The 214981-nt window shown below is 40.2% G+C and overlaps 3 protein-coding genes, 1 long non-coding RNA gene and 1 pseudogene across 14 annotated transcripts; 4 read left to right on the forward strand and 1 right to left on the reverse strand.

Annotated features, from left to right (window-relative positions):
- Positions 1-6554: 6554 nt before the first annotated feature.
- On the forward strand, positions 6555-7242 carry LOC129658819 (COP9 signalosome complex subunit 8-like; annotated as a pseudogene).
- Positions 7243-59419: 52177 nt separating this feature from the next.
- KLHL7 (kelch like family member 7) lies at positions 59420-116309 on the forward strand. Of its 6 annotated transcripts, XM_055589987.1 has the most exons (13): positions 59420-59820; positions 71814-71944; positions 72625-72748; positions 76493-76595; positions 77505-77598; positions 77873-77997; positions 80415-80590; positions 82593-82767; positions 91639-91781; positions 107085-107325; positions 109878-110079; positions 113486-113583; positions 114920-116309. In XM_055589987.1, exons 4-13 carry the CDS (start codon positions 76517-76519, stop codon positions 115201-115203), a joined length of 1617 nt encoding a protein of 538 aa, XP_055445962.1. In that variant the 5' UTR covers positions 59420-59820; positions 71814-71944; positions 72625-72748; positions 76493-76516; the 3' UTR covers positions 115204-116309. The 6 variants fall into 6 exon arrangements, with proteins under 6 accessions (XP_055445962.1, XP_055445960.1, XP_055445959.1 ...); XM_055589985.1 differs by lacking the exon at positions 72625-72748; XM_055589986.1 differs by lacking the exons at positions 59420-59820; positions 72625-72748 and adding an exon at positions 64063-64440.
- On the reverse strand, positions 113437-121693 carry LOC129659021 (uncharacterized). Its single transcript, XR_008717738.1, has 3 exons — positions 121210-121693; positions 114473-114543; positions 113437-114349 (listed from the first exon to the last, which is right to left on the reverse strand). It is a non-coding gene; the product is annotated as an uncharacterized LOC129659021 (long non-coding RNA).
- On the forward strand, positions 121648-135997 carry NUP42 (nucleoporin 42). 3 transcript variants are annotated; one of them, XM_055590000.1, is made up of 7 exons: positions 121648-121857; positions 124494-124722; positions 126086-126180; positions 130797-130873; positions 131639-131725; positions 134368-134452; positions 135092-135997. In XM_055590000.1, exons 1-7 carry the CDS (start codon positions 121746-121748, stop codon positions 135667-135669), a joined length of 1263 nt encoding a protein of 420 aa, XP_055445975.1. In that variant the 5' UTR covers positions 121648-121745; the 3' UTR covers positions 135670-135997. The 3 variants fall into 3 exon arrangements, with proteins under 3 accessions (XP_055445975.1, XP_055445976.1, XP_055445977.1); XM_055590001.1 differs by having other exon boundaries at positions 134383-134452; XM_055590002.1 differs by lacking the exon at positions 121648-121857 and adding an exon at positions 122038-122182.
- Positions 135998-166603: 30606 nt separating this feature from the next.
- Positions 166604-194544, forward strand: GPNMB (glycoprotein nmb). Of its 4 annotated transcripts, XM_055590004.1 has the most exons (12): positions 166604-166842; positions 169347-169433; positions 174743-174895; positions 176708-176851; positions 178717-178881; positions 181462-181620; positions 181954-182265; positions 186425-186523; positions 187307-187409; positions 189768-189982; positions 192925-193018; positions 193459-194544. In XM_055590004.1, the coding sequence occupies exons 2-12, from the start codon at positions 169364-169366 to the stop codon at positions 193610-193612; spliced, it is 1668 nt and encodes a 555-aa protein (XP_055445979.1). In that variant the 5' UTR covers positions 166604-166842; positions 169347-169363; the 3' UTR covers positions 193613-194544. The 4 variants fall into 4 exon arrangements, with proteins under 4 accessions (XP_055445979.1, XP_055445982.1, XP_055445981.1 ...); XM_055590007.1 differs by lacking the exon at positions 181954-182265; XM_055590006.1 differs by lacking the exon at positions 176708-176851.
- The last annotated feature ends 20437 nt before the right edge of the window (positions 194545-214981 follow it).

Consider the following 214981-nt stretch of genomic DNA (forward strand, 5'->3'; position numbering starts at 1 on the left):
ACTGATATTTTATTTCTTGGTCAGGAGGACTTACTTCACAGTAATTTGAGTCACCAGAATTTCTCAAAACCTTATCAAATCCTGAAGTGGGGGGTGGGGGGAGGGGTGGGAGGAGGGAAATGGTAATAAAATACGTTTTTGCAAAATGGTAATAAAAACTCTTTTCCTCTTACATCATTGCTTTTGGCCTTAGTCTGGAAAAAAGTCAAACACAATTCCACAGTATTCGTTCCATGAGCTGCTTTTTTTTTTCCCCCTTCAACTTCCCTCCCTTCTCTTCTCCTAAATACTAAATATTTTATATAACGACTGGAACCTAAGCACATCCCAACTGTTTCCTACATATAGTTACTCTGTTTTTTACCTTGTCAACTTATCCTACCACATCCCTCTCAAGTCTCATCAGAATTAATTAGAAAGAAAATGAACTTTCAACCTGAAAGACAGGAAGCCACTCTAGTTTTTAAGAAAGAAGAACTTCTAAAGCACCAAGATCTTTTCAAACATGGCAAACACATAAATCACAAGCCCACAGTAAGAAAACATATTACTTAATATTGTAAGAGCATCAAGCAAACAACTTCATTAGGGTATATCTATAGAACAATCAGGATCCGCCATCCAAGAGAATAGACAGATTTATAAGCAAATAATAAAATATGGTGATAAGGGCAACAGAGCCAGGTTCAATGAGCCAAGGGAATGCAGGAAAAATTATTGTGTTTAGGAAAGTCAGGGAACTTCACAAACAAGGTAAAATTTGAGTTGGATCTTAAAAAGGTGAATAGGGAATTTCCCTGGTGGTCCAGTGGCTGAGACTCCAAGCGGCCAATGCAGGGGGCCTGGGTCCAATGCTTGGTAAGGGAATTAAATCCCACATGCTGCAACTAAAGACCTGGTGCAGCCAAATAAATTTTTTTTTTTTTTTTTTTTTAAAAAGGTAAATAGGAGTTTGCCAGAGAAGAAAATCAAAAGGCGTTTCAGGAAGCAGGAACAGCAAGTTCAAAGACGCAGAGCTGTGAAAGGGCTCTGAGTGGCTGGGGAACACTGAGAAAGTTGGTAAGCTTGAAAGGTAAAGTAGCAGCCAAAAATTAAGCTAGAACAAAACATTATAAAGAGAGATTATAAAGGCCATACAAGCTACACTAAGGTATGTAGACGAGCATTGTCCAACAGAGACTTCTGTAATGGTGAAAATGTTCTATATTTGTGTTGTCCATAGGATAATCACAAGTGGCTATCCAGCACTTGAAATATGGCACAGCGTGCATGCTAAGTCACTTAAGTTGTGTCCAACTCTTCATGACCCCATGAACCATAGCACACCAGGTTTCTCTATCCAAGGGATTCTCCAGGCATGAGTACTGGAGTGGATTGCCATGCCCTTCTCCAGAAGATCTTCCCAACCCAGGGATCAAACGCCTATCTCTTATTTCCTGCATTGGTAGGCAGGTTCTTTACCACTAGCACCACCTGGGCACAGAAGAAAAACTCAATTTTTTATCTAAATTTTAATAACTACTATATTGAACAGCTCAGGCTTAGACTTTATTCTATAGGCAATCATGAACCAATAGAAGCTTATAATCATGTGAACAATACAATCAGTTTTCTTTTAGAGGGTGAGAATTTTAAAGACAGTGCCTGTCTCTCCTTTGACAGGAATCTTGTCACTAGATTCCTTGTCACTTCCCCCTTCACTAGACCAGGGTACTAGTGGAGGATTGGCAGTATAATTTAGGTCGGCTGGGCTAGAGTCAGGGGAAGTGCTGGCTGAAGGAAGGATAAGAAGATCCGGAGAGTGTGTCGTACTCTAACATTCTCACAGAAGGCAAACAGATCCCAGGAACTTGAATTCTGCCATCAAGTCCTGATAGCATAGGGAGTAGGAGAGTGAAGGGTCAGAGAGGGAAAGAAAGCCAAAGCCTCGGCTGGATCAAAAAATAGAGAGAGAGCAAGGGTGAGCAGAGGAGTATACGCGCAATCAGTTTTACTGGCAATCAGCCTTGTGGGACACTGGATATGTTGGCCTGATTTAAAGAGCCAGAGAGTCTGTTGGCAAGAAGGCCCAGTAGGAGCAGGGCAAGACTCCAGCAGAGACAAAGTGCCAAACCACACCTTCGGATATGGGAAATGGAGGCAAATACTTACTGACTTCCTGCACTGTATACAGAACCAACTTGTCAAGCATACAAAGGAATGCCAGAAGCGCGTAGTATAGGCCCTTGGGTAACAAAGAGGTGACAAGTAAAGCAAAGTTTCATCATTTATCACAACAATAGGAGAGATGGCACAGAGCGGTACACGACTGATTCATTGTTCAGCGCTGGGCAATAACTGCTTTGTGACTTCAGATTAGGGAGCAAGCCTTCCAGTTGAGAGTGGTTGGAGAAGCCAAAGCTTCACAGGGGGAGGTAAAAACTGAGCCACATCTTGAAAAATGGGCAGAAATTTGAATTCGGAAAGTGTGAGAAGGAGACTCTTGGAATTCCTGGAAAAGAGACAGAAGAACGGAAATACAAGCAGCGTACAGAAGACATGGGAAGCCTTTGAACTGGCCAGAGCCTGGCAAGCTAGGTTGGAGGAAGACAATAGAGGGCCTTGAAAGCCAACCCCAATGTTAGATTCTGTCAGTTTGCCTGGTAGCTTCCTGTCTGTTCCTTAGAGTTGCTTGGGATGACTTTCAAAAATAGAAATGCCCACATCAAATAAATCAGAAAACTGGGGTACAGGGCCTGGATATAGAGTTTATTCTAAAAGCTTTGCAAGTGAATCTAACATACTCCCAGGGTTGTAAACAGGGGAATGACATCATAACATTTCACTAACACTAAATCAAGATCCTACATAGGATGGAATGAGTGGCAAGAAACTGAGACTGCCCATATATATTTATATATTTGTTTCCTTTCTGCAAAAAGAGAGGAAGCAATTTATTGGCTAACTTCACTTCCTGTTTTACAGTGGTAAGATGATACAGAAGGCAATTTTAGTCACCTTCCCTCTAAGTCAGAGTAAAACCAAAACTCAAGTTTATGTTTGCGGTCCACTCTCCTGTCACAATTTGTGCATACAAAAACAATTTCCAACAGTAACACTCTGCAATTAACAGTTACACATAACCATTTATAGTTTAGCAGCAAAGCACTAGGAAAATGCCCAAGAACATTCTGTTTCAAAAGGGAAATGCTTTTAACCTCTTTATGAAAGTCAGCATATTCCAAACCTGAACTACCCATCTTTGCTAGTCTCTAGTATCCACAGGCATAATTCTACACTATTAAAATGTTTTTACCTTCTTGCAAATAACTTTATTAAATGCCAGTTGAACATTACAAAGCCAGTTGAACATTATATATTTTATGCTATTAAATTTCAGAAATTTGAAGAAAAATTTAGCTCAAATATTATTCTATTAAAGTTAGCTGTAAAACATCCGGGTAATATGACAATTTTCTTCCAGGTTTTTGAGTTAGAGTTGACATATAGCATTGTGTAAGTGTAAGGTATGTGGCATGATAATTTGATATACACAGACTGTGAAATGATTACCACAATAAGATGAGTTAACACTTCTACTGCTTCATATAGTTAACTTTTTTTTTCTTTTTGGCTGCTGTTATGAGAACATCTAGGATCTACCCCCTTAGCAACTTCCAAGTATACAATTCAGTACTGTTAACTGTAGTCAGCATGCTGTGCATTATATCCCAGAACTTATTCATCTCATAACTAGGAATTTGTACCCTTTGACCAGTAGTATCTCCCCCATTTCCCCCAGTCTCTAGCCCTTGGTAACCACCAATCTATTCTTTGTTTCTGTGTACCATGACTATTTTAAGTGAAAGTGCCAAAAGAATTTCACCTTGAAAAAAATATGAAGAACATGTTACATTAGTGGCAAGTATGTTAAAACTTTTTTTTTTTTTAATTTAAAACAAAAAGAATGTGCTGAGAGCTCATTCTGTCTTTACTGTGCCATGCCAGATTCCCCTTCTAAGAGTGCCTCCAGCAAGGGGCCACAGGCATGATCTACGCCACACAACCCCCTTCTTAGAACCTTGCTGGTCAAGGGAAGCCAGGCCTAATGATGTGAACACTCCACCCAAACAGGGGTGGCGGTGACTACCTAAGCCCATCCTCTTTCAAGACTATTAACTGGAAATGGGAAGAGAAAATCAATCATGTGGTGGGTGCAGAAGCTAGGTGTAGAAAGAAGGCTTCTCAAGGTGTAGAAAGAAGCCCTGAGGAGCCTTGAAAGGGGCAAGTTCTGAGTAAACTGAAGCCATCACACAGAGAAGAGACGTACAAAGTAGGAAATGAAGTAATTGGTAGCAAAGGAGCAGTAGAAATAGAGACCAAGTAGAACACGTCATCATAATAAAGATGGGGACCAATGAAATCCTGCTACTGAGGGAACAGTGAAATAACCCATTTTCCGCTGCTGCCCTGAATCACTCCAGTTTCCAGTGTTTGTGTTCAACATCTGTAAGAACCAACTGCAGCCGTTTCCAGAGTCCTACGAGGTCCCCCTCTGCATCACCTAGGATATTCTAAGTAAATTGTGGGACCTGCCATGCTTGTATAAACCAATAAGCAGACTTCCAGAATCATGGATCAAGTGAAAGAAGCTGGATCAACTGCATTTTGCAAAGAGAATTTTATCCTCCAAGGTTGGTTCCAGGTTTTTCTAGGACTAACATCCTAGAAAGAAAACAATATTCTCTATATCTTAAAAAAAAATCATAAGCTAAAATTTCAATACCTTTGTAACAGATATTTTAAGGGGAAAAATCTTTTTTTCTCTTATCTTTTAGCAGTAGAGCCAATCTTGTTCATATTTCTAAAAAGTCGTATATATAGGGGTGGAAAGCCTAATTACTAACTACTACCCTCATGATTAGAAATAAAAAATATCCACATATATCTTCTAAGACATTTTATTAACCAGTGTTTTCTAGAAGAATTACTGTTGAGGGGGTCTTGTTTTGCAGGTTTTATAAATCTTGTTTCTGAAAAATATTTTATGACATGGGAAAAAGATGGGTACAAAACTCCAATATAACATAGTCACAATTGTGCAAATGTTCGTGTCTGGAATATATGTCAGTGATATGTAAGCATGGAGAAATTATGACTGAATTTTATTTTCTTCTTCACGTATGTTTTTAATTTACCAAATGTTCTATAATAAACAAGTGTTAGTTTTGCAACCAAAAAAAAAATGTACATTATTTTTACAGTGAAGAGACAGCAGACTGGACATCATTTATTGTTAATTCTGCCCAAGCAAACCTCAGTTAAACACTCTTTCTTTTACTCTTAGCCAATGAATTATTCAAAATTCTTTAAAGTGCACTCATAAATCCCGCAGAGAAGCTCTTGTTACTGCTGACAAGCAAAAGACCCCATCAGTGCTTATTTAATAGAGACGCATAAACTTGTATGCAGATTTTCTTTTCCAAATGAGGTCCCAGAAAACACAGAAAATATATATAGACAACTATAACAAACAAAGCTCCCAGAGGAAGTGGAAAGGTGTTGTGCCATCTTTGGGTGCCCCACAGTAGTAAAGAGGAACTTCAGAACACAGAATAAAGGAGAACCTGAAAAGACAGGAGTTTTCATCCTCTGTCTCCATTTGGTTGATAAATCTTTTTCAGGTTTTCACATGTCCATACACCAACTGGAAACCTGATTTCTCTGCTTTTCAGCCTACTCACTGCATTCATCAGATGCGTATTTCAGTTGTATTCAGTCTAACACTTCATTGTATATCAATTGTTGAACAATTGAACAATTTTGTTCCCAAACTGTTTCTCATGTGTTAATCTCTCACCCAGAGAATAGAGGCATCAATAGAGCCACACGCTTCTTTGGTTCCCTTGCCCAGTGGTACCGTCGAAGCAATTTAAGAAGCACAAGTACTGGTTGAAGAGTAGATGAGTCTGGGAAGTCGAAGCCCAGCTGCAAGAAGGATAACAAAGAGAGGCAGGAAGTGGTGCATCCCCAAAGAGTTTTGCCAACCCGTTCACTCTGGTCTGTAACTCTTGAGTTAAGAGAGTCCGATATAAGAATAATACTTCTGTTTTTCAACTTTGCTCTCATTTACTTAGTCACTATCACCACACCCTGATATTTATGCCAAAAAAAAAAAAAAATTCCAGTGAGCAAATTCAGCATCATAACCAGTGTTCAGTAAGGACAAGCCCATCACCCTTTCTTCCTCCACCATCATGTTAAAGTGATTCAGTCCTCTGTCAAGCTGTTCTCTCTTGATACCCATTATGTTAGCAAAAACAAGAAACACCTTCTCTAGACTTCTCTGTTTACTCGAGGTACAGGTGTGGGACACATGTCCAGGCCCAGCAGCCTTGTGTCTCTTAAAGGGTATCGTCCCCCAAAACCTCTACCTCTATGGTTTGAATCATGATACTAATCCTTAAAGTCACTCTCAAGGATTTTTTTCAAATTTGAATTACACCAGGAAGAGAAGAAATCACATTGGTCACAAATAAATTAGCAGAGTCTGGGGTCTGGCTCTGTGGGGAGGGATGGCGGCAGGACCAGCCAGGAAAAGGCCAGCGGCGGTGATGGTGGCAAGTTCCTTCAGTTTCACAAAGTTGCTAGATCAGTGGGAGAACTAGGAGCTTGAGGCTCCAGGGGAAATTGTTACACCCCCAGTGTATGGCCAGCTTCTAAATTTATATCTGCTCCATAATAACACGAATAATGCAGGAAACTTTTGAAAAAGGATACTACATGCTATAAAACCTGCAAATTCTGAACTTGGTCAGTAGGACAAAGAATTTGGCAGAGAGGTTTCCCCAGAATCTATTCCACCATCAAAGCTCACCAGTGGTCTGAGATGGTCCAGCCAATCATGGAAGTGCTTAGAGAATGCAACCTGGAGAGGAGCCTTCTCCATGGTCTCTCAAACATATACATCTATCGTCATCACCTGCTATTTTGCAACCTTTGTTGGACTTCCAATGGAAGAGGCTGTGAAAGGTATACTAGAGAAGGATGGCAGGCTGATTCCACCACAAGGATGGTCATGCCCAAAAAGCCACTTTCAGGGGCCCTGGTATTTCCTCTAACAGGTTTATTGCCTTATCACAGCCTGCCCCTGTTCCACCCATTCCCAGTGGGCAGCAGTTAGCCTGACTCACCAACTATGTGGCTTTCCTTATCATTTATCATTCTGAGTTCAAGATCCACCTTCCAAATCCTGAATACTGACAAAAAGAGAAATGTAAAGGGTTTATTTTCAATTTTATCAGATGGATTAAGCACCTTAGCATTCCTAAATTTTGATAAAATACCTATATAATATATATATAATATAAACTAAATTATAATGGTTGTTAAAACAATTGTCATTTTTTAGTAGTTGACAATTTTGATGGAGCCCATCAGTATTATGCAGTCAGTTTATATTTCCTACTGACTCATAAAATACTGCCTTCCTGCTTCATGTAGAACAGTGGTTGTCAGTTGTTTTTTTCTGCCCCAGCGCACAGCACACTCCCATCGGTACCATAGGTTGATAGCTGCACAGACGGTTTGAGGACTATCCCCAGGGGCAGTATCTGAATTGCCGAGGACCCTAATTCATCCTCTTTGGAGAATATGCTCTTTTCCTCTCACCTCATGAGAATCACAAATATAAAATACTGAGAGCTGAGGAAGAAAAGATCATTTCCTTAGTAAAGCAATTTGTTAAGTTTAGATTTTTTTTCTGAGAGTGTGACTATATCCATTGCCAGCAGCGGAGGACTTGCCATGAGAATGAGCTTAAGACATTCATGGGAAGTATTCATTTGTATTATTTCCTTTCAGAAGAAGGAAAATGTACGGGTGGAATGCATAATTTTGGAAAGAAGCTATTAAGTGATACACTTTGTACAGTTTTCCTGCAGCCTATTGGTTGCTTATATTTATCCCTTGGGTCAAGTTCTGCCCTTGGGAGAGATACTGAACAAATCTTTCATTTTTGTGTGTGACAGCCCTCTGAATATTTGAAGTACAATATTTGAAATTCAATATTTGATTATTGTATCTTCAGGCTTCCCTGGTGGATCAGACAGTAAAGAATCTCCCTGCAATTCAGGAAACCCGGGTTTGGAGAAGGGAATGGCAACCCACTTCAGTATTCTTGCCTAGAGAATTCCATGGACAGAGAAGCCTGGTGGGCTACAGTCCATGGTGTTGCAAAGAGTCAGACTCGACTGAATGACTAACACTTCACACTTCACTTCATTGTATCTTCAGGTTAAAACCACCTCACCTCCTAGTTCATTTATTCTGCATTTGTTCAATAAATATTCAATTTAATTCTTCAACTAGCCTGTCTTCCTATGAATGCATTCTAGTTTGTCATTGGTCATTGTCTCTGTTAAAGTACAAATGTCTTAATTAAACAGAAATAAAATATGTAATGGCAAAAAAAAAAAAAAAACTTAGCAGAGATTGGGAATTTCCTGACCAAGTCCAGTGGTTAGGACTCTGCAAGAATATTGGAGTGGGTTGCCATGCCCTCCTCCAGAGGATCTTCCCAACCAAGGGATTGAACCCAGGTCTCCTACATTGCAGGCAGATTCTTTACCATCTTGGACTCTGCACACTCACTGCGAATGGCCTGGGCCAATCCCTGGTTGTGGAACTAAGATTCTTTAAGCCCCAGGGGCACAACCAAAAAAAATAGAGATTATTTTATCCTATCTCTATGACAAAGCAAGGCGTTAGGAAAGACAATGGGGAGGACAGATGGCAGGAATGTAGATATCTGAGGCTGGGACAGTATCTAGGGAGCTCCATGGGCAGAAAGATGCTATGTGGAGATGAGAAGAATCAGGATCATTGATGAAAATAAAATATGCTAAAGGGGTCAAGGAGGGATAGGATATGTTGACTTGGACCAGTCCTGACAGCTCTGCAATTGCAATTTTGCTTTAATTGAGGTATAACATACATATAGAAAAACAGAGAAAACAAAAATACATTGCCTCAGTGGATTGTTGTAGGTGAACAATGCAACCACTGATCCAGGTCAAAAAAACTGACGACGATTCAGAAGCTCCCATGGGCCTGCTCCCAATCACCACTCCCTCCTTCCTTCCCAAAGATAGCCTCTTTTTAAAAAAAAAAAATTTATTTATTTAAATTGGAGGCTAATTACTTTACAATACTGTAGTGCTTTTTGCCGAACATTGACATGAATCAGCTATGAGTACACATGTGTTCCCCATCCTGAACCCCCCTCCCACCTTCCTCCCCATCCCATCCCCCAGGGTCATCCCAGTGCATCAGCCCTGAGCACCCTGTCTAATGCATCAAACCTGGACCGGGGATCCACTTCACAGGTGATAATATACACATTTCAACGCTACCCTCTCAAATCATCCCACTCGTGCCTTCTCCCACAGAGTCCAAAACACTGTTCTTTACATCTGTGTTTCTTTTGCTGTCTCACATATGGGATCATCGTTCCCATCTTTCTAAATTCCATATATATGCGTTAGTATATTGTTTTTCTTTCTGACTTACTTCACTCTGTATAATAGGCTCCAGTTTCATCCACCTCATTAGAACTGATTCAAATGCATTCTTTTTAATGGCTGAGTAATATTCTGTTGTGTATATATACCACAAATTCCTTATGCATTCATCTGCCAATGGACATCTAGGTTGCTTTCATGTCCTAGCTATTGTAAACAGTGCTGTGATGAACATTGGGGTACACGTCTCTCTTTCAATTCTGGTTTCCTTGGTGTGTATGCCCAGCAGTGGGATTACTGGGTTGTATGGCAGTTCTATTTCCAGTTTTTTAAGGATTCTCCACATTGTTTTCCATTGTGGCTGTACTAGTTTGCATTCCCACCAACAGTGTAAGAGGGCTCCTTTTTCTCCACACCCTCTCCAGCATTTATTGTTTGTAGACTTTTTGATAGCAGCCATTCTAACTGGAGTGAGATGGATAACCTCCGTTTTGACTCCTATTACTTTAATGTAGCTATGTATGCTTATTAAATTTGATGTAAATGGAATCATACAGAATATGTACTCTGGAGTCTGGCCTTTTTTTCCTCTCCATCTTGTTTGTGGGTTCCATCCATGTTTCTTGTTGTGATTATAGCTTATTCATTCTCATTGCTATATGGAATTCTACTATATGAATATGTCAAAATGTATCTGACAGTTTTGTAGCTGATGGACATTTGGGTAGTTGTCAGAAGGCTGGCTTCCCTGGTAGCTCAGCTGATAAAAACATCAGCATGCAATGCAGGAGACCCCAGTTCAATTCCTAGGTCAGAAAGTTCCCCTGGAGAAGGGATAGGCTACCCACTCCAGTATTCTTGGGCTTCCCTGGTGGCTCAGATGGTAAAGAATCTGTCTGCAATGTGGGAGACCTGTGTTCAATCCCTGGGTTGGGAAGATCCCCTGGAGGAGGACATGGCAACCCTCTCCAGTATTCTTGCCTGGAAAATCCACATGGACAGAGGAGCCTGACAAGCTACAGCCCATGGGGTCACATAGAGTCAGACACAACTGAGCGACTAAGCACAGCAGCACAGAAAGTGGGGGGGGGAGCTATTACAAATAATGTTGCTGGGAGCATTCTTATACTATGTGACTCTCAGTGCACAAGTACGTGTACTTTTGTGGTAAATACCCAGGAGTGGAACTTCTGGTTATAGGGTCAGCTTATGCTCGCCTTTACCGTGACACTATCAAATCATTTTCCTAAGTAAATGTATCATTTACATATCTAGCAGTGGAATATGAGAATTCCAATTGTGCCACATCTTTGTCAATATTTGTATTACCAGCCTTTTAAATTCTAGCTATTCTAGCAGATAGATAATGGCATCTCATTGTGGTTTTAATTTGCATCTCCTGAATAACTAATGCAGACCTTTCCATGTTCAGCAATTTTAAAGAATCTCTGCCTGTCTGTTTCATTGCAAATCACTGCTCAGTCAAATTTGGATTCAGAATCAAAAATCTTTTTTCAGTTCAGATATGTTTGACATGTGAGTATATGCTAAGTGGCTTCAGTCATGTCCGACTCTTTGTGACCCCATAGACTGTGGCCTGTCAGGCTCCTTTATCTACAGGATTTTCCAGGCAAGATTATTGGAATGGGTTGCCATCCAGGGGATCTTCCCGACCCAGGGTCAAACCCACATATCTTACGTCTCCTACATTGGAAGGTGGGTTCTTTACAACTAGTGCCACCTGGGAAGCACATATTTGACATAACATTGTAAATTTAAGTTGTATAACATGTTAATTTGATACATTTTTATATTGTAATATGATTACCATTGTAGCTATAGTTAGCACCTCTGTCATGTCACATAATTATTATTTCTTTCTTGCTGTTGAAATAATTTAGACCTAGACTTATCAAGTTGGATGATTATAATATAATACTGTTGTCTATATTCCCCATACCATGCATCAGATCTCCAGGCCCTGTTTGTTGACTAGTGGCAAGATTGACAATCATTCATTGAGTCCCTACTCTGAATCTGAGACTACGTGTGTTAGTTGCCTCCAATCACGTGGTCAGAAGATGGTGGTGAGAGGTTTTTCTCGAGTAGGTTATTTCTGGTCCTATCTGCTGGCTTAGCTCCAGTGTGTTTTCGCTGACATTCCAGGGAGAACATTACTGGAAGAAGAATATGCCAGCAGGGGCAGGGAAAGAGAAAAGGAGTTGAATATAAACAGTGAAAACCACCTGGTTTTTCAAATTTTACAGCTTGAAAATAGTTGATGACAGTTCCCACAATGAAATAATTTAACCTATCAGCCATAAAATCAGATGATTATTAATATTGATACCTATTATACCAGTCCTCATGAGCAAAGGAAAAGTGAACTTTGACAGGTGTTTGATGGTATTGAGAAATAAAAATCTCCTAGAGAGATCTTTATTTGATTGACTCACAGGACAGGTTCTCTAAAAATGTGAGTGAACCTCTGGGAACAGGAGGTTTTTTGAAGGCCAAGGAAAAGTTTATCTGGCTTCAAATTCCACCTGGCAATTCCTTCCAGAGCTAGCAATAGGGGCTAGTGAGCTTTTTTCTGTTCTAGAAAAAGAGACTGCAAATTACTTTCCTCTGCACCTCAATCAAAAGGGGGTACTAGATGACCTTTCCCTGCTGCCTGTCACAGGGTGACTTGAGTGTATGAATGTGCCACTCTGCGTGTCCATGTTCGGTTGCTCAGTTGTGTCTGACTCTTGGGACCCCATGGACTGGAGCCCACCAGGCTCCTCTGTCCCTGTGATTTCCCAAGCAAGAATATTGGAGTGAGTTGCCATCTCCTTCTCCAGGATCCTCTCCAGGATCCCTGACCCAGGGATTAGCAGCCGGATACTTTACCACTGTGCCACGTGGGGGACCCTTACCACTGTAGGGTCTGTTTACAATTGGGATGCTGTCTATGTGCAAACAGTGGAGAGGAATGAGATCGTGGGGAGAGTATTCAGGAAGAGAAACACGTGAACAGGCTACACAACAACCTGGAACATACCTTTGTTTAGCAGATCTGCTGAAGAATCACTGAAAGGAAAACCCTAAAGGACAAAGCAGGCCCCAAAGGCCAAGACAGTCTGAAACTCCAGAACATTTAAGGGGACAGGTAGACCAGCTCCTGACTTAGCTGGTAACTAGTTTTTGACCTGGAGTGAAGGGGAGGAAGCAACCTGGGAAGGGGGAGTGAGCATGAAGCAACTTAAGGCAAAGGTCAACCATTTCCCAATTTTCCCTAAGGCTGCCCCTGAAGTGTTGAAACTTAAGTGGCCTGAATTCCCTGCCACTGAACCTAAAAACAGACCTGGCATTTTGGCCACCTTAATTACCTATTTAGATCTCTCTAGAACACTGACAGTGCGTTTGGAAGGACCAGTTGACGAGGTAAGCCAGGTTTTCCTTAGCCACCCAGCTTACCCAAGGGCCTATGCTGCTGCTGCTGCTGCTAAGTCGCTTCAGTCATGTCCGACTCTGTGCAACCCCGTAGACAGCAGCCCACCAGTCTCCTCCATCCCTGGGATTCTCCAGGCAAGAACACTGGAGTGTGTTTCCATTTCCTTCTCCAATGCATGAAAGTGAAAAGTGAAAGTGAAGTCACTCAGTCGTGTCCGACTCCTAGCGACCCCATGGACTGCAGCCTACCAGGCTCCTCCGTCCATGGGATTTTCCAGGCAAGAGTACTGGAGTGGGGTGCCATTGCCTTCTCCGCAAGGGCCTATAGTTGAGCTTAAATATAATCACATTTTCAATTCTATGCAATTTGCACTTTATCCAGGTGAATAACCTAGTGTTGGTGGCATATATCTGCCCAGAGATGAAATCTTCATCTCTCTTTTCCTTCTCCAGAAGACACAGGAGAACTGAGAAACTATTCTGAGGGAGAAATAAGATAATGAGTAGGCCCAGAGGGTCTGAAGGATGCAAAGTGGCCAGGTGGAAAAGCTGCATCGTGGAATTAGAAGGCAGGACTGGGCTGAAACCTCATAGTGATCTTGTGCGGCTTTGAACAAGCTCTGTGGGTATCAGTTTTCTTATCTGTAAAATGAGGGGATTGGACTCAGAGCTAAAAGTAAAATGTTCCTTTATTTGACATAGTAGGGTTTTGCTCAAAGTTTTTACCCAGAAGTTAGATTGTGGGAAGAGATGCCTGGTTATTCTCCATTTTCTCCCCAAAGCCTGTGTGTTGTGTTTTCAGAGAGGCTCTCAGTACTCACGTTGCATCTCCTGCACTATTTTGCTCTCTGGTTCTGTCTGGGTTTGGCCAGTAGGAGATAACCTGCAGGAGAACTGAGAGCTGAATGAGATAGAGTTGTTTTTTCCCCTACTCCTTCCTGCTTTGATGTGCTGGGTCCACAAGTCCAGCTTCTATGGGGCACCTTTACTCTCTTTGCCCCCTCAGACCTACTAATGGTGATAGCTTCCCCCTGTCACTAGTCCCTGGGTCCCTTATCATATTTGCTGGCTCCCTTAACCTTGCTCTCATCACTGTAAACACTCCTTTTACTAAAACCTCTTCCACTGAACAACTTTGAGTGGAGAATTCACTTTCCTACCAGGATCCTGGCTCATACGAAAAGTTTTTCTTCAAAAAGGAAAGTTATGAATTACACAACTCCCTATGTCTCCCCTCTCCCCACTTGATGCTAGCTATTACTCTTTCTCATTTCTGGAGAATGATGAGGTCTGAGAGATGTATTTATCTGAAGGAGAGAAAGGTATACAGAGTTAAGAGGTTTCCTTTTTTTTTATTACTTCCATAATTTTTTTCCTATTTATTGAACTGTAGCTGATTTATAATATTGTTAGTTTCATATATGTTGTATGCATATATATGTCTATATATACATAAATATATATGTCTATATATACATAAATATATATATTCTTTTTCAGATTCTTTTCCATTATAGATTTTTACAAACACTGTTGTTTTTCAAGTGGACTTCACCAGCGCAGCAGCTCACAGCGACATGCAGTCTCACGCTTCACACAGAAGAAATCCAGGTAGGGAAATGGTTAAGTTATTTGGCTAACATAAATGACAAATTACATGGTCCAGGTTCCAAAGACCATCCCCTCCCTCTCCCCATCTTCTCCAACAAGAATTATTGGACTTGACTTTGAAACGTGACCAAATTAAGCAGGCAGTTTCCAAGTTTTCTCTTTCACTTTGCTTCCAAGATAAACGCAATGCATAACTCTAATTTTTATACATTTTAGTTTCAGTCAGGAGTTGGCAGTTTTTCAGAAGGGCTGTGCCAAATTTCATCTATTTACTGAAATTTACAGTTTTTTAGCCTTTCTGATTATAACCTTTTCCCCTATGTCCTCTTCTTCCCTTCTTCCCCATTCCTTGTGGATTGAGGCCACGATATCATCCAGGAATGAAGAAATTTGAGAGGCTAAATGTCTTTCATAGATATCTCAGATTTTACTAGAAATGTCTGTGAGTTCTGAAAAACTAGAAGTCTTGAAGACATGTAAGATTGTCAGGGAGGTGGGGGAGTTTGCATTTGTGGAGGAAAAAACCTGGAACTTTGAGAGCACTAGAGAGATTTGAAGTAGAAGGAGGAATGAAAAAACTCTTATTTGAAGTAGAAAGAGGAATGAAGCTTTTAAAAGCAGAAATAACTTACAAGAGTCTTTTATAAAGTGTGTGCCAAGGAGCCTGAACACTGTGCCTTCTGTGGGAGTACAGGTTTGGGGACATTATCATCAAATAAGTTTGAGAAATAATGCAAAATGTGGCACCTCTTTGGAAAGCCCCAAAGCATACTAAAGGTACTAAGAACTCTAGTAAAGAAATCTGTTTAATGATTGAGTCCCCACATTTCTCCACACAATTCTTGGTCATGGAACTTTTAAAAATCACTCCTATTATCATCTTCTTATGGAAATATCAAGGAACAAACTTTGGAAAACATAGTCTATCATACTGGGAACAGAAACTCAGGGACAAGGGAATTCCAGTGGTTAGAACTCTGCTCTTTCACTGCTCCACTGCAAGGCGGCATGAGTTCAATCCCACAAGCCATGGGACACAGCCAAAAGAAAGAAAGAAAGAAAAAAAAAAAAACGTGATTTATATCATCTTCATCTCTTTCTTACTTCCTGGGAAATAGGGCTCTTACCCTAGGATTTGAAGTCAGACCACTACTCTTTTTCCAACCTGATGAAAAAATCTAGCTGAAAATGGTCTATATAATATACGGCACCAGATTGGCAAATGTGAAGTATTCCACAAATGTTTGTTGAATGATTAAATAAAATGAGCTAGTCCCTATAAATGATGCAATGCCTGACACAGAATAAGTAGCAACAGAGGTTATTATTACTATTCATCATTATCTCTGGTTTAAAGGAAACAGAAAAACTCAAAACTTCTATGTAAAAAAAAAAAAACTTGCTCCACTTCAAAATAACTTAAAGACTTAGATGGGCTCTGTCATTGGGTAACATACATTTTCTGAAGGAGAACTGAATGATTAAGCCACAATAAAATGACCCTTCACACAAAGAAATCTTATATGGAAATGTATCACAATCACAGATAAAAATATTGTTTGCTTACAGTCACAAGCAATGAATGGTGTGTTTCTACAAGGAAGAAATAAACTGGATAAATATATATATATGTATATATATATATATTTTCAGTTTTGTGATGTCAGAAGGAAGAGCTAGTTTGTTGAGATTTTGCTTTTTTATTTTTAATATTCTTACCATAGTTGTAATTACAGTAACAAGATAAAACATGAAGGAGATTTGAAGTCATTCATTTCCCTTCTGCTCCTACTTCAGCTTATAAACAGAATGGAGTTTCTAACAAACTGCAGTTGTTAAGATTATGTGACTAATCTTCTAAGCTTCCTTAGAGGAAATTTATCTTCTCTGAGAATCTCAAGTGTTTCCTAATTTAGGGATGTACCAGAGTTTGTTTCTCACTGACAACTATTAACTAATCACATCAAATCTTGTGAAAGAGAATTGTTTTTCCTGCCCACAGTATATCATGAAAGCATTAAGAATAGGATCGTGCTTTTATTGAGCACTTTCTGCCATTTAAAGCATAGAAATAGATTTGTCTTTACATATGTATTATCTCATTAATGAAAGATAAAGTTATCAGTTATTTGGAAGAGGAAAAATTGAATAAATTAAAATGGTATGGATTTCAAATGCATTTAGTATCATTTTAATGAGTTTTAGGAATATATCTGACATCGAGTGGTTAAGCGTGGAGAAAGTAACAGACGCTGTGATTTGAAGTTGCTTAAACAAGGAAATTTGTGCAACCTCACATGCCAGGAGGTACAGAGGAAGATCAAGTCTCTAACTTGGGTAATTCAGGGTCTCAGTGATTTCACCAGTCTTGGGCCCTATCCCTCTCTCTGCTCTGCCATCTGCCCCACTGTCTATTTACTGAGACTCATAGTAAGATGCTTGGAGAAGGAAATGGCAACGCACTCCAGTATTCTTGCCTGGAGAATCCTGTGGCCAGAGGAGCCTGGTAGGCTGCTGTCCATGGGGTCGCACAGAGTCAAACATGACTGAAGTGACTTAGTAGCAGCAGCAGCAGCATGATAAGATGGGTGTCAGCAACAACTGTTCATTATTCAACTACAACAAGAAAGAGTAAATCTTCCAACCAAGGGATATGCTCCTTTACCTTTAGTCTGACTGGGGCAATTTACTGTGCTGTGCTTAGTCACTCAGTCATGTCCAGCTGTTTGCCAGCCCATGGACTGTACCCCACCAGGCTCCTCTGGCCACGGGATTTCCCAGGCAATCCCAGGCAATGGAGTGGGTAGCCATTCCCTTCTCCAGGGGATCTTCCCAACCAGGGATCCAACTGGGGTCTCCTGCATGGCAGGTCAATTCTTTGTAGCTGAGCTACCAGGGAAGCTTGGCCATTCCCAGAACAGGGGAATGACTGATTGTCCTAAACCAATGATTCTCAAAGGACAGTCCCCAGATCAGCAGTTTAAGCAGCTCCCAGCTGCTGGGAACCTGAAAACCTACTAGAAATGCAAATTCTCTGGCCTCACTCCAGCTGTCTTGAATCAGAAATGCTGAAGGGAGGGTCAAGCAATCTGAGTTTTAACAAACATGCCATATATTCTAAAATTTGAGGAGCACTGCTTTAGACTAAGAAGAATCTCTCCTTGAGATGGGGAAGGAGTGGACACCTGGACCAAACTGGGATTATGTTAAGAAAGAAGAGGAGGAAGTTATGCCTATTGAACTACTAACAGTGTCCACATCCTGGATTTCTTAAAAACAACCCTGGTTTCAACTATTTTCTTCCACTGGGGTTGTAAAACATGATCATTTTTAAGATGACTATTTCAAAACTCTCTCGAAATCCTCTGGTGAATGTACTGTGTCCTGGAAAGACAGTAAGAATATATCAGAATTCAAAAGAGCTGAGGTCTAATTCTGTCGCTGTTTAAGCCAGTGTCATTGAGAAATTAACTTGGGACTCTCTGAAACCCAGCTTTTACTTCTGTAAGGATGTTGAAACACAGTCTTCAAATTCTTAAAAGCAAAAACGACTGTAGCCAGCAATTACTTAGCACTTACTCTGTATCACACATTGCCAAGGATTTTATTTAGCATGCTATCATTGACTACTTAAAATAGCCTCAGGAATGATGAGTGGATGGGGGAATAGATGGGCGGGTGGGTAGATGGATAGGTACATGAGTGGATAAATAAATTAATTAACAAATTCAAAAAAAGAAAAACCCCTATAAAGTCTGTGGTGGTGGTGGTTTAGTCGCAGTCATATCCAACTCTTGCAATCCCATGGACTGTAGCCGGTGAGGGCCCTTTGTCCATAGGATTTCCCAGGCAAGAATACTGGAGTGGGTTGACATTTGCTTCTCCAAGTGATCTTCCTGACCCAGAAATCAAATCCAGGTTGAATTCTGCAAGCAGATTCTTCACCAACGGAGCTATGAAGGAAGCCCCAGGCTATAAACTCTGTAACTTGCCCCCAATTCAGTAGGCTGCTGAGTGAAAACTCTGAGATTCGGGTCTATCTGACCTCACAGTACACCTGCTAAGCCACTATTCCACATATACTGGCCCACTTTCCCTAATCGCCATCAAACTAATTCTTTGTGATTCTGTAATTTATATGGTTTCTTATGGTTGAGTTCATTATGCTTTTTAGGAAAGACAAATTTTAGCATAACGAAAAGAATGTGGGCTTTTCATTTAGGCTATATTGGAATCTTGGCTTCACCACTCTCCTGATATATGACTTTGGGAAAGTTATGTAACTTCTCTGAAACTTTAATTTCCAATCTGTAAAATAACATTTTGCATAGCATTTGTGAGGATTAAAGGAGATAATACATTTAAAGTTCTTGGCACATAGCCTGGACTATAATAGATACTCGATAAATGTTCATTTCCTCCTCTGCTTATTGCCTTGTGGGAAATGTTATCTGCTGAATGAATAGGAAACATTTTAGAACATTTGTTTATTAATTTCCCCAAATATTTTCATTCAAAAGTGTCCTTATTAAGTTATACCAGAAATGGAAAAATTCTGCCTGTGCCTCTTGGCTGAAATTTTTCTAGATATAAAAACCCAGAAGATATAAGAATACAGAGAGAAGACCGTATCCAGGACAAGAACAATGCTAGACATTCTATCAGTTCCCCTATATCCTACAATCCCACACTATCCTAACCATCTCTTCCCAAAGTTTTTTCAAGTGGGCTGTGTGGGTCTACATTTGAATTTGGAAGACTATTTCCAAATTTAGAGGAGTAGTCCTCCTAACCTGTGTTAATCTCAAAATAGAACTATCTCTGTGAGGTAAGGAGTCCATTCTTTCCTTTCACAGTGCTCCCCCCAAATGGAAGGGTAACAACACCCACAGACAGAGTTTGGGGAAAGCTATTTGATTCGTGACAAGAAAAGCCATGGCTCCCAAGGAAAAACTGCTCCCTTTGAATCAGCTACGTTAAGGAAAACAGAATTTTACCCTCCGAGCTTAGAAGGGTGTGTGTAGTTAATAGTTCATGATTCATTCCTATGGGATTTGAAGACTTGTTTAACTGACAAATTTTTTGTGGCTCTATCATCACATCATTTTTAATGGTGAAAAGTCATAGAATTAGAAAACACAGCCCTTTCACATACTTGAAAAATAAGAAGTTCTGATGTTTGCTTTAAAATCTAATGTTACTGTTTATGGTAGGCTATTTAATTTTGCTATCTTGAAGAATAACAAATTTTGGATTTAGTCACTCAGTGGTGTCCAACTCTGCAACTCCCTGGACTATAGCCCACCAGGCTTCTGCCTCCATGGGATTCTCCAGGCAAGAGTATTGGAGTGGGTTGCCATTTCCTTCTCCAATAGTAGTAGTAGTAGCAGTAGTACTGGCAAAGTTCTCTGTTCTTTTTCCAAATGATATTCCCTTCAGACCCAAAAAATGAGACTGAATAAAGCATAACATATAGAACAACAGTGGAATACCCCTTTCTCCATCATCATCGGGACCCCAGGGCTCCCCAAAGTGCCATTCTAAAATCTGCCTCTCAGAGCCTAGAGAACTTGGCTGTCTCACTTAGTAGTTACTGGAAGAAGACTCATCTCTGGTGTGCCAGCAAGAGCCCCAGAACAATGTGCTGAATTGTACAATAAGAAGCTCCACCCAGGCAGTCCTGGCTCAACCTCTGCTTGCCCTTAGCCTGGCTACAAAACGCCAATAACTGTGGATATTTGGAATGTTTTTCCTCTCCAGATCCTGGTATGGACAGTCCCAGGCACAGTACCATGTGCTCCCCTCCCTGCTGTTCCCCTGCCTCTGAATCTGGGAACATCTTCAGGGACCCAAAAAAGGGCTACCAGTCATGAAAGGGCAGTCCATGGCCATAAAGGGGAGTGTGTGGAGTTAGGAAGGGCAGTTTTGCCCACTTAGCTTTCTTGATTTGGCGAAGTGGTTATGGGCAGATGGCATGAGTTTGGTCTTTGTCAAAAACAAAATAAAACACAGAAAGGCTGACTGACAGTGTGTTCTCTGTCTGGCCACCTCTGTGTCTCTACCACTAGTATTTGTATCCACTGAGCCCGCATCCAGGGCCTGGGACCTGGACTTGGTTGAAGACACTGTCTGAAAGTTATGGGCTTCCCTGGTGGCTCAGATGGTAAAGAATCTGCCTGCAATGAGGGAGACCCTGGGGAAGGAAATGGCAACCCACTCCAGTATTCTTGCCTGGAGAATCCCATGGACAGAGGAGCCTGGCTGGCTACAGTCCATGCGGTCGCAAAGAATCGGACACGACCATCACTTTCCCTTTTACTTTCTTAATGTTCCGTGCCTGCCAACAACATAAAGGTTAATATTTGTTTTAATTCTTTTTTTTATTTGGCTGCGCCAGGTCTTAGTTGTGGCTCATGGGCTCTTCTCTTTTTTTTTTCAAGTTGCAGCATGTGGGATCTAGTTCCCTGACCAAGAATCAAACTGAGGACTCCTCTATTAGGAGAATGGAGTCTTAACCACTGGACCACCAGGGAAGTCCCTCCAATGGGACTTGGTTTGAATTGGTTTTAATATTAAAACCAATGCTAAAGAAGTTAACCAACTTAGCCAAGTTCACAGATTGGTGGAGATGGGATTCTGCTCCATGACTGTCTAGTTTCAAAGCCCATAGGCTTTTTACTGCATTTGCTTGTTCTTGAGGAAAGGGGTTTTGATTGGAGAATATGGTGAAAGATGGACAGTTTTAGAGACAAGGTGAAATTGGAGTCACACCAGGCCTAAATAAATGCTTTATTAGAAGTCTTTAGGAAGACATGGGGAACACAGATCCACAAGGGAATTGGGGAAGAAAGACAAAGAGAGGGAGGAAACTAGAGACGAACATCACCTAATCCAAAAACTGAACACTGTGAAGCCAATTCTGATATTTGAGCATTATTAGATGTTGTGTAGGAACTAAATCTCTTACATTTTTTACTGTGTGACATTTTAATCTGGTGGAAGATATACCTTCAACTTCTGCACTCATTTAATTCTTCATCTTGTTTCTGAGGCAGTTAGCAAAGGGATCCAAGATACTGGAGCTGGTCCTAGTCAGTCAAACACTGTGAATTTTTTTTACATTGGCTCAGGTGCCAAAGTAATGATTCATTTCGCACAGATAGCCAATGGGATTGATTTCCAATCATGTCTATCTTGGACTCTATCAGAAATAGGTAAAGGGGATCAAAAGGTACAAACTTCCAGGTATAAAATAAGCCCTGGGGATGTAACATACAGCATGATGACTACAGTTGATAATAATGTTTTGTATATTTGAAAGTTGCTGAGAAATTAGATATCAAAAGTTCTCACCATAAGAAAAAATTTTTAACCATGTGTAGTGATAAATGTTAACTAGACTTATTGTGATGACCATTTTGTAGTACATACAAATATAAAACCATTATATTGTAAAAATATAATGAAACTAATATAATGCTATTGTAAAAATATAATGAAACTAATGTAATGCTATATGTCAATTATATTTCAATAAAAACAAGAGAAAGAGAGATCTGCAAGTCTGAAAGTATTGTAAACTTACTGTAAATGATTCCATAGTTCATTTACAAACTTGCCAGGAAGTTCCTGCTGTGTCTGTGGGTGTGATGATAGATAGACCGAATGAGGCGAAGTTTTAACTAGTTTAAACAATGTACCTCAAGTAAAATTTAGCTCCGATCATTCTAATTCAAACAACCAACTGTTAAAAAGCAATACTTCGGATAATCAGGGAAATATGAACACTGTATATATGATGATGTTAAGGAATTTATCGCCTACTTCTTTTGGTGTCATAATGGTATTGTGGTTAGTTTTTGTTGCCATTGTTTTACGATATCTCTTAAAGCTACATCGGAGAAGGCAATGGCACCCCACTCCAATACTCTTGCCTGGAAAATCCCATGGATGGCGGAGCCTGGTGGGCTGCAGTCCATGGGGTCGCTAAGAGTCGGACATGACTGAGTGACTTCACTTATGTACAGATGAAATGATAGGATACTTGGGATTTGCTACAAAATAATTTGGTGGTAGAGGGAGGGAGTGGAGAAAAAGTAGATGTGTAAAAATGAAACTAGATTGGCTGTAAATTAATCATTGGAGAAGCTGAGTGAAGAGTAAATAGAAGTTTGTTGTATTATCCCTTATCCTTTTGTTTATGTTTAAAATTTTCCATTAAAAAGTTTTGTTTTTCTATATATAAATTTTATCAGTTTAACATATGGAAATTTCAAAGGCTTTGGAGGCAGGTGAACCAGAGTGCAAATACTGGTTCTTTTCACTAACCAGTTAGTAAAAAGGTTCTTAAATTCATGGAGCTTCTTTCTCATCTTTAAAATGATTAACTTGTACCTCATAAGAATATTGAGAATTAAAAGAAATATTATCTCTAAAGCACCTCACACTGTGCCTGATACATAGTAGACACTCAGTAACTATTGTTATAATTGTACAAGATACTGAAGACACAGGCACTTCAAAGATACTTGGAACAACATGTTTTGAGATTTCAATGGAAATCTCAAAGCAAAATGAGGTAAACTAAGAAAACAAAAGGTGGTACCCTTTCATCAAGAGCCGGAGGTTAAAACTTTCCTAGGCAACAAGACAATTATCCCAAACACAAAAGAAAACAACTTTCCATTTATCTCATTTCTAAGGTAACCATTGCATCACTAGTAAAATGACCCAAGGATAAACTGGACGTGGTTTGCAAGGTCTCAGATTCCATTCTGCTTCAGCATTTGAATGAAAAGGGGGAAAGAAAAATGTCCTTGGCTGGGAAGAGGAGAATAGAATCCAGAATTTTTTTATTGATACATTTCTCTAGTTTACAGTTGCACTTAAATTTAGTTTAATTATGTGTGTATTCGAGTCACATAGATCTCCTATGTGAAAAATGATTACTGTTAATAATAATCAACAAAAATGATTATTGTCATCATGTTTGTTGTCATGTTTATAACTTGTTCCTTTTTCTGTAATAACTTAACCCAGTTACTGGCTTTACCATTCAGCTACTCAAACCAGAACTCTGGCAGACATACGCAATTTCCTTTTTTCCCCTCACCACTTCTCTCCCACACACTTTTAACTGATTCCCAGGTCATCAGTTTTATCTCTCTGATGCCTTAGGCAAAGTCCTCAGCATCCTACAATTAAATTTTTGCAGCAATCATCAAACTGGTTTCTTTATATCCAGTTTCTTCTTTATTTAATTATATTGCAAAATGCTGGCAAAAATGGCATTTTAACACTCAAATCTGATCATTTCATTACTCTGGGTAAAATATTTCTGTAGCTCTCAATTTTCTGCAGAACAAGTTCAAATGCCTTAGCTTGGAAACAACCCTTGTCCCCACTTCTAACCACATCTGCTCTTCACCTGTGCATTCAAATGCTCCCTGTCCCTTGCTCTCAAGCTTTACTAAATGACTTACCATTTTCTACAAGTGCCATGTTTTCTTCTGCTTCTGTGTTTTTGCACATGTTATTCCCTCTGCCTTGCAAGACATTCGTTCCCTGTCTCTTTGACAAACCTCGCTCATACTTCAATATTTTTTTGGTTGCTTGGCTTTTCACTACCAGTTGCTCGCAGCCACCATGCTGAGACTCTCTATTCTCAGAGCAACTTGCACATGCATGCATATACCCCTATCTAAAATCTTATAATAGTAACACATGTTTGTGTGTGTGTGTGTGTGAGAGAGAGAAAGAGAGAGAGATCCCATGAGCTCCTAGAGAACAGAAACTCGAACTTATTTATCTTTAACTCCTTAAATGTTACCCAGTACATGGCACGAAGTAGGTGCTCAGGAATATGTGCAATAATTGAAGGGAACAAATTAAGCAAGAGAAAAGTTTAAAAGTGCAATATACTGAGTAACTGTACTTCAATCTTTCAAAAATACCTTTCTGTGAAGACTTCCCTATAGCTCAAATGGTAAAGAATCTGCCTGTGATGCAGGAGGCCAGGGTTTGATCCTGGGTCGGGAAGATGCTCTGGAGAAGAGAATGGCAATCCACTCCAATATTCTTGCCTGGAGAATTCCATGGACAGAGCAGCCTGGCGGGCTACAGTTCATGGGGTCACAAAGAGTCGGACACGACTGAGCAACTAACACATACACATCTTTCTATGAAATATAAAACTAAAAAAAAAAATCTATCTTTCCTAGACGACACCTTCCTCCCTCAAGCCTTAGTTCATTAGGTTATTCTTTATGTCTAGAATGCCTTTCTCTTCAATTTTATCCTTGGCTCATCTTTTAAGAGGGCTTCCCTGGTGATTCAGATGGTAAAGAATCTGCCTGCAATGCAGAAGACCAGGTTTGATCCCTGGGTCAGGATGATCCCCTGGAGAAGGGAATGGCAACCCACTCCAGTATTCTAACCTGGAGAATCCCATGGACAGAAGAGCCTGGTGGGCTACATGTAATCTATGGGGTCTCCAAGAGTCTGACACGACTGAGCGGCTAACACTTTCAGTTTCCTTTAAGAAGCTACTGAAGTGGTAACATCATTATCTCTACTAGGCTTGTCCTGAGCCTCTAGGGAGAGTTACCAACTAAATGCTTGTAAATCTCTCATGTGAAAAATAGATTCTTATTAGACTCTTGTACTTTATAGTATATACTGGAGCTCCTTGATATTCATAAGGTATATGCTCTGAGACCTCACATATCCAAAAGTTTGACTATGCAAAAGTTTATATGGGTTTCTGAATTTTTTCTAAATTAACTCTCTAGTTTGAATTTTTAATTTCCTCCCAACACAAGATAGTCAGCCTTTTGACTTTCACTTTAAATCCTTCTTTTACTTGATGGCCACTTTTTAAAGTTTGTTTTTATTTATTTATTTATTTGGCTGTACTGGGTCTTAGTTGGAGCATGCGGGATCTAGATCACTTACTAGGAATCAAACCCCAGGCCCCCTGCATTGGAAGTGCGGAATCTTAGCCACTGGACCACCAGGGAAGTTCCGTGATGGCCATTTTTGAGTCAGACTTACTGGAATATGATTTACAGAAAGTAAAATTGACCTTTGTTTTTGGCAGTATCTCAAGGCTGAAAGCAGAGTCCTAACCACTGGACCTCCAGGGAATTCCCCATATTCACCTTTTAGATGTATGATTTTATGAATTCTGGCAAACATATCCAGTCATATAACCACTATCACAATTTATGATAGAATACATTTCTGCTACTGCTGCTAAGTTGCTTCAGTCGTGTCCGACTCTGTGCGACCCCATAGACGGCAGCCCACCAGGCTCCCCCGTCCCTGGGATTCTCCAGGCAAGAACACTGGAGTGGGTTGCCATTTCCTTCTCCAATGCATGAAAGTGAAAAGTGAAAGTGAGGTCGCTCAGTCGTGTCCGACTCCTAGCGACCCCATGGACTGCAGCCTACCAGGCTCCTCCGTCCATGGGATTTTCCAGGCAAGAGTACTGGAGTGGGGTGCCATTGCCTTCTTCGGAATACATTTCTACCACTCCCCAAAGTTCCCATGCACCCCTTTGTGGTCACTCCCTGACCTACAGCTATCCCTATGGTTTTAACTTTTCCACAGTGTCACATAGGTTGAGACAGATAGCATGTGGCCTTATAAGTTTGACTTTTTTCAGTTAGCGTAACGCATTTGACATCTGTCCCTTGTACTGCTGAGTCATAATCTATGGTATGGAATTCCATCGTATGGAATGCATCACAGTACGTGTGTACACATTGCAGACATACTGTTATTTACTCATCCTTTCACATGTAATGAACATCTGTGTTGTTTGCATTTTTTTTTCTGGTGGTTATGAATAGGCTTCCATAAGCACTTATGTACCAGTCTTTTGTAAACATATATTTGTATTTCTTCTGGGTAAAAACCTGGATGATGAGTTAGGTCATGTAGAAAGAACACGTTTAACTTCATAAAAAACTGTCATGTTGTTTTTTCAAAGTGGCTGCACCATTTTTCATGTTACCCGCAGTGTATGAGAGTTCCAGTGGCACAGCATCCCCTCACCGACACTAAGAGATCTGTGATGATATCTCATTGTGGTTTTAATTTATGAAATGCATGAAATTTCATTATGTATGAATTTATGTATGAAATGTCTGTTCACATATTTTCTCCATTTTTTAAATGACTTTGTAATTATTGAGTTGTTAGGGTTCTTTACACATTAATAATGGAGAAGGCAATGGCAACCCACTCCAGTACTCTTGCCTGGAAAATCCCGTCGACAGAGGAGCCTGGTGGGCTGCAGTCCATGGGGTTGCTGAGAGTCGGACAAGACTGAGCGACTTTGCTTTCACTTTTCCTTTCATGCATTGGAGAAGGAAATGTGACCCACTCCTGTGTTCTTGCCTGGAGAATCCCAGGGGCGGGGGAGCCTGATGAGCTGCCGTCTATGGGGTTGCACAGAGTCGGACGTGACAAGCGACTTAGCAGCAGCAGCAGCAACACATTAATGAAAGCAGTCTTTTACTAGATATTGTTTTATAAATATTTATTTCCAGTCTGTGGCTTCTCTTTCATTTTCTTAATATTGTTTTTTGAAGAGTGGATGCTTTTAATTTTGATCAAGTCCTGTTTATCAACTTTTTCTATTTTGGTTTGAATTTTTTTGGATGCTGTTTACAAAATTTTTGCCTAACCCACGTTCACAAAGATTTTCACCTCTTTCCTCCTAGAAATGTTATACTTTAGGTTTTACATTTAGGTCTGTGCTCTATTTTGAGTTTAATTTTTACTATAGTGTAAGGTATAAGTCAACGTTCAGATTTTTTGTACATGTATGTCCAGCATCTGTTGTTGCAGCAGCAACATACTGAAAGCCTAGAATTTCTACATCACATGATTGCATAGTCTTCTCAGCATGTTCGTCAAAAATCAATTGATCATGTATGAGTTGTTTTATGTTTGGATTCTGATCTAGGGTTTGGCCAACTTTTCCTGTAAAGGAATGGATAAGAAAGATTTTAGGATGGCAGGCTACAATCTTCGCTGTAACTAATCAACCCTGTCATTACAGCATAGCAGCAGCCATGGACAATATGTAAACAAAAAAGCCTGATGATTTTTTTCTATCAACAGAACTTTCTTTTCAAAACAGAGAGCAGGCCAGATTAGGCTTTTAAGGCTGTAGTTTGACAACTCTTGGTGTAGTCTGCTTCACTGTTCTGTGTCTATACTTTTGCCGGTACCACACTGCATTGATTACTGTGGCTTGTAAGTTTTGAAATCAGGTAGTGATGTAATTCTTCCAACTTTTATCTTTTTTCATAATTGTTTTACCTTTCATTTATTTTAGCCATTTTTCTGCAGAATTGTTTTGACTATCCTTTTCGCTTTCCTATATAAGTTTAAGATATGCTTGCCAGTTTCCAGAAAAGAAAAGAAAGAATGCTGCAATTTTTATTAGAATTACACTGAATCTACAACAATTGGGAATAATTGGAATCTTAACAGTATTGAGTCTTCCAGTCTGTGAATACAGATACTTCTTTCTTTAGAGATTCTGATTCTACTATCAGTATTTTGGACTTCCCTGAAGGTTTAAACAGTAAAGAATCTGCCTGTAATGCAAGAGACCTGGGTTTGATCCCTGGGTTGGGAAGATCCCCTGGAGAAGGGAATGACTACCCACTCCAGTAGTCTTGCCTGGAGAATTCCATGGACAGAGGAGCCTGGTGGGCTACCGTCCACAGGGTTGCAAAAGGTTGGACATGACTGAACGACTAACACCAATATTTTGTAGTTTTCAGCATATAAAACTGACACATATTTTGTTAGGTTTACACCCAACAAACAAAGTTAAATGAAGTATTTAATGGTTTTAGTCCTATTGTGACATGGCACTTTTTATTTCACCTTCCAACTTTTGCTAACATATGTACACAATTGATTTTTGCATATTGAGCATGTATCCTACAACCTTGTTAAATTCACCTATTAGTTACAGAAGCTATTTTGTAAATTCTTGGGGATTTTTTATGTAGACAGTCATGTCACCTGCAAATAGAAACACCTTAATTTCTTCTTTTTCAATCTCTGCATTTTTTTCCTTTCTTTCTTGCACTGGCTACAACCTCCAATAATGTAGCAAATAGCAATGGTGGGAGTATACAATCCTCCCTTGTTCCTGAAAGTAGAAGAAAGGATCCAGTCTTTCACCCTTAAGTATAATGTTAGTTATAGCTTTTTCATAGATCTTTTATTAAGTTGAGTAAGTTTCTATTTCTAGTCTGCTTAGAGTTTATATCATGAACGAATGTTGAATTTTGTTTAATGCTTTTTCTGCATGCATTGGAATGATCATACAGTTTTTCTTCTTTAGTCTATTGATAGTGTAAATTACATTGATTTTGTTACAATATTAAGCCAACTTGCCTTCCTGGGACAAACTTCCTTAAACAGGATGCATTATCCTTTTTGGATATGCATTATCCATATTGTTGGATTTGATTTGACAATACTTTGTTGGGAATTTTATGCAGAATATTAGTCAGTAGCTTTATTTTCTTAAAATAATTTTGTCTGATTTCGGTATCAGGATAACATTGGCCTCATAAAAACAGTTTCCTGTGTCAACCATCCCAATACAAATTAGACAGCTTTTCAATTCACACCCATTTACTTGACAAACATTGAAAAACAAAAGAGCCTCTTCAAAGTGACTGCCTTTTCTCTGTTTTAAATTTTTTGGCCATACCCTGCAGCATGTGGGGCCTTAGTTCTCCAATCAGGGATTGAACCCCTGCAGTGGAAGGGGGAGTCTTAATCACTGGACTGCTGGGTAAGTCCCCCAGAGTGACTCCTTATATGAAAAATAGTGTGCATCAACAAAGCTTCTTTAGGATATGGATGACAAGCAGTAAGGTAGACATACTCATTGGTTCATTAACTGAATCTAGAACCTCAGACACTTAGTATAAAAAAAAAGATTCTAAGTCTCAGCACAATTGTATATAGTATACCTCATTTGTCTCTTCCTGGCTTGAGACTAGCCAAAAAGCACATGTTAAATCTAATTGAGTCTGTGTCTCTGTAATTGCTACTTTAATTTTTGTTTTTAAAAAAATTATTTCTCACTAGAATATAATCTCTTTATGGACATGGCATATACTTTATTATCTTTGTATTTGCAAAGCTAGTGCTAGGCTTGGAAAATCTTGGGCATTAGCATAATTTATTTAATGAATGAATGAGCACTAGAAAAAGCTACACTTTGTACAGCTTTTCCGTGTACATAACTCTTATTTCAGAAAAGAATAATACTCTCTGAAACAACATATATGTCATAAACACTAAAATTAAAGACTTTCACTTTGCTAGAAGTATTTCATTTGTCTTTGGGTCTTACAGGAGAATAGCCAAATTGTATTAAATATAAATAATGATAATCGTTGCTTTCTTTTAATGGAAGCTTTAATAAACCTCAAGATCATATTGAAATCATAATAGTCTCAAAATACCAGCTACATTACACTATGAGTTACGGTAGTACTGGTTATGTATATCCTTTTTGCAGAAATATTTTTTAGGCTTTAACATCTCCTTTAACTTTCAAAATAACCACCATTTTGTACTTATGGCAGTTCTATGTGTGTGTCAGTAAGAGAAAGAAATCTACATGAGAAATCTGCCTGAAGACTTTTATATATGTACCTCGTGAAGCAAGACAAAAAAAAAATCTGAATTCCTTGTCTTTGAGGTAGCTGATCAGTGAGCTGGCCTATACTACAATGACATCTACTGGCGCAAGTAGGACTGAACATCCAGAGATAATTGTAAACGACATAGCAGTCTTTGAGTCTCCCTTTATGATTGCTGGCTGGTAACATGAGCTGCACCAGCCAGAATTTCTTAAGAACAAAGCTCATATGTTTTTGATCTTTGACTCTCTGGTACCTAGTATTGTGCTTCTCACATTAAAAATGCTCCACAAATGTGTTGGAAGATCATGAACGTAATAGCTGGTAGTAACCTTTTTAAATGGCAACCCACTCCGGTATTCTTGCCCAGGAAATTTCACAGACAGAAGAGCCTGGTGGGATACTGTCCATGGGGTCATAAAGAGTCAGAAATAACTGAGTGACTAACACTTTCACTACTTTCACAACCTTTTAAAAGCATGAAATCTGATAATATTGTAAGAGTGATTTACATTTTTTTAAAATAATAGAATATAATGGTAGCCCTTCATCTTTGTGATTGATAAAGCTCATAAATTCTAACAATAAAAATAGATCCCATGTTTCAGAAAATTCTCACACAATTTTACAAGCCATTACACGAAGGTCCTGAAACCCATCTCTCAACTCCAGGTTAAGAATCCCAGTTCAGGAGGGAGCAATATGCTTTAAGATATTTCAATATGTATGTGGACAAATTAAAACAGCAATGAGGGACTTCCTGGATGGTCCAGTGGCTAAGACTCTGCTTCCAATGCATAGGGCACAGGTTCGATCCCTGGTCAGGGGACTAGATCTCACATACCACAACTAAAGATCCCAAATGCCACAATTAAGATCAAGTGCAGCCTAATAAATAAATGAATAAATAAATAAAACAATCAGATGTCACTAGGTACCTACTGCTGCTGCTGCTAAGTCGCTTCAGTCATGTCCGACTCTGTGCGACCCCATAGACGGCAGCCCACCAGGCTCCCCTGTCCCTGGGATTCTCCAGGCAAGAACACTGGAGTGGGTTGCCATTTCCTTCTCCAATGCATGAAAGTGAAAAGTGAAAGTGAAGTCAGTCAGTCATGTCCGACTCTTAGCAATCCCATGGACTGCAGCCTACCAGGCTCCTCTGTCCATGGGATTTTCCAGGCAAGAGTACTGGAGTGAGGTGCCATTGCCTTCTCCAGGTACCTATTAGAAAGGCTAAAACCCAAAACATGGACAACACCAAAGACTAACAAATATGTGAAGCAACAGGAACTCTCATTCATTGTTGGTAGGAATGTAAAATGTTACAGTCACTTTGGAAAACAGTTTTGCAGTTCCTTATAAAACTAAACATCCATTTATGTATGACCGAATACTCATGCTCCTTGGTATTTGCCCAAATGGGTTAAAAAACTATGTTCACACAAAAATTTGCAAACAGATTTTTATAACAATTTTATCCATAATTTCCAAAAGCAACAAAGATGTCCTTTAGTGATAAAGGATGGAGAAACAAAAGAGAAACAAATTGTTGGAATTTGTGCAATGAAATATTACTTAGCAACGAAAATAAATAAACTGTTATGTCATGCAGACTTGGAAGAACCTTAAGGACAAAGAAAATTTCTTCTGTTCTTCTAGGTTCTTCTGGCTGGTCTGAGAACTAAATTGACATGAGACAGATTAATAGGAGAAAAATCACACAAAAGTTTAATAATGTGTACATGGGACAGACCCAGGAAAACTGAGGAACTCAGCAAAATGACTGAAACCCTCACTGAAATGCCCTCTTCGGCTAAATACAAGTGTATACTGGGGGTAGTAATTTGGGACTTGAAAGCAGAGGAAGGCAATTCACATGAAGTTGGAAGAGCAAATGTTTGGTAAACAAATGTTTGCTGGGCCACTCAGTGGCAAGGGGACACAGAGTGGACTCTGATCTTTAGGCCCTGCCAAATTTCCCCCACCACACCTCGCCCATGTTCTTTTCATATATTGCTAGTGATAGCTCTGTTCTGGGAACAGACCCTTTAAATGCTCTAGACAACGAATGCATGCTATGCATCCTAAGTCGCTCAGTCGTGTCTGACTCTTTGCGACCCTGTGGTCTGTAGCCTGCCAGGCTACTCTGTCCATGGGTTTCTCCCAGGGGAGAATACTGGAGTGGGTGGCCGTGCCCTCCTCCAGGGGATCTCCCTGACCCAGGGATCAAAAGTGCGTCTCTTCTGTCTCCTGCATTGGCAGGCAGGTTCTTTACCACTAGTGCCACCTGGGTCAAAGTTTCTTCCTAAGTCTCTTGGGTCTTGATTGTTTTCAGCTCAAAAGAAACCACAAGCCAAAGAGATATTTTGGGCTTGCAGAAAACTATTCTGTAGGATACTGTAATGATGTCATTCATTATCATTATACATTTGTTCAAACCCAGAGAATGTACAACAGAGAGAGTGACTAGTATTGTAAACCATGGACTTGAGTCAATAATAGGTTGATGACTATTGGCTCAATTTCAACAAGTGTATCACACTAATGCACAATCTTAAGAGTAGGAGAAACTCAAGGGAAGGGAAGGCAGTGAAGGAGGTGTATAGGACCTCTGTGCTTCCTGATTAATTCTTCTATAAACCTAAAACTATTGTAAGAAAAAATACTCTGAAGGAGTGGTAGGGAGGCTCAAGGGAGAGGAGATATATGTATACATATAGCTGATTCTCTGTGTTGTACAACAGAAACTAACACATTGTAAAGCAATTATCCTCCAACAATTAAAAAATGACCTGCCTCTTGAGAAACCTGTATGCAGGTCAGGAGGCAACAGTGAGAACTGGACATGGAATAGACTGGTTCCAAATCGGGAAAGGAGTACATCAACGCTGTATATTGTCACCCTGCTTATTTAACTTCTATGCAGAGTACATCATGAGAAATGTTGGGCTGGAAGAAGCATAAGTTGGAATCAAGATTGCCGGGAGAAACATAAATAACCTCAGACATGCAGATGACACCACCCTTATGGCAGAAAGTGAAGAGGAACTAAAGAGCCTCTTGATGAAAGTGAAAGAGGAGAGTTGGCTTAAAGTTGGCTTAAAACCCAACATTGAGAAATCTAAGATCATGGCATCCAGTCCCATCACCTCATGGCAAATAGATGGGGAAACAGTGAAAACGGTGTCAGACTTTATTTTCTGGGCTCCAAAATCACTGCAGATGGTGACTGCAGCCATGAAATTAAAAGACGCTTACTCCTTGGAAGAAAAGTTATGACCAACCTAGATAGCATATTAAAAAGCAGAGACATTACTTTGCCAACAAAGGTCTGTCTAGTCCAGGCTATGGTTTTTCCAGTGGTCATGTATGGATGTGAGAGTTGGACTATAAAGAAAACTGAGCGCCAAAGAATTGATGTTTTTGAACTGTGGTGTTGGAGAAGACTCTTGAGAGTCCCTTGGCCTGCAAGGAGATCCAACCAGTCCATCCTAAAGGAAATCAGTCCTGGTTGTTCCTTGGAAGGACTGGTGCTAAAGCTGAAACTCCAATACTTTGGCCACCTGATGCAAAGAGCTGACTTATTTGAAAAGACCCTGATGCTGGGAAAGATTGAGGGCAGGAGAAGAAGGGGACGACAGAGGATTAGATGGTTGGATAGCATCACCAACTCGATGGACATGGGTTTGAGTGGACTCCAGGAGTTGGTGATGGACAGGGAGGCCTGGTGTGCTGTGGTTCATGGGGTTGCAAAGAGTCAGACATGACTGAGCAACTGAACTGAACTGAATTAAAAAAAGGAAAAGAATAAGTAGTTTGTTAATTTAAAAAATAAAAAGAAATAAACCACTATCATACTGACATATGATTTGTTACAGTGAAGAAAGTGCATGTGGTCCTATGAGGGATGAATTGAACAAGTCTACCTTCTAATGTTATTCTCCACTACAGTTTTAAATGATACATAATCTGTTGGAGTAGCGGGGTTTGCTCAGTCATGTCTGACTCTTTGCAGCCCAGTAGCCTGCCAGGCTTCTCTGTCCATGGAATTCTCCAGGCAAGAACATTGGAGTGGGGTGCCATTTCCTACACCAGTGGATCTTCCCAGCCCAGGGATTTAACCTATATCTCTTGCATCAACAGGCAGATTCTTTACGACTAGCGCCACCTTGGGAGCCCACATACTCTATGCAAAAAGTTTACTTTATACATAATCCTGTAATCAAGTCTGTCCAACAGAAAGCTATTATAAACACTACAGAGAAAAAGATGTTGTACTTAATTCCTGGGCTGATGAAATTAAACACTTCATTTGGTGTGCTTTTCATTTTGATGTCCCTTAGGACTGAGACTTGCCTTTCTCAGAAAGTACTGTAAATCAACTGTGGTTTGCTGATGTGATAGAGGGAAGAAGGATGATTTAATGATGGCTTCCGCCAAGAGCTCTCAAGCCCATCTAGCAACCTGCTGCCAAGAAATGTTTAATCGTGTGGTAGGGAGTTCTACTCCCTGGATCTTTGTGAAAAACTGAAAATTGCTTTTGGCCTGTCAGTTGCATTGTAAAAAATCTTAGGCTTAAAAACTGATCTTCACTTTATCTTAGAAAGCAGAATGGCAGTCTAGCAAATCATGATTCCTACAAGTCCTCTTCTGAACTCCTGGTGCTTACCAAAGCAGTATTTTTAATCCTTCCCCATCAAGTTCAAAGGGAGGTGGACCTTTGGGCCATAGCTTGAGCAATTTCAAAACAGCAGTTTGTCTTCTGGCCTGAGTTACTTGAAGTTTGGGTCTATTATTAAAAAAAAAACGTGTTTTTTTTTTTCCAAAATACCTTCATGTCTTCACCAGGGAGCAGGCCTAACCTTAGGTAACCGGGAAAAAAGTAACTAATAGTAAGATAAGCTTGGGCTTCTCTGGTGGCTCAACAGTAAATACCTACCTGCAATGCAGGAGATGAGGGACATGCGGGTTCGATCCTTGGGTTGGGAAGATCCCCTGGAGGAGGAAATGGTTACCCACTCTAATATTCTTGCTTAGAAAACTCCACAGACAGAGGAGCTTGGTGGGCTACAGTCCACAGGGGTCACAAAGAGTTGGACATGACTGAGCAACTGAACACACACACAAGTTAAGCTTATAGCTATAACTGTTCATATTATTTAGGTTTAAAGATATTATTTTGCTGTGACTAAATGTACTTGGTTTGTGTCTAAGGAAAAGACCCTGCCCCCAAATGAAGAGATAAAGCCAAAGGAAGTGAATCTCTGCACTCCCACTGGAGTCCTAGCTTATGCTTAGCTTTCTGGGTGTGCATATACGAGCGTGTAGTCCACCAGGGCCAGGGGAAGCTTTCTGATGGACAGCAGACCACATGAGATGAGACTAGCCTCAGGAGAGTCTCCTTTAAGACCGCTATCTACATTAACATCTCTACCTTCCCAGACTTCTGTTAGAAATGCATTTATCTTGTTTTGTTAGTGCAGTTCTTTCTGCTCACTCTCTATAACACTCTGGAACGAATTCATCTGTCAGATTTCACTCTTGTAGCATCTGGCCAAAAAAACAGGACTCTAAAGAAACTAATGTACTCTTACCTATCTATTGAAGATAGGAAGGAGGAATGATTTTGGAAGAAGAAAGTATTGGGATTGCCCAAAAGCACCGTCACAGCAGCACTTCTGCTTAAAAGTATTTATTACAATCTGCAACAGCAACTAGGCAGGTGTGTTTGCCTCCTACTCAGTATCTAGATTCCTTTGCTGAGAAATTCAGAGGGTGAAATAACTAGCTGATAACTGTTAGTGATGTGGGAGATAGATGGGCTCCAGGTTAGACATTCACAACTGGCCTCCTGTTTACATATCATGGGCATGAAGAAGTAGGCTTCAGGCTGGATACTTAAAACTGTTAGCATTTCCTAAGACAAGACATAGGTGGGCTCCAGTTAAGGTATTTACAACTAGCCTCCTGTTTGCCCTCCAAAATGGAAGTAACAGCAGAAACAAGGTAAATAGTCAGTGTTTGTCTCTTGTAAACACCTTAAGGTAATTGTCATGGCAAGTACAAAGAGGGGCAAAACTCTGTTTGAGTAAAGGATTAAGGGATCTCCACTCTCCCCTTGTTTGGGACAAGGGAGACACTATACATACGCAGAAAGCTCCTTGTGGGTCAAAAGTCAGGGTATAACGCCGCCATAATGAGTCTTGCTCCTCCCAGAAGCCTTTACTTCCAGATCCATCTTGGCTGAGGGCTGCATGAGCAGCCAGGGGAGGGTCTCAAATAGATAAGGTATAGAGAAAGAAACCAGATAATTGGCCTGAAAGAAGACAAAGACCCGGAAGAACTGACTTACATAAATGACTTTTACCGCCTCTTTGCTGCATTCCTCCTCACTGAGGAGGACACCCACACCCTTTCTCTCCAGGTATGCATCTCTGCCTCTCTCTGTCTTAAAAAAACCGTTTCTCTGTGTGTTCTCCCAGCGGTTGTTGTGCTGTCTCTAATAATAAACTTTGTACCTGCTTTTATAGTTTCTGCTTCTGTGAATAATGCATGTTTCACTGGGGACAAAGCTCCAGGGAAAAAATAGCTTCTAGCCTCTAACCCTTGCTGATCTGGTGGCTAGAATTCCTGGTTTTCATCCAGGCTACCCAGGTTCAATTCCTGGATCTCACTTCACGCCACTGCTCACTGCTGCCTCGCCGAGATCATTGGTACCTTTACTAACATTTCCCCTTCCTTTGAGCACTAAATGTTTACCTCATGAAAATCCTTTGGCCAGACATTAATTTGAGATACTATCTGCTTATCTTTAAAGTAGAGGAATCTGAGTTGTTATACTCAAAGCAGCTGCTGCTGCTAAGTCGCTTCAGTCGTGTCCGACTCTGTGTGACCCCATAGACAGCAGCCCACCAGGCTTCCCCGTCCCTGGGATTCTCCAGGCAAGAACACCAGAGTGGGTTGCCATTTCCTTCTCCAATGCATGAAAGGAAAATTGAAAGTGAAGTCACTCAGTCGTGTCTGACTCTTAGCAACCCCATGGACTACAGCCTACCAGGCTCCTCTGTCCATGGGATTTTCCAGGCAAGAGTACTGGAGTGCGGTGCCATCGCCTTCTTGGACTCAAAGCAGTATCAACCTGATTTTAATAAGTCACTTGTTATTTATTAGACCTATCAAAATAGGTAGAAATGATTGTAGGGAAAGTGGTAATGTTGTAAACATACTACTAAAACAGGTCATATTCTTAAAATCTATTTATTAACATAAACCATACATTTGATACTGAGAGCCTGATATTTTGGCCTAGGTCACACAATTGCTAAGTAACAGTGAGGATTCAGACTCTAAGCTTATCTGACTCACATTATCTCCCCCATTATTACATCTGCTCAATGACTCATTAAATTTCAGTCACTGTTTTACATGCTTTGTGTCCATTAACTCTTTAATCATCGCTGTAGTTCTATGCAGTAGGAACTATTATTATCTTCATTTACACATGAAGACCCTTGAGACAGTGACAGCAGAAATAATCTGCCACAGGCTTTGCAGCTAGTAAATGGTAAAGCTTGGATCTGACCCCAGATAACCTTCCCTGGAGGTGATGGAATTCCAGTTGAGCTATTTCAAATCCTAAAAGATGATGCTGTGAAAGTGCTGCACTCAATATGCCAGCCAATTTGCAAAACTCAGCAGTGGCCACAGGACTGGAAAAGGTCAGTTTTCATTCCAATCCCAAAGAAAGGCAATGCCAAAGAATGCTCAAACTACCGCACAATTGTACTCATCTCACACACTAGTAAAGTAATGCTCAAAATTCTCCAAGCCAGGCTTCAGCAATACATGAACCATGAACTTCCAGATATTCAAGCTGGATTTAGAAAAGGCAGAGGAACCAGAGATCAAATTGCCAACATCTGCTGGATCATCGAAAAAGCAAGAGAGTTCCAGAAAAACACCTATTTCTGTTTTATTGACTATGCCAAAGCCTTTGACTGTGTGGATCACAACAAACTGTGGAAAACTCTGAAAGAGATGGGAATACCATTCCACCTGATCTGCCTCTTGAGAAATCTTTATGCAGGTCAGGAAGCAACAGTTAGAACTGGACATGGAACAACAGACTGGTTCCAAATAGGAAAAGGAGTATGTCAAGGCTGTATATTGTCACCCTGCTTATTTAACTTCTATGCAGAGTACATCATGAGAAACGCTGGGCTGGATGAAGCACAAGCTAGAATCAAGATTGCCAGGAGAAATATCAATAACCTCAGATATGCGGATGACACCACACTTAATGGCAGCGGAATTGGCAACCTACTCTACTATCCCTAACTGAAGAATCCCACAGACAGAGGGTTACAGTCTGTGGGGTTGCAAAGAGTTGGATATGACTGAAGCAACTAAGCATTCACGCACAGCCTTGACAATACAGTAATGTTTCTCTAAAACTCCAACTTGAGATTTGTCTTCTTACAAATGAATTTTGAATTCCTCCCCCATGGTGATCAGTTTCAGCCTATATAAGACGTCTCGCTTCCTACTTCCTTTCCACACTCTCATTCTTCACCTGTAGCTGGTGAGTTTAGTGAGAGCAGCACACCGCAGACATTCAGCAGGATCGCTCTGAGTCAGTGGACAGGATTCAGAGCCTAACTCCCGGCTGTGTAGACATGGGCACGTTCCAGAACCTCTCTTGTCTATAAAATGAGGATGTTCAACCTTATCTCATGTAATGTTATGAAGATTAAAAATGTATGTCTGCATGCACCCCAGTGTTCATAGCGGCACTCTTTACAATAGCCAAGACATAGAAGTGACCTAAGTATCCATCAACAATGAATGGATAAAGATGTGGTACATATATATACAATGAAATACTACTCATCCATAGAAAAGAATGAAGTGATTCCATTTGCAGCAACATGGATGAACCTAGAGAATATCAAATTGAGTGAAGGAAGTCAGACAGAGAATAAATATACCATATGGTATCACTTATATGTGGAACCTAAAAATTAATACAAATGAATTTACTTACAAAACAGGAACAGACTCACAGACATAGAAGATAAACTTATGGTTACCAAAGGGGAAAGGGGGGAGGGGTAAATTAGGAGCATGGGATTAACAGAAACATATCACTATATACAAAATAGATAGGCAACACAATACATATATATGTGTATGTATGTATATAGTATATTAATATAGCTAAATCATTTGGCTGTACATCTGAAATTAACACAGTATTATAAATCAATTATAACTGTACTTCAATCAAAAATGAAAAAAATCTATGTGTGTGAAAATATTCTCAGACCAGTGACTGGCACCATTCAGTAACTGGTAGCTATCCTTATTATTAATCATCACTATTGTGATTATATTACTGCTCTACTACTATACCAGGAACACAAAATGATGAATGCTTGCCATTTTCAGTTACATATTTGTGTGCTGTTTCCAAAGGAAGGTATTCACATTTTCAATTCTGGGAAAGATGACTCACTTTATTCTTTCTTCAAAAACATTTGAAGCAAAGCACTAAGAATTTGGAACAATAATATGCTTTAGGAAAAACATCATATACCAAAGAATGACAGTTATTTCTCACAAGTGCAAAGTTAGAAACTTGAACTTAACTTTTTGCATTAAGCCAACAGATCAGGGATGACAGAGAAGCAGTAGTTATTAAGGTGTATCATCTCCAACCCATAAGCAGCAGTGACTCAGCACAGTGACACTGCCCTCGCAGATCCGCTGTCATGAGCCTTTCACTGGTAGTGGGCTTTAGCAGACGACCCTGTAGCAGACACTGGATCCAGCTGCCTTTCTTCCTTTCTCCATCACTACCAGAGAGCCAAACTCCATTAAGCATCAGGGAGCAAAATGCTCAGGGAAGTTCAATTCTGCCTCTGGGAATCAATCATAATTGGCCTAAATCAGTACACTGATAATCTCATTGCCCTTAATTTCACTGGCTTAAGGATGAAAGAGTGACACAATTAGGGTCAATTAATTATAATGGAAAATAAACTGAAGGTTATTTTTTTAATTCTCTGATAAAAGAGTCAAAGGAAAAGAAAACCCTTTCCTTTTGCTCATGTCTGATGAGGGCATACTGTTTAGAATGTTAGCAATTATCTCATGAGCATGAGGAGAAAAACAAGAAAATTGCAGTGTGGCTGATCAAGAGCTCAAGAATCATTCTGGGACTTCCCACCTCTAGAGTTTTATATAAGATAACAGACTTCCATTGTTTAGCCATGTTTAGTCAGTTATTCCTATTACTTGCAACCAAAAGCTTCCTAATTAATTCCAACCATAATCCATTCGGTTCTAAACTAAAATTTATGGGTGAAGTTAGAAGAGTTCCTAAAGCTCTCTGTGAAAGTGATGTATTATGGGGAAATAAATAAAACAATTAACTCTGGCTTATAATAAATATCCCAAACATTCCTCATACATTAGGATGGAAAAAGAATGAAAAGAAAAGGAATTTTAGGATGAGACAGATATGGATTTGAATGGACTCTATCATTTAACAGCAGTGTGATCTTAAGCAATTTATTTAACATCTCTGAGCCTCTCTCTTTTGACCATGCGGATACTGGGACATTGTTGTTATTCAGTCGCTAAGTCATGTCTGACTCTCTGTGACCCCACAGACTGTAGCCTGTCAGGCACCACTGTCCATTGGGTTCTCCAGGCAAGAATACTGGAGTGGGTTGCCATTTCCTTCTCCAGGGGATCTTCCTGACCAGGGATCAAACCCAGGTCTCCTCATTGCAGGCAGATGCTTTACCATCTGAGCCACCAGGGAAGCCCATTGTATAATAGGTTATTTAAATCAGGACTGTGTTTAGTGGTTCACTATATTGTGCCCCCTTTAATATACATAAGTGTCATGGTCCCGGAGCGGGTTGGAAAAGAATTTCCAGACATGAGACAGAACAAGAGGGAAATAAAGTTTGTTAGAGTGGGAGACACTGTTAGAACAGCGGGCCAGCTCAAGCAAGATCCGATGGTGAACAGGGGTCCTTAGTCCACTTTTATAGCCAGGGTACAAGGAGTGGGATGGGGTCTTGCAGGTCATTTGCTGATTGGGTTGTTGTAGCCATGCATTCTGGGAAACAAACTCATTCAGAAGGACAATGCAGATAGTGGAGTGCAGTTTATTACACTATTACACCCATGGGCCCAAGGCAGAGTCTCCTCTTAGCCAAGGACCCCGACCAGTTTTTGTGAAAACCTTATATACCCTAAGTGTATGTGCCCAAACCCACCTCCCCAAATTCCTTGAAACTAGTCTGTACAAAGGAAAAGAAAGATACAACCAAAGTTAACCCGATTCATATGCCTTAAGCCTAGGTAGTTAACAGTGGACAATTATCAATAGGCCTGTGGTCATACCCCAATAAGCATAATAGAATTTATGATTCTATTCAGTTAAACAGATAATTAGGGTGCTTTTTTAGCTGATGGAGAGTCTAGGTACGAGCCCTGGGGCTCTTCCATGGGGCGGGGTGGGGGAGGCCAGTGGTGGTTAGGGGGTCTGGTTTTCCAGTTGGTATGTCGTTTCCATGGTTACTGGGCATATAGCTCAAACTCCACAGTCCAGCCCAAGATGGAGTCCTGCTTTCAAGATGGAGCCTGTTCTGTCATTCCTCCTTCAGGATAAGGTGCGTAATACTGGGTAGGGGAAGAGTAGGGCAAATACCTTCTCCCTATGGGGTAGGAGGGGAGACAGGTTGTACTGTTCCATTGATAGTTACAACATGGGGGAGGGAAGGATGATAAGGGTCTGGTTTTTCCATTCCTGCACTCCAAGACCCTCCTTGGTTTTATCTGCTCTTTCTTCCTTGGGTCACCACAGTAAGTATCTCAACTCTTTCTGTAGCTTGTTTTAGGAAAAATATATAAAATATATATATTAAAATTTAAAATTATAACCAATGTACTGAGCAACTGAACAACAGCAATTGAACCCAGACTCCACAGCGGGCAAGCAAAGAACAATATAGTGTTTTCCCCCCCACTGCCCTTGCAGATCCTCTCTGATTGTTCTTTTCTGTCCCTTGGATAAAAGCTTTGGCAGATCTCAAAGCTTTTTCTTGCCATTCTTGGTAAGAAAGGAATGTTCTCCTTATTTTCAGGTCTTAAATAATTCAATTGAGTGAAATATCAAAACTGTAAACTCTCATCCAATTGAAAACGTCTCTCCTGCCTCCTCTTGGCTAGGATGGAATCAAGACCCGCAGGATTAATGCCTCTGCTTCTTCTGTCTCACATTATCATTTCCTCCACCTGCTGGCTGCCATATAAGATCTCTTAAAGGTTTGGAGCAGGGGTGAAGGAGAAACCTAAGGCACAGGAACAGTCCTTGACCAGTAGTTTTAATCTGACTGTGCTAATTTCCAAAAGCACCCTCTTTCCCTCTGGGGCACCATCTTGGGATCACTGGTGAAGCCCCACCCTTACCTCCTCTGCACCCACCTACCTCTGGGACCAGCTGTCTCCACATCTGTTGATGTAGGCAATGCATCCTCAGATGGCCCTGACTTTGCTTTTGAAAAGTTGTTGCTGAACCACAGAAGACATTGGGATTCTTGGCCTCCAGAGAAGAATTCAATCTGGGGCCAGGGACAAGGCTTGATTGCTCAGAGCTTTTGTGTAATAAAGTTTTATTAAAGTATAAAAGAGATAGAGAAAGCTTCTGACAGATATCAGAAGGGGCAGAAAGAGTGCCCCCCTGCTAGTCTTTAGCCAGATGTTATGTAGCTACTTGCTGCTGCTGCTAAGTCACTTCAGTCATGTCCGACCCTGTGCGATCCCATAGACGGCAGCCCACCAGGCTCCCCCATCCCTGGGATTCTCCAGGCAAGAACACTGGAGTGGGTTGCCATTTCCTTCTCCAATGCATGAAAGTGAAAAGTGAAAGTGAAGTCGCTCAGTCGTGTCCGACCCTCAGCGACCCCATGGACTGCAGCCTTCCAGGCTCCTCCATCCATGGGATTTTCCAGGCAAGAGTACTGGAGTGGGGTGCCATTGCCTTCTCCTTATATAGCTACTTACAGTCTGCTAATTATAGAAAGGAGATGTCTCAAAACTCAGAGATTGGCACCAGGCCCCTCATCCACAACATGCATTTTTAGATAACATTGGCACCAGGTTAGTCATCCAGGGCCATAAAATGATTGACGTGAATCTTGAAGAAAGGCAGGTTTCCAAGCAAGTACAGTCTCGTTAACATAGCTTAAGAGAACATTTGCATGAGCAAAACACACTAGTTTGTCTAGGCGGTTCTGAGTCTTAGGTGGAACTGACTTAGAGAGTCTACATTAAGTACATAGTTCATCAACATAGCTTAAGACGAACATTTCCATAAGAAAAACGCATTGGTTAGCTCAAGGTCTGAGAAAAGTTAAGTTCAGGTGAAACCAGGTGTCCTCATTGCAACACAGAATTTTAAGAGAAACCTCTTTTTAAATTTGTATAGAGAAGGGGAAAAACAAATCTAAAGTTTGTTTCCTCCTGCCGCTTAAGAGAGAGAGAAAAAGATGTCTGACACTTGCAGCCTATTTCCTCCATTTGGAAACCCCTGGCCTTCCTGCCTGTTGCCCTCTCACTTCCGCATCTGAAAGTTCATCTGTAGCTTCTTCCCACTATGGTTCCCTCTCCTTTATCGGGAGGTTCTCTTGGGCATGGCCAATTTCAAGATAATAACCCATGCCCAGATTTAATCTGCAGCATCCACTCTGCTGCTGCTGCTGCTGCTAAGTCGCTTCAGTCGTGTCTGACTCTGTGTGACCCCATAGACGGCAGCCCACCAGGATCCCCCATCCCTGGGATTCTCCAGGCAAGAACACTGGAGTGGGTTGCCATTTCCTTCTCCAGTGCATGAAAGTGAAAAGTGAAAGTGAAGTCGCTCAGTCGTGTCCGACTCTTTGCGACCCCATGGACTGCAGCCCACCAGGCTCCTCCACCCATGGGATTTTCCAGGCAAGAGTTCTGGAGTGGGGTGCCATTGCCTTCTCTGAGCATCCACTCTAGCCTAGAGGAAATATGCTTGTATTTCTGACTTGCTGAAACACTGTCTACCCTGTCAAATCCAGGTGCAACCCATCAACTTCAGAATTTTCAGGTATGAGCCCAGCATTAATCGTTGTGTCTGTGCCCCAACTCCAGGGACATATGCCAAGTTCTTCAAGTGGCTCCACTATTGTGCTGGCTTCAGATGAAGGCTCAGTCTCTCCCTTCTTCATCCCTCCTTCTTGGAGGCAAGAAGAAATGTACAGAATCCCACCCTCCTCCCAAATCTCTTTCACACTTGAGTGCCCCTATCTTCTGTGATAACCTGAAGTGGGACATGGGCAACGGCAGCAGTGTGGGGCCGTACTGATGTAGCCTTGCCTTTTCTTCAGGGTGTGAAAGTTATTAATACCTGCTGTATTATTTTTGGCCTTTGAAACTGAAGGGATTCAGAACAAGCCTCCCCAAAATATGCCAGTGTGGCCAATGGACTATCTTGAGTTGAAGACAACAGAGGCTCAAAAGACTTAGGAAGAGTTTTTTCTCTCCCCCTCATCTGCCTAAAATAATTTAGATAAAGGGCCTGATCCAGGAAGAAAACCATCATCAGAGGTAAATACAAAGAACATGGGATAAGTGTGATGGGCTGGGAGGAACTCAGGAGGGCCCATTTGTTCAACTGCATGGCCAGGCAAACATTTGTTTACCTAACATTTGCTCTTGCCATCTTCTGGTGAATTGTTTTCCTTCCCTTAGAAGTACAAGGACCCTACCCGCATCTTCCTAGCTCAGAAAGGCATCAAAACCTCAATTGTCTAACTGTCAGGAGCTGTCTCACTGTCTTTGTGGGACTCCCATAATATGTAATTAAATTTGGTTATCTCCTATTCATCTCTCATATGTTAATTTAGCTGATAGGCCAGCTGAAAGAACCGCAGAGGATAGAGAACAATTTTTCCTCCCTTACAAAGCTTCGGCTAAAACTTTGAGATAACAGGAAACGTTCATTTAATATCCAGTTCCCAAGGTATATTATAATATTAAATGAACGTTATAAATGAATATCTTCTTTTGGAGATTGTTTAATACCCCTTCCAGGGGCAATGCCCACCCCCTATGTAGTTGAGGAAGATCACTGTTTTATACATGCTCACGCTTGTGTTCAGTCGTGTCAGACTCTTTGTGACCCCACTGACTGTAATCCCATGGACAGGCCCCTCTGTCCATGGGATTTTCCAGGCAAGAATATTGGAGTGGGTTGCAGTTTCCTCCTCCAGGGGATCTTTCCAACTCAGGGACTGAACCCACGATTCCTGTGTCTCCTGCATTGGCAGGCGGATTCTTTACCACTGAGCCACCTGGGAAGCTCTGTTTTATTCATAAAAAATACTCAATCTTCTTGAGGTTCTTCTTGGGGCACAGGCATGTTTGAATCCACTCAGATTTGGTAGCTGGAATCAAGGATCAGTAGAGACCTCTGCCCAGATAGAATATCCAACTTTGGTGAGCTGTAACTGGTGGCTGAATTTAATGAGGTTTACAACAAAACTGAAAATACTGAGACTCTTCTGCCTGGTAATGACCAGGGTTCCCTAGGTCATTAGAACTGGAAAGACTCTGTCTAAGGGATCAGTAAGATCTGAGCTTTGAGACATCATTTCAGCCATTGTTTCCTTTTGCTATGATCAGGAGCATCTTGGGGTTGGAATGCTCATATAAAGCCATGAAGTTGAGTCAAAATGACTGGAGATGTGAACACATAATTTTATCCTCACTGGTTTCATGGTCATGGCAACTGAGTTCGCATTGCAGAGACCATTCCCTAGAATGCTGTTTCTCATTTTGCCCAGAATGTTTGCAAAATATTTGCAGTTCTGCTCTTGACTAGATAATCTAAGAGCCTGGATTTTCCCATAAAGTCTATATCAATATGATTCTGAGTTTTGAAAGGATTTTAAAGGCCCAGAGATATGGATAAAGGAGAAAATATTCTACCAAGAAGGTTATAACTCTCAGAGTATCATTCCATAGGACACGATGTTATCAAAGTGTTTTTTTTTAATCAAGGTATCTCTGCTAACCCTAGGTGTCAGCACAGTAATGGAACAGACACAGTAGATACGGCATTTTCTCATTGGAGGAATCAGTTCATTTCCCAGATCTTATCAAGTCCTGATGGAGTTAGAAATTGGTTTGGAATCTCCTCTAGGAGTTTCTACAACACTCATCTCTGGATAGGAGCCTGTATGAAGTGATTTCCATTTCTTAAAAGAGGAGGAGCAGTATTAATTCTGTGAGTTATGGCTCCTGTTGGGATTCCCAGGTGGAGCAGTGGTAAAGAATCTGGCCGCCAATGCAGGAGATACAGGAGACTCAGGTTCCATCTCTGGGCTGGGGAGATCCCCTGGAGTAGGAAATAGCAATCCACTCCAGTATTCTTGCCTGGAAAATTATAGGGACAGAGAAGCCTTGTGGGCTACAGTCCATGGGGTCTCAAAGAGTTAGACACGACTGAGCGTGCGCGCGTGCACACACACACACACACACACACACACACGCACACCATAAGGCTCCTGTTAGAACAATGCTTCTAATCTTCCCAGATGTCTGTCAACCAGGAGAAGAGGTAGTATCCTTCTGAGATAACAAATGTCACAGTGAAGCAACTCATTGTCCTAAAGTTGTGTATCCCAGAGCCTGACTACCATGGGTCGCACAGGAAACATAACAATGCAAATGAGACTTCTTTTGATCAGAGATTAAGGGTGGGTGATAAATGAAAATGATTCCTATTGCCTAGCCAATAATGACAAGTAATTTGGAGATAACTAATTTTTCTTTCATATTCCTAAATAAGTCTCATCACTCCTGGCTGCCACCCAGCCTCAAAATACACAGGCATTTAAAAGTAAATGTCAACCTTCAGGTCATGTATATCCTAAATTGTGCTCCACCATGTTGCCTAAGAACATATGAGACCTAAGAGTAGAAGACAAATATGATTTGCTAAAATATTACCCAACATGAGCCCTGACAATGCAAAGTGGCGGTGTAACAGCAGCTGAACTTTGAAAAATCCACATACTCTTCTCTTTTGCTTTTCCTAGTCATGACCTTCCCTTTAAAGAGCTAAAAGCACCCATCTTCCCATCTTTGGGAAAGGGTGGTAATTAGGAATGAAAGAAATAACAGGCAGCTTCTGATGTGGAAGCTAGGATTTTACAATGAGAAAGAGTCAAGGTGAAGAAGATTTTTTTTTCCCTACTTCTCTTTGACTCCCATTTAACATGCTAGGAGCTAGACTTGGCAAACCATATCATAGAGGTTTCCCTATTTTGCTTAAACACTGTGCCAAGAAACTTCTTACTCTGTAGGTGGGTGGAAAGAGGACGTGATAGAGAAGAAGTAAAAGAAAACTGTCCTCTTGGCCTGGGGGATGGTAAGAAGGGAAAGAGGGACCAGAGGAAGGGAAGGAGACAATGAGAGACTCACACGCCCAGGTAGTCATCTTGTCCATGTAGGATCCTGGGAGAGTTATGCCGAGTGGCTCCACTTCAACAGGTTAGAAGGCCTCAGTGCTTGAGGTCCCTCCCTGGGAGAAAGAAAGAGAGAAAACTTAATTTGCACTCCAAACCCTCCCGTGGTACCCATGACATGGACACAGAGTTGGGAGCCAGAAGCTAGCCATGGGACCTGTTGTGGCAATGGGATCGATGATCCCACAGTGCTTTCAGGATGGAGAGCCTGGCCAGGGGCTGGATGGGGAAACACCCAAAAGGTCTGCAGCCAGAGAGAGTCGAAGGAAGGCCAAGCAAATAAGGAAGGATGACCAAGCCCTGACAGAAAGAATCAGGGGAAAATAGACCACTTTAGGAGCCACTGAAGTCTGTAGACAAAACTTGGATGAGCTGACCAGTACACAATCAAGAACCAGGACAAGGCCATAGATCCCCTCTCCCCACCCCACACCACAAGAATACAATAAGCTGTATCCTGCCCCATGTACTTTCAGGTAAAAGGGCAGTGAGAAGTGAAAATGTGAAAAATCTGAGAACCGAAAAATTTTCTAATGAGGTGGTTAAATTATTGGTTGAAATATGAAACCAGATCAGCCAAGTTAGTCTTGTTTTGCTTTTTCTTTCCCACCACCTACCAGGCCACAAGACCAGATCAGCTATAGACAAAATGAAGAAGCTAAATGTTCTCTAAATTTCTGTATTTTGAGTAATTCGCAATCCTGCTACAAAACACTGAGATCAAATAATAAGTTCACATCAGACTGCATTTAACCCCACAAAAATAGTCTTTTATTCCTCAGGACTTTGTTATTAATAAAGATCTTTATTTATGAGAGATTTTAGCACATGAAATTGGCTTCCCAGGTGGCACCGGTGGTAAAGTGCTAGTGCAGGAGATGCGAAAGACGGGTTCAATCACTGGGTTGGGATGACCCCCTGGAGCAGGAAATGGCAACTCACTCCAGCTCCTCTTGCCTGGAGAATCCCATGCACAGAGGAGCCTGGCAGGCGACAGTCCACAGGGTTGCAACAACTCAGACACAACTGAGCACACACGCACTGTTACTACTCAGTACATGGAGAATGGCCACTGCTATTTGTACTGTGGTTAACATCCAGTATTTTAATCTCATGGATATAATAAGAGTGGTAGACTACATTACTTGCTCACAAGTCTTCCTTCCCTCCCCGCCTTTGCCATGGTTTACTGAAGGCAGGGCATTCCTTGCCTTTTTGATGTTGGCCTTGGCCATGTGACTTGCTTTGGCAATGGAATGTGGGTAGACAAGAGAGCCTGTCAGTTTTGAGTCCAGGTAATTACCCATTTCTACTCTCTTCCCTTGTACTTCAGTCATCTGACTTGAAAAGATCCTTGAGTATTCACTGATCCCACAATAGAAACACATGCAACATACTTCATGCAGAGTTTGAAGGAGACTCACCAGTCCCCACCTACAGGCCGTGAACATGAAATAAGAGATTTGAGAGTTGTATTTTATACATCAGTATTATTATACCAGGAACCTGACTGATGCATTAAGCAATCAGCATTTCTTTAGTTACTAAACAATAAACATTATCCAAAAAATTCATACATTCAAATTCCCAATAAATCACAGATTTTACCAGTCAAAATTTCTCAGATACTCAAGCACTGATTACAAATTTATTTAAAATTATAGTGTCTAAATAATGGCTTAGGGACTTCACTGGAGGTCCAGTGGTTAAGAAACCACGCTTCCAATGCAGGGGACCTGAGTTTGACTCCTGGTCAGGGAACTAAGCTCCCACAGGCCACATGGCCAAAAAATAAAAGTAAATAAATGATTTAAAATCATAAATTAACATATCAGATTCTTATAAATGCTTTAAAAACCTATAATGAGGACAAAACATACACACATATTATGCTGATTATTAGCACTGAAGGATTTGGATAGGCAAATTGTTGCTTCTCAATTGGATTTGGAATTCAGTTATACAGTTCTACCATAAACCAGTGATCCTACCCCAAACCACAGGTTACTAAATTAAACCTCTATTATAGTCAAAACTCACTTTTACTTTTAATTAACTGCTTACTCCCTGGAAGAAAAGTTATGACCAACCTAGATAGCATATTGAAAAGCAGAGACATTACTTTGCCAACAAAGGTCCGTCTAGTCAAGGCTATGGTTTTTCCAGTGGTCATATATCAAGTGGTAACACAGGGCTGGTTCCCTCATTAATTAATGAGTCACATAGATTTTATATCTACATAAGAATGTCATATAGAAATAATGGCTGCTTTTAAAAATTATCCTTTAGCAAGACATAGAAATTGGAAAGGAAAAACTACCTGTTTTATTTACTATTGAATATCATTAATAAGTAAAAATTGAACAGATCTATTCATCTCCATCATTCTTTTGTCTTGTATCCATCTTTTTTCTTACATTTTATTTTAATCTTTTTCTTTTATCATTAAAAACTTAAAAAATAATAATTTGATTGTGAATTTTTCAAAATTTTGACAAGTGCTAGTTGCTCAATCATGTTTGATTTTTTGTGACCCCCCTGGACTGTAGCCCACCAGTCTCCACTGTCCATGGAATTCTCTAGGCAAGAATACTGAAGTGGGTTGCCATGCTCTTCTCCAGGGGATCTTCCCGAACCAGGGATCTGATCCAGAAGAACACAAGAACATCTTTAATATGGTGCCTATGCCCTTTTAGCACTAACTCAAATGTATTTTTAAAGAATTCTTGTTTTCTGGCAATAGAAGGATATTTTCTGACCCATTTCGATTTTTTTTCCTGTTTCTTATCTTGGAAACTGCTACAGTCCAAGGAGTCCAGGCTCCTTTTTGGTGGAGAAAATATCAAAGACCCAAATACTGGCATCATAAGTACACACGAGAGTTAGTGGTGAGTGAATGCTACTGTTGCTGGGGCACTAGAGAAGTCAGTGTCAGAAAACATATGTTTTTGAAGTCTTGAGTTCATACTCATTTCCCCATGTATTAAGTTTCTATGTCATACTTTTCTTATAGGCTGGGGTTTTACTGACCCCTGAGACTCTCTACCATGTTTCTGCTAAAGAAAACATGCTAAACCCTGGAAAAATACATAAACTTAGCTTTCTAGATGCACAGAAGGTGGCTTGGTGGGGAGCTGCAAAACAAATATTTGTATATTAATTCTAACTTATTTCCTTGTCCTAATCTTCTACATACAGTTATTCACATATGACCAGAGAATGGAAGAGAGTCGGAAATCACAAAGATTTGGGAAAATCACTCAGAGACAGAATAAGGACAAGAGATGAATCAGGAACAAGAATACAAAGATTCTGTCTTAAACAATCTCCATTCCTGAGTTCAAACTGGGTTCCAACATTGGATGAAGTGAAATATTCATTCTAACCTCTCCCTTGGTGGTGACAGAGAGTCAGTGTTCTCTGAGAACGCTGTAACTGTGGCTTAGGCTCCCCTGGAGCGTTCTCTAAAGCAGGAAACACAGTTTTCTTTTTTACTGTAGAAAGTTTTTCGCTTTGGCTATGAGAACCAAGTACCACTTGATTCTAAAGAGTTTTCCTCTTTTCAGCTCATTCCCCACTGAGCTTCCTTCCCTTAGTTGCACTTTCAGAACAAATTGCATCCTGCCTCACCCAGAGAACTGGAGCCATGACTAATGTCAGATCCTTGGATCTAAGCATTAAATACAGCTGCATCTGAGTTCAGAGTGAGGCATCCTCTTAGTCCCCATGTGAGGCAGCCCAGAGGGTGAAGGGAGCATAGCACCTTCCATGGATTGGTTGTGCCTTAACACAGAGCTCATGTGACTTGGGACCAATCTGTCTCTTAAAATCTAAATTATTTCTCAGACGATCGAATCAACATTTAAGTGCCCACCTCTTTCACACACATACACATGTACACAAACACGCACAAATACACCTCAAATAGTTAAATGGTTTTGTGCTATAATAAGATTCTTCCTAAAACTATATCACAGATTACCAGGTAAAGAATGAACTTGAATGGCTTCTATATACTTTGTGAGAATACTGTAGGGTCTATCAACCAATAATGATATTTCTGTCTTGAAAATGACTTCCTCTCTCCTTTTCTCTGTGAAGCAAGTCACAGTTAATGCCCAGTAAGTAGAAAGTACGAAGTGTTCTATTCATTTCCAATGGTTGAGAAATTAATATTACCCCCAAAGAGAAGTTGTCCTTTAAGAACCACAAATGAACCAAATTTGGGGACACATTTGATTACTATCTTTTTGAATTATTTGTGGAAGACAAAATTTAGAGGACTCAGCCTCACAAATGGAGGAAGATGAGGAAATGTATAGAAGATTTTCACTAATCAAAGACATGAAGGTGAGGATAACAGGATTCCTTACTGCCTTCAGATCAGTCACTCAGTCGTGTCCGACTCTTTGCAACCCCATGAATCACAGCACGCCAGGCCTCCCTGTCTATCACCAACTCCCGGAGTTCACCCAGATTCACGTCCATCGTGTCAGTGATGCCATCCAGCCATCTCATCCTCTGTCATCCCCTTCTCCTCCTGCCCCCAATCCCTCCCAGCATCAGTCTTTTCCAATGAGTCAACTCTTTGCATGAGGTGGCCAAAGTATTGGAGTTTCAGCTTTAGCATCAGTTCTTCCAATGAACACCCAGGACTGATCTCATTTAGGATGGACTGGTTGGATCTCCTTGAAATTTGAACAGGCAATTCACACACTCTGTTTAGTACTAGGTAAAGTTTATAGACAAGAAACATTAATGTTTATAGTCTAGTTAAGCTTGTATATGCTCACTTCATTTTACTGAGTGTTTGCCATGTTAGGACTAAGGATACAAAGGTAAGAAGGAAAAACAAAGCCCTGCCACCAGAATTTCACTTGGTCCTGACTTTACAAGCAGTTCTTTGACTCATTTCTTTTAAAAATTTATTTATTTTAAATTGAAGTATAATTACAATATTGTTTTGGTTTCTGCCATATGTCAACATGGATCAGCCATAGGTATACATATGTCCCCTCCCTCTTGGGCCCCACCCACCTCCCTCCCCATCCCACCCTTCTAGGTTGTTACAGAGCTGGAGCTGGGTTTGAGTTCCTGGAGTCATACAGCAAATTCCCACTGGCTATTTATTTTACACGACTCTTGAATTTAAAAGAAGCAGCTTTGGTTGTGAAGGCAGCTAGAAGGGAATGATCATTTTGCCTAAAGAGCTCTCAATGGGGAATTACCTGGTGGATAATAGATGTTTCTGAGCAGCCAAAACCAATTTCACATGTTCCAAGTACTGAAAGTCACAGGATGAATCCCTAGGTGTGCCTCCTGGAGCCTTTACTCCTATTTTATATACAAATCTAGCCATGGTGGTACGTGAAAATACTGGCTCCCTTACAAAGACACATTTTGAGAACTTTAAAGTTAATACTGGAGGGAGATTCTTCAGTAGGGAGGTGGAGTGGAACCATGCAGTCCTGGTTTACCCTCATCTGATTCTAGTAGCTTTGTTTTCAAGGTATATTTGACCAACATCCACAGCTGATAAAAGAGCAAATGGTGCCATAGCCCTAGAAAGTTGGAGGTTACCCTGAAGGATTTGATAAGGTGTTATGATTGTATAACCTTTAGAGACATTAACCCAGAAGATACTATGTAGAATGTTACCCGGGCTTGTATCTCACTTAGCCACATTTCCTTTTGCTAACTGTATACACGTTTGTGTGTGTGTGAAGCAAGGAAACCAACTCTATTGTCTAATTGCTTAATTCCTGATTCCCTCACTAATAAAAATTAGATGCGTGAATGCTAAGTTGTTTTAGTCATGTCCAACTCTTTGTGACCCTATGGACTGTAGCCCTCCAAGATCCTCTGTCCATGGGATTCTCCAGGCAAGAATACTAGAGCAAGTTGCCATGCCCTGCTCCAGGGGATCTTCCCAACCCAGGGATCAAACCTGCATCCCTCATGTCTCCTGCATTGGCAGGCAGGTTCTTTACCACTAGCACCACCTGGGAAATCCAAAAATTAGATACATTCTAACAAATAACTTTCTTCAAGAATTTTGCTTTTAAAGTTCTGTATTCTCGTAGCTAAGTCGGTAAAGAATCTGCCTGCAGTGCAGGAGACCTGGGTTTGATCCCTGGGTCGGGAAGGTCCTCTGGAGAAGGAAATGGCACCCCACTCCAGTATTCTTGTCTGGAGAATCCCATGGACAGAGGAGCCTGGCAGGCTACCGTCCATGGAGTTGCAAGAGTTGGACACGACTTAGCAACTAAACCACTACCATTGGCTTTTAAAGCTCTGTCGCATGCATTATCTAAGATACTTAGCTGCTCTTCAAAGACTGAGAGAATTTCAAGGATATCTCATCTATGTTACTTCTTAGCTCCTACCCCATCTACAGAAGGAGGCAACCATCTCAATATTCATCCCAGAGTATGTTTTATTGGTAGTTTTGATGGCTTTGTGGTTGGGACCAGGAGAGATGCATTCTTAGCTCATGGCAGCTGTTCAGGCCTCTCCTTCCCAGCCTCTCATCAGTTGACTGGCTCTATGAAGGACCTGATCAGGACCTTTTAGATACTTCAGTGTAAGTATCTGAATGTAACAAAGTGCCAACACTCTGTGCCAAGAGACGTGTATCCAGAAGCATTTCTTAAAGAACTTTGTAATATTTGTAACTCCCATATATTTGCTGTTTCTATTAGGGCTTCCCTGGTAGCTCAGATGGTGAAGAATCTGCCTGCAACACAACAGACTGGGTTCAATCCTTATTTGTTTCCCTAAAACAAATGTTAAAACTTCAAATAAGAAGAGCTTATGTTGAGGGATCTTGAGAATAATTTTTCCTTTTTAATTTATGTTCTTCGTCTATAAATAAGCACTGTTAGCAGTTTGATTTATAGTTTGGTTTCCAGACAGTTTTTCTATGTATTTTCATTATGTTCTGCTATCTTTCTATATCATAGGCTGTCTCTTTGAACCACTTCCTCACGGTGATGAAAGATTTTCGCAAAAGACTTTGAATGTCGGTACAACAATAGGTACTTGTAAATTGTGCTCAACCTATTTGGGGATTTAGAAAAGAATTGCTTGTAATTTTTCTGTTTTGTCTATTGTTGGAAAGATTTATGGACTATGGGGAAAGGCTGGTGAAAACATGGAGAAGACGATAGAAAAGAAACTTAGAGAGGCTGGCAAGGGTTACCTAGAAAGTCTGGTCTGTAAGTCTCCAATGAGAAGGGGGTGTGGGAGCAGAATTCTCACTGACTTTGCAGGGTCGCTCCCATCTGTGTATTTGTCAGGGAGAGGAGAGGGCGGTGACAAATGCTGAGGATAGACAGAAGTGCAGGAGAACACAACTGTCCTTAAAAACATCAGAGTGAGTGCAGCTGAGAAACTGAGAAGAGAGTATCAGATGGCTATTCCAGGTGAGCTGGACGAAGATGCTTGTTACCAAACTCAGCTTCGGGTGTTCACTGCTCTAAAGCCAGTACTGGAGAGGAAAGCGTTGACTGGAAAAGGAAAGCTTGCCTTTATTCAGGAGGCCAGCAACCTGGGGAAAAGGCAGACTTGTATCCCAGTACCAACTCCAAAGATTCTGCTTGGCCATGAAAATTTTTCACTCAAAAGACCTTAACACTTTGATGGATTTCAGGCAAGTACCTATGCGAATTATAAGCATTTGAAGGTGGTCAGGCCGAGTCATATTGGGTGCACATCCAGTTAGTGTTTATAGCAGAGAAAGTTTATTCATGAGGCAACCAAGCAAGGAGATGGGAGAACAAGTCTCAGATATGCCCTCTGGAAGGGAAAATATTTATGGGATATTAAAGCAAGGCGGGGCTTGCCTGGTGGCTCAGTGGTAAAGGATCCACCTGCCAATACAGGAGATATGGGTTCGACCCCTGATTCCAGAAGATCCCACATGCTGCAGAGCAACTAAGCCCGTGAGCCACAACCACTGGCCTGTGTTCTAGAGCCCAGGAGCTGCAGCTACTGAAGCCTGAGCACCCCAGAGCCCATGCTCTGCAACAAGAGAAGCCACCACAATGAGAAGCCTGGAAGCAGAAACTCGGGAGTAGCCCCTGCTGGCCTCAACTAGAGAAAAGCCTGCTGAGCGAGCAAGGCCCAGCACAGCCAAAAATAAATAAATAAAATAAAAATTTTTTTTAATAGCAGGGTGGTTTTAGGTGTGGGGAAAGGTGATTGGAGGTAGGGAAAAAGTGAGATAATCATTGTTCTGCAGAGGTGTTTCTGGGTTACGTGCTTCTTCATGGGATACATGTTAAAAAATGGTGCAGTTTTTAGCCTCCTGATGTCAAAAGATCATTCACTGGACACCTGAGCAGGCCCAGTCTGGGGGCTGGTGGTCCCAACCACTCTTGACCACTTTGAACTGGGTTAAGAGTCAACTCTAGGTTTCTAGAAAACAACTTAAATCCACCTGTTACCATAGTGACCCATACGTCAGAGACATTATCTATAGGGGTGGTTAAGGAGCCCTATAATATATTATCTGGGCTACCTGAAGCTTGGAGGGTAGACAATTAAGAAAAACAACAACAACAAAAAACAACAACAAAACAACAACAAAAAAGAAAAACAACTAAATTAGTTGTTTAAAAAAAAAACTCATTTACTAATTAGTGAAGGGAGGTTACAGAGACGGTTTTAATAAGCTATTCCCTTATCTACTGTTTTGTAAGACACACTTGGGATTTAAGACGCCAGTTTCAGTTAACCCTATAGGGTACAGTTTCAATTTCACATGACAACAAATTGTGCATTTCTCCTTTGTACAAAGAGAACAGCCATCGCCTGGGCTAGGGTCTGTGGCATAATTACAGCCACTCTGTGAGGTTGGCCTGGGTCAGTAGACAGCAGTCCTGAGGTTCAGGGTCAGCAAGAGCAGTGACAGTGCCGATGGTCTCTGGGTAACAACAGCTTGGGCTGGTCAGGACATGCCTTTGGTCTGCTCAGGTTTCAGAAGGCTGTGTACCAGGCATTTCAGTCAACAAAGCAACAGCAGCACATTTTGGAGTGTTACAGCATCAGGGCTGTTCTGTGGAATCCTCTGACCTCAAGGGGGCACACTGAGTTTTGGGTTTAAGAAGGAAGAATAATAGCTAGACAGACAAATATTTGGACATGAATCAGAACACCTGGGGCTTCTTGTATATACAGTTCTTGGGGAGTAAAACTCAAAAAAAACTGGACTTCCTGCAGTCATGCATACCACACTAAATTGTATAATACAGGGAAGTATGACTGGCAAGGATCATATGAGGCCATGCTTATCCAGATCACTCTGAATACTTCATTTTTTGCTTCTGCTGAATTCTTTTCCTCCTCAGGGTCAAAACTGTATTTTCCCTAGTTGAGTATTCTTTTCTTGTTGGCCTGTCCTGTGTCTTCAATGACTTACTGGATATTTTATGCATATATTATCTCACACTTAATTTGCCTAAAACCCATCTTAACAAACCATGCTTGTAGCTGAAATTCAGCTTCTGTACCCTAGTACCAAACTGAATCTCAGAGACAGAGCTTTGGGTGAAATAGAAAAGAATAGCTTTATTGCTTTGCGAGGCAAGGGGAAGCAGAGCAGTCTAATGCCCTCAGAACTATGTGGTGGCTCCAGAGGAGGTAATGAGTTTTATAGTAACGGTTCAAAGAGGTGGGTGTGATCAGCTCATAGCCATTCTTCTGATTGGTTGGTGGTGAGGTAATTGGGAGTCAGCATTGTCAATCTTCTGGTCCAACTAATCTGGGGTCTACATGCTTCTGGGATGCGCATGGTTAACTTTTTCTGGTAGGGGTTTCAGTATCTGCAAAATAGCTCAAAGATATTGCTGTGTATATTCATTGAGGGGGGAAACCAGGACCCTGCCACAAGGCTGTGCTATTGTTTCTTGATTGCTCTTCTGTTTCTGCATTTCCTCCCTTCGTTGATTAGCAACTCTTTGAACCTGCCCCTAGATGATGCTGTGAAAGTGCTGCACTCAATATGCCAGCAAATTTGGAAAACTTAGCAGTGGCCACAGGACTGGAAAAGGTCAGTTTTCATTCCAATCCCAAAGAAAGGCAATGCCAAAGAATGCTCAAACTACCGCACAATTTGCACTCATCTCACATGCTAGTAAAGTAATACTCAAAATTCTCCAAGCCAGGCTTCAGCAATACATGAACCATGAACTTCCAGATGTTCAAGCTGGTTTTAGAAAAGGCAGAGGAACCAGAGATCAAATTGCCAACATCCGCTGGATCATGGAAAAAGCAAGAGAGTTCCAGAAAAACATCTATTTCTGCCTGATTGACTATGCCAAAGCCTTTGACTGTGTGGATCACAATAAACTGTGGAAAATTCTGAAAGAGATGGGCATACCAGACCACCTGACCTGCCTCTTGAGAAACCTGTATGCAGGTCAGGAAGTAACAGTTAGAACTGGACATGGAATAACAGACTGGTTCCAAATAGGAAAAGGAGTACGTCAAGGCTGTATATTGTCACCCTGTTTATTTAACTTCTATGCAGAGTACATCATGAGAAACGCTGGACTGGAAGAAGCACAAGCTGGAATCAAGACTTCTGGAAGAAATATCAATAACCTCAGATATGCAGATGACACCACCCTTATGGCAGAAAGTGAAGAGGAACTAAAAAGCCTCTTGATGAAAGTGAAAGAAGAGAGTGAAAAAGTTGGCTTAAAGCTCAACATTCAGAAAACGAAGATCATGGCATCCGGTCCCATCACTTCATGGGAAATAGATGGGGAAACAGTGGAAACAGTGTCAGACTTTATTTTTCTGGGCTCCAAAATCACTACGGATGGTGACTGCAGCCATGAAATTAAAAGACGTTTACTCCTTGAAAGGAAAGTTATGACCAACCTAGATAGCATATTCAAAAGCAGAGATATTACTTTGCCAACAAAGGGTCATCTGGTCAAGGCTATGGTTTTTCCTGTGGTCATGTATGGATGTGAGAGTTGGACTGTGAAGAAGGCTGAGCGCCGAAGAATTGATGCTTTTGAACTGTGGTGTTGGAGAAGACTCTTGAGAGTGCCTTGGACTGCAAGGAGATCCAACCAGTCCATTCTAAAGGAGATCAGCCCTGGGATTTCTTTGGAAGGAATGATGCTCAAGCTGAAACTCCAGTACTTTGGCCACCTCATGCAGAGTTGACTCATTGGAAAAGACTCTGATGCTGGGAGGGATTGGGGGCAAGAGGAGAAGGGGACGACAGAGGATGAGATGGCTGGATGGCATCACTGACTCGATGGACGTAGTCTGAGTGAACTCCGGGAGTTGGTGATGGACAGGGAGGCCTGGCGTGCTGCGATTCATGGGGTCGCAAAGAGTCGGACGCGACTGAGCGACTGATCTGATCTGATCTGATCACCCAGTTATCCCCAAAAGATAATCTCGCCACGTCAGCCAAATTTGTAAAACCTGTCTTGGGCAAAGGAAAAGGAACGCGCAACTCCGGACCAGCTAGAAACCAAACAGCCGGCGCACGGAAAGGACGTTCGGTACCGGCCTCCAGCGGCTCGGAGAGGCGCGCGGCTCTGACGCATAGACCCCGCCCCCAACTCCTTCATAGCGGCCCCGCCCCCTCGAGCTAAGTGCGCAGGCTCCTCCTCCGGGCTCCGGTTCTGCTGGAGACGCAGCCCAGCGACTACATCGCCTTACAGAGATCTTCTGAGCGGGTCGTCTGGCCTTGCCCTACTGCAAGGGCTGCGGTGTCCCCGCGCGTTCGCAGGCAGGGTGGAACAGCCAGCCACTCTCCCAGCCTCGGTGGTTTGGTGAACACAAGCCCCAGCGTGCCTGGAGAGTGCAACCCCTCGCCCGGCCCGGCGAGTCCCGGGCGTGAGCCGCGCTGACCGAAGGAGGATGGCAGCCTCTGGGGTAGAGAAGAGCAGCAAGAAGAAGACCGAGAAGAAACTTGCTGCTCGAGAGGAAGCCAAATTGTTGGCAGGTTTCATGGGCGTCATGAATAACATGCGGAAACAGGTACCGCCTCTATGGGAGTGACCGTCGGCGTGGGGGAGGTGGTCCGGGGCTTGGGCCCCTGACGGACCCGGCTGAAACCCGCGCCCCGTGGATCGCGACCCTCTTCTTCCTCTGTCCTCGCCCTTCCTTGCATTTTCGCACGCCCGCGAAGCAGCTGCTGGTGGAGGGTCGCGTTAAACAGCTCTCCAGCAGAAGTGCCTCGTTGTCCGCCGATGCTGTGGCTCCCAGGTCAGACTCCTAGGGGACCTCTCGGGCTGGCGTCCGGCGTCGGGTATCGGTTGTATAACAGCTGTGCCCTAGTTATCTCTTTGTGAGCCGAGCATCCCTCCATTGGCCAGCCGTTTTTAGATGCCGTGAGATCTCGTGCGAAGAATCCCATTGGCACAGCCCAAACCGAAGCCCTCGAGGAAGGGAGAAGCATTGCTGGCCCTGACATCAGCTCCTCTTAAATAAGGATCCCCGCCTCCCTTCTGTGTTACCGGGGTGGAGCTAGGAGAAGACAGAGTCTCCTGTACGTGTTAATTTAGAGCAGAAACAGTCGTGGATAAATTCCGTGCCATCCATTAAGGGTCCCTTGCGCCTCTGTTATTTAAGAGGAGTCTTTGTTCTGTCTTTGATGTGTGGCGTTTTAGTGACAGTCGTCAGCACGTCGGCGAAAGGTGGGTTGTGAAAAGAACGGGTTTTAATGCCAAAGAATGTAGACCAGGGAATCTGTTTGTTTATAAATGCCTCTTAGACCAGAAAAGTCGCTTGGTCATTTTCTCATCCTGGAAGCTTTGTTTGTAGAAATGTGCGTCCAGGGAGATCTGTGGGAATGTTTCAGTTTTGTGCCTGTGGTCCTGTTTTTTTCATGACAAAAGCAGGATGTGAGTGTAACTGCAAAACCTAGCTTGCTCATTTGGTGGTGCTGAAACTGCACAAACCAGATTGGGACTTGAACTTAATTGAGAGCATACAGCTGGTCTCCGGACTTTATTGAAGGTCGGTTTCTTTTTTCCTGCGGCTGTGTAGGACCTTAGTTCCTCAGGTAGGAATTGAACCAGCGCCCCCAGCAGTGAAAGCCAAGAGCCCCAACCTCTGGGCCTCCAGGGAATTCCCAAAGCTCAGTATCTTTGTCTTATGGTGGAAGGAATTCAGTGAAGTGATAGGTAAGAAGTGGATTTATTTAGAGATGCACAACCCATAGACAGAATGCAGTCTGTCTCAGTACCTGAGAATGCACCTTGAATATGGTTAGTTTTCCTGGGCTGGATAATTTCATAGGCTAATGAGTGGGAAGATTATCCCAACGGTTTCAGGGGAAGGGGCAGAGATTTCTGGGAACTGGGCCATCACCCACTTTTTGGCCTTTTATGGTTAACCTCAGAAGAGTCAGGGCACTGGTGGGTGTGCCATTTAGTTTGTGCTAATGCATTACCGTAAGTGTGTAATGAGGCTCAAGGTCCACTGGAAGTCGAATCTTCCACCATCTTGGACCAAGTTGGTTTTAACCAGTTTTTGTCATGTCGTGTGGCTGCGCCACCCTTTTAAAGGTTGTGCTCTGCCTCCTTTCCTACCGTTTCTATTCTGATGGGAATATGGACAATAATAGAGGAATTTGAAGATTCTTTTTTTAAGATAATAATTGCTGGTGTCTTTGAGCAAACTCTGCTGGCATCTTGTTTTTGTTCATTAGCTCCTGACATTGTGCACGAGTGTAATAGATGGTAGTGGGAGTGCATGTAAATCTTTCCTGGTCTTTGAGCAGAAGTAGCTGTGAATGCCTGAATTCAATATTTTATGTAACTTTCATGCATAAATTTACATGTATACATTCATGTTCCTTTCATGTGAACCTTTTTTATATTTACGACACCACTGACTTCACATTACTGGTGCATTTAACTAGTGTCTGCCTCTAAAAGGTAAATGAGCCCTAGTTGACTAGCACCCAGATTTGTTTCCAACAATCCTCCCATTCCCCCAAATGCGTGTTTTCATATGCAGACTATAGCATTGTGAAGCATTGCCTCATTCCGTAGATATGGTGCAACTGGGGTGCAGCATCAAATGTCTGCTTGAGAGGGAGGGGATTGCCTGAGACTATGTTTAGCTTCGGGGGTTTAAAATTCATTCATAACCATTTCTTAGACATAGCCTTAAGCAATATTAGTATCTGTTTATTTATTGTTACAATAGAAATACAGTTACTAAAGTACCAGGATTCTGGTACTGAGTGGGAAGGGGAAAATGGATGCTGGATGAGCCATCAGGAATTTCTTCCACAATGGCCTTAATCTGCCAGTTTCTGCTTTTTGTTGATGGCTTTGCTAACAGTTCTCCAGTAGCATTTTTACCAACTTCTTGGAATCCTGCATCTTTTGTAAGATGTGTAGTTTGACTTTTGCAGTTGATTTACGTTGTCCACGTATTGTTCTATTTGACATAACACAGAAGAGGCTCACCAAGAAGGACTGACAAGGGCAGTTGATGGGAAGTGGCAGAAGGAGAAACTAGTGTAAGCTAGAGGAGGAATGTTGGAGTGAGGACCAGTTTTTAAATTGTCATTGTTCTCTGGTGAATACTTTTGTGTTATTACTATTTTTTGCTTTCCCTTATGTCATTACTTTGAAGATGGGATGACAAGGGTCCTTCTATACACACCCAGAAACATCCATACAGGAAGTGAAGACTTCTGTGAACTTAGAATTCCTGAATCCCAATTCCTGCTCTATCATTAAGTAGTTCTGTGATCTTAGACAAGGATTAGGTCATTTCATCTCTCCGTGACACTGCCGTCAATCTCTACGTAGTGGTGAAAGGGGATGCTGCTGAGCCAGCAGCCTCAGCTTCCTGTGAAGCCTTTTCTTGCATTGTCCTTTCAGTCATTTCTGGCCTCCTGTTTTTAAGTAAACTTGACAATGAAGTGTAAGATTCACAAAAAGCGTCCAGATCATAAATGTGCAGCTCAAAGAATTATTGCAAAATGAACATACCCCCTCCAAGAAAAAGAACATGACTAATACACCAGAGGTCTCCCTCTTATGCCCTTCTCAGTTGCTGCCTCCTCAAAGGTAACCGCTATTCTAATTTCTGCTGCCACAGACCTGTTTTTCCTGCTCTTGAACTTGCGTACGTGGAATCATAGAGCGTATATTCATGTGTCTTGGTTTCTTAAAGCTCACATCTTCTTTGTGAGATTTATATATATTGTCGTTTGTTGCTCTAGTCCATCTTCAATGTAGTTTGCATACATACAAACTTGCATGAACACACCACAATTTATCCCTTCTATCATGTTGGGTATTTGGGATTATTAAAACTAGTACTACTTTGAACATTTTTGTACATGTCTTTGGACTTCCCTGGTGGCTCAGATGGTAAAGCGTCTGCCTACAATACGGGAGACCCGGGTTCAATCCCTGGGTCGGGAAGATCCCCTGGAAAAGGAAATGGCAATCCACTCCAGTATTCTTGCCTGGAAAATCCCATGGATGGAAGAGCCTGGTACGCTACAGTCCATGGCGTCACAAAGAGTCGGACTCGACTGAGCGACTTTCTTTCTTTCTTTTGATGTGTATACGCGTGCCTTTGTTGGGAAATACCCAAGAATGGAGTTGCTGAGTCATAAGACAGGCTACATTCAACTTTACTCTGTATAGGAGTACAATTTCTGAAGTTTTGCCAGTTCACACTTCAACCAGTTCTGTATGACAGAGGTTTTTGCTCTGTCTTAGCCAACACTTGGTATTGTCAGTCTCTATGACGTTAGCCATTCTAGTGGCTGTATAGTAGCATCTTATTTTATTTGGTGGAGTGCCTTGTCATTTTTCTAACTTTTTGTTTAGGTTCACATTATCTGTTACACTAGAAAGGGGCTCTTCAAAGCAGGGCAGGGTCATTAGTCACTATGGCACATATCCAGCGCTGATGCTATTTGTTAATGCAGTCCAGAAGATCCTTATCAATTGAGAGATGTTTTGAGAACTTTGAGTACCACTATAGTTCAGTTTCCTCAGGTTAAATGAATTAAAGAATAATTAGAATGTAAGAGCTTATGTTAAAGCCCCATTGAGAGTGAAGTGAGAGAACCGCAAAGCTAATTTTGAGGATTGGATGCTTGCTGAGCAGTCACCTCAATGCTCTTACTATTACTAAAGTAACTCAGCCTCTGTATGCTCACTTCTCCAAGACTGTCACTTATTACACGTCGGTAATCCTTAGGGTCTCCTGCAATGATCTAAACCTTCTGCATCAAATCCTCAATCATAGAAACACTTCTCAAGCCTTACTTTGGATATAGCAGCCATTCTGCAAAGCGTTTTATAGGCTTTTCTCATTGAATTTTCTTAGTGCCCATTGACAACTCCCTATTATCCAGACCTCCCTATCCTTAACTCTTCTCAATTTTCTCTTTTTGTCTGTCCGGTTTAGGAGCTATATCTCTCTCTTTGCTCTCTTTTCAGTGTCCCAAGCTTTCTTGGCCCTCTGTCCTTTTTTTCACATCCTTTGGGCAAACAGCACTGATGACTGTTCACCTTTGTGCAAGGCTTCCAAGCACAGCTGAAGAATATCCCATTACTGGGCAGCCCTCCACCGGGTGAGTCCTGACTTCACCTGGCCTGGCAGTGCTACTTACTGGTGAGCAATCCCACTTATCTATCTATTTTACTATTTTCCTCTAACCTGAACCCTGTATCCTCACTTTCAGTAGATCATCCCTCTTTTGACATCACAAATAAATATAAGTCATTAGTCTGAAACTATCTAGCTTTCATCTTTCCACCACCAAATCTATAAACTTGTTTTGGCACTTTTTAAAAATTCTGCTACAGTGACTAAGGCCATTGAAAGCCAGTACTTCCATCTGGGCCTTGCCTTTCTCAGTACTAGTCTAATCAGAAAAGTTGCTGCACCATTGATTACTCTATCCTTGTTAGGCATCATTAACTTCTCCTCTGCTGGATTCTAGCTATCAGCATTTAGGCATGTTTTAACCTCTCTAGCTTGTAAACCAACTAAGAAACCAATCCACTTATTCTTCGTCTCAGTAGTTCCCTGTAAATACCTCTCTCCCTCTTTGGCTCACTGGTTATCTAGTCCCCTATTTCAGTTTGGCTTTTTAACTCATCCGTTCAGGTGAATATCTGTTGCGAATCCACTGTGTGAGACCTGCTTAACATAAAATGGCAGGTCCCAGAGACTGGTAAAAGACCAGTGTGACTGGAGCACAGAACACAGTGGGAGGATGGTGAAAGATGAAAATGAACAAGTTGTTAGAGATCTACCCAGGTATAGCCTCATAAGTCAAGTTAGTGGGTTTTGCCTTTTTTCTGATACCCTTTCAAATATGTCTGTGAGAGGAGGAAAAGGTGTTATCAGCTTTTCTTTTGACAAAGATGATTGACTGCTCTGTGAATTAAGTGAATTAACTCAGTATTTGCTGACAGACCAAACAGAAGTTCCCAGTGAGATGGTCCTTTGGACAGAGGTGAGAGCAGCAACAGCAATATCAGTGAAGTTGTTCAGCCACTAAGTCTTGTCCAACTCTTTGCAATCCCATGGACTGCAGCACCAGGCTTCCTTGTCCTTCACTGTCTCCTAGAGTTTGCTCAAACTCTGTGCATTGATTGAGTCAGTGGTGCTGTCTAACCATCTCATCCTCTGCCGCCCCCTTCTCCTTTTGCTCTCAACCTTTCCCAGCATCAGGGTCTTTTCCAGTGAGTCGGCTCTTTGTATTAGGTGGCCAAAGTATTGGAGCTTCAGCAAAGGTGATATATTGAAGAGATTTAGGAGGTAAGATCAACAGGTTAGTGATAATAACCATCCTGTGTGGTTGTGATGACTAAATTAGATAATCAAGATAACTTAAAACAGGACCTGATAATGAGTAAGTTCTCAATAAAAGTTGGCTGCTTTTTTTGCTTTTGTGAAGGTGGTGATTGATTGAATGCTGAGGACTTCTGTACAGGATGTCATTCATGATCCCCAGGGTTCTAGAGTGCATAACTAAATGGATCATGACACTGTTTACTAAGAGAGGAGATACTAGAAATGGGCCACGGCTTTTTTTTTTTGGATTAAGGCTTTGAGGAAAAGGTAATTTGCATTTTAATTGATTCACAGTGCTGCTGAGACATTTAGGTATCTGAGTTGACGGGTCTGGAGAGTTGTGGGTTAAAAATATGAATTTATGAATTACCTGCAGATAGAAGATAACTTCACTGAAGCTGTGGAGAGTTAAGAGACTAGGATAAAGGCTGGATCGGGAATGAGCCTGTAAGGAAAACAAAAAAGGAATGGCCAGAAGAGTAGGAGGAAAGTGAGAGTTTTGAGACTCAGAGAAGAAATTGTTTCAGAAAGAAGATGGCAAATTTTGAAGCCTATGAGAAGTCAGTAAGATAAGATCTAAAAATGCTTGTAGGATGTAATAACAAAGAGGGGTTTATTGACTGTGATGAGTTGTTTTGATGAGGAGACAAATGGAAGTCAGATTAGTGTGAGTAGGTTATCAGAAAATGGAGACAGTTCATTTGAGAAATTTGACCCTCAACGGAGAGAGGGAGTCAGATGAAGGCTTTTGATGTTATTTGTTTAAATGGGAGATGTATGTGTGTTTGAAAACTAGTAGGAAGAATTCATTTGAGATGGAGAGGTTGAGTTCTTGTGAGACAGAACGGGTAGTTGATAATTTCTGAGATGAAGTCCGAAGTAAAGGTGAGTAATCTCGTTTGGAAGGAGGATGGTCCCTCTTCCATAGGACTAGGAAGGAAAAGAGGGTTGGTAAGTGTGTAGGTGGGTATGTTTGGAATCAAGAGACTGAGGGAGTTTCTGTTTAGAGACTTCTGGGAGCTTACTGCATTCACCGCAGGCTGGAAGCTGAGCAGGCCTGGCAAACAGGGGGAACAAGGGATTCTTTGGTAACTAGGCTGCAAAAACCCCAGAGCCAAGGTTACAATGCAGGGACAGTCTTGATGACTAGCTCGTGAGACTATAAAGATGTCTCCATCCCCAACACTCTGCCCTAGTGTTCCATCATTCACTCAGGTTTCAAAATCCTGAAAGTAGGTATCTAATTGGCTGGCCTTTGATTATTTGCCAGATTAGGTCTTTGCTACGGAGTGAATAGAAGAACTGTCTGACTTATGGGTTCCATAATGAGAGGCAGGCTCAGAGAATTGCCCTCTCTCCAGGATAGTTCATAATGAGGATTTTTTCCCCCAGAAATGAGAGTTTGGAGTTCTAATAGGAGGGGGAAATTGGAAGCTAGATTGCCAGAATCCACAAATACCCACCATGACCTCTGCCTTAGGCTGTCCAGTACAAACATGCATGCTCTTATTCTCATTCCTATAATTAAAAATATGTATCAGTTCAGTTATATATACCACCAAAATTTTTTTTCACTTATAGTGTCTAACTCCAGGATCACTTAGTGATATCCATTCCTTCTAAGTCACTTTAAGATCCTAAGGGCTATATATGATAATTGATAGTTTATATGATTTTAGAGGGGAGGGGCAACTATTATGTAAATATTTTATAAAAAAGAAAAAAGTAGAAGCCACATTTATTGTTTATCATGGTTTACTAATTGTATTTGTGGCTTCTTTCTTCACTGGCCATCGTATTCTTTGTCTTTAGCCAGCTCCTCAAGTTTCTTTACCTGATGGGGCGGTGACCTGATCTTTTCTTCCTAGGTATCTTGAACCTTCGGACTTCCCTGTATAGGATTACTTTAGTCTTACATTAACATTTACTGCTACATTTGGCAGCATCAGTGTTACCTCTGGGATCTGATTTTATGTTACTTAAAAGCTGACTAAGTTAGCCTGTTACTGTTGGATGGATGCCGGCAGAAGACGTGAGACTCCTAGGTCAGGGGCCACAGACCTGGCTATTCGCTGCACAGCGTCACCAGCATCAGTGTGTACGCACCAGTTCCCCTTGCCCCAGAAGTACTATGAGGGTGACGTGGTGGGGCCTGGATGGATATTACACCCACAGTGGGTTTGTGCTGGAGCTAAGGAATGAACACTGAGTTTAAGGAATCTGCCAATTTTATAGCAAACCATAGACAGGCTTGCTTTTTATCCTGGAAGGGAGACATTGTCTCACCGTCATGGTCACTTTCTGCCAGGAAAACCCCGAGAAATGGGGGCTTGGCTAAAAAGTGACAGAACCCTGCATTCTTAGCATGTCCAGGAACTCGAGAACCATAGAGGATTGTTTCTCCCAACAACCAGAAGGAATCCAGTGGGGGTCCCTTGAGTTCCAGTCATCTTTTGTCTCATGGAGAAGAGCAACAATTTTTTTTCTTGTTGGCCAGGATCAGGCATCTACCCCACTGTAGTAACTTTTTACCCAGTGGCACGAGGAGGCCAAAATGGCCAGGTCACAGTTTTAACTTTGAATTCTGTGGAAATGCTGTTTTATCACTTGATTAAATGATTCTTTTTCTGGGTCCCCAAATCTCTAAACTGCTACCACAACCCACCTCCAGAAGGACTAATTGCTGAGATCAGAAACAAAAGTTTTGTAAATGCATCATTAAGCGTGTTAGTGAGGGGAGCCTCTTCCATACCTTGGTTGCCAGGCTAGTTCTGGCTAGAAACCATTCTGTCTGTACAAATTAAATGAAATCAAATCACTTGAAAATGGATTCAGCTGCTTAAAGAAAAAGCTTTGAAAACCACAGATGAAAGATTTTTCCCCGAAAAAAGAATAAACTGTGTGTGTCTGTCTCTCTGTGTCTACTTGGTACTGAGAACAGAATATTTCTGATCATCACTTCTCTCAAAGGAAAGGCACAAGGTATCTTGAGTTCACATCTGTCTTCCTAATTTTACCCAACAAGAGCGAAGTTGCTAGTAAAATTAAATTAGAACAAAAGACGTTGCTGTTTTATTAATGATGAGATTCCTCACATACTTCTGCTTGAGTTCCCCATCTGCTCAATAGGACAGGTAAGATGTGTCTTACAGTGGACTCTGTATGCTGGACTTGGGCCCAGCCATCTTTCCCACTGCCCCCCTTGCAGGACACATGAGTATTCAGATTATAAAATTTAGATTATTGGAATTTACAAGGTGTTCTTCTCAAGCAAAGCCTCGTCTTCCAACTTTATTTCACTAGAGAAGCGCTGCCTATGGGGGATTACTGGGTAGTTGCTCGTCTGTCAGGAGGGTGTTGTATTATGTCTCATTTGGCTGTTGATCTTCAGATAAACTCCCTGAGTTGAGAATCTTAGAGAGCTGAACCAGGCACCAGCTCTCTCACAGATGTTAACTGGACACAGTACTGTGAGTTCGTATTCCCAGGTTTGCTTTGTCTTCTAGGTGTTCTGTTACTGGCACAGGGAGTGCTTTGTTCTCAGATGCTGACGGGGCATCCTCTACCAATTGACTGTTCCTTTGTGTAGCCTCTGAAGAACGGTTCAGGAAGTTATTTAATTATTTACTCCAGAAAGCTGTGGAGTGCAGAAAGGTGTGGAATGGGTAGATATCTGTTAACTCTAGACTTGGAAGGGCACTTCATTTCTCATCTCAAATTGTTCTCAGCCAAGATGTCATTCATAGCTCTCTAGATTGTCTGCCGTGAACAAATGACAGTACTCTAATTCCATACTAGCAACAAAATCCCCCAGGCCTGTCTGTTATGAACCCCCTTACCGTTGAATTCCCGCATCTATAATCTCCCTGTCAGTTAAAGCAGTTGAAATGCAAAAGTCTGCTCTCCCTATTTCCTTATGCTGCTGAGTGTCAACCATAAGGCATTCACTTAAGTATTAAGGTCAGGTCAGGATAACTTCTTCAGCACCTTCAGTGTAGGCTGTCTTCCATCTGAATAGACTGTTAATGGAGCACTTCCAGAACTTCTCCAATTTCAAAGTAGTTTGTGTCACGTTTTCAGTATGGCAGAGGGTCTTCAGGACTCTGAAGATGAGCATAGTGTCACCCCCATCCCCACAAACTTGAAACTATACAAGCAGATCTCCCATCTCTCAATAAATAGAAAAGATGTTGACACAATATTATATGGTCCTAACCCACTGTTACTGTTGCCAGCCAAAAACAGAGCAGAAACTTTGTTTCTGGTGAAACAGTTTTCAAAGAAAATCTTGGCTTTGATTTTGACAGATTGCTAGCCTTTGTCAGCTGTCTGTAATTGATAGACCCTAAGACTAAACTCAGCCTGGAGGAATCACTTTGGTGAGGAGGCTAATGGGCACGCTGTTTCCTGGAGAAGGAATTTCATCTATGCATAATAATGCTTTGTTGGCATAGGATACATTGTTTTCCATGGAAATTTGCCAGCGGAGTTTCTCAGCTGCTGACTCTGCTAGGGTTTCTCTTTTCCCCTTGTGGTCCATCCTGCACGTTTAGGATTAATTTTCATTTATTTGAACCTTGTGTTCCTGGCAACTCGGTGCCAAAATAGTTGAGCTTTGTCTAGTGACAAAGTCTTCCCTCCTGTTTGGGAGGAGAGGGATTCGCATTCGTAACGGGCGGTTGTGCAGAGCAGTTTGTGGCCTTGAATCCTCGGCAGTTCTGATCCTCCTGGTTGCTCTGCACCTTTGTGTCATTACAATCCTCACCTGCTGTGAAATTCCTTATATATTCATATATATGTGTGTATAAAATACATTGACGTATAGTTACTCTATGGTGTAGTTTCAAGCGTACAGCAGAGTGATCCAATCTCCTTCTATATATTAATCTTAGTTCACGTAAGAGCCTTTTCTTTTTTCCCCTCCGTTTGTCTCAGCTGGATCGTGACCTTTAACAGACTCCTCTAAGGCCTGTGGCCCTTTACAACGTGCTCCTCGAAACCTTGCCTTTCTTCATCTTTTGTTTGCCAGGCCTGGAAAACTTGGTGGTAGCAGACACATTCCTTTCTGTTTCCTATTTGTGTTAAAGTGGGCGGTGTCTTTGTGTCCATTTGTCCCTTCCAGACAACCCCAACTGAGTTGCTAACCTATTTAAGTTGAATATTTTCCTATCCTGTAGAGCTAACATTGCTGAGATCAAATGCCTCTTTTCCTTTTCATTTTGGCCCCAGATGTTTTGCTAACCTACTTCTAGTGCCTTTCAAAGTCTATAGACATTGCCATGGTAGAAAATATAAGAGGTCTGTGTTAGGTTTACTGCCAACCCTTAACCACCCTCAGTAAGGTAATTTCAATTACGGGGAAGCCCAGCATCTAACAGGTCTGAATTATTTGGCTCCCCTTAATGGGACCTAGTACTCTCCCATAGTCTTAATTGCCAGAAACTTCTCAGATATGTTTCACTAGAGCATTTACCATTCCTGTCTTCTCACCAGATCACCTTGCAGATTATTTAATAATGCATGTAATACTTTATTGCTGATCTTCATTTCCCCTTTTCAAATCAATCTGAATTTACTGTAATCACCTACTGTAACTGTCCCAGTCTTTTGAGGGCAGTCCTTTAATTATGTGTTTGATTTCTTACCTTTAGCTTTAAAAGAAATCTTATAAAAAATTCCTAGGTCAAACTTCTTTCTGAGAGAGATTGTTTAGTCTGCTCCTGAATTCTTTCTTCCTTTGTTATATATCTCTTTGGTCCACATCACCTTCATTGAATAAATAACAACAAAAGTAACCTTTTTTCCCCTCTAATCTCATCTTTTAAAGATCAGTTGCACCAAAATTTATCTGCTTTTCTTTTCAAAGCTGTTTGACTGAGCTTGTCATATATTTCCCTTAAGGAAGGAAATCTCCTTTATTAATCTAGGTGTGTTCCTTTGTTTTTCTTTTACTTTCCCACTTGCCTTATCCTGATTATACATGTATTTAAGCCCAGTGCTGTTTTTCTGAACAAAAAAGATTTCTAAAGTCATGTAAATTATTTTTTTCTCTTAACCTTTGGGTTTATTATTGCTTTGTTGAGGCTTTTCTGGGCTTCCCTGAGGCTTTTCTAGTAAATCTCAATCCAAAATGATGATTTATTCCTGTGTAATAAGGGTTCCATTTTCATTTATCCTTTCAGTGATTTAAATCCACCACCCAACTATAGTTGAATCTACAGTCTACCCAGGGATCTGTACCCAGGGTCAACTTGAATTCACGCTGGGAGGGACTGATTGCAGAACCTTGTTGACAAGCCACATAAATCCAAAGGTTAGTCATTCCTCAGTCCTCTCCTTGGGATACAGTGAAGAACAGAATTTGGGACTGCTGCTTGCATGCCTTCTCCTAACGCCAGCACATACTGCAGAAAGCTAGAACCTCATGCAATGCTGTGGAACTTACAGGAACCTAAAGTGCCTTTTTGCAGTCCTGTCTGGCAACTACTTAAAGAGAGCAAAAGGTCATTCCACAAATGCATGTCTAAAATGCTTGCCTTTAGGGGAGTTTTGAGGGGAGTCTTTTCAAGCCAAAGGACTTTCCCCACAAAAGTGCCTAATACTTGCAAACCCTAAAGCAGCCCCAGAGTTGCTGTTTGCCTTGGTTTGAGTGTCTATCCATAGTGGTTTGAGGGACCCTCTTCTTCTGGTTCTAAATATTTCAGAAATAGACACAGGAGACATAAATTAATGGTGAAGACAGACTAGTGAGCATGGCCTTGACTTGAGCATAAAGTGGGCTTCCTCCTCTTCTCCCCCTTAACTAAAAACTTTCCCACCCAATCTGAGGCTGAGCAGCTGAGGAATGGAAACAGTCCTCTCCTGCCATAGACGGAGGCAAGCCTGTCCCAGTGAATTCAGTTCTGCTTGGGGAGCAGATTCCTGGAAGAGTGAGCTGGGAAACCTGGCTCTGTGTAGTCAGTGACCTCTGCTATGCTCTTGCTCATCCTGCAGTCACTCTTCCACCAGCGACGGATGGAGAAAAGGACTGAGACTTCCTTCCCAGTACTTACCTTCACCAGAGGAAGAGAGAGCACTTTATGAGAGAGAAAACTATTATTTATTTTCTCATAAATTGGTAACAGCCACTTCAATACCATTTTGTCAGTTATCAAATCTCTCACCACCTTTTAAAAATTAAACTTAATTTTTTTTAGAGCAGTTTTAACAGAAAAATTCAGCGGAAAGTACTTTCCATTTACTCCTTTCATCCCCTTGCCCCAGTTTCCCCTCTTATTAACATCTTGTCTAAGTGTGAGGCATTTGTTAAAATGGATGAGGCCTTGTTAAATTATTAACCATAGTGTGTCTTAGAGTTCATTCTTTGTACATTCTGTGGTTTTGACAGATGTATAATGACATATATCCATTGTTAAGAGTATCAAGCAAAATAATTTCACTGCCTTAAATATTACCTGTGCCCCACCTCCTCACCACATACTTGAAATGGTATCTTTATCATATGCCAAATTCCCATTAATGTAGATCCCTCACATTGTTTAGATTTATTTCTCGATATGTAATTATTTTCTTACTGCTGTGATTAGGATTTTTTTTCTAATTTGTGTGGTTTTTTTAATGACATATTACATCTAATTGCGTTTTCATATTTATCTTCTTTGTCTAGCCACCTTACTGACTTTCAATATGAGTTCTAGTGTTAAATTGATTTATCTTTATTTCTGTACTGATATGGCTAAAAATTCCAGAAAAATGTGACAGGATGTGTGTATATGTGTATATATATTTCAAACTTTAATGAGAATGCCTCTTCTGTTTCACTATTAAATGTGATGTTTGCTGTTGATTCTGATGAATGACCTTAAGCATACAGACACATCATTTTCTTTATTAAAGAATCTTAGGAAATGAATTTTTAATATTATCACACACCCTTTTGCCATATATTAAAGCTTTTCTACGTGAAAAATTTCTCTTTTAACCCATCAGTATGATGAATTACATTAATAGATATATTGTTCTTGTACCCTTCTTGCATGCCTAGAACAATACCCTGCTGGACTTAGTTTGCAAATACTTGACAGATCTCTATATAAGTCCCTGAAAGAGGGAAAAAAGCAAAGAATATGTGACCAAAGTAACAACTCACAGTTTAAAAAAAAAATGAAGATAGCAAGGAAATAATAAATAGCATTTAAAAAGATAGCATATGTAAAATGAAATTAAGTTATTAGTGATAAACAGGATTATGTTAAACTCTATTAAAAATTATCTTTGTGGGACCCTCAGGCAAAGTTACACAAAAATTATGCTTTTATAAGAGACTTAAGATTCAAAAGCTGAAAATAATAAATACAAAGATCTAACAAATATGAGGACATAAACAGAAATTGCAAGGTTTTTTGGTTTGTTTAATCCAGTGAAGATATGTTGTTCAAAAGGTAGTTTTGTTTAAGTTTCTGTTCTGTTCACTTTGGGCTTTCATTCTCCAGCTTCCTGAGTCTGTGTCTCTTCCCATTTCCTGTTTGTGCATACCCCTCTTCCCCAAGGATAGATAGCAGGAGGGACCTTTCTCTTTAGGTCAGTCCCATTTCTTGTTGAATAGGACCTATTAATCTGTTGTAGTCCAGTCAAATAAATGGACCATTTGGATGTAAACGTTTGCTCCCGTTTCACCTCCTCCCACTTGCTGTACACATTTATATCCAGCTAGAGATTAATCTTAGACGAAGACTAAATTGTACAAAGAGCCCTCTGATTTCCCTGACTTCTTCTGTGTCTGTTAATTCACTGCACTAACATTTCCCATCCCCAAGTATGCCTTGGGAAGGTTTTTTGCTGCTTTTCAGTTTAACCTGACATATTCTGGAACTTCCCGTCAGCAGCCATAGGTCCCTCTCCTATCTAATTTGCTTGCTATTCTGTCAGTATTCTTTCTTACTCTTTTTTTCTTTCCTTCCCTCCCTCACTTCTCCCCGTCTATTTCTCTTTCTTCCTCTTAAGCAAACTTGATCAGCTTGTTTTTGATGGTAACCAAATAGTTGGCTTGGTTTTGCAACCTAGTATTTTTTGGTGCAGCAAAATCACCTGCAAGCTATGCCTATTCTGTACCCCTTCCCCAAATAAATGGAAAGAAAAATGTAAGACATTATTGGAGTAACAGTGGCTTTAATTAGGATCTGCATATAATGTCTAAGCAGTAGTCTGTAGTTCCTAGTAGTGTTAGCTGCTCAGTCGTGTCTGACTCTTTGTGAACCCATGGACTGTGGCCCACCAGGCTCTTCCATCCATGTAATTCCCCAGACAAGAATACTGGAGGGGATTGACATTTCCTTCTCCAGGGGATCTTCCCAAACCAGGAATCAAACTCTGGTCTCCCACATTTGCAGGCAGTTTCTTTACCGTCTGCGCCACCAGCGAAGCCCCTTAAAAAAAAAAAAGTCCTTAAGTAAGCGCTAAGAATGAAATGTTCATTTCTTAGCCCACTAAGAACCCATTTTTAGGGTTCTAAAAAAATGGGACCCATTCTTTTCTCATTCTAAGTGTTACTATCTTATTTGGGTTTTTATTCGTGGAATAGTAATGTAGGAAATAGTGATTTATCTATCAGAAACTATATCAGTAGTTTTAGTAAAATACCTAAATTTGCAAAATTCCATATCTTCTGAGCTATTGGGCCATTATTTAGATTTGTGAGTACTATGACTCTGAAAATATTATTTGCCTCGTATTCCCAGTGCCTTGGAGAAGGCAATGGCACCCCACTCCAGTACTCTTGCCTGGAAAATCCCATGGGCGGAAGAGCCTGGTAGGCTGCAGTCCATGGGGTCGCTAAGAGTCGGACAGGACTGAGCGACTTCACTTTCACTTTTCACTTTCATGCATTGGAGAAGGAAATGGCAACCCACTCCAGTGTTCTTGCCTGGAGAATCCCAGGGACGGGGGAGCCTGGTGGGCTGCCGTCTATGGGGTCGCACAGAGTCGGACACGACTGAAGTAGCTTAGCCGTAGCCCAGTGCCTAAGAGAGTGCTTTACATATTTTTTCTGAGCCAAATCTATACATTATATCTTTAACTTCATTAAGAAATTGAAATTTTATTTGATAAACAAGACATTTCTTTTTTCTTGAAACTCATCTTTAAGTAAGTAAAGTAAATCTTAAACTTTTATGTTCCCCATTTTTCTAACACTTAAGTATACAATCTAGATTTGCCTTCTTTCAGTAACCTACAGTGACACATTTGCCCTTGGTTAGATATCACAATTTAAAAGTGGCTGCTCTCCAGGTCTTATCAGAAGTGCATATTAGAGAAGTGTTATTTAAGGAAAGAGTGCTCAGTGGACACTTGGTTCATCTACTCTGTGTTCTGAGTTGTTCCTGTTTCGGGTTAGGTCTGTGAAGGCAACTTTCTTGGAAAATGCAGTATGTACTCTACATTTTATCAAGGACAGTTTTTAAAAGTATATTGTTTTGTTTGAAAAACCACCAAGGACATTGTCATTTAATGTCCCTGTAAAATCTCACTATGAGAAACATCTTAGAATTAGTGTCAGATTAAAAAAAAAAAAATTGGCTTCCTGAAAAGGTTAGTACTTTTTTTTTCTGATTTTAAAGATCTTTTTTTTTTTTTTTCTGACTCTTGGGAGCTTTAGTGCTAGATTTTGATACACCAAACTCATGACAGCAACTCTGTAAGTCCTTTGTAAATAGATTTTATATTATAAACAAGATCTGTGCTGGGGAAGTACTGGATTTAAATGGAAAATAGAGATAAAGCATTTGGTCAGCGCCTGTTTTTTCCTTTGCCTAGCCATTCCCATTGAGCCCTTTTTAATTGTATTTATTTCTCTCTTGATTAGAAAACGCTGTGTGATGTGATCCTTATGGTCCAGGAAAGAAAGATACCTGCTCATCGTGTTGTCCTTGCTGCAGCCAGTCATTTTTTTAACTTAATGTTCACAAGTAAGTATCTGAAGATGAAACATAATATTTTTTCTGAGATTTTGGTGAGGTCTAAATGGAAATATGCCGTTTTCATATTTAATATGCCAGTTTTAAAAGCACTTAGGCCATAGAACAGTGAAGAGATTGAAGAGTGGTCATGGTGATGATTGCTCGAAGGAGACCTGTCCTTTTTTTAGCCCTACAGGCCCCTAAGTGTTTATTAATGAATGTACAGCTTCTAGTTGAATACTGGGTTTTTTTCTTAATCTCAGATGAAAAGGCAAAGGAGCAGATAAGTCTTATGGCATTTTATCTAGCAAGTTAAATGAAATAAAATGAAAAATGAAATATAACATGCTAAAAAAAGCCATATTTTGGAGTTGAGAATTGGGTCCGAGTCCTGGTTCTTTTACTTAGTACTGCTTATGAGCTTGATCAAGTTATATAATATATCTGCCTCAAGTTTTCTCTTTAATGCCCTGGCTACCTACCAGGGTTTTGGGGAAGAATGAGAGCCTTGCTGTTGAAAGCTGACTATGTATATTTAATTGTCATTGTTTTTATAGGTCTGTTCCAGCTGTATCAGAGGCATTTTTCCCATAGCAATTTAAGAGAATGCTACCGAATTAATGTAGGAGTTGGGGAAATACTGAATCTAGATTTATGTCTTTCTGTTTACTTGGCCTTTTATTTTTTTTAAGTATACTAATTGACTAATATCTTATTTTAAGGCACATCTCAAGTATGGAGAATTAATTTGCATTTAATATAGGGGAGTGGTGGGTGGGCTTTCTAGGGTGTTTTCTTTCAGAGAAGTGTCTGTCATGCTATTTTTCTCTAACATTTAACACAGTCTAGAATGATCTGGTTCTTCAGTTAGACTCATGGAAGTACTTATGCCACTTATGTTTCTTCTCTTTGTATTAGCTAACATGCTTGAATCAAAGTCCTTTGAAGTGGAGCTCAAAGATGCTGAACCTGACATTATTGAACAACTTGTGGAATTTGCTTATACAGCTAGGTAAGTTAAGGATCATTTCTGCTGTGGAGAAGTAAGGTCAGGATCTGCCATGGCTAAGTATTATTATAACAAGTTGGTGTGCTCCACATTCTTCAGAATGAAAAACTATAAGGGTGGTAGGGGTGGGGTTTGAGGATCCTATGCTATACTAGTTCAAAGGCTGAAAAATCTTAATTTTTTGTTTAATTTTAGGGGCCAGTAGGATACATTTTACAGCAGCATTATTTAAACAATAAATTTTAGGAAATTAATATTCATTTCACCTTATTTACAGAATTTCTGTGAATAGCAACAATGTTCAGTCCTTGTTAGATGCAGCAAATCAGTACCAGATTGAACCTGTGAAGAAAATGTGTGTTGATTTTTTGAAAGAACAAGTTGATGCTTCAAACTGTCTTGGTAAGAAATGAGATTCCTATTAAAAAAAAAACACTTTAAAAAAATAATAAAATAAACACTTTAATTTGTATTTTAATAAAGAAAAAAGGCATGGTTATAAGTATCTTTATTTAATCTTCTTTTTTCCTTATTTAATCTTGAGATGTTCACTAAAAAATTTTGCAGGAATATATTTTAAGAGGAGATTCAGTTCAGTTCAGTCGCTCAGTTGTGTCCGACTCTGCGACCCCATGAATCGCAGCACGCCAGGCCTCCCTGTCCATCACCAACTCCCAGAGTTCACTCAGACTCACATCCATCGAGTCAGCGATGCCATCGAGCCATCTCATCCTCTGTCGTCCCCTTCTCCTCCTGCCCCCAGTCCCTCCCAGCATCAGAGTCTTTTCCAATGAGTCAACTCTTGGCATGAGGTGGCCAAAGTATTGGAGTTTCAGCTTCAGCATCATTCCTTCCAAAGAAATCCCAGGGCTGATCTCCTTCAGAATGGACTGGTTGGATCTCCTTGCAGTCCAAGGGACTCTCAAGAGTCTTCTCCAACACCACAGTTCAAAAGCATCAATTCTTCGGTGCTCAGCCTTCTTCACAGTCCAACTCTCACATCCATACATGACCACAGGAAAAACCAGAGCCTTGACTAGACGGACCTTTGTTGGCAAAGTAATGTCTCTGCTTTTAGGGAGAACCTATTAACCTCAGCAGAAACAAGCCATAAAATACTGTATCAGCATTTTCCAAAATAAAAAATAACATCAGCAATGATTTTTTGTGTGTATAGAAGAGGATCAAGGATTTACTTTAGAAATGCCAGAATGATTCAGTGTTAAAAAAAACAAACATAATTTACTATGCTAACATGCATTTGAGAAGGAAATGGCAACCCACTCCAGTGTTCTTGCCTGGAGAATCCCAGGGACGGGGGAGCCTGGTGGGCTGCCGTCTATGGGGTTGCACAGAGTTGGACACGACTGAAGTGACTTAGCAGCAGCAGCAGCAACATGCTATACTTATATAAAAATACTTACAGCCATAGGAACAGATGCTGAAGGCACTTTTGTATTTCAGTACTCATTCCTATATTTATGAAAACTCTTAAACTAGAAATAAAATAGTTAATCTATATGTGTCTGAAACTGATAGCAAATATTCTTTGCATGGAAACATGCTAGTGTTCAATTTTGTGCTGAAGGTTTCCATCAGTGCAGTCAAGAAAAAATATGGTAACAATAGAAAGTTCCTTATTTGGTGCTGAAGGTTTCCATCAGTGCAGTCAAGAAAAAATATGGTAACAATAGAAATTTCCTTATTTGGCATAATCAGAACAGTAGTTAGTTGGCTAATTTAAATTTCATTAATGTAGTAAGTGGTTAAAGAAGGTTTTTATCAATTGTAAAGATTGCATTTTAGTGTAATATAAATATAGCAATCTGCTACTGTTTGATGCTAAGCCCAACTCTATAAATACTGATTTTACCTAAATCTGTCTTACATAAGTCACACCAATAATATATCATCTATGATTTTTTATTCTTAATTTCCTTAAAACAAATTGATAACTCAGCAAGAAGCCTGATGACAGAATCCTTCTGGAATTTTGCAATGTTTTCTTAGATTTTATCAATTGTCTTGGTCATGCTTGATGTGAGCTATTTCAAGTCTGTCTTAAACCTTAGAATTAGTCTTCATAGAAACAACTACTTTTCACATTCATATTTTATTGATCCACATGATACTTTATTTGGTTATATAATCACCACAAATTCAACTGCCAAAAATTAATTAATAAATAAATACTGGTTTGGGGTGATAGTATCATTTCCCTGTTGGGAGCCTAAACATTCATATGTAGCCAACTGCTTACCATGAGTATATAGCATGCCATCTTATTGGTTAGTACATTCCCCTCCTTCTTTCTCTCCCCTACTCTCCCTTTTTTCACAACCCTTTAAAAATAGGAAAAATATTCTTAACTGCTGACGCTACAGTTAGAGGTGAGTGATTTGGCTCATGGACAGTATTTTGCAGATTCCTGATACATAACATTAATAATCAATTAATTACATTGAAGATCACTAAAAAAATCTAAGTGGAGATCTGTCAACTGTCCCTAAAGTAATCCAAATATTTAGCAACCCTAATTGAAGACATATTAGAATTTTTAAAAAGTAGAACATTATAAGCTTATTTTAAAATTTATTTGCAAGAGAAAATGTTTTACTTGTAGCCAAGAAAAGTTTGAAAAAACATTGAAGAGGGTCTGTCCTACCAAGTACCAAATTCAGCCACATATAAGATGATACCATGCTGGCATAACAATAGACAAATCAATGGAAAAGATTTATGAAATTTATTATCTCATTTTCCTAGAGTCAATTACTGTATCTTTAAGGTATTTTGGTTCATTTATTTTCTATCTTCAGGTATAAGTGTATTAGCAGAGTGTCTAGACTGTCCTGAATTGAAAGCAACTGCGGATGACTTTATTCATCAGCATTTTACTGAAGTTTATAAAACCGATGAATTTCTACAACTTGATGTCAAGCGAGTTACACATCTCCTCAACCAGGACACTCTGACTGTGAGAGCAGAGGATCAGGTAACTAAATTGCCTTCCCACATTATTCTTAGTAAAAATATTCCTATGAATTTCTTACACTTCATTTTTGGATACATGACAAAGAAAAAAATCATATTAGGAGAGACGGTATTTATACTAAATAGAGTATTCCAAATTCTGTTTCATGGCTGCTGGATGTTAGGAAAGTCAAGAAAATGGTTTCTCCTCTAGACCTTCAGGCAGCCTTGCTGACACCTTGATTTTTGCCCAGGGTGTGACCCACTTTGGACTGTGATCTCCAGAACTGTCAGATAAACTGTCAGAGGTGTAAGCTGGGTGCAGCGTTGGGAGCTAGATGGGGTAATGCTTTAATATGCAGACATTTAAGAGGTGTAAGCTGGGTGCAGCGTTGGGAGCTAGATGGGGTAATGCTTTAATATGCAGACATTTAATCTCTATTTTCAGTTCCCCATCCTTCTCTGTAATTTAAGTCAAAAAGTTTGTGATAATGTATTATATAACATGGAAATCAGTGATACCATGTTGATAGCACATACCCTTAATATAATGAGACTGGCATGTCATCTCTGTCTTCCTCCCAAAAAAACTATAGCCCCAGCCTAATCATGAGATAACCTAGACTGAGAGACAGTCTATACTGATTAGAACTCACAACTATCAAAAATCGTCAAAAACAAGGAAGGTCTGAGAATCTGTCATAGTCTAGAAGAGCCTACAGAGAAGGCAATGGCACCCACTCCAGTACTCTTGCCTGGAAAACCCCATGGACAGAAAGGCCTGGTAGGCTGCAGTCCATGGGGTCGCGAAGAGTCGGACAGGACTGAGCGACTTCACTTTCACTTTTCACTTTCATGCATTGGAGAAGGAAATGGCAACCCACTCCAGTGTTCTTGCCCGAGAATCCCAGGGATGGGGGAGCCTGGTGGGCTGGCGTCTATGGGGTCGCACACAGTCGGACACGACTGAAGCGACTTGGCAGCAGCAGCAGCAGAAGAGCCTAAGGTGATATGATGACTAAATGTAATGTATCTTCTTTGGAATTGAGGAACAGAAAAAGAAAATTAGACAAACTAAAGGATTTTTTAAAAGTATGGACCTTAATGTATCAACATTTATTCGTTATTTATGATGAGAGTTTTATACTAATGTACCAATTAACATCTAAGTGCAGGGTATATGGGAACTCTCTACACTATTGTTCCAATTTTTCTGTAAATCAAAAACTATCCCAATAAAGAACTTATTTAAAAATAAAAGACTAATTCCTATAAAAAATTTAACTGACTCATGGGGAAATTAAATTTAGGCCTTATTAATATGACCTAAAAGTATGTGGTATATGAAATACTAGACTTTTTTCAGTGTGTTTAAACTAGTGATTTGTAAATCAAATTATGTTAATAAACTTGGCACTTTTTTTGGTAGTTAAAGGAATTATTTATTTTAGAAAGCAATTCTTACATAAATACTCTTAATTTCCTTCTATATGTATAGAATTTTTATATCATAAAGTTTGTGGAAAGCACATAGGTCTATCAGTTCATAATTCAGGAATATTAGATTGAAACAAAATCTTAGATGACCTTCATATCTCTTGGGGTAGAAGGCCTCTGAGGAAATAACATTTTCCTGGTACCATATAAGCAAATATTGAAACTAGCATTGATCAACAGATTTTTTTCAGTGGGAAATGTATATCATATCTCCTTCCAAAACAGAAGTTATATTTTGTTTAAAAGCAATTTAAAAATATGTATTCAACATCCTCCTTATTGTTACATTATGCAGTAGTAATAAGTTCTATAAAGCATATTACCTAGAAGAATCACTAGAGCATTGTGTAAACTGTTCTGAAGTAAAGATGGGTATTTGGGGATGAAAACAAGTATCTGAATAAGATATTTGGGGTAAGCAGTTATGTCTTAATGAGATTCTTTCCCTTCACTGGGAGAGTAAACATAGGTAATTGGAAGTGCTGCTGCCATCTGAAAATTTTACCATGCTGTTTTTCTCCCCTTAGGTTTATGATGCTGCAGTCAGGTGGTTGAAATATGATGAACCTAATCGCCAGCCTTTTATGGTTGACATCCTTGCTAAAGTCAGGTTTCCTCTTATCTCAAAGAATTTCTTAAGTAAAACAGTACAAGCCGAACCACTTATTCAAGACAATCCCGAATGCCTTAAGATGGTGATAAGTAAGTTTCCTTAATATCCATTTATAACCTGATCATCTAGCCAGTTTCTCATGGACTTAAAACCCTTCAGATTGGATCAGATGGGGCAGCCAGGGAGAAACACTTAGCCCTTCTGTATAGTTAATCTGTTGGGATTCTCAACTGTCTATCTGGAAGGAACTTAGCCTCATCCGTTATTTTATAGGAACACCTGGGATAGAAGATAAAAAAATTAGACTTTGTCTCCTTTCATGTACAGCAACTTTCATTTTATGTGTTTTATTTCCTTTTTAAAATAATTGAGCTAAGTAGTGTACTGTGATCACATTTTCTTTTTTGAAGAAAAATGTTGGTTTGTTGCACCTGGAGCACATTTTTTGCCACATTCTTTTTTGATGCACTTAATTTTTCTTGACTTGCATACTTGAGTTCCAACCCCTCTGTAAAATGCCACTTAATAAAATTGTACAATTAAACAATCTGTTGCTTTTCTTTCTTTGGCAACACTGTTCATAGAGCCTTCTTTCTGCCTGTTCCAGTATGAAGTGTTTGCATTGTAGGTGTAAACTTAAGGCACAGTTCTCATCCTGGGACTTCTCTGCCATCCTGGGATGTTCTTTCACTCTTTTCCTAAGTTAGATTTCACTATTTTCCTCAAACGCACGTCTTCCCCTTCCTAAATTCTGTTTGATTGGACATATCCTTAAAAGCTTCCTGAGAAAGAGTATATGATCAGTAAATATTTGGAAATTTGACAAATCACATCTTTATTTTATCATAAAATGTTGAAGGATAGTTAAACTGGGTATAGAATTATGTTGAAAAATCATTTCCAGTTAGAATTTTAAGGCATTTTCCATTGTTTACTAGCTTCCAGTGTTACTTTTGAGAAATCTGATGCCAGTTTATTTAGTATGCCTCCTTGTAAGCATGTAACACTTTATTTTCTTTTAATCCCTGGTATTTTGAAGGGTCACAGTAATGTACCTTGGTTTTCATCTTTTTTTAGTTATCACACTGGCATCCTCTATCTATTCAGCCACAGATTTCTCAGTTCTTTATTGCTGGTATTGTGATTTTTTTAGGGATTGAGTCTGTGATCTTTTCTTGTCTCTCCTATCCATCTTTGCCTTTTCTATTTTCTTGGAAATAGCCTTTTCTTTTAGCACTTTTATTTCAGTTATTTTGTATTTCTGTGAGTTTTATTCTCTTCTTATTTCATGGCTATAATATCTTATTCCAGAGTAGCATTATAATGCCTTTAATATTTTCTTATTTTGCCTGCATTTCCTGTATTGCCTTCCTTTTTTCTTTTTTTCTGTATTGCCTTTGGTTTTTTTTTTTCTTTTTGTTGTTGAAAACAAATATTTCATATCATCTGTGAATCATATTTATAAGACTGTGTTATAAAATTGATAATGCTATGTATGTGAGTGGTCTTCTCATTTATTGGGCTAAACTGTAGGATAATCAGGATAGCCAGACAGTTTTTAAATTGGGGACCCCCAAAGGTCATTATCTGTAGTTATTTTCTCAGGTAGTTGGGTTGGAGGCATTTGGGAACTGAATGGGGGAGCATTTTGACTTGAAGGCTTTCACTTAATCCCTGTTTTCAGTTTTACACCCCTTTCTTTGTGATTCCCTGAATCTGGACATCTCTGATTCAGAATCTCCAAAGACCAACCCTTCTGTCTCCTATAGTGGGAAAAGCATAGGTATCTGACTGCAGTAGGGAAAGGAGACCTGGCAATTCAGCAGTCATTTATTTTAGAATTTTAGAGTTCTCTTGATTTCATCCCCACTCCAGCTTTTGGGGTACTCTGTATCATTCCAGGGTTCTGCAGGATCATTTGGCTTGCTTCTCATTGGTGTCTCTTGCCATAACTATTCAGGTTTAACATTCTGTCTGCTAGCTGTCTTCATTAACTGTTTTAGGAGTTGCAAATCTTCTAGCACTATCAGAGGTAGAGTTTGTTTGCTTCTTCTTTCCTTGTTTTTGGAGAGTGGCTTTCAAGAGAGAGGAAAGAAAACGTCTTGAAATGGCAAGTGTAATCTCAAGTTGTTTTTGTATTGATAAATCTTAATCAGTCTTTTCCTTTATATCCAGCTTTAGAAATATGTTTGGAAGGGTCTTTCTTGGTCCAAGATGATTTTTTAAAAATTCCTAAATTTTCCTTTTGTGCATTTATGGATTTCTTTTTTTTTTCCCTTAATTTTTAAACCTTATATGCAACTGAGATTGATTACATATGAAATAATCTCATGCCACCCAGAATAAATAAGAGCCTAGCTTTATTTTCCCTCCTAAATGTTTGGCAAGATTCTAACCCAGTATATCATTGTTGAATGATTCATCTTTGCATTGCAGGCAGATATTTTACCATCTGAGCCACCAGGGAAGCCCTTAAATATTGTTGTACTTCATTTAAATTGTTGTGTGTCCCTAGAGAACTTGTAATTTTCTTACATTCTATATTTCTTGTAAAAAATTTTTCAGATATTTTTGTTGCTGCTATTGTGATTGTATTTTTTTTTTCTTTAGTCATTATTGATCGTTTTTTTTTTTTTTAATTTCAGTGGACTTCTTTTTTCTAGGGAAATAATTCATGATCTGCAAATAATGATTTTAGTTTTCTCCCTTAATATTTATACTTTTTTCTTTTGTTATATTGCCTAATTGCATTGAATAAGTTTTTAATTGAACGGTGTTCAATTAACTATGGTGGTGATAAATATTAGCCTTGTCTTTCCCTTACACTGATGGGAATACCTTTAGTTCTCACCTAGAGCCATGGACTGGCTTTTGACATTAGTTGGATACATGTGTTGGGGTATATAGGTAGATATGAGTGGAGTAGGTAAGAGATGTCTATAATTAAGAAATTACTTTTGTTTTCCTGAATTTTAAACTTATTTCTAGCAGATACTGATAAAAGTTACTGCTTTCTTCCTGAGAGTTTGAGGATTTTGACAAATATTGCTATAGTGCTATTTTAAAATTTAGTATGTGTGTTTAAGCTGTACCTAAATCTATAAAGAAGAATAATGCAAACAGTAAATATTTTTTGTTCTGTATTTTAGTGTTTTTTAACTTTTCAAATGGGACTTCATTTTTTTAATAGTATTTAAATTTATCCATATTTGTCCATCTCTTTGCACACCATTTCTTCTTGTATCTTAAACCTTCTCCCTATATTCCTGAAGAGCATCCTTTATAAAGTTCATACACTGACAGTCTATTGATTTTAAACTGTTCCAGTTATTGGTTATATAAAAATCTTTTCTTGCTTTTACTCTATTCTTAAAGGTGAACTGGGCATGTAATCCTAGGTTGAATGTATTTTCTCTCAGTACTCTGAAGATACCCCCCACCTCCCTCGTTACTGTTGTCTCCTGTCAGTGTACTTGTCATTCTTTGTAGACAATGTGCATTTTTTGCCTGTGGCTTTTTAAAAGGGTTTCTGTTGGTTTTGATGTTTAGCATCAAATATAGCTGGACATTTGTTTGTGTTTATCCTGCTCAGTGTTTGTTCATTTTCCCGAGTCTGAGGAATCCATGTTTTTCATCAAGTTTGGAAAACTCTCAGCCATTTTCTCTTCCAATAGTGTCAACTTCTTCGGGGATTTTAATTAAAAAGGTTGTCAGTTCTCCACTCCATAATTTCTAAGCTTTTCGTTGCACTTGGGGTGATTTCTTCAAATCTATATTCCAGTTCACTATTTCTCCTTTCATCTGTTTCTTTTCTTATTGGCTGAGCAGTGTCTTCATTGCTGTGGGCAGGCTTTCTGTAGGTGTGATGAACGAAGACTACCCTAGTTGTAGCACATGGGCTTCTCATTGGGGAGGCATCTCTTGTTGCAGAGCACAGGCTTTAGGCACCCACCTGATTATTAAATAGTATCACTTTCCCTTGATTTGGAAGTAAAGTAAAATTTCTGTTAGACTTATCACATGGCTACTAGTTAATAATATTATGGTTTTAGGGTAAGTTGACCCAATACTGTCCCCTAGTTTGGGAAAGTATTATGATATATCCATACAGTGGAATGCTCTATATTTACTAAAAATATCTGAGATGAATATTTAATAATAAACATTTTTCGTGAGTGGCAATAGCATAAGACAGTGCATGGTATAATACCTTTTGGTTCTAGTTAAGGTGTCGAGGGGAAAAAAGGGTATGAATCAAGAACATATCCCTTAAGGGGTGATGGGAAAAGAACTGGAAAAGGAGAGTTCACCCAAGCTGCTATCTTTAAAACCAAGGTCTGGGGAGTTTAAAGAAGTAGATTATAGATAGTACCTAGTTTCTTTTTTTTTTTTTTATAATACAAAGTAAACTGTGATTTTATTGTGAAATTCTCATAGATGGAAAATTAAATTGAATATTTATTCTGTCCATTCATTTTACAATAATCTTACCACTTATTTTTGTACCATGTATTTCAATTGCCTGTTTAGTGAAAATAAAGAAACCTATAATTTTTGGCTTGTTTTTAATTTAAATTTTATCACTGAATTAAAGACCCCACCAGAAAATGTGTAGCTAACAGCCACATCCCACGCCCCTAAGTAAAGAATATTTTGGTTACTATTTCAACCCGAAGGAAACAATCTTTGACTTCTATCACCTTAAAATGCCAGAGTTAGCAAAAGATTTTTGTTCCCCCACAATAAAAACAAACCCTAGGATCTTTAAGGTCCTAGTTAACAAAATTTTCACATGTGCAAAACTCAACGGAAATAAATATTTCTCTCATTTATTTATTACTCCCACCCAGCATTCAGGTTTTCAGCTAATTTTAAGGGACATATTTTCTAAAATTAGGGCAAATAGTAAATTTCCTGCTTCCTACTTCAATGCTTTAACTCGCCTCCAACCTAAGGTATACAATTGTGGAGGATTTTAAGTACAGGGAGGTGAAAGAAAATCAAGACCAAGAAGACACCTTTAGATTAGTGCTTTCATTATGTGGATTTCGTATGTGTTAATATCGGATTTTTTGTTATACCCCTATTTGCATGCTGTGTCATATTTCTGGTTTCACTGGGTGGAGACTTGCATCTGTTTATTCACACATGGAGTAAGCTGTTGAAGATAAATTAGCCAGTCTAAATGAAATATAGTGCTTAGTTCTTATGTGGATTCTGAATTGACTTAGAAACAGAATATTGGCATTATTCCAGAAATCCAGCCAAGTGTGGGGTTAGGCTCTTGAGCAGGAATCTTTGCTACATTTTCTTTTTTTCTTTGTTTTGTCTTGTTCTAATAAAGAACAGTTCTAAAATTCCTTGACTAGACACATGCAGCTTTGAAGCCTGAATAAAGCTCAGTGGAGAGAAGGCCTCCCTTCCTCAGACTGTCAGTTACCTTCCTACCATCTGACCTAGAGGCTGCCTTCTGAGAGGAGAAAAAAAACAGAAAAGATGATAGGAATGTAGACTAAAACTAAACTGAGAGAATTTACAACTAAAGAAAATGAGTCCTAAAATGAAGATCATAGTCAAAGCCACCACAAAGGGTCAGACCAAGTTCTTACTCAGAATCTTCAAATGATAGTACCTGCCTCTCAAAGGACTAACTCCCAAAGGAATCAGCCTAAGGAGCAAGGGGCTTCTCAGGGAAAGGTCCCAGAGAGCTTGTCCTCAGCCCTGTCCTGGGAGAGAAACAGCCCATCAGTGAAGGAGCCACAGTCTGTGCTTCCTCCAAGGGTGGACACAGTCGGCCACAGTCGGCCACAGTCGGCAACTGTTGTACAGTTGCACCCATGGCCTGTTGCCTGGAACCTTCCCCTCCTGAATCTCTTCTTCCCCACTGCCTGTGTTCTCTTGTTGGGAGAATTGTGTTCATAGATTCCACAGGACACATCTGCCCTGTGTGGAGCCCTCCTAGAGCAGTGGCTCTCAAACTCCACAAGATCTGTTCTGGGGTAGCGTTCAATAATTGGGATTTCTCACAAGTTTCTAAGTGATGCTGCTGGTCAGGGAGCTACACTTTTAAGAACTACAGTCTAACAGCTAGAGTGAGAGAGGAGGGGATGAGGAAAAGTGTTTTTTTCACAGTTGTAAAGGATTGTGAAAAAACAAATCAAAAATATATGACAGAAACCAAATGTGACTTACAGAGCCCAGAATATTTGCTGTCCGGCCCTCTGGAGCAGGTTTGCGGACCCCTGACTGAGAGTAGGCATCTGAGTCGTGGCTGCTGAGTGTGCCAGCTGTTCTAATGCACAGTGCGTCTACTAATGCTCTAAAGTGGAAAGAAATGCTAGAAATATTGATACCGATTTTCATTCATTCACAACCTGTTATCCAAAACTGTCTTCTCTCTATATTCCTCTTATAAAAGCCCAACACAGCATCATGAACAGAAGTGTTTCCTGCATGTATTGAAAATTGCTTACATTATTTTATTTTTGGACCAGTAATACTGTACATCATACACAGTTCAACGGTAGATAGTGAAAAGTCTCACTAGAGGTAACCATTATTATCTTGTATATATCCTTCTAAAAGAAGTCTTGAGTCTGTGCATACACAGTCATTTATTGACAAATGCTTGTATAAATTATGTATACATATATATAAATAAAGATATAATAAATTTTTAAAATAAATAAAGTCACACTCTGTGTAGTCTTCTATGTCTTTCTTTCTCCCTTGCCTGCCTTCCTGTCAGCTTGTGGGATCTTGGTTCCCCAACCAGGGAATTTTCCCATCTTGCTTTTTTTCATTCCACATTATTTCTTGGAATTCATCCTGTGTGTACATATTACCCTTCCTTGTTCATCTCAATAACCATATTTAGTGTTCTATTGTGTGGATAACCATAATTTTTAACCACTTCCCTGACAGTGAACTTTAGGTTGATAAAATCCTAAAAGGGGAAATTGCTGGCTAAAAGGTATGAAATAATAATTTCACAGATAATTTGCACTCATCAACGTCTCCACCAGGAGTGTAGGAGACTGCTACTTCCTTTATCATACTGTGTTCTAGATAGTTTGATCTTGTGCAGTCTGATGTATGAGAAAGTTTGATTTTAATTTGTATTTCTCTGACTAGAGCACATGAGCATCTTTTCGCGTTTCAGAGTTATTTGTAATTAGTTCTTTTTCTGTGAACTTTGTTCAGATACATGATCTAACTTTCTGTTATTTGATCATCTGAATATTATTGAGTATCTTTTATATGTCTTTTATATGATTTATAAATTCTTTTCTAGTTTGTCATTGTCTTTTTCGTTTAACATTTACTTATTTTTTTGACTACACTGGGTCTTAGTTGCTGCATGTGGGATCTAGTTCCCAGATGAGGAATCGAACCTGGTCCCTCTGCATTGGGAGTGCAGTCCTAGCCACTGGACCACCAGGGAAATCCTGTCATTGTCTTTTGATTTTTGGTTTTTTCTTTTTGCCATAAAATAATTTAACTTAAAATTTTATGTAGTTCTAATTTTTTTTTTTAGGTTCTGTGTTGTTTGTCTTTTCTTAGGCTTCCTTGGTAGCTCAGATGGTAAAGTGTCTGCCTGCAATGCAGGAGACCTGGGTTCATTCCCTGGGTTGGGAAGATCCCCTGGAGGAGGAAATGGCAACTCAGTCCAGTACTCTTGCCTGGAAAATCCCATGGACGGAAGAGCCTCGTAGGTTACAGTCCATGGGGTCGCAAAGAGTTGGACACGATTGAGTGGCTTCACTTTCACTTTCAGGCTTCCTCATTCTGAGCCAATTTTTTTTTAACTTTTCCTGTTTTACTTTTAGTTCATTTATAAGGCTTTAAAACATTTAAAAATATTCTATTGATTTGGAATCTGCTTTAGAGTAAAGTATGAAGTTGGGTGTTTTCTTCATATCACTGTCTATCATCATTTATTGAATAATCTACTTTTCCCACACTGATTTGAAATGACATCTTAAAAGTTTTTAATTGTTGAGTGTCCCTTGACTTGGCAAAATTAAGTAATTGCTGAAAGATTTTAGATCACAATAGTTATGAATCCTCATTGCATTTTAGGATCATCTAAGCAGTAAGTACTTCTCCAAGTTTTATGTGCATCTGAGTTACTTTTGGATTTTGTTAAATATGCAGATTCTAATTCAGTAGCTCTGGGATTCAGTATTTCTAACAAGTTCCCAGGTAATGAAGTTGCTGATCTTTTAACCACATATACGGAGAAGGCAATGGCACCCCACTCCAGTACTCTTGCCTGGAAAATCCCGTGGACGGAGGAGCCTGGTCGGCTGCAGTCCATGGGGTCGCTGAGGGTCGGACACGACTGAGCGACTTCACTTTCACTTTTTACTCTCATGCATTGGAGAAGGAAATGGCAACCCACTCCAGTGTTCTTGCCTGGAGAATCCCAGGGACGGGGGAGCCTAGTGGGCTGCCATCTATGGGGTCACACAGAGTCGGACACGACTGAAGTGACTTAGCAGCAAGGGGCAGTACCAGTGCCTCCACCCTTCCACCAGAGGTTTCGATTTAACTCTGCTGAGGTAGGCCCCAGCGATAGTTTCTGAGATTTTCTAGGTGACTCTAATGTACAGTGAAGATTGAGAACTGCTGGGTTAGGAGATCTGAATTTCAATAATTAATATTATGGCTGCTGTTGCTTGAAAAGCCAGGTGATTCACTGATATTTACTAAGTGGGTAGGACAATCTTAGCATTAAGGTGATGACGGAGAATGATAAATCGATTAGCACTCAGATTATTATCCATTTCTCCTGCCTCATTCCCCCTCACTCTTTCCATAAATGTTAGAGAGAGGATAGAAAAAAAAAAAAAACAAAACGGTTACAGAAATAAGAGCACTGTTTTGTTTGTTTCCTTTTCAAAGTAAGTATTAAAGCACCTGAAGTTCTTGAAGAGTTGCCATGTGTTTTTCTACAGGTGGCATGAGGTATCATCTCCTTTCTCCAGAGGATCGAGAAGAACTGGTAGAAGGCACAAGGCCCAGAAGGAAGAAACATGACTACCGCATAGCCCTGTTTGGAGGCTCCCAACCACAGTCTTGTAGATATTTTAACCCAAAGGTAACTAACTTTTATCTTTGTTTTTGTTTCTAAAAGCACTGAGCAGATAGACTGGCACCTACCACAGATAGTAATGACTCAGAGATGTTATAATTTATGGTGTTCTTTCATAGACCTTATAAGATACAGAGTTATATCTCATTTTACAAATAAGGAAACTGAGGCTTAGTCAGATTTCAAATGTCTCTGTGACTGCTCTGGAGTGCTACATAGTAACCATTATCAAAGAAAAGGGAAAGCAGTTCTTCTAATTTGTTAGGAACTCCTTGCATTCATCTCAACTCCTTGCTTTCCTTATGTGCCATTTTCAATGAAAATCTGCTTCTGGAGCTATGGGTTTTTTTTTTCCCCCTTTAGTAATTATGTTTGAATATAAAATAATACAGTCTTTCTAGAAAATGTGAAAAATGTAGACCATCATGAGGAAAAAGATAAAATTACCTTTCCCCAACCATCTAGATATTATTACCAATTTTAATGTGTTTTACATTATGCCATTTGGGCAGCAGAGTTTGAGTCATAGGTCTAGGAACACAATTTTTAAAAATAGATTATGAGAAAGTCCATTCATATTTCTACCTCTTGTGACTTTCTTAGACCTGTGACTTTTGGCTGTTGGAGAGAGAATACTATATTTTGCTATTGCTACATATACTGGCCAAGCAGAACACATAATACCATAATCCTAAAAAGATAGCACCTGACCTTGCAAGATGGTACCCATAACTGATGTTGAGTCTCAGCACTTAACGATCTCTTTCATCATCTTATAGGCCCATTTTTTGTTGATGATAGATACCTGGATGAGTCCAGAGCATCCTTTTTACATCAGGATACTTCTGATACTACTTTCTCTGAGAAGTGGGTCTTGGAGGCTTTCCATATAATATGATAGTGGTGATACACATAGGATAGTGTTGTCAAGAGTGCAAAAGACAGCGTGGGCCAGTCCAGATCCAGAATAAATATCAATTCCAATGAGGACGAATCTTTGTCCCTTCAATAATGGGATGGTTCCAGTGTAGTTAGCATGGCATTAGGTAACTAACTGGTTCCCTCAAGATATGATAACAAATCAGCTTCTTAGAATCGGTCAGTATTGCCCACAAAGTGGGTGCTAGCCAGTAGTGGATAGCTACGTAGGCCTCGGGTAAGGAAGGGCCATTAGCTGTTTTTTTTGTTGTTTTTTTTCTAACTTTTTATTTTATATTGGAGTATAGCCGATTAGCAATGTTGTGACATTTTCAGGTGAACAGCAAAGGGACTCAGCCATACATATACATGTATCCATTCTCATAAAGGTTCACTGACTTCTGCAGCCACTGACTTCTGTAGATAATGCATGCATCTATCACTGCATTGTAGTCACTCATAAGCCCACTGAGCAAGCATCACACTGGGGAGGAAAGATGCAGACACAGTCCTAACCACGTGATTACTGAGACTTTGCTGCAGCTGTGGGCACTCCAGTAAGAATTCATGTGGGCCTCAAATTTGTTTCCTTTTGGGAGAACGGGGTGGGGCGGGCTTCTACATTATCCTTTCTCATGAGAATCTCCTTGTCAGCATTTTTTTCATTTTTGCTTATTTCAGGTATAACCATCTGGGTAAACCATTAGTCACTGTCTGACAGTTGATAAAAAACTGACCTCAGGCTTCCTCTACTGAATGACATAATGAACAATTAAAGGAACTGCTTGAAAATCTGCCATATCGGGATATGTCTTTTCTGTATTATGCCTCAGTACCTTTCCTGAAGGGACTGTAATGCTTAAGCTAGTACTTTTGGCTAGTACTGTCACAGATGAACCAAGCTCAGGTCTCTCAAATTTGTCAGCTGATGTGGAAAGACCATCTCCAAGAAGACATAACCCTGGGTGAGGGAGGAGCCTACTGAGGAAGGGTTGTGGTTATCCCATTTGGATGTTCTGTGCCTTTGAGACCTCCAAAAGCCCAGTTCTGTGTCTAAATACTAGATCATGGATCGAAACCATGCTATTGGTGATATGGTAGGTCAGGTAACACTATTCAAAATGGGTTAACGATATGCTCACCTGGTTTCCCTTGGTGTCAGACATTTGCTGTCTGTCAGACCCTAGTGGCCAGCCAGGAGCTATTTCCTGAAAAAATGGTACCTGCCTAAAGTAGGTTGGCCCTGCTCTAGAATCCCAGGGGTGTGTTCTGTGGTCATATTAGGACATGCCTCAAGTTATAAGCAGCAACTCAATGCCCTAGGGTCACAGGCTAGCCTGAGCAGCTGAGCTGTACTTTTGTCACCTGTCCCACTTAGAAAGCTGCTCCAGGTTTTGCTCACAACTGGCAGCTTTTTGGTTTGCCCAGTTAAAGTGTAAATGTAGGACACCCAAACACAGGATACGTGTCATCTGTAAAGTGTTAGAAGATGCTTGGGGCAACAAGCTGTCCTTTATTTCCAAGGGGTTATACCAACATGATGTAGATCAGGGCTTGGCTAACTTTTTCTAAAAGAGATAATAAACACTTGAATTTTATAGTCTACATATACTTTGCTATAACTGCTCAACCTGATGCTGTAGCCGGAAAGCAGCCATAAATAATACATTAAAAAATGGGTATGGCTGCATTCCAATCAAACTTTATTTACAGAAACAATCAGTTGGTTGGATTTAGCCTGCAGTTTGCCAACCCCTGCTGCAGACCTGTGGACATCTAGGAGCTCTGTTGTGAGCAACACCATACTTTAGGATAACTTTTGTTTTGAGAAACACTTGTCTTCCCAAGACATGTGGGATCCCTTCTATTTTCTGTTCATTTCTGTTTCCAGAACTGATCAGTGTTATAGGCATCCACATAGGAGACCTTTGGCAAGGTGAGATAGACCAGGGCTCCTGCAGCTGAGATTATAGCATAGAGTTAGAGTCTAGAGATCTTGAAGTCAGACTATGAAATAACTTTATCTTTTCTGTCAGTTGAAAAGAAATTCCATCTAATGATCTTGGGTAGATAGTAACAGAAATACACACTAGCCAGAGTGTAAGCTATAAACCAAGTTTTAGTGGTTGCTTCAGTCTGGTCCAGTGAGGAGACCGGAACCTGGCCCTGATGCAACAATCAAGAGTCACCAGTCAGTTCAGCTGCTCAGTCGTGTCTGACTCTTTGCAACCCCATGGACTGCAGCACGCCAGGCTTCCCTGTCCACCAACTCCTGGAGCTAGCTCAAACTCAGGTTCATTGAGTCGGTAATGCCATCTAACCACCTCATCCTCCGTCGTCCCCTTCTCCTCCCACCTTCAATCTTTCCCAGCATCAGGGTCTTTTCCAATGAGTCAGTTCTTTGCATCAGGTGACCAAAGTATTGGAGTTTCAGCTTCAGCATCAGTCCTTGCCATGAATACTCAGGACTGATTTCCTTTAGGATGGACTGGTTGGATCTCCTTGCAGTCCAAGGGACTCTCAAGCATCTTCTCCAACACCACAGTTCGAAAGCATCAATCCTTTGGTGCTCAGCTTTCTTTATAATCCAACTCTCACATCCATACATGACTACTGGAAAAACCATAGCTTTGACTAGATGAATCTTTGTCAGCAAAATAATGTCTCTACTTTTCAATATGCTGTCTAGGTTGGTTATAGCTTTTCTTCCAAGGAGCAAGCATCTTTTAATTTCATGGCTGCAGTCACCATCTGCAGTGATTTTGCCACCCCCCAAAATAGTCTGTCACTGTTTCCATTGTTTCCCCATCTATTTGCCATGAAGTGATGGGACCGGATGCCATGATCTTGGTTTTTTGAATGTTGAGTTTTAAACCAGCTTTTTCACTCTCCTGTTTTACTTTCATCAAGAGGCTCTTTAGTTCTTCTTCACTTTCTGCCATAACGGTGGTGACTCATATAACCCGCAGAAGATATGTGTTGCCAGATACCGAAAAAGACCTCCAGAGAAGGAGTGGCAGGTTAGATTGGTTAAATATCATCATATTTGGACTGTCCCTGTGACTGGCTTTTGGGTCATATATCTATCTACAGTCAGAATATAGACTGATTTTTTTTTTTAACTGAAGACATTTAGTTTCCTTCCTTAGTAGAAGACTGAGTGAATGGCAGGTACCATAAAGCTTGATGGCCTGTGCAACACAGTGCAATAAGCACAATGTCAGTGTGCTTAACAGGTTGATACACCTACACATCTATTTCATACTAAGTAATGTTAAGACTGTTGACATTTCAGTGGCTATTTAATTTCATTGTTTTTTAATTTTTCAGGATCCTTCTGAGTCAGGAGCAGGAAACTTATCAGTTCTTTTTTCCCCCAAGAAAAATCTAAAGTCACAGGAGCTTAAATTATAATTCTATGAACCACAGCTTTCAGGTGTTGATGATAGTTACAGCCTCCTAACTTTGGTGTTGATTTTGACAGTTAAAAACCCAATTAACGTATGTTTTGGTAAATACTTTATCTTTTAGTAGATGTCTGTTTTGATGTACAGAGGTACAAGGAGAATACTGATTTCACTTGGGAGACAGCATTGTTTTTAGAGTAAGGCAAATATGGAATGACTACTAGCACTTGTTTCTGGCCTGTAGTTGTAACAATTTACTTGATTCTTTTTTTTTTTTTTTATTGAACAGTTGAAAAAAGATGAGTGTGCTGCACAAGCCTGGAAATGAGACTGTAACTTCAGAAATCTCATTTGATGTCTTGCTTTGCTCTTATAAATGGCACATACTTGGTGCTCTTCTGTATACTCAATCACAAGTTCTTAGATTTATAGTGGAAATATTTAAATAATTGAGGATATAACTACCAATAAAAAATTCTTATTCCATCAATTATTACTCATTTCCTAATGTTAACACTATTAGCACCCCATTATAATATTTATTAAATATTTCTGTTGGAAGTTCCACCCTCTCCTTTCTTTTTGCTAAAACTACATCTTAAAAATTTTCACCATTTACTCTTATTTAATATTTTGATATAAGTTGATTATTATTTCTAATATTAAAAGTCGGGAGGCTGATTTCTCTAAGTTATTATTTACCTTGAATCTCCAAAGTGAACATTATTTCATTTTCCATTTCAAGGAGACTGCTTAATAATAAATACTGTATAGGAATTGTTTTAAAATTCTTGAATTTAATATTTTCAGAGATGTTAAAATGGTTTTAACTATCCTTAATGGAACCCATTGATATGTGTCCTATACCTGTCCCAAATGATTATTTTCACTGAATTGATCTCCTTCAAAGAGACAATTTAAGCAGTACTACTTAATTATCTAGAATTAAGCAGTATCCCTATAAAGTGTTGTCTTTAGATATTCCTTGGATATCACTCATGAGAAGCAGCAAATATATTAATTGCTGATTGAAAGATGATAAGAAAAAATATTAATATTTTTTCTAGTAGATAAGTAGATAAAGTAGTAGAAATCTTGGGTTGCTATATATTGAATTGAAATGATACTGTTCTTGTCGTCCTTTGAGAATTCTGCTGAGTCTCCTCTTCCCCTTCCCCACTGTCCCTGTTGATATTTATCAAGTGTTTAATGATTACTGAAGAGTTATTTGTCTGAATCCAGTGCTCTGTTCTCAGAATTTGTGTTCTCAATTGTAGCATGGGAATGTTTTATAATACTGATGCCAAAATAAAAGTTGACTTAATTGACCAGATTATTTGGACTATTCCTGTCAGTGAAATGATAAGCTTTGAGGGCTTAAAACTTTGTAGGGGTCTTGGCTCACCACTTTCACATGGTGGAGACATAGGAGACTCTGCCTCAGAGAAAAAGGGATTCTGCATAATACCCTGCTAAAACCAGACAAGGAGTAAGAACAACACGGTGAGGACCAGTCCTGGTTGCAGAGGCAGAAAACCAATGGTGCCATGTTTTACAGAACCATCAGATTCAAAAGGTTTATGCTGTGTATCTTTTTCTTTTGGCTTCACGGCACAGCTTGTGGGACTTTTAGTTCCCCTACCAGGACCCTCGGCAATGAGAGAATGGAGTCCTAACACTGGACCACCAGAGAATTGCCTCTAAGTACCTTTTCCTGCTCACAACTCTGAAGTAGACTCATCACTGAGCTTAGTGTCTGGCCCAACGTGTACGGAGACGGTCCTATACTATCATCAAGGTGGAACTTGGCGATTATATGTTGCATATGATTTTAAAAGACTTGTGCGTAAAAGAAGTATAAACCTTATACTACTACTACTACTAAGTGGCTTCAGTCGTGTCCGACTCTGTGCAACCCCATAGACGGCAGCCCACCAGGCTTCCCCATCCTGGGATTCTCCAGGCAAGAACACTGGAGTGGGTTGCCATTTCCTTCTCCAATGCATGAAAGTGAAAAGGGAAAGGAAGTCGCTCAGTCGGAAAATGTTATTACATTAAAAAATTAGAGAGGTTTTGTAAGAGTGCGTCAGTGGTGTTTGTCACCAGCAGAGTGTTGTACAAGTAGTGTACTGAGGTCCAAGAGGGAGTGCTGCTGAAATGATCAGGAGCATCTGTCAGAACAGAATCTCCACAAAGGACAGCAGTAATCCCAGGTGGGTTGGACCCATAGCTGTATCCCGCAGGGACTGACATTGCTGGAAGACAAGTATGGGTCAACATGGGTGTCCTTTAAACGTTCTTAGTTGTCAGTATAATAGGTAACTGGTAAAACCAGTGTTCTTTGCCGCTTATGCATATTAGGTATTTCTCACCCCTGCTTGTTTGCAGGCAGTTTGGTGGTCCTCAAGTTCAGATAGAAGAGATTGGAACACATTCTGAGGTGAATTCTCAGTAGAGTGCCTTCCTAGAATGTTTTCCAAAATAGGAATATTGATAGCCTCTTTTTTTTTTCCTTATAAGCATCTCCATAACACACTTTTGTAGTTTTGTTCTAAAGTCAGCCTCACAGCCCTTGTACCACACATAGATGTGGTACCTGAAGTTCCCTGCTTCAGGGATCAGTTCCTTTTGTGTTTAATCACTGTGTCTGCAAGAAACCTTCGTGAAAATACGACTCACCATGGGAGGGATGACTTCAGAGTCACTCTCATAAGCCACAGTCAGCCATAATTATTACCAGTTAACAGAGGAGTCCCCTTAAAAGACTGAGAGAAGACAGAAACAAAGTTGTAGGCATTTGATTGAGGGCCCTAGGTGGGAAAGGATAAGGAGACTGGGAAAGATAAGTCTATGTGGTGTTTTGAAGGATTCTAGTCATCCTGGAATTAGCTAGAGGGTAGTGGGTACATAAATGCAATGCTAGGGGGGCAAGAGTCAGGCTGAAGAAAACCAGCCAGGAGTGAAAGAAATTATCACTATTTTTACTATATCATGTCACTTGGAAATTACTATTGGCTACCTTTGGTAATTGTTCATATGATGATCCCAAGGCACAGTAAGAACTATTATTCTAAAATAGTGCTCAGATAGGTTTCTTGTGATGATTTTCAAAGAAAATCCGTAATCAGTATAAGAGATAATTAACTTCAGTTGTTATAAATGACAACAGATTGTATGACAGCGTATTGTACAGTCAGCTGGTTGAAAAGTGCAGTTTAACCAGAATTTGAAATTTTGGGGTTGGGCAGCAGCGGGGATTGTGAAGGATATATATCAGTCCTGTCCCTCAAACTCAAAGTGTATAAGGTGTACACAACCTTGAAGCAGTTATAGAAGACGGAGGCTGAGGTCACTGAAGCAGCCACTGAGTGTAACTACTTAAAAGTCGTGATACTGATAGCTTACCTTGAACCGTGTCAGATTTGTGATCTCTGAAGAAGAGAATTTTAGCTTCTGGACCAGAGACGAGGCTTGATCACTCAGAGCTTTTGTGTAGCAGAGTTTTATTACAGTGAAAAAGGGATGCAGAAAACTTCTGATATAGACATCAGAAGGAGGCAGAGTGTCCCACTCAGTCTTATCAAGACCTTATATACTTCTTCAACTGGTTGCTACAATAGTCTTACCAGGCCCACTCCCACAACATAAATCTTAAAATAACATGATTAGTCTGAAGGCTCCTGGTAAGAAGGAGAAACTGTCCTCGACAAGATACATTGTTGTTATATAATCATTCAGTTCAGTTCAGCTCAGTGTCCCACTCTTTGCAACCCCATGGACTGCAGCACGCCAGGCCTCCCTGTCCATCATCAACTCCCAGAGCTTACTCAAACTTATGTCCACTGAGTCGGTGATGCCATCCAACCATCTCATCCTCTGTCGTCCCCTTCCCCTCCTGCCTTCAATCTTTCCCAGCATCAGGGTCTTTTCCAATGAGTCAGTTCTTGCCATCAGGTGGCCAAAGTATTGGAGTTTCAGCTTCAACATCAGTCCTTCCAATGAATATTCAGGACTGATTTCCTTTAGGATGGACTGGCTGGATCACCTTGCAGTCCAAGGGACTCTCAAGAGTCTTCTCCAACACCACAGTTCAAAAGCATCAAATCTTGGGCGCTCAGCTTTCTTCACAGTCCTACTCTCACATCCATACATGACCACAGGAAAAACCATAGCCTTGACTAGATGGACGTTTGTTGGCAAAGTAATGTCTCTGCTTTTTAATATGCTGTCTAGGTTGGTCATAGCTTTCTTTCCAGGGAACAAGCATCTTAATTTCATGGCTGCAGTCACCATCTGCAGTGATTTTGCCACCCCCCAAAATAAAGTCTGTCACTGTTTCCATTGTTTCCCCATCTATTTGCCATGAAGTAATGGGACCAGATGCCATGATCTTAGTTTTCTGAATGTTGAGTTTTAAGCCAACTTTTCACTCTCCTTTTTCACTTACATCAAGAGGCTCTTTAGCTCTTCTTTGCTTTCTGCCATAAGGGTGGTGTCATCTGCATATCTGAGGTTATTGATATCTCTTCCAGCAATCTTGATTCCAGCTTGTGATTCATCCAGCCCAGTGTTTCTCATCATGTACTCTGCATATAAGTTAAATAAACAAGGTGACAATATACAGCCTTGACGTACTCCTTTTCCTATTTGGAACCAGTCTGTTCCATGTCCAGTTCTAACTGTTGCTTCCTGACCTGCATACAGATTTCTCAAGAGGCAGGTCAGGTGGTCTGGTATTCCCATCTCTTTCAGAATTTTCCACAGTTTGTTGTCATCCACACAGTCAAAGGCTTTGGCATAGTCAACAAAGCAGAAGTAGATGTTTTTCTGGAACTCTCTTGCTTTTTCGATGATCCAACGGATGTTGGCAATTGACCTCTGGTTCCTCTGCCTTTTCTAAATTCAGCTTGAACATCTGAAATTCACGTACTGTTGAAGCCTGGCTTGGAGGATCTTGAGCATTACTTTGCTAGCCTGTGAGATGAGTGCAATGGTGTGGGAGTTAGAGCATTCTTTGGCCTTGCCTTTCTTTGGGATTGGAATGAAAACTGACCTTTTCCAGTCCTGTGGCCACTGCTGAGTTTTCCAAATTTGCTGGCATATTGAGTGCAGCACTTTCACGGCATCAATTTTTAGGATTTGAAATAGCTCAACTGGAATTCCATCACCTCCACTAGCTTTGTTCATAGTGATGCTTCCTAAGGCCCACTTGACTTTGCTTTCCAGGATGTCTGGCTCTAGGTGAGTGATCACAGCATCGTGATTATTTGAGTCATGAAGATCTTTTTAATATAGTTCTTCTGTGTATTCTTGCCACCTCTTCTTAATATCTTCTGCTTCTGTTCAGTTCAGTTCAGTCGCTCAGTCGTGTCTGACTGTTTGCAACCCCATGAATCGCAGCACGCCAGGCCTCCCTGTCCATCACCAACTCCCAGAGTTCACTCAGACTCACGTCCATCGAGTCGGTGATGCCATCCAACCATCTCACCCTCTGTCGTCCCCTTCTCCTCCTGCCCCCAATCCCTCCCAGCATCAGAGTCTTTTCCAATGAGTCAACTCTTCGCATGAGGTGGCCAAAGTACTGGAGTTTCAGCTTTAGCATCATTCCTTCCAAAGAAATCCCAGGGCTGATCTCCTTCAGAATGGACTGGTTGGATCACCTTGCAGTCCAAGGCACTCTCAAGAGTCTTCTCCAACACCACAGTTCAAAAGCATCACTTCTTCGGCGCTCAGCTTTCTTCACATTCCAACTCTCACATCCATACATGACCACATACAATTTATGTCCTTTATTGTGCCCATCTTTGCATGAAATATTCCCTTGGTATCTCTAATTTTCTTGAAGAGATCTCTAGTCTTTCCCATTCTATTGTTTTCCTTATTTCTTTGCATTGATCACTGAGGAAGGCTTTCTTATCTCTCCTTTCTATTCTTGATATAATTTGGCCTTGGAGTACAAAATGAAGCAGGACAAAGGCTAATAGAGTTTGCAGGCACCCTCTTCCAACAACATAAGAGAAGACTCTACACATGGACATCACCAGATGGTCAATACCCAAAGCAGATTGATTATATTCTTTGCAGCCAAAGATAGAGAAGCTCTATACAGTCGGCAAAAACAAAACTGGGAGCTGACTGTGGCTAACATCATGAAGTCCTTATTGCCAAATTCAGACTTAAATTGAAGAAAGTAGGGAAAACCACTAGACCATTCAGGTATGACCTAAATCAAATCCCTTATGATTATACAGTGGAAGTGAGAAACAGATTCAAGGGATTAGATGTGATAGACGGAGTGTCCGAAGAACTATGGATGGACACTGTACAGGAGGCAGGGATCAAGACCATCCCCAAGAAAAAGAAATGCAAAAAGGCAAAATGTTTGTCTGAGGAGGCCTTATAAATAGCTGTGAAAGGCAAAGGAGAAAAGGATTAGACCCATTTGGATGCAGAGTTCCAAAGAATATAATCATTACAGAGCTTAAGGAAAAACATACCATTGAGCAAGGTGAGTTGTTTTGTTGTGTAATCATTAGTTCTGGGCTTGAATAAAGTTGGTCTTAGGTAAAATAGATTGTTGCCATAACAACTCAGATCTGAAGAAAAAAACCATCTTATGTGATAACGTGAAGGAATGTAGAAAAAGGAAAACATTTGTATAAGGAGGGCCCCAGACTCCTTATCAACCCAGCTCAGAATTAACTCTCTCAGTACAAAACAGGTAATGGCAGCAGTGGCGGTCTGAAAAGAAGGCCCCTCTGGGATGGATTTGTCCAGCAAGCGTCATGGAGCTTTGAGGGGAACTTACTGATAGAGTTTAGATAGATAGAAACAGAAAGAAAAGAATAGATTTAATCCTAAGTATGAATATATCTTAATTGTTAAATTTTTTCATAAAAAGCAAAAGCATACAAAATATTAACTGAATGGATTCTAACTTTTTCCTTTAAAAAAGGAATTTAGATATAGGTGTACTTTTCATGAAACTATGTCTAGGAATGCTGTGGCATCTGGCATAAACCTCCTTTCTCCCCTAGTTTTGCTTGATTTTCTCTCAAAATGATACAAAATAAAGTTCTCAAATCTTTATTTTTAAAAAGTTTTTTTCATACTGCATTTTGCATATCTTATTAAAATTTACATGTGTAGTGTTTCTATTATTTGAGGATTCATGTGTTTTCAGAATGCAGATTATATAAAATCAGACTTTTCTCTTAAGGAAAATATCAGGCTGATATTTTTGCCTTAAGGCATTTGAAGAAAAATACTACATCCTATCAACTCAGGAAGCTTTTCACTTCCTGTAGCAGTGTCCTACAGCTGAAAAATCACAACATGTAATGAAGTGCTCTGTTGTCAACTCCAGACTTCAGTGTGGTAGGAATTCAGAAAAAGGTAATCAGAGAAGCTTGCAAAAAAAAAGTCTTGATCCTGAAAAAAGTCTAGAATGTGATGTATCACAGCAGAGGCAAGAAAGGTTGACTGGGACCAGGAAAGATAGGACTTTATACTTGGGTGTATCTCTATAGTATGTGGGGATGCATGCATAGGCGATTTTTCAAAACTTAAATCCTTCTACCTGTGTTTTTTCCAGTTTTCTCATTTTCATATCTTCTCAGCAGCTAAGCATAGAACCTTGCCTAGTTCAGTTCAGTCACTCAGTTGTGTCCAACTCTTTACAACCCCATGGACTGCAGCACGCCAGGCTTCCCTGTCCATCACCAATTCCCGGAGCTTACTCAAACTCATGTCCATTGAGTCAATGATGCCATCCAACCATCTCATCCTCCGTCATCCCCTTCTCCTCCTGCCTTCAATCTTTCCCAGCATCAGGGTCTTTTCCAATGAGTCAGTTCTTGCCATCAGGTGGCCAAAGTTTTGTAGTTTCAGCTTCAGCATCAGTCCTTCCCATGAATATTCAGGACTGATCTCCTTTAGAATGGACTGGTTGGATTTCCTTGCAGTCCAAGGGACTCTCAAGCATCTTCTCCAACACCACAGTTCAAAGGCATCAAATCTTTGGCGCTCAGCTTTCTTTATAATCCAACTCTCACATCCATACATGACTGCTGGAAAACCATAGCTTTGACTAGATACATCTTTGTCATCAAATTAATGTCTCTGCTTTTGAATATGCTATCTAAGTTGGTCATAACTTTCCTTCCAAGGAGCAAGCGTCTTTTAATTTCATGGCTGCAGTCACCATCTGCAGTGATTTTGCTGCCCCCAAAAATAAAGTCTGTCACTGTTTCCATTATTTCCCCATCTGTTTGCCATTAAGTGATGGGACCAGATGCCATGATTTTAGTGTTTTGAATGTTGAGTTTAAGCCAACTTTGCCTAGAATGGATAATAAAACTTAACTGAATTAAGTTATATTTTTAGGGTAACAATTTCCTGCTCACACATATACAGTGTGACTCGAGTGCTAGTCATCCATCTGTTGCTAACAGGAAAGCTCCATGTGCTTTTACCTTGCCCATAGGCCATGTGTGCAGACAGCCGTAAGGAATTCTTCCTCCACCTACAGGATTGGGAGTGGTTCCGTCAGTGCAGTAAGACCTGGCACTCATGTCCACTAAGCTGACAGGCCTGACTTCCCATCTGTTGTTTTCCCCTCTCTGCTTGCTTCTTCAACTATGCACATCTCCTAGACAGTATATAACTTATATAGTATAAGTTATTAAAGGGCAGATGTTAAATCACATTCTCTACTTTGGATGAAGCGTAGATTGAAGGAATTGGGCATATTTCCAAGGGAGGTTGGCCCATATACACACAGGAAAAAATACCATAAACTCCCCTGCATACAATCTAAGCCAGATGATACAGGTGCATTTAACACCTGACAGATACATATAGTGAGCCCAAGTATAAAACATTACTGTTTATGTGAAATGAAGTCTTATTTTTCATTGTAGGTAGAAATTCTTGCAAAGAAAGATCATTTCACTTATCTGCCTAGAAGATGAACTATTAGGCAGAATATTATATATGGCTAATATTTATCAAGCATAGTGTTTAACATGTATAGTGGAAGAGTCAGAAAAGATTTAAGAACTTTGAGGACTTCTAGAGAAATCAGAGCCCAAATTGCAAGTAGATAGAAGCATGTGCCTATTCCTGTGTCTCACACACACCCTACATACACACTAGCTAATCAGTTCCCTTGGACTTAAGAGTTCTGAGAGAGCAATTTATTTTAATTCTTGAGTATGAAGCATAACCTAGCCCTGTATGACTTAATGATCATCCATTCCCTACTCAGGTCCTTGAGTAGTACTGGAAGGTTAGAATTATTGTTACCAAGCTCTTTCAAATTACTTCACTCTTCTGAACCCCATGTCATAGTATCTACGTAAGTTCATTGAGCTAAAAGAAGTAGCATTTTTGTTTTCTTAGTTCCAGCATCTGCATGGGTAGCTCTTTTTATTTTGAAGAGTACCAGATGTTAGACACCATTTCAAAGAATGTCTGACCAACTTTCTCATCCTGTAATTAAGGAAGAGCTTGGAAACATGTTCTTAAAGATATCTTTGGAATCGTTTGCATATTATTTTCTAATATCAAATAAATTGGGTATAAGACTGGCAAGACCTGAGGTTCATTAAATATAACATCATTAATAAAATTGTATTTCTCTGCTATTCAACCTGGTCAGGTAGGAATTATGAGTAATTTGCATAATATGTAAGAGATTAACTTTGTTTGCTTTTGAGATATTGCTCCCTGTAGAATATTCTATTGCTTTTTTTTCATTCTGTACTATATAGTTTCCCTAAGGAAACAAATTTCTAAAATATTCTTCCTCAGTTTTTCAAATCCATTGAATAAAACTGACATTTCAGGACAACATTTACCCTACAGTTTTGTGTGCCTACCAATAAACATACCACTGAGTAGCCCATGGGGACTCAGTAGACCCTACTTTGAGAATAAAAAAGGGATTAAGGCTCTGTTTCTCTGGTCACCTAAGAAGCAGAATGAGAGTCAAGATACTCTACATCAGGTGCTCTTTTTCCTGAAGAGATCATTTCTTATGTCCTATGATGCTTTGATGAGCTAGCATGATAGATATCACTCAGATTTTCCCAAAAGGAACTCAGCATTAATCAATCACACACAGTGCTTTGCTTGATAAGATTGGGAATTGTCTGGATTTCAGTCTGACCCTAATTATTTTCAGCCATTTTCAGAATGCAGCCAGAACACTGTAGCTTCCTTGCTTTAAAAGGGGGAGGATCCAACAAGCTGTAACTTTGGAAGCATTCCCCCACATATTTTCATAGAAGACAGGCACGGGCTGCAAACAAAAAGTAGTGGTGCTGTGAGCAGCCTTTTTTGTGAAGTGCTAATAGGCGCTCATTTCTTCTCATTGAGAAGGAAAAGTTTGAGCTTCCAGATTACTCAGATTACCCAAGTATATCACAAATATCACAGCTTTAAGAGTCTGGCTGACTATACTGACTCAACTGAATATTTACAAAAAATATCTCTCAGAAGTCTACAAAATGCCTTCTGTCTTTAGACACCAGTAAGCTAATGGCAGTTAAGCTTCAAATTATCCACTAACTCTTTACATCACTATACGTCTGGCAAAGAAGGGATGCACATACTTCTTTTTTTTTAAAGTCTTTAACAAAACTACTTATTTTAGAATTTTCTTTTGTTATTATCCTCAGTAACAGAAAGAATAGAAGACTGGGTGGTAGCGATGAATGCAAATGTATTATAGTTTATTTTAGAGCCAGAAAAGACCCAAAGCCATCTCTGTCTTCCTCTTGCCTTCTGCCACAATTAACCAACATTCTGAAGAAGAAATCACACAAAATTAGGTAATAGTTTCAAGAAAGCCCAACATTCTTATATATACTGATAAACTAACATATTCTTATGTTTTGTATGTTCTCAACTGTATCTTTGCTTCCTCCTTTTCAGTTATATTTTTCCGTCATTGAAAGCTTCCTGTCCTTTCCTATTACAGGATTATAGCTGGACAGACATCCGCTGCCCCTTTGAAAAACGAAGAGATGCAGCATGCGTGTTTTGGGACAATGTAGTTTACATTTTGGGTGGCTCCCAGCTTTTCCCTATAAAGCGAATGGACTGTTATAATGTCGTTAAGGATAGCTGGTATTCCAAACTGGGCCCTCCAACACCTCGAGACAGCCTTGCTGCGTGTGCTGCAGAAGGCAAAATTTATACATCCGGAGGTTCCGAAGTTGGTAAGGACTTATTTAGTATTTGTATTTGTGCTTTAAAGCCAAGTGTATATATAGGCTTTTATATCTAAATAAAGAGTTGGTATTATTTGTCCAGATACTTTTTGACATAATTGAAATACATAGCTATCATATTTTAGAGCACATTTCCTTGAAGGTTTTACCTTAGTCTATATAAACCATTAAGAGAACTTCATCTTAAATTATGTTAATTATCCAGTTTCTGTCATGATAAAGCTTTCGTTGACGTCATCTGGATTTGAACTTCATTGGTGCCATGTGGATTAGTTATTTTATATACCTAATCTTGGAGGAGGGCATGGCAACCCGCTCCAGTATTCTTGCCTGGAGAATCCCATGGACAGAGGAGCCTGGTGGGCTGCGGTACATAGGGTCACAGAGTTGGCCGTAACTGAAGTGACTTAGCACGAATGTACACATGCATACATGTTGTTTGCTTTAAAGATTTCAGAGTGTGGCTTACTTGTAGACCCTTTAAGATCTCTTTATTACAGTCAAGCTTTTAAAATCTATTATCTTTGCTTTTTTTGTATCAGGAAAAGGTAAGACGAATCTTTTTCATTTGCTTCATGCTTTCACTTTTTAATGTAAGACTGGTAATGGTATCTTGGGCTTTTTGATCAGAATGGGGTGTGGGTATGGGTATAAAAGCCATTCTCATTGATAATTTGCTAGTGTCTACTAGTGTTCCTTTTCTAAATGAAAAAAATTTCTAAATGAATATTCTACGTGCAGACTAGATGCCTATTAGCTTTTATATGCTTTCATCTTTTCAAATAATTTCTTTAGCTAAATAATGGGCTTATAAACAAAACTAGGAAGACCAAGTAACCATAAGATATGGAATTTAAATGTTAGTCTTTTTATTTTCTTTGATGATTTTTATATTAGCCCAAAGAATGTTTTACTTTTGGTCAGCATATTTATTTTTTACTCCCCACCCCCAAATGTTTGTAAAATGAATACAAGAAAGGTTATAGTTTCTAAATGTGACTTTAGAAGGTGACCTTTCCCCTCTTTAAAAGCATTCTTCACAGAATGTCTAATACAGTATATTTGAAATAACAATAAATCCTAAATATAGTAGGAAGTGTTTTATAGATATACTTTTTGTAGAAAGTATAGTAGATAACTTCATTTCTTCATCATTTACTCTACTTAGTTTTTCACTCAAATAGTAACTTTTTTGGTATCTACTATATACTGTGTCGGAGAAGGCAGTGACACCCCACTCCAGTACTCTTGCCTGGAAAATCCCATGGGCGGAGGAGCCTGGTAGGCTGCAGTCCATGGGGTCGCTAGAGTCAGACATGACTGAGCAACTTCACTTTCACTTCTCACTTTCATGCATTGGAGAAGGAAATGGCAACCCACTCCAGTGTTCTTGCCTGGAGAATCCCAAGAACGGGGGAGCCTGGTGGCTACCGTCTATGGGGTCGCACAGAGTCGGGCACGACTGAAGCGACTTAGCAGCAGCAGCAGCATATACTGTGAATTTCCCTTGTGTCAACTGACTGAATCTACTAGATTGGAAATGTTTAAAAAGTTAAAAAGAAGTTATTGTTAGTCATGATATTACTTCTTCCATTTGGTATTCTTTGATCTTTGCTCTTTGTAGGCTTTGGTTTTGATAGAGAATTACAAGGGTGCTGTTGTTTTAAACATTAGAAAAGTCGAGAAAACTTGGAGATAAGCCATACTTTCATTAAGTTCTAAATTTTTTTTTCTTGGGAAAGAAAAACACACTTGACCTTTAATAGTATCATTTCTAAAAAAAAACCTCTTTACTGAGCTCCTGTAATGTACAGAAGTTGTAAAACAGGATGAGTGTGTTTTACCATTAAAATGTATACTCAAAGAGCACCAGAAACATACAACAATGCTATGAGTGTATACTTAAGAAAGGACTGGCATGATTTCAGAGCCTACTTATACAACAATATTCTCTACACAGCTGATAACAGTGAGGGAGAATAATTTTGTTAATGATGCAGTAGCTATTCTAGAACATTACATGACAATCCTTAGGATACTCTCAAATAGTAGGTTTATAATTTAAGATATGTATTTGCCATCTGTAAACAGCTGTTTTTCTCCTCTATAGAAACATTTGAGGTTGAGTTAATTCCTATCATGCATAACTGGGCTGGAAGACATACATAACGTTTCTTACTTAATTTGAAAATCTTTTGAAATCAAACCAGTTTCTTTTCTTAAAGTTTAATTACCAATTAACCAATTAGCAATTACCAAGGATCTCTGACAGATCCTTTTTTGAATATTTTCCAAGGTCTCTACAAACAAGGGTAGCTTTTTCTTAAACTATTTCTATGTTTGGCTGCTGTTGTTGCTTGAGAATAGAAAAGACTCTACAACCCTCAAATCTTTCCTGTAGGAATTAATGATTCATCCTCAGTCAGCTCATTCCAAGCTCCCTCCACCACCACGCCCCCCACCCACCCTCGCCACACACACACACACACACACACACACACACTCTAAGCTAATCAAGACGGGGTCCTTTTCTTTTACAGGAAACTCAGCTCTGTATTTATTTGAGTGCTACGATACGAGAACTGAGAGCTGGCACACGAAGCCCAGCATGCTGACTCAGCGGTGCAGCCATGGGATGGTGGAAGCCAATGGCCTGATCTATGTTTGTGGTGGAAGTTTAGGGAACAACGTTTCTGGGCGCGTCTTGAATTCGTGTGAAGTCTATGATCCTGCCACAGAAACGTATGTATCGTCAATTTAAAAATCTTACTTCACTATTAACTGTATTCTTTAAGCTCCAAGGAAGAAAATCTTAAAAGGCAGAAGGAACCCAACAGAAGAATTTTGTTCTTATATTAACAGTGTATTAATACATACACTTTAGAATGTGCTAGGTTCAGGGGCATGTGTATACGCTGGACCCTTCCTCTACACCTTAAGAAATGGCTTGACCTTGTATCTTGTGGGAGCCCCTCTCTTTCTTTCCTGCTTGTGCAATAAATAAATGCCTGAGGATGAGCAAATATGACTGATTCATCAGATTCAAAATGCCTTTTTTTTTTTTTTTAGATATCAGGAAGTGTAGAGAGGGGAAAACAATGTATAATCAGTGGTATTATGAATATTATATATTGGTTCATAGCTTTAATGAATGATAGCCCTAAGTATAATTTTTTTTTTTTTTTTTTTTTGTAATTTGTGCTTACTAAGGTATGTTTGGATTCACATTTATTAAATAAAATTATTCTTCATCAACTGGGAAGTAAACTCCTTTTTAAAAAGCAAAATATAAAGAAATAAATGGTTAGCCAGTTTTTCTGATCTTGTTAATGCCAGAACCCATCCAGGACAGCCAAAGGAAATGCACTAGTTATTGAATAGTGGGAGTGGTGGTAAGTATAGTGTAATTGACTAATGAGAAAATGAACACAGGTGATGGTACTCCAGTCAGACTTTTATTAATAATCAGAAACATACATAGACCTTTAATAAGAAAATTCACTTGTTCATTTGAAAGGATTGTTCTTCCTTTACCAGAAAAAGTTATTGGGTAAATATGTTCAACTTAAATGTTATGCCAAAGAACTGCACCAAAACTCTTGTGCTCAAGGTTTGTATTTAGAAAATACTGCCGGGCTACAGAACATACAAGTCTTCTACTCTAGCTATTGCTTTTTTTAAGTTAAGAGTAAGCATTTAATTATAAAATATGATTGTCATTTGCAGCTGTTTGTGCTTCCCACCTACTTTGGAAGGATTTAAGGAAGCAAAACCATCAACTCTTTTCCCAGACAGAAGTGCAGTTGCAGTTGTTCTTCTCTCATTTCTTGCTCTACTAGTCTCCCATGTTAGGAACAGAATTGCAAGAAGCTTATCTTGAAACTTGGGGCTTCCTTAGTAGCTCAGACAGTAAAGAATCTGCCTGCAATGTTAGAGACCCAGGTTCAATCCCTGGGTTGGGAAGATCCCCTGGAGAAGGGAATGGCAACCCACTCCAGTGCTTGGGAAACCCCATGGACAGAGGAGCCTGGACGGCTACAGTCCAAGGGGTCACAAAGAGTCGGACACGACTGAGCAACTAGCACTTCTATCTTAAAACTTATCTTTTGCTAAAGTGTTGAGACTAGGAAATCTCTTGAGATTATCAAACTTAATACTTCTCAATGGTTTTTAAAAATGTACCTTTGTACTGGCCAGGGTTCACTGGGGATACCCCTTATCCTAATCCTATCGTCCAGCCAGCCAGTTAGCTATCCAGCCCCTCTTGTCCTAAACAGTAGGAGCAGGGCGTATACAGATGGTCCTCTCTCCTGTATCAGTCTCTACTTTGCCTCCCATAAATTCTATACTCAGAAAGCATACAGGTTGGAAAACTGTAATCTCATTCACTCTGCTGCCTAATTATTGTTTCATTTCTTAGAAAGGTCTTAAAAGTTAAAACCCATACCATATAAACTCCAGGCTTCTGAATTTTGAGATCTGTATTTCGGCAGTATCAGTGTAAATCAGTATATTCTTGTTCATTGTAGTGGGGGAAAAGTATAAAGGAATCTACAACATTAATATTTTTTTAAAAAGCTAGGTGAAATAATCAGTTTGGGGAATATTTTTAAATTTACACAACTCATGTATTAAGCTTGTGTATTAAATTTGAATTCTGTATATTTTCTATTATATTTAAATTCCCTAAATTTTCCTAAGTGAAAAGCTAGTGTAAATTCTCTTATATCATAAAGAAGAAAGGGGTACGTGTATTGAATTTTTCCCAGATACTCTGTTTAATGCGCTTTGACAGCTCTCTGAGTGCAGAGCCTGTCAGAAGTCGAGTACAGGCTCTCCCACTTCTGAGTTGTACACTGACCTTTTCCCCTGGGGGGGCCTGTGTGTTTATCCTGAAAAATGGGAGGTCTTTAACCAAATGCTCGGAAAATGAGAGTAGTGTCTGTCAGAACTATTTTTAAAATAAACCAGAAGTATGTAAATATAAGGCTACAAGAGTTGTTGATATTTCAGAGTTCTTCATTATGCTCTAAAAAGAAGAGTTACAAATAACCATATTAGAGAGTTATACTTATGCCAGATTCCCTTGCCCCCTTTTTTTTGTGGTTGTCTGGAGCCTTTTGATTTATATCACCCGTTAAGAGCACCACCTGCACAATCCCAGGTGTCAGTTATATATCTGGGAGTTTAGGCAAAGAGATTGAATCTTATAGAAAAAGTAACAAAATGGTGTGTGTAAAGCTACCTGAAAATTATTCTCTGACATGTGTCCACATTATATTCTCAATCTCATTCTTTATAATAGAGCCTGTGAACACAGCAGTGTGCTAATAAGTTATTAAATGTGACAAAATGATAGTAGTACTTTAGTTACTGCTGCTGCTAAGTCGCTTCAGTCGTGTCCGACTCTGTGCGACCCCATAGACGGCATCCCACCAGGCCCCGCCGTCCCTGGGAGTCTCTAGGCAAGAACACTGGAGTGGGTTGCCATTTCCTCCTCCAATGCATGAAAGTGAAAGTGAAGTCGTTCAGTCGTGTCTGACTCTTAGTGACCCCATGGACTGCAGCCTACCAGGCTCCTCCATCCATGGGATTTTCTAGGCAAGAGTACTGGAGTGGGGTGCCATCGTCTTCTCTGACTTTAGTTACTAGAGCGGCCTAAAAGTTCTAAGTGTTTATTTAAAGATGGATGTGTGAATCCATAGGCTAATTTGCTGATTGCTAGAGGCCCATGATAAATTTGTTATACTTATGTAAATATTAATTAAAACCACATATGACAGTATTAATGCCTTATATTTCCTTTCACATCTTCCCTTTCTTGTTTGTTACTGTTTTACAAGTTATTGTGAACTATAGGAAGTAGATTTCTTCCAAAAACATGACAGAAGTCTCCAGATAGCCTCTACTTCCCATATTTTATTGGAGTTGAAAGAAGAAAATCTCTTTTTACCCCACCTGTAAATCACTCAAAACCAGTTAACTTTTGTTTTCTAGCTTTTCAGATGTGCATATTTGTGTGTGTATACACGTATGTGAGCTGTAACTGAGCACTTACTTGGGATAACAGACCTTTCCTGTAAATTCATGTAAGTCCTTTTACTTCTTGTAAACAAGTATACTAAACACTTTCCTTAATTTTTTTCAGGTGGACTGAGCTGTGTCCCATGATTGAAGCCAGAAAGAATCATGGGCTGGTATTTGTAAAAGACAAGATATTTGCTGTGGGTGGTCAGAATGGCTTAGGTATGTGATGTTAATTCACTGTTCAACATTATCAGTGAATTTGCTGATGTTTCCTTATCCTAAATTATAAAAACGTTTCTTGAGATCTTGATACAAGCATTAATTACATACATCATTACATTTATTTTTATAGTTTCTGGGAACTAACATTTTATGAAACGTCATAATACATTTAACATTCCTGTCCGTGAATGTAGGTAGTAGCCAGCAGTCATTGTGACAGTCTCAGATGGCTTTTGTCTATTTCCAAATACCCTCTGGAGAATGGCATCACACTAGCTTAAGAACTGTTGAGTGACAGAAATATTTGAACTTTAATACAACGTTTAAAACTTTTAAATTTAACTTTTAGGTCTTGTATCCAGGCTCTGAACAGCCCTATTTCCTAAACATTTTTAAACACTTCATGAACATATCAGTATTACTCTTCTAATTGATTAAATTTGGTATTTTAATTTTTATAAATAATGTTGTACTAAAGAATCTTAAGTTATTGCTTTTAAAAAAATAATTGTATTTATCTGTTTTTGGCTGTGCTTGGTCTTCACTGATGCGCCACCTTTTCTCTAATTGTGGCGAGTGGGAGCTAGTTTCTAGTTATGGTGTGCAGGCTTCTCTTGTTGCGGAGCACAGGCTCTAGAGCATGTGGGCTTCAGTAATTGTAGCTCCTGAGCTCTAGAGCTCAGGCTTAGTAGTTATGGCACACAGGCTTAGTTGCTCTGCAGCATGTGGGATCTTCCTGGATCAAGGATCAAATCCATGTCTCCTGCATTGACAGACAGCTTCTTTACCATTGAGTCACCAAGGAAGTCCAACAAATGGCTTTTAATAATGTAGAATTTGGACTGAATCTACAGATAGATTCCACAAAGCTAATTTTAGTCAATACCTTCAATCTTTAAGAATAACAAAGAAGTAACTTCTTTTCCTTCTTCTCTTTCCATTGATATTTTTCATAAACTGCTGACAGATAAATGGTAGAAGGAAAAAGAACATATGAATAACTGTAATCAAACTTAATCAGAAAGAAACTTCATTGAGTGATTTCCTTTTTAATTTTTCCACAGCAGATAGATCATTTTTAGTTTTACAGAATAAATTTTAAGTATTTATGGTTCTAAAATGATAAATAAAAAAATTAAGTTAAATTCCTATTGTGTTAAAGTCAGAATAAGAATTTAGGTAGTAGATATGTAAGGATTCATTATAAAATTGTTACAACTTTTCTGTATGTTTGAACTTTTTCATTAAAAATGTTTGGAAAAATATGAAGAATTATTACTTTAAGAGATTGTAGAATTGTTCACATAGTTGTTCATGTTTTTTTCTTTTGAAGGTGGTCTGGACAATGTGGAATATTATGATATTAAGTTAAATGAATGGAAGATGGTCTCTCCAATGCCATGGAAGGGAGTAACAGTGAAGTGTGCAGCAGTCGGCTCTATAGTTTATGTCTTGGCTGGTTTTCAAGGTGTGGGTCGACTAGGAAACATCCTTGAATATAATACTGAAACAGACAAATGGGTTGCCAACTCCAAAGTCCGAGCTTTTCCAGTAACAAGTTGTTTAATTTGTGTTGTTGATACTTGCGGAGCAAATGAAGAAACCCTTGAAACATGAAAAACTGAACCTCAAGATTCACTGGAGACTCAAAAATATGGCCACCCGTGCTTTGTTCCAAGAGTGCAGTCACAAAGTTTTAGTTTGGTGTTTTTTTTTTTTTTTCCAAGGAGTTTTCAAGTAAAGTAAGATTCATGTAAAATAGATTTTCTTTTATATGGATTTCCTTCCTTAATTGAAAGACCGTATTTCCGCTGGCCATATAACCAAGAACAAATCTAGCAAGAAACTTGTAAAATTATAAGCACTTGGTGAAAACATGAATTCTTAAATGAATTTCACATTTGTAAGTATGATTATAGCAGAATGGGGGACTGACTCATGATTGAAGCAGTCTCATGTTAGCTCTAGATTCTATTTTCATACATCATAGAAGTGCTATGTAGTTATGTCTGTTTCTCTTCAGTCAAAAACTAAGAAATAGTATGAATTGTAAGTCAAAGATAGTTCTGATGGAGCAGCTTAGTCTCATGTAATTTTGCTTGTCTTCATTTGTTCCATTTAGTGCCAAATGTATGCCATCTTAAAAGCAAGCCAGAGTGAGTCAAAGCATACACTTATATCTCATAAAAACATTTTGGGAGTTAAAATGTAATCAACTCCTCATGAACTATATTCAGTACAATTAAATAATTCCATCTTTTTAACACAAAATGTCAAGCTTAGCACCCATCATTAATTTACATCACTTTTTTAACCCAGGGATTAAAAAAGAATTATACCTCTTCAGTGCTCACTCTGTTAATATTACCTAGCAAAAGAAAGCTACTTATAGCAAATTCTAGGTCACTAGTATATCACTGATAGTTATACACTGTCAGTGTTGAATTTGAACTTCTTATAGATTAAAAAGGTACATAATTTCTTTTCCTTAGCATAACATATCAGCAAATTTGACCGAGTTGTCTCTAAAACTTTTGTAATTGAGTTAAATATTTGTCATATTACTTATATGTGCTCAGTAAATCTTTTACAAACCCAGCTGTTCATTTCTTTCCTAGTAATGTTTTGCCCTTTTACTTTATGAAATGTATGGAATGAGCCATGTAAAGCTGTCACCATCAATGTTTTTAAACCTGATAATATTAAATATTTTTAAACTTCAAGTAGACTGCTAAGTTCATTCTTCACTTAAATGTGTTAGGTAGTTTTTAACTTGTGAAGCAATGTTTCTTTTTAAATTTTTATTCTTTATATGAGGGTTATAATCTTAAGACCTAAAAATGTTTAAATGAAAAGGGAATTATAAAAGATAAAGGTAGATATATTTCCATTTATGTAAGGTTTTATGTACATTACAGTTCTATTAATTTATGTGTCATACAATTCACTTGTTTAAAGTGTACCACTCATTGATCTTAAATATATGTACAGAGTTATGCAACCATCACCCTAATTAGGGAACACGTTCTTCACCATAAAAAGAAACCCTATACTTATTAGCAGTTACTCCCCATTTTCCCTGTATTACTTCCTAATGGCTCCTATAACAAGTTACCATAAACTTCATTGCTTAAAACAACAGAAATTTACTCTTTCACAGTTTGGAAGGCCAGAAATCCTAAATCAAGATATTGAAAGGGTTGATTCCTTCTGGAGTTTCTGAGGGAAAAACTTCTCTTGCCTCTCCTGTATTTTCTGGTGGCTGCTGGCAAGCCAGGTATTTGTTGACTTTTAACTGCATCACTCCAGTCATTGCTTCTGTCTTCACATGGCCTCTTCCCTTGTGTGTCTCTGTCTGTCTTCTGGTACTGTTAAAAGTCATTGGATTTAGCTCACCCTCCTCATTGGTGGAGGGCATGGCAACCCACTCCAGTATTCTCTCCTGGAGAATCCCATGGACAGAGGAGCCTGGTGGGCTCGCAGAGTCGGACATGACTGAAGCAACTTAGCATGCACGCATGTACCTCTTTATATTTTTTTAAATTAATTTATTTTTTAATTGAAGGATAATTGCTTTACAGAATTTTGTTGTTTTCTGTCAAACCTCAACATGAATCACACACCTCCTTATCTTAACCAATGGCTGTCTCCAAAATAAGGTCTCATTTTAGAGTTTTAGGGAGACAATACTCAACCCAGTTCTATCTCCCAAAGGACGCCATCCCTAGGTAACCATTAATCTTTCTTTTTCTAGATTTTGTTATTCTGAACAATTTTATGTTGGGTTTTGACCTTTGCTCTGTTGGGAAAAATGTGTAATATTTTTGAGGGTAGAATATTGATTTGTCATATCTCAATTTGGTTATATTATGTAGCTAATATTACTTAAATAATGCCCCATATGGAATATACAACTGTTTAAGGTATTTTAAATAGATTACCCATTTATTTAGGTTATATCTGCTGACTAGAACACACTGTGATAAGTATGCAGATAGCTTTGATGTAGGTTATAATGAAGTGTGTGTGTGTTTTTCCTTAGTAATCTTAGTAATTCTAATTATTGTCTGTTTTCTGTCCTGGAAATAGTCTATGATATTGTTGATATCAGGATAATGAGTATAATATGTTGGTAAGTATATTTTCTATTGCTCTCCCACCCAAAATTCCTATCCTATAAAGTGCTCTATTTTCTTTTTAGTAAACATGTTAATATTGTATTTTTTGCAGTGATACTATTTAGATGACATAACAATTCAGTTTATACTTTTGAAAAATCACAGTGTGAACATGAAATTTTAATGTCTTGAAAAAAGTTGTTGCTATCAAAAACATTTAGTCATGAAAAGGAGCCATTTTTAAAAACCAACAGTCTGTATTTCTATTGAAATGTCACTCTTACTGACTAGAAAGCTTTTTTACTTTCCAGAGCTTTAGCCTCTTCTGATAACAAAGCTGTAAAATGGGATTCAAGGTCTGGTTTATTCAGTTCTTGTAGGAGATTTCCCTGTCTTCCAACCACCCACTGAATTTGTTAGCACTATCCATGTTTAACCTCCAAGAGCATTTTTCTTTTTATGATTGTCCTTTTCTACAGCATGTTGGTCTTGTTTCAGGTTGTCCTTAGGACATTTTAGTTTGCTTTTGTGTGTGTGTGTCACTCAGTTGTGTCTCTTTGCACACCCATGGACTACAGCCCGCCAGGCTCCTCTGTCCATGGAATTCTCCAGGCAAGAATACTGGAGTGGGTTGCCATGCCCTCCTCCAGATTCAGGGGATCTTCCCCCACCCAGGGATCAAACCCAGGTCTCCTGAATTGCAGGCAGATTCTTTACGATCTGAGCCACCTTAACATTACTTATGCTATTGGTGTGTTTCTCTTTCTTCTCACTTCTTTTTCAATTGCTTTGATCTTTCCTGTTGGAATCTGTCCTCAAATATCTGGTCCTTGACTGTGCATTTATATTTAAAATGAGATGTTAAAAAATTGTGACCTTTCGTGTACAAGTGTGAGCTGAAGTGTCAGAGAACTTCATCATAAGATAAGGAAATGGCTGCCTATTTTTGTTGGAGATTGGTAAAAGATCTCATAGATACTTTTCTGGGATGTCTGATTCTCCAGAAAATAAAACTTCCAAACTCCCACCTTTTGCAAGGGGGAGGGCAAACTAGGAAGAGACTGTCCTCCTGGCTGCAGGATTTCTGAGCTCAGGCAAAGCACCATTCAACAGGCATAGTTTGGTTCCTCTTTGTCAGTACCATAACTTGCCCCTCTATATTTACATCCTGGACTCTGAAGCCTCTCTCCTTACATTTTTGTCAAGAAAAACACCTATCTCCCATCAGGTAGGGGTGAACAGTTCACCCTTTTGCAATACCTGGTGGTTCTTAATTCTTGAGGCCTCTTAATTTTCAGCCTTCTTTGGGGACACCAGTTGTCCACCTTAAAGGAATATGACTCTTCCTCTAAGAAATTTACTATGTACTCTTATATGTACATTCAGTCTTCATAAATTGTGGTTTGAAATTATGGTTTTCTCCTAGTATAATCAAAGACAAAGTTTTTGCTTGTTTTCCCTCTTATTTTGAGATATTTTCAAGCGGAAAGGGAGGCAGAGGTATTTTTATTCTGTCACCTTGAAAATAGACGTTTTCTTCCTATGTCCCCACTCTCTTGATTTCCATCTACTCCTCCCCTATCACTAATGAGTTCTACATTCCTCAGTCCTTGACTCTCATCATCTCACACAGCACTTTATCTTCTCCACCCTCCCCCTCATTTAAAGCTTCAGCCTAACTGGTATTATTTTAGGTCTTTGATGCCAGCAAAGTCCTTATACATGCTGGCATCTGCATGGATGAGAAGTCATTGGCCACAAAGAGAGAATGGTTACCACAAGGGGACTGCTCAAAATAGATATGTTAAGAATAATGGGAGCCAAGTTTCTCACTGTGCAAGAGGAAAAAAAAAAACAGAAGGGAAATAAATTAATTCTGTGATCTTGGATTGAAATTGGAGGTTATCAAAGTGTGAAGTCATACATATAGAAACCGAAATGTGCGTTGATGTAAATGTGTCTGTCTATAGTATATGTTCTCTAGCAATGCCCATGAAAGGATCTGGGAACAAAGATATCACAAAAGCAATGACCAAACTTAAGAGCTCAGATCTTGGCTTCTAAGTACCACCAAAACAGACCCAGATCTCCTTGGAGAGCAGGGAAAGTGTCAGATGACCCTGGAGCATCTTTTAGGCCAGGAAGTGAAGTGCTCAAAGAAGCATGAGATGTTTCAATTGGGAATGATTTGCACATGAAAATAAATGGTAGTAACAAAGAATAACCCAGTGAATAAAATTGGAAACTCTAAGTCTATACTGATAGGAATAAATAAATGAGTGAATTGAAAGTTTGGTGAGGAATGAGGTTTTACATACTTTCAAAGTCTCTCCCTTTTGTTATTAATAACAAGAGGAAAAGAGTAATGTTACAGTGGAGCAGCTTGCCAGATCACACCTGAAGCGGCCAAAGTGAACATTGCAATTAATGGGACAAACTGATGTGCACAACTTGCCAGGTGCATTGTGAGGACCATGGACGCCGAAGATGCATACTCTAAATCTAATTAACAAAACACTTAGGTCTGCACTAAGGAAAGTTTATAAAATAGCTGTAAGTCAAGGTAATGAAAGTCAAGGAGGGACTGAGAAAATATTCCAGAATGAAGAAGCCTGAAGAAATATGAGTAAGGCAATGATAATTTTGAACTGCATCCTTGTCACTTAAAGGACATTATTGGGACATTTTTAAGGCAAAATATGAATAGAATCTAAGGATTAGTAGTATGCAGCAATACTAATGTCTTAATTTTGGTTATTGTGGTTAAGTAGAATGTCCTTGTTTGTAGGAAATAAAATAATTGGGTGGTGGGGCATCAAGTCTATAATAAAGTCTCAAGTGGCTCAGGAAAGCGTTCATGTAACTCTCCCACAGTTTTTTGTTTTGTTTTTTTCCCAAAAGAAATGAAAGGAATTTAAAAAATATATATACTAGATTGCACCAGTTATTCTCAGTGCTCTGTAGATTCCACTGTCTTCAAAATCCAAAGTATATGAGCAAAAACAATGGCTAATCTTTTTATTTTAAACCACCAGGGACAAACCTGTAATCCAACAGATCTATCGACTCACTGCAACCAAGGAGACGGCACACTAGAGGAACTGTAGTGTGTTTCACCACACAATGGAAAAGGTAGTTGTAGGAATAGTAGGAAAGGTGGAGTTCAGGTAAAATCTAAATGAAACAGTTTTGATACTCCCAAAGCATAGCAGAGCAGTGTAATGATGCATCAACACCAGATCTGGAGTGAGAAGTGGATGTAGGGTCATGTTTCTTTGGAAACCACAAAGTTAAGACGATATGAACTGTTGTTTTTTTTCCAGGAATCCCCCTATCCGCAGCTCTGCACCTGGTTAGAAACAGAAGCTGCTTCTCTGTGTCAGGTGTCTTAGATCCTCTAGGCAACGAGTGGAATGTTTCATTATTACTGATAAAAGTTCACACAGCAACGTTCACGTGGGTTTTTAAAGAACAAAGTTTCTCTGTTTAAGAATGTAGTACTCACCCAAAGATGCCGGTTGTTATGATACTTTTTAGTTGCACTTTGTCCTTAAATCTGTTTCCTGTAAACGTTACTACTGGCTTACATTGTTACCCATCCTGATGAACGGCTGGCCAGGTTTTAATTAAGAAGTTACAAATGAAAATACAACTATGCTTCTCAAATCACAGCTAATACTCCTCCCAGGGCTGAAGTCCTTGGTTTGCCTGACCAACTTTCTTTCCTCGCATTTGAGATCTCAAGTCTACCTCGAACAAGACCCTGCATCAAGCTCTTAAGCGCCTTTCTCCGCAAAACCGTTCAAGCATCCCGCCCTCCCAACGTTGCGCTCAGGGCGTGCCGGGAGGGCCCACTCTTCTCAAATCTTATTGGGTAAAATCCTCGCCTCTCATCACACTATGGGCGGGACAAAGGAGAAAAGGCCTTTACCAGGCGCAAGAAGATGACATCACAGTAGCAGAGCCGGGACCTCCGGTTGCTCTGGGCTCTGCTCGCTGAGGGTGCCAAATGAAGACCGCTCCGTTCGCGACACCGTCGCCATGACCATTTGTCAGTTCTTCCTTCAAGGCCGCTGCCGCTTCGGAGACCGGTGCTGGAACGAACATCCCGGCCCCAGGGGTGCCGGCGGAGGACGGCAACAGCAGCCCTCAGGTAATGTTTTCCTCAGTCCTTCGCAGCTAGCCGAGCAGGGGAAGGCCTGACATGGGGCCGGGCGGGCGAGGATCCGGCGTCCCTCCTGGGGTCGGCCGCTGGGCACAGCGCCGCGGCGTACCAGTCAGGTGACGCGGACGTGCCCGCGCCGTCCCCTCGCCCGCCCCGCCCACTGACGTTTTCGCCCTTTGATTAGGAATTACGGCTGACTTTGTTAAGCGGACGGCAGCTTATTCATGGTTACAGTGAAAAACAACGAATTTTTAAGTCGTAATTACGTATTAAAACTACCTAGTCTTTGCACGGCAGTGGTTCCAGAATTGGCGTAAGTCGACCTAGAAGCCTCCTTGCTGTAACATTGTACTATTCTGGGTACTTGTTTTTCCCGTTGATGCTTTTAATGTAATTTTTTTTCTAAACTTTTTTCTAGGGAGAGTCTAGTAAGTGGGGCCAGAGTCAGGGCTCTTTGGGGAAGTCGAGAACTCCTTTGAAAATCTAATAAAAGCTGCTGCTGCTGCTAAGTCGCTTCAGTCGTGTCCGACTCTGTGCGACCCCATAGACGGCAGCCCACCAGGCTCCCCCGTCCCTAGGATTCTCCAGGCAAGAACACTGGAGTGGGTTGCCATTTCCTTCTCCAGTGCGTGAAAGTGAAAAGTGGAAGTGAAGTCGCCCCGTCATGTCCGACTCTTAGCGACCCCATGGACTGCAGCCTACCAGGCTCCTCCGTCCATGGGATTTTCCAGGCACGAGTACTGGAGTGGGTTGCCATTAGGCTACAGAGCCGTAAACCTCATATAAATGCACATGCTTATAAAATTGGAGGTAAAATCGGGAGAGTGGGCTGCTCAATTAAGAACTCTGGGCTCTGAGGTAAAGGTATGCAGGACTATGGTGACCTGCCTTCTGGGCCTAAGTCATTGTCGAAATTGGAATATTTCACTAAATCAATTGTGGATGATGCAACTGTCTTCGAGGAGAGGAGGGATCCGATGTGAATCTATAGTACAATGCAAGGTTTTAGAGGTCAGATGAATAGTTAGACTTTCTTAGAACTGAGACTTAGTTCTTAAAAAGTACCACAGGATGCTGACCACCTCTCCCTTCTCTTTCCTCCTGTACTGCTATTCATCTGATGTTTAAACCTTTTGTTGCATTGTGGTTTCACTTTTATAGCTCTTCTAGATGACGGTCTTTTTGAATTACCCACAATTAGTCTAGTGAAATACTCCAAACCAAAAATTAGGACTCGGGATCAGACAAATGTGAGTATTTCCAGGAACAACAAAATGTAATATTTAACATTCTGTGGAGACTTACTCTAAATATAGTACAGAATAAATGTTGAATGGATAGATTTATGGATTTTAAAAGTGTAAATAAAACTAGTTAAATAAACAGTGTATCTAATGCCCAGAAATAAATAAATGCTTGCAGAATCAATAAGTATGAAGGCCAAAAGCTATATCCAAATGATGGAATGAATTTCTTCAGTTGTGAAGGAAAAAAGATCAAACTCTAGAAAAATACAATATTATTAACCCTTATTTGCAGGATCTGGTCTAGCAATGTTCCCCCTTTCCTCTTTGGTTTTGTTAAGTAGTTTTAGAATTGGGAGATGAATTTTTTAAAGTAGTGTATCTCCCATCACTCCAGTTTTATTGTACATATTTAATAGCATATCTCCTAATTCAGTTAGAAACATGGTGAATTATCTTGGCCCCAACTGAGACGTGATGAATAAATGATATAGTTGAAGTGATAAGATTTTTTTTTAAATATAGAGACAGAAAGGAGAAAGTCCTGTTGGCTCATTTTGATAGTTATAAGAATACTAAAAATATGCTTATAATAGAGGAAGTCAATGCACTTTATTCATATGTAAACTACTGCTACAATTCTCATATGGAAAATAGGAGGATAGGTTTTCTTTCTCAGAATACTGAGTCAAATAGATTTACCCATCTATCAAGGACAGAAGGTAGAATCTAATCTTTTCAATAAACTTCTTAATACATTGGTCTTTTTTCAGATTTTACTACTATATAGGGCCCAGTTGGGGAGCAAAGAATGATACAGATACAGCTTTTTATCATGAAGGAGCTTATGATATAGGTTACATGCCTTCTGTCCACTCCATTATCAAACAATTGTTTATTTAATAAACATAGCATAATTTTTCTGTGGATTTACAGTCGTCTCAGTCTTGTTAAACTAGATCATTGTGTGATTTGTTGCTACTGTGTGTGTGTGTTTGTGCGCTCAGTTGCTCAGTCGACTCTTTTGCGACCCCACGGGCTGTAGTCCTCCAGGGTCCTCTGTCCATGGGATTTCCCAAGCAAGAATACTGGAGTAGGTTGCCATTTCCTTCTCCAGGGCATCTTCCCGACCCAGGGATCAAACCTGCATCTCCTGCACTGCAGGCAGATTCTTTACTACCAGACAAGCCCCTTTGTTGATATTACACTTAATTCTATAAATTGAAAATGAAAAGTTTTGTAATTTAAAATGAGTGGGCATGTAGTGCCTGTCGAATCTTTACATAATATCTGCATATAATAAGAAAAAATATAATGAAATTTTTAGAGATTGAAAACATGAGTTGCTAGTAAAATTGTTTATTTTGTTGTTTATTTCAGGTAGTAACAGAAGAGGATGGAATACCACCAGTCAGAGATATTCCAGTGTTATCCAGCCATCCAGTTTCTCCAAGCCTACACCATGGGGGGGCAGCAGAGATCAAGAAAAGCCATCTTTTGCTGCTTTTGATTCTGGAGAGTCTGCTAGCAAGAACAGGGGATTTGGCTTATCTCAGAACCCATTTGCTTCACCTGGCTCTGATGACCAGAAAGATGATAAGAAGCTTCTGTAAGTGAAAGCCTTCAGAAAAATTACCACCCATTTGCTTATTTTTTTCCAAAAGCACCTATAATATTTCCTTAAAAAAGAAGTGATCCTATTACTTTATTAAATTGTTATAAAATCAAAATAAGCAAAAGAAAAAGCATCCATGATCAGAGGTAATCTCTGTTTTGCAGGTGTCATGCTAGACTTTATTTCAACTTAAAATGTGATTCTTCTATATCAGTGCAATGTCTTCTTGGGGATAATTACTCTTTTTCCACTTTTCTATAGATGATACTGTACTGTGAATATCTTTCTAAGGTAATCCTGCTTATGTTAAATTATGAGTTCTTTACAAAGTATGAGGTGATTTAAAGCAGTTTTTTATTTTTGAGGTCACTTACAGCATCTTGTATTTTTCTTTCTATAATAAAACTTTTACTTCAGTTACTTCATGCAAACATTTGACTTCATTGTTGTGGAGTACATTTCTTATCATTTATTGAGAACATTTGTAGTTCTCAAAATTCTATATTTGTAGAATTTATGACTGGTGCTGAAACAGTGCCTGGCTGTATATAAGTAAGTGTTCCCTCAGCTCCCAGCAACTAGGACAGTGCTTAAATATATTTATTAGTCTTTTATATCCCATAATTAAATTAGAACTAGTTGTAAATGTTTTGAGCCATGTATCATATACAATTGAATAAGTAAAATAAGACAAATGAAACACTCCTTCCTATATTTGATGTTATTGTAAAAATCTGAAATTTTAGTATTATTTTTTTATCAACTACCATTCTTACTTCATTAATTGTGCCATCCTGGGTAAGAGGGAAATATTTAATTTAGAGCTGAATATATCCATGACTCTGCTAACAAATTAACCATGGACATAAGTCTGTTCCGTTTTTGCAAAATGTGAGAATTAGACAAAATGATCTCTGAAGTCCTACCTACTTAAATATTTTATGGTTCTTTATTACTTACTGGTTCGTTCTTTCTCAGTTAAATGATCATTGATGTTAATTATAATAAACAGAAAATTAAAGGTAATATTGTGTATTTTAAAATGTTAAGTTAGTATTGTGTATTTTATATTTCAGTTCTTTAAGATGTATATAGTACTATAGTGAGTTCTCAATAAATACATTGGTTAATGGTTCAGTGTACTGGAAAACCAAAATTATAAATGTCTTTGATATTATAATATTTATAATCATGAAGTGCAGCTCATATTTTTGCAAACTTCTGCTTTGAAGGACACTTCAGAAAATATAGTGGAAAATCTAAAATTATATATTTTCTATAACAATCACTGAAAATTATCAATGATAAATTTTACCAAGCAGAAGAAAAAGATCTTTTGCCATTTTTATTTTTTTAGGGAAGGAATTGTTAAAGATATGGAGGTTTGGGAATCATCAGGGCAGTGGATGTTTTCTTCTTATTCACCGGTGAAAAAGAAACCAAATATTTCAGGTAACTAGAAATTATGTGTTTTTAAAATGTGTTTTACCGCTATTATTTTCTAAAACCAAGACCAGATCAAAAAAAGAAATTAACGAAAAATTTAGCTACAGTTAGGGGAGTTTGTACATTGTTTAAAATACCTGAATATTCTACCAGAACTTTGTAATTCAGAGATTGAGGTTGGAAGATATAGTTCAAGCTATATTGATCCCTTGAGAAAACCAGTAAAATGAGGACTTGCCACTTGCCACATTTCTAATTCTGTAAGCCTAAGAAGAGGCTCTACTTCCTTGATTCCCCGTAGATACTACTTCGGAACCTTTAGCTGCCTGCAGAGAATAGAAGAGTCATATTATACCTGCCATTGGGCTTTGACTCTGTTCTCTTTCTTTCCTGTTTTTTTCTAAGGATAGTTATTTTTAATAAAGCATGTTGATACCTCTTCTGGAGGTAATGTTTGAAGTTAGGGAGCCTTAGAATGCTCCTTTTTCCCCCACTTTCTTTAGTCCATAGCTCATTTGGGGCTGAAAGCTAGACCACCACAGTTTCCTAAGCCTGCTCTGAGTGGTCCTAGGCCCTGTGAAGTTGAACAGGAAGTCATTGGAAAATGAGGGCCCTTTCAGTCTCTCAGAACTCTGGAATTTCTCTCTCTGCTCTACCTGCTCATTTTCTGTGAGCATTTGTGTCACACCACTCCTTAGTCATTTATTTACTAATCATTCAACAAATACTTATTGAATTTCTTTTTTGCCAGGCCTCATTCTAGGTGGTAGGGGTATAGCAGTGAGTAAGATAGCTAAGATCCATCCCTCATGAAATTTATGTTCTTGAGGGATGGAGGCAATAAGCAATACAAATAAATAATTTTAAATAATGATTTTTCTGTAAAGTAATAAGTGTTAAGCCTTTTTTAAAAAGTTCAGAATTGGACATGATGCCTAATGTCCTAAAGCGGTGGTTCTCAATGTAAAATATAGATCCCTCAGCAGCATTGTTAGATAAAATATAGGACATCCAGTCAAATTTAAATTTCAGATAAGTAATGACATTTTTAGTATATGGATATCCCATGTACTATTTGGGACATACTTACACTTTTTTGTTTTTTGGCTTTGGCCTTACAATATGGCTTGTGGGGTGTTAACATTCCCTGACCAGGATTTTAACCCAGGCCCATGGCAGTGAAAGCGTGAAGTCTTAACCCTGGACTGCTAGGATATACTACCTTTTGAAGTATTTGTTTGTCAGAAATTCCAATTTAATTGGGCATCCTTTTTTTTTTTTGCTAAATCTGGCAACCCTATTCCTGAGATCCTTTTTAGGAGCTATACAAATTTAGAAATATTTTCCTAATAATACTAAGACATTAATTGCCATTTTCACTGTGTTGACATTTGTACTGTTGGTGTAAAGCTGTTGATGAGGTACAGGCAACAAACTACTAGTAGATTATAGTAGTCAATAAAAAAAATTTTTAATGACATCTTCACTTAAGAATGTCCCTGATGAAGAGGTAAAAGTTATTAATTTTATAAGCATACACCTTTTAAGTATTCTGTGTGCAAATGGGGAGCACACATAAAGTAATGTTAACAAATACAAATTTTTTTTCTATTGTAAGATGACATGTGCTAACATTTGGAAATTCTGGATAACTCAGTGAACCAATATTTTCCAAATGACCAGTGTGTGAAGTTACATGGTTGAAAAATTCATTCTAAGTGAAGTGATTTGAAAGGCGCTCAGTTGTGTCCGACTCTTTGCGACCCCATGGACTATACAGTCCATGGAATTATCCAGGCCAGAATACTGGAGTGGGTAAACTAGTTAATAGTTTGGTTCATTAATATGATATCATTAATATGATTTGAGTCCACATTATAGTTAACCTTTAAGAAACTATTGCCTGTCAAGTTTTGGTATTGTACCAAAGAAGAATATCCACAATTATCTGAAAAGACCATTAAAGTCATCCTTTCCCAGCTACATATCTGTGTGAGAAGTTTTTCTTTATATACTTGAACCAGGCAATGTACTGAAACAGATTGAAGCAGATTAAATAGCAGAAGCAGATATTATAATACAGCAGTCTTCCATTAAGCCATACATTAAAGAGATTTGCAAACATAAAACAATGCCACTTATATCACTAAATTTTTATTTTTTGTTTTGGAAAATAGTTTTTTTATTTATGTTGACACATTGATTTCTTATTTTTAAATGAATTAATGTTTTCTACATTTTTCAGTTTTCATTTCAAATATGGTGAATATTAACTTATGTAACCTATGTAAGCAAAAGGTCTGGAATCCTTAATTATTTTTAAGAATGTAAAAGGGTCCTGAGGTCAGAAAGTAGGAGAATCACTGTCTGTAGGCATCCTTTATAATAAATTAATTTTTCCTTTGCCACTAGAATGATACTGTATTTATACTTACCTTTGAAAGAATTGAGAAAATAGTCACCCAGATCATTTTCTGTCTTTGTGGTTCACCATGAGTGACTGATGGAAGGAAGAGAAAGTAACCAGAGGAACAGTGTTTCTTTACTTAGAGTGGTTATCTCTTTTTAGGAAGCAGTATTGAAACTGAGTCCTGAATCGAGATGTCTCTTCTGGGAAGATTTGGGGGGCAATGTGCAGAGCCCCTTGTGCAAACAGGATTGGCATACTTGTAGATTAGTGAGGCCTGAATAGCTGGAGGAGAGTAAACAAGAGAAAGAGTAATACAACATTAGGCCAGAGAGAGGCAGCCAGGGGCCAGATCATGTTGGGCCTAATTGCACTAGGAAGCCACAGAGAGTTTTGAGCAGGAGGAGGGATGTGATCTGATTAGAAAGAGCTCACTTAGACTGTTAAGTGAAAAGAAATGGTTTGCTGGGAACAGGGGTTGGGGGCACAAAATAGAGGAAGGGAAATGAGTTAGGAGACAGCTGCTGTTGACTGAGAGTTACTTGCAGTGGAGACAGAATGGGTCAAATCCATGTTCAGTTTTGGAGCTAGAACTGGCAGGAGGCTTATAGGCAACAAGAGAAATACAAGGTGATTCTTGGTTTTGTGGCCTGAGTAGTTTGTAAAGATGGTAAAGATAAATTGTTACAGAGCATCGAGGGATCTGATTTGAATGTTTAGGTTTTTTTATTCGAAGGTAGGAGTCTTTGGAGTTAGTGGTATCTGGTTACCAGTAAGTCTCTGTAGAAAAAAATCATGAACATTTTTCTTTCTTCTTTTTTTTTTTTCCCTCAAAAAGTTTTCCTATTATGAAAGTTATTATCTGTTGCCATAGAAAATTTGAAAAATACAGAAATATGTAAATAAAATAAAGATCAACTGATCTCAGAGATAACAGCTGTAACATTTTAGTTTATTTCTTTCAAAACATGTACACACTTATTTCTTATTATATATATAATTAGCAGTCATAATCTAGTGTTGCAGAAGCCTTGTTGTTTTCAGTGTCTCTATTACTAGAAATACTAGAATGAACATTTTTTTATGTAACACCCTTTGTTTACATGTTCAATCATTTCCTGAGGTCAGATTCTAGAAATTCTGTTAGAATCAAAAGGTATGAGCATTTGTAAGGCCTTTGACATTTATTGACAATTTTCCTCCCAGAAAAGTTTTACCATGATTTCCATAATGGCAACTTAGAAGAATGTCCATTTCACCACATCCTTAATAATGATCGTCCATTTTTAATTTTTGCCAATCTGATAAATAAAACATTGTGTCTATTTTAAGTTGTATTTTTATTTAAAAAAATTTTTTTATCTACTTATTTTTGCCTGTGTTGGGTCTTCATTACTGCACAGGGGCTTTCTCTAATGCAGTGAGTGGGAGTTATCCTCTGGTTGCGGTGCATGGGCTTCTCATTGCAGTGGCTTCTCTTGTTGAAGAGCACATGTCCTGGAACATGCAGGCTTCAGTAGTTGTGGCATGGAGGCTCAGTGGTTGTGGCGTGGAGGCTCAGTGGTTGTGGCGTGGAGGCTCAGTGATTGCAGCTCGAGGGTTCTACATCTTGGACTCAGTTGTTGTGGCACATCAGTTTAGTTGCCCTGTGGCATGTGGAATCTTCCCTGACCACTAGGGAAGTCCTAAGTTGTAATTTTAAATTGAACTTTTCAATTTCATTTGTATACTGGCTATTTGAGTTGTTTTGTGAATTGCTTGTTCATTATCTTTGCCCATGTTAGCTTATTTTTCTTACTGATTTGTAAGAGCTAATTATACATTCTCATTAACTCTTCTGTCATATATGTTGCAGTTATGGTATTCCCACTTTACTGTTTGCCTTTTAATTTTGCTTGTTACAGTTTTTGACATACAGAATTTTTTTTATAAGTTCAAATGTATGTGGAATCAACTCTCTTTTTCTTTTCTGTATTATTCCTTACACTCCGTTTATCTTTAGAAAATTTTGCCCCTTCAAATATTAATAATGAACTATATTTTATTCTAATTTTATACTTTATTAAGTAGAGTCTAGTTTTTTAATTCTTTCCTTAATGATTATGAAATTTTTCTAATGATCAAGATTAGCATATTTTCCTATCTAGCACCTCTCATTTTACTATACTATCAAAAGTATTGGTATTTAAAGATTCCAATTGATTCCTCACTTCAGGTTTTACAGACATTTCACCAGAGGAGTTGAGACTTGAATACCATAACTTCTTAACCAGCAATAACTTACAGAGTTATGTAAGTTTGTTTCCTATTCATCTAACTAACAGATTAGCTGTTAATTATTGTCTTCTCTATAGTGGCTCACTTGTGTGTTGGCAAAGTGGATGAGATCTATATATTTTTTTTTTTTTTTTTCAGAAAACTATATTCTAAATTATTTTCTTTACAATTGGTTGGTTATCTAAAGTGATGAGAGTATACTTTGACTATAGTAACTACCAATGCTTTTATTTTTATTACCAATTATTCAGCAATCAGTCCCAGAAATCATACCCTTTCATCATTTGACAGACATTTATGGTGCATCTTGTACATGCAGACACCTTGGTGAATGCTAGAAAAACAAATGCAGTGTTGGGTGCAGATTAGCCTTCTCATGTATCAAGTATCAAAAAATTGAAAAACTGGGTGAGAATAAGTTTAGTGCTTAAAGGAAATGACATAAACTCTGTATTTTCTGTTGTCTACTGTCAGTATCATACCAACCAGTACACATGTTTGTCTCCCATCCAAATATAACTATTAATAACTCTGTGCTGCCAGGTACTTGGGCTCTTAACTAGGTTATACAAGGAGCTGGAGAATAGGGAAAGGGAAAGGGGTCTACAGCAGGAGTGTCTGTGGCAAGTAGGGGTAGGTCAATGAAAATTTTACAAGTTATGGGCCATAAAAATGTTTTATAATTTTATTGTGACTTTGGAAATAAAGACATGAAGTTGTTGAAGAGCTTACCTTAAACACTCAATACTGACATGTTATTTTTCTGTCATCTTTCTTCAGCTAAATTCTGTCCAGCAGTTGATAAATCAGTGGAGGAACAGGGTGAATGAACTGAAAAGTCTAAATACATCAACTGCAATAGCTTTGGTGAGTATTGGAGAATCTTCTACAAGGAAGTATCTTATCTGTTGCCTTTTTGAAGAATTTCATTTTGGATTTGTGAAACAAAGCTAAAGAATTATGATACACATTCTCAAGAACCATAATATATCATTTAGAGTCAAGGTTCTGGAATTCCTTTCTCTCTGTTCCTTAGTCAGAAAAGCACAGATAATTATGCTTTTCTTAAACTATTCTTAGGATTAGGTTCTTAATTTTGGTAGTACTAGTTTTGAAAATTGGGAAATATTATATAATATAAATTCAAGTATTACAGGTTTCAGCATTTAAAAAGAAATTGCTTTGAAAAATTATATGAATGCATATTTATTTATTTATTTATTTATTGACTGCATTGGGTCTTAGTTTTGGTACATGATATCTCCATTTCAGCACGTAGGCTCTCTGGTTGAGGCATGTAGGCTTAGTTGCCTCGTGGTATGTGGGATCTTAGTTCCCCAACCAAGGATCGAACCTGCATCCTCTGCATTGGAAAGCAGATTCTTAACCACTGGACCACCAGGGAAGTCACATGTAGACTAATACACACTTTGGTGACTGGAGGACACTTACCGTATGTTCCTGTCTTATACAGAAATGCTGTTAGGAGGTATATACGCACTTGTCCCCAAAGATACATGATACTACTGCAGCATATTCATTATCTCTGTTGATAAAGTTTATTTTTCTGCCCCCAAAAAGTGTTCTTAAGAGCATTATTTTTAAATAAAATATTTACATTTAGAATTTAATATTTCCAGTTTCCTAGGTGATTTTTCTTTGTACTTTCTGAAAAAAGCTGAGAGTAGTAGCTGCCTGAACTTAGTGAATGACTGAAAGTCCTAATACCCTACTCCTTAAATATCTGCTTCTAAATGACTAGAGTCTTGTGCAAGCTAGTTTCTTCTGCCTTTCAGTTGTTGTCATGCCATTTGAATTCAGTAGGACTTCGGAGAAGGCAATGGCACCCCACTCCAGCACTCTTGCCTGGAAAATCCCATGGACGGAGGAGCCTGGTAGGCTGCAGTCCATGGAGTCGCAAAGAGTCGGACACAACTGAGCGACTTCACTTTCACTTTTCACTTTTCATACATTGGAGGAGGAAATGGCAACCCACTCCAGTGTTCTTGCCTGGAGAATCCCAGGGACGGGGGAGCCTGGTGGGCTGCCGTCTATGAGGTCGCACAGAGTCAGACACAACTGAAGTGACTTAGCAGCAGCAGGACTTCTTGGAAGTATTTTTTCTCTAGATGAGAGGTGGCCCACTATCGCCAATGCTAATGTGTAAGAGGTAACTGAGTTCAGAGAACTACGGAGCTTCCTTCAAGATTGGAAGTTCTGTGTTCTTTGACAGCTTCCAGCGGGCCCTTCTGTAATTGAGAATCTTGGATAGCCTACCTACAACTGGCTTACCATGCATCAATTCTTTATGTCCAATTATTCTTTTAATCCATTATATGGATATAATATGATTTGTTTATCCACATTCCTTATATGATAATTTGCTTATCACACAAGCTGAGAGAGAGAAGCTAGCCCCCCCCAAAAAAAAACCAAAAACTGTATACTATATGATTCTATTTATATGAAACTCTAGAAAAGACAAACCTCATTTCTAGTAATAAAAAGTGGATGAGTTGGTTCCCTGGGACCAGAGGTTGGAAGAGGGTTGCCTGGAAATGGACACACGAGAACTTTTATGGGTGATGGAAATATTCTAAATCTTGATTGTAGTGATGGTTATAAATTTATGAAAGCCCATTGAAAAATAAATTTCTCAATGGATGCATCTTATTTTATGTAAACTATACCTCAATAAAGTTGAATTTTAAAAAATGCTGGGGACTTCCCTGGTGGTCCAGTGGCCAAGACTGCATTCCCAATGCAGGCGGCTGGGGTTCTATACCTGGTTGAGGAGCTAGATCCCACATGCCATAACTAAAGGATCCTGAGTGCCACAACTGAGACCCAGTGCAGCCAAATAAATAACTATTTTTAAAAAACAATGCCAATAGGGTTTTCAAATGAGAGAAATAATATATGCTTGTATTAATGAGGAAGGACTTATTAGTGGTCAGGATTAAGTGAAAAGTTCATTGAAAAGGAGATTAAGATTTCAGTAAGCAGAGATGAAAGATATTTCTACAGCAGAAAATAGCAAGAACATAAAATATTTTAAGGGAATAGGGAATGTTTAGTAGAGTTTACTGGTAAGCTTTTAATAATGTAATTGTGAATTAACTTCAAGTCAAGCATTTGAGTAAGTCAACTGGGGTAGCCTCTAACGGTCCCTTACCTAATATCTACGTTTCTTGGTTAATGCAGATCAACCTGTAGACACTGAAATCTAGAATTAAAAAGTATTTTTCTGATTTTAATATGTGTTCATTGAAGAAATTTAGAAAATGTTTTAAGAGCATAAATAAAATTAAAAACACAATTCATCAGCCAGACCATCACTCTGAACTCCTTGAGAAGGGCCCATTTTTTCTATGCATATTCACTTGTGGGCATTTTTCTATGTTAAGCAATTGAAGACATTTTAAAGTGCACGTTTGAAAATTAAATTTGGCTAAAAGTGTACAGAAAAAGTACTTGAGTTATTCACTTGCCTACCTCTTTTTTAATAGCTGTCCGATTTACAGGATGGAGTGAATCAAGCAACACCTTCATTTGGATTTGGCAATAGGCAAACAGTAACATTTGGGTCACCAGGTAAGTGAAAAGTCATGCAAGACTTGATTGATTTAGAAAAATGGGATTTTATGGGTTTCAAATACAAAGCCTGAAGGTGTCTCTAGTGCCATATTAAGTCACCCTTGCAAATTCTACCACCTTCCATAATAGAGCTTCAAAGAATTTGGCTCATCTAGCATTGTGAAATGGTGTTCAGAATGGGCATGTTCTTTGAAAGACCCTATGGCTCAGGTTTTAGACGTGTATTTTAGGAATGGTATTTCTAGAGTTTCATAGGACTACATAGCTACGGTAACAGCACCTATGAGGACTTTCTTGTTCCTGTACATAACAGCGTAGTTTTGTCTTCAAGTGACAGCTCCAACGAGAGTAGAGGACAAGCTGAAGTGAAGGTCCACTCCCTAATCCCTGAGATTTCTCAAGAGCTGCCTTCTTAAGTGAAGGTAAATTAGAGTGCAGATGAGATCAGTGTAGCAGAAAGGCCAACAGGGTTTAGAGAGTTTGTCCTAACTTCTCATTTTCACTTTTCTTCCTTCCAATAAGTTTCTCATCATCTAAACATGGCAGAAATAAGAAAAAGAAAAGGTGGGGGCAAGGTAGTAATATAGCTACATTTTTTGACTAATCGTTTCTTTTTTCTTTTTCTGGTTTTTGTAGGTTTTCCAGTGAATAACAGCAGCAGCAACAGTGCTCAGAATTTTAGTTTTAAACCAAGCTCTGGATTTGCTACAGCCCCTTCTGGAAGCCCTCCTGTATTTGGGAATACTCCAGCGTTTGGAGCTGTACCCACTGCCAGTTCTGCCATTGCTGCTGCTACTCTGACTTTTGGCCTAAGGAAACCCGAAATCACATCTGCTGCTTCATTTTCATTTAAAACCCCTGCAGCTTCTGATTTTGGATCATCTGGATTTTCAGGATTTTCACCTTCTATGGCAGCAAGCCCTGTTGGATCTCCAGTGGCCCCAGCCTTTGGAAGTGGCAGTTCTGTAGCTGGTTTTGGTAGTCCAGGCTCACAACCTCACACTGCTTTCTCTAAGTCATCCAGTGACACCTTTGGAAACAGCAGCGTACCTACTTCTCTCTCATTCTCACTTGGCAGCACCACAACAGATAATGCATTATTCACACCCAAGGATCAACTAACAGCAGAAGAACTGGAACAGTTTCAATCCAAGAAATTTGCTCTGGGAAAAATTCCATTAAAGCCACCACCTGTGGAACTTCTGAATATTTAAAAGGGCAATTTTAAATACAGGAAAAAAAACGGCTTTTAAAATTGTTTTGAGTGGTTCATATGAAAGAGGAAGTATATATATATATATATACACACACACACATACACATGTATATGCATATATATTGCATATATATTTATAAGAAGTATAAATTTTCAATAACATTAGGAGTTCTTAAATTTAACATTTTTCCTTGAGTCTAGCTATTTAAGTAAAACAACAAAAAATAGCAGCAGATTTTTTTCTCTTTTTTACTGTAATGATGAATGGAACTGAAAAAACTTAGGGTGCACTAAATAAAGTACTTTTCTCATTCTGTATCACTTTATACTGTCTTACCATTTAAAGTTTTACCTTTAAACTTTTTTTTTTAAGGAAAGAGATAATTTCTAGAACCAGTAGGGAAAAAATGCTAAAGTGTTTAGTCTACCTACTGAATAAACATCAGTAGGATGGTGACTTTCTTTCGTGTACAGAAGATTCTCTTAAAGAGAGAAATATAATTTTTAAAGGGTAAAAGCTTTTATTTTTAGTACCTAAGAAGTATTTTCACCTCATAATTTTTCCTCCTCAGTTTTGGCCATCTCATGAACCATTTGAGTTTTTGTTAACAGTTTCATACTAGTTTTTATCTTGGCCTAATTTTTATGTAATTCTGTTTTTTCCTCACATTGTCTCATCAAGTGGATGGATTGTAAGAGGACTAGAAATTACGATCTCATGTAGATGAAGAGCATTTGTGTGTATATATATCCTTTATAGATGCATAAGACATTTCTGGAAGAATAAGAAACTTGCTAATAATGACTACCTCTGGGAAAAGAATTGGTGTCCAAGTTAGGAGAAATATTTTATATACCATTTTGAAGTGTTTGAATATTTTACCAGGTACATGTGGTACTTTGTTTTTTTAATTAAAAGAAGATCACAAAAAATTAGGAAGCTTTTTCCAACTAAACATTATTGACAAGTTTAATGATACTTACGATCAAGCTAGTTTTTCAAGATGCTTTTTTTTTTTTTTAATTTTATTTTATTTTTAAACTTTACATAACTGTATTAGTTTTGCCAAATATCAATATGAATCCACCACAGGTTTACATGTGTTCCCCATCCTGAACCCTCCTCCCTCCTCCCTCCCCATTCCATCCCTCTGGGTTGTCCCAGTGCACCAGCCCCAAGCATCCAGTATTGTGCATCAAGATGCATTTTTGAAAAGCATTTTTTTTTTAAACAAGTATTCAAGATGCATCTTTTCTAGGCTTTTTTCTTTTCAAGTAACGGAGAAGTAACTTTATAACTGGAAAAAGGTCATTGAAGAGCAAGTCTAGGCTTTCTTCCACCTCCATTTACGTTATTAAGGTATGCTCATTCCTTTTGGTGTATTTCTTAAAACCTTTTTATAGAATGTTTATTATAACAACTTTGGAAACTTAGAACAAGGAAATTAAAATTATCAGTAATCTCTTCCTCCCCCAAGAATAGTGTATATAGAGGGATGAGGACTCACCAGCTGTTTCTAGAGTTTGTATTAGAATTTTCAGATGTGTTTGGGTCTCCTTGTGCCCTCAGATTGAAGGAGGAGTATCTTATATATATGGTTGATCCAAGCAGCCAGAGACATCATTAGTTGAAGCATATGTGTCAAGAGTTCTGTGTTCCTTTTTCAAGCCTCAGAAAATTGTATAACTAGCACTATGAGAATAGTTTCTTTACACAGATCAGGTGTTGAACTGATTTTTAAGTGAAAATCTTATCTATTAAAGATATATGCTCCACATGATTTTAGCATATATGCAAAGGATTTGGTCCTCAGAGGATCCAGATTCTCTGTTATACTTTTTGAAGAACTTATGACTCAAACTAAGTTTTGGAACCCCAGCATTCCAACTAAGAGGTGTATGTTTGAAACCATCCTTGGTATAGAGATGGTAAATATACCCTAAGTTCCTGCTTTGATTTCAAGTTCGTTATAAGGACTTTGCAATGTTTTTTGTTTTTTTTTCAACTTACAGTTGACTCCTAGAGTTCTCCTACACTAATGGAATGAACCCTGTATAAAGGTAGATAAAGTTTCAAGACCCTAAAAAGGAGTGGAAGGGAAGAGGCAACCAAAAGGTGCAAGAGCAAGTACTACCATCTAGATTTACTCAATGAGGCAAGAACCAATTCTGACAGAGCTGGTCATATTAAAAGTATACTCCCGAATAAGCACAGACAACCCCATTTCACAACTTCTACAACAGCCGCCTCTTTTCCCTAGGACTTAGAGGAAGGGACAGAATTGCATATAAGGTTTATATTACAAGTAAAATGATCTAACTAGCTTCATTATTTGATCACAGAAGGATAGAGGTATAACAGCAGAGAGCTAATTAGAAAGGGAGAGAGAAGCTGATATTAAAACTATTTAAAAGGTATAATATGATTTAGCTACAGAGTATGTATTGTTCAAGTATTGTTCATAAAAGTAAAAGAATCCAATCTGTTGTCCAACAACAGGAAATTGGTTAATCTGGTAGATTCATATATTGGAGTATAGCTTTTTTAAATGACCTGGGTTTTCACTCTAGTCAATGGGCGAAAGCTCATTATTTATTTATTATTTTATTATTATTACTCTAATTGCACTGACTGGGACACTCAGTACTGTGTTGAATAGTAGTGGTGAGAGGGGGCATCTTTGCCTTGTTTATGATCTTAAAGGAAAAACTATCTTTCATGATTGAATATGGTATTAGCTGTGGCCTTTTCATGTATGGCTTTTATTATGTTGAGGTAGTTTCCTTATTTTCCCCAGTTGGTTGAGTGTTTTCATCATGAAAAAATTTTTACTTTGTCAAATGTGTTTTTATGCATCAGTTGAGATGATCATATGGGTTTTGTTCCCCATTTTGTTAATGTTGTTTACTTATACTGATTGCTTTTGTATGGTGAACCATCTTTGCATTCCAGATACAAATCCCACTTAATCATGTGTGAATACTTTTAATGTGCTGTTGAATTCAGTTTACTAGTATTTTGTTGAGGACTTTTGTATCGTTACTCATCAGGAATATTTGTCTATAGTTTTCTTGTGTCTTTTTTTTCTGGTTTTGGTATCAGAACAATGCTGGCTTCATACAGTGAGTTTGGGGATGTTCCCTCCTCTTCAATTCTCTGGAAAGATTGGTATTAATTCCTTAATTGTTTGATAAAATCCTTCAGTGAAGTCATCTTGTCCTGGTTGGGCAGTGTTTGATTACTGCTTCAATCTCATTATAGGTCTGTTCAGATTCTTTACTACTTGATGATTTAGTTTTGGTAGTTTGTATGTTTCCAGGAATCAATCTGTTTCTTCTAGGTTATCTAATTTGTTGATATTTAATTGTTCACAGTAATCTTTTATAATCCGTTTTTATTTCTGTGACATCAGTCATAATATCCACTCTTTTGATTCTAATTTAGTTATTAGAATCTTTTAGCTCTTTTTCTTAGTTAATGTAGCTAAGGATTTGCCAATTTTTGTGGTCTTTTTAAAAGACCATGTCTTAGTCTGCTAATGCCACCATAATAAAACACCACAGACAGGGTGGCTTAAAAAACAGACATTTATTTCTCTCAGTTTTGGACCATTGAAGTCCATGTCAGGGTGCCAGCATGGTCAGTTCTGGTAAGAACCCTTTTCTTAGCTTGCAGATAGTTGCCTTCTTGGGTACTGCTGCTGCTGCTAAGTCGCTTCAGTCGTGTCCGACTCTGTGCGACCCCATAGACGGCAGCCCACCAGGCTCCCCCGCCCCTGGGATTCTCCAGGCAAGAACACTGGAGTGGGTTGCCATTTCCTTCTCCGATGCATGAAAGTGAAAAGTGAAAGTGAATTTGCTGAGTCGTGTCAGACTCATAGCGACCCCATGGACTGCAGCCTACCAGGCTCCTCCGTCCATGGGAGTTTCCAGGCAAGAGTACTGGAGTGGGGTGCCATTGCCTTCTCCATTCTTGGGTACTAAGATGGCCTTTTCTTGGTATATGTGCATGAAGAAATAGATTTCTCTCTCTTCCTTTTCTTACAAGGCTACTCATCCCATCATGAGGTTGCCATCCTCATGACCTAATTTAAACTAACTATCTCTCAAAAGACCCCCACCTCCAAATACCATCACTTTGGTGGTAGGGCATCAACATATGAATTTGGGTAAGGGACACAAACACTCAGTTGGTTTTATTAGTTACTGATTTTTTTCCACTTTTTCTATTCTCTATTTCATTTACTCTCCTTTCATCTTTATTATTTCTTCTGCTAAATTTAGGTTTTTTTTTCAAGGTATAAAATTAGATTATTGATTTTAGATCTTCTTTTTAATGCAAGCATTTATCTCTAACTCCTCTCTTATCACTGCTTTTGCCTAGGTTTTGATGTGTTGTATTTTGTTTTCATTTGTCTCTAAGTGTTTTCTAAGTTCCCTTGTAGTTTATTCTTTGACCCATTGGTTGTATAAGAGTGTGTTGTTTAGTTTTCACATATTTGTGTTTTTACCTTCTGCTGTTGACTTCTAGTTTCACTCCATTGTGGTCAGAGAAGATGCTTCGTATGATTTCAGTCTTCTTAAATTTATTAAGACTTGATTTGTGGCCTAATATGTGGACCGCCTTGCAGAACGACCATGTGTACTTGAGAAGAATTTGTATCCTGCTGTTCTTGGGTGAAATGCTCAGTATATGTTTGGTTCAATTATTCTATAGTGTTAAGTCCTCTGTTTTTTTATGGATCTCTTTGTTCTATCCTTAACTGAAAGTGGAGTATTGAACTATCCTATTGTTACTATGTTTCTGTCTATTTCTCCCTTCAGTTCTGTCAATGTTTGCTTTATATATTTGGGGGTTCTAATGTTAGGTGCATGTACATTATAATTGTTATATCTTCCTGGTGAATTGACCCTGTTATCATTATATAATGTCCTTCTTTGTCTCATATGATAGTTTTGGTTTTAAAGTCTATTTTATCTTAGTATAGCCACTTCTACTCTCTTTGGATTCCTGTTTTCATGGAATATTTTTCCATCCTTTTAGCCTATGTGTATCTTAGATGTATAGCATGCCTCTTGTAGACAGCCTATTAGTTGGTTCTTATTTTTTATCCATTCAGCCAATCTGTGTCTTTTAATTAGTATATTTAACCTATTACATATAAAGTAATTACTGACAGGAAAAGACTTAATATTGCCATTTTGTTCATTGTTTTCTGTATATAACTTTTTTGTTCTTTTCTTCCTGCTGCCTTATTTTGTGCTTTGCTGAGTTGTTTTTTTGTTGTTTTTTTTTTTTGTAGTGACACATTTTGATTCCCTTCTCATTTCCCTTTGTGTACATTCTATAATTTTTCTGTGGTTACTGATGTAATTACATCAAGTGTGTTAAAGTTATAATATATTTTAAACATAATTTAACTTCAGTCACATAAAAACTCCAGTTCTGCCTCACCCACTTTATGTTTTTGAGACAGATTACCTATTTTAATATTGCATGTTTGTTAACATAGATATATAATTACTTTTTATGCTTCTTTTGTTTTTTAAATTCTGTACCAGGTTTAAAAGTGGTTTATGCACTTACATTCGAACACTACATAATTCTAAATTTCTATTTTTACCTTTACGAAGGAGTTTTACGTTTTTGTCTTGTTTTTGTTGCTGTTTATCATCCATCTGTTTTAACTTGAAGGACGCCCTTCAGCCTTTTTTTTTTCCAGCCAGTTTGTTTTCTGTTGATACTACAATGGTCAGATCTTGACCATGTACTTCCACGGGGTGGTCACAACCATTCCTTTCGTTGCTGCTGTGTGGTTTTCAAATTCTCCTCATACATGTTGAGCTGGCAATGCATAGCACATATTTTCTTGGACTGCAGTTCCAGGGGCTTGTACTTTGTGCCCATGTAGAATTTCCTGATTCTCTTTCTGAGTCTGGTTAATGGCAGTGAGAACAACAATAGATTTGCAAACAACTTGAGTCTTAGAGAGTTTGGATGCTGTGCTGCCTGGCAGTTCAGAGACATGCAGCTGGGACAGCTCCACCTTCAGGTCATCCATCTGTTTCAGCAACTTGTCTTTCTACCCTGAAAGTCTCAAGACTTAATCTTGGCTATGGCTGTACAAGGTTGTTTTTAAAGTACAAAACAGATGAATGAAGACGTTTTCTTTACCCAGACATTAGTTTATGTTAAAAATTATTGCAGAAGAAACTCAAGAGGTCAGACTTCAATATTATTTATCAGATTAATATAATTTGATCAAATCAATAATACTCGGCAAATTAATATAACAAAATACCACTTCTTGTCCATTAAATTGGCAAAAATCAGAGTCTTGCAATGATGGTGTTAATGAAGATGTGGTATTTTGGAGACTGTTGTGAGCTGCTGACAGGAGTGTGGATGGGTGCAGGCCCTTCAGAGGCAGTTGGGCAATATCTAGTAACATTAAAGATGATCATCCACTACAACCTAGACGTTTTTATTCCTCTGCAAGGCCCTTGCTCCTTGAAGTGTAGTCCTAGGACCAGCAGCATCAACATCATCTGGGAACTTAATACATATGTAGAATTTCATCCCACAGCTACCAAATCAGAGTCTCCATTTTTGTGAGATTTATGGGAGGATGGTATGCACATGAATATATGAGAAACTACTGCACGTGGGAAAAGGAGACTTATAAAACTAAATAGTATTATTCACAGTAGCAAAATATGGGAAACAACCAGAAGTTCATGCACAAGGTAGCAGATACTTGGGTACACTGTGGTACATCTGTACAACTCGAGTTACACATATACACAGCCAAAAAAGCACAGGTGGTATAATATACCACTGAAAGTACAGAGTGTAAAACAATGCCATGTATTGTTTATAAACTTATAAACATAGTAAAGGAATAACAGCCTGAGAAAATTAGCACCAGATTTAGAATAGAGTTTGTCCAGGAAAGGGGGAAAAAAAGAATGAGATTTAGAAGGCATATATAGGGAGCATTATACCTGTGATTCTTAAAAATTTAAACATTATGACAATAGTAGAATTTTATAGAGTGGGTGATGAGTACATAGCTATCCATTATATTATTTTCTATGTTTTTCCATATACTTTAAATAACTTTACAAATTTTTAAAGATTTAATTTAGAAGAAAGTCTTCTTTCCCACCCTAAATTGTATTATAAAGTAGCTTTTAGATTTCTGAAGTAATCACTATGAATCCAGTAGTTTGTCATATTGTTTCCAAATCTTGAATTAAATAGTCCACTCATTGGAAAAGACTCTGATGCTGGGAGGGACTGGGGGCAGGAGGAGAAGGGGACAGCAGAGGATGAGATGGCTGGATGGCATCACTGACTCGATGGACGTGAGTCTGAGTGAACTCCGGGAGTTGGTGATGGACAGGGAGGCCTGGCGTGCTGCGGTTCATGGGGTCGCAAAGAGTCGGACACGACTGAGCGACTGAACTGAACTGAACTGATGATACTTGTCATTCTAGTACTAAAGTACAAGGAGTACAACTGTTCTAAAGAACAACCAACTGTGGATGTAGACCATGTTATTTTTGCCGCTCATGAAATCCTGAAAGTAATTAAAATGTTTGTGGAGCAAAATGGAAATTATTTTTGATTCACTTGTTTGGGAAAGAGTATGTGTTTGTCTCTCTACTTATACCTGACGAGGAAGATAATCTAGAATCAATATGATAACCAGTTACCTTGAGGTTCTTTTCTCAACCACATATTATCAACCAACTGGAAATCTATTCTTATTTACTTGGTCATGTATAATGTAAATAGCATTTAACCCTGTCAGGATTGAAACAGAGAAATAGAGGAATTATAATATTTGTGTGTGTGTGTGTGTGTGTGTGTGTGTTTGTGTGTGTGTGTAAACACAGTAAGTATCAAGCTTTTTCATTTGGAAACCTAGTGATTCTATATGACTCACACCTCCCCTGCACTAAGAAGAAAAATCAAGAGAAGACATGACTTTACTGGAATTATTATTCAGAAGCTACTCAACTGAGGGACATTTATATACATAATTCAGTAGAGAAAACATAGAGTGCTGTGTAAGAAAAAGTTTGCTTGATTTACAGGAATTGATCATCAATATTAATGACCCACCAAATGCAAGTGTTACATTAAGAATTCAGTCCTAAAATCTAATGAGAAGGTTTAGAAACAGGCTATGAAGGATTATCATAAATTCTAAACAAAGTGGCAAGTTCCTCACCTGGAGCTCATCCTCAAAGATGAATGAGAATCAGTTCAGTTCAATCACTCAGTGGTGTCCTACTCTTTACGACCCCATGGACTACATATGCCATCAAACCATTTCATCCTATGTCATCCCCTTCTCCTCCCGCCCTCAATCTTCCCCAGCATCAGGGTCTTTTCCAATGAGTCAGTGCTTCGCATCAGGTGGCCAAAGTATTGGAGTTTCAGCTTTAGCATCAATCCTTCCAATGAATATTCAAGACTGATTTCCTTTAGGATTGACAGGTTGGATCTCCTTGCAGTCCAAGGGACTCTCAAGAGTCATCCAACACCACAGTTCAAAAGCATTAATTCTTTGGTGCTCAGCTTTCTTTATAGTCCAACTTTCACATCCATACATGACTACTGGAAAAAGCGTAGCTTTGACTAGACGGACCTTTGTTGGTCAAGCAATGTCTCTGCTTCTTAATATGCTGTCTAGTTTGGTCATAGCTTTTCTTCCAAGGAGCAAGTGTCTTTTAATTTCATGGCTGCAGTCACCATCTGCAGTGGTTTTGGAGCTCCCAAAAATAAAGTCTCTCACTGTTTCCCCATCTGTTTGCCATAAAGTGATGGGACCAGATGCCATCTTAGTTTTCTGAATGTTGAGCTTGAAGCCAACTTTTTCACTCTCCTGTTTCACTTTCATCAAGAGGCTCTTTAGTTCTTCACTTCTTACCATAAGGGTGGTGTCATCTGCATATCTGGAGTTATTGATATTTCTCCCAGCAGTCTGATTCCAGCTTGTGCTTCATCCAGCCCAGCATTTTGCATGTACGTTAAAAAAGCAGGGTGACAATATACAGCCTTGGCGTACTCCTTTCCCAATTTGGAACCAGTCTGTTCCATGTCCAGTTCTAACTGTTCCTTCTTGACCTGCATACAGATTTCTCAGGAGGTAGGTCAGGTGGTCTGGTATTCCCATCTTTTTCAGAATTTTCTACAATTTGTGATCCACACAGTCAAAGGCTTTGGTGTAGTCAAAAAAGCAAAGGTAGATGTTTTTCTGGAACTCCTTTGCTGTTTTGATGATCCAACGGATGTTGGCAATTTGATCTCTGGTTCCTCTGCCTTTTCTAAAACCAGCTTGAACATCTGGAAGTTCACGGTTCACATACTGTTAAAACCTGGCTTGGAGAATTTTGAGCATTACTTTACTAGCATGTGAGATGAGTGCAATTGTGCGGTAGTTTGAGCATTCTTTGGCATTGCCTTTCTTTGGGATTGGAATGAAAACTGACCTTTTCCAGTCCTGTGGCCACTGCTGAGTTTTCCAAATTTGCTGGCATATTGAGTGCAGCACTTTCACGGCGTCATCTTTTAGGATTTGAAATAGCTCAACTGGAATTCCGTCATGTCCACTAGCTTTGTTTGTAGTGATGCTTCCTAAGGCCCATTTGACTTCACGCTCCAGGATGTCTGGCTCTAGGTGAGTGATCACACCATCATGGTTGTCTGGGTCATGAAGATCTTTTTTGTATAGTTCTTCTGTGTATTCTGTGAATGAGAATAGAACCATGCAAATTCAAATGGTAGAAAATGAAAGTGAAAGTCGCTCAGTCATGTCTGACTCTTTGCAACCCCATTGACTATATAGTCCATGGAATTCTCCAGGCCAGAATACTGGAATTGGTAGCCTTTCCATTCTCCAGGGGATCTTCCCAACCCAGGATTGAACCCAGGTCTCCCGCCTTGCAGGCAGATTCTTTACCAGCTCACATGGTAACATATGCAAAAGCACAGTGGTGAGTACATCAAAATGCTACAGAGAAGTTAATGAGCCAGGAGTCTGTGGTAACTTCCCAGAGGAAATGAATTTTAATAGTTGTGAGAGGAAAGTGAAATCACAATGGGAAAGAGAAATAGCCAGAGGAGCCAGCTTCTAAAAAAAGAGAAGCTGAGCCTGGGTAGAATATATTAACTTTATGATACATAGTTTGAAAAGATTATCTCTTTAAATAAAGAATCTAAACTTTAACTTGGACAGGTTAACTTTCCTAATCATCTTATCTGTAGAATAGGTAATATACACCACCTACTCATTGTGTGACCAATAATTAATGTAACATGTTTAGCAGAGAAATTATGTTAAAAAATTATGTTAGTCACTAAAATTATGCTTGTTCACTATAGAGAATTCAGACCACATTGAAATACATAGAATGAAAAGTATACTCCACGTTCCCGATAACATTGTCTTTAACACTTTTGTGTACATTTCTTCAATCTTTATTCCTTATACATAGTCTAATAGTAACTATTGTTATCAATGCTATAATACTGTTTTGCATCTTTACCCTGAACAGAATGTTGCAAAGAAACTTCCGTGTCAGTACATACAGGCTTACCTCACTGTTTTTTTTTTTTGATAAGAAGTAGGTTTATTAATATAGGATACTTGCGAAGGATAGAAGCAGGCAGGCAAGAGAGCTCCTCCCCAAGAACTAAGTGGGCTACATTTTTATAACAAAAGGAAAAGTGGGGAGGGAGAGAAAACCACCTTCTTCTGCTTCCTTTGTAAAGCTATTGCAGGAAAATTGGTCCCAAGGGGATGGTCATGTCCCAGGTCTCTGACAAGTTCCTGGGATGGGCCCCCAAGTGAGAATCCTTGGCTTTACACAGGAAAGAATTCAAGAGCAAGCCATAGAAAACAAAGCAGAGATGCACATTCCATGGGCAGCATGTGGGCCATCTTAGAAGGCAGGAGCAGCTTACTTCACTGTTTTTAAAGGCTATATAGTGTTCCATTGTGTGTCCATTCCTTAATTTACCTAACCAGGCCCCTATATATGAGCCAACAGTCTTTTACTAGGACATTCTAGAACATACATCTTTGCACTGTGGGAGTACTTTGTAAGAAATGGAAATGCCGAGTTGAAAGTGTGAAAAGTTTTTATTTAATAGAGTTTGCTAAATTATTCTTTGAAATTTCTTATTGATTTATCCTTCCCTGCTTTCCTTCCCACAATATAGGCCCAGAAAACAGAAGACAACCTATTCACATTTCAAAGCATAGTAGATGATGTATTTGTTATCATTGAAAATGCACATTGATAAGAGCCATGAAGACTGGGAGCTTGATCAGCAGTGTTTCCGTAAGTCCCTTCCAGTGAACCCCTGGACCAGTCTAGTATGGACATTGCTTCAGGTCTTACGTGCTTTTTTTCATTGAAACCAGAGCTCCATATATATGTAATATACATGCATAAGCATACATTATCAGATACATTATTGGTATTATTATTTTGAACACACTGATATCTGTTAGATCAATTAACAATAAGAAAAATAATTATTTTACTTCCAAAAACAAAGAAACTGGGAACTTCCCTGATGGTCCAGTAGCTAAGATTCCATGTTCCTTATACAGGTGGCCTGGGTTCCATCCCTGGTCAGGGAACTAGGCCCCACATGCTTCAGCTAAGACCCAGAGCAGACAAATAAATAAATGAATAATATTAAGACATACAGACAAAGAAACAATCCAGAGACCCAGAGAGACAGGATTCCCAAATATTATGAAGATGCCATCTGCCCTGTATACTATTTTTTGTGCTTGACCACAGAAGCTAAATCTCATCAAAATGAAAAGGAAAAAAAAAAAACACTTATTGGCAGAAAGTACCACCTTAGGCAGCTCACTGGTGGGGGCAGAAGTGGACTGAGGTGGCTTTAAGAAACAACTCCAGCTTTCTAACTGACTAAGCAGCTTCTAACAAGCCCAACCTGAGACAGAAATGAGTAAAGGCTGTCAAAGGGTGAGAAAATGAAACTGTCAGGGAAGAGAGAACTATCCCCAAGTGACTGAGGCACCTTCTGGCCTCATGTACTTCCTTATCTAGCTTAGATCCCAGGGCCCATCAGTCAGTCACTTTTTTTTTTTTTTTAACATTTTTATTTATTTATTTGACTGTGCTGAGTCTTAGTTGCAGCATGTGGGATGTAGTTCCCTGAACAGGGATCAAACGCTGGCCCTCTGCACTGGAACTCAGAGTGTTAGCCACTGGACCACCATGGAAGTCCCAAGGCAGTCACTCAAAGATATGTACCTCTTCTGCACCCCCTTCCTCCAGGTGCTTGCGAGGTTAACCTGGACCCCTGGGAGCCTGCCTTCTGTGACCGTCACACCAGCAGGGCGGAGTGCTGCTACAGACAGCTGCACTGAGTCCCGACCTGCGATCTCAGTGACGCTGCCCAGGAACCCACACGGTTCCTCTTGGGTGTTGGGCACCTGTTCCCACCTAAGCTGTTCTCCACTGTCCCTTAATCTATCTTCTCTCTGAAGGAGGGATCCCTCCTCATGCTTCACAGAGAATTTGAAGCCATCCAAGAGGACGTTGGTCATTCTCTTCTGCACTCCAAATTCAGTGCTTCACACATGCTATGTGACACCACAGTTATCCACGCCCCCGCTTTCTGGAGTCTCCCAGAAACGTCCCACATGCTGTAGCATCTCCTTGCTTGAGAGGGTGGGGAAACAGATGCAAATGTTCTCCATCTTCTGGCCACCACTCCAGCTCTCTAGTCCCTGTAACAGCCATGCTTCTTGGAATGTTCACTTCACTTGATCACTCCCCTCCCCAGTCTCGCCTCACTCTTCAACCCATTCTGATTTGCCTCCCACCCACCATTCCACTGAAACTGACCTTGCTAAGGTCTTACTACCAGTTAGGCTTCTTCTCAGACTTCCTTTACATCTAACAGCATTCCTGCCGCAGCTCCCAGACTCTACATCTTCTCTGAGAGTCAGTGAAGAAAAATGATCCCCAGGATTCCCAACAAAATTCTCACAGCCTCGGATCCTGGATCAGTCACGGAACACACAGGCTCTGCTGATATCCTGGCCAGAGTTTCATATGTACATATGATATGTAACTTTTTAACAGTTACCTAGTATTCCGTTTCATGAATGTGTCATAATGTATTCAACTTCTCCTTTGATGATGGACATTTAGGTTTTTCTAGCAATTTACTAACATAAATAATGCCAGGATGCACTTTGTTGGACCTTGACCACCCACATACACGCTCATACTCACACTGTTCTTTCTTCACCAAACTCATCAAGCTCATAACTGCTGAATTGTGATTTTTGTGTTTTTAAGGAACTTTCCATCACACCACCACTGTGTCACATTGTATGTTCCTGTGACCACTTTGAGGAAGGGAAGGGGGGAGGGGACACCGGGGTCTGCAATATCTAGACTTTGTCTTCATTCTCTTCCGTTCACCAAATATAGTCCAGCTTTAAAAAGACATGAGCTCTATGAAGTTTACCCTAAAATTAGAAGAAAGAAAAGGTTCGATTTTCTATAGAAGCCCCACTTGCCTTCTCATCTCCCTGGGCCACCTGGGAGTGCAGGAGGGGTACCTTTCTCCTAATCTGTTTTTCCTCATAGCCTCTGCTTCCAGCCTGTCAATTCACAAGAACTGTTAAAAACCTTGACATTTCCAATTTCTCTTCTTTTTCCATTGTCTAAGAGCTGCTATGCCCCAAGCCACAGAAAGTTCCTATCACAACCCTCCAGCCTCATAGAGGTAACATTGCCCCCAGACCAATGCCTGACTTCTTAGTCCTTGTCTTGGTCTTCTGCTGAATGGTCCTGGCCTTGCCCATCTCATACTGCCTCTGTCCTGCCAATCCATCACTCTGAAGCTATAAGTCAGCACCTCTGGCTAACTAAATGCAGCATCTCTCAGAAGAATGTCTGAGAGATGTGTTCTTTCTGCTTCTGATGCCTGATATTTTAAAAATAATGTCTTTACAAATGTCATTTGTAAAATGTCATTTGTAAAAATAATGTCATTTATAAAAATAATGTCTTTACAAACCTCTCTGGGCTAACTTCTGTTTAGAAGTCCTAGAACTCGGCTCTAACACCCTCCAGATCTCCAGGTACTACCTGGTTACACTTTCTGTCCTTCTTTCATTGCTGATAAATAAGCTTTCTCTTCTTTAACTTGCAGAACATTTTTTCCCCATTTTTTTCTCCTGAGCTTCCACATTCTCAGTTCCATGACAACACACCGCCAACCCCTTTTCCAGTCCTTAGAACAGAAGTCCTCTTCCTCCTCCTCCCCGCCATGCCCAGCAGGGAGTAAAAACACAGACTGAAACTGTCCCCTCTCCTACCCTGCTCTTCTCCATCAGCATTCTCAACTCCACAGGGGCACCCAGGAAAACTCCCAGCCCGCTTGGAATATAGCCTTCCTTCAGGTCACAGCATTTGCTGATATTTTATAAATAAAACTTTCTCTTACTGGTACTTGGTAAACTGAATGAACAAGTTGTTGTTTAGTTGCTAAGACCCTGGTTTGATCCCTGGGTTGGGAAGATCCCCTGGAGGAGGAAATGGCAACCCACTCCAGTCTTCTTCCCTGGAGAATTCCATGGACAGGGGAGCCTGGCAGGCTACCATCATTGGAGTTGCAAAGAGTCAGACACAGCTGAGCGACTAACCCTTTCTCTTTTCACGTTGTTTTAAAGGGTATTACGAATGCTGCACTATTGGCATTAGTAGATACATTTACTTTAAAGACTCAATTTTATCACAAGCTTCAAAACAGAGTCAGGAATGGTGTACAAATTATGGTCCCTATCTCGTGATTTTTTTTGGTTTTCCAAAGCCTAATTTTTTTTTTTCTAGATCTGGGTACATGAGTGATTCTTTATCCTGTGAAGGTAGCATTTTATCTCTGCGTGGGTCCCTAATTCCTATTTATTCATGAGATTTAGAAGAAAGGAGCTCAAGAAGAATGTTATTCAACTTGAAACAAAATTTTTACTGAGAAAATAAGGCTTGAAGCAGAAGAAATCCCAGCTGGCCTATTTCCATTATCTAATTAAGAAGGTAAATCAAGGGAGTTACCATGCTTCCTGAGCGACTAGGGAAGCCCTCCAGTGCAGGGAGCATGGGTCTGATGTCTGGTTGGGGAACTAAGATACCACATACTGCATAATATGGCCAAAAAAAGGGGGGAGGAGTGGATCAGTATACGATTGTTTGCTGATTTGATTAATTTGGAAAGTGAAAGTGAAGTTGCTCAGTTGTGTCCGATTCTTTGCAACCCCATGGACTGTAGCCTACCAGGCTCCTCCATCCATGGAGTTTTCCAGGCTAGAGTACTGGAGTGGGTTGCCATTTCCTTCTCCAGGGTATCTTCCTGACCCAGGGATCGAACCCAGGTCTCTCACATTGCAGGCAGACGCTTTACCTTCTGAGCTACCAGGGAAGCCCCAGATTAATTTGGGGAGTGATCAGTTACATTTATGGTATTCAATGTCTCAGTCTATAATAATGCATGTATGTATATGGCTCTTTAAAAGACAGAATCTCTAGTCTCCCCAGTTCTACTGGAACCAACACTTCTATGCTGTCCTATGAGACCCAGGATAGTTTCTCCTTTGGGGGTCCCAGAGTGTGGCATGTCTACCGCTAGAGGTGCCCGAGATGACTTTGGGAGGTATGTGAACACATTTTAAAATTTCAAATGGTTTCCAGTATTTATTTTACAATAGATTACTTTTCTTTAGCTACAGTGGATCATTTTTCTACTGATATTAATAGAAAAAAAACATAGTTTGTGAGTCTACAGGTACTATTGCTTAGGATGAGATTAAGGTGTCACTAATAGATACAAAGATAAATATTAAGTAAAAGCTACAATAAAAAGTACCCAAATATGACAGAAACCAGGAAGGCAGTACAAGGTGACCCAGGTTGAGAAGACCCTGCTGTCTTGTGCTGCCTGAAACATTATGAGTTCAGAAATGTGATACCTGACCCTCATCCATCCTTCTTCCTGCAATATTCCAAACAGCCAAGGTAAGTTAATTTAGTGGCTGGCTCTCTGTGTTCCCCGTTTCCTGCATAGATGGTGCAGCAAAGCAGAATCCACAGACCGAACTAATTGTGCTGCATTTAGGTATCAGAGGCGACACCAGGGATTTATATGTTTGGTGGCCATTGATTTCACTTGGGTTTATTTTACTTTAGAGAAAGACGAAGAAGGAGGTAGTAATCTCTTCCCCAGGAGCCCCAAACAGCTGATTCGGGGTCACAGGACTTGCTGGCCTGGAAGCATTTCAATACCACGCTCAGGCCCTCACAGAGCAAATCCCATGACTCCACGGGACTGCCCACACTCACTGTTGTGCCAGAATGCCCCTGTGAATGATATGCTGCAACGAGTAGGTGCTGCAAAACTCTTCATGTTTTATAAGAATTTTATGGGAAGAAGGTGCTCGATTTTGGTGGATTTAGTTTAGTTTAACAATTGTCATTTATTTATTGAAGTAAAACCTTTTCCAGAAAGGATATGAGATGACTTACAAAAATACACATAATAAGATTAAAACTTTAAACAAGTAAGTGAGGAAACCAAAGCAAAAGGAAAGTGAGAAAGTGAGAGCAGGAAAGATAAAATGGAGCCAAGAGTGAGATCTGTCACCAAAATGTATTGAGAACAGGCTCTGCGGTTGCTAACGGTGGTGGTGGAGTGGCCTCTTGGCTTCCTCACAGCAAGACAGTGAATCAGTAACGAGTGATGAGCCCATGGTGACCCTGATTTTTTTTCCTAAAAGGAGAACACAAACAAGCAGCTGCTCAGGTCAAGGCTAAGCATACCATGTGCTGAGATCAGCGGAGTTTCTAGTGGACACGTGATGCCTTCCATAAAATCCCCAGTAACGCCCCTAGGATGTACCACAGTGGCTTCACAGGGCCATTTACTACCGGGTTGTTAAGCAGAGGTGGCCAGTTGATTTTTGATAAATATCTGAAGGCAGTTCAGTAGAGATAGGACAGTCTTTGAACAAATGGTGTTGAAACAATTAGATATTTACATGCAAATGATGAACTTTGATCATCATATAAAAACTATCACATCACATCATATAAAAACTAACTCAAATAGATCACATTTTCATTTTAATTTAATAGCTTTATTGAAGCATAATAAATAGTATATTGCTCATACTTACGTGTGCAGTTACATAACTTTGACACACACACACACACCCCCCCCCAGGAAAAATGGAACAGCTGCTGAGGGAAGGCAGACTATCACCATCAGTCAAGATTCAGTTGCAGAGAACAAAGTCTACTCTAACAGAAAAATCCACTCTAGTTTACACAGAAAAACATATTTCAAGGTATTAAAATGACGTATGGGATCATTACAAGGGCAAACAATATAGGCTGTATACTGAGCTTCTAGGAACAGCTCCCAGTCTCATGACCATAGTTGCCACAGTCAGCAAGCTGCCTCTGAGTAAACTAGGAAGCCACCCAAACTTCCGCTGGCCTCAGAGCTCTGCCTCTTCTTCTGGGCTCCTCATTAGTGAATAGATGGCATGTGTCCTGCCTCTCCTCACATCAGTTCCAAATTCAAGTCTTGCATCTAATTGTAGAAACCTAAATGACATCTTGAAATTTAGCTTCAAGAAAGTCTGGGAAATGCAGTTTTTAGTTTTCTAGCTTCTGCAGTATGGGAAGTCACTTTAGAAGGAGCTTGGGATAGACATTGAACAAGCAAATCCACAATATCCATCATGCTGTGAAAGCAGTTGGTTTGAGGGGGAAAAGAAGGAGTTCAGTTTTGTACATGATAACTTTAAAGTATCTTTTAGATATACTAGTAGAGATGTATAGTAGGAAGTGGAAGAAAATGCAGCATGATGTAGTGGTACAAGCACAGATTCTGGGTTTGGGTTCAGTCTGGGTCTTGAACCCAGTCTGCTTGGGTTCATATCATACCTCTATCATTTATTGAGCTTCCCTCATGTAAAGAATCCACCTGCAATGCAGGAGACCCCGGTTAGGCTCCTGAGTCGGGAAGATTCCCTGGTGGTTTAGACGGTAAAGAATTTGCCTGCAACATGGGAGACCTGGGTTCGATCCCTGGCTTGGGAAGATCCCTTGGAGAAGGGAAAGGCTACCCACTCCAGTATTCTTGCCTGAATAATTCCACGGACAAAGGAGCCTGGCAGGCTACAGTCCTTGGGGTCACAAAGAGTTGGACACGACTGAGCGACTTTTGCTTACTTATATTAGCTGTATGACATTGGAAAAATTACTTGACCTTCTGTGCCTCAATTTTATCACCTACAAAGTGGGAGTAGTAATAGCATTTGCCTAAGTAAGGTTGTTATGACAGCTTAAATGAGTTAAGGTTTGTAAAGTATTGTTTAAAACGGTACCTGTCACAGAATGTGTATGTGTTTGCTAAAGTACTAACTACCATTGTTTTAATTAATAATACATTTGGCCCTCCATATCCATGAATTCTGGGAGATAATGAATTTGTGCTGTTTTAAGCCACTAAGTTGGAGTTGTTATACAGCAGCAGATAACTACAGTGGGCTAAGTATGAAGTGATATTAAGGAATTAATAAGTTAGAACTGTTATAATTTGGAGTTACAAAAAACATTCTTTTTACCCTGGGGTGCTACCTGCCTGCCTCTCCCAGGGAGCCTTAGCCCCCGTGTTGGGCCCAATGATGCCACCTGGGTGGTCTGTGCTGACCGAGGCAGCCTAGTCTGTTGCCACACGTACCTGTTCTGTCCAGCCCCAGGTCCTGGTGGCTTCTACCCCTGCCTGCAAACTCTTAGTTTTGTATGTTCCACTAACCCAGGTAGGGGTGGTGGGGGCGGGGCAGGTGGAGGGCAGAGGTGTCAGGCTTCAGCTGCCTCTTAGGGCAGAACACTAACCCAGCTGTGGCGGGCTTACAGTGCTGGCCCCAATAAAAGCAATTTCAACCTTGAAAAAAATATTCTTTTTAATAACACATTTGGAAATATGCAGGAAGTATCTGGGATTTATTTTAAAATAATGGTAAAGAAATAAATAGTTCAAAATATATGAAGAAAATACACTGAAATGTTAGCAATCAGTAGATCCAGGTGATGGATGTACAGCGAGTCTTTCTGCTTTTAGGTATGTCTGATAATTTCCATAGTAAAATGTAAATATATATACATATAGATAGGTGTGTATAGAGAAAGAATTCCATCTTAAAGCCCCTTTCCCTCCTCTTCCTCCTGCCTCTCCTGCTCCTCTTCCTTGTTCGCGTTGATGTTCCTAATTGTTCCTTTCATTTGTCTCACAAAGGTATCCCTTTAGGGCCGGCTGTATTTCTGAAAGATGTACCTAGCACAGCATGTTTTTATAATCTCCTCTTAAAAGTTGGATTAAGCCTTCAAAGCCCAGCTCTGTGTGTCCTAGAGTCCAGTGTGAGCCACCCAGGGGGACCTCCTCTCAGCAGGTCTGGTTGAGCCCTGGGGGGCTGAAATGTCGTTGAATAATGGCCCTTATTCGCTGCCTTTCAGGGGGCCTGGTATGCTCTCCTGGTGCCAACCCCAGCTGTCTTTTTCACCATTCTGAGCTCTCGTCCACCACCTCAGCCGAGCCTTAATTCTTTCTCAGAAACCCAATTCCTTAGGCAGAAGCCACGTGTTCCGCTCAGGCCCCATCTGACAGCTGTGGCCCCCAGCCTGGCCCCACAGACATCCAGTGTTCCCTTTCACAGGCCGTGGCGTGTTCCTGCCAGAAAAGTCCACTTCCTTTACGCGTCTCTTTTTCATGGCGTCGCTCTTTGTGGCCTTGAGTGTCATGCCAATTCCTTGCACACTTGATGAAAGGATTTGGGGGCAGAAAACTTGAATCAATGGGGTCTTTTTATTTCTGAACATCAGTAAACAGCACAAATCAGTTCAATGAGTTCAGACTCAGTTATTTCCATGCTTGCTGCAGTCTCTCTACCCAGCATTAAATTCCACTGAAAATGCCTCTTGTTATCTCCGGCTAATGAAGAAAGTCACTCTTTTTTCTTGGTTTGAACACACTCCAAAACATTGGCCTGAAAGATCAGTTTAACACTGGACAGCTCTGAATACAAAAATCTTTAACTTTCCCTTTTCTTCAGCTCACTGACATTATTCTAATCGTTTTCTTTTCTCTTCATTATATTGTGCTCACTGACAGTATTTTCATCTGTTTGGTTATACAAAATGCAATCATTTGTTTTTGAGACTAATGAAGGCATGCCAAGATCCTTCCCACTGATTAAGTTACAAATAATATAATTAGAGATTAAAAGGTTTGTTAACCAGTTAATTTGTCATAGTTGTACCTCCATCAAAACCACTCCTCACCTATGTCATTCTCAATATCCAAATTCAGGAAGAACACTTCACAGTATATTTAGTGGCACCAGCCAAGAATATGGCTCTCAATATTTTTTATTTAAAAATAAGTGGTGGCATATGAGTTTACTGAGAAATAAAACCACAGAAATAAATACTCCTGAAAGATTTTAAGGCAAAAAAAAAAAATCTATATGTTGCTCCCTGTAATACTGAATGCCCCCATATTTTGAAAATATTCAACCTTTTATAGTTAAACTAGTAATACCACTCAAGCAGAAGTTGAGTGGTACCAATGATATAGCTTTATCAGGTGCTTTAAATATCTAGTGAAGACTTCAGCCCTGTAAGAGGGTTCAGTGGCCGAGTCCAGAATCAGACTGCAGATGTCCAACTCTCAGTTCCAGTACTTACTGTGTGACCTTGGGCAAATTACCTCACCTCTCTGTGCCTCAGTGCCTTCATCTGAAAAATCAGAACAATGAGAGTATTCTCTTACCACCTCATCTTGGCAGGTTATTGTGAAGAAAGTAAAACTGTATTGTCCAATATACGGAAAACAATCATTGTCATTGCCATTGTCATCATTCTGGATGGAGGCCAATTAACTCTCTAATCTAGCCTCACAACTCTGCCGAAATGGTCTTCCTACAGCCCTGCTCTCATCCTTTCTCACACTTGCCCACGCTTGACAAAACCTCTGGCATTTTTTCACTCATCAAGTAATCTGCCACTCCCCCTCAGAGGAATTTTCCTTTCTGTGGCAGGATAAGTCTGCAGGCTCTCCCTCAGAAGGCAGGAATGATCAGGAAACCCCAGGTCACAACATGAAACAGATCTGGTTTTTCAAGATCCTCATTAACTTAAGCTAGATGAAGAGTTGAGCTAATTTTATTCCTCTGTTTGAAGCACATTCTCATTAGGCTACACAGAAGTCTATTCCCTTGTTTTATATTTTACTTACTCTCCTATTCACTCTCCTCCCTCCCATTCCACTACCCACCCCCCGACCCCAGCGTTCTGGGTTGAAGGTGACTCTCTGTTTCGGGCTTTGTGAAAAGGCTGTGTGACAGTGGTGAATGCACATGTTATATGTGTGTTACGTGTCATGTTCCCCCTTCAATCTTTAGCTGCTGTGAGGACTTCTAGGCTTTTCTTCTCCCTACTGCCTGGTATCCTAGAATGCCCATCTATACATCTGACTCTCCTAGTCCCCAGGTGGCAGACACAAGTTGCCTCCAACGAACCAAGTTAAAGAGGGCTTCTCAGAAGATGGTCCTAGGAAATCATGCTACTACATGAATGAAAGTAAAATTGGATCCCCACCTACCACTACGTCCCAGGTAAACTCTAGACTGATTAAAGACCAGTATCTGAAAGCTGAAACAATGGGATTAATAGAAGTAAGTGTGGATGAATATCTCAGTGACCTGGGGGAGTAGAGAACTTCTTAAACTAAACCTCAAAAGCATGAAGGTCCTTGAATACTTTTTCCTTACCTTGGTTTTCCAGTCCTCCCCCACTCTTGATCTGCCTTTCTCAATTGCCAAGAGATCATCTTTTGTTTAAAAGTAAAAGCAGTTCAATAAAACTTTCAACTCTCCCTTCCTGTGAATACAGTCTTTTTTTCAAGGCTTTTCCTTTGTCCAGAACAGGGGTCAGTAATTGTGGGCGCATGAACCAAGTCTAGCCTATCTCACAGTTGGTACAGCATGTTAAACAAGATTTTTCATTTTTAAATGGTTGAGGGGAAAAACAGAAGAATAATATTTTGTGACACTTGAGCAACCTATGAAATGTCAGTGTCCATAAATAAAGTCCTGTTGGAACCCAGTCAAACTTGCTCATTTCCATCTCATCTACACCTGCTTTTTCACTAGCTGCAGAGCTCAGTAGTTGTGACAGAGACTGTACAACTCACAAAGCCTGAAGTATTGACTCTCTGGCCCTTCATCTGCCAACTAGATTGCAGGCCCCTTAAGGATAGAAGTCATATCCAATAGATCTTTTATTTCCCTGATGTCTTAGCACAGAGCCTTGAGGTAACCAGTGCTATTTAACACCTAGTGCTATTTATAACACCCAGGGCTATTTTTGGCTTCAAGTAACAGAATACCCTATTGATAGGGTTTTTTATCCTAATATAACAAGGGAGCCAGAGATAAGACTGGCATCGATTCAACAGCTCAAGCTCTCTTGCCCTGTCCTCTCAGGGTTGCAAGAGAATAGAGACAGCTCCTCAGAGAGTTTCTTCACGTGACCATGTTCAAAGGCAGAAAACTGGCAGCAACATGGGTAAAGAAATGACCCAGTATACCCTCCTCTTTTAAGAGAAGAAAATATTCTCTGAGATGCCCCATCCCTGAGACTTGTGCCCTTGGTATTAGCCAGAAGTGGATCGTGTGACCACTTAGGCCAGGGGCTGGACCTCTGCCCCCTTCAGAGCTAGAGCTCTCCACCCAAAACTCAAGTGGCATCAGAAAATGAGGAATAAGTGACAATGACTAGTGGCTGCCTAACAGTTAACTAATGATGAGGCTGATCTTTGAACTTGGAAAGGCAGCCCAGAAATTTGAACTATTTTTGTCTGAGTGGAACCAAGCAGTAGCTTGATTCCAACCCTCCCTACCATTGATAACTCATTTTAAAAGAGAATAACTTTTCTAAGTTGTTTCAAATGGTTTTTAAACTGTAGAAGCACTTAAGTTAGCTGAGTCACTTTTACAAGTTCTGCATGGTCTTTTCTATTGAAATTTAGTGGTCCACAGTCAGGACCCTTCTATAACTGCACAGTCACATGGACTGAGGTCATGAACCGAATGGCATCCCACAGCTTGCCCTCTTCTAGTCAGAACTCTTATATGCATAACAGCTGGTCCACCAGGATCACAGGGGTGCTGTTTTGCAATGGTTAAACAGAAGGATAGTAGTGGCTTTCAACCAAAGCATGCTGTTGCATGTAGGAAAGAAGGGCCAGGATGTGAACACACAGGTTCCAAGGAGACACAAAGGCGGTGCTCAGCATGTGATCCAGGCCCCTGGAGTCAGAGCTGCTGGCTCTGGGAGCGTGCCCCAACAGGTGGCCCCTTTGATTCTCCAGCCTCGCAGGTTTCACGTTCTGTTTATGAACCTCTGCACACTCAATTGAGCAAATGAAGGCACACTCAAACAAGGACAAGCAATAACAAGCAAAGATAACTTTTAAACCTGGAAATCTCGAAATGCCAGCTCTGTAAAGAGAATGTTATGATGTGGTGAGTTTTATATATTAAAAAAAATTTTTTTTGGCTGCTCTACTTGCTGCATGTCAATGTTTCCAACTTTTTTTCAGTCTGACTTTGTGGGATCTGTCCCCCTACTCTTGTCCCATCCTATTCCGATAGTCACACCTGCCTGTAAGACCCAGCCATGAACATAAATGAGCCAATCTACTCAGTCATCCCCCACAGAAACTTGGGGGGATGGGGGGCAGTGGTGAGAAATTACAAATTTGTACATAGTGAAAAAACACTATTTTCACAAAGGCAACTTTCTTGGCCAGTTCAGTGCATAGCCTTGACTCTGTAGATAAATGTTTCCAATGTCAGAAATTGGCCAAAAGAAAAACAGCAAAACATATTTAAAAATTTCAACTCTAAAGCATTGACTCCTGCCATGAACCACAGTCTATCCAAACTTCTCCAAGAAATTCAAATATGGCTATGGAGTTGCTTTCTCTGCTTCAAGTCAAACATTACACTTTTTATGACCTGTTATTACTGACCCCCAACACACATACACATACTCATATTGGCCCCCAACACACATACACACACACATATTGGCCCCCAACACACATACACACACTCAAAAACTGTCATAGAAGTTTTGCTCTGGCAAGTGAATGAAAAGAAAGGGGATTCTTCAGAGTTGATGTCAGCTTCCAGTGTATCCCCTTACCCTGGGTCCCTGGGAGAAGCAGGGGATGAGGCCCATGGTGCTGGGACCTAAAGCTGACTCTGCTCATAGATGTCAGCTCAGTAGCAGAGCATGCAGCTTGGCACACTCTTCACTGAACTGGGTTTCTTTTGCATTTCTGTGTTTAGTTCAAGGTATTGAGCAAAACCTTTGTATCATTTTCAGTCATTTCATGTAAAGGATTAGTGAATATATACCATTTAGCTGTAAAGCTACATAAGCTTTAGAATTGACATGATTAATAAAAGAAAGGTAAGTAAATGTGCAAGAAAGTTATTGTCCAAACCCACTGAACTAAGAAAATGCTGAAGGTAAAGAGAGCAAGTTGGTCAGATGGTACAGCATCCAGTTCTATAACATGCTGTGATCTGTGTTTGGAAGGAAATTCTGAACAGAAGATGCATGATAAGTCATGTCATCAGAGATCAGATCAGATCAGTCGCTCAGTCGTGTCCGACTCTTTGCAACCCCATGAATCGCAGCACGCCAGGCCTCCCTGTCCATCACCAACTCCCGGAGTTCACTGAGACTCACATCCGTCGACTCAGTGATGCCATCCAGCCATCTCACCCTCTGTCGTCCCCTTCTCCTCCTGACCCCAATCCCTCCCAGCATCAGAGTCTTTTCCAATGAGTCAACTCTTCACATGACGTGGCCAAAGTACTGGAGTTTCAGCTTTAGCATCATTCTTCCAAAGAAATCCCAGGGCTGATCTGCTTCAGAATGGACTGGTTGGATCTCCTTGCAGTCCAAGGGACTCTCGTTTTACGTTATTCTCTGCCCTTTCCTGATGCTAATTCACACACCACTGAATTTGATAATTCAGTGTCCCTGTTCTCCCAGGAAAGATAGATATGAGTGAACCACACCTATTGAAGACAGTCCTTCATCTGTCTGATTTCTTTGCAGAGACCATCACCAAAAGAGAGCGAGCAAGTTGGAATGTAGCCTCCTTATAAAAACTGATCTGTTCTTACAAGAGAAAGTGCATGAGATGAGGTTTGTTTCATTCCATTTATGTAAATGTCTTCAATGGAACCACATTCTAAACATTTTCAGAATTTTCCCATATATACTTAAATCAGAAGCTTGCCACTTTTTATGTGAAGGAAGCTTCAGTTTGTTTTATAAATTTCATGTGAGAACTGTAATAGTCCTCTTTTACTGGCATAAAGTCTCCAAACCTAAATCAACAAGAGTGGTCCAGAGCCTGCTCTGTGCCTTGTCCTGTGCTAAGTGTTTGTACACTTACTTTTCAGTAATAGCCTTTTCAATTTAATGAATAGAAAGTTCAAAAGTTATTGGAAGATGTGATACAATAAAAAAGAAGTAATGTTACTTACACAGTACTCAAAATGTAGAGTACTTATGGAGTATGACAAGGCTGTATATTGTCACTCTGTTTATTTCACTTATATGTGAAATACTGGGCTGGATGAATCACAAGCTGGAATCTAGATTGCCAGGAGAAATATCAACGACCAGATATGCAGATGATACAACTCTAATGCTGAAAAGCAAAGAGGAACTAAAGAGCCTCTTTAGGCTCTAAAGGCTCTTTATCCTCTTTATGAGGATAAAGGAGGAGAGTGAAAAAGCTGGCTTAAAACTCAACATTCAAAAAACTAAGATCATGGCATCCAGTCCCATTGCTTCATGGCAAGTAGAAAGGGGAAAAGTGGAAGCAGTGACAGATTTCCTTTTCTTGGGCTCCCAAATCACTGCAGATGGTGATTGTAGCCATGAAATTAGAAAACACTTGCTCCTTGAAAGGAAGGCTATGACAAACCTAGATAGCATATTAAGAAGCAAAGACATCACTTTGCCAACAAAGTTCCGTGTAGTCAAAACTATGGTCTTTCCAGTAGTCAGATATGGGTGTGAGAGTTGGACCATGATGAAGACTGAGCGCTGAAGAACTGATGCTTTTGAACTGTGCTGGAGATTACTCTTGAGAGTCCTTTGGACAGCAAGGAGATCAAACACATCAATCCTATGGGATTAGCCACCTGATGCAAAGAACTGACTCATTGGAAAGGACCCTGATGCTGGGAAAGATTCAAAACAAAATGAGAAGACGGCGGCAGAAGATGAGATGGTTGGATGGCATCACCAATTCAATGGACATGAACTTGGGTGACCTCTGGGAGATGGTGAGGGATAGGCCTGGTGTGCTGCAGTCCAAGGGGTCAGAAAGAGTTAGACACGACTGAACGACTGGACAACAACAGCAACTCAAAATGCAGAGCATGAATCTAAGCAGGAAGAAGCATGAGATAACTCCCCAAATGAGGGGCATTCTATAGAACACTGGTCAATATTAAAAAATATTAATGTCTTGAAAAATAAAATACTAAAGAGGCACAAGAACTAAACACAATGCAGCCATGATCTTGGACTATATCCAAAGTCAGGACAAGGGGGCAGGGGTTGCTGTTGGGATAGGAAGAAAAATTTGAAAATAAACTAGGGATTAGATAGTAGTAGTACACTGATGTTAAACTTCCTGATTTTAACAACTGCATTGTACTTATGTTTACAGAATGCCTTATCCTTAGGAAGTATCAGTTGAAGAAAATAAGAGTGAAGGAGCATGGTGTCTGCAAGTTTGGTTCACAGAAAACAATAGGTATGTATGTATATATACACAAATAGATGTAAACTAGATAGTGTGCAAAGTTGGCAAAATGTGAAAAATGGTAAATCTAGATAAAGATTATACAGGAGTTCTCATACTGTTCTTGTAACTCTCCTATATGTTTGAATTATTTCAAAATAACCTTGAAGTTGAGAAAAGTTATGGGAACATACATTACACTTCTGAAATCAGGTGCCTTGAGAGAGTTCCCTGAACTTCACCTTTACCTTTAGTAAGGCACTGATGACTAAGTTGAGATGAAAAAGTTTCACATCCAAGTTTTGCAAGACTTATTTCCACTTTGAAAAACAATGATGGAGATGTGCAGTTGGGTGTGGGGAGTGGTCATTAAATCAATTATGTGTAATGGGAACTCGACCTCTGTTTCCTCTTCTTTATCTCCATTCCTGGGAAATCAGAGAAAAAAATACCAGATGTGCATTAAAACATCCTCCCTATTACACTCCCTTTCCATCAAAATCAGGCTCCGCCCTCTGCCCTGGCTACAGGGTTAGCACATCGCCCTCACAGCTTGCAGACCTCAGCTCCCATCGGGCCATGACCCCCACCTGCAACTTGGTCTGCCTGGAGCAGCATAAGCCCCAGGTCACTCTGCCCTGCCACCGTGGAAGCTCTTCCTGTCCCTCTGAAGCTGCTCTGGGTGACACAGCAGCCGCTGGCACGTGTGGCCAGTGGGCACTTGAAATGTGCCGGTCTAAACTGACACATGCTGTGAGTGTAAAATACACACTGGACTTCAAAGACTTCACGTGAAAAAATACATGCCAAACATATACACAATGTCTCAGTAATAGTTTTACACGTTGATTACATGCTTGAGTGATGTTTTAGAGATTGAGTCAAATGAAGCATAGCATTAAAAGAATTTCAATTGTTTCACTTTATGTTTTTTAACGTGGCTGCCAGGAAAATTTAACGTTACATGCTTGACTCATATTTGTCCCCGTCAGTGCTACCCAGATGGAACTGAGCAGCCCCTTTCTTCATGTCCTTCCTGTGCACCTCGACACATTTCTGCTGTAGCATCTGCACGTGCTCCTTCACTTGGCTGCTGCCTCCAGCAGGACTGCAAGCCCCCAGAATGGTGCCCTTTTATCCTTGGTTTGTCACTTTGTGCCTGGAACACCTCACAAAGGGTGTTAATCATTTATGTTCATTTATTCTTTTTGTAATCGGAGTGAAAGTCTCATAGTATTAACCATTCTAAAGTGAACAATTTACTTCTAGGACATTCACAATGTTGTGCAACCACCATCTCGATCTAGTTCCCAGACTTTTTTTCTACCAAAATATAACCCATACTCATTAAGCAGTTACTCCCCATTCTGACCTCCCTATACCCCTGGCAATCATCTGTGTTCTTTCTATGTGTTTGCCTATTCTGGGTATTTCATCTAATAGAATCATACAATATGTGATCATTTTGTCTAGTTTATTTCACTTAGCATATTGTTTTCCAGGTTTATCCACATTATAGCATGCATCTGTACTTCATTCCTTTTTTTTTTTTTTTTTTTTTGGTCTCACCTTGTGGCTGGCAGGATCTTAGTTCCCTGACCAGAGATCAAATTTGTGCTCCCTGCATTGGGAGTGCGGAGTCTTAGCCCTGAACTGCCAGGGAAATCCCCATTCCTTTTTTTTTTTTTTTTTTAATGTTCCTTCTTCTATTCATATTTTTCTCTCCCACCTCCCTGTGCCTCCTCTGTGCTTATCCAATGTAATTCATCACTCAAGAACTAAATCAAGTCATACTTTTTTCATAAAGATTCCTACATCCTTCATCTTCCCTGAACCCCTTTAGCTCTATCTACATTACTTAATGTAAACGCCACACACAAGTGATGTGTAGGATTGGTTTTTAAATAATCCAGCAGGTATCAGGGTGGAGAGAGGGATGAATGAGACCAGGTTGGCCATATATTGATGATCATTGGAGCAAGGGATGGGTACATGGAGGCTGATAATGTCTTTCTCTCTATATTGTATATGTTTGAAAGTTTCCAGAATAAAAATTTTCAAATGGTGTTTCATACTATTACCTGTTCTATGAGTCTTATCCTCCTCATGAGATCTTCTGCTCCTTTGTGGCCAGAGATTGTCATTCATGCCTCAGTTGATGATGGATGCCATAGAAAAGCAGACCTCCACTGGTGCTTGCCGAAATAAATTTTTTCTGAGGTGTTAAAAAGTTTCATTGAGAAAAAGCCGAATTCTGACATGAGAATATAGATCTAAGAGGCTATTCCAACTTCCATTTCCTGGCCTTTCTTCTACAGTTAAAATCCCTTTAGATTTTTGCTCTAACTTCTTTCTTGGGCCTATAATGGATTTCCAGTGAACGAGCACAATGCACTTGCTCCAGTGTTCTGAAACATTTCTGGATAGTCCATAATAATCAAAAACCTGGAAGCCAGGTTTCCATTCAGATTTATGTTTTGTCCCCTGCTTCCCTCTGCATAGAGCCCGTTCTAGTTCTCCCTTCTGTCCCAGAGATCTACCAGCACCAAAGGTGGGGAAGAAAGGTGCCCATCCATCATTGCTTCCACATCCACACATTAAACTGTCATGTCTTATTCTCCTTCTACACTAATAATTCGGAGAAAGTACTTAGATAACAGAACTAAGACTCAGTATGAAAACCCACAGTTTTCTACACCTACCACTCTTTGTAATTTCAAATGGGCAACTCTGTAGGAAGAGCCGTGTCAACAAATGTTTGTAGCCAGCTCTCCAAGAAGAAACTGCTTTATCAGAATCTAGTGTCTAGTTCCTTCAGATAGAAAAAACAGGCTGAAAATACAACAGCCATTGTAGCTTTATGATAGCAGAAGTGGCCAGAGAATGATGCACTGAACTTTTCTCCCCTTTCCCTGAAAAGTGAGGGAAAATATTTTTGTGGAAGAGTAATTTCAAAGCTTAGCAAACCTAGAAACAAGGGGGTTTAATTACTTAATCATGCAGGGAGCACCTGGACAGGAGAGGCCAAGGAACTGGACACGAAACAGAAGCCTGTGACTCATTTGTTAATGCTTAAATCTGAAAACTGTGACTCTGATTATGCAAGCATGCATGCTCAGTCGATTCAGTTGTGTCCGACTCTTTGTGACCTTGTGGACCATAGCCCGCCAGGCTCCTTGGTCGATGAGATTTTCTCGGCAAGAATACTGGAGTGGGGTTCCATACCCTCCTCCAAGGGATCTTCTCAACCCAGGGATAGAACCCATGTCTCCTACATCACCTGTATTGCAGGTGTATTTTTTACTGCTGAGCCACTGGGGAAGCCCGTGGCTGTGATTATAAAACACATTAAAAAGCCCACATTAGGACAAAGTAGTCACATGAGCTTTCTCTCCCTCTGAACTGTTCCTTTATCTTCAGTTTATTCTTGCCTTTGTGCTCTGCCAAATAACAAAGACTTTGTTTCAACAAGTCTCCTAATATTTGAGAGTTACTTCCCATCACTGTTCTTATCACATGCTCTTCTTATGAATAGAATTTTTGCTAAATCACGTGCTGGATAACTGTGATAGGCAGAATAATGCCCACTCACCCCTCTACCCAAGATATCCACAGAGCTTCCCTGGTAGCTCAGTGGTAAAGAATCTGCCTGCCAATGCAGGAGATGCGGGTTCAATCCCTGGGTCAGGAAATCACCTGGAGAAGGAAATGACAACCCACTCCAGTACTCTTGCCTGGAAAATTTCATGGACAGAGGAGCCTGGCAGGCTGCAGCCCATGGGGGTCACAAAAGAGTCAGACATGGGACTTAGAGACTAAACAAGAACAAATGATACCCCCACCCTAATCTGGGAATCTGTTAAGTTGTTCTGTGGCAAGAGAGAATTAAAGGCAGCAGATGGAATTAAGGCTGCTGATTGCTTCAAGTAATCTGGATTATCCAGGGGAGCCCAATGTAATCACAAGTGAGAGAGGGAGGAAGGAGAATCAGTGTTCGAGTGATTGGGTGTGAGAAAGACTTGCCCAACCATGGCTGTCTTTGAAGATGAAAGTGGACCAGAGCCACCAGATAGAGGGAGGCCTCTAGAAGCTGGAAAAGGCAAGGAAACAGAGGATTCACAGGAGCTTCCCTGCTGCCGTTTGGACCTAGTGAGACCCATTTCAGACTGCTGACCTCCAGAACGTAAGGTAATAAATTTGCGTAGTTTCAAGCTTCCGAGTTTCTGTGGGTTTTGCAAACAGAGGCAATAGGGAACTAATCCAACCTCTAGCTGTTTATGAGACCTGGGGAGAAAGAGGCTTTCTTTTTCATTTTCTTGCTCAAAAACACTAGTTTGAACTAAAAATTCCTAAAATCAAAGGAAACTCCCCTACTGCCTGCTGTGACTGATGCCTGGGTGTGGTTGCTGCCCACCACTCCCAACGGCCCCCTTTGGGTGACTGCCCCATCATCCCCACTCAGGGGCTGCTCCTCAGGTCAGGACTGCGAGCCACCCGAGGGGTGTCAGGGGCCAGGCTGCTGAGAGGGCATTTTGGATGTGCTCGAAAGTTGACTGTTACTTTTCTCTACAGCCTTTCCAGAAGGATAATCATGCCAGTAATACCAAGTAATTGAGATGCTGCCCTCTTTGAAGTAACTATTTCAAATCTTTTCCACAGTATAATTTTATTTTTCAAGGAAAAAAAAAAAAAAAACAGACTTGAAGATACTTCTTATCCAAAAACGTCCAGTATCTGAGTCCTACAAAGTAAACTACATGCTTTCACCCGTTGATGATCAAGGCACTGACCATCCACTTTGTAGTGCTTTGAAATTAAGCACTTCTGTGCTTTGGCCTCCGTCCTGCTGCCTGTCTGTTGCCCTGGTCGTTGCCATTGCTGTTGATAGGCTAGGGAAGGAGGGAAGACGTAAAAGAGGACTTGATCACTGTGTCTGTCACCCTAAATAAGATTCGGTTACAGAACAGTCGGACAGTTTTCATAGAGACAGTAAGAGCTAATCTGACCAAAAATAGAAGCCAGAACTAATTGTAAGCAACAGAAGGAAATCATACTTTTCAAAAATCAATAGTAAGTTTCCCCTAAACTGAAAAGCTTTTTATAATTATAAAAGTCACTTATGTTTTCTGTAAAAAGCAAACAGAACTATGTAGATTATTCACATTACTTTAAACTAACAGCCATTTCCATCATTCACTTCTTCATCAGTATTTGAAATCGGTTTTCTTTCAGTTGTGCATATGTTCCCTTCCCTGTTTTTCCACTTCACAGTTGGTTCAGAGGCTGTAAAATCAGCTCTGAAGAGCTGTGTGTGGCCTAAGGGTAGGGAGTTTCACAGACTATTTTCTTTTTTTTTTTAGTGGTTTATTTATTTTTTGGCCGTGGTGGGTCTTCATTGCTGCATGCGGACTTTCTCTAGTTGCAGCAAGCAAGGGCTACTCTTCATTGTCATATGTGGGCTTCTCATTGCAGTGGCTCCTCCTGTTGCAGAACAAGCTCTAGGGCGCATGGGCTTCAGTAGTTGTGATTTGTGGACACAGGAGCTGCGACTTGTGGGCTCTGGAGCGCAGGCTCAGTAGTTGTGGCATATAGGCTTCGTTGCTCCGAGGCAGCACGTGGGGTTCCCAGATCGGGGATTGAACCGGTGTCTCTTGCACTGTAAGGTGGATTCTTAACCGCTGGACCACCAGGGAATCCCACAGGCTATGTATTTCTATGCCTCACTAGCACAACTGAAACAGAAATCACTATCCCAAGATTTCCCCTCACCCCTGGTCAGGGCTTCTGTATGTTCTGAAAACGGTTATGTGGATGTGACTGAGAGAATGATCACGTACAGGAGAGTCATGTTGCCACATTTTCTGCACATTGTGTAGCCAGAAATGATTTGATAACAGTAATGTTCTAGGCAAGCTTATTTTTACATTTCATGTGTACTTTCTGTAACATGAAATAAATATGCTGTATGTGGCGTGCAGTTTGCCCTGAGTGATACATAAATAAATGCTTTGATAGCAGTTATCAAAAATTATGCAGTTTGTTCCAAAAGTTAAATGGAATTGCACAGATACACTAAATGCACTTTCTTGAGTAAATTTCTCGACTACCGGAGGCTGTGCAGCTGTTGAAGTTACCTTTTGGCACAGCATATGTTTATATATGTCATCCACAATTTCAAGTGATGGAAGACATTGCTCCCCATCTTAGTTTCCTCTCGGGGGAAGGGGATGTACAAGCACTAGGTAGCACTGGGAAGAGCTGCTAATCTAAATTATAGCAAAAGAAACATAATTGTGACTTTCAACATGATCTGAGTGAGTGAATGAGCAAAGGAACTGAAAAAAGTTGATAACCAATGAGGTTAGAGACTTTACTTGGGGAAGGATATCAAAACAGGCCCTATAGCAAAGTAAGTCCCTTTAACTAGAATATAGAATAATAACACTGAAATGGTGCACATCTAAAAAGTGAATAAATAGATGCCAAGGGTGAGTGAGTCAGAAGCACATGAGTAGAAGTGGTTGAACTCCAGAGACCAGATCAAGCAATGCTGCTTAATACCATCACATGATCCACCCCGAGGCTCAGTATTTAATTAAAATGAAGAGTGGAGCACAGCAAAAACCAGAAGAACACTGTTGTTCTTAGTGGGTGAAGCCAGAGGAGTTACAAGTTAAACCTTGATTGCCTAGGTCTGTGAGAATTCAGCATGGAATGTCTCTACTGTTTCCTGGGATTTCTGCTTCTAGCTGCAAGATTGCCACTGGATGCTGCCAAACGTGAGTAACTCGCAGTTTCTGTCTTTAACCCATTCTCTGGCTATTGGCTGAAGTTATGGGTTTGTCTGAGTCTGCAGCTGGCCTTTAGGAAGCATTCGTGCTCACTTGTTTTCTCTGGAAATGGTTGCGGATGTTGAGAGCACAGCAAAATGCATTCAGTTCCATTCTTTGCTCCAGGGTCTTAGGAAGTGAAAGACGCAGGGCCCCTCTGTTGTGGAGGTTTCTTCTATCAAAATTGCTACCTGCTCTCTTAGAGACATTGGGAGGGTGGGGGCACGAAGGGCACAGTCTCTGGCTTGAGATCACAGCAACACTACCCACTAAAGTTTGTCTGGTTTTCATCCACTGGGATAGGGCCACAGAGGAACTGAAGTCCAAGTCTGGAAACAAGCTTTCTAATAATTCCAATCCAGAAGCTGTTCCCAGTTCTGCTGAGGGAATTCCCTGGCAGGCCAGTGGTTAGGACTCTGTGCTTTCACTGCCAAGGGCCTGGGTTCAGTCCCTGGTCAGGGAACTAAGATCCCACAAGCTGCTCAGCCAAAAAAAAAAAGAAAGAAAATCCTGCTGATTTTTCACAGACCTGCCGAGTTTGCTGCCATTGTAGTGAGGTTACTGAGGAAAGAGCTGAAGCCCTGGGTTTCTTTTCTAGTTAGAGGCTGGGGACTTCTTAACAAAGGTGATGCCCAGACCAATGAGGAGCTGGTTTAAAAAGAGGAGTTTGTGACTGGAATGGAAGCCAGAGTTGTGAACCACCAAGCTCACAGGCAGCCCACTTGTCCAGTCCAGGGGATGTGTGGCCCCAGCAGCCCCCATCCTCCAGGCAGAGGTAGTGTGGAGTGGGAGAAGGGAGTGAGTTAGATATCACCCAGAAGGTCCACTCTGCTTCACTTCAGTAGAGTAACAACCTTTGCAGGGTGAAAGTCCTGATTTTGCCAGATAACTCCACGAGGGGGCAATAGCCAGGGGAGGGGGCAGGGGGAGGTAGGTGCTGAGAAGGGGTCCAGCATGTGTTCAGTTCAGTTCGGTTTAGTTGCTCAGTCGTGTCCAACTCTTTGCGACCCCATGAACTGCAGCACACCAGGCTTCCCTGTCCATCACCAAGTACCAGAGCCTGCTTAAACTCATGTCTATTGAGTTGGTGATGCCATCCAACCATCTTATCCTCTGTCATCCCCTTCTCCTCCCACCTTCAATCTTTCCCAGCATCAGGGTCTTTTCCAATGAGTCAGTTCTTTGCATTAGGTGGCCAAAGTATTGGAGTTTCAGCTTCAGCATCAGTCCTTCCCATGAATATTCAGGACTGATTTTCTTTAGGATGGACTGGTTAGATCTCCTTGCAGTCCAAGGGACTCTCAAGAGTCTTCTCCAACACCACAGTATAAAATCATCAATTCTTCAGTGCTCAGCTTTCTTTATAGTCCAACTCTCACATCCATACATGACTACTGGAAAAACCATAACTTTGACTAGATGGACTTTTGTTGGCAAAGTAATGTCTCTGCTTTTGAATATGCTCTCTAGGTTGGTTATAACTTTCCTTCCAAGGAGTAAGCATCTTTTAATTTCATGGCTGCATTCACCATCTGCAGTGATTTTGAAGCCCCCAAAATAAAGTCTGCCACTGTTTCCATTGTTTCCCCATCTATTTGCCATGAAATGATGGGACCGGATGCCATGATCTTAGTTTTCTGAATGCTGAGTTTTAAGCCAACTTTTTCACACTCCTCTTTCACTTTCATCAAGAGGCTCTTTAGTTCTTCACTTTCTGCCATAAATGTGTGCTACATAGTCCAGATGGTCCTGCCACTATTCAATGGGTGAGGAAACAGGAGCCCAGGTCTGGCTTTTCACCTGCTGGGCCCAGATCTAACATGAGAGGGTTCTGGATACAGGTACACACATTCCTCTCACTTCTCCCTGCGAGAGAGAAAAGCCCTGCAATGAAGTGCAATCCCGGCGGGTGCTGGGTGGTGGAGGAAGAGAGGGGGCCACTGCTGGCTCAAGAGCAGGCCGGCCGGTTCCCCAGGAGGCGGTGGGACTGATGGGGGAGCTGGGGGCGGAGGGCCGGCTCCAGGAGCCCGCAGTAGTGGTGAGGTCTTGGATAGCGAATGGAGCGAGAGAGGGAGAGCATCAGGGGGCCAGGGTTCTGCCGCCAGCACTGAGGCCGGAAGCTGGCCGACCTCCCAACCCCAACTCCCCCTCCCGCCCCCTAACCACCAAGCCAAAGGTCTGTAGTGAGCGGCCCGGGAAAGGCCCTGCCCGACTTCAATCAGGGAGCCCAGAGGCAACTGATGTGCCGGCGCAGGCCGGGGTTTGGCACTTGTCCGGCCGCTGAGCCGCGTGGGGCCTCGCAACATCCCAAGAGCCTGTGCAGTCCCCTGTCCCAGAGGAGGGGTGGGCCAGAAACAGTAAGGACGCACAGCGGGCAAGAGGAAGAAGGCTTTCGTGCAGACCGGACCGCAGTCCTTCCTGCCAGCCCTGGGTCTGGACCAGGAAAAGTGACTTAGCTCCTCTGACCTTTGCTTTCTTTGTTTGCGAAACTGAGTAATGGGGATTCTTGTGAGATCAGCTACTTGAAATTATCCTTTTTATTTATGTGTGTGAAGACTTGTATCTTTTTCTCCCTTACTGTAATTCCTTGTGCATGGACCTGTTGTCCTTATTTATCTCTTGGCTTCTCTGTTGCCTTGGGACATGGTAGTGATCAACAAGCATTTAATAACTGATCAGTTCCCAGAGAAGAAGGCTAAATTGCTTGGAGGAGGAATTGTCTTACCTCAATGTCCACTCAGGACAGACTTCCCCAGAGCTCGCAGTTGGGGAATGGAGGGACAGAGAGGTGACAGGTCAGCACCACTTGCTCAGCTCAGCAGGCAGATTAGCCTGAGGTTGGGTGGCAGTTTGACAGGAGGCCCAGCCTATTAGCATTGCAACGAAACTTGCTGCGCACCGTTTCACCTCGCCTTAAGACGATATATCCTGGCCACAAAAAGTAAGGATGGGTAGAATTTCGTGGAATATCAGACACCAAGGTATTCCTTTCCATTTTCCAATCATAGCCATGGTAAAAGGAGGAAGGAGAAGGTACTGACAAAGTATTAATAGCTCACAAGCAGCGCAGCTGCCATGTGACAGAGCAGGGCCTACGAAGGGGAGAGGGAACGGCCTCATGGTGCTGGGTGTGTACCCCACATCTTTCCCCACCCCACTATCTTTTAAAATCTTACCGTTGGGCTTTTGTTGTTGCTTTTGTTCTATTTTTTCATTCAGTTTTTAAATTTTGAGGCTATTGTGGATTCACATGCACTTTTAAGAATAATACAAAGAAATTCCCATGTATGTACCTTTTACCTGGTTTCTCCCAAGGGTAACATCTTGCACAGCCATAGTACAATGTCACAACCAGGATACTGACATAGACATAGTCCAAACACCAAACAGTCCCATCACCACAAATACAAACCCACTTCCCTTTCTCACTCAACCCCACCTGCCAGCCCCTGGCAACCACTAATCCACTCTCCAATTTTATAATTTGGTCATTTCAAGAATGTTAGAGAAATGGAAACTTATAGTATGTAATGTGGGAGAATTGGTTCTTTTTACTTAGCATAATTTACTGAAGTTGTTGCATATATCAATATTATTTCTTTATCACTGAGCAGTATACCATACTATGTCATGTACCACAGTTTATCCGTTCGCCCCACTGAAAGATTTTTTGGTTGTTCCAACTTGGGCTATTGTGAATAAAGCTGCTATGAACATTAATGTACAGGTTTTTATGTGAACATAAGTTTCCATTTTTTCTGGGACAAATGCCCAAGAGTACAACTGCTTGGTTGCATAGTAATTGCATGTTTAGTTTTACAAGGAAACTGCCAAGCTGTTTTCCAGAATGGCTACACCATTTCTACCAGCAGTGTATGAGTGATTCAGTTTCTCTGCATCTGATGTCGTTTTTAATTTTAGTCTTTCTGATAGGTATACAGTGACATCTCATTGTGGTGTTAATGTGCATTTACTCAGGGTAAATGATATTGAACATCTTTTCATGTGTTTACTTGCCATCTGTGCACTCTCATCTGTGAAATGTATGTTCAGATCTTTTACCCTATTATTTGGGGGGTTTAATATATATATATATACATTTTTTTTTTTTTTTTGCCAAGTTATGTGGCATGTAGGCTCTTGGTTCCTCCCAACCAGGGATCAAACCCACACCCCCTGCAGTAGAAGCATGGAGTCTTAACCACTTGACCATCAAAGAAGTCCAGTTATTTGCCTTTTTTAAACATTGTGAATTGTGAAAATCCTTTATATGTTCCAGATAGTATTCTTTTGTTGGAAATGTGGCTTGCAAGTATTTTCTCCCTGTCTGTAATTTGCCTTATTATCCTCTTCACATGATGTTGCAGAGCAGAATTTTTTAATTTTAATGAGGTCTGGTTTATCAATTTCTCTATTATAGATTAAGATTTTGGTACTAAGTCTAAAAATTCTTTCTTACTTAGAGCCTGAAGATTCCTCCTAGGCTTTTTGCTTTTTTACAGCACTGTGTGTTGAAATGCTATCTTTCGTCCATTGGATTATTTTTGCAAAAGTCAACAGGGCATATCTATGTGAATCTATCTTTGAGTTCTGCAGTCTGTTCTGTGGACCTATATGTTCATTCCTTGTCACTGTCCTTTTAAGTGTGTATCTCTCCTTGACTTTTGACATTTAAAATCAGAAGAAATCAGTGTTTGGATTATGCTTCTCACTCAGAATCTGAGAAACAGGAAGGCCTTGGAAGCGTGGGAAAAAACTGATCCTGGGAATCAAAAGTTGCAAATCTTCATTTCCACTTGATTAAAGATGTCTCTGAATGAATCATGTCACATAAATGAAGGGATTTGAACTAACTAATCTTAGCTTTTTCATTGTCAAACTTTCAACTGAATTTCCAATTATGAACATATATTAATAAACATAGATTTCCTTTGTTCCTCACTTTGTTCCTTTTTAGAAACAGATACTGTCTCACAGTATCACAGGACATTTGGTTTTTTGTCTGATTTGAAGGCGGAGAGAAGAAACATGGCCTGAAATCCCACAGCCTGTTTCATTGTAGCAGGTTCTGTGGCTCCCAGATCAATGTTCTTTCAATGTTCATCTGCCTCCATGAAGAAGGGAATCACGTGCTGCTCCCTCCTCCTACCAGCAAGGAGGAAGAGAGGCTGGTGGCATCCTTCCAGTATGGCTTCTCTGAATACCTGCTAAATGAGAGATAAGTAGACAAAATAATTTTTTTTCAAATATTGTTATAGGCTTTCATGATGTGCTGAGTAACGAAAGACCTTCTGGTTATATGCGGGAGCACAACCAATTAAGTGGATGGTCATCAGATGAAAATGACTGGAATGAAAAACTCTATCCAGTGTGGAAGAGGGGAGACTCGAGGTGGAAAAGCTCTTGGAAAGGTAAATCAAAAGACTCAAACAACTGTAATTTCTTCTTCTTTTCTTTTTTTTAGTTTCAAATGTATAATAGTGATTCAGTTTTTTAAATCAAAGTATCGTTGGTTTACAATGTGTTAATTTTTGCAGTATAGCAGTGATTCAGATATATATGTATGTATATATTTATACACATTCTTTTTTTAAAATATTCTTTTCCATTATGGTTAATCTCAAAATATTGAATATAGTTCCCTGTGCTACACAGTGGGACCTTGGTGTATATCCATTCTATGTGTACCAGATTGCTTCTGCTGACCTCAAACCCCCCCACCTCTCCTCCCCCTTGGCAACCATAGTCAGTTCTCTCTGTCTGTGAGTCTGTTTCCATTTCACAGATAGGTTCATTTGTGCCATGTTTTACATTCCACAAATAACTGATATCATGTGATATTTGTATTTCTCTGTCTGACTTACTTCACTTAGTATGATAATCTCTAGTTCCATCCATATTGTTGCAAACGGCATTATTCTGTTCTTTTTTATGACTGAGTAGTATTCCATTGTGTATATGTACCACATCTTCTTTATCCATTCCTCTCTTGATGGGCATTTAGGTTGTCTCCATGTTTTGGCTATTGTGAATAGTGCTGCTATGAACATAGAGATACACATATCTTTTTCAATTGTAGTTTTTTTCTTGCTATTTGCCCAGGAGTGGGATTACTGGGTCATGTGATAATTCTGTTTTTAGTTTTTTTTTGAACTTCCATACTGTTTTCCATAGTGACTGCACCAATTTACATTCCTACTAACTGTGCAAGAGGGTTTTTCTCCATACCCTCTCAAACATTTATTATTTGTAGGCTTTTTGAAGATGGCCATTCTGACTGGTGTAATGTGGTACCTCATTGTAGTTTTGATTTGCATTTCTCTAAACATCTTTTCATGTGCCTATTGGCCATCTGTTTGTCTTCTTTGAAGAAATGTCTACTTAGGTTTTCAGCCCATTTTCCAGTTGGGTTGTTTGTTTTTTGTTGTTGAGTTATATGAACTGTTTATATATTTTGGAAATTAATCCTCTGTTGGTCAAATCATTTGCAAATATTTTCTTCCATTCTGTTGACTGCTGTGTAAAAGCGTGTAAGTTTGATTAGGTCCCATTTGCCAAACAGCTGTACTTTTTTATTTCAGTTGGTGCTGTAGGTTGTGAACTCTATCCATGGAAGCGACCATGAGTGACAGTGCGCTAGTTAGCAAGTGGGAGGCACCCGGATTTGGCAGTCTTCCCTTTATTGTCACAGTATCACTTTCTAAACTCCTCACTCTCCTCCACACACAGAGTTTAATCTCCTTAGAAATGTACATTTGGTACCTCTTGGAAGATTTTGGAAAGCAAGCAGGTTTAATGGGGGAATGGTCATTTTCAAAAGTTCTGAGATTCCAGAGCACTTTGATCGGCTCAAAAGCTTGATTTGTCAGAAAGTTATTATCTTTCCATTCACATCAAAAATGAATGACTCCTTCAGTCATTCACTTTGAAATTAAAAATTACAAACCTTTAATACTTGTTTCCTCAATCCAACAGATTTTTAATTATTTAAGTAATTGTTCTCTCTGTGGTCAGAGAGTTCTTCAGTTGGTCTGACTTTCCAAGTTCATCTTCTGGAGTGTTGTACTCTGACAACAAAAGCTGGGAATCCTGCAAATAATTTATTGAAAAGAGGCAGAAGGATCCTCTGGCCCTTATTTGTGGATTTAGCTTTCTTTTTTTTATTCATCAGTGAAAAGGACAAGAGATGTTTGATCACTGAGCTCCTTGTTTCTATGTCCTAGGAGGCTGTGTGCAGGCGGTTCTGACCAGTGATTCCCCCGCACTGGTGGGCTCAACCATAACATTCGCAGTGAACCTGGTATTCCCCAGATGCCAAAAGGAAGATGCCAGTGGCAACATAGTTTATGAGAAGAACTGCAGAAATGGTAAGGAATGTTATTCACATCACAGGAATGGAATTCTGGCTTCTCAAAGAATAGTCTGATAGCTCTTTGTTGATCAGATCAGTTTCTGCTCACAGAAAGAACATGGCTAGCACAAATGATAAAATGCATATATTTTGGTTTTGCTTTGCTGTTAGTTAAAGCAGAGAAGTTCTTTGTCCAAGTTAAAGAGCACGAATGATTACAGACACATCAAGGGGAATTATCTTGTTTTAGAACTCAACACCTTAAAAACTCAAGTAAGTACTAAAATTCTTCAATCAGAAACAAGACTAGTAAGGGCAGTGATGATCTAATTTTATTACTTAGAACTTCTATTAAACTGCCAGTGGTTTATTTCTTATTGATTCATCTTCCAATGAGGAAAACAATAAATTCTGTAGAGAAAGAGTTTGATAATTTACAAGTATTGTGTTTAGTAGCCTGTAGCTTTTTTTTTTTTTTGCTTTTTCCCCCTAAACAAGTTGATTCTTACTAATGTTTCAAATGACAATGCAGTTCTCTTTTACATGAAAGAGTCCATGTAAAAAAACTTTTACATGGGAAGTTTTATAAAGTATCTCTCACCGTTAGAAGAAATGAGAGCTCTTGAAAGAAATGACTGATTCCAGGTGTAGGACAGGACACTAGCAAGTAAGCCAGGGACATCTTGTGCCAGTAAACAAGGAAGTAATGGGGATATGTCACAGGGACACAGAGGCAGCTTGAGGGGCCCCTACTGGCCATGTGTGGGACAATTTAAGAATAAAAAATAAATAGTGGCTGTAATAGACAGATAAATAAAAGGCTGTCCATAAATGTCAGTGAACATAAAAAAAAGAGGATGAGAAGATTGTTCCAGATGAAAATATATTGGTCATGACTTGTTTAAAGTGGAAAATGTCATACATACAGAAAAGTAGTGAGCAAGTAGATAGTAATTCAGCAAGTTGAATGTTTTTTTTCTGTTTGCTTCCATCTATCTGTATTTCTATTTATACATCTTTTTTCCAAATCATTTGAAGATGTGAAATAGCCATGTGCAGGATGTGACCCTTGATTGGACTCTGGTAGGGATGGTAATTGGAAAAGGCAATGGCACCCCACTCCAGTATTCTCGCCTGGAAAATCCTATGGATGGAGGAGCCTGGTAGGCTGCGGTCCATGGGGTCGCTGGGGGTCAGACACGACTGAGCGACTTCACTTTCATGCATTGGAGAAGGAAATGGCAACCCACTCCAGTGTTCTTGCCTGGAGAATCCCAGGGACAGGGGAGCCTGGTGGGCTGCCGTCTATGGGGTCACACAGAGTCGGACATGACTGAAGCCACTTAGCAGCAGCAGCAGGGATGGTAATGGTATGCTTATGAAGGAGAATGTCTTTATTCTTAGAAGTGTGCTGAAGTCTTTAGGAGAAGAAAGTCATGATGTCAAATGAGTTAGGGGGAAAAAGCTACAGAGAGAGAGAGTGAATCAAAATAAAAAGATACAGCATCCCTCAGTTTGGTTTGAATATGCTTGTTATTTGGAGCCCAAATATGAAGATAAACATATTAAATGAAATCTCTGAACTTTTCTGAAAAATTGCTTTATATACATATATATTATGTATATATATATACACATACATATACAATATACATATATTGCTTTATATGCTTTATATACCTCATTGAAATACAACATGTAGGTAGAAAAAGATCCAAGTCATAAAGGTACCATTAGATGAATTCTGAATATTAGGGTGTTAGTTGTCCAACCGTATCTCAGCTAGTTATGAAAAAATATGAATAGTTATTTAATTCAATGGTGAACCTTGAGCATTCTGAGTCCAGATGACAATCATGGTGTGCCTCTTTCTCTGTTTAGATACTGGTGCATCTCCTGACCCGTATGTTTACAACTGGACAGCGTGGACAGAGGACAGCGACTGGGGAAACGACACGAGCGAAGGCCATCACAACGTGTTCCCTGATGGGAAGCCTTTTCCTCGCCCCTGGAAAAAGAATTTTGTCTACGTGTTCCACACACTTGGTTGGGCTATTACAATCCCCCCTAGTTTCTTCTTTACCTTTCCTTAAAATTTTTAATTTTTTTTTCTTTCCTCATTCTATTATTGAGAATTACAACACCTGGCGTTTAACAATTACTCTTTTAACTTTCCTTCAGTGAGGGATAAAAATAAAATCTTGGTTAGCCTTGCCGTTTCTCTAGGACATCAAATAGTTAAAAGGAGAAAAAGACAGGTTTGGCTTTCTTTAAAAAAAAAACAAACAAAAAAAACTACTCAATTTGTTTCTGTCTAAAACAGTAATATGAAAAATGATATTTGAATGGCATATGGATGGTCATTTGTTGATTTATTCTTTAATTTCTTATGTTTTAAAAAGAATTTTAAAGAATTAGACTTGTCCTCTTAGTAGAAAATTTGGAAAATGCAGAAAAGCACAAATGAAAAATCAGTCATCATAATTCATACCAGAGATTATCATTGTTAACATGATGATGCTTTCTCTACTAGTATTTCTTTCTTTTTTCTAGTATTTCTTGATTAAGATAATAACATATACACATTTTGGTCAAAATTATTAGCATTGACTAAAATTCTTATGCAACTTGCAGGATCTTAGTTCCCCAACGAGGGATCAAACCCAGGTCCTGACAGTAAAAGCACTGAGTCCTAATCACTCAAGAGACCACCAGGGAATTCTCTAAAATTCTTTATATACATTATTTTAATGACTATATAAATTCTATCATATAAAAGTAAAATAATCTAAATACTCTTCTTCTTTGACATAACCTATCTTCTTTTTTTTTTAACCACAAGTGGAATCCGTTTTGCTTTATTATTAGTGATTATTTTTTTAGGAGGACTAAAATTAGGTTGTTAGTAACAAAGCTGCTAAATTCTTAGTTAAAAATCTTAGGTTCCATCTGGTTCTGAGTGGTTCTAATCTGCTAGCCATCACACAAACTCCAAATTTCAGAATGTTTTGTCAGTCTTAATGAATTTCAGAGAGCTTTTCTCTCTTCAATTATTTACAAATCAAAGCAACATATTAATAATACACTCCAGTTGAACAAAGTACAAAATATATAACAAATACTATGCTCGTTGATTTAAAGCAAATTTTTTTCAGGGCTTTGTGGCCCTGTCAGTTAACTCTCAAAATGTCATTTCTTTGACCTGAAATGACATTTGTCATGTGCACGGAGTCACATAAGTTCACTAACACTTCAGATTCTGTTTAGCCTAGTTAACATCCATTAACTTAGCTAGTTAAGATGTCTTTATTTAACATCAGCTTTTAGTCCAGAAATTGCTGTTTTCATAACAAGATTGTGTTGAATTTCCTTTTTCTGCTGAAGTCTCAGAGTTAATGGATATTTTCTCTCAGCGAAGTGCTGCCACTGTGGTCTGCCTCTGGGTGCCAGAACTAGCATTTCCTCACGTATCACTAATTCCAAGAGACATGTCTTCCCCCTATAGTGTCTAACAGAACTGCCTCTGCATTTCAAGGTAAAGGGGGATCCTGAACCTTTATTGACACCTTTTTTTTTTTTTTTTTGCCATACCTCGCGGCATGTGGGATCTTAGTTCTCTGACCAGGGATCAAACCCATGCCCCCTACAGCAGAAGCACAGAGTCTTAACCCTTGGACTGCCTGGGGAAGCACCCTCTTTCCTGACACCTTTGATCATGTGTGAACGTGGTCTTTAAACGTCCCCATCTTACAAGTATCCATCTTCTAATACCTTTTGTTCAAGTGACACATCTATGACAGGTGCCTCAAAAAGATTAGAAAAATCTTTGAGCCCTAAAAGAGAGAAAATTACTGTCACTAGCTAGTCAGTGGTGATTAGATTTAGGTTACAGTTGGAGAAAGAAAAAAGACTCAAGGGTCCTAGAAATGTCAATGAAACTACTTCATTCCTTTTCATATCCACCATACCTGTTTCTTTTTTATCACTGCATTTTCATATACAAATATTATTATTAAAAGGTGGAGGAATCTAGTTCCCTAAAAGAAAAAAAGTTGCTCAGCAATATAGCTGAACTAGTAATATTATTGGAGAAGGAAATGGCAACCCACTCCAGTGTTTTTGCCTGGAGAATCCCAGTGCCTGGGGAGCCTGGTGGGCTGCCGTCTATGGGGTCGCACAGAGTCGGACACGACTGAAGCGACTTAGCAGCAGCAGTAGCAGTGATATTATTACAAAAATAAGGTAGATTTTTGGATATATTTTTTAACTCCCTTGGACACTTCACTGTTACATTAAATGTATTTTCTGTGGGAAACACATGTATTTCAAGTGCCAGGTCACTTACTTATAGTATTTGTCAACTAAGGACTAACAGCATTATCCCACTTAAACAGCTCTTTTCATTTTAGTCAACATATACAACTACATTTATTTATTTGTGGGTTTTATAAGGTTTTATATAAAAATAAGCCCTGTCTTCCTTTCTGAAGGAACCAAGACTGCATCCCCACCCTGCTTTTCCTTCTCAAAACAATCTGTAAATGGTATTTGTTAGTCTTTAAGGAACATCAACTTTCTATAATGATATGATGTAGCCAATAACTAAACATTTCTATCTCCTCAAAGGTCAGTATTTCCAGAAGTTGGGACAGTGTTCAGTGACAATTTCCATCAACACAGCCAACGTGAGTCTTGGCCCTCAAATCATGGAAGTAACTGTCTATAGAAGACACCGACGGGCATATGTTCCCATCGCAAAAGTGAAAGATGTGTATGTAGTAACAGGTGAGTGATACGAGCTCTGAATTAACAGAGGACGAGGCGCTGAGTTCTGGTGATGTTAGCGGGTTTGAAAAAGTAGAACCAAATATTCTGGGTTAGGTTACACTTCATCTGGATTCCTTCTCAACCTCATATATTTAATAACATATTCCATCTGTGTTTTCTAAAGTAAACCGAGAAAACTCTAGAAAACTTGCATTAGAAAAGGGGAAACGATGCTGAATTATCCCTCATTTTAATTTCTAAATTAAAGGCACTGTTGAAGTCACCCACTTAAAATCAAGCAATCATACCCTCTTTCTTTCTTTTTTTTTTTTTTTTGGATGTACATTTTAGATCAGATTCCTGTATTTGTAACTATGTCCCAGAAGAACAATCGAAATTCATCTGATGAAACCTTCCTCAGGGACCTCCCCATTACGTTCAGTGTCCTGATTCACGATCCCAGCCACTTCCTCAATGAGTCTGCCATTTACTACAAGTGGAACTTCGGGGATAATACTGGTCTCTTTGTTTCCAACAATCACACTTTGAATCACACCTATGTGTTCAATGGAACCTTTAGCCTCAACCTCACTGTGCAAGCTGAAGTGCCTGGACCTTGTCCTTTGCCCTCACCCAGACCTCCAAAAACCACCCCTCCTTTGGGTAAGTGTTTTCCAGGTTAATTTTTGTTGGCAGGGCTCCTTAACAGCTAGAAAAAAATTCATGTGGTTTGTATAATTAGATCCTTAGTTAAAGAGATTATGTAAAGACTCTGCAGTGATTCCATTTTCTGCCTGTTGATTTCCTTTAGTTACTTATCACGGTGTTTAGTTGTTAGAATATGGAAGAAAGGAGAATATGTTTAAAGTCACTTGGTGGCTCATATACAGTTCTTTGACCTTCCTAATTCTCACAGTTCCTTGTTATGTGTACAGGTGCTTTCCCCCTTCCAGTCCTTCACATTTCTGTTTGCCTCCCAGTTTTTCTAGTTAAGAGGAGACACATTATCCCCTCATAAACATTCAGGCCATTCCATTGTCCTTTCTCCCCTTCCACACTCCCTTCCCCACTTCCATTCTCCTCCCCACCCTGCCCACATCCACTCCATGTCCTGTGAAAACTCAACCATGTTTAAAAGTAGTTTACAAAGGGCTCAAAAAAGAATAAACCTTGAGAATATTTCTTGGCTGGCAGACTGGAAAGATTCCAGACACTAAAATTATTCTAGATATAAGGCATAGTTAATTAAATCCCAACTTCTCATAATAATATATGGGGACATTCAAGAAGTTCTTGAGCATTTACTTTCAGAAGCATTAGCTTTCATCTGATGCCACACCCTACCCCATGCCATCACCATCCTTCCCCACTCAGCCGTGAATACATCTTCCATCCAGGCATCCCAGGGATGGCAGTAGACTGACGTCCTCTCACTGGGCACAGGAGGGTGCCATCGCCACGTACACACAGAACACTCCCTGGTGATGTCCAGACTTGTTGCAGTTGGCTTTTTTTAAAACCCAAGCCTATTAGATATAAATAATAAACTGTTAATAATAAATAAGTGTGTTGTTAAAAAAAACTTATTAAGTCAAGCATAACTAATGCCAGACACTGTAAGTTGTTACTGATTTTGCTTTTTTGGGGGGGAAATACTTTTAATTATGAAATGAATGCATATTCCTTAGAAAAAATTAAAATTCAGAAATTTCAAATAAAAGCGAGAGCTCCTCCTTATTCTTTCCTCCCAAGTTAAACCCTGTTAAAAGTTGGTAGTGTTTCTTTCCAGATCTTTTCTATGCCATTACAAACATATTCCATAAATACAAATAGCATTTGTGGTCTTAATTTTTAGGTAGATGGGTTCACACAATATATATTGCTTTACAGTTTGCCTCTTTTCATTTCACAAACATCACAGACATCTTTCCATTATCAGTACATGTAAGTGTAATTCACGTTATTCAATGACTTATTTATTTAACCATTCTCTTACTGATGGACACTTCAGTTCATTCTAATTCGTATTATAAATGTAACTGCCTTGAGCAACTCTAAACATATAGCTTTGTTTTGGTATTTCTGGAGAAGAGTCAATTTATTTATCTACAAGAATTGATGGTCTTCCTTACAAATAAGGACACCAAGTGTAAAATTCAAAATAAATTACAGATGCTTGCTTTGTCTGTCTAGAAATTCCCGAATGGTGAAGGTCTTAATGTTAGGTCACTTAATGTTAGTCTATTTTGAATTGCATTTTTATAAAGCAAGATTATTTTTCTTAGAACATATTTATATCATAACATATGCAAAAGATATTTTAAGTCAAAGAAAGAGTATTTTAAATGTGTTATTATTTTCTATAGGTTAAACCATAAGATAGAAGGTAGCAACCTTACGAATTCATTACATTTTATAGTGAAAGGAAGCTGCTTGACTTCATCTAAAGGTGTTAGATCAACCATAATCAATCCCCAAATGCCGTAAAACAACTGTGAGACTTGGAGGGACAGAAATATGTAATGGGAGCCAAGGTGATGATAGGAGTCAGCCCATGACTTGAGAAAGTGGTTAGAGTGCTTGTCCTCTGGGGGAGAGAGCATTTTTAGCTACACAGACCATATTAACAGGCTGGGGTTGTTGGGCACTGGATTACTATTTGACCAAAAATTATGTTGTCTCTGCTTTGGTAAGGGGCTTCCAAATAAGTACAGCTATTACATAGAAACCAAATGCAACCATGGGAGTGAGACACAAGCAAAGTTGAAGTGGTGACTCAGGGGGGTAATTACACTATAGGATAGACAGGTATGTACTAGCTTTAAGCCACAGAATTCTCTTCCCTTAGCTAACAGTGCCACTGATCATTTTTCAGACTTTTGTGCACAAATCTAAAAAGAAAAACCTTTCCAAGACTGATGCTAATCAGTGTTATAATATATATATGATATATGTATTTATGCATGGTTTCCCTGATGGCTCAGTGATAAAGAAGCTGCCTGCCAATGCATGAGACTTAAGAAATGTGGGTTCGATCCCTGGGCCTGGAAGATTCGGTCATGGCAACCCACTCCAGTATTCTTGCCTGGAGAATCCATGGACAGAGGAGCCTGGTGGGCTATAGTCCACGGGGTCACAAAGAGTCCATCACAACTGAAGTGACTTAGTATGTATGTGTGTGTATATATAATGTATATATGTGTATATATATATATGTCATGTATATATAGATCATGTTTTTTATATATATATCATATATATATGTCATCTATGTATGTGTGTATGTATGTGTGTGTGTGTGTATATATATATAATCTCCTTGCAGTCCAGGGGACTCTCATGAGTCTTCCCCAGCACCATAATTCAAAAGCATCCATTCTTCGGCACTCAGCCTTCTTATGGTCCAAACTATAAAGGAGTTTTCTAGGGAAGAGGCAGCCATCCCTAATACCCTTCACAAACATATCTTTTTCTTTGGAGCTCATCCGTTAAATCTCAGAATACAATGAATGATTACCCTGCAACTTCCAAACAACCACCTTGAGACTCAGGGAATATAGCCAACTCTGCCACAGCCTGCCCTGCTGATAAACCACACCTACATCTGAATCTGACATGGTGTCAGAACCTTTCTGAGTTTTACCCAAACAGCGTTTCCCAAAGTGTCTGCCAGAGAGCACTCGTTTCCAGAGTTGCTCTGAGAGCTGCGCTGTGAAGTTCCCTCAGCATAGGAGCATCACAGGCACACTCATTCCCCGCTAGAGGCTCTGAGGCGCTGGAGAAATCTCCCAGTTGGCTCCATCCTTACATACTCCGGTGTTAGAGCTGCAGCTCTTATGAAGCTTTGATTGCCCCCAAACTGGGTCCATTTTCATGTCTTTGGAAACTTAAGAGACAATGATGTTGTATTTTCAATATTATATTTTCTTTCCAGTCTTTTTATCTTGTTAATGGAACACCACCACCTTATTTAGAGCCTTTTAAATTGTAACCAATAGAGCATTAAATTCTTTGCTCTAATCACATTCAAAGGGCTATTTTTCAGAAGTATCTTGTACTCCCTTCTTTCCTTCCTCACACCTCTGCTCATCACAGGGACTGTAAGACTTCGAGAATATAAACCTAGGATCCATGAGACATCCAAATGGGGAAAGAATTGCCCTTTTCCATGTTGTTTGCTTCTTGACATTTAAAATTACATGTCATATATGCTATAACACATCTATATCTAAATAAGTATATATATAAGAGCATATTGGGACAAGGAAATGAATATTTATTAACTACTTCCTATGTGGTAGACATGAAAAGCATGTTTTATATGTCTTATCTATTTAAGTTTAATAGTTCAACCCTGGTAGGTCAGTAAATATTGTTCCTGTTTTACAGATGGGCAAGTTGAGGCAAGAAGTTAAATGATATGCCCATGGTCTCAAAGAGCTGAAAGCAAGGGGCCTAGAATTTGAGCCCAGAATACCTTCTTCCAAAATTACAATATAATTTTATCTATTGTGGCCTGCTTTATTTCATGATTATTATGTTACACATTTTAAAATGGCTTCCACCTTTCATTTACTATTTATATTTGAATAAGACATGGAACTGTGCTTGCTTACATAATTTAACAATTTTATAACATAGCTGTCACATCTCATGAATTGTTATGCATTTAGTTCAAATTTCTGAAGCAATTTAATAGTATAGAATTCTTGATGTTTTTCTAAATAGCAAGTAAACAGACATTTAGATCTTTAGTTATATCATGGACATCTTTTGCTTTCTCAGCAACTAATCTAAACATCTTTCTATTTAAATCCTCTAGTAACTGCTGGTGACAGTGCCCTGGAGCTGAGGGAGACTCCTGACGAAAGCTGCCATATTACCAGATATGGCTACTTTAAAGCCACCATCACGATTATAGGTAAGACCATGGGGGAAAGATGTTAGAATCCACCTTGGGCTACCCACTCCCTTCTCTGACTCTGGGGAGGGGTGGGGTTGGGAAGCGAGGGCACCCACTCCAGGTGCTACCACACGTGCACAAAAAAGACTCCACTAGCTTCTAGATCTCCACTTACCTTTCCAGCCTTCCTTAGACGTCCCTCTAAGGGATGAAAGGAGGTCCTCGGTGGAAACCAGCCCTCAGTGAGGCCCGCTTAGCGAGGAGCCTATGGGGGGCCTGGACCTCCTCACCCTGTGCAGCTCAGAAATCTGAATGAATGTGGCCTGAAGGAAGGCCAGCTGCAAGTTCCCACAGCTCCTGCTTTCTGGGTGATTTCACAAAGTCATACCTCCTGTGTGTAAGAAAAGGGCTGAACAGAACAGCCACACAGGGTTGTGTGCGAAGGGCACTGCTCACAGCTGCCCAGCAGAGGAGTCAGGTGGGGCTACAACTCAAGCTGTATGCCCTAGGGCTGAGCTCCTCGGCAGGAGACACAGTGGATGAGGCCTTCCCTTCCTCCAGGGTCATCTGCCTCCTGACACGCACACAGGCTCCAGGAATAAAGGTCAAGCTTGGACTGAAGAACAGTTCAGTTTGACTTTGAAAATGCTGGCTGGACGTGTATCCGAACTCTGGGATTGCTTCCCAAGTCTAGCATGGCGAAAGGCTGTGTTCATTTTGTTTGGCCTTCTGATTTGTTAAGAAGTGGTTTGGTTTGCAATGTATTTTGATGTGTTTTTCTACGGGGCATTGTTCCTTTAGAGGGCATTCTAGAGGTTAACATCATCCAAGTGACAGATGTCCCGATGCCTGGGCCACAGCCTGACAACTCCCTGGTGGATTTCGTCGTGACCTGCCAAGGGAGGTGAGTACACAGTCTCCGAGGAAGGAAGGGGCCAACTGAGAACCCCAGGCTGAACAATGGCCTTCACACACCTCCCACCTGTTAGGTTGATTTGGATTCTGTGTGTCCAGTTGCTCACTCAGTTCTGACTCTTTGCGACCCCATAGACTATAACTTGTCAGGCTCCTCTGTCCGTGGGATTCTCCAGGCAAGAATACTGGAGTGGGTTGCCATTTCCTCCTCCAGGAGATCTTGCCAACCCAGGGATCAAACCCAAGTCTCTTAGATCCCCTGCATTGGCAGACGGACTCTTTACCACTAGTGCCATCTGGGAAGCCCCAGATTTGGATTCTAGTTCCTCACTAAGCCAGAATGAGGAAGGGCCCCCCCAAGTGCTCTCAAGTATGCACTTGCTTTGCTAGAGTTGAGCGATGCTCATCACCTTTAACTGTTGAATAATTACTGATTGGACACTTACTGTGTCCTTAACATTTTACTTCCGTTTTCATGTCAAATCATCACACAATCATACGAGTCTTCTCATTTTACAGATTGGGCCACCAGATACACGATGATTATAGTACCTCTCCAGATGGTGGGTACCCGGCAGAGCTAGATATGCAGGCTCAGAATCTCTGAAGTTCCCTGAGGCTCCTCTGGAGTCTGGGGAGCCAGTGCGGAAGGGCTGTGTCCTTGTGCTGATGAATAGCAACGCCTGATGACCCTGTCCATCTTTAAAACTTATAAAACTCTTTCTAATATATTACATAATTTGACTTTCTGTGGTTTGGTTACAACTATAAACAATAGGGGCTTCCCTGGAGGCTCGATGGTAAAGAATCTGCCTGCAGTGCAGGACATGTGGATTTCATCCCTGGATTAGGAAGATTCCCCTGGAGGAGGAAATGGCAACTCACTCCAGTATTCTTGCCTGGGAAATTCCTTGGACAGAGAAGCGTGGGCTCACAAAGTGTCAGTTGTGACTGAGCATGCGCATATATAGATAATAGACTAAATAGAAAGTAATTAATATATACATACTATATCAATTAACCCATTATATATAGTTAAATAATTTAAATATAATAAATGAATCAAGGAATTAAAATGTATGTGTATATGATATATATGGGTTTCCCTCATAGCTCAGTTGGTAAAGAGGTAAAGAATCTGCCTGCAATGCAGGAGACCTGGGTTCAATCCCTGGGTCAGGAAGATCCCCTGGAGAAGGAAATGGCAACCCACTCCAGTATTCTTGCCTGGAGAATCCCATGGACAGAGGAGCCTGGCAGGTCGCAAGAGTCGGACATGACTTAGCAACTATATGTATGTATGTATGTGATATATTGATTAGAGAATGAGCTGGTATAAAAATGAGGCCATACTTGATCCAAAGGGAGAGCTCCAGGGAATTCTCTGGTGGTCTAGTAGTTAAGACCCCCCTTCCACTGCAGGAGGCATGGGCTCATCATCCCTGGTCAGTGAACTAAGATCTGGCAAGCTGAGTGGTGTAGTGCAAAATATGACAGGAATAGCTCCAAAGCTCTCTGAGTTTTGGGAGAGAATGGGAGGACAGAAAGAGAGAACATCCTGACTGGAGAGGCAAAGGTGCTGCCAGAGGCCAAGGGTGAAGAGAGCATGAACTCATCTAATTCCCTGAGCCTTTATCAGCCTAGCTTCAGAGCCTGGTCTCTCCATTCAGGAAGTCTACTCAGATGTGAAACAGAGGTTAAGACAGTAATGCGTGGGAGCTGAATGGTTACAGGGACAGCTGTCAAATATCTTTTATGCAAATCCCAGCTCCACCTCTAACTGCTTTTGTGACTGGAGGCCAGTGAGCTCTCCTCCCAGAACTGGTTTGTCACCTGCTGCATTAGGCTACTATTACTTGCCTCGTCAGGTTGTTGAGAGGAATAGACAAGGCTGTGTCACTTCTCTGAAACTCAGAGCCTTGCACACAGCAGGTGCTGCGTGAACAGCGCTGGCTGCTGCTGCTACTGTAGTCAGATATCTGCACAGGCCCACACAGGGCCCACTGGCATTTAGTACTACCGTAGCCTAACACCTAAGCCACCTGCATCTTTGAGTCTCTAGGGAGCCAAAGAGGAGAGGCAAGTTCCCAGCAGCCCCTTGCCTTGGGGGAAATAATTTCCTCCTCCTTCTGTCCTAGGGCCTCACCTTCCTGAGCATATAGAGGAAACAGTGGCTCACACACACCCAGGCTTGTTTAAGAGTAAATTGTATGTGACAACTTCACATCATACAGTTTGAGTAAGACTAAGGTGGGATTCAGTTTCACAGAAGTGTAATTATGTTTTCCTATTAAAGTGAGGTCACACTCCCCTCTCTCTCCCTCTGGATGTCATTCATACCCCCCAGCATCCCCACAGAGGTCTGCACCATCATCTCTGACCCCAGCTGCCAGATCACCCAGAGCCCAGTCTGCGACCCCGTGGCCATGGAGCTGGGCGACACGTGCTTGCTGACGGTGAGGAGAGCCTTCAGTGGGTCTGGGACTTACTGTATGAACCTCACTCTGGCGGATGATGCAAGTCTGGCCCTCACGAGCACCCTCGTCTCTATCAACAGCAGAAGTAAGTTTTGTTTTATGGTTGTACGAACATTTCATGTTGCAGATAAAGCATGTGTCTGATACTAAAACTATTCAACACTTCACTCTCAATGTTTAGTTTTATTCCAGTGTAAAATTCATTGAACTGTCATTAATGTGGATTTGAAAAATGATATTACAATACAATAGCAAATCTACTTAGGGAAGGGATGAGAGAGAGAGAATGTATGAAATAATGGCCAAAGGAAAAACTTTAAATTTCTTTACTTATTTATGTATGGCTGTGCTGGGTCTTTGTTGCTGTACAGCTTTTCTCTAGTTGTGGTGAGTGGGGGCTACTCTCTAGTGTCAGTGTGAAGGCTGCTCGTTGCAGTGACTTCATTTCTTGTGGAGTGTAGGCTCTAGGCACTCGAGCTTCAGTAGTTGTGGTGCATGGGCTTAGTTGCTCTGCATCATGTGGAATCTTCCCAGGCCAGGGATCAAACCTGTGTCCCCTAAATTGGCAGGAGGATTCTTAACCACCAGGACCACAAGAGAAGTCCAAGAAAAGCCTTTTGATGAAAAAAATCAGCTATGATCGTGGACAAGTAATAATGGGATGTGGTCACTGAATGCTTGGATAGGTTTGTATTTCAAAGGGAAAGTGTAAAGCCGAACATCAAAAAATAACAATGTTCTCCAGTTAAACTATAACAAAGGGGAGACATGAAGCCAAGAAGAGAAATGAGAAACCAGGTGGACTCTTGGCTCCCTTCTAAGTTACCATGGACCCTTCTTTTCTTTCCCAAAGTCTACCAAGCATTACACTGAGACGGAAACAAACCAGATTACCCAGTCCTTAAATGTTCAGCAGAGAGACTACTCCTTGTTCCCTTAACCTCAGAAGGATAAAATGTTGACAAAGTGGATGAAGGAATTTCACTGAGAAATTCCCGCTCACTGGTGGCTGTTTATTTTCCCTAACCCCTAGGGACTCTACCTGGTGACCCTAACTGAATTTCACATGTAACTGGCTATGTTGTAAAATATTCCTTTACTTCTTAAAAGAAGTACTACGTGGTGGAACGGAAGGGAGAGGTCAAATTGTGCGCACATTAGAGCATGTATTTTGCTCTTAAATTATTTATTTATTTATTTGGCTCTGCTGAGTCTTAGTTGTGGCACACAGGAGCTTTAATCTTTGTGGCAGTATGTGGGATTTTTAGCTGCGGCATGCGGTTCTTCACCTCTGGCATGTGGGATCTAGTTCCCTGACCAGGGATCAAATTGGGGTCCCCTGCATTGGGAGCATGAAGCCTAGCCACTGTACCAGCAGGGAAGTCCCTGAGCCGTTCTATTTATTTATTTATGGTTGTGCTGGGTCTTAGTTACCGCGGGCATGAGCTTTCTCTAGTTGAGGCAAGTGGTGGATAGTCTGCTGTGGTACTCAGACTTCTCGCGCAGTGGCTTCTCAGAGCACAGGCTCTAGAGTGTGGGTTCAGTAGTTGTGGGGCATGGACTTGGTTGTTCTGTGGCATGTGGGATCTTCCTGGACCAAAGATCGAGCCCGTGTCCCCTGCATTGGCAGGTGGATTCTTAACCACTGGACCACCAAGAAAGTCCCTCCCTGAGGCATTTTTAAAATCCAAAAAAGAAAGGAAAGAGAGCTTTTAATTAAATGGAAATTGTAAAGTGATGACTTGGGTTTCAGAGTCAGAATTTCAAAAGTTGATCATTGAAGCCAAACCCATAGACTTTTAGCTGAAATGACTTTTAATCATTGATTCACCAAATGTTCATGAATTACCTGGGATATATTCAACAAATATTCATTGGGTATCCACTCCATGCCCAGCACAGCTCCAGGCACCACACAGACAGTTCTAGATAGAATGGGAACAAGGTAAGGAAGATCCCCGCTTTAGTGAGCAGAAACAGGTAATAAACAAATAAAATGATATTGTGAAGACAATGAAACAAGGCATGGAGAGTGACAAGCATGGAAGAGAGGAGACAGAGGTGGACTCTCTAGATTGGGAGGTCAGGAAAGTGCTGCCAGCTTGGTGGCACCCACTTGGCAAAGGGCCTCCTTTGAACTGAGACCTGCATTTCAAGAATGAACAGCCCATCTAGATCCTTATGTGCCACTGATAGGGTTTGGGTTTATTCTGTGTGTAAGGGGAACTGCTGGCAGGGTTGAAGTGTGATCTGATTAGCACTTTTAGATGATCATTCAGACTGCTGAGTGAAGCCAGGATTATTGGAAGGTAACAGTGCAAGTGAGCAGATGATGAAGATGTCCTCACCAGGGAGAGGGCTGGTGGCTGGAACTATGATGGTGGCGGAGAAGACAGAGGGAACAGAGACCAACTTTGCTTATACTTTGATGGCAGAGACAAGACTCGTTGATTTGCTGGGTTCTGGGAGAACAAAGAAGACATAATCCAAAGAAATAATTGTGAATACAGTGTGGTGGAGGCAGAGGAAGGGTGACTAGGAGAGACATGACAAAGGAAGGCATGACCCAATGCCCTCATGCATGTCTGGAAGGCATTGCAAAGGGTCAGATGCTGGTGATGAGCATTCCCAGCAGAGGGCATGGAAATTTGAAAGAGCATGGGGAGGATGGATCTTATCCCAGCTGGAAGGTAGGCAGTGGAAGATGAGGCCAGAGAAGTGGGCAGAAAGTTCATGAAGCCCTTTGCTGCATGGGCGTGGCTGGGTTAACTCAGACCAGAGCAGGTGTCTTCAGGACATGACATCTTCTAAGCCCTTAACACAGTGTTCCAGACGTGCTAACTCATTCTCTAAATGGAAGATAAGCTTCCCTGAAGACTATGTATTATGTAAAGGGAAAGATTACTGAAAGCTCAGAGGAGCCATATATCTTCTGTTTGCTCCCTTCCTCATTGATTTAATTACATTATAAGCAGCATGTCCTCTAGGTGGAAGCTGTCACTAATATGACCTCGCTTCTGTTTTAAGACTCAGCTTCCCTTTTAAGAATGGCAAATGGTATCCTGGTCTCCCTTGGCTGCTTGGCCATACTCGTCACTGTGATCGCCTTTTTGATGTACAAGTAAGTTTCTGGTTCTAACACTTTAAATCACTAGAGTATATTGTCAAAAATAAATGGCATATTTCTGCACAAGTGGGCTGTTTTCCCTTTTCTGCTTTGAAACATTTTGTGTGTGGGAAGAAAATCTTCTACTGAATGATGAATAGCAAACTAGCCTATTAATTTTGCTGTGGTTTTTTTTAATCCCTAAAAATGCTACCAAATGTCAATAACTTTACCAGATCGTCAGTTTAATGCTTAACATATAATCTCAAGTTATAGTAAGCAGACACATTTCTTGCATAAAGAAGAGAAAATGTATTCTCATAAGACAACACTGTCTTAAAAGCCATAAGTTAAATGGAATGAACGATTCTGCACTTAACTTGTGAAAGATTTGTAGAAAGCAACCTTTTCCAGCTGGAGATCTTTTTTTAATCTGTCCAACACATTGCTTTCAGAAAACACAAGGAATACAAACCAATAGAAAACAGCCCTGGGATCGTGATCAGAGGCAAAGGCCTGAATGTTTTCCTCAATCATGCAAAGACCCTGTTCTTCCCCGGAAACCAGGAAAAAGATCCACTGCTCAAGAACCAACCAGGAATTCTTTGAATCTTCAGCCTTACTTCTGACCAACAGCTCATCCTCAGCACCATTTATGTCAGCTTGCTAGAGTGGATGATGATAACTTTCTAAAAAGATATATGTAAAATATAGATTGTGTGAGGGAGGTCCAATTTTTTTTAATTTTTATAGGTTAAATGACATTTTAGGGACATGGCTGAGGTTGCATGTAGTTTAATTCTTTTCCATGTTATATAACTGATAAAACCAATTAATAGAGCTTCCTTTCATGATGATTTATGTTTCACTTACAATGTCTTAGGTAAGCAGTAGGATAGATATGCTGTATTCAGAGTAGCAGGAGAAGGTACTATTCATTAGAGTCTGACCTAAGTTAACTGGAAAGAGAGGCTGGACATGTTCTAGCTTTCCATATAACCGTATACATAAAACCAGTGAATTCCTATTCTGAAGGTCATGATCCAAGCTCCCTGAATCCTGTGTCAATGAACATGCATGAGCTCCCAACAGAACAGGTCAGCTTTTAGTAAGCTGTGCATGCTTGCTATACTGAAAAAAAAAAAAAAAAAAAAGACTAGGCTAATAAATGTGTGAATATTATCATGACTGCCTGCCCAGTCCAAATGTGTAAAGAGTCAGTACTCGTTCATTCATTTTTCCCATGGACATTTATGTGGCACTTTCTGTATACCAGGTGTGTTGCCAGGCACATGGCCCTGTAGTCCTGTTGACAATCTTGTGGACATACCTGAATTTCTGTAGACTCTGGCACTCATAGTTGAAATGATGTGTTGTGATTTCCCAAAGAAGGAAGTCTTTCTGGTTTCCCTACCCATTTCCCTATTCAAATGAGAAACTTGATCAGTAAGGAATTTACTTTCATTTGTAACTGAAACTACCCTGTGTCAGTCATGACATTCTTTTTTCCTTCCTGAAAAATAAAGTATGAGAAGAGACCAGACCTTGGAATTATTTTTCTAATTTTTGTTTGCCTTTCAATTTTCCTGTATACTTTTAACACATAAAAAGCTGTTTAACTTTGTCCCCAGGAATGCTGGTAATTTCCAAGTATTTTATGTTTTTAAGTATATGAAAACAATATATGAAATTTTGATGAATTTTATATATATATAATTACACCAATCTAAAAGAAGATTTTCTACAAGCAGTTGTTCTGAGTCTTTGTTTGAATAGTCAGTATTGTAATAAAAATAAATGTGAGAGGATAGTTCTAGGTCATAGATCAGCAATCATTTTCTGTAAAGGGCCAAGTAGTAACTATTTTAGGCTTCATGGGCCATATGGTGTCTGTTGCAACTACTCAACTCCAATGCTGTAGCAGAAATGCCATCATATACATAAATGATAGGGCATGGCTTTGTTCCAGCCTGAGCATATTGACAAAAGCAGGTGGCGGGCCAGATTTGGCCTATGGGCCATAGTATGTGGACCTATATTCTAGGCTAAAAGAATATAGAGACACAATAACCAAAAGCAGTTTAGTAACCTAGATTACATCCTAATATTAAAAAAGAAACAGCCATGAAAGACATTCTTTGGGGCAACTGAGGGAAATTTGAGTACACTCTGGATGCCAAATGATACTAGAGAATTGTTAATTTTCTTAAGAATGGGTGAAGATTTTCTTAAGGAGTTGGTGTGCTGTGCTTCCGATGCTTAGTTGCTCAGTCATTTTGGACTCTTTGTGACCTCATGGACTGGAGCCCACCAGGCTCCTCTGTCCATAGGAATTCTCCAGGCAAGAATACCGGAGTGGGTTGCCATGCCCTTCTCCAGGGGATCTTCCCAACCCAGGGATTGAACCCAGGTCTCCCACATTGCAGGAGGACTCTTTATCATCTAAGCCACCAGGGAACTTCACAGGGCTCCTGCAGGCCGCTCTGGAAGAATGAATGGACATGAAAAGTACTGCATATATGGCATAACGGTATGGATACTACATGTGGGAAGCAGTGTGAAGGGGCTTGCCATTTTTATGATAACTAGGAGGCCAGGACATTCATACCGGAAACAGAAAAGTAATATCAAGTTGAAGCAGAATCACTTGTAGGTTTATTAAACACAGATTACTGAGCCCAACCCCCCAAAATTATGGGTCCAGGCTCCATAAATTCTGTTTCTTAACAGTTTCCATGTGATGTTGGTACAGCTGCTCCCAGACCTAACTTGGCGAAAATCGTGGTCTTGAGATCCACTCTTGCCTTCTCCTATCAACAGAGGGCAGCAGAGAGCAGCAAATATACAGTCTGTCACCAGGGAAGCAGGTTGAAATCCTCAGGAAACCTCCCTGGGTTTCAATCTAACAAATGGCAGGAGAGAGAACTGAAACCGTGAATTATTTAGATTTATATTCTCCGTGTGACCTTGGCAACAAGTCATTTAATTTCCGCCGAATTGCTATCTGTGAAATGGGAGAAGTAACCTAAAAGAGAGTGGAATGGCTTGATTAATGTCTGCTGAGAATTAGAACTTCGGACAAAATTGAAATGTGTAGGTAATAAATTATTCTGGGAATTTCTTACTCCTCAGACTCTTTATAAATGTCTGCATTTTAAACACTTCCGACTCATTCATAAACATTGGTTGCCCTCGTTGAATTTTCAATTGTTTAACAGTTTAGAAGGCAATACTTTAAATGCATTCATTATATCCGGAATGTGTGATAACTCCAAATCTATGTGACAGGCTATGATGAGAAGATAGCTATCCAAGGGGTGAAGGTGCCCACCTTCTGGTGGGGCCTTTGGGAGGTGGGAAGTCATTTCAAATTTTTTCAGAGTGGTCCAAAAGCTGCTGGAATAGATAACCTAAAAATTCAGAGACTGCTTCCCAGGAATCACCCCTTACAACCTGATTTTTATCCTTCAACCATCATTTATTGAGTGCCACTATGTCCCAGGCTCTGGTGTGAAGGCGAGAGAGCCATGAACAGGAAACAAGAGTTTGAATTCTTACTGCAGTGAGAGCCCTACCCTCTGGCCTGGAGTCCCCGCATCCCGTCCACCACATTGACCTCATCTAATCCGATTCCTTTATTACTCACAACAGAATTGCCTTTCCTTTTTGTCCTCAAAATTCTGGAATAAAATTTGCCCTGGAGATCTTCATAGACCTTTTGGAATGTAGATGCCTTAATGGTATTTTGTATTTAATTCTCTGTATAACTTGAGCTTACTGAATCCTTAATTTTAAGGTATTTATTAGAATAAATTCCTAAATTTATTAGAAAAAAAAATGATGAACTGCTGATGAGAAATGGCAGAAGGACTTTGTGGCTGTGGATGAAATCTTAAATTTTGATTTTTGGAACCGAGTGGGGAAAGGTAGGTAGGACTTAAATCAAGACACCCAGGCTCCAGCCTGACACTGTCACTCACAAGCTGTATGGCCTGAAGTCAGGCACCAAAACCTCCTCTTTGAAACGGAGGAGGAGAGGAAAACTAATCTGGATGAGCTCTCAGGTTCTCACGCTCTACTGCATGCAGTGGTGAGGGTGATGTTAGCCACTCACCTCATGGTGATGTCAGGAAGATGTGTTCTAAAGCCAGGGTTGGCCAACTCTGCCTCTCTGCCTGTTTTTCTATGGCACACAATCCAAATTTGGTTTTTATATCTTTTAATGTTTGAAAAAAAAAACATGATATTTGTTTCACATAACAGTTGTATGAAGTTCTAATTTCAGTGTCCGTAAATAAAGTTTTCTTGGCACACAGCCACAGTCATCCATTCTTGCATTGTCAGCAATGGCCTTGGCACTCCAACAACAGTGTTGAGTAGTCGGAACAGAGATGGTCCGGTCTGCACAGCCCAAAATATGGACTATGTAGTCCTTGATCAAAAAAATGTGCTGATCTGTGTTGCAAAGCACTCCTGAACTCCATTCTGAACTGAACTGAGATTCTGAACTGAAACAGAATTCTTCAGAGAATTTCAGTTCCATGAAACGTACATTTCTACACTGAGCGCTTTGAGCTCTTACCCTCAATCTCATGTCACATTATTCTGTAAAGACAACACACACTGTGTTATCGATCACAGTTAAGTGTACATTGCCTACAAACTGCCATGGGAAAATATCAAAAAAGGCCTTTCTGAAGAAAAAAAATCTGATAATCCTTGCAAGAGAAATTACAAATAGAATCACAATATGAATAACCAAGTGATAAAGGATATTGTAAATCCCCAAAACACCAACCATAAAGAAAATGATTGGTATATCAAATTATGTCACAATTTTAAAGTACTGTGTGAAAAAATGGCCATAAACTTCTTGTCTAAAAACCTAAAGAATTCTCAGTCTCCACTAATGAAAGTGCAAAAAGAGAAACAATTCAGCCTTTTGGAAAACAGCTGCATGGTTCCTTATAAAATTAAATATACAGTATACCATATCACATGGCTCTTCTACTCCTGGGTATTTACCCAAGAGAAATGAAGACATATGTTCACACAATGACTTTTATGTAAGTGTTCATAATAATGTTATTTGTAATAGCTACAAACTAGAAACTGCCTAAATTTCTGTCAACTGGTAAATGGATAAATTGTAGTGTATCCATACAATGAAATACTACTTGACAATAAGGAATAAACTGTTGAGAGGTGGAAGAATATGGATGATTTTCAAAAGCTAATATTATGCTAAATGCAACAGTCAGATACACTGAATGAGTCTGTTTGTATGATATCCCAAGAAAGACATGACTATAGTGACTGAAAGCAAATCTGTGCTTGCCTGACACTGGAGGTTGGGGAAGGAGAACAACTGGGCACATGAGGGAAATTTGAGGGGCAAGGGAGACATTTTATGGCATGATTTTAGTGGTTAGACAACTGTATCCATTTATCAGATAGCAAATTGTAGGTTTAAAATGGTTAAGTTTATTTTGTAGAAATTTTTTGTTGCTTAGTCGCTGAGTCGAGTCCAGCTCTTTTTTGCTCCCATGGACTGTAGCCCATCAGGTTTCTCTGTCCATGGGATTTCCCAGGCAATACTGGAGTGGATTGCCATTTCCTTCTCTAGGGGATCTTCCTGACTCAGGGACTGAACCCACGTCTTCTCCATTGCAGGTGGATTCTTGACCACTAAGCCATCTGGGAAACCCTTTTGCAGAAATATACCTCAATAAAGTTAATTGAAAATTGAAAGGTACAGAGTGAAAGAAGATTATTTGCAATACATGTAACTGATATAAGATTAGTACCCAGATTACATAAAGAATTGTTAGGGAAATGCACATGATCACACAAACAGATTGGTATCACACCCACAAGACTGGCAATGAAAGAAATCTGACAAAATCAAATACTGGCAAACGTGAGAACACAGGATTACTTGTACTTTGCTGTTGAGAATTTAAATTGGACCAGTGCAATGGGGAGCAATCTGGCCTTACCTGGTGAAGGTGAAGATGCACAAAGCTAGGGGCCAGTAGTCTCACTCTTTGCTGTAGAATGCCCCAGAGAAACCCACAGGTGTTCCAGGCAACGCGGACAAGAATGTTCAGAGCAACGTAAACGTCCCTCCACAGCAGAATGGCTGAAGCAGTTGTGATGTACAGTGGAATGCTAATAATCAGTGAAAACGAATAAACCCACAGCTATAAATACCCAAAGGAAAGACTTGCAATGTAATACTGACAGAAAAAAAAATTGTGAAAGAATACATGCAATATGATACAATTTACATAAAGTTTTCAAAAGCATGGAAAACTAAGCAATATAGGAATGCATAAAAACTTATGTAATAAACCTATGGGAAAGAAGGCAAAAGAATTGTTGTATGAAGCTCAGCACAGTGGTTGCCTCTGGGGAGGAAAAACAGGGCGGGTAGGTAATGGAGCAGTACTCAAAGGGCTTCCATAGCGCCAGCCATGTTTTATTGCTTAAGTTGACTGATCAGATCAGATCAGATCAGTCACTCAGTCGTGTCCGACTCTTTGCGACCCCATGATTCGCAGCACGCCAGGCCTCCCTGTCCATCACCAACTCCTGGAGTTCACTCAGACTCATGTCCATCGAGTCAGTGATGCCATCCAGCCATCTCATCCTCTGTCGTCCCCTTCTCCTCTTGCCCCCAATCCCTCCCAGCATCAGAGTCTTTTCCAATGAGTCAACTCTTCTCATGAGGTGGCCAAAGTACTGGAGTTTCAGCTTTAGCATCATTGCTTCCAAAGAAATCCCAGGGCTGATCTCCTTTAGAATGGACTGGTTCGAACTCCTTGCAGTCCAAGGGACTCTCAAGAGTCTTCTCCAACACCACAGTTCAAAAGCATCAATTCTTTGGCGCTCAGCCTTCTTCACAGTCCAACTCTCACATCCATACATGACCACAGGAAAAACCATAGCCTTGACTAGACGCACCTTTGTTGGCAAAGTAATGTCTCTGCTTTTGAATATGCTATCTAGGTTGGTCATAACTTTCCTTCCAAGGAGTAAGCGTCTTTTAATTTCATGGCTGCAGTCACCATCTGCAGTGATTTTGGAGCCCAGAAAAATAAAGCCTGACACTGTTTCCACTGTTTCCCCATCCATTTCCCATGAAGTGATGGGACCAGATGCCATGATCTTCGTTTTCTGAATGTTGAGCTTAAATTTAAGCCAACTTTTTCACTCTCCTCTTTCACTTTCATCAAGAGGCTTTTGAGTTCCTCTTCACTTTCTGCCATAAGGGTGGTGTCATCTGCATATCTGAGGTTATTGATATTTCTCCCGGCAATCTTGATTCCAGCTTGTGTTTCTTCCAGTCCAGCGTTTCTCATGATGTACTCTGCATATAAGTTAAATAAACAGGGTGACAATATACAGACTTGATGAACTCCTTTTCCTATTTGGAACCAGTCTGTTGTTCCATGTCCAGTTCTAACTGTTGCTTCCTGACCTGCATACAAATTTCTCAAGAGGCAGATCAGGTGGTCTGGTATTCCCATCTTTTTCAGAATTTCCCACAGTTTATTGTGATCCACGCAGTCAAAGGCTTTGGCATAGTCAATAAAGCAGAAATAGATGTTTTTCTGGAACTCACTTGCTTTTTCCATGATCTAGCAGTTGTTGGCAATTTGATCTCTGGTTCCTCTGCCTTTTCTAAAACCAGCTTGAACATCAGGAAGTTCACGGTTCACATATTGCTGAAGCCTGGCTTGGAGAATTTTAAGCATTACTTTACTAGCGTGTGAGATGAGTGATAGATTTGTTTTATTCTTATTCTTTGTATTCTATCTTCATGCTATATGTATTCTTCAGTAGTTTTCAAGTATTGCCTTTCAAAGCATTTTTATTTTATCAATATATTGGTGTATAATTGATTTTCAATGTTGCATTAGTTTCAGAAAAATTAGTGTACAAAAAAATGATTCAGCTATACATACACATGTATCTGTTCTTTTTCAGACTCTTTTCCCATAAAGGTTATTACAGAATATCGAGTGGAGTTCCCTGTGCTGTGCAGTAGGTCCTTGTTGATTATCCTTTTTATATATAGTAGTGTGTGTATGTTAACCCCAAGCTCCTAATTTATCCCTCACTGCCTGACTTTCCCCTTTGATAACTGTAAGTTCATTTTCTATGTCTGTGAGTCTGTTTCTGTTTTGTAAATAAGTTCATTTGTGCCATTTTTTTTAGATTCCACATGTGTTATCATATGACATTCATTTTTCTTTTTCTGACTTACTTCACTTAGTATCATAATCCGTAGGTCCATCCATGTTGCTGCAAATGGCATTATTTCATTGTTTTTTATGAAATACTACTAGGATTCGGCGCTCTCACTGCCGCGGCCCGGGTTCGTTTCCCGGTCAAGGAAGCCTTTCTTGGGCTTCCTGATTAAAGCCCAAGAGGTTAAAGAGGTTAAAGCGTCTCCCTGCAATGTGAGAGACCTGGGTTCAATCCATGGGTCGGGAAGATACCCTGGAGAAGGAAACGGCAACCCACTCCAGTATTCTTGCCTGGAGAATCCCTTGGATGAGCCTGGTGGGCTACAGTCCACAGGGTCGCAAAGAATCGGACACGACTGAGTGACTTAACTTTCTAACTTAACTTTCACTTGTTTTTTAAGTGAAGTAGAATAGCTTCTAAAAAGAAAATTTAAAATAAAGACAACTCATTATAAAAAATCGACAATGGCTTGTGAGTAGACAATCTACAGGAAATCCAAATGTTGATGCACAGATGAAAAGATGTTCAACCGTACTAGTAACTGGGGAGATGCAAATGAAGAGAACAGAGATATGTCAACCATAAACCATTGGCACAATATGATAATATTTAGGTAAACATTTTAAACATTTAAAACAATACTATAAATTGTTTATGCTTACATATAAAGTAACGAATAGAAACATGAATGGTAATGGTACACATCAAATTTAGGGTAGTGTTTGTCTCATTGGTGGAGGGATGCATGGGATTAGGGAGGGTTGTGATTTGCATTTCTCTAATAATCAGTGATGTTCAGCATCTTTTTCATGTGTTTTTTGGGCCATTTGTATGTCTTTTTTGAAGAAAGATCTGTTTAGATCTGCCCATTTTTTGATTCAGTTATTTGGTTTTTTCACACTGAGTTGCATGATTCATTTATTTTGGAGTGCCCTCAAACTTAAAGATATTTCTGATTGGATTCATAGTGACTGTTGGTGACTAATACCCCAAATTTACTTCCCCTCACCTACAAAGTGAGGGGACTTGACCTCTGTTACCCCAGGAGCCCCTGGCAAGAGGTGACCTTAGAAGTTCCACAGCAACTGACTCCTCACAGGGTCATGGCAGAAGGCTCTGCTTGGAGAACCAAAGTCTGCTTCAGTACAGATGCTGGGTTTCCAAGCTGCCCGCTGTTGCCTTTCCTCACTTCATACCATATACTGCTATTTAGCTATTCCCCAGTTGGGCCTGAGCCTCAGGAATACAGACCATGTCCCGAGGGTGCAGCTGACTCTACAGCCAGGGACGTTTTGATTCTAGTCCTAGCCTGAGTCTCCCCTAAGCAACCCCATGAGGTTATGAAGAGAGCAATGGAAATGTGCTCGGCCATACCATTTATCCCCTGAGGAGGCCCTTAAAAATATCCTTAAATGATGAATGCTCTTATGAGGCCCTTTAAACAAGATGCACTTTTGAGACTTTTTTTAAAAAAACAAGTTCTCACTTTTCCACTCCAATATACTTCCATCAGGCTGTTATCACTTCAGACCCTGATTACTAATAATGCTCTCCAAATGGCTTTCCCAATTCTTTCTCTGTGTGTCTGTCTCTCTCTCCATACTCATACTGCTTGGTGCTTCCAAGGCTTTCTTTTAAAAGATAATTTTGGAATTGTTGAGCTGGTATTAAGGAGTCTTCAGTCACCACCCCATCACCTGCAGGGACAACCAGACACCAGTGTGACCTCCAAGATTGTCTGCGGTGGCAGGTTGGGAGGCACATCATCTGTAAGTAATAAAGTGCCTTTCTTCAGATGAAGATTCAGTTTAACCCTTAAATCACTGCCTTTCCCTGGGATGAGCATGGAGCAGAACTGAGGTGATATCACAACTCGTACCTCAGGCCTGCATTTGGGTTGATGACCCACATATGATGGGCCTCGTACAGTCGTGCTGCAGTCTGGTCCCCACCTTCCTTTCCACTTTCATGCTCTACTCCTTGCTGCCAGAACCCCCCCCGTTTGCCATTTGGTTTATTCACTCTACCTAGAATCAAACATATCCAGCCTTGGGCTCCCACTGTCTTCTCCTCTCCCATCCAGCATAAAGTGCTTTCTCCTCTGCTTCAACAAAATGTTCCGTGAGTACACGTGAGCTGGGCTCTCTGCTGAACTTCTTTAGCACAATTTGAATGGTTTGTTTGGAGGTGAAGTGGGTGTCGGTTACTATGGCTGCATAACAAACATCCCTAACTTAGTGGTGTGAAGTCGCTATTGTGTTGACTGATCCGATGGCACAGGGACTTGGACAGAGCACTACAAGGTTGGCTTTCTTCTCCTTCATGATGTCTGGGGCCTTAGTGGGAAGACTAGGGGCTGGAATCATCTGGAGGCTTCCCCACTCACATGTCTGGGGCACCAACTGGGATGACTGGAAGGCTGAGTTCAGCTGGGGCTGTGGACCAGAGCATGTTAGTGTGGCCTCTCCATGCACCCCAGACTTCTCACCATGCAGAATTTGTGTTCTGTGAGGGGATGTCCCAAGAGCAGTCATTCAAGAGAGCCAGGTAGAAGTGGCATAGCCTTTTCTAACTGAGCTTCGGATGTCACATAGTGTCACTTCAGCCATGTTTTATCAGTTGAAACACTCACAAGCCCATCCAGATTTAAGAGGAGGGGATACAGATCCCACCTCTCAATGGGAAAAGTATCGAAGAATTTGGAGTCATGTTTTAAAATACGCATAGCACAGCATTCTGCTGTGGCAGTATATGTGCTTTCTGTGCTTGTGCATTCAGTCGTGTTCTACCCTTGGCAACCCTATGGACTGTAGCCCACCAGGCTCCTTGTCCGTAGGATTTCCCAGCAAGAATACTGGAGTGGGTTGCCATTTCCTTCTCTAGAGGATCTTCCCGACCCAGGGATCAAACCTGTGTCTTCTGCATTGGCAGGCAGATTCTTTACCACTGAGCCACCTGGGCAGCTCTGTTGCAGTATGTATACGGTTAGTTAAATCCTGTCTTGTTATTTTCCTACCTCACATATTTGTGTCTTTTTTTTCCCACTACAAGCTAACACAGAAAACCTTTTGGAAAAAATCTAACTGAAATCAATAATCATTAAGTGGCTGCTCTGAGGCAACTTGCTGGTTTCCTACTGTTTAAAATACCTCAAACTCCAGGTCATTAGCTAAGGTATTTGTTTCAGCACAGAATAAGAGGCTGAAGGTCAGCCACTGGGTTAATAGCATGGCTGGGGGATTATGGCTACACAGAGACTAATTAGTCTAGTTAAAACTGCTACCACCCACACCCATGGGAGCGTCTACACAAGCTGTCATCATGTAGACAGGGGACCTCAGAGAAACATGTCTCAAGACCCCGCATTTCAACTCTGTCACAGCCCAAGAAACAACTTTTTGTTTTGTATAGGTTTTTTTAAAATTAATTTTTATTGGAGCACAGTTGCTTTACAATATTGTGTTAGTTTTTGCTGTGCAGCAAAGCAAATCAGCTATACATATACATAACCCCCACTTCCCGCTTTTTTAAAATTTTCCCCATTTAGGTCACCACAGAGCACTGAGCTCCCTCTGCAATAGAGAAGGTTCTCATTAGTTGTCTATTTTATACATAGTAGTGTGTATATGTCAATCCCAGTCTCCAAATTCATCCCATCCCTCCACCCATGAGGTTTTTTTTTTAATATAACTTTTATTTCATGTTGGAGAATCCCATAGACAGAGGAGCCCGACAGGCTACAGTCCATAGGGTTGCACAGAGTTGGACACGACTGAAGTGACTTAGCACACACGCATGGTCAGTGTACAGCGTTGTGGTAGTTCCAGGTGTACAGCAAAGGCACTCAGGTATGCGTATACATCCACCTACTCGTTTTCAGATTCTCTTCCCACGTAGGTTATTGCAGAATCTTGAGTGTGGTTCCCTGTGCTATATAGTAGGTACTTGTTGATTTCTGCCTGACCCAGGGATCAAACCCAGGTCTCCTGCATTGTAGGCAGACGCTTTACCCTCTGAGCCACCAGGGAAGCCCTATATAGTAGGGTATGTAAGTTAATTTCAAACTCCTAATTTATCCCTTCCCCAACCTTTCCCCTTTGGTAACCAGAACTTTGTTTTTGAAGTCTGTGAGTCTGTTTCTATTTTGTAAATACGTTTATTTGTATCATTTGTTTTAGATTCCACATATAAATGATATCATATGATATTTGTCTTTGTCTGTTTGACTTAATGCACTTAGTATGATGATCTCCAGGTCCATCCATGTTGCTGCAGAAGGCATAATTTCCTTCTTTTTAATGACTGAATAACATTCCATTGTATATATGGACCACATCTTTATACATTTCCCTGTCAGTGGGCATTTAGGTTGCTTCCCTGTCTTGGCTGTTGTAAATAGTGCTGTTATGAACATGGAGGGGCGTGTATCTTTTCTTTTTTTAAAAAAATTTCTGTTTTATACTGGACTTTGGTTGGTTTACAATGTTGTGTTAGTTTCAGATGTACAGATCTTGCTTTGAATTCTGTCAGAGTGTTCTGCCCCTGCTTTCCCCAGAGGAATCACTTTTGATGTGGTCATCTGGCAGAGGGGAGCAGACCCAGTGTGAAACAAAAGCAAAGCGGAGTTCAAGCCGTTTTGTCCTCGAGCAAGGGAAAAGCCTTTGTGTGGCTTCTCAGCGTGAGAAGCATGGGCTTTCCAGGCAGGTGCAAGCACGCGGTGTTGTGTGTTTCTCGCGGTCGTTGCCTGTGCGGCAAGAGCCTGGACATGTCAGATAGAAAGAAAAGTGGAGGCAGGGGTGCCCAGTGAAAGAGAATACAGACTTAGAATGCTTCTCAACTGGAATCCTTTCAGTGGGATTGGCTTAAATTTGTTGTCTTATAGTCAGTCCAGGCCACTGTGACTTGCCCAACATGAGCTTGTCTCATCACAGCTGTTGATACTCTTAACATTTTACCACATGTCCCCCTGGGAGAGGTGTTTGGGTCTTACTTTGATCATAACCACGTTATTTCAGAACCCTAAAGAGAGCAATGGGAATGAAAAGAAGGAAGCAAAGATTCCCACCATGGCTTCAGTCGGGAAGCCTCCCCTACCAGCAGAAGCCTCCTTATTAGGAAATCATAGATATCTTATTTTGTAGAAAACAAAGGGCAGGGTAAATCCTCTCATTAACAACAACAACAACTGCTGCATCTTGGTATGATGTAGATTATGTAAGATTCTTCTCGATTATTTAAGAAGCATCCTGTTTGCATGGTACCTCCTTAAGTTTAAAGAAAAAAGTTAAAAATTGTACCCTGACTGTTATACATTGGGTTTTAGTTTTGGACTTTGAATGATCCTCTAAGTGTAGAAAGTGGTCTAATTTCCTCAGTGTCAAGTTCATCTGATGGATCCCTGCTTTATTATGTATATAAACTTGATATACTTAAAAAAAAATCTTCAGACATCACAGATGCTTGATTTTCAAAGGAAAAAGGGTTGTTTCCTAAGTGTTTGTAAAGTATTGCAAAGAAGAAGAATGAATGAAACCTAGAGCCATAAAAAATTTGTACTCCTTAAGTTCTTCCTTTTCACATGCAATTAAGGCAACTTTATCCTTGGAAATGGGAATTAACAGTTAGCAAAAAAACCCCCACAACTTGTAGAGTTAGAACAATAATAACCCAGTACCCCTGTGACTCTTCAGATGATTCCAAGACCTCTGACTGGCCCTATAACAAAGGACTTTCAGAGGAGTCAGGACTATCTGAGGATGCGGGGCCAGGGGTCTGCTTCTGAAGGCTTCAGAACAGTGGGGCTGAAATTGAGGCAGGCCAGATCGAGAGGGCTTACCTGCTAGTGCCCATGTCATGAGTGATCTTCAGTGTCAGATGAAAATGACCCTTTGGGGGACTACAAAAGATAAAATCCCAATTGTTGATTCAGTTCCCAGTATAAGATGGGCCCAAGGCTGAAAGATATTCCTCCCATTACAACTCGACTGAAAATATTGAATAAGATATAAATAAGATATAAAAACATGATCAAGCCGGCAGGAAAGTAAGGAGAAGTTTTCATGACCAGAATCTATCTCAAAAAAACACAGATCTAGAGAAAACAGGAGACATCAAGCAGTGAAACCAGAGTTCTTTCTAGGGGTTTAGTGTGTGTACACGCATCCCTAGGATGCCAGAGCTTGAGTTTAAAGACTTGCTCTTTGGGTTAAAGATAAACATGTGAAGACCAGGCAGGAGGGAAGGACAACCCCCCTCCACCCGCTTCTTGCATAAAGTCAGAATTCTGGAATGATATCCTCGCTGGGTGAAATAGACAAATATGCACCTCATTGAGGTAGAGAGTAGAAATGTTTGACTGAGCTGGCTCAGGACTCTGGTGGTAGGGGTGGAAGTGAGAAATGAAAGGAACGGTCCCCTCTGAGAGTTCCGAACCACAAGCCTGTACTCATGTGGTTTTAGAATTGGTATTGGTACTGAAAAAATTCATAGTTAAACATTTCATTTAAAGTGGCCCTCGGTGAGTAATGAATGGCTCCATATACCTGGCAGAAGCAATACAAACTTTCTCTTCAGGAACTCTAAGTTTTACAGAATTTCAACAGATAAAATCTCAAGATATATGGGATCATAATTTAAAAACAGAACAATAACTCACTAGACATATGTGCAAATAATTCTTCATGAATGAATCTGTAGACACGATAAAAAGAGTCAGGCTGGCAACCAGCCTGAATATATTGGAATGGTCAGATACAAAACATAAGTTTCATATGCTTCATACATTTAATGCTAAAGACAAGGAAATTGAAAGTATTTTGAGGGAATGAGAGACAATCAACATTGGCTTAAATGGACTTCTTTCTATTAATAAAAGCTTCTAGAATTGAGAACCATGATACTCACAGTTAGAAACAGTGAGCAGAGTTTCTGTTACTGTGGTTTTGTTTTTAAGGTAGAGAGTTTCAGATGCATGCAAAAGGAGAGAGAAACCACTCTCAAGACATAATTTTAGCTTCAACAATTACTCAACCTTAGGTTTTTGTTGGTTTGTTTGCTTTCAAAACAGAAAGTTTTCCCTGGCCTCAGCCACCCAGTCTGATGCTACTAATGCTCCCGTAGCAGCCTGTATTTTATACCCTTTATAGCACTTATCAGGTGGGATGGTAATCGCCTGGCTTCTGCTCTTATTGTTGTTTATTTATCTCCCAAACCAGAAAGGAAACCTCTTCAGGCCAAGGATCCTGTCTGCAGCACCTGGAATAGTGCCTGGAACATAGTAGGTACTGAAAAGTATGTTTGTGAAAATAAGTGAATCTGATAGAGCCATGCAAATGCTATAAATGTTATTGGTCCCTGAAAGGCTGTGCAGTTGATGTTGTCCCCTTGGTCTTGACAGCAGCAGCTGCATGAGCAAAAATAACACGACCAAGAGAGCCACAAGGAAATGCAGGAGCCCCAGTAGCCACTCACACAATGACTGGTCTCCCAGGGGACTAAGGAAGCCCCTCTGCATTTTAAGAAGCCTGAATGGAGCAGCCTGGAGTGCTCCTAAACTCACTGGTTACACTTCTCCGAATTTTTTTGGTGGCTAAATTTGGGAAGCCACCAAGGAGATAAGAGGATTGATCTGTTGCAACAGTGGAAAAGAATGTGTATTATCACTGCTGCCCTTTAGATGTGGTCCAAAGGTGGTTGTTGTTGCTGTTTGGTCACTAAGTCATGTCCGACTCTTTGTTACCCCATGGACTGCACCACACCAGGCTTCCCTGTCCTTCACTGTCTCCCAGAGATTGCTCAAATTCATGTCCATTGAGTCTGTGATGCCATCTCATTCTCTGCCATCCTCTTCTCCTCTGTCCCTCAATCTTTCCCAGCTTCAGGATCTTTTCCAATGAGTTGGCTCTTCGCATCAGGTGGCAAAGTATTGGAACTTCAGCATCAGTCCTTCCAATGAATATTCAGGGTTGATTTCCTTTAGGATTGACTGGGTTGATCTCCTTGCTGTCCAACAGACTCTCAAGAGTCTTTTCCAGCACCACGTTGCTGCTGCTGCTGCTGCTAAGTCGCTTCAGTCGTGTCCGACTCTGTGCGACCCCATTGACGGCAGCCCACCAGGCTCCCCCGTCCCTGGGATTCTCCAGGCAAGAACACTGGAGTGGGTTGCCATTTCCTTCTCCAATGCATGAAAGTGAAAAGTGAAAGTGAAGTTGCTCAGTTGGGTCCGACTCTTAGCGACCTCATGGACTGCAGCCTACCAGGCTCCTCCATCCATGGGATTTTTCAGGCAAGAGTACTGGAGTGGGGTGCCATTGCCTTCTTCCAGCACCACCGTTAGAAAGCATCAATTCTTTGGTGCTCAGCCTTCTTTATGGTCTAACTCTCACATCTGTACATGACTACTGGAAAAACCATAGCTTTGAGTATATGGACCTTTGTTGGTTTCACTGTTTTAAAGGTGAAGTTTCAGGTTCAATGAGGTGTCCCCTCAGCTCCTCTGACGGGTGCCACTCTGGGCACCCTTCTGCCAAGGTGACTTGGAGTGGGACTGTAAGCCCTCGAAAGCGGGGATCCAATCAGAGGAGGGGGCCACTGCTGAGGAGCCTGAGCTTGCTTGCTCTGAGCCAGTCCCTGGGAGGTCAGCCGTCAGCGGTCACACACATCTGCTCTTCTGAATTATTCAAGTCTTGGAATAATAATTACAAAAGAGAGGCAACTCATAAAACTGGGATCAAAAAAAAAGGAAAAGCTGAGCCAGATCTGTACTGGATTATCAAGGCATCTGATCAGAAAAGAAATCAGAGGCTCATCAGAAATAAGGTTTGGGCTGAAAGAAAACAACTCATGGTCTTGTGAGGAAGCAGGGGTCGGGGGGTCTGATTTCTTGGGGGGTCAGGAGGGCCACAGAGCCCCTGAGTGATCATATAGTGCCACAGGTGGAGTTTCACAGGGCTGGGGCTGTTGTTGGTCAATCACTCAAAAGGGTTGTGTAAACAAAGGAGAAACGTGTCCTGTTATTAATGCTGTTTCAGGTTCCCTGAAGAGTGTCACCATCTAATGACCAGCAGGGCTGAACAGCACACTCAGGGGCCTTGCTCATTAGACTGTGCAGTTGAGGTAGATGTAGAGAGTTGTCTCTGAAACACCTTTATCTGAAGTGTTGCTTCAGCTGCAGGAGGGATAGCAAAACCACTTCTCAGTGTGAATCGACCCACGTGCGTCAAGTTTTTAGGCACGAGTGGGATGTTCCATTCTCATGAAAATGATTCCAAAATAGCAGTTTCTCATTATCTGTGATTTATCATTTTCTGTGATGTTAGACCCAGCTTGTTGGCAACAAGTCCTTAAAGTTAATTAATGAAAGCAATTTTTACAGGTCTTCTTTCCTACTTGGTAAAGACTCAGGGGAAAGACTGTTACCCATCAGAGAGGTTCTCAGAAATGCAAAATGTCCCTGTTTGAGAACAGAGACATCTGCTATTGGGTGTGGACTTTAAGTCCTTGGTTGCTTTTTAAAGACAGAATCAGAAGGGGAGGATGGTTTGATAATCTCTCTCTTTGGGGTGCTGAGAATGGATGGCTGAAGCGGCTTCCTGAGGGCATCAGGAATTATAAATTAATCAGTGTTCATGACTACATGGACTTTGAAGTTTGTGGATCTTAATACACCCTTGGTGTGTTAACTGAGGAGCCTCCTGTTCGTTCTGTTAGCTGCAAAGTCAAGAGGGTCTTGAACTTGTTTCCTGGAGCATCGTGGGAAGGTAGGAAGGGGGGGAAGCTGCAGCTAGCTTCAGGGATTGGCGAGGGGTCGGGGGTGCTGGTTTGGGAGATGAAACCAGAGGTACCTCAGGACCCTGCATCAGAGAGAACAGAGAGGAAGAAAAAGAGCAGGCTGAACTAGAGAAAGGCTGAGCAGGTTTTCCTGATGGACCCACATTTGACTCCGGGACATGTAATGCTGCAATTAATACGTCATTGTTTAATAAATGAATGGGTGAACTCATACAATTTGGGGACTAGGAAGTTTATCGAGTCCAGTCTTTGCTTACTCCATGCATGAATTTACTATGCTTCTGTGTTTCCTAATGGCTGGATCTTTTGGTTGCAAAGGATATATCACAATTCAATATAATTTTATTTAAAAGAGTTGCTTTGTTCACAGCAGCTTTTTGTCATGAATGTGTTCAATAACTAATACTTACATAGCCACAATTTTTAGTTATTCATTATAGTGAAATAGGTGGGGACCACTTCTCTGCAGCTCAGCTACCCTTCCCAACCTCACAGGGCAGCTCATTCCACAACTGGGCAGTAACTGGGCAGTTGCAGCTGTCGGCCAATATTCCTGCCTCATTTTAAGTTTCACCAATTTCCTGAGATTTCCATTCTCATTGTACTGTTTCTGCTTTCGGGAGACCTTGCAGAGGGAAGGGCTAGGATTAAAATTACCTCTTTCATAAATTAATTCTAGAAGTGCTACATTTGTGTGTATTTCTATTTAAAAGTTACTTTGTCCTCTTTTTTGTAGTAGAAGAGGGAAAATCCATTTAAGCAGAAGTTGGGTGACAGGGACTCATTGTTTTATAAACCTAGAGGTCGCCACTTCTGTCTTTCTTCACCCCACCTGCCCGCAGAGTGTGGAGTCTGTGTTGCCTGCTGCTCAGATGTTTTCTGTTCATTTGCTAGTCGTGCCCTCTGTGCTGCAAGGACACGAGTGCAGCCTGGAGTGGGTACTGAGGTTGGCAATGGGGTGAATTGTTGGCATCCCAGGAAGCATGGAGCCTGTGGTTTAAGGGCATCACAGAGTCCCTCCTGCCAGGGGCCTCTCAAGGAGGAGGCTCCTCTGTGGGAAGAAACTCCTCCACCGTTTTTCCAATGAGCCTCTTTGTTGAGTGAAGGTGCAGGCTCACATTCCCACCTCTTGGCTTAGGCAGGTCTTTTCCTTCAGATTTCAGAACTGTCGCTCACTCCAGAGCTGGGCCTCTGAGCACCCACGTTGTTCCCTCGGTTTCCTGGGTGCTGGCAGGCAACGAGGCTATCTTTTCTCCCACGGCCTACAGGAATTGATAGGGACTTGAAGGCTACCAGCCCTACACGTACTCATCTTCACAATGAAGAGTATACTTTCTTCTTAATGTGCAGCTTGCATATAGCGGGTCACCCACCTATCCAGTGGATCATACAGTAGACTTGTGATTCACTATCTTCTCAAGGACGCTCACCAAGGTTTCCAGTGCCAGGCGCAGGGCGAGGGCAGGAAGGGGAAACGTGAATAGTCCCTGCCCCTTAGGAGCTTTCAGACAGAAGGAGAGAGGATGAGCAGAGTAAATGTCCTCCATATCATATGGGGCTTCCCAGGTGGTGCAGTGGTAAAGAATCTGCCTACGAATGCAGGAGATGCAAGAGACATGGGTTCAATCCCTGGGTTGGGAAGATTGCCTGGATTAGGAAGTGGCAACCCACTCCAGTATTCCTGTCTGGGAAATCCCACGGACAGGGGAGCCTGGAGGGCCATGGTCCATGGGGTCACAAAAGAGTAGGACACAACTGAGCAACTGAGCGTGTGCACGCATACACACACACACACACACACACACACGCACACATCCATATCATATATTTGTATTTGAAAGTCCAAAATGTTGTGGGATCATATCAGCAGTTGTATCCGTGCTGGAAAAAGCACTGAGAGGAAGTGATAAATAAAGGGCTCCAGGAGATTAATGGACTTCAGTCTTACACTGCTAGTAAACAGAAGAGCTGGAAATCTAAGTCTTTTCAAATGGGTTATATCATCCAATCAAACATGGTAAATGTTAAAGACATGTATGAATGAAGGGATGAAGGGTTTTGGAAGGACCATCTGAGAGAGTCAGGGTAGATATCTTAATGTTTAAAGTAGGTTTTACAGAGTGGGTCTGAGTTTGTCATGTGCAAAGGTGGAAGAAGGGCATTCTAGAAACACGGCATGGAATAGCATGTGCAAAGCTCAGCATGGAAAGGTTATGGCGTGTTTGGAAAACAGAAAAGAGCAGATGAGGCTAAAATAATTTTAGTTGGCAGGATGGAGGATGGAAAGAATAGAGACGGATTAGAGACAGGAGACCCAGGTAGGAGTCTGTCCCAGTAATGAGCCAAAAGTTATTGAGGTCTCAGACGAAGGAAGGAACAGTGAGAATGAAGACTAGAAGTTGGATTCAAAAAGTATTTTGGAAGTAGCATAAACAGGATTTGACAAGGGAACAGTTGTTGCAGAAAGATCCTGCAGTGAACGCAGTCCAGAGTTTAGGAGAATTGGGTGTGTGTGTGATGATCCCATTAAATGAGATGGCAAACGCAGGTGGTAAAACAGGTTTGGGATGTGAAAAACCAGTGGAACACGGAACTGATGGCAAATTCTGGGAGAGGCACCAAATTCATGTTTGTGGGGAAATGGAAGTGAAGAAGATGAGCCTTAACTGTATCTGTAACACTTTATTCTTATTATTAAAAAAAGTAACTTGAAGCAGTGTGAATATTTGTGGTGGTACACACAGGTGCTTATTTAGTTTCTGTTGTTTTTAATTTTTAAAAATGAATGCCTGGAGTTCTTTAAAAGCAAGTAAGTAATGTATCGACCATTTGGAGTGGCTACTAGGTACTTGGCACTGTTCCAGGCACTTGAGCTATAATATTTGCTCCCTTCATCTACTAGCCTCTTCCCTTCAGAAGTTAGCATGCTGGAGTTCAGAATCAGCTTCTGTTTCCAGCTTGGCCACAGGCAAATCACTTTTCCTCCCTGGGTTTCTTTCAGCTCTCACATCCTATAATTCAATCCTGAACTGCAACTCAGCAGTCCTTATTCTCACTGAGGTGAGCCCCAAGGTGCAGTCCATTGGCATAAAATAAGTCCACTGGAGAGTGTAACTAAGGGCTGACCTAAACATGTGTTCCAAATGGTCCTTTCTACCTCTGCCTCCCATCCCAGGACAGCAGATTTTCCTCATGGGATTTCCAATTTGTGAGGGAATCTTGATAATTTCTTTGGTAATGGACTATGTCCTAATTCCAATGTCATCAACAGAAGCAACTTTTGTACATTCAGCTTTAGACACCATGGGGAGAACAGTTACTAAACAAAAATTTCTGCCTTCATACTATTTACATTTTGGTGAATGGAGACATCAAGAAAAAATAACAACAATACGAAGAGGACACAGCGTGTCACTCCAGTGCAAGGCAACGCAAGGTGAGTCGTGAAATGCTAGTGCTCTGACTTATACAAAACCTAATTCCTAATCCCTAAATTCTTCTTTTGAAACTACTAGAATCCAGATGTTTTATTTTTAAATTTTATTTATTTATAAAAGATGTATTCATTGCCGTGCGGGCTTTCTCCGGGTTATGGCCAGAAGGGGCTCCTCTCTGGTTGCGGTGCATGGGCTTTTCATTGCAGTGGCTTCTCTTATCGCATAGCAGGGGCTCCAGGGCACGCGAACTTTAGTAGTTATGGCACATGGGCTCAGTAGTTGCGACTCCCAGGCTCTAGCGCACAGGCTCAGTAGTTACGGCACACAAGCCCAGCTACTCCGAGGCATGTGGGATCAGGGATCAAACCCTTGTCTCTGGCATTGGTGGGGAAACTCTTTACCACTGAGCCACCAGGGAATTCCCTAGAATCTAGATATTTTTTTGAAAAGGAAAAATTATTTCTAAGGAAAAATTCATAGAAGAAGAATTATTTGA

The sequence above is a fragment of the Bubalus kerabau genome, chromosome 8 (genome assembly GCF_029407905.1).
Source record: "Bubalus kerabau isolate K-KA32 ecotype Philippines breed swamp buffalo chromosome 8, PCC_UOA_SB_1v2, whole genome shotgun sequence".
Lineage (NCBI taxonomy): Eukaryota > Metazoa > Chordata > Mammalia > Artiodactyla > Bovidae > Bubalus > Bubalus kerabau.

What these genes read in the sequence shown, in the direction of transcription:
- KLHL7 (XM_055589984.1), top strand. Translation starts at nt 59,701, where the DNA reads ATGGCAGCCTCTGGGGTAGAGAAGAGCAGCAAGAAGAAGACCGAGAAG. An exon ending in GAATTTGCTTATACAGCTAG is followed by an intron (nt 77,599 to 77,872) that starts GTAAGTTAAGGA and finishes CCTTATTTACAG; the next exon opens with AATTTCTGTGAATAGCAACA. An exon ending in TGATGCTTCAAACTGTCTTG is followed by an intron (nt 77,998 to 80,414) that starts GTAAGAAATGAG and finishes TTCTATCTTCAG; the next exon opens with GTATAAGTGTATTAGCAGAG.
- NUP42 (XM_055590000.1), top strand. Translation starts at nt 121,746, where the DNA reads ATGACCATTTGTCAGTTCTTCCTTCAAGGCCGCTGCCGCTTCGGAGAC. An exon ending in GCAATAACTTACAGAGTTAT is followed by an intron (nt 130,874 to 131,638) that starts GTAAGTTTGTTT and finishes ATCTTTCTTCAG; the next exon opens with CTAAATTCTGTCCAGCAGTT. An exon ending in AGTAACATTTGGGTCACCAG is followed by an intron (nt 134,453 to 135,091) that starts GTAAGTGAAAAG and finishes TGGTTTTTGTAG; the next exon opens with GTTTTCCAGTGAATAACAGC.
- GPNMB (XM_055590004.1), top strand. Translation starts at nt 169,364, where the DNA reads ATGGAATGTCTCTACTGTTTCCTGGGATTTCTGCTTCTAGCTGCAAGA. An exon ending in AGATGTGTATGTAGTAACAG is followed by an intron (nt 181,621 to 181,953) that starts GTGAGTGATACG and finishes TGTACATTTTAG; the next exon opens with ATCAGATTCCTGTATTTGTA. An exon ending in ATCGCCTTTTTGATGTACAA is followed by an intron (nt 193,019 to 193,458) that starts GTAAGTTTCTGG and finishes CATTGCTTTCAG; the next exon opens with AAAACACAAGGAATACAAAC.